This window comes from Microtus pennsylvanicus, chromosome 3 (genome assembly GCF_037038515.1).
Source record: "Microtus pennsylvanicus isolate mMicPen1 chromosome 3, mMicPen1.hap1, whole genome shotgun sequence".
Lineage (NCBI taxonomy): Eukaryota > Metazoa > Chordata > Mammalia > Rodentia > Cricetidae > Microtus > Microtus pennsylvanicus.
Window position 1 is genome coordinate 58,141,723 of NC_134581.1, and position 287,659 is coordinate 58,429,381.

At 48.4% G+C, this 287,659-nt stretch overlaps 3 protein-coding genes and 1 long non-coding RNA gene across 9 annotated transcripts; 3 read left to right on the plus strand and 1 right to left on the minus strand.

Moving 5' to 3' along the window:
• The first annotated feature begins 25,793 nt into the window (after positions 1–25,793).
• Coro2b (coronin 2B) lies at positions 25,794–139,153 on the plus strand. Its single transcript, XM_075965579.1, has 12 exons — positions 25,794–26,530; positions 79,058–79,258; positions 117,382–117,498; positions 127,933–128,082; positions 129,046–129,210; positions 130,081–130,197; positions 131,265–131,369; positions 132,257–132,353; positions 133,604–133,716; positions 133,999–134,089; positions 134,284–134,423; positions 137,275–139,153. The coding sequence occupies exons 1-12, from the start codon at positions 26,516–26,518 to the stop codon at positions 137,404–137,406; spliced, it is 1,443 nt and encodes a 480-aa protein (XP_075821694.1). The 5' UTR covers positions 25,794–26,515; the 3' UTR covers positions 137,407–139,153.
• Positions 139,154–180,218: 41,065 nt separating this feature from the next.
• Positions 180,219–218,835, minus strand: Anp32a (acidic nuclear phosphoprotein 32 family member A). Of its 2 annotated transcripts, none has more exons than XM_075965581.1 (7): positions 218,622–218,835; positions 187,566–187,715; positions 187,238–187,360; positions 184,994–185,186; positions 183,875–183,972; positions 181,641–181,704; positions 180,219–181,418 (listed from the first exon to the last, which is right to left on the minus strand). In XM_075965581.1, exons 1-7 carry the CDS (start codon positions 218,673–218,675, stop codon positions 181,357–181,359), a joined length of 744 nt encoding a protein of 247 aa, XP_075821696.1. In that variant the 5' UTR covers positions 218,676–218,835; the 3' UTR covers positions 180,219–181,356. The 2 variants fall into 2 exon arrangements, with proteins under 2 accessions (XP_075821696.1, XP_075821695.1); XM_075965580.1 differs by lacking the exon at positions 218,622–218,835 and adding an exon at positions 217,927–218,063.
• On the plus strand, positions 195,489–201,939 carry LOC142845950 (uncharacterized). 2 transcript variants are annotated; one of them, XR_012910003.1, is made up of 4 exons: positions 195,489–195,758; positions 195,874–195,951; positions 198,197–198,403; positions 199,186–201,939. It is a non-coding gene; the product is annotated as an uncharacterized LOC142845950 (long non-coding RNA). The 2 variants fall into 2 exon arrangements; XR_012910002.1 differs by having other exon boundaries at positions 198,354–198,403; positions 199,186–200,843.
• LOC142845952 (uncharacterized) lies at positions 215,576–220,084 on the plus strand. Of its 4 annotated transcripts, none has more exons than XM_075965584.1 (4): positions 215,576–216,218; positions 216,607–217,041; positions 217,759–217,816; positions 217,947–220,084. In XM_075965584.1, the coding sequence occupies exons 1-2, from the start codon at positions 215,682–215,684 to the stop codon at positions 216,613–216,615; spliced, it is 546 nt and encodes a 181-aa protein (XP_075821699.1). In that variant the 5' UTR covers positions 215,576–215,681; the 3' UTR covers positions 216,616–217,041; positions 217,759–217,816; positions 217,947–220,084. The 4 variants fall into 4 exon arrangements, with proteins under 4 accessions (XP_075821699.1, XP_075821700.1, XP_075821698.1 ...); XM_075965585.1 differs by having other exon boundaries at positions 216,607–217,610; positions 217,947–217,957; XM_075965583.1 differs by having other exon boundaries at positions 216,607–217,816.
• The last annotated feature ends 67,575 nt before the right edge of the window (positions 220,085–287,659 follow it).

The following is a 287,659-nucleotide window of genomic DNA, read 5'->3' on the forward strand; positions in this document are numbered from 1 at the left end:
CATCTCAGGCACCACCAGGCCACCTCACGCCTTTCCTCAGGCGCTGCAGCCACATAGTCAGAATATGCAGTGGTAAGAAGGAGTGCTGATCGCCCCCGTGCAATTCTCTCTCTCTCTCTCTCTCTCTCTCTGCCTGTGTGTATGTATGAATGTGTGCGTGTGCGTGTGTGTGTATCTGTGTGAGTATAAGCACATACACCATGCATGCATGTGAAGGCCAGTGGATAACCTTGGGTGTCAGTCCTCAGTTCTACTTTGCTTGATACAGATGGTCTCGTTCACTGCCGGGTAGGTACATCAGGTAAGCTAGCTGGCCTGTGACTTCTTTCTGGGAATTCTCCTGTCTCCACCTCCCATCTTGCAGTACTTGGATCTAAAAGATATATATATATATATATATGCCCGGCTGTATATGGGCCCTTGGGTCCTCACACTTCAAGCAACAAGAACTTTGCTCACTAAGCCACCTCCAAGCCCACATGCGGCTTTAGTCTCAGTGACTTGATTTCCCCATCTGTGGGAGAATGCTGACAATTACTGAGCGGAGTGACTGAGAGATAAGATACAACAATACACAGTGTGTGTGTGCGTGCGTGCGTGCGTGTGCATGTGTGTGTGTGTGTGTGTGTGTGTGTGAGAGAGAGAGAGAGAGAGAGAGAGAGAGAGAGAGAGAGAGAGAGAGAGAGAGAGAGAGGCAGGGGGATTTCTCCACTGAATCCTCTATGGACCCTTCCAGCAGGCGTGAATGTACTGAGCCTCCCGAGTTCTGAGAAAACACTGGAACACAAAACCCAGAACTCCACCCATGCCTCAAGGAGCCCTCTTTCAGTAAAGAAAAGGACAAGCCAAACCCTTCAGGCTTCACTGAGTGAACTTGGTAGTTCCCAGAACTTGGTAGTTCCCAGAATGCGCACGACTCACTGAGGCCTCTGGTCCTCCTGCCTCTGACCTCCCCTGCCCAATCAGCCTGGTGCTGCCCATGGACTGGAGCCATATGCAGTGGCTGCTGCATGGTCACCTGCGGGCTGCATGATGGTGGCGGAGGAGAGCTCTGCAGTTCTGGGCAGCATTGTGATCCATTCTGTCTGGCCACCTCTATATGAGTTATTGGTCCATAACTTCATCTTCTTGTAATAGAGATAGAAAAGAACTCATTCACCAATCAGTGTCTGGTACTTGGACCTGAGTCGTATTAGTCTTCTCTAACAGTGACCCTGAAAGGTTTGTGGGATGGGGGGAGTGATGATTTGAGAATGATAATGAGATACATTACTGGGAAGTGGTGAGCTCATTAGAAAAGTTGCTAACACTGTAGACAGATAGACAGACAGACAGACAGAGAGTTCAGGCCCCAATACTAGAGCCAGGCACTGGGATGGGATCTCTGAAGAGATGAATAGGAGCCCCTGAGGCAGGATGGGGGAGGTTCCACAGAAATATCCAGACCCTCTGATTCCCGGGCCAGAGGCAGGGAAGCGGGTGGGGAGCGGGATGTGTGGCCAATCGGTTCTTTGATTTGAGCTCACTTCCCAGGTGAGAGATCCGGACCGCAGGATGCTGTTAACTGGGCACTGACATGCTCAGTAGGGTGCCTCTGTGTTCTGTGAAAGGGAGGCTGCTTTCTGGATTGGGACATTGCTTTCTTACAGACGACACACTGGGTCGGTACTTTGGTGGGTTACATACTTGGAAATTTGCAAGTCCCAGTCTCCTGCCCCAAGGTAGGAACCAGGGCCTTCAGGCTGACACTCTGTTGACTAGAGTTGTTAGAGTCAGAGCCCTGGTGACAATTAAGGCTCAGCCATCAGTCCCCAACAGTCCCGTTCAAGAGCTAAGTAATAGAAAAAGGCAGAAAAGGAGATTAGTTCCACCTGCCTGTGGTGGTTTGAATAGGTATGGTCCCCACAGACTTATGTGTTTGAATGCTTGACTATTAGGACAGTGACCTTGTTGGAGTAGGTGTGGCTTTGTTGGAGGAAATATGTCATTGTGGGGGCGGGCTTTGAGGTGATATTTGCTCAAGCTATACCCAGTGGGACACAGTCTCCTTCTGTTGCCTGCGGATCAAGATATACAACTCTCAGCTCCTTCTCCAGCATCATGGCTGCCTGCGTGTGTGCCACACTGCGTGTGTGCCACCCTGATGTCCCACCATGAGGATAGTGGACTAAACCTCTGAATCTGTAAGCCAGCCCCAATTAAATGTTTTCCTTATAAGAGTTGCTGTGGTCATTATGATTTATGGTGCGGGTGACTCTGGTAGGACCTGCAGCAGGAGAGAGAGGGACAGATACGCCATGCACAGAGAGCCTGGGTATGGAGAGGGACAGATACGCCATGCACAGAGAGCCTGGGTATGGAGAGGGACAGATACACCATACAGAGAGAGCCTGGGTATGGAGAGGGACAGATACGCCATGCAGAGAGAGCCTGGGTATGGAGAGGGACAGATACGCCATGCAGAGAGAGCCTGGGTATGGAGAGGGACAGATACGCCATGCAGAGAGAGCCTGGGTATGGAGAGGGACAGATACACCATGCACAGAGAGCCTGGGTATGGAGAGGGACAGATACGCCATGCAGAGAGAGCCTGGGTATGGAGAGGGACAGATACACCATGCAGAGAGAGCCTATTTAGTTTAGTTTAGAGAGTTTATTTAGTGGGTATTGGGAGGGTATAAGGGTAAGGGGGAATGGGGGGAAGAGATAAAAAGAGAATGAGAGACAGAGACCGAGGGGGGAAGAAGAGGGGGAAGGGAGGCAGAAGCTGCCTCTTCAGAACAACAGAGAGAGAGAGAGAGAGAGAGAGAGAGAGAGAGAGAGAGAGAGAGAAGACAGGTATGCCTGGGTGGGATGGGGGTTAGAGATTGGGAGTAGGCAGAGCTTGTCCCTTAAAGGGACAGGGTATCCAGGTGACAGGGCAGGCCATCATAATTATAATTATAACAGTAGTCATGGTGTCTCTTCACAGCAATAGAAAACCTAACTAAGACACTGGCTATATTGGGAAAAAGAACACAGAGGCCCAGTGACCCTGCCCCATCCCCAGTTCATCTTCAGGGTCCCAGCATCTGGCATAGGTTCAGTTTTAAATAGAAGACAAGAAGTAGGCAATGTTAAACCATCAAGGTGTGATCATGCTGCCTGTTACTGTATGGGTTCCAGTCTCCCCTACGAGGTGACCGACAGATGTTCAGAATCTCTTTCCTGGAGACAAGTCCCCCTCAAACTGGCAGCAAGCGTTAGCCTTTTCCTTCCCATCATGAAGTTCCCAGGGAAATGCCAGTCTCTTGGGAACCATTGTCTCTGCAGCCTGATAACCAAAAAGAGGGCACACGTGGCTCTTCGGAATAGCTTTGCTCCCATCAGGTAGCATCCCCGTCTGACAGGCCTGGAGACTCTAGCTGGATTGTGAGCGGGGATGGCTCTGCTCCTCAGGAACGCCTGCCTCTGGGCCTTCTTGCTTCACTCCCTAACTTTTTAGTTGGGGAGTTTGGCTCACTTACTTTTGGTTTTTGTTTTCACTGACATGGGAAAGCCACAGACGTTTGGGCATTAGACATCATTTTCACGAGTACAACATCTACAGTCTCACTCCGTTCCTTGCCCCCCACTCAGGCAGATGTGGGTGGTAAATTCAATCGTTTATGTGGAATTGTGACTTAGATGGTCTCCCTGGCTGACTGCAGTCACTCTCCAAAGATAACATTCCCGAGGAAGGGAACTGGATCCCATTTGGCCTCCTCCCTCCTCCTCCTCTTTCCTCCCTCCTCCATTTGACATCTCCACCTGATTCCATGCAACTGTCTTGCAGGTTACAAGACCCTGAGCTCACAGGGCTGCAGGTAGCATATCCCAGATGATGGATACACAGTAATTAAGGGTCTGGATCTTCTCATTTCCCAAGCTGTTTGGGAATCAGACAGCCTAACTCAGGCAGGCACTCTGGTCATTGATTGCACAAAATGGTACTCCCCTCCCCTCTCTGAAACCTACTAGAGAACTGCCCACACTTAGCCTCATGGGCCTGGACTCTCTTCAGAACCTATCATGACTGTCTGGCTGTGTCATTAAATGTCTTATTAAAAGGAGAGCATGCCTTAGTTTCCCCCTCAAATCAGAGACCCTTATACTCTGGAGTTTATTTCAATAATATATAAAGCAAGGATACTATAATACTTATCTCATATAGCTTTTTTTTTCATAAAATGACCCAGGTGCCAAATGAGCATATGTTACATTGTAACAGCCATCTTACTCCTAGGCGGTCTTGAGCTTCTCCTTCTCCTAAAGGATGGGTGCCATACCTAGAATTGCCAGCAGGTGGTGCTGTCTCAGAACAAATCTTTCCACTTGTTTCTCTGCACAGGTTTTCCTAGGGGTGGGTTCCTGGTGGATTTGGGAGGAGGGGAAGTACAGCGGGCAGGAAGAAGTTCTAGGAAGCATAGTCCCTTCCTTTTTTCAGAGGGGATCACTGAGATCAAGAAGTGCACACTTCTTTTCACCAGCAGTGACAGAGCCAGGGCTCTAACTCAGCAAAATGCTCCTTTCCAGATGCTGTCCATACCCCTAGCCTTCCTTCAGGCTTCCCAGGTATGGGAAGGTATGGAATACACGGATGAACAGGGCTGCCCATTGAGGTCGGGATAACCTGCTTCCCAGAGCAACTGACCTGGGTCTGGATGGAGGATCAAGTTTCAGACTCTGGCGCAGGGGGGCTCAGACTGCCTGCCCCTTGGTGACTATTTTAGTCAGGGTCACTATTGCTCTGATGAAACACCATGTTCAGAAGCAATCTGGGGAGGAAAGGATTTATTTTGCCCACAGTTCTCTATAACAGTTCATCATCAAAAGCAGTGAGGGCAGGAGCTCAAACAGGGCAGGAACCTGGAGACAGGAGCTGATGCAGAGACCATGGAGGGGTGCTGTTCACTGGCTTGTTCCCCATGGCTTGCTCAGCCTGCTTTCTTATAGACCTCAGGACCATCAGCCAAAGGCACCACTCACAGTGGGCTGAGCCCTCCCACATTGACCACTAATTAAGAAAATGCCTTACAGACATGCCTGCAGCCCTGTCTTAGGGAGGTTGGCTAAAGTCTAAAGGGACCTTAGTCATCAGCTGGACCTACCCCTCTTCTCACAGAGGGGGTCCTGGGGTCTCAGGGACGTCATCTGATTAACCAGCGCAGAAACCAGAGGCTGCTCCAGCAATGGGCCGGTCTTCTGCCTCCTAGATTAATGTCCTCCCAGCCTCTTTTGGGTTCAAATGGGAAAGATAAAAGTGCCCAGGAGCGGGGCAGTGGCAGCACACACCTTTAATCCGAGCATTTTGGAGGCAGAGGCAGGCAGATCTCTATGTTAAAGGCCAGCCTGATCTACAGAGAGAGTTCCAGGACAGCCAGGGCTACATAGAGAAACCCTGTCTCAAAAAAATTTTTTTTAAAGTACCGAGGAAAAATTTGGCCCAGCCCAGATGTCTTCCTGCTCCATTCTCCCCACCTAGGCCACCCTTGCTCTCTTTTGTTCTGATGCTTAACCCATGACCCTGATCACAGCAGTCACACAAAACAACCTTTTCATCTCCTGCTGTTGGAATTTGGGCAGAAGACATCCATTTGCGTTAAACATGGACACAATCTAGAAAGGGTACAGAGTTCTCGGGACAGAAATGGCCATAGGAGGGATGGTGGGGGCAGGGCACTGTTGCTGGGCAACCAACTTCTTCTGTTGCCTCGGTGACAGCCCCATGCAAAGTGTGCCTATGAGCTCCAGTCTTGGGAGCACCAGCTGGCTGGGTCCCCCTCCCCCATTTCACATGGCCTCTGGCACATATGGGAAGCCCCCAAGCAAGGCTAAGACCCTTTCCCACCTCACCTCCTGCCTTCTGCACCGCCCTTCATCACGGAATTGGATACTTTGGCTGTCCGGGTGGTCCGCTTGCCTCCAGACTCCTGTTCAAGCACTCACTCACTCAACAAACATCTGGCCTGTGGTGTTTCCATCGTAAGCACTCTGCCAGGTCCCAGGACGCAGGGCAAGCAAGTAGGGCCACACAGTCCCAAGCAGTGAGGAACAGGGGAGTCAGACACGTAAACGGTTTGTGGATACGTCTGATCAATAGTAATGCCAGAGAACCATGGAGGCACAGAAGGGTACCGCCTCCATATCTGAGGGCGGAAAGGGGGAAGGGGTGGGCTGAGTAATGAACTCCCAAGATGCCATGGTTTCCTCTCCAGAGCTTGAACAGTACCCGTGGAGGCAAAGGGACTGTACAGCGCTGACTACGTTAGGGACCGTATGACGGGGAGTTACTCAGATCCTCTTGGTGGCCCTGAATGTAACCACGGGTTTTCTAAGAAAGAGAGAGAATAAAGAGGCGGGGGGGGGGGGGGGGGACGATGGCAGAGACCAGAGGCAGGGAAGCTGCGAGGGCGGGCCACAAAGCAAGGCATGGGTGCAGAGCCATCCACTCGGGCCCCGCTCCGTACCATTCATTTTGGACTTCTGCCCTCTAGAGCTGTGAAGGAACACATTGGTCTCGTTTCAAATAATCAAATTTGTGGTCATTTGTTAGAGAGGCCACAGGAGCTAATGGGGGTTGGGAGGTTTCCTGGGGGAGGCGATGTCCAGCAGAACTCTAACGAATTAAGAATGAGTCCCTCAAAGGACAGAGGAACCCACATGGACAAAAGCCAGGGCGAGAGTGCCCTGATCCCGTCCCGCTGTGCTTTAGCGAGGTGGTGAGGGAGAGGATGGTGCCGATGAGGAAGGAGTCAGTGGCCACACTGGGAGTAACAGGGAGCCACTGAAGGTCATAGGGAGAGGTGGCTGAGTAACACTGCACTACCTGGGAGGTCACCGGCTTTGGAAGAAGGGAGTGTGGAAGCAGTATAGTCCAGGTGGGAGATGAGAGCAGCAGTGACGGGAAGCAGGGGTGGAGGAGCTCGGGGGTGGGCAAGTCTGGGGTGAACTCAGGGCTGGCACCATCCTACTATGAGAAAGACAAAGAGCAGGAAATTGCTGGATTGCTCTTGCCACTAGATGGCGCCATTGGCTTATGTGGGGAGCTGAGGGGGCGGTAGGGCGCCGGAAATCTGAGACAGCTGTAGGAAGGAACCCAGTGTTCTGAGCAAAACCTCCCAGGAGATGAGAAATAGTTACCGGGAAATAGAGGATGCTCCCCCAGAGAACCTGGGGCTGCCAGGGTCCGGCTTAGTGTCCTCATGAGGACACCAGCCTAGTCCCCCTCCCAGCAGTTCCAGGCAAAAGAAGGAAGCAGATACCCACAGAGGCCGCATCTCTGAAGCTTGGGCACTGGGCCAGGTCCTAGCAACAGCTCTGTGTTCTCAATTCCTCAATTCCATTTTTTAAAAACATAGGCAGGACCCACTCTGCCTTGGGGGCAAGGAAGCTGTAGATCTGTTAGTCTTTCCCACCTTCCAGTTGCCCCAGTATCCAGAAGAGCTAGGAGTGACTGTGCGGCCTGGAAACAACCAAAATACAGGTGGAGAAAAAAGTCAAAGAAATAACAATTACCTGCAAGCACCCTCACATCCAACTATGGGGGTACACTTGTGAAATGCTGGAGTGTGTACTGGCAAATCGGAGAGTAACTTAAATATCACCCTAAAAAAAAATACTCACTCCCCTTGGGTATGGAGGCACACACACCTGTAATCCTAGCAGAGTGGGAGGCAGGGGGATTTTGTGAGTTGGAGGCCAGCCAGGTCTACGAAGTGAATTTTACGCTATCCAGAGTATATGGTAAGACCCTGTCCCAAATATATTACGTAAGTAAATAAATAAAATGTACTTGTTTAACTCGGCCATTTCAGTTTTTGAGATATATCCCAAAGAAATAGCGGAAGTGTGAACTGAGATATCAGCGTGCAGAGATGTGTTTGGTGGCAATGTTCATAGTAGCCCAAACGGAAACAACCTATTTATTTACGGGGTGATAGTGAGGATGATTGCAGCTGCTTAGAGAAAAGACTATCAAGAGCCCCAGAAAGAGATGTTTAGGTGGGCATGGCGGTGCACAGCTGGAATCCCAGCACTTAGGAAGCAGAGGCAGGAGGATCGAGTGTTGGAAGTTATCCTTACCTAAAGAGCGGATGTGAAAGCAGCCGAGACTATATGTGACCTTATTTCAACAAACAGATTATATATGGGGGAAACCCTTCATATATACACGAGGATATATCCGCAATCTTACATGCTTACGTCACACAAGATCGTTTGCGAGGTGCAATTCAACCCTGATAAATGTAACAAAAAAAAGAGAAACAAATGGGGTGTCCAGATGGTTCCCCAGATAAGTTCATTTCCAGGTAGGCCTGAGGACCTGAGCTCTGGGTAAGGAGAGCACCCACTAAAGCACGTTGACCTCTGACCTCCAAAATGTGTGATGTGAGCCAGGACCCCAATAAATAAATAATAAAACGTTACAAAGAATCTTAAAGTCAAGGCGTGAAAGGAAAGGTCAGGTGGCTACCATTTCGGGGCTCTGGTGTCCTTGGTGTTGCTTTTTTTGTTCTTGTTCTTGTTGCTGCTTTTGTTCCTTTATAGTTTTCTGAATTTTACCACATTTTCTGCAATAAGCAGGCACTACTTCAACATATGGTAAAAAAAAAAAAAAAAAAAAACCGGTTAACCAAAATATCCGTTTTGAAGTCAGACACTGGCCAGTAAAAGGCAGCGCTAGGACCTGACGCCAGGCCTAACTCCAAAATGCAGCTCTCAGCCCGAGGGAATACCCCAGTGACAGGTCTGGGTTGTCCAGTGGGGACCTCCCAGGCCCGCCCTGTTGGTGGACAGAGGACCTGAGCGTGGGCAGCATTTTCCACAGTCCAGTCCAGAGCAGATTCAGCTCTTTCCCTTTTTCTGCGAGGGAGTCTGACCTCTCCACGGGCTTGAGGCCCAATCTCACTTCTCTAAAGACTGTTCCCAGAGGGTCTCAGTGACACCGTGTTGAGGGCACCCGGGCAGGGAGGCACAGCTGTGCCAGGGGAGCTCAGGGGCCCTCCTTTGGGGGTTCTAGGCCGTGCCCCTTGGCCAATCACCCTGGGCCATCTGCCTGATTCTCAAGCCTTGGTCCATGTCAGTGACAGAGAGGCCTGTGGCCAGCCCTGCTCAGACATCAGAACACCCCGAGAACACTGTGGGGAAGAAAGTTACCCTCAGAACAGAGCGTCAGCCCTGCGGGTGAGACCTGGCACTCAGACACAGATAGACTCCATCAGGTGACTCTCACACCTGATCACTTCAGGCCTGCCATCTCCTCCCCTGGACTCCGGGTGGGGGTTGTGATCAAACTTTCTGGCCCACACAGCTGAGCCATAAGACTGCTGATGGGGGCAGCCTGTCCCTGGACCTCTGTCGCTGAGATGATCCATGAAGACACGGCCCCTGTTGCCACTTACTTCCTCTCCCCTTACCTCTCGTCTTCAGTTTTGCTAGATAAACACCGTCTGAGAGCAGGTTTTGTCCAGAGGGTCCCCTTAAGGAAAAAATCTCCCTGCAGCAGATTTGCCCAGGGCAGGAAGAGCTGCAGCCTGGTTCCAGAATTAGAAACCAACCCTGAAGGCTTTTGCTTTGAAAGTTCTAGAGATTTCTCGCAGTACCATTAGAGATCCCGGCAGCGTCTGGGTGATTTGGAGCACATCAGCGGATTCCAAGATCAGCCCCTGGCCTACCAAATACCCACATACTCCTGTGGATAAAGACGCAGGGATCAGGGTCTGCAACACCAGCCAGGACGCACTAGAGGAGCTGAAGGGACATAAGCGAAATCCTTGGTCGCGCGCAGTAGAATGTTCCTAAAGTCATTTGTGTCTAATTCCTTTCCTCAGTTTCCAGTTCCTGCAGTGACCTTTCAGGGTCTCATAGGGAACGGCAATTTGGGGACATCTCCACGCGCTGCACAAGACCTGAGACTCTGGAGTTGCCATTCCAAGAAGTGGCCATCAGAGGGCGCGCCGACCACATTCTTCTAGATTCGGCGTCATCTGTCCAGCACTAGAACTCACACATGCCCAGGGGACTGTGGACTTCCCATCTGGAAGTGGGGGTACCAACTGAGATGCTGAGTCGGGGTTTGGAATGCAAAGGGCTTATGATCGGCCCCACTCAGAAAACTGAAACCTCAGCTATCTGTAGACTGCCAAACCACCAGGAGACGCCTGAGTCGGGGTGTGGAAGGCACGAGATAGGGGCTCCTGTAGGCCCCTGTACCAATCCCAAGTCCTTTTTAGATGGGAGACAGCAAGGTGTGGAAGAAAGATCTTCTGTAAGGTCATCGTTCTCCTCTCTTGTTGGGCTTATTGTAACCTCTCGGAGGATCAGTTTTAAGACCTGCAGAGCAGGGTGGCCCTGGGAACCCTGTGGGGGAGCTCGGGAGCCACTTAGTAAGAAGATATGAGTGAGCAGATCTTCTGGGTTCCCAGTGGCAGCATGGGGCATAACTCCTCACCAGCCCTCAGGAATGGTTCCATGACAGGGCCAGAGAGGAGCATTTGCCGAAGGGAACCCCGAAGTCCTGTGGTTTAGTTCCTCTCACAGCCCTCAGCACAGACCTTCCTCTCAGTGCTAAGCGGGTCTCAGGAAAGGGAACTGGAGAGACCCACTTCAGAGCGACCATCTGAGAGAATCTGGGGAGATAAGGTGGGGGTGGGCGGGGCAGAACTTGGAAGTGAAAGGGAGCAGGTGAGAGCCGCGTATGCCACATGCTCGGTCCCCTCTCCCCATTCTTCTCAGGCACCGTGATGCCCATCTGCTGTTCTGGAACACACGGGCAGTGCCTACAGTCTCCCAAGCCCAGATGGTCGCCTCCTGTAGGCATGTGTGAGGGGCCGTGTGTCTGAGTGGAGTGTTCTTCTGTGGGTTTGAGGGCGTGAAACAGGCCCTAGCCACCAGTGCATTGGAAGGGCCTGTGTTCGTACCTGGGAATGTCTGTCTAGAAAGATGTGCATGCATGAACATATGTGTGTGCATGTGCACATGAATGTGGGTGGCTGGGGAGCTTGTTGTTGTATGTGCCTCATAGGCCTGTGCCCCCTGCTCAACCGCAAGGCAGCCCTAACTAGGTGCCCGGGCTCAGGGCCTAGGAGAAAGGCCCAACTGTTTCTCCTGCCTACCCTTTTCCATGCCCCACATCTATCAGGACAATCTGAGAAAAATTGGCAAGTTGATACCCAGGACTATGCAGGGGGGGGGGGCTTCAGATGTTGGGCACTAAGAGGATTATGAAGTGGGGGTGGGGGCGCAGGCATCTAATGGACCCAGGAAGGAAAAGGAGCCCAGAGTGCCAAGGCTGACTAGCTCCATTAACTTCTACGGCAAGGCTGAACTGCCCTTTCCCGACCCTTCTGCAGAGTCTGGGGTTCCCAGAGCAAGGATTTGAGCCCCTTGAATGGGTTTCTATCCCCTTAAAGAATGCAGTGCCAGCCGGGCGGTGGCAGCACACGCCTTTAATCCCAGCACTTGGGAGGCAGAGGCAGGTGGGTCTCAGTGAGATCAAGAACAGCCTGGTCAATGGAGTTCCAGGACAGCTAGGAGGTCTGCTGTCTGGAAAAACAAAACCAGAACAAAACAAGCAACAAACAAACAAAAAGAATGCAGTGCCTAGAGAAAGATGGCTCAGACTAAGAGCACTCTCCCCTCTTCCTAAGAACCCGAGTTTGGGTCCCAGAACCCATGTCAGGTTGCTCACAACCACGTATCACTAGCGCCAATGGATTTTAGCGCCCTCTTTTGGCCTCTAGGTATACTGCATGTCTATAGTAAAGGCATTCACACACACACATACACATAAAAATAAATAAATTGACTCTATATTCTCATGGGTATAGCTTCCCAGATAAAAATTTGGATTTCAGATTGTAAAAATTCCAACATAAATGAACGCCATGTGTTTTACAGAAAGTACTTGTATGAAGCATTTTGTCATTGTTCCTTGAAAGTCAAGTATAACTAAGCAGCCTACATTTCTATTTGCTAAATCTGGTAAGTGTATACTGAAGCCCGCCACAGACACAAATAGGATAACATGAAAAATAAGAAAGATATTCCTCAGGCTAGAGAGATGGCTCAGCAGTTGAGAGCACTGGCTACTCTCCCAAGATCCTGAGTTCAATTCCCAGCAATCACATGGTGGCTCACAACCATCTATATTGAGATCTGGTGCCCTCTTCTGGCCTGCAGGCATATATGTAGGCAGAACATTGTATACATAATAAATAAATAAATCTTAAAAAATACATATTCCTCATAAATAACAACCAATATTTTAAAGGCCGGGTGGTGGTGGCGCACGCCTTTAATCCCAGCACTCGGGAGGCAGAGGCAGGCGGATCTCTGTGAGTTCGAGACCAGCCTGGTCTACAGAGCTAGTTCCAGGACAGGCTCCAAAGCCACAGAGAAACCCTGTCTCAAAAAACCAAAAAAAAAAAAAAAAAAAACAATTGTTACAGAGACAAAAAGAGTATCATGGGCCGGGCGGTGATGGCGCACGCCTTTAATCCCAGCACTCGGGAGGCAGAGGCAGGCGGATCTCTGTGAGTTCGAGACCAGCCTGGTCTACAGAGCTAGTTCCAGGACAGGCTCCAAAAACCACAGAGAAACCCTGTCTCGAAAAACCAAAAAAAAAAAAAGAGTATCATGTATTGATAAAAAGGACAATATATGCAGATATAATAACTGTAAATATATAAATGCCTAATAACAGAGCCCCAAATATATAAAGCAAATATTGACAAAACCTAAGGCAATTCCACAATAGTTAGAAATATTGATGTCTCATCTTCATTAATGCAAAGACTAGCTAGATGGAAGGTCAGAACAGAGATAGGGGACCTAATCGGCACCCTCAAAACAAGCAGACTGGCTGTGGTATGAGCATTCCAATCCGTGTTCAATGAGACTTAATCTCCACTGCGAGATACCAATTAAGTGGGGAGAACCCCAATTCCTCTGTGATTTTTGGAGGTGGAACTTGTAGGGGATGATAAGGATGATAATGGGGTCCTACAGCAGGAGCATTGTCCAAGGGGAACATGGCCATATAAAAGAGCACACTCAGCTCCTCTCAGTGGGTGACGTCCCACAGTGCTTTGTGACTGGCAGGGGCCTCACCAGATACCACCGTTCTAAAGCATGATCCAGATAAGCCTCTTTTGTTCATAAACTGCCCAGTTTGTAGTGTTCAGTTACGGCAATAGCAAACAGATTATTACAGACACAGGTAGAAAGCACCACCCGGCACCGGCAGAATCCAGCTTTTCCTCAGTACACATGGGCAGTCTCCAGAGTGTGCCATTCCTTAGACAACAAGACAAAGCTTGGTACATTTTAAAAACTGAAATCATAGCCAGGTGGTGGTGGTGCATGCCTTTAATCCCAGCACTTGGGAGGCAGAGGCAGGTGGATCTCTGTGAGTTCCAGGCCAACCTGGTCCTCAGAGTGAGTTCCAGGACAGGCTCCAAAACTACAGAGAAACTCTGCCTTGAAAAAAAAAATTGAAATCACCCAAAAACACAGTCTCTCTCTCTACAATGGACTCCAACTAGGAATAACAATAGAAAGAAAACTGGGTAATTCACAAATATGTGGAAATTTTAAAAATGCATTCCCCAACGTGTTAATGAAAAAAATCACCAGAGAAATTGGAGGGGGGGAGGTAAAATGTTTGGAGAGAAAGCAAAACCACAGCATATTAAAATTTCTCGGATCCGACAGGAACTGTCTCCTTAGAGGGGCATTTGTAACGTCCCAAGCCAGCACTGGGTGAGACTCACACCTGTCTCTCCTCTCTAAGGTACTGAAAAGTGAGGCACAGACTGACCTCAGAGCAAGAGGGGCAGGAAGGACACAAATTAGAACAGAGGTGAACAAAACAGACAGAAAAAAGCAGCAGAGAAAACCAAGAAGCCCAAAGACTGGTTCTTTGAGTGCCACAGAACTGGCAAACGTGTAGCGAGATTGACCAAGAATAAGATCTGCGCACACACGTGCTCTCCCTGAACACAGGGCTGAGGGTGCAGCTTGCTCCTGTCTCCACCTCCAGCGCACTAGAAACATAGGCCATTCAGCTCCCACTCAGCTCTTACACCGGTGCTGGGGAACCGAATTCTGGCCCTCACACGCATGTGGCCAGTGCTTCATCCCCTGTCCGTATCCCCAGCTCTCTTTCTGAACTCTTTTAAATTTTATAGTTTGTTTTTGGCTTATTTGTTTGGTTGTTGTTGTTTGGGACAGGGTCTCTATTTAGTCCTAGCATCTCTGGAACTTGCTTGACATATAAACCAGGCCGTCCTCGACCTTAGAGATCCTCTCACCTAGTGTTGGGATTACAGACGCGCATGCCTCACCGCTGTTTCTGCCAGCCAGGGCCGTGAGAGATTGCGGTAGCAGTGTGGGGGACCAGTACACATACTCCAGGATTCTTTGTGTGGACGGGGCTCAACTCAGTGTCGGACAGATGCCGGCTTCAGACCACCGATTCAGAAAGCAGCTTAGGAGCCCCGAGAAACCCGACCAGACAGACGCCATGTGTCTATTCTCACTTTCTGGAACCTTTTAGCCATGTTAGCAGCAAATGCTTGGGCCCTGCTGGGGCACAGCCTAGGCTGCTGTTCCCCAGGTCCTGTCTCCTCTGGGCCCTGCCCCACCCCCTTCCCCCCCTAACCCCCACCCCACCCCACCCCACACCCGCCAGCAGGGAGTCAGCTGGAGGGATGAGCGGAGGAAGCCTCCTTGTGTTAATTGGTGCTAATGAATTCTTGCAGTCCTTTCTACATCTTCCTCCACGGCTGCGGGAAGCTGCTGACGACAGCGCCAGCGCCTTGGCACTGTGCTCTGCACACGAAAACCAAGCAGTGCTCTTAGCCACCTGAGGTGCCCTGCTGGGTGAGAAGAGGAGGGAGCTCTACGATGTGAGCGGGGTTTAAAATACTGTCAGCACCCCCTGAAGTGCCTTCAAAATGTCTTACTCATGTATCCATCAGTACATGGGAAGTTCAATTAAAATGCCTATTGTATGTATTTATGTATCCATGTATTTTCATGTGTGTGTGTGTGTTAGCCAAGGCCAAACTCAACGTCATCCTTCAGACACCAGGCAACTCGAGATTTTTTTGAGATAGGGTCTCTTCACTGGTCTCTGTCCCCTCAGAACTGGAATTAGAGGCATGCGCTACTATCTTAGTTAGGGTTTCATTGCTGTGAAGAGACACCATGACCATGGCAACTCTTATAAAGGAAACATTTTTAATTGGGGCTAGCTCACAGTTTCAGAGGCTCAGTCCATCATCACCCTAGCAGGAAACACAGCGGCATGCAGACAGACCCGGTGCTAGAGAAGGAGCTGAGAGTTCTGTGTCTTGATCCACAGGCAGCAGGAGACACTGTGTGCCACAGTGGGCAGCTTGAGCATACGAACCTCAAAGCCTGCCCCCACAGTGACACACTTCCTCCAACAAGGCCACACCTCTTAATAGTGCCACTCCCTATGGGCCAAGCACTAAAACATCTGAGTCTATGGGGACCATTGCTATTCAAACTGCCATAAATCTCATCCCAGCTTTTAAAAAAACTTGGGTTCTGGGCATCTAATGGGCATCTAATGCAGGTTCTCACTTGCGCTCACCACGCAGTTTACTGGTGGCTGTTTCCCTGGTCCTAGAACCCTCCCCTCACATGTGAGAAACAGCTACTATATTGTGGACCCTTGCTCTGGACGTCCTGGCACCAGGCTATGGACAGACTTAGACCCATGAGATGGATGCTGTCATTATCCACCTTTGAACCAAAGACCTCATGCATTCTAGGCAAGCATCCTGTCACTGGACCAAACCCCCAGTCTTTCTTAGTTGCCACCCAAAATCTCTTCTCTGGGGAGACCCTTTGTTAATTTCAGGCCATTTGAGCCTTCTGGGCACCGAAGGGGAGGGGCCTGCCAGCACCCCAGACTCCAATTCCCTCTGCAACCTCCACACCCTGTGGTCCCAGATGCTCTTGCAGTGGGACCCTCTCCTCTGACAGCAGCTATCCCTGCCCCATAAGCCTCCTCTGTGTCAACTGGGATGGGGCAGGTGCCCTGGGTGTACTTAACATGAGACATGCAGGCAAAATCCCAGCACACATAAAATAACAAGAGGAAAGAACAGGAAAAAAGGAAGGTGCCTGGGGAACAATGCCTGAGGTTATCCTCTGGCCTACATACACATGTGAGAACTCTCTCTCTCTTTCTCTCTCTTTCTCTCTCTCTCTCTCTCTCTCTCTCTCTCTCTCTCTCTCTCTCTCTCTCTCTCCACCACACACCCTCGTTGACGTTGTTTTGGTTTTTTGAAACAGGATCTCATTATTTGGCTCAGGTTGATATAGAATTCATCATGTAGTCCAGGTGAGTCTTGAACTTGTGATCTTCAAACCCAAATGCTGGGATTAAAAGTGTTAGTGATCATACCTAGCCCTTGAATTCCGAAAGCCGAGAGAAAAGCTCCTCTACGAGATTAAGATGCTAACTACTGCTAAATCATGTCTACAAAACCCAGAACATCTGGTGACCTTCACTTAGCATTGAAATCCTTGTTCTTTAATCACGAGCACCAACTAATGCATTTCCATCACTAGAAGGTAAGCAATACATCTGCTGAAAAGGAACAGAGGAGCTAGCCCCAGCGCTCAAGGCTGATTGCAATAGTTCAGCCAGAGAGAAAGGGGGGCACATGTTTGGGGCTATGAATTAAATTGACATGAGATAGATGAACAGGAGCAAAGCCGTATTTAATTATGCTGGTGTGTTGGGGAGTCCCATGGGAGACCCAAAGATGGGTCAGATAATTGTCGCTTCCATGGTGTCCTGAAATACAGAATGGAATCGTGGGGACTTGAGGCATCTGGGAGCGTTAGAGACAAGTCATTGGGAGGGGCTGAGGGTAATAATAGGCTTGTTCCGAATAACATCTCCTAGCTGATAGAGACTGCTGGGAGCAGCCATCATTCTGATATCATTTACCAACGTGGATGTCAATTTCCCCCACAGAAGTACAGCTTTTCAGCATCCCTGTGCCTTCAGTGCCTCAGAATAGCTGCCTCAAAATACACCAAGGAAGTGTATTTTGAGGCGGCATATTCTGGTCTCTTAAAGTCATATTTTTGGGTGGTATGATGAGTCCCAAAAAGTAAAAGCAGAGGCAAGGAGGATCATCTGGCTCCAGCACAATCAGGTCCCCCGAGTGCGGTGCTGTGAATAACAACGGCATCCTTACCTTCTCTTTGCGGTGGGGATAAGAACTTAATCAGGAAGGGCGTATTGACAATAAAGAACACAGAGAGGTGGTTTCTGGGTCTGAAAAAAGATGGTTCTTGGACTTGCAAGAATCTGTATTTGAAAAAAAACTGTGTTATTTACTTACCGTGTGTGTGGAGGTGTACACATGCCACGGTTCACACCTGGAAGTCAGAGGACTCGTGAGAGCCCATTCTCTCCTGCCGTGTGGGTTCTGGGGGTGAAAGACAGGTCGCCAGGCTTGGGGCTTCACCTTGAGGAGGTGCCAAGTCTGAGGAGTTCAGTGGTGGGAGAGGGCAGTGCTGCTGGGGTTGGGGAGAGGAGATTCCTTCTAATGGGAGCACCCTCCACTGAGACAGGGAGCCAGGTGCAGAGGAGCAGGAATGAGCGGACCTGGAGTCACTGTTCTAGAAGAGGAGACATCTGCCAAGGGGCTTCCGGCCTATACATTGAACTCGGGGTTCTTCCTCCTCGTCTCTGAGGCCACATTCTTGTTACCAAATAGAGGAGGCCTCTCCTATGAGGCTATTTGGGATACTTGCTCTTATATAGAAAGGTGCCTGGAGCTGCCATGGCTGCATACAAAAACTGTCAAAGCTCCCGTTCCTCATCCCTCTCAGCCTCCTGACCCTCACGTTACCTCTGCTCTCGTCATCCTCCTGCGCCTCTCATCTTCAGTACAGGATATGAAAAGCCTCTGACTCAGGTATTGAAGTTGAGGCTGAAGTTCACCTGTTGACTCAGGAGGCAGAGATAAAGTGGCTTCTGCGTGCTTTGTCTGGCAGGGCACCTGACAAAAACGAACAGTTGTTTGCAGCCGGAGGAGGATGCGGGAAGGCTCTGGAGCCCATTCCACTCCCCCAGGAGGTGGATGCGGGAAGGACCTGGAGCCCACGCCACTCCCCCAGGAGTTTCTGATCTGGTGCAGTGGAGAATCTGTGATTCTAACAAGTTCCAGGGTGGCGCTCATACTCTGAGAATATTCCAGGTGGCGCAAAGTTTTGGTCCCAAAGGTGCCACAGGCTAGGAATTTGCTTTTCAACCGAGTTTACATTGGGCTTCACTGGTGCCCTCAGTTGGCGACTGGCAGGGCTGCAAGCTTTTCTCTCCAATGAGCTAATAGCATAGTGGGAGGGATCCACCCTAACGGGAGCCCCCTGCTGATCCCCCTAAAACGGCACTCTGGGAAGAAGGGGATGTTGCAGAGGCAGAAGAGTGGGCAGGATCAAGAGACTGGATAGAGGGGCTGGAGAGATGGCTCAGTATTTAAGAGCGTTGGCTGCTCTTCCAAAGGACTGGGTGGGGTTAAATTCCCAGTACCCACATGGCAGCACTGTCTGTAACTCCAGTTCCAGGATCCAACATGTATGAAGGTGAACATAAAATAAATTGATAAAATGAAAGAAATTTAAAAAGAAAAAGTAAAATTGAAAAAAAAAAGCCAGGCGGTGGTGGCAAACACCTTTGATCCCAGCACTTGGGAGGCAGAGATGAGGCAGGTGGATCTCCCTAGTTCAAAGCCAGCATGGTCTACAGTGTGAGTTCCAGGACAGCCAGGATTACTTAGAGAAACTCTGTCTCGAAAAAACTAAAAAAGAAAAAATATGAAGAAAGAAAAGAAGAAAAAAGGAAGGAAGGAAGGAAGGAAGGAAGGAAGGAAGGAAGGAGGAAGGAAGGAAGGAAGGAAGGAGGAAGGAAGGAAGGAAGGAAGGAAGGAAGGAAGGAAGGAAGGAAGGGAAAAGAAAGTAGACAGACTAGACCACCCTGATGCGTTCCTTGGGAATGTTTTCTAGTGGTCATTCAGGGACATTGCAGACACCAGAATGACTCAGAAAAGCTGTCCTTCTGTAAAGAGAAATCTAGAGATTGGAGGGGGTGTGGATCAGGCGGTGATGTGCTTGCTGAATAAGCCTGAGGACCTGAGTTCCTATCCCGAGCACTCGCGTGAAAAGCTGAACGTAGTGTGCCCATCATGTGTGTCCCCCATGGGGACAGCCGAGTCGCCATGGCTTTGCTGGCCAGCCAGTCCAGACAAACCCAGGAGCTCTGGGTTGGAGAGACCCTGTCTCAAAAGATAACAACACAGATGGCTGTTTCTGCAGGGGTAGAGCTTGCTCCACGGGGGCCACCTCCCTCTGCCACCAGGCCTTCGGGTTAACAGATACCTCGTGTGTGGTAATGAATCTATCTTCTGTTGGTTTTCCTTTTACTTCATAGCCCCTTTATGGAGCTGGGACAGCTCTCTTCCCCCTGGAGTAGTTAAGATGGGTGTGGGCTTCTGATGCCAGCCTGTGGACAGAAACTGAGGCTGGGTGGACTGTGGGGGTTCTGTAAGCACCACGCTCATAGACCTGGGACTGGGGCCCTTAAGTCTTTCCCCTTTGCCCTTGGTTTTAGTTCTGTGTCTGCAGGAAGCAGAGCGTGGGGGAAGTGGGGGTCTCAACAGCAGGATACCTGCACTGTGTTGCAGGCTCCGAGTCTGCTGCAGGTGCCATGGGCCGAGGCACGCCCAGGTGGTCTCAGTCCCTCCATGGTATTTGCGACAGTAGCTGTCTCTTTGGCCCTCACTTCCAGAAGACCTAGCAGGAGCTTCCTGATGCCATGCAGTGTATAGCAGCAGTCGGGGTGGTTCCAGAGCCCCTGACATTCTCTCATGGGGTCTAATCAAGAATCTTTTTACATTTCTTTCTTTGTTTCCCGGTGGGGCAAGTGTGTGCTACAGCATACATGTAGAGGTCGGGGGACAGCTTACTGGAGTCGTTTCTCTCCTGTCACGTGGGTTCTGGGGACTGAACCCTGGCCGTCATTGTTGGCAGCAGACACCTTTACCTGCTGGGCCATCACACAGCCCCAGCCGTGGATCTCCAAGACCAACCCTATCGCCATTGTTCCGTGTGCTGGAGAGGAGCCTGACGTGCAGGAGGTCAAACACGTGACTCCCCACGCTGTGCGGCTGAGATGTGGGAGAGGAATTTGAACTCGCGTCTCTGGAGCCAGGCTTCTAACCGCTGGAATGTATGAATACGGAGCAGGATTTTGGATGCCATCGGCTCTCGGCTGCCCATACAGTGCTAGGAGGAGCCCTCTGGGGCCAGCCATCTGTTTTCCCACGCTGACCATGCGTGTTTACTATTGGGGCCCCAGGAACAGCTTGGGAGAACAAAGCTCTGGTAGGAACTAGCCTCAGAGGACCCTTAATGACCCGAGGACCCTTAATGACCCAGTGACCCTGGTTCTGTTACTGTTGCTCCTCCCTCCACCAACCACCCAGCACCACACACATATGCATGTACACACACACACACACACACACACAGAGACAGAGACAGCGAGACAGACAGAGAGACAGAGAGAGAGGCAGCCCTGATCTAGGATGCTGCCCTCAGGACGCAGGACTGCCTGCTCTCTGGTAGCCCAGCACGTTCACCCTGAAGATATGGAGTGGAAGAAAGATTCCCAGCATCCCTCTGACTAAAGTCAGTACCGTGAGCATCTGTATGACAGCAGCCGCAGAAAGAATCTGAGAGGAGTGAGGGAGATGAGGCCCAAGGGGCTAGAGAGACGGCTCAGTGGGTAAGCACCTGCACTGCTCCTTCAAGGGTCCCAGTTCCATTCCCAGCGCCCTCACTGGGTGGCTCACAGTGGCCTGTAGCTTCAACTCCAGGAGGACCTATCACCTCTGGCCTTTGCAGGCCCTGCTCCCGTGTGCACACACTCTCTGCTCCAACCATGTAATTAAAACATAGTAAAAACAAAAAGAACAAAAGATGAGGAACATGGAGACCACCACAGGGTGACAGAGGCCAGTGCAGGGGCAAGAGGGACAAGGTAACATAAGCTGAGACGGCAGGGCACAGATGGGACAGCAAGGAGAGCAAGAGGTCCAGGTGGAGAGTGGGGAGCCCATGGCGGCAGGTGAACCCCAGGTGGGATGCTCAGCGGGAAAAGCTCGGTGCTGGGAGATCAAAATCACAGGAAGGGGAGTCTGGCCGAGCTGTAGGGCCTGGCAGGAGCAGTGGAGGGAGAGGCTGCAAGACAAAATGCTGGGGAAGAAAAATGCAGCCCTGAGAATCACAAACAGGAGGCGGGGCAGCGGCTGACAGAGCAGAGCAGCTGCCATGTTCAGGCCTTGCCAGGCAGAAGAGCCAACCCCTGTCTTCCTACCACAGACTCATTTGTTCTCACAGGAAGTGAGACACAACACACACACACATACACACAACACATACACACAAGACACACACGAGAGAGAGAGAGAGAGAGAGAGAGAGAGAGAGAGAGAGAGAGAGAGAGAGAGAGAGGAAGAGGCAGAATGAAATCCTGATCAAGTACACAGAGTGGGTTCAAAGTAGCATTGAGGATGGGGATTTGAAACCTCCTTGGATGTATCCAGGAGGGCTTCCTGGAGGAGGCAGAGCTGAAGGAAAAGATGAAGTAGAAGCAGCTAGAACTTCAGGCCAGGGAAAGGCAAGCGTTAGGCAAGACAGCAGACCTTAAGGGACAAGGGGCAGAGGCAAGTCCCATGTCCAGAGGGCTCTTTTCAGACCCCACACCGAGGATGACCGGGAGTCTCTGAAAGGTTTTACAAACAGACCCATGTGTGCGAGCAGAAGTACAGGAACTTCTAGCTAGAGGACAGATGGTGAGCGCAGGAGGCAGGAAGCCAAGGCCAAGTGAAGCAAAAGAAAATGCTGAGCTCAAGAGAAGACGGGAGGAGGGGAGAGGCTGGGCTGCTGCCATGGGGCCAGCAATACCGGCAGAGTTGGGAGGCTATGTAGCCAAGGGAGGCTAGAACGTGGCATGATGGGGGGGCAGGGGAACTCCTCCTTCTCTCTAGCCTCTTCACTGGGGGGGCACTCTCCCTCTCTATCTCTCTGTTCCCCCCTCACCGGCTCCTTGCTGTAGGACAACTCCTCTCTTTAGTACCCAGAGGGTATCCATTTCTGTGGGTCTTTCCTGGGAAACTGGAGCCTCCTTCAGGCCAGGAACAAATCTCCCTCCCTTTGTTTGGAGGCAGCCAGTACAGGGCTGGGCCAAGGCAAGTGAGTATCTAAGGCCAGAGAATTCCGGGCCCTACAGAATGATGCCTTGCAGTGTGGAGCAGAATCCTGAGTCTAAGGGCTACTGAAGCAGGTGCTAAAGATGCCCACTGAAGCCTTCTTGGGTGGCTAGGAGCCACCCGGAACCTCCTAGGTGTCTCTGTGGGAAAGAGAAAGGAAAGCAGAGAAGGGGCGGGCAGCCACAGGTCATAAAGAGACAAGTAAACAGGTTCCAACAGAAGTGTGCAGTGTGAATCGGATGCATCAGGAGATCCGCACAGAGATGCCATCTGAGCTGGGCTTTGGAGGACGAATATATGAGTTTTGTTTGGCTAAAAACAAGGCATGAAGGTGCTGAGGGCGAGGGAGGAGTGTGGGAAAGCACTGGGGCATGAACGCCTCTAAACAACTGAGCTGCTGCTGCTGGGAACTCTCTCTGCCCTCTGATCTGTGACACACAACCTGGGCTAGCTTGTGCTTGATTGACATACACCTCAGTGCATGATCCCAGGAGCAGACTGGAGCCACGTGGATACCACATAAGTGGGAGCTAGGGACTCCCCCACTTCCTACTAGGACATGCCCCAAAATGGAGGGCCCTGGACTCACACAGTGCTGAGGAAGAGTGTGGCTGACCACTGCGTCCTCCCTGACTGGCAGCAGCCAGGTTACTCCATAGGCACTCTCCTCCAACAGGATGCAGCAAGTTCCCTGGGAAACACATTTTAGCAACCTCAGGGGCCCTGGATCTCCTCTCCCACTCCCGGGTTCTCGTTCCAGTTGAACCCTGAGTCCATCTGTGTTCTCAAGCTTGGTTCCAAGTGGACCAAACCAAGACAGGCACTGTGACTGGGGACAGGCCTGGCGGTGCAGGCAGCGTATGGTGAGAATACTCACAGCTATGGGTCCCTCCTTCAGACTGGTCCTATGCCTGGCACCAGGGGACTGGACTTCTTGGTGGGGTATTCTGTCTATCCAGACCTCTTCTCTTTCTGAGGAGATAGAGCTATGACAGAAGGATTGAGTCAGCAGTGTGTGAGGGTCCAGACTGTCTCCTCTCTGCCTTCAGAGCCTGTCACGTGGGTCCTGGGGATTGCAGATTGATGCTCCTAATTACTTTTGGCTCCAGATGACATTAAGCATTTGTCTTATTCCCAGAGCCCACAACAACAGCAGACAGCAGGGAAGGTGCCAAGAGGCATGCTGGGTAGCTGAGGATGACAATCTGGGATGGGAAGTGAGACGGTGATGGGTGTTGGTTGCTGGTGTTCTTGGCTGGTCTGTCAATGGTTCCTAGTACCTGGAGTACCTGGCAAGGATGAATCCATCTTCCTGCCTTAAGGCTTTCCTACTCAAGACTACCTGTCCCAGCATGGAATCTGAATCCTTCTGATAGTGGCCAGCTGGCTGCTGGGAAATGTTTTCATGGGTCTAGTTTACATTTCTTCCACTGGTAGAACATTTATTTTGTTCGAATTGTGTGTGTGTGTGTGTGTGTGTGTGTGTGTGTGTGTGTGTGTGTGTGTTGCTAGTAATGAAACCTGGAGCCCTAGGTGAATATTCTATCATTGAGATGCACCCTGTCTTTGCGTGTGTATGTATGTATGCACGTGTTCAGAATACCCTGAAGTCAACACTGGGTGTCTTTCTCACTCATTCTCTGCCTTTATTAGTGTTGGTACTGAGACAGGGTCTCTCACTGAGCCCAGGGCTCCTTTGTTAGCTATACTGGCTGGCCTGCAAGCTCTTGGGATCCTCTTATTTTCTTTCTTTCTTTTTTTTAGATATTTATTTTTATTTATTTATTATGTATATAATATTCTGTCTACATGTATGCCTGCAGGCCAGAAGAGGGCACCAGACCTCATTACAGATGGTTGTGAGCCACCATGTGGTTGCTGGGAATTGAACTCAGGACCTTTGGAAGAGCAGGCAATGTTCTTAACCACTGAGCCATCTCTCCAGCCCCCGATCCTCTTATTTTCAACTGCCCCACACAGGGGTTACAGGTGTGCACTGCCATTCCCAGCTGGGGATTTGAACTCAGATCCTCATGCTCGCATGGCAAGCACTTTACCAACCAGGCAGTCTCCCCAGCTCCTATACAACAATGTCCTTGATTTGTACCTGGTGACATTAAATATCCTGGAGCTTTATGCATACTCAGCAAGCATTCTATCATTGAGATACACCCCCCCCTCTCTCTCTCATATGTGTGTATGTGTGTGTGTACATGTTTGTGATGGCCAGAACTCAACATTGTGTATCTTTTTGTTGTGTTTCTTTGTTTATTTCTTTTTTCTTTTTCAAGACAGTGTTTCTTTGTGTAGCCTTGCCTATCTTGGAACTAGCTCTGTAGACCAGGCTGGCCTTGAACTCACAGAGATATGTCTGCCTCTACCTCCCAAGTGTTGGGATTAAAGGCATATGCCACCACTACCCAGTTAATATTTGGGCACCTTTATTTTTGTTATTGTTGAGACAGGGTCTCTATTGTGTGCCCCAGCACACGCAGGAAGAGAAAAGGTACTGCCACAACACATGGAAGAAACTCAGACCCTCTGAACTAAGTGTATTAGCACACAGATCTACGGCTGGAGCGTCAGTCGGACGAGCACAGAGGATGAGATGGGCATTCCTGGGGCAGGGGTGAGGCAGTAAAGACTTGAGGTCTCACATAACCACACCTAGGAGTGGTCTGGCCCAGAGCCAATGCCTGAGGCTGGAGGCTGTGTCCACTTTCCCTAGAGACCTAGGACGTTGCTGCAAGAGCCCTGGAGGCTGGATGGGAGTTCATATCCCTCCCAAGACACACAAGAGTATGACGATGGCAACAGCTATGGAGGAACCCTGTCGCTCACAGGCTCAAGTTCTTCTGTCACTGTGTGATACCGGGAAAGTTGTTTTCAAATCTGCTTAGTCTTTAACAAAACGGTTGTATTTAGGGCTGCAAAAGAAAAAAAGAAAGAAAGAATAGGAAAGAAAAGCCAACAAAACAAAAAACCCAAAAGCATGTAAATAAAAACAACTCAGGATCTACGGCAAAACCCTTCACTGATGTTGGTCACTATGTAACTATAGTACTAGTCTAGAAGCACAGCTGGGGGCTGGGGCAAGCATCTCACTTCCCTGTTCCTGTACCTCCAGGGCAGGTGGTGGCTCACATGTGGCCTGAGTCTGGCTGTTCCCGTGAAGAGAAAAAACTCTGGGAGCAGGTGGCACACTTCAGAACCCCGAGAGAAGTGCCCCAAAAACTTGCTTCCTCCTCCCTCTTCTTACCTGTTTAAACCGGTTCTGCCTACCTAGTTGCATGGCCATATATATTCAGGCAATTGTACTTCAAATTCCTGCAGCGCCTGAAGAGTGCAGGTGACCTGACCCGGATTCGCGCAGCACAGCGGCACCTGTCGTCTCCCCAAACAGTGCTGTGGACACTTCTGAGGAGGGTCGGCCCTGTCCCTCCTCTAGAGGGCTCCCTGGGTGTCCCTAACTGTAGAACACAGGGTCTGCCAAGGGGGCTTCTAAGAAGCTTGCCACCAAGTGGAGAGCTGCAGGCGAGTCTGGTGGACCAGCCTGGCCCTATGCCCCTGACCAAGTCACTTTCCACTCAGGTCCTGTCTCTTCCTATGTAACGTGGACCACGTTGGCCTTGGGGCGAACTCATCTCTGAGGACTTAAATCCAAAGGAGTGCTTCCACCAACCCTCCTAGCAACTCTGAACTGGTGTTGCAGCGGGTGGACTTTCGGAACCTCCAGGGGGCGACCCGACCTGGGAAGGCATCTCGGCCGTGCGCCTCGCCCGTCCAGCGTGTGACTTCACCCAGCGTCCGGAGCCAACGCGGCACCGAGGGCCGGGTTGCCGCCCACGCCCACCAGGCTGCAGGTGCCAGGAGTCCGAGGGGGCCGCGCCTGGACGCGCGGAGCTGGGGACCGCCAGGCGTCCGGACTGCACCCCCGCCTCTGCCTCCGCCTTCTCTTTGTAGCGAGTCCCCGGTCGGTCCTCCCCGCCCCCCGCGCGGCCCGCCGCCCGCCTTTCTTCCTGCCTCGCCTTCCTGCGGCGCGGCGGCCTCATCTATTATAGATGCTCGGCCGCGGCTGACATCAGCCAGCGGCCTCCCGAGCGCGCGGTCCCCAGCTCGGCCCAGCCGCCCGCCACCGCCCGCGCCCGGCCCCGCCGCCCGCTTTCTGCATGACTGTCACAAAGGTAAGCAGCGCAGATCATCGCCGTGCTGGGGACCCGCGGACGCTGCAGCCCCCGTGGCCCCGGCTGAGGGGCGCAGGAAGGGATCCCGCGCACGCTCTGGCTCCCAGGAGTCGCTCAGCCCCTGGGGGAACTGCAGGATGCTGGGAGGGGATGCTCCTTCGCCGATGCCCTGGGCCGTGTGGACCACATCCCTGCGCGCCCAGGGACTGCATTTTTAACCCTTGTGGAAGATGCTGCAGTTTTAACCCCTGGAGAACTGCTTCGGGCTGGCGGGCGCACTGGATGTCTGTCCCTCAGTGTCACGCGTGAGGACTGAGGGCCCACATGCTGATGATGTAGGAATAGGCTGGCCAGGCTCGCAAGGGGAGCTGCACCCCACCTGCCCTCATCTGCTGTGTACCCCAGGAGCCCGTGCCCCACTCCAAAGCTACCCCGTGGAGGCGCTGCAAGATCCCTGGGTAGCTGCCACGGATAGGGAACGTTCTGCTGCATCTGGGTGGGAGGGCAGGAGTGTATCAGGGAAGAGAAGGTAGGCATCCCGGCCTGCCCTTTGAAGGAAGTTTTGGAGCTCGTCACGGGAAACAGGGTTTGTTAAAGAACTTTGTGGAATGTCTTCTTTGTCATAGGAAGGACGGAGTTAAGAGGAAAGCCGGTTGGGTCAGTGGGATGAGCCCAGAGGCTAAGACAGACTTGACCTCATCTCTACAGAGAGGGTTAGGCCTTCTCTGGGCTTCGGTTTCCTCTTGTGCGACCCGAGAGTGATAAGATGGGCCTTGGTGGTGATGGACAAACTAGTGAAGACAATGAACTGTACTCTTCCCAGGCTCTGTCCCAGTTCAGACTTCACATCCTGGCGGTGGGCTTGCCCTTGGCTTTGGCCGTGCACTTAACCATCCATACACTTCAGGCCAGCTGGAAAGGAGGAAGCCAAGCAAGACCGGCCGCCTGCTGTGGCCTGAGTCAGACGTGGGGTGTCCATTCTAGATCCTTCTAAGAAGCCACATACCCTAGTGACACGCTCTCCCCGGCTTGGACCCTATGTCAGACCTAGTCAACCCCTCAGTGCTGGAACTTGGGAGCATTATGAGAACGTGAATCTAAGGACTGGGGGTGCCTCTGTCAAGCTTCTGTATCAAGTGGTAGGATGCTTGCCATTTTAAAATTAACACAATTGCCGTAAGGCCAAGGGCTTGTTATTGAGGTTGTGTGTGCCAAAGTGGCAGGCAGGTGGGGGCTGAAGAGTAATACACGGGCCTGGGTGGGGGCATAAGCGCTGGGCTGGTAACTATAGCACCGAGGATTGACTCGACAGCCTCTCCTGTCTATGTACATAGTTCAGATAACTTTACTCCCCTGTGTCTGAAACTACTTAACCGAGGAAGAAGCAGAGGCTCAGAGAGGTGAGGTGGCTCACCTAAGGTCACAGGGCAAATATATGGCAGGATTGGGATTTGCCCTCAAGTCTGTCTGAGTCCCCAAGTTGGAGAGCTTCCTATTGCTCTGAACTATTGAACCTCCTGGGACTACGAGACTTTCATGGCAGAGAGACACTGTCTGGGTGCCTGCACCCTGGGCAGGAATGGAACAGGAAGATAACGTGGGGACCTCTTAGCCCACTGTCAGATCTTGCCTTTAGGTGCATAAGGATTATTTTCTAACACTTGACACCTCCCTGCCCAGCCCCCAGCAAGTCCTTCTGTGTCTCTCTTGTCTCCTGCTCAAACCAGTGTGGCTTTGGTTTAAGCCAGATCAGAGGATTAAATAAAATCCCCACTTTAACCCTGTCTTCTCTCTGTCCCAGCCCTGCACAGCGCAGGGAGGCCTGCTGAACACGGCCCGAGAGTTAGAAGGCGTAGCCTCTAGTCCTAGGTTGGCCACTCACTGGCAATATGACCTTGGATCAGTTCTTTCCTCAGGCCTCTAGCAAGAGCTGGTTCCAGTGAGCCACATCCTCTTTGCTGGAAAGGAGCACTTGGGATTCTGTCATCTGGGGGTGGTCCAGTTACTCACAGACTGAAAAGGGGGATCCAGCAGAGAATGTGGGAGACGGGGTCACTGTAGGGAGAGAGTGACTAGAGGTGATCCCTGGTTATCCTGATCCAGGTAAAGAGTCACAGTGTCCCTCCATATCCCTGGCAGAGTCCTCTGGGCTAGTGCTTGGTGGAGGTCACAGGTTCTGAGCTCTCAGAAGGACATGGCAAGTAGAGAGGACAAAAGCAGGCAGTAAGTCGCTAGACTGTCAGTGGCACTTCCTAACTGGAGCTGAGCCTCAGTTTCCCACTTACCACTCTGTCTTTCTGATGTTTCCAAGCCCCCTCCTTTGGGGAGCCACTGTATCAAAAGCCTGGGGAGCTGTTGGGGGGATACCTGCTCTAATTGACACCTGTACCAATAGTGACACAGCCATGCTGTGGCCTTCTAGGCTGGTGGCATGTTAGAGCATCTTTGTTATGATGTTCAGCTCGACTGAGTGTGTTTTAGCAAACTACCCTAATTTCTTTATGGAATGGGAGGGGGGCAAAGAAGAAATGTAGTAGAGGGAAGGACCAGGTGCAGCTTCCCAGCCTGTAAACACCTGGTCAAGGCCCCACCTCTGCTTGTGCCTCAAAAAAAACCAAGCCCTTGGGGGACAGCTCAGAGGCTGTTTCCTGGTGACAGGAGCTCCAGACCACAGTCACACTCAGGTGTTCATGCCTGCCCTTCCCAGTGTTTGATCTCGATTCAGTCCTTCACATGTGCTGTGCCGGTATTGCTCCCCTACCTTGCAACATCTGCACTGCTGTAAGATGGAAGATCAGAGCATAGAAAGCGGAACTGTGTGCAAAGTATAAGTTCCTGGGCTGGAAGAAAAGTCTGTGCACTGCACGTAGGCGTCTCACTGATCAGTCCCTCTGGCCTGATCCCTTACCTGGCTCTTGACTGAGATAAGAGTGGAGGTGGGTTTGTAGGTCTATGAAGGGTCTCTTCCACCGGCTGGTCTTGTCTATTTTCCTATATGCCGTGTGGAGTTAGAGGCTTGTGAGTATAGTGTTTTGGGGCTCTGAGACTAACTTGGAGATCACCCCATGTGGCAGGAACCAGCTGTCCATGAGCAGGACCTAGAGGTGAGCGTATGAGCAGAGGTGACCCTCTACGGCATCCACCTCCTATCTGAACGGTGATTCCAGGAAAGGGGTTAGGATTGTCACCACATCCGTGCCTTTCTTTGTGGGTCAGCCTTTTCCCTCCTGCCTTAATCGTAGCCTCAGCCTGTTTACAGGAGCCCCTGGCTGCCACTGAAAGTGAAGGGGCCGAGGATGGCATGGCCCTGCCCAGGAATCAGAGTTTGGCAAACAACAGATGCCTCCTGGACATCTGTGGAATCACCAGAGGAGAACAAAATGTTGGAGACGTCAAACATCCTACGCTTTCCTCGAAAAATGAGGGACCCGAGATCCTGGGAGCACAGGTCATGACCTGCTCCGGCCATGGGCAGCCCAGGGCTAAAGGGCTGAAAGCTGGCCTTTCAGATCCTGAATGGCCTCTCTCCTTGTGGAGTTACTCCGCAAAGGGGACCGCAGGCAGCCTGAATGGAAGTGTTGAGCTGGATTCTAGTCACCCTCCACACTCAGCATTCCATGTTTGCGCTGCTGGGATCTGGATCTGTCTTTGCTGGACCACCTCCTCTTCCTCCAGGGTGTGGGAGTGCATGCACGCATGTGTGCTAAGGTAGTGATGGAGTCTCACCATCAGGATGGCCTGGGTCCCAGCAGCCCATCCCTACGTCCTCTCTTCTGCCTACTTCTGACTGGGAATGGGGTGTGAGCTGCAGGTCACAAACCCAGTCCAATGGCCCTGAAGTGCCAGAGAGGACCCAGCTCTCCATCCCACAGGCCCTCCTGCCTTCTCTTGCCTCCTGTCCTGCTTCCAGGTATCTGGTACTCTGGGGCAGGAAGGTGTGTGGCTCAACCATTTAGCATGCACTCAGGCCTCAGGCTCAGAATACCTGCCTGGACCGACCAGGCCATGGCTAGTTACCAGGGACACAGAAAACACCAGCTACAGCCCCTACCCTCAGAAGAACAGAGTTGGAAGAAGGGATGGAACAGAGTCTCAAGTTAGATCTGGAGCCTGCGTGGGTAGCAGTCAGGAGCAGTCAATCCTGCCTGCATGCTGTAAGCACTCAATAAATGCAGGCTCCTTCCTTCTTCTCTCCCTCCCTCCCTCCCTCCCTCCCTCCCTCCCTCCCTCCCTCCCTCCCTCCCTCCGTCCCTCCCTTCCTCCTTCCTTCCTTTCTTCTGCCTTCCGCTCTCTGCCTCAGGGTGGTAAAATACATTCTCTAGAAAAGCTGTTAGATTCTTTGTTCATACTAGGTCCAGAGACCCTGTGTTCTTGAACGGGAGACTTCATCCCTGGCACCTGTGGTCACTCTTAGAGACAGAGACGTTAGGGAAGGGCTGTGAAGTCAGTGCAGACCTGAGCTTTGCCAGTTAGGAGCATGGCTGCTGGCAGGGCCCCTGGCCTGGCAGCATCAGGACTGGAGTCTCAGGGATGGAGTGAGTTTTTCCACTGCTCTTGGGCAGTCCAGCAAACTGGAGCAGACACAGCCCCAGCCAGCACCGCTGCAGCCACCTCTGCCAGTAGAGTCTCGGCTCCTGGCACCAGGGCAGCTAGTGACGGATTTGCATCTGCCTGGCCCACAGAGCTTGTTGTGCTGTCCAGAAGATGAGGGAATGGGCAGGCTCCCGTGTGCCCAGCACTGCTCCTTCCCCCTTCTGAGAGTAGCTATACTGGCTGCCCTGAGCTTACTAGGTGGCCTCTGGGGACCCAGGCCCCAGCTTCAGAACAGCCTGGAGCCAGGGCAGCTGGGAGCAGCTGGCACAGGGTAGGCAGGCCTTGCCAGGACAGGACAGATGCAAAGCCAGTGGCTGCCACATGAGAAGGAGCTGTTTAGAATGAGCCTCCTTTTGTGGATCTGGAGTGGCACCAGCTGCTCAGGGGCACGAAAGAGTGGGGGAGGGGGATCTGCCACTAGCCCTTCCCTCTTTCTCTCACCCCTGAAGAGGCCCCTGGAGGGACTTGGTAATCAGTTTCTGGCCTGGTCCTTCATTCTAATTAATTAAGGAAGCTGTGGGGTTTGCTGGGGACTCAGTTTACAGAGTGTTTGCATGAGCTACAGCCCTGAATCCTTATGCCTTCTGCACTGGAGAGTCGCCTAGGTTTAAGGATGAGTAAACAGAGCCTTGAGGGTGGAGAGGTCACCACACCCTAGTCGCAGAGCTGATGTGGGTCAGAGGCAGCCGCAAGCCCGGATCTGGCTTGCAAGCTCAGCCTTTCCAGTCTCATCTTGATAGTTACCATCCTTCAACATTAACCATCATCCCGGTGGTACCAAGTGTGTGGCCTGGGTACATGTGAACGTATAGACCGTGTGGAACCGGAAGGTGAGTGTACTGTCTGTGTCAGCACATGGTTTCTGACTCGAGGCTCCTTGGACTCTGCTGCCTGCCGGGTCATAACAGCCAGTGTCATCTGCACATTCATCTCCCTTCCCCTGACACTGAGACTGAAGACTTTGGTTCAGGCCTGAGCCCCATCCGGAGGTGGCCTGCCCTTCCAGATGGTTCCTGCTGATGAGGGATGCCGGTGGCATGGAGAAGAATGCAGGCTCTGAGGTCAGAGAGATGGTCTCTCTCCTTTACTTGTTCTGCATTCCTGGGCAAGCTACCTTCGCTCCCGGAAAACGCTTCCCCTCTAGTAGTTGAGACTGGTGACAGGAACGATTATTGCTAACCTGAGGAAGCCTGTCCTTGTGAAGTACTTACCACCTGGCTGGCAGTGAGCGTTAGTACAGCAGGAAGGAAGAAAGTTAACTACCATCCCAGAGGCTATGAAATCAGCAGCTTCGGGGGCCCTGGAGCAGCCTCCATTCTGCCCTGCCCCCTCTAGGAGGGGTCAGGAAGTGGCATGAACTGTGTTAATAATGAAAAGAAGGTAGCAGGTGAAACGGGGGTCACCTGGGGCTGGCCGAGAGGCGCAAGGGTCAGGATGGGCAGATGTCTGGATCCGGACTCTAATATGGCTGGTGACTTTGCGCGTGCACTGCAGGGAGGAGTGTGAAATATGGGGATCAGATCGTTTCATCTAGGAAGACGTGCAGCAGGATGCTTTGCTTCTCCCCGCTTTCCAGATGACAAATCCAGCCCTCAAAGTGGTCTGCAGTCAGGCAGAGTGGAGGACGGCCAAGATGTGGGCCTCCTAGCCATGGCTTCCTTCCCTCCCCCACCCAAGAGTCGACACTGGGAGAGTGGCCCCAGCCTGACCAGGGCATGTGGACCATGGCATGGTCAGTCACACTGGCTATATCCCTAGAGCCTTCTTGGACTCCAAGGAGGGCAGTGGTCACACTGGCCCAGGCTGCAAAGTGAGATCATCTGTTTCCAGATGAGCTCTGGAAAAAGGCGAGTTGGCTTTGGCAGAGAACTCCCTGCCTTCCATCTCCAGGGAGCTCAGTCATGACAGTTTGTGGTCGTTCAGCTTTTCTTATTATCCAGATTGGGCCTTTGACTTTCAAGTGGACCTATAGGGAAATGTCTGCAGCTGTTCGAAGGCCACTGCTCTGCAGCTGAGCATCCCTACAGCTGGAGTATCAAGCAGGTAGGAGCTAGACACAGCACACACGCCACAGGCTTAACCGCACTGAAACTTGTGAGGACGAGGGCTCACACCCAGGGAGGCTCTGGCCACACAGAGACAAAGGCAAAAGAAAATTCCCACTGAGGAAGGTTCCAAGAGACCTCAGGTTCAGAGTTAACTCCCGGGAAGCTCATGGTCATAGGATCAAGCTCCCTGAACCTGTGGACCCCACAGAAACGTTGGAGCGTTAGAAATGGTCCTGTCTGTCCCTTCCATTTGCTCATGAGTGCTACTGTGTTAGGAAACAGCTCTCAGATTTTCTCTGGGTATAGATTCTAATTTTCAAGTGACTCACAGACCCAGCAACAGTAAGAGAGGTAGCTAACACTCCCAAAGTGCCTAGGATATGTCTAGTGCGTGCACATGTGCGTGTGTGCGTGTGTGTGTGTGTGTGTGTGTGTGTGAGAGAGAGACAGAGAGACAGAGAGACAGAGACAGAGACAGACAGACAGACAGACAGACAGACAGAACATGCACATGGTGGACTGGCCTGGAGCTCACTGATTCGCATCTAGCTAGCCAGCAAGGCCCAGTGACCCTTCCATCTCTACCTCCCTAGCAGAGGGATTAAATTAAAACAGTGTGCCACCACACTGGGATCCAACCCAAGACTTCATGTTTGCAAGGCAAGCATCTTACAGACTGAGGTGTCACCCTCGCTCACACTAAAAGTATTTTAAGAGGGTCCAAGGGTATAGCTCACTGATGGAGCACTTGCCCAGCAGTGACAGGGGCTGGGTTCCAGTCCCAGCACTGCCTGAAATCAGTTTTCATTCTTCGTTTATTAATCTTTATGGAAACCTTTGAGGTCTGTGCTATTATTAATCTTCTTCCTATAGTTGCAGAAACTGACACCAGTGAAGAGAGAGAGCTAGCTAAGGACACACAGCAAGTCCTTGGCTCAGCCCGACTCCAGGGCATTTAGTATCACTACTGTCAGGCAAGGCGGCGCCAAGCCCAGAGCATGGCTAGAGAAGAGAGCGTGAGACAGAAGACCCAGGTCTTGTCTTTGCTTCTGTGAGGTGTTGGGCTAGGTCCTCCATCTCTAAGTGCCATTCTCTTTGAGTATTCTCTCTCTGTAACATGTAAGTTACCTGCTCTGCAGATGTCATAGGAGATGATCTATCGTGTGTTGGGTTTTTTGTGTCCCCTCCCCACATGCCAGTATCTCACAGTCTGCAGAGCTAAGCAATCTCACGCCACAGCTAACTCTCTGCTCCCCTACTGCAGTCCTGACCAGAACTGATTCATTATCTGTGGGCGGAAAGGAAGCTCTTCCAAACAGTCCCTGTTCCTGCTCCGTGCAGACGAGAAGCTGTTGTTCTTTCTCCCTGTTTGGTCGATTTGTGCTGCTTCAATATGCTTGGGGCATGCAGAATGCCTGTGAGACAACTGTGTTATGTGTCTGTGAAGAGATGGCTCGGTCAGTGGAGTGTTTGCAGTGGAGTTGGGATCCGGAAGCTGCTGGGATTGCTGGGACATGAGAAAGCTACAGGGAAGAAAGGGGGCAGAAGGACCTCACTCCTGAGTCTTCCTCTTGTGTTTCTCTGCTGACCACATGAAAGTCCCCTTTATGGACTCCCCGGTGAAAGTCGGGCTTGTGGAGAAGGGGATTTCTGCAGATCTGAGGACTTTATTGTCGTCTTCCAAAGATCCTGTGTCTTCTTTCCTGTTATAATGGTCTCTGGGAACAAACCCAAGTTATTATGGGTTGAGATTACTTTGGGGCCTGAGCTAGCCCTTTCTTTCAGAATCCTGGAGCACGTGAATTTCTCAGCCCTTGGAGCTCTAAGATGCTTGGAGTTCAGTATCCCAGGCAGAAGGTAGAGCCCCACATGTGGTGTGTGCTGCTAATTTCTCCTTTTCTTTTCTTTCTTTCTTTAATTTTTTAAGACATGATTTCAGGGTTAGCCTCAAACTCACTGCATAGCTAGGGATGACTTTGAACTCTTGATTCTGCCTCTGCCTCTTGAACTGTTAGGATTACCAGCATCCACTCCCACACCCGGTTTACACAGTGCTAGGAGCTGAAACCAAGTCTTCGTGAATGCTAGGCAAGTACCCTACACACTGGACTACACCCCCAGCAGCATGCTGACTTCTGAGCATTCGCTCTGGCTCCCTGTCTTGACTGTGAGCCTGCTGAGGTCTCAGGCTTGTCCCTCTCGGCATCTCTCACAGCGTCTTCCAAGGGCCATGTGCTTTAGCAAGGGTGTGTGATGTCCCTGGAACAAGACCGGAGGAAACCCAAGACACTGACCAACTGCTGCTGCCGGGGCTCAACTCTCATGGCTGGAGAGCCAAGGTCTTTAGGAGCCAGAGGGTCACTGAAGGCAGATAGGGATGTTACCCACCTTCATCACCCAGAAGCTTTGCTTGAGGGGACCTAGGGGAGAATATAGCTCTGGGGATCAATGTCCCTGTCCTCCGATTAGTAAGCTTCAGTTAAGCAGGAGTTTCTCAGCTTCTTCTGTTTGCCTGATGCTAACAGTTCAAGGACTGATTGAATGTGGAAAGTTCCAGAATCTTGAGACTTAGAGAACTCGGCCTGAATTGGAGGGGGCCCCCTGAGTGGAGAGGCTTGGTTCCCCAGGGGACTAGTCAAGAGTTCTCTGTCGTGAGGCCTGGTTCTGGTTGTGGCAGAGCTAGGAGGAGCACTTCTCTACCAACAGCCTGGAATTATGGAGGCCTGGCAGCTGCCAGCTGTACATGCCGGGCTGTCACTGTGGCCTCTGCTGTCCCTGTTGGAAGCACTCTTCCTGGTGCACTGGGCTCTGGCCAGCTCTCCCTCCTTTTATCATTGAGGCCCTGGGTTGGGAGCCTGGGTTGCTAAGAGCTTCCCTCTGGCCAGCCCCTATCACCAGCCTGAGGAGATTCTCAGCCAAGTTATGGCTGAAACTCTGATTTGAGTGAGAGAAAGAGAAGATGGGGGAGGGGAAGGAATGGGAACAAAGCTACCCCTGTGGGGCCAGGGAGGACCATCTTGCTGGAGCTGCTTGGAACTGGGACTGTGTGGGCCTTGGTTTTCGGTAAAAGAGTGGGAAGAAATGGTCCCCCAGGCCTGCCCCTCTGCTGTGCACTATGGGGCTACTACCTCATGCACCCCACAACTCTACGCTGATCCACAGTTTTCAGTTGGGGCAGCTGAGTCTCCAGGAAGGTGCATAAAACTGTGAACACCCTAGTTCATGTAGTAGGGAGGGGTAGAAGGAAAAACGTTGGGATGCTGGCTGCATAGCCTCAGGCATCTACAGAAGCATTAAGGACCACGGCCTGGCTGTGGATGGTAGCTAATGGATGGTACCCTGGCCCTTCTTTTCTGGATGTGCCTTCTCCAGCCTCCAGCTTAGACCAACTTTAGAGTTCAGTCCCTTTGGGACGTCTAGTTTTTGTTGTTGATTTAAGACAGGGTTTCGTGAAGTCCAAGTTAGCCTTGAATCTACTATACATCCCCAGGATAACCTTGAACTCCTGACCCTCCTACCTTCACCTCCCAGCACTGGGGTTATAGGTATGCGCCACCATGCTGTGCTTTTATTTTGTTGTTGTTGTTGTTGTTTAAATGCATTTCTGGGGATCAAACCCAGAGCCTTGTTCATGCCGGGTAAGCACTCTGTCCACTGAGCTCCATCTCTGGACCCCTTTGGGCCTTTAGATGTTGTAAGTCCCTTGGAAGGTACCCTTTCAACCACTGTCATTTTCTAGGCCTGGCCTTCAGAACAGGGGCGTGAAGTACTGAAAAGTCAGCAGAGATCCTTGAGGGAACAGCCAGGCAGGGTGAGCGCCAGTGTCCATGACTGAGTCAGTTCTGAAGGGAAGGGGAGGGGAGGGGAGGGGAGGGGAGGAGAAAACACAGCCAGCTTCTCTAGCCAGCTCTGACCTGGTCACCTTCCTACCCCCTGCAAACACAGAGAGGCCTGGGGTCAGTTAGAACACACTTGCAAAGATTTGCAAACTAGGCTGCCCTGGGAATACCTACAGGGTTGAACCGTAGCTCTGTGTCTCTGTAAGGAGACCAGGCCACTCAGAAGAACGCATGGCTGCAGGGGTGCTGGGGAAGAGGGTGTCAGGCAGGTCGTAGAGAACAGAGATAGAGAGATCTAATCAGAACTACGGTGCTCTTAGGAGCGGGCTGGAAAGGTGGAGCAGTGTGTGGAGGAGGAAGCCTGGCTCTACCTTCAAGGATGCTCAAGGTGAGGACAGGTGTGGGGCAGAAGACATTCCAGATGGGAGGTGTGAGCAGCAGTGTCGGAGGGGGACAAATTTAGTTCACTGTGGGTCAGACCAGAACTGGGAGCTACTGGGTGGGAGGATGAGCAGGGAGGCAAGGAGGAGCCCGAGCCGTGCGACTCTGGACTCCCAGGCTTACAGAAGTAGACCATGACCCCGGTTGCACTTCTGGAAGGCGTGCCTCTTCCTGTGTTGCCCTGGAGACAGAGAATAAGCAGACACTCCCAGCACCTGTCCGCTTTCCTGAGGATAGCTCTGAGCAGGCCACTCCATGACACTGTCCTCCATCCTAGACCTTAAGATGGTAGATGCAGAGGAAGCTGGGTAAGGCCCGTCTCCTTCCAGGAAGACATAGCCAAAGCCACCATGACAAGGCCGTGTGGGGTACAGGGGCTCCTGCTGAATCCTGCCCTCACTCCCTGTGTGACCCTGGGCCAGTCCCTCCTGCCAAGACTCTGTTCGTCAGCTGTCCTCGAGCAGTATTATCTGGTGAGGCTGGGTTCAGGAGTGACTTGACACACAGTGTCCCACTGTGGCCCTCGCTTACCCTCCTCTCCTCCCCGAGCTGCCAGACCCTGAAGGCTGCATCTCTTTCGGAGCGTGTCCTCTAATGCACACACCTCACACACCTTATCCTTCCTCATTCTGGGGGGACCGCAGGAGGCTTCAGGCAGAGAGGCGAAGTTCAAGTCCTGTTACCCACTGCCCTGGGCCTGAGAAAAGGTATTCTTCTCTTGAGTTCTGGGCTTACTGCTGTATGGTAGGTACCCTGGTTCCTATGACACATGGGGAAGGAGTCTTCCCAGCCAGGGCCTTGACTGGTTGTGCTCCTCTGCCTCCTTCATTCAGCAACGGGGCTCTTCTCTGATGTGATTCTAACCCAATTTCGATGGTGCCCGGGAGTGTGAGGTCATACACAGAATCTTCTGGATCAATAGCAGTGACATGAGTGTACATGTGTACAAACATCCACTGCTCCATCACTCTGCACATGTAGGGTTTGTGCGCTAGGGCATGCTACATACATGTTACATAGAAAATGTGGGAACGCATAGGCAGAAGAAACCAACCCTCTCTAGGACACTGCTTTGTGTTCCAGAGAACCCAAATCTGGGATGGGGGGAGCAGGTGTGGGGTCTGCACTGGGACCTTAGAAGTGCAGGACCAGCAGTGACTCCCTGTCATCATTACCATGATTTCAGCCCTAGCTGGTGCTCACTTGGCTGGGTCTGACCCCTGCGTCTGGGGCTGCCTTGTGGACCTGCACCCGGATGTTGCTTGATTCTCTCTTGGTCCTCCGGTGACCAGCTCAAAGTTGTTTAGAGTTTTGCAAACAGTTCAGTCATTGATCCTCCCTGTCCCCTGGCATCTCAGGGATCTCAGGAAGGTGACCTGGGTGGCAGTGTGCTTCCTAGAGATCCCTTCCAGGCCTAGCGGTGGCCCTTAGACAGCTGGTGACACAGGAGCTGCAGATGGCTCTCTAGGGACAATGTGATGAAGGAGAATGCCATAGGAGAAGTTCCCGGATGGTGGTGGCCGAGAGCCACAAGGAGAAGGGGAGAGGAACAAGGCACTGCTGTGTGATTAAGTAAGGTTTGCTGGAGGTGACAGTGGCACAGGTCAGCGGACATAGAAAACACACACACACACACACACACACACGTTCTTCCAGAAGTCTGTTGGAATGGAAAGGACTGGTTTGAGTGAGGGGGAAGCTATGGAAGAAGGATACTGGATTCCAGGGAGTCTGGAGCAGACAGCCCTGAGCTTGGGATGCAGGGTGGGGCTGGATGGGAGCACAGGAAATAACCATCTGAAAACCCGAATCGCATTGGCAACAGGAGCCTCTGAATATTCCAGATCCAAAAATAATATGCCCCACAAAAGTCAAAAGCTGGGATAAATAAACAAAAGGAGCTGGTGCAGGGCACCCTTGGGGAGTTTGAGCTTCGCATAGTTCTTCTGTGGGTGGTGCCTTTCTGTGGGGGAATCTGGCATCCCTGCAGGGGTGACTGAAGTGTCCCCAACAACAGCAGACATGGCAGACTCTGTCCTCCTGGCGGGCCGTGGGGAGGGGTGCTTCTGACAGGGATTGAACTCTGGACTCCAGCTCACTGTGGATCACACCCCCACGAGCAGCTTCAGCAGGAAGGGCCCGTTTCCTGCCGTCCCCAGTCCCACAAAACCCTGGGGGCTCTGCAGTGCTGGGGGTGGGGAGTCCTGCGTGGGAGAGACACCCTGTTTCTGAGTTAGCTGCAGTAGATCAAAAGCAGGTCTGTTTGTTTGTGCTGCCTGAATGTTTACAGGAAGATGAGAAAGTAGCTATGTTTATTGAACATATCCTCCAGGGCAGAAGCCACAGGGAAAGGCGGCTTCCGGTGTCTCGGCAAGCGATGGTATGATTGGTCTGGGTTTTAAGCCAAGCAGAGGCTGAGCTTTTGGAGGAAGGAGTAAGAAATCTAAAGAGGCCAGAGCATCCTCTCATCCTTCCAGGCTCCAGAAAGCCTTTCCTGGTGACTTCAAACAGTAACTGGAATCTTAGCCTGCCTTCTATTCTGAACTCTACCTCTACTATGTTGAGTGACCATAGGCAATTTACTTAACCTCTCTGGGCCTTTGTTTCCAATTTTGAAAGGAGGGAGTTACCAATTCAGTTCTATCTGCTCCTTATGAGTGTTTGGAGGGTCAGAAGGATTCCGGTGTGGCCAAGCACACGGAAGATTTATTGTGCTGTGCCAAGTACCATTTATGCAAGGTTTAAAGCCAATAAAAGGACTGAAGGAAGCCCAGAGCCCAGGTGAGCCTATGGGGTCAGGGCAGAGCGTGTGCCCCCTTGACACAGGCACTACCCTGCCTCAGCCGCTGGGACAAAGGGCCTCTTCCTTCTTTAGGTAGACTTCCACATCCCTTGTCCCTGAGAATGCTGGCAGGATTTCCTCCCAGGAAGGGGATCTGTTGTCCGGTTTACATCCCCCAGGGAGCTGCGGAAACCAAGAAGTAAGGTAGCAATTCCTCCTGACAGTGGGCTGGGCTAGTCTTCAGAGGGGAAAGCCTGGGGCTCCAGGCCAGGCGGTGTGACAGAGTCAACTTGGCTGCCACTCATGAGAGGGGCCCAGAGCTCTCTGTCTGCCCTGGGGTGCTGCATCAGGTGTCTCTGGGACACTCCCGGGCTGAAGCTCAGTCTCATGAGTGGAGCCTGATCCCGGGGTGGGTTGTGTACCCGGTATAGTTCATCACAGCTGCCTTCCTCAGAGCAATCAAGGCTACACACAAACCTGCACCCAGGGAGCACCTGCTGTATGCCAGCCTTCGCTCTGCCTCAGAGGACACAGAGGGGACAGGCCCGTCCAGCTTTTAAGGAAACAGAACTCTTGTATGGGAAGTGAGCAGCCAAACAGACACGAGGAGATGTGTGAGCGAGCACTGAGTGGGAGCTCTGAGCACTGAGGGGACCCGTAGAGGGGGCCTGCTCAGGCTCTGGGTGGGGCACCGAGGAGCCCTGGTGGCCAGGAAGATGGAAGGCTGGTGGTGGCTGGGTGGGCGGTAGTGGAGGTCTGTCTAGAAAGGGAAACGACACAATCAAGCTTGGAGCCAGCAGCGTTCCTCACTAAGGGTGTGTTGGACCAGCAGATGTTCCAGAAAATGGGACGTGTCTATCTACCCTGTGATCAAAACAGAAAAGGTCCCTGCCCTCAAGGACAGGCTCAGGAGGGTGGGGAGGCTGTACTGAGCACAAATAACATCCCGTTCGTTGGAAGTAAATGACATTAAGGAAAACATGGCCAGGCAAGGGCCAGAGTGACGGAGCAGCCTTGGTGAGAGTGGAAGAAAGAAAGAGAAGGGTGGAGCATGGGAAATCTGAAGACTCTCTGACTGAGAGTGGCCAGCTGGAAGGCTGGGAAGGCCCGCCTGCCCGCCACAGACGTAACATGGCCCCTGGGGGTAATACCAGAAGCCTGGGTCAGAAAGGAGGCTGAGGAGGAAGTGCTTTCTCCTCTGGCTACTGACTGAGAGTTGTGGTAGGACTGGTGGGGGGGAGATGAGGCTGGAGCTCACCATGTTTACCCAGCAGCCATGGTGAGCCCTGAGGGTACAAGTCAGGCCGCAGCTGTGGAGAGAGATGCAATCAGGAGATAACGTGAATGCTGGGGACTCAGTGGGACTAAGAACACTGCCAGGTGACATCCAGGGTATCCCCCAAACATTTGGAATCCTGGCATCACTTGCCCAGACTTGCTGACCTGTGGCCCATGGATCCAGTCAGTGGCTTCGCCTGTCACCTCTCCTGTCCTGAGCATTCTTCAAACTGGGCCATGTGTTCCTGCTGGGCCAGCTGTGTTCAAGATGTTTTCAGGTCGCCTTCTCTTGTCTCCCAGCCTCTGCTCATTAGTATTTTTGGACAGAAGCAGCTCTCTATCTCTCTCTTTCTTCCCTGTGGGGAATTGGAGCTCTTGTTGGTTCAAATTGAGTAACGCAAAGAGCAATTAAGTCACAAACTTCTCGGTCAAGGAGATGAGACAGGAAGAAAGAGTTTGCTGCTTGCTAGGCCTCTGGGCACAGGCTTTCTGAGCTGGCCTGGTTTGGGGACTCAGGTGGTGGAGATACTGTGCAATTTAAATCTGTCAGGAGCACTGGGAGTGGGGGTGGGTGGAGTGAGAAGCAAGAGGTTTCCCCATTTTTCACCCTGCCACAGCCTGCGTGGAGCCCTCCACCTGGGTCTCCTAGCACCCTGCCCACAGCCTGTAAACACGACCTGTCATGTGAAGGGGCACACTGAGGCTCAGAGAGGCTAGGTAACATAGCCAAGGTCACACAGCAGACAGAGATGGCTCCAGATTCTGTCACATGTCTTAGGACATTTGCCTTTAGCCAATAACACCTCCAGATTGCTGCTTCCCTCCCATCTCCGAAGGAAAGAAAAGGAAAAGCCCTCACAAACAAACCATCCTGTTGCCATGGAGCTAAGCGGCGTCACCAGAGTGACTGTGGTAAAAGCCGGGCAGAGAGAAGCCGGCTCAGGAAAAACTCCAGCTATGCTTCTGTCCCCATCCCTGCTCCCCATTCCCAGTCAGCACAGCCTGTCCCACGGCTCTCAGAGGCAGCTGGCCAGTTTCAGAGCCATTGTGGTAGGCCCCACACCAGGTGCAAGCTGGCTAGGTGGGAGGCGTGAGGGCTGGAAGTCTGCCGGTTTGGCATACCATCCTACCCTTCTGCACGGTCCAGAGGCAAGTTCTGGAAAGTTCCACCTTCCAGAAGCTAACCGGTTAGGGCCCTGGAGAGGTGGGCACCTGGTGACTCGCACATTTCCCGTTCTGGAGCACACACACACCCACTCCACCCAGTCCTCCAATTTGACAAGAGCTGACATTTCTGCTCTTTCTCCCCTCTCCGTGGGCTCATTGTTGGGTGCTCCTGAGGGAACAAACAGGTCTGTGTGGAGATGAGTGAGGCCCAAGAGGAGCTTTTGCGGAAGGAAGCATGTTCCGAGGAGGGTTTCTGGAACCTGAAGGGAGGATTTCCTTCTAGGGAAGCTGGTGGGGACTGAAGTTAGGGTAGCCATGTCATGGGTCCACCAGGGAGGGCCTGACTGGATTAGAGGAGCAGGAAGGAGAGCAGGGATGTGCCGCCAGCATCCTTCTCCACAGACCACTCACCTGGACATTGGGTACCTCCCGTCTCTGGCCATGCCACCCCTTAACTTCTGTTCCTGCTGGCCTCAAACTCAGTCCGATCGCTCTCTGCTCCCTTTCTACTGGAGATGCCGCCTAATCTCGTCTTTTATGACCTGCCCCAAAGGAGCCTTCTGCTTGCTTCTTCTCTGAACTCTGGCCTCACGCCACTTCCAGGGTGAGATAGTTGTATTAGAATGTGTCTCACCTTTACTGTCCTAGCCTGAGCCTGAGGCCTGGAGCAGGGGGTAAGGGATGCTCAGGCTGTGTTCGCTCTGTGCCTGGCCCTGCGATGCCGAATTAGAACAGCGGTTCTCAACCTTCCTGTGCTGCGACCTTTCGGGACAAGCCTCACGCTGTGATGACTCTCGACTTAAGGTTATTTTCATTGCTACTGTTATGAATCGTTATATAAATATCTGCTATACGAAATATCTTATATGCACCTCCTGTGAAAGGGTTGGACAGCTCCCCCAAAGGGGTCACCATGAGAACCACTGCTCTAAAGGGTACAGAATACAGCACCTACCCAGGAAAGGAAGCATGTAGGATAAATAGGGGCCTTATTCTTTACTCTCCTCTTGCCCAGACTGAGGCAGGGCTGCTCTGGAACAATTCTGAGGGAGAAGTGTTCCCCAGGGCAGCTCAGTTCTCCGGTCCTAGAGAGGCAGGCCCTGGTGACCCCGTGACAACAGTACACTCTTAGGCTCAGCCCTCCCCTGGGAGACTGCCATATGCCTTCCGGACATCCGGGTCTCATTATGCCACAACTCAAAAATCCATCTTGTCTAATTGTGCTCCAGGCCTGAGTGAATTCAGAGACTATTAGCGAGGCTCTGGGGGGCCCCAGGTCTCCATGGCAACAGAGGATGCGTCCTAATGAACTAGGTCCTTGGAGACTGGCGGGGGGTTGGGGGTCCCTTGCCTGTCTCTTTGTGTGAACTGCTTTTGCTGTCTCTGCTTCCGAGACAGACCCCCATGAGAAGGAACACAGGGCTGGGGAGAGGACACTGAGACAAACCACGAATGGCCCATGGCGGTATGTCCCTCTACCGCACAGAAGGAAGAATCTTCTAGCTGATCCCATGGCTGCTGCCATAGATTTCTTCAACCTACAAACAAGCAGTCCTTCATCTAAAGTACAAATGCACATGCATATACAGACACACAACCCACATGCACATATGTATGCTTGCATACACATACATATCCACGCACATATGTAATGTACCCCCACACATATACATGTGCATACCCATATGCATGCTTGCATGTACGTGCATGCATGTGTCCATATGCATGTATACACACACAAAACACTCCAAACTCTTAAGAGCTTAAGTACCACTTTTTCTGCAGCTCCTTTCCTAACATGAGTGTTGTTCCTTGACTCTTGGCTACCTCCGCCAGGTAGCTCCCTTGCAGTGACTGTCTCTCCTACTTCTAGGATGACCCTTGGCTAACTCATGCCCCAGGGCCCTCTTGTAGCCCAGTTCCAGGCCTGCACCTCACAAAGGACACACTAGTTCTCTGCCATTGGGGGACAGCTCCTCCAGTATGGGTCCTTCTCTCTCCCGAGGGCTAGTTCAGCTGGTGAAAGGGTTTGTCAGTGTCCCCCTTCTCCTGAGCCTGGAGCGTGACTGTTGATACGGTTCCTGGGGACTGTGCAGACACTGCTGCCTCTCATGGCAGTCATGACAGTCCCCAGAGGAAGAGGGTGACCTAAAATCAGAACCCTGGAGAAGGAGGGAACATTAAAGGGAGCCCCAATGACCTCCATTTTGCAGGGTTCTCAGGCCCATAGCCCTTGAGCTCCCCAGCCTGGTTGCAGCAGGGTGTATGGGGGGGGGAGAGAAAGATGCGGATCCAGCAATCTCTCCACTGCCCCACCCCTCCCTTTCACTGCCCTGCTGATCGTGGGTTTTTAGAAAGAGAGGGAGAGGAATGAGTAGGGAGGATGCAGGCTGGCTGATTTTTAATTAAAAGGGACTGGATACCTCCCAGCTACCCCTTTGGGGCAGTAGCATTCCTGGGGTGTGTGTCACTATCAGGAGGAACAAGGTGGCATGCAGGTGTGGGGGAGAACAAAGGCTTCTGTGGATCTGCACCCCTACCACCCTAGGGCTTGAGCACTCCTGAGTATCCACTCTCCACCTGCTCTGAGCCTGCATCATCCCTGGCTGTGTTGAAGGAGATGCTACTGCCCGGGCCTTAGGGCTGTGGGAAAGTGGGCTGATGTGTGGTGGGGACTCACAGATCGCCTGTCCCGAACCCCATCCTTCCAGTCTCCCCCCAAACAATGTCTTTTGTAAGTCGCTGGAATGAAAACATAAATGTGGTCAACAAGGTCACAGTCAAGGGCAGTGTGGGAGTGAGGCTGCTGGGATGACCAGGCAACTGCCAGACACCAGACACCGCAATGAGGAATGCTGGGAGGAAAGGGAAGTAGACAGAGCAGGGCAGGGGCAGAAACAGAGAAAAAGTCTGCTCCAGGTAGCGGCAGAAGTCTTTCAAAAGAGAAAGATGTGAGAGTCAAGTTGTAGGGTTCCAATCCTGAGGTTCTGAACAAGCTTTGAACCCCTGTTTCCTTATCAAAAAGTAGGGAGAATATAGGCAGAAGTGTTTTGAGCAGTCAGTGTGTTTTACGTGTGCAAAGCGCCTAACACCAGAGTGTGTCCGGTGAACGCTCTGCAGTCCTGAGCCATTCCTTCTCACCCTATGTCTGCTCAAGGCTGTCACTGCAGAGCCCCCAACATTGCTCAGAATGTCTTGTGATTTCTGTTCAGCACTAGCCTCTAAGGTTAGGAAATAGGCCTGGCTCTTCATGGCCTGCCCAGACCCAAACCATCGCTCCATTGTGAATGGACCAAGCTTGTGTCTGAGTGAGTCTGTATCATGCTGGTGAAGGCAAAGATGTCTGCTCAGAAGATAATCCCTGCCAGAGTCTTGCCAATCCTCAGTGGGATTTCATACTATTAAAGGAAGGAGATATGGAATCCACGTGGCTAGACTGTGCAGGCCTTCCCAGGGACACTGGCAGGATCAGGCCCTCCCTGTGTGTAAGCTGTGATTAAAACCGACCTTTTTACTTCCTGGTAAATTCAGTCCCAACCAGAAATCCCCCCCTTCTTAGACTCCAAGGAGAGAAAGGAAGGCCCACAGTGCTTTTGTTCTGTCTGGCTACTGCCGCTCTGGCCACCATTCTCTGCCACGCATGTATTATCTTGATAGTCAGGAGACTACTAAGCAACTTGAAAGACGTTTCTCAAAAGAGAGAATAAGTCCAAAGTCCCAGCTGCCCAGTGTCATTCTGGGTTCTGGGGCAACGTGGTCCAAAACTGTATAAACCATTATCAAAGACACACAAACTAAAGAGGTGTCTGCCTTTGGAGCGCAATTTGGCAACATGTATCACAAGCCATAAAAATGTCCACATCCTGTGACCTAGTAATCCCACTTCTGGGAATGTGTCCAAAGGAAGTAATTCAACGCAGAGAAAGGCTCTGAGCATCAAGATGCTCAACACAGACCTATTTATACAGCCCCCAAAGTGGAAGCCGAAAAGGGGCCTGACAGTAGGAGGCTGGCTGAGTGCATTAAGTAGTATATATCCGTGGAACATTCTGCAGCTGTTAAAAGTTACAATGCCAAGGGATGAGGAGACGGCTGGGCTGGTAAAGTTTATGCCATACAACCACCAGGGCCTGAGTTCTGATCCTCACATCCACCCCTCCCTAGACACACACACAAGCCAGACATGATGGTGCTTTGTAGTCAAAGGCCTGGGAAAAAGAAACAGAAGGATCCCTGAGGCTCCTTGGCCAGTCTGGCCTACTTGGCAAGGTCCATGTCAGTGAAAGGCCCAATCTCAAAAAAACAAAGTGGACAGTGTCTGAGGAATGGCATCTCTGGCCTCCACAGACACATGCACACATATATGCACACATGCGTGCACGCACACACACACACACACACACACACACACACACACTGATAACCCTGAAAGGCTGTTATGACAGTGTGGGAAATGGTCATGCTAAGCAGAACCAATGGTAGGGACCGGTGAGATGGTTCAGGGGGTAAAGGCGCCTGCCACATGCCTACCTGAATGAGACATCTGCACCCCATGTGAAGGTGAAAGGAGAGAACCAACCCTTCTGTCTTCTGATCTTCGTATGTGTGCTGTGGTGTGTGTGCCCACACATACGCCATGCATACACACAAACATAAACAATGTTTAAATCTAAATGTTACGTGAACACTGTGGGGTATTAGGGTTTACGTGGGTCAGGAGGACAGCCATGTCTTCAGGAATCCCAGGCACACTGAGGCTGAAATGCAAAGAGACAGTGGACTGGATCTAGAGGTGGGCGGAAGGTGACTCCCCATGTCCCGGGGGGGACTCAGTGACAGGTCAAGTAGATTGAGGGCTCCACAGTTCTAGTTCAGGATGTTAGATCAAAATATCTGCAAGAAGCTGGGAGTGGTAGCACACACCTTTAAATCTAGCACTTGGAGGCAGACAGGCAAATCTCTGTGGCTTTGAGGTCAGCCTGGTCCAGGTATATAGTTTCAGCCCAGCCAAGACTACATAGTAAGACATGATTTTCCTATATATGTATACACACACACACATACATACATACACACACACACACACACACGCACACACACACACACCATACACATGGTTCAATGAAAGACTCCAACTCAAAAAAATGAGGTGAGGTGATAGAAGGTGACCAAGAGTCAACTTCTGGCCTCCACATATGCACACACACACACACACCACAAATGTGCACACACAAAAAAACCATATCCAAAATAGGGGGTGAAAAGGCAGTTAGCAATGGTGTTTACGGCAGAACCTTTGGGAAGTAGTCAGCATTGGTTGCCTTCATTAGAGCGGAGCTCCTGGGGTGCTCCAAAGTCCAGTGTTAGACAAATCCCCCGACCGTGGGCTTCCAAACCTCCTTTCTTTATATCATAGCAATGGAAAACAGATGAACATACCAGTCCTATGTCTGCTTCCTAGTTAGTCCTGAGTAGCTGTTACTTCCGGGTCTCTCTGGTATCTCAGGGAGATAACATTTTCTTTCACTTATCAAAATGGTTTGTCACCTTGCCGAATAAAATACTCTGAGGTCCTGCTGAGGAATTTCAGATTCTGTGAGGTGTAGGCTTGGGGGATGGGTCAACACAGCATGGGGGCAACATCAGAGTAGAAAAAGAACAGAGACCCCGCCTGCCCTTAGCCCTAACTTCAGGAGACATTGACTAACAGCCAGTGGTGACAGGTGGCACCTTCCCTTTCACACCACAGAAGCAGCCGAGAAAAGAACCCAAGGGGGAAAGAAAGGAAACGCTTTGGACAATGCCGTGTTTGTCTTCGCAAGAGACTGGGAAACGGTCCACATTCTGGACGACTCAGCTGAGCAGGCACTGGGCCCTGCCACTGAGCATGGCTTGTGGGAACAGCTCTCAGCACACATGCTTCTATGATAATGGGAAACAAAGTCAGAGGGTCCTGGATCTGGGGTGGAGCTGGAGAACCAAGAGCTGTTGGGGTGAAGCGGGTGTTTGTTAAGACTGGCATACTCCCAGGTCCCTCTGGACTGAGCTGTTCCAGCAGTAGGGGCAGTCCAGAAAGTACCCTGGACTGGGCAGGATGGGGCCATCTGGGTTCAAGCCAGGACTTGCTTTCTCTTCCACTAGTTCTGAATGTGGCCTCAGATCTTCACACCTTCATTGCATGCTCTGTAAATGAAGAGAGTAGGATTGGATTGTAGACGGATGTTTCTGTCCCCCTGGTCCTGCAGCTGTTCAGTCCCCAAAGGAACACACAGAAGCTTATATTAATTATAAACTGTTTGACCTATTAGCTCAGACTTATCATTAAATAGCTCTTGCAACTTTAAATTAAACCATAATTCTTATCTATGTTTAGCCATGTAGCTTGGTACCTTTTCTCAGTAAGGCATTCTCATCGTGCTTTCTCTGTATCTGGCTGGTGGCTGACTCTCTGCTTTTCCTCTTCCCAGAATTCTCCTAGTCTGGTTGCCCCACCTATACTTCCTTCCTGGTCAGTCAGTATTTTATTAAACCAATATGAGTGACAAATCTTTACAGTATACAAGAGCATTATCCAACAGCATTTCCCATTTTTTTTTCAAAGCAAGAACTCTGAATCTAATCTCTTTTGTTTAGGTTTTTTTCCTGACCATTATCAACAACTTGTAACCAATACTCTAAATAAAGCAAACATCCATAATCCACCTTTGGGGAATATGGATGTAGTTTTTTTTAGGCTACTCCCTGCTGATCAGGGCACTGATAATCTTTATGGGGACCTAAAGAAAATTTAGGATTATGGTCAAATCCTGACTGGAGTATTCTGTGAGACAGGATTATCTCAGTCAGCAGTCTTGAGGCTGTTCTGGATGTAGAACTCAAAGGAAACTGTACCAGAGGTGCTCTGAAATATTGGATCATCTGGGCTCTCCTTTCCCATGGGAGATTTTTCAGGGGTCTTCCTTGATCAAACCCTATTTTTCTTAGCCCAGAATGAATCCACAGCTTCTCATTTACTGTGAAAATAAAAGCAAAACCTCTTCTCCAAAGTAACATAACTTTTGACTTAAGTTTTGAAGTCGAGGCATTTTCAAAATATATAGGTTTGTAATCAAATGCCTTTTAGCAGCTGTTGCTCCTTCCTCAGCAGTCAAACAATTCAAAGACAACACAATAACACAGTATCCAGACTCTCTGTGTATTTTCCATCTTTATGTGGCTTTTTTGCACACTATTTCTTTTATTTTTATTTTTAATTTTTTTTTAAGGCAAGGTTTCTCTGTTTATCTTTGGCTGTCCCAGAACTCACTCTAGACCATGCTGGCCTCAAACAAATAGAGATCTACCTGCCTCTGCCTCTCAAGTGCTAAAATTAAAGGCATGCGCCACCACACCTGGCTACTCTATTTCTTTTTAAAGAACTTTTTAAAAGGACTTTTTCTATCCGTTTTCTTTTCTCTCCCAAGTCTATATATATTTTTAAACACACTGTACACTGTTTAGAGTTTTTTTTCCATCCCACGGCCCTGAGATTGAGTTTCTTGCTTTAGTGGGCATGCTCTAGAAAGGAATATAAGGCAGGAGGAGACAGCTCTTAGTCTCAGCCTCATTCTGAGATTCATGGAGGCAGGATCACTGCTTTGGACTTAGGTACAGGTAAGAGCCAGTGGCTGACTGTTTTGCTTTTCTAACCTTCAGGACAAACCCCAGTATCTGTCTCTGTGTTTTTATTAATCACATTGGATGATGTCTGCCTCCCTCCAGCTCTGCACTTGGCATTCCCAACGTGGCTTCTAACTGACCCCAGCCGCTCTGCTTTGTTGCCCATTTGTTTCTCTCTGCCTGAATCCCTTACCCTGCTCCAGAACATCAGGGTCACTCTTAGGGCTGTAGATGGAAGTTTCTGTCCTGCCTGGTCCCTCAGCAGTTCAGTACATACAGAGGCTTATATTAATTATAAATTGTTTGGCCTATTAGCTCAAGCTTATTAACTAGCTCTTGCAACTTAAATTAACCTATAATTCTTACCTATGTTTAGCCACGTGGCTTGGCACCTTACTCGGTGCAGCATTCTCATCTTGATTCCTCTGCATCTGGGTGACAACTGCAGACTGAGCCTTTCCTCAGAATGTTCCTAGTCTGCTTGCCCTATCTGTACTTCCTGCCTGGCTGCTGGCCAATCAGCATTTTATTGAACCAATACAAGTGCAAAATCTTTACTGGCTAAAAGAACATTATCTCACAGCACTGGGCTGAAGAGAGAAAGCTACAGTCAGGTCCCTCCAGAGATTCCTGCAGCTAGGTCGGAGAGAGCAAAAAGTGGAGGCCTTGAGTTGCAGCTGTATGCTTTCTACCTAAGCTGGGACTTTCAAAACCAGGTCATTCACACCCTGCACCCATGCAGTGTCATGAAAGTTTGGAGGAGTTAGACACAAGGCTTAGGGCAAAGGCATGATTTGGGATGCGCTAATAGAGACTCAAAGTAACATGACCAAGACAGAAGTCTGGTTACCTGCCATTCACAATCTAGAAATAAGTGTGCTGGCCTTTAGGATGAATTCCCTTTTCTAAGCTGTAGGGGCCCAGGTTCCTTCTCTCTCATTGCTCAGTCATCTAAAATGACTCCCTAAAAACTTCAGTTTTCTCCATGTGAAGTAAAGATAGCAGAAGCAACTAACTCCCCTTCCTCCACATATTACCAGGTGTTGCTAGTGGTAATTATGTAATTGACCAGACTTTGTCATGAGACTGCATGCTAAATTGCAAAGGTTCTTGGGAAATATAGTCCTTTTATCCCCAGTTAAAAACTAAAGCTGTAATTAGGTGAGACCAGGACAGATATTGAAGGGAAATGAACCATCTCATCAAAAAAATAAACAAACAAAAAACCCTGCAAACAACTGTGCTTCTGGGCTTCAAACATCTGTGTGGTGATAGCAGCTGCTCATTAGCATGGCTTACCAAAATGACATGTGTCAGAATAAATCAAACATGAAACCTTCCCCTCCCATCTTAGACCTCTCAGCTGTCTTTCATAACCTTGAAGGACTGATCTTTCATCCACCAGCAGATAGCAAGACTCTTTATTTATTTGTTTTCCCTTTAGAGGCAGGTTCTCCCGTAGCCCAGGCTGGTCTCTTACCTCTCTGTGTAGCCTAAGATGCCCTTGGCCTTCTGATCTTCCTGCCTTCACCTCCTGTGAGTGATTTGATGACAGACACATCCCATCATGCCTGGTTTTGTGGTGCTGTACCTGGAACCCAGAGCTTTGTACACGCTAGGCAAATGTCCTACAAAATCCCACCCCTAACTTCTTTGGCTTCTTCAAGACTGACAACACAATTTCATAGATTTCTGTTTTATTATACAGCCAAAGCTGTCTTTCAGACATGCTCCTGACTTCAACAGGGGTTATCAGACCATGCATTTAGAAACCTAGATTAGAAGCGGGGCAGTGGTGGTGGCGCACGCCTTTAATCCCAGCACTCAGGAGGCAGAGGCAAGCGGATCTCTGTGAGTTCGAGGCCAGCCTGGTCTACAAAAGCTAGTTCCAGGACAGGCTCCAAAGCTACAGAGAAACCCTGTCTCGAAAAACAAAAACAAAACAAAACAAACAAAAAGAAGGAGGAGGAGGAGGAGGAGGAGGAGGAGGAGGAGGAGGAGGAGGAGGAGGAGGAGGAGGAGGAGGAGGAGGAGGAAAGGAAAAGAAAAGAAAAGAAAAGAAAAAAGAAAGAAAGAAAGAAACCTAGATTAGAATAATCCTAGAGGGTTATTGGGTCTGAGACTTGACATCTACTAAGATGCCTGCCTCGGTCCTTCCCCCGTATCTCCGGCCAGGATCCTGTGTATATGCCTGTGTCTATGGCTATAGCTGCAGAGGGTCTTAAGGTGTCCCCAGAGTCTAATTACCGCTGTTCCTGCTCTTCAACCACAGGGTGCTGTGTGTTTAGCTTCATCTTTCTAACTTTGGTTCTGGTAGCTTGTTTAGTTACCCTCCAATGGATGGTCCCTGTTTGAAACCTGCATCATTTCCTTATTAACCTCTGTGTCCTAAAGGTGTGGTCTGTAACTGCGTGGATTGGGTTCTCTTGGGTGCTTGTTAAAGTGTGGATTTCAGGCTCTCCTCCTGACCTCCTGAGTCACAAACTCTGGCTGGTTGGCCCTGGAGTAAGGGTCTGCACCTGGGAGAACCCTTGAACTCATCTTTAATGTATTGGCAGAAGGATTCGAAAGCAAGTGCCGAAAGACCCCTCCTGCTACAGCAGCTGAGTGTGCAACACCCACGCCACCCGTGGAGGGACAGACTGTGTGCAGCTTCATGCTACTCAAATATCTGTCGACAGAAAGGCTGTCATCATGCAAAACTGTGAACAGCTTCTTAAAAATTTTTTGGAAGCATGTAGCAGCTGATTCGTGACATTGTTCTTGTTCCTTGTCCCTGTATGGTTTTCCCACGCATGTGTGGGCACAGGTAGGGGAGAGGAGCCTGAGAAACCTGTGAGGCAAACGATCAGAAACCATGACCTAAGACCGAAAGGAGCATCACAGAACCTCTTGAGACAGGAAGAGTGCCTACCACCCCCACAGGCAGTCACAGGGGAGAGCAGCTAAGCCTGAAGGTCAAGGATGTGGATGGAGGGTCACTGGGGAGATTTCAGGACTCTGCAGAGTCCTTGGGAGAATGGCCGTTTTTTCCATTTCTATCCTGTGCCCTGGGGGAGGGGCCCTTTGTCCAGTCTTCAGCGTGACTAGAAATCATTGTGTCCTGACTATGCCCCTCACAGCCTCTTAGTGACAGGCTTGTTGTCCAAGATGCGCCCGAGGCTGGTCCAGGCCTGCGCCCATGTATTATGCAGTAATAACTGGAACAAAGCTGCAGTGTGTGGGAGCTGGCTGGGGTGGAGGCGGTTTCCCCACGCAGACCTGTTTACCAGGCACTGGGAGGCGAGAGGGGGGCATGGGGTACTGAGTGTTAAAAACAGGCTTCTCAGAGGGGGTCCCCGGGAGGAGAGGGGCGTGGATGTAGATCTTGCTGGTTGACCAAATAGTTAGGAGAGAAATTGTCCCTCTGCTTCCTGGAACACCCAGACTTTCTTGGCCGTTGACAGGGCCTCTGCGACTGACTCTGACCCTAGCCAGCCAGTCATTCCCTGGGATGCCTACAGTGTGTCCTGAGAGTCTTGGACACCCAAGAGAGAAGACTTGGGGTGATCCCCTACCAGAGCAAACTTAATTATTCCCCAAGGTCAAGGAACTTCTTAAGTGGATAGTCAGGTCTTGCTTCTCTAAACACCCTAATCCAGAGCCTGGTACGGGGCGTCTCCATGGTGAGTGTGGAATGCGGAAGAGTTACTGTTCCGCTGCTGTGTGCCCGCAGCTTGGACAAGCAGAAGCAATGCACTCTGGGCACTTACATCCTCCCCAGACCATTACTGTTGCTGCTGCCGTGCGGTACTGGGAACTGAACTCGGAGCCTTGTGCATGCTGAGAAAATTCTCTGCCACTTGAGCTACTTGTCCAGTCCTTTTTCTGAAATGGGATCATTGTAAATTGCCCAGGCTGCCCCTGAACTCACAGATAGGCTCTGGGATGCTCCTTTCAGTCTTAGGTCATTATATGCGGGAGTCAGACAGGTCTGTGGGAAGACAGGCAAGAACTGGGACACTGGGTACAGAACTCACGCGCCACACACTTCCAACTGTGCAGATCTGGAAGGGGATTTGAAGCTGGGGGGTTACAAGGAGGATGTGTGGAAGCCATGGCTGAAGAGAGAGCGTGAATGTTCATATGTGTTCATACACACGTGCCGGACTTGAACTTGCAATCCTCCTCCCTCAGTAGTAGCTGTGATGGCAGGTTTATCCTACCATGCCTGTCTCTCCTAAATTTCTTACGTTGAGGTTTTCATTCCCCAAGTGGTGATATTAGGAGGTAGGGATTTTAGGTGGTGATTTTTACATCACAAGGGCAGAACCTTTCATGAATGCTTGGTTGAGTGCTTGTCTAGCATGCATGAGGCCCTGAGTTCAATACCCAGCACTAAATAAGTAATGTTGGGAGGTACACACATGTAATCCCAGCAGTTAGGAAGTAGAGTCAGGAAGATCAGAAGTTCAAGGCCACAGTTGACCACATATAGAGTTTAAGGGCAACTGGAGACATATGAGAGTCTCAAATTTTAATTAAATAAAGACTGCCAGGCCTTTACCCCTTCCACCATGTGAGAACACAACTAGAAATTTCCATCCATGTGCCAGAGAGTGGGCCTTCACCAGATACCGAAACTGTTGGCACCTGGGCCTCAGAGTTCCCCTTGTGTATAAGCCACCCAGTCTAGAACAACCAGAATGGGCTGAGCCAAGAGAGAGACTCTGCAGCCCCAGTGCCTGATGCCAACTACTGATGAGCGATGCAATGATTCTCCAAACAAGGAGAATGGAGGGAGTAGTCGTGGGAGAGCCGGCCCTGGGAGATTGGATGCAGGGTGTTTGTGATTGGATGAAAGGCAGTTTGTGATGGGATGCAAGGCAGTTTGGGATGGGATGCAAGGCAGTTTGGGATGGGATACAAGGCAGTTTGGGATGGGATGCAAGGCAGTTTGGGATGGGATACAAGGCAGTTTGGGATGGGATGCAGGGTGTTTGTGATGGGATGCAGGGCAGTTTGGGATGGGATGCAAGGCAGTTTGTGATGGGATGCAGGGTGTTTGGGATGGGATGAAGGGCAGTTTGGGATGGGATGCAAGGCAGTTTGTGATGGGATGCAGGGCAGTTTGTGATGGGATGCAGGGTGTTTGTTATGGGATGCAGGGCAGTTTGTGATGGGGTGCAGGGTGTTTGTGATGGGATGCAGGGTGTTTGTGATGGGGTGCAGGGTGTTTGTGATGGGGTGCAGGGTGTTTGTGATGGGGTGCAGGGCAGTTTGTGATGGGGTGCAGGGTGTTTGTGATGGGATGAAGGGCAGTTTGGGATGGGGTGCAGGGTGTTTGTGATGGGATGCAGGGCAGTTTGGGATGGGGTGCAGGGTGTTTGTGATGGGATACAGGGTGTTTGTGATGGGATGAAGGGCAGTTTGTGATGGGATGCAGGGTGTTTGTGATGGGATGCAGGGTGTTTGTGATGGGGTGCAGGGTGTTTGTGATGGGATGAAGGGCAGTTTGGGATGGGATGCAGGGTGTTTGTGATGGGATGCAGGGCAGTTTGTGATGGGGTGCAGGGTGTTTGTGATGGGATGAAGGGCAGTTTGTGATGGGATACAGGGTGTTTGTGATGGGGTGCAGGGTGTTTGTGATGGGATGAAGGGCAGTTTGGGATGGGATGCAGGGTGTTTGTGATGGGATGCAGGGCAGTTTGTGATGGGGTGCAGGGTGTTTGTGATGGGATGAAGGGCAGTTTGTGATGGGATACAGGGTGTTTGTGATGGGGTGCAGGGTGTTTGTGATGGGATGAAGGGCAGTTTGGGATGGGATACAGGGTGTTTGTGATGGGGTGCAGGGTGTTTGGGATGGGATGCAGGGTGTTTGTGATGGGGTGCAGGGTGTTTGTGATGGGGTGCAGGGTGTTTGTGATGGGATGCAGGGTGTTTGTGATGGGATGAAGGGCAGTTTGGGATGGGATACAGGGTGTTTGTGATGGGATGCAGGGTGTTTGTGATGGGGTGCAGGGTGTTTGTGATTGGATGCAGGTTGTTTGGGATGGGATGCAGGGCAGTTTGGGATAGGATGTGGGACAGTTTGGCATGGAATGCAAGGCAGTTTGTCAACACGGCTCCTCCCTCCTCAAGTGGCCTTGTCCACTTGAAGTCTCCTGTCCTTGGAAAAAACCTGCCCTGATAGAGAAATCCTTGCTCAGTTTAGTTAGATGAATTCCCAGGCCTGGTGTGCAGCTGTGCTAAGAAGAGCATAATGAGAGGCATAAGTAGGTCACGGTTGGGGACCTCTGATCAAACGACCTCAGATTCCTGTGTAAACCAGGGCCTTTGCCCCTTCTCTACCTACAAGTTACCATATTTAACGGGGCAGGGAGAGCTAAGCATCTCAGGGGCTGGGTATCACTGTGTAAAGGAGGTACCTTGCAAGTGGGGGATCCTGGGTTCAACTGTCAGCACACACACAAAAAAACCCTCAGGCGGGATGAGCATTGCTTGAAAAAGCTCCTCTTGCCCTAGTTTTCTTTTCAGAGAGAGAGTTAGCTTTTTAAAAGTCATATTTATAGACGTCAGAATTTTACTGTGACTCCCACTGAAGAGAAAGGCCTCACTCAAGGTCATCCAGCCCCTGTCCCTCATTGCCTGGCCTGCCTGTCTTGGTCTTATAATACTCCCTCAATTGTCTAACGGACCCAGATTTAAAAATTCTCCTGGATGCTGTGGGCCATTTTAAGAATCTTCTAGGTAAGGTCCACCGTGTGACAGGCCATGAGTGTGCCATGCCAGCTTGTGGAACATGACACGCTCAGCTGACTCTGGCCAGAGCCATCCACAGCACATGCGCATGAAGACCTGGTTTACTGAGAGCCGGGAGCTGGCTCTTGTGTATGGAGCACTGTCATTATATGCCGGAGTCAGACAGGTCTGTGGGGAGACAGGCAAGAACTGGGACACTGGGTACAGAACTAATGCTTCCAACTGTGCAGATCTGTGAGGGGATTTGGAGCTGGGGGTTTACAAGGAGGATGTGTGGAAGCCATGGCTAAAGAGAGAGCATGAATGTTCATATGTGTCCATACACACGTGCCCTCAGTCAACTGGAATCTGAGGTGACAAGGGACTTAGATGAACAAAAAGCTTACTGAAATAAAGTCATCCAATTTACAAAAAATTGGGGGAAGTTTGGACGCTGCAGGTGTCTGAGAAGAAGATATGGACTGAGGGGTTCTATTTTTTATCTGGGAGAAATCGCTGAGGTGGAAGGAAAGGATTTGTGGGAAGGTGGAGGAGAGAAGGAAGGGCACATGTAGTAGGAGCTGCGGGCCTCTTCCCACAGCCCGGCTCCTGGCTGCCTGGCTAGCTTATACCCCGAAATAACAACACACAAACTGTATTCATTTAAACACTGCCTGGCCCATTTCTATTAATGTGTGTAGCACCGAGGTGCGCTTACCGGGAAGATTCTAGCCTACGTCCATCCTGGGTCGGAGCTTCATTGCGTCTGCTCCAGAGAGCAGAGCTATCGAGTCTGAGCTCACTTCCTCTTTCTCCCAGCATTCTGTTCTGTTTACTCCACCCACCTATGTTCTAACCTATAAAATGGGCCAAGGCAGTTACTTTATTAGCCAATGACCTTCCTCCACCAGGCACACATCATGAATACTTCCTAGGTGTTCATCTTGCCTCATTCAATCCTCCCAGTCAAAGGCAAGAAGTGGAGTGTTATAATCTAGCTGCCAAAAGGGCCACCCAGGTCGGAGAGGTTCAAAATGATTGAGGGATTGTCAGGGCACAGATGCAGCCTAGGCCTGCCAGTCTCTCAGTCCTCACCTGCCATTGCATGGCAGGACTGGAGAGTTGCAGCTAGGGACGCTGGAACCCAGAGATAGAAGAGCAAGGTTTAGGTGTGCGGGCCACTGCCCTCCCCTGCATATCTGCAAACCCTGGAGCTGGCCACGGGCTCCAGTCTCCTCCTCAGAGGGTCTAACCTGCTTTCCAGACAGTCTCTGTTTATGATCTGTTGTGATCTGTTGTGTCCCTCCAGAGACCTAGATCTACCTCAGCTTACTCAGAAAGTCTGTTCCAGGCCTCAATTCCATGCTGGGCCTCTGCATTCCCACCCAGGAGATGAGAAATGGGCCGGCATGTAAACACAAGTGTGTGTCAGGAGAACTCAAGAGTGTGTGGGTTCACTGTCAGCACGCTCAGCGAGGAGAGCTGCATCAGATGGACACTGGCTCTTCTCCTTACTCCCCCCACTCACTCCCACTCTCTAAGCTTCACGGTGAGTCTTAGGCAAGCAGCGACTAAGGCACTTTCTCCTGTTCACATCCAGTAGCCTCAATCTCAAGGGAAGTTATGGCAGAATGCGGGGTTGACCCCTGAGCAGGCACCCGCACTACGCTTATGAGCGTCCTCCTCTGATTTCCAAACTTTCTGGCTCACTTGAAGAAGCACTAATTGAGCGGCTAATGTGTCAAGATCTGCATTAAACAATGGTGACAGAGGTGCCCAGGGTAAGTCCTCACCCTCCAGGAGCCCAGGCTGAGTGCTGTGGCATTCAGACTTGTGGAGCTACAAAGCCCAGGAAGAAAATTCATGGACTGCGTGTGGAGGTCAGTTGGTACAGCAATTGCCTAGCACAGTCTAGGCTGTGGGCTCAATAGTGGCGTCGCACAAAAAAAGAAAGAAGGAAGGAAAGCAGAAGGGGTGAAGGGTAAACATACTGTGTGTTATATATACAAAAACTAAATCAAAAGCCGTGTCATGCACACCGTGCACACTATGATTCTACTCCGCTTCACTAAAGAAGGGAAAAGAAAACCACCCTGGGGTGTCACGATGGCCCATCAAGTAAAGGTACTGACCTCTAAACCTGACAGCTCACGTGAGTCCTGGGCATCAAATCCAAGAGAACCGATCTTCACAAGTTCTTCTCTTACCACCATAAGCACACCATGGTAGATGCACAAACCCCAGCTCGTGTGTGTGTGTGTGTACACGTGCGTGCACATAAAACAAAATTGTAATTAAAAATCTTTAGATGTACTTTTTAAAAAATTACTGATCAAAAAGCATCTTTCTAATTGGATAAGCTCCTAGTAGGAAGCAGGCCTCCGGCGTGAGACACCAGCCAGTATTTCCTGTGTTGGTGGGTTGTATTGTATTTAATTCTGCGCTGTGGGAAAAGAGAGCAAGGAATGAGTTGTTTTGATTGAGAAATCAGAGGCTATCCCCAGTTCAAGTGGCACTTGAACCTGATCCAGAAGTGTGCTGGGAATTCAGTAGACAGAAAGGGAGGCTGCGGTCAGCCGGAAGCTCCCGCAGGAACATAGGCTTGCAGCGCCAGATGCGCGTGACGCAGGCACCAGCTTCTAGTCATTAGACTCAGTGCGTTGCCATCCTGGGTATGGACACGAGACCTCTTTGCGTCTTTATGAACTGAAACAAGGCTGTGGAGACTCAGAGTGGCTGAGTGTCCTGCCCAGGGGCATGGTAGGAGGGCCGAATTTGGATTTGGGCATTTACTTTGGGCTTAATTCAAAGAAATGCTGGAACACAAGCTGCGATTTTTTTTTCAGTGTCATTCTGTAGGTAAGAGGAGGACATCCTATTTTTTGTTTTTGAGAAAGAAAAATAACCTGATCGAAAATTGTTTTTCGGGAGAGTCACAAATGTACAGCAGGAGATGGGCTTTCTTTGGGGGTGTCACATATGATCACATATGTATAATAGAGATGGGCTTTCTTTGGGGGCGTCACATGTGATCACATATGTATAATAGAGACGGGCTTTCTTTGGGGGCGTCACATATGTATAATAGAGATGGGCTTTCTTTGGGGGCGTCACATATGTATAATAGAGATGGGCTTTCTTTAGGGGCGTCACATATGTATAATAGAGACGGGCTTTCTTTGGGGGCGTCACATATGATCACATATGTATAATAGAGATGGGCTTTCTTTAGGGGCGTCACATATGTATAATAGAGACGGGCTTTCTTTGGGGGCGTCACACATGATCACATATGTATAATAGAGATGGGCTTTCTTTGGGGGCGTCACATATGATCACATATGTATAATAGAGATGGGCTTTCTTTGGGGGCGTCACATATGTACAGGTGATGGAGACCAGGGCAGCCATCATTTTGCTGCCAGGTCAGCAGCCTCAGAGACCAACAACCATCTTCACTTTGCAGTGGTTCTCAACCTTCCTAATGCTGTGACCCTTTAATAATACAGTCCCTCATGTTGTGGTGACCCCCTAACCATAAAATTATTTCATCACTACTTTATAATTGTAATTCTGCTACGGTTACAAATTCTAATGTAAATATCTGATATACAGGATATCTTATACGTGAACACACACACCCAAAAAGAAAGGGATCACAACCTACTGGTTGAGCACTGCTGCTTTAGGGACATCGGTGATGATATTGCTCTGCGTCACATGCTGATGAGAATAAAACGGAAACAATTCATGTTTCCTTTTTTGCTTTGACTGCTGGGAAGCTCGGAACCCCGTTCTATGGTACTGTTTGTTCCAGGGAGCCCTTGAGAGTTGTAGCCCCTCTGTGGACTCATTTTGCTTTGCCTTGGTTCTCTAGCCTCATCGTCCTTTAGCCTTAATTTCATCATCTCCCTTTTCATGCTCTGTAAGATGTCATTTTAGTGCAGGGTCTTAAGAGTAGACTTTATCTAAACCTGGTGATGGTAGTGGTGCACACCTTTAATCCCAGCACTCGGGAGGCACAGCAGGTGGATCTCTGTGAGTTCAAGGCCAGCCTGCTTACAGAGCGCGTTCCAGGATAGCCAGGGCTACACAGAGAAATCCTGCCTCAACCTCCCCTACACATAAGAAGAGTAAGCTTTATCTAAACCACGTGGAAGTAACAGGAGTTTGTTTCTTCTCAGGAGAAATTAGGAGGAGGGGGGACTTCTGGGCATCCGTCCAAGTACCAGGTGATTGACAGATGTGGTCTTTATCTTGAAGGGTCCTCCTTCTCCTTGCTTCTTGAGGAATGACCAGGGACCACCAGCACCATGAAGATAGATTCAGAGGCCCATGAACGTGCTTTGGTTTAATTGCCATGTATGTATTTAGTCTATATCAGTGATACCAAGTCTAAACTTGCTGAGAAGGAGGCTCAGGCAGATGCTTAAGTTTCAGAATGAGACAATTAAAAGAAAGGCCTAAGAGCTGGGGTGCTGTGTAGAATACTTTCCCAGCACATCCCAGCATTGCAGAAAAACAAACAAAAAGCCTAAACAAACATGACTTGGGGGCCGGGACAGTAGCCAGACTGGCACTTACAATGCAAACATGGTTCAAGACCCAGAACCCAAGATGTTGTGGCACGCTCTTGTAATCCCAGTGCTGGAGAGGTGGAAACAGGAGGATCTCTGGGACTCACTGGTCCAGCCAAACAGTGAGCTCCAGGTTCAATGAGAATAGCAACTGAGGAAGATAGCTGAAAATGAACTCTTGCCTGCGTGCGCACACAGACACACACACACACACTTGCACACACACACACACACACACACACACGCTCACAATGTCCAAACAAAATGTTATTTATAACGTTGATAGAAATTGTGAAGGTTGTCGGGTGGTGGCGGCGCAAGCTGGGTGGTTGTGATTCCCGCTTTTAATCCCAGTACTCAGGAGGCAGAGGTACATGGATCATCTCTGTTAGTTCAAGGCCAGCCTAGACTATACAGTGTAATTGGAGGTTTCTTTCCCACCATCCAGTTCCCAAATAAACACTCTGAGGCCCAATATTAATCACAAGCTGTTTGGCCTATTAGCTCAGGCTTATTATTAACTTGCTCTTACAACTTAACCCATTTCTATTGTTCTATATTTTACCACAAGGCTTGTGGCTTGTTACCTCACATTTTAATTCTCTAGCAGCTGCTATCATTTCCCTCAACTCTACCTTCTTTCTCCCTGTATTCAGTTTGACTTTCCCACCTAGCTATATTCTGCTCTGCCATAGTCCAAAGCAGCTTCTTTATTAACCAATGGTAATAAAACATATCCACAGCATGTAGAGGGGTATCCCACATCAACACGGCAAGTTCTAGGACAGCTAGGGCTGTTGCACAGAGAAACTGTGTCTCAAAAAAACAAAAGACAAAACAAAACAAAAAATGGTGGTAGTTGATGGTTGTGCCACCCACATAGTGACATTTGGAAAATTCTACCCCCATTCTACCAGAGTCGGATGGATGACTAAATTGAGTCCCCAGAAGGACATCATGTGGCTGTGAGTCTTGCCAGTGGTTTCAAGCCATGGGGTGAAGAAGGGCTTCCTTCTCCAACTCATTCAACAGCCTGAGTATAGGGCTCTCCTGGCTATCTTACTTTTGAATCTTTACATGGGGATGTGGTCCTCTTGGGAGCAAGAATGACACAAGATGAGAGAGGACAAAACCCAAAGCCTGGCTGACCTTGGGTGCTCAGGAGATTAATGATGACAATGGTGGCTATTGGGTGGCTGTAGGGGCAATGTGGGATGTGTGTGGATGTGTACTCGGTGTCATCTGGGGAGGGTTTGTGACACAGCATGCATAAAGGTGACCTTCACTTGAGTGTGGACTGCTGGGCCAGATGTGCCTGGGAGCTGCCAGTGGCTGGGAGGTAAAGTCAGTTCAGTCTGTCATTCATTCTGAGTCAGAAAGGTCTCATGGTATCCCCCAGTTCAACCAGAACCTGCTGTTGAGTCCCAGCTCTAATACCTTCACCAAGGGGCTCTCTACTTCTGTCTTCTTTTCTTTTTCTTTGTGTGTGTGTGTGTGTGTGTGTGTGTGTGTTTTACATCTTCATGTTGGTGTGTATGTTAGTGTGTGTGCTATACATTTTTGTATGTGTGTGTGTCATACATCTTGATGTGTGTGTTAGTGTATGTGTTATACATCTTCAAGTGTGTGTTATACATCTTGGTGTATGTGTGTATGTATTATACATTTTGGTATATGTGTTACATATTTTTAGGTGTGTGTTATACATCTTGTTGTGTGTGTATTTGTGTTAGTGTGTGTGCGTTATACATCTTCATGCAGGTGTGTGCATGTGTGTAAAGTCCGAGGTCAATGTTGGGAATCTTCCCCAGTCACTCTCTACCTATTTTTTAAAGCAGGGTTTTCTTGCGGAACATGAAGTGCACTGATAAGGCTCAGCTGACTGACCAGTGAGCTCTACACATCCCCCTGTCTCCACTCTGCAGCACCGGGATTACAAGCATGCACCACTACCCCCAGATTTTTATGTGGGTGCTAGGAATCCATTCACTCATGCTCGCACGCCACCCACTTTCCTCACGGAGCCTCTCCCTACCCTCCCATTCCTTGAATACCTTCGGTGATGAGGAGCTCACCTCTTCCTAGCTCAGCCCATCCTGCCATTGGCCATCACCAACTCCATTAGAGACTAAAGTAGCTCACCCAGGAAGCTTCAGGAGAGGCACCCCATGTCCATTCACTCGTGGGCATGTTGGGAGTGCCTCCATAGGCAAGCTGCCCAAAGTCCAGGATGCTGCAGAGGAAAGAGCAGGCATGAGCTCTATCCTTGAGGAGTTTTATTTATATGCTGCCATACCTGGTTTTCACATGGGTGCTGGGGGTCTGAACTCAGATATGTGTGTACAAGTACATTGTCAATGGCACCATCACCATCTCCTCAGCACCACCACTTCAATGTATTAGCTCAGTTTGTGCAGTCTTACTGTGTAGCCTAGGCTGACCACACACGCATTTTTCTCCTGCCTTAGCTTCCCCAGATCTGGGATTGTAGGAATAGACACCATGTCCAGTTTTTACTATCTGTTTTTCAGATGAAGAAGGAGGCTCAGAGTGGCACCTGCTTGGGCCAGCACTGCAAGGAAGCAGCCTCCATCTCTCACATATCCCTCCCTATACTCAGGACACCTAGACTCGCTAAGGCAGCCAAGCAGAAGCCAAGCCTGCTACCAGTGCAGGTCCTGTGTCCTTTCTCACCCTTTCCTCCCCAGCAGAGGTCATGCTGGAATCCTAACAGCGGGCACATGTGAAAAAACTTGACATGCGTGACCTCCAGTCCACCCTGCCCACAGCTGTGCTCTGTCCACCTCCTTACCCTACCCAACCCATCCCAGGGGAGAGCAGTGGGTGAGGTCAGCCTTCCCACCCACCATGTGAGCTAAGGCCAATCAGGAGGACTGGGAGGCAGGTTGGGCCAGTGGTGTGGATTTTTGGATTTTTGGGAGAAGCCCAGGGAAGCCTTCTGTCTGTTCAGAAACCCTACTGGGAGCTTCATTGTGGTGTCCTGGGCCTGGTCGCCTGGGAATGACAGTGGCGAGAAAGCTGACTGTGGGCTTGGGGGCAGGGCACACTGCATGCTAAATCCCAGGTCCCAGAAAGCCCTGTGTGATAGTTAATACTGTCAACTTGACAGGGTCTGGAAACACCCAGGAGACTCATCTCTGGGCACATCTATGAGGGAGCTTCTAGACTGGGTTCACTGAGGTGAGGAGGCCCACTCCATTTGTGTGTGCCATGCTGATGCTGTAGACCTTGGACCAAATAAAAAGGAGAAAGCAAGCTGCACTCCAGCCTGCACCTCTCTCTGCTTCCTGGCAGTGTGGGTTCACCGGGTGCCTCATGTTTCTGCTGCTGTGACTTCCCCGTGAACCTATCCTGGCTGGTTTTGTGTGTCAGCTTGACACAAGCTAGAGGCGTCAGAGAGGAAGGAGCCTCAGGTGAGGCGATGCCCCTGTGAGATCCAGCTATAAGGCGTTTTCTCAATTAGTGATTGGTGGTTTGAAAGAAAAGGGCCCCCAAAGGGAGTGGCACTATTAGGAAGTGTGGCCTCATTGGAGGAAGTGTGTCACTGTGGAGGCGGGCTTAGAGGTCTTATATATGCCCAAGCTACACCCAGTAAGACAGACCACTTCCTGTTGCCTGTGAGCCAACGCTCAGCTGCTTCTCCAGCTCCATGTCTGTCTGTATGCCATCATGTCCCACCATGATGATAATGGACTGAACTGTAAGAGAGCCACCCCATTAAATGTTTTCCTTTATGAGTTGCCATGGTGATGGTGTCTCTTCTCAGCAATAGAAACCTTAACTAAGACAGTGACCAATGGGGAGGGTTCAGCCCATGGTGGCCGGTGCCATCCCTAGGCTGGTGGTCCTGGACTATATAAGGAAGCAGGCTGAGTAAGCCCATAAGCAGACTCCTCCATGGACTCTGCATCAGCTCCTGCCTCCAGGCTCCTGCCTGCTTGTGTTCATTCCTGTTCTGACTTCCTTAAGTGATGAACAACAATGTGGAAACATAAGCCAAATAAGCCCTTGCTTTTTGGTCATGGTGTTTTGTTGCAGCTATAGAAACCCTAAGGTAGAACCCAAATATCCCTCATGTGCCTTAGGTTGATTTTTGTCAGGTATTTTGTTGTAGCAACAAGAAAAGTCAGGATGAAGTGGGAAGTGGGCATGTTTGAGCCCCTGTAGTCCTAGGTTTTAAACCCAGGGTTCTGCACATACAAGGCCAGTTCTCTCCCACTGTCCACATGCATAACTCAGGAAGTTTCTTAAAGTCAGCTTTATTGGGATCTAATTTGCATGAAATTAAAACCATCCCATTTCGGGGTCCCCATCCCCTCGGGGTCCCGTGCTATGCTTGTCACAAATGCATGAAACTATGAAACCGTCTTAGGATAAGAAGCATCCCCTATTAAACTATCATTCTTATGATAGGTGCCCACCTGTCCTGTGGTCAGCCCTCCTCCTTCCTAGACCTGCCACAGCTCACCTGTGCTGTATTTATATCCGGGCTTCACCAAGATAACCCAGAAATGGAATTGTTCGGCTTGGAGCTCTTGGTTCTGCTCACCTGGTTCAGCCAAGTGTGGTTGGGACTCACCCAGGAGCTGGTGGGGATTGGTGACTTGGGCCTCGTATTTCCCAGCCATGTTTCAGCATGAGTGAACCCCAGATTATCTTTCCCAGGTCAGCTTTCATCCAAACAACACCTTGTAGCCAGAAATATGATTTGTTTGACTCGCACATAGATTCTTCCACATTGGCTTCTTCAAAAGCCAAAAGGTGGGTCTGGGGAGATTGCCCAGTGTTAAAAGCACTGGCTGCTCTTGCAGAGGACCTGGGTTTAATTCCCAGCAACCATGTGGCAGCTCATAACTATTGTAACTCCAGCTCCAGGGACTCTGACACCCTCAAACAGACATACATACAGGCAAAACACCAATGCATGTTTAAAAAAAAAAAAAGAAGAAGGAAGAAAGAAAAAAAACAAAAGGCTCAATCTTCAACAATTTAAAAAACAAACAAAAAATAAAAGCAAGAGCTGGAGAGATGGCCCAGCAGTTAAGAGCAATGACTCCTCTTCCAGAGGTCCTGAGTTCAATTCCCAGCAACCACATAGTGGCTCACAACCATCTATAATGGGATCTGATGCCCTCTTCTGGCCTACAGGCATGCAGCAGATAGAGCACTCATACACATAAAATTAATTATTTAAATTAATAAAAAAGCAAAGTGATATAAAAATCCCAAACCAGGGATTGCTCTTGGGTTCACAGGCTTGTCAGCAGCACTGACCCCTACTGAGCCATGTCACCAGCCCCCCATGAAACTTCTGCGGAGGGTGAAGTCCCTCTTAGCAGCATCGGTAGCCTATAGGGTCAATGCTAGAGGAAGGAGAGATAGAAAGGCAGGCTTCGTTCTTTGTAGGGTGTTCTGGTGTGCATGGACGTTTGTAGGAACACCCACACACCCAAGGGCCCTCCCTGAAAAGCACCCAGCCCATCAGTGGAGCAAGTGCCTCCATGCCAATAGCTGGCTAGTGACAGACAGGGGTGTTGCCCTGGCCAGTGTCCACTGCCACGGGTGGCACTTCTCCACTCTTAGGATCTCTCTGCCATTCCCGTCTTGTCTGGAGGTTATTGCTCCCAGGAAGACCCTGTTTTTCCTGTGGGGGTGTGGAGACAGGACTGCAGAAGAGGGAGGGGGAGGAGCATCATGCTACACAGAGCATGGAGGAATGGTGAGGATTGGTCAGGGTTAGTGGAGAAGCCCCTGGGTGACGAGGCCACTGAGAAGATGCCAGGGAGCTCCAGAGTGCATGCAGGAGCTGGGTAGGGCAGCCCTGAGCTGGTCACAGAGCTCCACAATGGGCACTCTTAATGCCTGAGAATGGCACTAAGGTTGGAAGCTCAAGGAGGGGTTGGGAAGCTCCTCATTGGGCTGCCCTGTACAACTGTGGGCTCTACCCAGCAGCAAAGCACCTGGCAGGAACTCCAACCCAGACTCCAGACGGTGCGCTGTAAACTGTCGCCACCACTGTCACAGGGAGACACACACTTCCTTGTTCCCTGGGAGCTGGGGTCCCAGTGCATGCGCTCGGTCAGTATGGATTTTAGCGGCAGAAGCCAGTCTGTAGAGTGTCAACAGTGTGGCTCTCAAGTGACCACACCTTGGATTTGAGATTACCAGAGAGAATAGCCTGGGGCCGGGATAGAGAGGAGAAGGCATGTGTCTTTTTTTTTTTTTTGGAGGGGAGTATAGAGTTTATTTAGTAAGTATAGGAAACGGTATAAGAGTAAGGGGTTATGGAGGGGAGGGGAGAAGAGGAGAGAGAGAAGGGGGAACAGAGAAAGGAGAGAGAAGAAGAAGAGGGGAAGGGAAGGAGGAAGAGAGGCAGTAGTTACCTCTTCAGAAGCGGGGTGGGCAGAGATGGCGCGAAGGTATGTGTCTTAACTGCCTTTGCTTTTATCTGGGCTCTCAGTTCCAGAGGGTTAGAGTCCATAACCATCAGGGGGGGATCATGACAGCAGGAAGGCAGGCATGGCGCTGGAGCAGTGCTGAACATTCTCATCTTGATTGACAAGCAGGAGAGAGAGAGAGAGAGAGAGAGAGAGAGAGAGAGAGAGAGAGAGAGAGAGAGAGAGAGAGAGAGCGCGTTGGTGATGGGAATGACTTGGGCTTCTGAAATCTCAAAGCCTGCCCCATCCTCCAACATGCCTCCTCCAACAAGGCCATACCTCCTAATCCTTCCCAAACTGTTCCACCAACTGTGGACCAAGCATTCAAATATATCAGCCTATGGGGGCCGTTCTCAATCAAACCACCACAAAGTGTGTAGAATGATCCCTGGGGATTCCTAGTGCTTACAGAAGGGTCGAGGATCCCAGGAAGGGTCAGGTCAGGAGGGTCTGGAAGAAGCAAACTGAGAATTCTGACTTGATAACCATGACCCCAACTCGCAGAGGAAAGATGCCGTGCATGCTCATAGGTGCTGGCACCGTGTCTGGTCTGTGTGCCTAACCTGCAGGTCACAGATCTCATGAAACCCAAAGCGGCCATGAATGCAACCCAATACAAATCCTAAGCTTGCACAAAACATCATGAGCTATTATATGATTTTTTCTTTTTTTTTTAACTTTGCAAATGGCAGTCTCTCATGGCAGTGATGGAAAGTCAGACAGACCCGGAGGGAAAAGAGAAGACATCAAAAAGCCTGGAGTAGACAGTGCAGGGGCAGCAACCCCATCAGGGTTAGAGGTGCCCGTGGGCAGGTGTGCCAGTCACCAGCTTTGCTCTTGGGTGTCAGCTTTTACTGTGTTCCGTCTGGCCTTTCTTCCTCCAGGCTTCCATAGTTAGTGTCAGGAGGAAGAAAAAGAGAGGGCAATTGCTTTGCAAGGCTCAGCATGGACACTGTTCCAAGCAGAGGCTCTGTGGGCAAGGAGGAGGAAGGGGAAGGTTATCTATTGTTTTCCCCACCATCCTGGTTCTGACCCCTATGCTATATAACGTGTGTGCCAGGCACAGGCTGTTGCATTAGCTCAGAGGGGTGGGAGGAACATGGGGAAGCCCTTGGTTTCCTGTGCCCCTAGCAGGGGAAGCACCTGTTGGCTTGGGTAAGGCTTTTTTTTTTTTAAATCCCTTTGGTCTGCCTTATCCTTGTGCTTGCTTTTTGGGTTTATGCTTATTACCTCCTGGCCTCAAGATGGCTGCTCTGTCTCCAGACTTTACATTGTCAGATGCAAACAAAGACAGGAAGCCATGCCTTAGATAATGTGCTGAGAAAACTTTCCTTGTTTGTCTCTTTTCTATTGTTAATTAAAAAATAAGATCTTTCCCACCCCCTCCCCAGCAGATTTCCTCTGTGTGCATGTGTGTGTGTGTTCATGTGTACATGCATATATATGCAGATATGAGCTCTGTGTGTGCAAGTGTGTGCATGATTAAATGTATATGTGTACATGTGTGTGCAAGTATGTGCAGATGTGTATGCATGTATGTGTGTACGTGTATATGCGCAAGTGTGTGTATGCAGGTGAGTGCATGCATCAGGAGCTGTCTGCCTTGTCATTTGAGACAAGATCTCTCACTAGAACTTGGGGATCACCATCAGGCTGGCCTCCAAACCCCATAAATCCGCTTGTCTCCATCACTAGCACTAGAATTAGAAGCACATACCACCATACCCATAGTTGGGTCGTACATTTTTGTTTGTTTGTTTGTTTATGTTTGTTTTTTACAGTGGTTCTAGAGGTTGAACATAGAGCCTCATACTTGTCCGGCAAGCATTTTCACAGATGAGAACACAACCCCACAAGCAAATGAACAAGTACAAGGCTTACAGACAGTGCTGGGGTTTGAACCAGCTTTGTCTGGCTTTAGCATCCCTGTGTACCCTCAATGCTAACAGGTGACAACTGACGGTTTATACAGAAGTTAAGTTCTACCAACCTCAGAACATTGCCAAACCTCATGGCACATACAGAGTACCAGACAGGTGGCGGTCCAGATGCCCTGCAGGTGGTGAGTGGCAAAGCCCCAGTGAAACCAGTTTACAAAGCTCTAACCTTAAGAAGTTTCAACATCCCCGGGAGGGAGAGGTCTCCCAGGAGTTTCCAGGAATGAACTGCCTCTGCTAGCCTAATGTGGGCAGGCCACTGGACCGGCTCGGAACCATCCCTCAGGACCTCTGCAGCCTGCTGGGAACACACTGTGCCCATCTTCAGTTAGGAGTAATGAGAGTAGCTGGCAGCCACCCTCCTGCCCCTGAGAGCCGGGTCCTCTGCTGCAGAGCCAGCACTTGCTCAGAACTTCCCGGTGGTCTTATCTGCTCAGCTGAACCTCTGGGGTAACCATGCTGGCCCTGCCCTGGCCTCCGGTGCCTGGGGCCTCTTCTGCATGACTCCAGGGACACCATTCACACTGTCCCTTTAGCAGGGTGCAGCCTTCATGCCCCATACGATCCCTCCCAATTGCATTGTGCAGAGATACAGATGAGCTCCGCCTGCAGATGCCCAGGATAAAAACGTGTGCCTTGAGTGGAGCCAGCCTGAGTCCACATTGTCATGTGAAGGCTCTGGGCTCTTTGGGATGATTTGAGTTTTGCCTGGAAGCCTGAAAAGGGCAGGGGAACGATGGCACCTGGCTATCCCATCCTTAACATGTCCTGGCAGGCGGCCACTGCAGTAACCATTCCGTTCTATCCTGGGTGTTCTTGGGCAGCTGCAGTTGGCTAACTCCTGTTTCATTTTCCTTCTGCTTCTGTTAGCAAAAGTCATTTCTCAACAAACCCTTTGCTGGCCTTGCTGAGCCCTAGTCTCAATGACCCTCTTATCCAGGTCCAGGCTGGCTCTTCACGCCCTCTAGTGCTAGTGACTTGTCCCCTCACATGGCATCTTCCTGGTGGCCTGTGACTCTCAGACCTTCACACCTATCAGAGGTATAGAGCCAGGGGTGCATGCTAGGCTGCCCTGGCTGTACCCCGCACCCAGCCATCCTGATTTACTTAAGCCATCTTTTACTCAGTCAGCTGTTCCCTTCCAGATCCCAGCCCGGAAGTCCCGAGTCTCCTGTGCCCTCCCACCACCTCCAACCCACACAGCACATTAAGCTGTGAGACAGTGGCCCGGTGTGCCAGCAATCGCACATGCACCCAGCCTGTATTCCTTCTTACCCATGAGATCGCAGGCATCTAGTGGTGACTTTTCACTCTTCTGGGTGTGATCAGGACAGCTCTAGGTTAGGGTGGCTTCCCTGTGCCCTCATGTGGAGGCCAAGCTAGCCAGGCCTTTTTTTTTTTTTTTTGGATTAGAAAGCAAACTCTTTATTTTTGCTGTCTCCAAGTCACACACATCTTACAGTAAAGGGATGGGACAAAAACAGGTTTTCCAAGGAAATAAGACCAAAAAGCACATGGACAGTGCTATCCTAATACTTCATAAAATTGAATTTAACCCAGAACTCGTCAGCATAAATAAAGAAAGTCCCTTCGTACTGATAAGGAACAATCTGTCAATATAATTCTAAACATAAACACACCAAGCACAGCCTCATCCAGTTTCATAAAATATGTTCTACTAAATATTAAGACATGAATTAATTCATATATAGTAATAGTGACCTAATTAATACTCTCCATCACCGTTAGATCAGTCAGCCTCCCTCCCAAACAACAGACAAAAAAACCAGCCAAACAAACAGAAATATTAAATAACATCACATCACCGATCAAACATACCTTTCAGGCATCTACAGAAGAGTACCAAAACTCTAAAGAATTCACATTCTTCTCAGGAATACATAGAACTTTCTCTAGAGTATATTACATATTAGACACAATTCTAATTTCAACAAATATAGAAGAGCTAGGATATCTGTTATCAGATCATAGTGGAGTAAGGCTAGAAATCAATAGCAAGAAAAACTGTAGAAATACACAGATTCATGGGACTAAATAACACCCTGTTAAATGATGGATAAATCATTGAAGAAATATAGATGGTATTAAAAATCCAAGCACTAAATGAAAATAAAAATGCAGTATGCTAATGAAGGCAGTCCTAAGAGAGACATCTCTGGCTTTAAGCACAATCAAATGTCTGGTCCATAGTTAAGACTCCGTAGTTAAGAGTGCTTGTTGTTCTTCAGAGGACCAAACTTTGGTTTCTAGCAGGTTACAACTATATATAATTCCCATTCCAGGAGATAGAGTGCCCTCTTCTGACCTCTATGGGCACTCTCCATACACACAAATAATAAAATTAGTAAAATGAATCCTTAAAAAGATAAATAGTTCTCAAATAAACAAGCTGATGATGTACCCCAAGGCAAAAACTTAGTAAAAAAATTGGAGCAAAAACTTAGTAAAATTAACCCAAAGACAAAAGAGAAGATACAAATTAATAATATTAGAAATAGAAAGTGCACTATTACAACAGATACCAAGACATTCAGGCAGGCGTTCAAAATTTATATTCCACTAAACTAGAAAATTTATTTATTTATTTATTTTTAATTATTTATTAAAGATTTCTGCCTCCTCCCCGCCACCGCCTCCCATTTCCCTCTCCCTCCCCCAATCAAGTCCCCCTCCCTCGTCAGCCCAAAGAGCAATCAGGGTTCCCTGCCCTTTGGGAAGTTCAAGGACTACCCACCTCCATCCAGGTCTAGTACGGTGAGCATCCAAACTGCCTAGGCTCCCACAAAGCCAGTACGTGCAGTAGGATCAAAAACCCATTGCCATTGTTCTTGAGTTCTCAGTAGTCCTCATTGTCCACTATGTTCAACGAGTCCGGTTTTATCCCATGCTTTTTCAGACCTGGGCCAGCTGGCCTTGGTGAGTTCCCAATAGAACATCCCCATTGTCTCAGTGTGTGGGTGCACCCCTCGCGGTCCTGAGTTCCTTGCTCGTGCTCTCTCTCCTTCTGCTCCTGATTTGGACCTTGAGATTTCTGTCCGGTGCTTTAATGTGGGTCTCTGTCTCAGTCTCCTTTCATCGCCTGATGAAGGTTAATATTCAGGAGGATGCCTATATGTTTTTCTTTAGGTTTACCTTCTTATTTAGCTTCTCTAGGATCACGAATTATAGGCTCAATGTCCTTTGTTTATGGCTAGAAACCAAATATGAGTGAGTACATCCCATGCTCCTCTTTGTGGGTCTGGCTTACCTCACTCAGGATAGTGTTTTCTATTTCTGTCCATTTGTATGCAAAATTCAAGAAGTCGTTGTTTTTTACTGCTGGGTAGTACTCTAATATGTATATATTCCATACTTTCTTCATCCATTCTTCCATTGAAGAGCATCTAGGTTGCTTCCAGGTTCTAACTATTACAAACAATGCTGCTATGAACACAGTTGAGCAAATACTTTTGTTGTATGATAGGGCATCTCTTGGGTATATTCCCAAGAGTGGTATTGCTGGGTCCAGGGGTAGGTTGATCCCGAATTTCCTGAGAAACCGCCACACTGCTTTCCAAAGTGGTTGCACAAGTTTGCATTCCCTCCAGCAATGGATGAGTGTACCCCTTTCTCCACAACCTCTCCAGCAAAGGCTATCATTGGTGTTTTTTATTTTAGCCATTCTGAAAGGTGTAAGATGGTATCTTAAAGTTGTCTTGATTTGCATTTCCCTGATTGCTAAGGAAGTTGAGCATGACCTTAAGTGTCTTTTGGCCATTTGAACTTCTTCTGTTGAGAATTCTCTGTTCAGTTCAGTGCCCCATTTTATAATTGGGTTGATTAGCCTTTTACAGTCTGGTCTCTTGAGTTCTTTATATATTTTGGAGATCAGACCTTTGTCAGTTGCAGGGTTGGTGAAAATCTTCTCCCAGTCAGTGGGTTGCCTTTTTGTCTTAGTGACAGTGTCTTTTGCTTTACAGAAGCTTCTCAGTCTCAGGAGGTCCCGTTTATTCAATGATGTAGCCAGGCCTTCTTGCACTAAAATCTTGTTGCCTCTGGGCTGTTGCATTGCTGCACACCCCCAATTGGGGCGTCAGAGCTGGGAGTGCTTGAACATTGCTTTAAAAGCTCCGCCCTTCTCAGAGTGAGGGGACACTAGTTCTCAGAAGAGCAGTGCTTCAGTTCCATTCTGTTGCGTGACCAGCACTGTGACCAGAAGCAGCTTAGAGGAGAGAAGGGTTTCCTTCAGCTACGGGGTTACAGGCCATCGGGAAGGAAGGCAGGCAGGGCAGGAGCCTGAAGCCAGGCCTGCTTGCTATTCCACACACATTACCCCCGACAAAGGAATTTGATTCACACAGAAGTACGGCAGAAGGAGGACGCCGCTCTCTGGCCCATTCCACTCTTGCTTAGTTAGCTTCCTTACACAGCCCAGGACCTCTCGCTCAGGGAACGGTGTAGCCATCAGTGCGAATGTGTGTGGGCCAGAGTTTGCATCCCAGGTACCTATGTAGATACCAGGTGGATGGGGGGGGGGGCACTCCTGTAATTCTAGACTTGGAAGGCAGAAACAGAAGATCCCTAGAGAAAGCTGGCCAGGGAAGCAAGCCATATTGGTGAGCTCTGAGTTTGATTTAGAGATCCTGTCTCATTAAATAAGGTGAAAGAGCCATGAAGGATGATTTTACCTTGGGCCTCTACAGGTGTACACACACACACACACACACACACACACCATGAAAATGGGGATATAAATATATATTTATATTATATATATATGTGATGGAAATATATATTTTTATATTATATGTGTGTGTGTGTGTGTTAAAGCAAAGTGAATGGCTCCTGAGCAATGATATCAGAGGCTGACACATTCACACATGCACTCACACAAACAAGCAAAGATGAAGACACAAAGTTGTCAGTTCCCCTTCATAGTCCCTTCCCCTCTCTCCTCCACCCTCTTCCCTCAGCTGCATCTCCTGCCTCTGCTGCCAGCCCTGGCTCAGTGTGCCCTTCAAGGGGAGCTGACTACCCTGCTATTCTCAGAGTAAGTCACTCTCTCCGAGTGGCACTCTGAGCTGAAAGGCTGTGTGGATCACACCATAGTCACCTAGGATGAGGCTGTGCCCCTTGTGAGTTGGGAGAGCAGCGGCTCTTACCCAGGAATTGTTGGCCAAGGATCATAAAGATGCCCCCCCCTTGCTAACTCAGAGTATCCCTGCAAGGCAGTGAGAGCCAAGCAGGGAACACCGAGGGCTACCAGAGGGGTGTTCACACAAAGCCCTTTTCTTTTCTCAGCAACATGAAGTTCAATCAGAAAGTTGCTGCTCCAGTTTCAAAGCCTTCAGCTGGGGAGGCCCCTTGAAGGGTTTCTAAGGCTCAGGAGGAGATGTGACTCACATGAGCATGTGCGCATGCACACACACACACACACACACACATACACACACATACACGCATATGCATGCAGGAACATGCTCTGGGCACGTGGCTTGGCGCCTGCTTCTCTGTGGGCAGGGTGATGCAGTGCCTACTTTCCTCCTTATGATTGACAGTACTAAAGCGTTCGTATTATCTAGAGTGCTGAGGTATGCTTCCTCTCTCCTTTTACAGAGATGTCACAGCTCCCACCAGCAAGCCTCCCCACCCCCTCTTAGTGGTGATCCAAAGAGGTCATCTCCTGGGGAGGGGAAGGGGCAGTGAAGCCCTGTCGCCAAGTTCCTCAGGGACACCTTATCAGCTCCCCTCCTTTTCTTTCCACTACTAAGTGACAGGGAGCCAAGCCCTTCATTGTTGGGGCAGCAGCTTGAAGCCCCACTGGCCCTAGGGACCAAAGGATAGACTAGTGTGAGACCATAGGGCCAGAGAGATAGCATTGTTCCTCTGTCCCCTGGGCAGCACAGATGTCCCTCTCCTGCATGCACATATGGCATCTCCATCATTTGGAAGGTTTTCCTGCATGGAAGGTCCTGCCTGCATGACCATAACCACATAGCCTTGCTGTGCCCTGGCTCGGAGACTCCCAGAGATTATCACCCTTCAAGAGGAAGGACCCCTACCCTGGAGGATGTCTGAACACAGAGTCCCAAACCCTACAGAGAGCAAGGACCACATTTTAGATCTGCCTAGCTCAGCTTTTAACCTCAGCTGTGAACTAGCCTTGTTTATAAAGTGACTCTGTTTGGCCAAACATGGAGAATTCAAGACCAGCCAAAGCCACATAGAGAGGCCATATCAGAAAATGAAGACATGCAAAGGTAGAGGCTCAGATTGTAGCTCAGGTGGTAGGTAGAGTGCGTGCCTAGCATGCATGAAGCTTGAGATTTGATCCCCAGCACTGCAGAAACTGGGGGAGGTATCCTACACTTGTAATCCCAGCACATTTGAGATATAGGCAGGAGGACCAGACATTCAAGGTTATCTTGAGCTACATATCAAATTGAGGCCAGCCTGGGCTACATGTTCTAGAAAGAGGAGAAAGAGGCAGCAGGTTAGCATGCCTATCAAGAGCCAGTCACATAGACTTCTTATCTATCGCTGCACCTGAGAGCTGGGAGCTGGGGCAGTAGAGAGAGAAAGGACAGAGAGTGGGAGAGAACGGGGGAGGGGGAATGAGAAGAAGTGGGGAGGCGTCGGTGGAGGTGATGTCAGCTGAGATGATGCCGCTGAGGGCTCCCCTGGAGTAGCTGGAGTAAATTTAGACGTGGGAGACTCGGGAGAGCCTGAGGTGCATATGCTCTGTGTTGGGCATGAGCTGGCCAGCTCAGCGCTGACTGCCTATGTCCTTGGAGGTGAGGGACTATTAGCCTCCCTTCTGTAAGAGCAGGTGGAGGGGGCACAGAAATTCAGAGTCTTGTCCAAGTCACACAGCTGATCTGCAGAAGGATGGGACTGGAACCTAGGTCTGCGTAGCTTCCAGCCTAGGCTTGTTGCCTTTCCCTTGAAGCCGTAGGAGGTCTCACAATGTGGTCCTCACTGGAAATGAGCAGGTCCCAGGACCCAGCCACAGGAGGCACTGGAGATGGAGGTTTTCTGAGCTCTCTCACTTGTACTGGGTTGGGTGCCCTTGAGGATGTGGGAGGAGCTGGGCCTCCATCATCCCAGGGACCAGACAGGGCTTCCTGAGTGTGGAACCCTGCTGGGCAGGCCAGGAAGAACTGCTGGAACTCAGCTCTGATCAGAAGGCCTTGGTCCTTCTTCCTGCTGTGGCCAAGAGGAATCTGGCCCCCTGGTCTGAGGGCTATCTCAGCAGCAAGAAGGGGTCTGAGGCCAGCGATGAGGCTGGCCCTGAGGTTGAACTGTGGCTGGGCAGGAAAAAAAGAGCATGCCCAACCAGAATGGCACTGGACGAAGCTAGAATGAGCAAACACAGCACCTCCCTATGGAACTGTGGAACCTAAAATGTTCTATCTGGCAGGGAGAGCGTGATTTCTATAATTTCCCACTCAGGTGGCTAAGCAGGTGACAGACCCATAGTATATTTTTCACACCATGTTTATTTTTTAACTGATCTTTCTTTTCTTCTTTTTTTAGTTTCATTAGCACTCATTCACAAAGTATCAGTGACATCCAGAGTCTGGAATATGTGTTATTTTTTTCTAATGTAAATTAAAATAAACATACAACAGTTAAATTTAAAAACTTCATCTCCTAGTCAAGTGTGGTGGCACAGGCCCTTAATCCCAGCACTCGGGAGGCAGAGGCAGGCGGATCTCTGTGAGTTCAAGGCCAGCCTGGTCTACAGAGCTAGTTCCAGGACGGCGAGGAGAGGTACACGTTAAGATCCTTTTGTCTCCTAACTGGGTGTGTTGTAGTGCTTACCTGTAATCCCAACACTCAAGAGGTGGCGGCAGGAGATCAAGAGTTTAAGGTTATCCTAAACTACAGGGTAGCCCGGGCTATATGAGACCCTGTTCAAAAAAAAAAGTATAAAGATTCTTTCTTGACATTTTGGCTAAGATAAAGTACAGAGTTTGTGAGCCAGGTCTGTGGTCACTACACAGGACCATTGCCGAGTGCCTGCCGTGTGTGCCCTGGCTGGGCTCATGCCTACATTGGTAGGGCTTCCCTGCAAGAGGCACCATCTCATAGATGCCATGGCTCCTCCACTCACCCTCCACATGTATCAACAGTAAAGTCTGCTGACTAATCAGAGGCTAGACCGTGGACAGTGGGCAGGGTGGGCTGAGGAGATCCTACTAGAACAAGACTCTCAAGCTTCAGGGAGCTTCTGTGTCGTTTAGGGGTAGGCAGGGAAACTGGGTCAGCAGACTGAGTGTTGGACCCGACTCATAAAATACTGCACTGGATTGCTAGACCGAGCCTGGGACCTGGGGAACTGCATCTTCAAGAAATGACACAGGAATTCAGAGACCGCCCCCATCTTCAGTGATTCTGATATAGGTGATCTTTGGGTCACACGTTGAGGACTTCATTCCATACTCAAAAGGCTCAATGCTCAGTGCCTTCCCATATACATACTCAGTCGTGTGGCCTTGTGCCAGTCATTTAACCTCTCTGTGGACGGTAACAATGCTGGTGGTGATGGTGACCATGAGGAAATGTAGTGACTTCCTTCCTTGAGTGTAAGGTGGTGCCCCCACCCCTGCCGCTGACATTGTCCTCTGTCTTTGTGGACGCTCAGTCTACCTAACATCCAGTGCTGAGTGAAATGAGTTTGGGCAGTCAGGACACCATCACGTGTGCGTGGCTGGCTCACTGTGTCCCATGTCATTGTCACTGGTAGTGAGAGGACCCAGTACTCTTTCCAGAATAGTGTTGGGCACGTGGACAGTAAACAGGAAAGTTGTGAACATCCTCCTGCTGGGCTCTGTGTCAGAGAGACCCTCTCAGCAAGCAGCCAGCACACCATAGGTCCCACACTCTTGGCGGCTCCGTCACCTCTCATCCCCCATGAAGGTGATCCTGAGGGACCACTTGCTCGCCGCATCTCTGACTCTCCAGTGCCCTGGCCAGCTGCTTCATGAATAGTCAGCCTAAACTTGCCTCTGTCGGTCCCTTGCAGATGTCCTGGCGACCGCAGTACCGCAGTTCCAAGTTCCGGAACGTGTACGGGAAGGTGGCCAACCGGGAGCACTGCTTTGATGGGATCCCCATCACCAAGAACGTCCACGACAACCACTTCTGCGCAGTCAATGCCCGCTTCCTGGCCATAGTCACCGAGAGTGCAGGAGGTGGCTCCTTTCTTGTCATCCCCCTGGAGCAGGTAGGTGGCCCTGGTTCCCCTGAGACTCTGAAGGAGGGCAGGCCTGGACCTGGGAGTCCTGAGATCTGCATCTAGATGGGCTTGGAGGACTGGAACACTGTATCTGGGACTAGCCTGACTTCTGCCGTTCTGTCTGTGTCCTTTTGGTACAGATGGGGAGGAAAGCCGAGACATCTATGGGTACTTTGGGATTTGCAAAAAAATATTGTACACTTCGGAACCACCCTCTGCTGGGAGGCTGGCCACCATCTGCTGGGTCCTGATGCCCACTCCCTGCCTGGAGGCTTTCACCACGGGGGCTGCTTACGTGACTGCAGCAGGTTAAAACCCACAAAGCTTATGGCTGCGATTTTGACATCGTAGCCATTCAGGCACAGTCCCAGGAGGCCTGTGGGAGGTCACGAGCCCCAGGCAAAGGGCTTGCTGTCAGTTTTACTTGTTTATGCCTGAGCTCCTGTTCCTGGCCTGACTCATCCCGGCTCCAGGAGGAGGTGCTCATAGAAGCAACACTGGTTCAAGAAATGCAGTAAGCTGGTAGGGGGGACAATTTCCAGGCTTTCTTCCCACCAAGGGGGCACAGCTTTGGGGACTGCATAGGACACATCCTCTTTCCCACCATAGGGTCAGCTACAGTGGTCATGAGGACAGCACTAGACCTCAGAAGGTGCCTAAGGAGCAGGGATATAGAGGCTGAAGGTATGGGCTTTCACATCTGCCAGCCAGGAGGCCTTCCTTACGTGTGTCTCTCTTGCTTCCCTGTATTGCTAAAGCAGGGTTGTAACTCCTCTCCCTGCACTGGCCACATGGGCCTCAAGTGGCAACAGAGTGCTGCCCAGGAACTGCCCCGCAGGGGTGTCTTGGTGACAGTCATTGGTGAGCCACGCAGTAGGGATGGGTTGTTGTTTGCTTGGTGAAGTTGGCAGCTTTGCTTATGGACCTCTGAAACACAGCTTGCCTTTCTTTCCAAACCAGATGGCCTCAGTTCTCTGCCATGGGAGCTAGCTCAGCTCCAGGCAGCTGTGCAGGCTTTTGGGCCCCTGGGATGGGTGGAACAAGCCCACTGATGCGCCACATCATGTTCTACTTCATGACTTACAAAAGCCAACATTCGGTGCCTTCTTGTACAGCAGAAGTTCTAGATGGAATCAAGATATAAATGTTTAAATGGGGCAGAGGCAAGAGAAAGCAGAGAGGAAGAGAGAGGGGAGAGAGCCTGGTAGGAGGTACACATCCTTAATCTCAGCTCTTGGGAGGTTGGAACAGGTACAGGAGTGAGGTTTTTATCAAAGGAAGGGAAAAAGAGACGGAGTGAAAGAAGAGTGCCAGGTAGCAGGAAAGAATGGAAGGCGTTTAAAAAGGTTTTTATAGTAATTTTTAAATTATATTTATTGGGCTGGAGAGATGGCTCAGTGGTTAAGAGCATTGACTGCTCTTCCAAAGGTCCTGGGTTCAATTCCCAGCAACCACATGGTGGCTCACAACCATCTGTAATGAGGTCTGGTGCCCTCTTCTGGCCCGCAGACATACAGACAGAATATTGTATACATAATTAATAATTTTTTAATTATATTTATTTTGTGTGTGTGCATGTATGTGTAATATATATGTAAATGTGTGTGCTCTATATGTAGTGCGTGTGTATGTGTGAGTGGTGTACATAGGCATATGTGTGAGTGGTGTGTGTATGTGTAATGTGTGTTGTGTGTGTGGTACATGTGTATGTGTGTATTGTGATGTGTTAGTTGTGTGTATATGTGTGTGTGTTGTGTATGTGTGTGATTTGTGTATGTGTGTGTGGTGTGTGTATGAGTGTATGTGTGTATGTGTATTTGTGTATTGTATGTATATGGTGTGTGCATGTGTGTGTGGTGTGTGCAGTGTTTGGTGTGTGTATGTGGTATATGCATATGTGTGTTGTATATGTGTGTGTAGTGTGTATAGTGATTGGTGTGTGTGTATGCATGTGGTCTGTGGTATGTGTATGTGTTGTATGTATGGTGTGTGTGTATGTGGTGTATATATATGTGTGATGTGTGAGTGGTGTTACGGGTGTGTTTGTGTGTGTGGTGTATATGATGTATATGTGATGTATGTGGTGTGTGTGTAGTGTTTGGCATGTGTATATATGTGGTATATGTGTATTGTGTGGTGTATGTATATGTGTGTATGTGTGTGGTATGTGTGTGTGTGGTGAATAGGTATAAGTGTATATGGTGTGTGTGTGTGAATAGTGTGTATATGTGTGAGTGTATGTGGTCTGTGTATATGCGTGTGGTTTATATGTATGTGTGTGTTGCATGTGTGTGTGTGGTATGTATGTAGTGTTTGGTGAGTGTGTATATGTGTGTGGTATGTGTGAATGAGTATGTGGTATGAGTATGTGTATTTGTGGTATGTGAGTAATGTTTGGTGTGTGTAGTATGTGTATGTATGTGGTGTGTGTATGTGTGATGTGTGTGTAGCGTGTGTGTGGTATTTATGCAATGTGTGTGGTATGTGTGTATGTATGTGGTATGTGTAGTGTGTTTCTGTATGTAAATGGTATATGTGTATGTGTGTATTTATGTGATATGTGTATGCAGTGTGTGTGTGGTGTGTGTAGTATTTGGTGTGTTGTGGTGTGTGTATAGTGTTTGGTGTATGTGTATGTATGTAGTGTGTATGGTGTATGTGTTTATGTATGTGGTGTATGTAGTGTATGAATGTGATGTGTGCACTGTGTGTATGTGGTATATGCAGTATGTGTGTATACATGTGTATGTATGTGGTGTGCATGTATATGTGTAATGTGTATATGGTATGTTTATTTGCGTGTGTTTGCATGCGTACATATGTGTATGGTGGGGGTAGGATATTGCCGTGATGCATGCGTAGGATCAAAAGGCAGCTTTCAGAAGTCAGTCCCTTCCCTCTGCCATCTGGGTCCCAGGAATGGAACTCGGGTCGTCACAGCACCTTTATCCGCTGAGCCCTCTCGCTGGCACCAGGAGAACACCATGCTTTGTGGAAAGGCATGGTTTGTCAAAGCGTCTCCCCAAACCAACCGGGAAATGATTGATACAATAGAATAGATTTGCAAACAACTAAACTCCTGTACCACAATGAGATGCCTGAACAAAATGAAAAGGAAACCACGTGTTTGAGCAGAACATTTTCAGTGCATAACAAATGAAAGGTGTGTGTTCTGGAACATAGGGAGTCCAGAAAGCACAGCACAGAAGAAAAGTGTACAAAAGACGTGCACAAGCAATTCACAGAGGATACACGTTTAACAGAGAGTGCCCAGGACTGCGGGATGTGGGGAACAGGTGTGCAGGGCTCTTGGCGAGATAGAGTGAGTGAGGTGGCTGGGAGACGCCTATTCACCTCTGACAGCTGCCAGCGCTCCACCTCAGGATGCTGTTCGGGCAAATTGTCTTCAGCTGTATTTAAAATGTTAGCAGATGGTGTGGTGGAAGAAGCTTATGGTCTCAGCACTGAGGAAGCAGAGTTATCCCATGATTGCCTTTGGGTTATGTACCAAGTTCCAGACAGCCAGGACTATGATAAGACCCTGTCTTTAAAAAAGAAAAATGAAAGAAAATATCAGATATGTTGGCACATATCTGGAATCCCAGTACTAGGTGGTAGAGGCAGGAGGATCACGTGTCCAAGGCCTACTTGAGCTACACCGGGACCCTGTCTCTAACAGATGCACACACTCAAATGTTTGCAACTTACAAAACAAATTTTTTTTTTGAAACAGGGTCTCACTACATATAGCTATGGCTGGGCAGGAACGTGCTATGGGGACCAGGCTGACCTTGAACTCACATTGATCCACCTGCCTCTGCTTCCTGAGCACTGGGATTAAAGGTGTGCGCCCCCGTGCCCAGCCTGTCTGTAGCATTTTTAACCTCCAGTTTATTGTTGTTATTATTTTCATCAGTAGAAAAAAAAAACTTCTCTGGAAAGTTGTGTCTTAGTCACTGTTTTATTGCCGTGAAGAAACACAGGGCAACTCCTATAAAAGAAAGCATAATTGGGGGCTTGCTGGTAGTTCCAGAGGCTTAGTCCGTGATCATCATGGCAGGGAGCGTGATTGGCAGGCAGCGTGGTGCTGGAGCAGAGCAGAGAGCTCCATCCTGATCCACAAGTGAAGTGAGAGAACTGGACTTAGTACGAGCTAATGAAACCTCAAAAAACACCCCCACTGACACACTTCCTCCAGTCTGGCTACACCTAATCCTTCTAATCCTACCAGAGAGTTCCACCCCAAGATATGAATTTATGGGGGCCATTCTTATTCCAATGATCACAAATTGCTTAAAAGCTTCTAAATTCTTTGCTCTAATTAGAGAAGTAGCCCTCTTTGGAAGCAGTGGCACACACACACACACACACACACACACACACACACACACACACACACGCACACCCTCTCAAACTCATTTGTTCATATTCCTGAGGATCCACCATGCAGTGGGTACCCTGATTCACAGGTGTGAAAATTTGCCTAAACCCTGCAGGCCCATCAAGGAGGAAGCAGGTGGCACCGCTCCCTTCTCGTGGGTTCTGTGGTCACGCAGACAGGTCCTGTTCCACAGTCTCCAGGTCATTTTCCACATCTCTCGGTGGTGAGGAATCCTGAAGGGTTTTCGTTTACCTGGGTTACATCTATCATCACGGCGTGTTCATCACAAACATGACGTCATCTTGGACTGGGGAGGCAGCTCACTTGGTAGGGAGCTTGCCTAGCATGCACGAAGCCTTGCTCTCAAGATCCAGTGCTGCGTAGACCAAATATGGTGGCTCAGGCTTGTAATTCATCCAGGTCTCAGGAGGAGGAGGCAGGAGGATCAGAAGAGCAAGGTTATTCCCTGCTACATAGTGAGTTTGAGGCTATGCTGAGCTATAGGAGACCCTGTCTTTAAAAATAAAATCTTTAAAATATGTATCAGTGAGGTAAAGTAATAGGAAACTCATTTCACATACCCCTGGAAAACATAGATATTTTATGAAAAATAATATTTTAGTGAGAAATAGTATTTTCTAGAGCCCCAAAAGTTAATGAGGGTTTAAGGACAGGTCCGGGTGGTAGAGGGTCCACCTAGCGTGGGTGGCTCTTGGTTAGGTTCCCAGCACTGAAAAAAAAAATGATTGAGAAAGGGGCTGGAGAGATGGCTCAGCGGTTAAGAGCATTCATTGCCTGCTCTTCCAAAGGTCCTGAGTTCAATTCCCAGCAACCACATGGTGGCTCACAACTATCTGTAATGAGGTCTGGTGCCCTCTTCAGGCATGCAGGCAGACAGAATATTGTATACATAATAAATAAATTTTAAAAAAAAATGAATGAGAAAAACAGCACTGTTTTCTACTTTTCAAAATCCCTTTTAATATTCCTCTGGCTTGATGGAGGGGCTAGATTTTCACATCTGCTTCTGTAGTCAGCCTGTGGCAGTATCACAAGAGAAGTTGCTTTAAAAATCCCATATACAAGTAGAAAAAGACAAGATCTCCTGAGTAAATTGGGAGCATGGGGACCATGGGTGAGGGTGGAAGGGGAGGGGAGAGGAAGATGGGGGGGGCAGAGAAAAATGTGGAGCTCAATAAAATCAATTTAAAAATCCCATATACTCATGAGACTGGGCAAGCAGGATGGAACGTGGGTGCTGTGCCCAAAGTGGTTTTGGCCCCATGGGTCCCCTGAAAAGGTCTTGAGTTTGACTTAATGTTTTATTTATTTATGGAAGGTGGCTTAGGTAGGGTTTCTATTGCTGTGAAGAGACATCATGACCACAGCAGCTCTTATAAAGGAAAACCTTTCATTGGAACTGGTTTACAGTTCAGAGATTCAGTCTAGTATCGTCATGGTGGGACATGGCAGCTGCCATGATGCTGGAGAAGGAGCTGCGAGTTCTATATACTGATCCACAGGCAGCAGAAGGAGACTGCCACACTGAACATGACTTGAGCCTATATGATACCTCAAAGCCTGCTTCCACAATGGCACACTTCCTTACACAAGACACACCTACTCCAACAAGCCCACACATCCTAATAGTGCCACTCCCTACGGGCCAAGCGTTCACACACACGAGTCCATGGGGGCCAAGCCTATTCAAACCACCACAAGAGGTGCCAGCAAGTGCCGTGGCGTGTATGAGGAGGTCGGAGGACAACCTACCACAGCTGGTTCTCTCCTGACACCATGTGGGCACAGGAATCAAACTGGGGATATCAGGTTTGACAGCCAGTGCCCTAACCAGCTAAGACATCTGATCGGTCCCTGGAAAGGTCTTGAAGAGCCCCCAAAGGTCTTGAAGAGCCCCCACAGACCCCAGGTCACATTTGGAAATCACACATGCAGACGGACATTAATGAGAGAAAACTATGTGTCATGTCCTGTTTTGAGAGGAAATGCATACTTGATCTCATTTACAACCCTTATGTATCTAGAGAAGGCCAAAGGAACATTAGTCAGTGTTAAAGGTGATTAGTTCTACATTTTAAATTTCTTCTTTCTCCATGATTTTGTTTTATGATGAGGACTTAACGCATTCTGTGTAGAAAAAGTATCAAGTTGGGGGCGGGGACAACACGGAGGGCGGAGAATACAAATCAGCTGGGAGAGTGTTTGTTTACAAGAGGCAGGTTCAGAAATATGTAGGAGGCCCTGGTCCAGGCCCTGGTCCATCCCCGGGTGTGCATGTCTCTAATCCTAGCACTTTGGAGAAGGAGAAGTTCAAGGTCATCCTTGGCTATGTAGCAGGTTTGAGGCCACCCTGGACTACAGGAGACCTTCACAAAGGACAAAGACAGGCCCTGTCCACAAAATCTGCAGACAGCTGTAATGGCAGGAATGAACTCAATCTTACTTAATACTTAGAGATTCGGGGAGCCACCTCCATCTTCCATGTGGGGAAACTGAGGCTGCAGAGACCACAGGAGCTAGGCCTGAGGTCAGCTTCCAGGCCAGGGCAGAAGTTGACTAAAGCCAGCTCTCCCAGTTCTGCATCCACGCCCGGCAGTGCTGTGATACTGATGTCCAGGTCCTTTTGGCTCTGGGTGGGTTTGGAGGAGTGGCCAGTCTTCCTGGGTTCTTGCTCAGCCTCTGCTGTGGTGGCCAGCGCCTGATGTTTTCCTAGTTAACATGCAGCTACCAGCTCCCGCCTCTAAGGAGCGGAATGTTAAGTTGCAGATGGGCAAGCAGTCAGCGCCCTGATTGCCTGGCACAGCTGCCGTGGCCTTATGAATATTGCAGAACCTAGGCACTGTGCCCAGAACCTCATTAGCCATCCGGCCACCCAGTGCCCTCCCCTTTCTTGCTGCACTCCCCAGGGCTGAACCAAACCCAGAGAAGACCAGGGCTGGAAGCACAGGTCCTTGCCAAACACTAAGTGGTTCCTAGCCTGGATGTCAAGTGTCTAGCTCCTGCCCATGGCCAAGAGGGAACTGTGCAGTTGTCACCTGGGAACTTTTTGAGAGTGTAACGTCCTGGGAAAATGCAATTGTTTCCCCATTTTACACAGAAGGAGACAGAAGCACAAAGGGATCCGTTTCCCCCAGGCTGCAGCACACGAGTAGCACAGCTAGAATCTAAAGCCCCAGCTCTTGAGGATGCACGGCTGGGTACTTCACGGAGGATCAGAAAGGGACACTTCTGCAGGCGCATCTGTTCCCATGACTGGAATACAGAGCTCACGCTGCCTGACTCTACAGAAGCCACTGATCAGAAACAGGAAGTGACTCTTTAAACTGCTGTCTATCCTGAGAACCAGCGGTTGGGGAAGCCAGCCGACGCTGGTTCCCAAATCTCAATACACCTTTCCGTGACATCACCAGCTTGTATATTCTATACCAGAACAGAGGCAGTTGGCCACACATTCCAAAATTTGGTGGTGTCCCTCTGGGCCTGTTGTTAGCCTTGTCTCTGAGCCTCTCTACAGAATATAAATGTCCCTGTCACTCTTACTCTGGGGAGACTTTACCATGTCCTGGCCAGAGGCGAGGAGACCAGATGGAGGAATGATGCGAAGGCGCCACTGGTCAAAGAGAGACGGGGAAGGGGTCCTGGAGAGGAAGCCAGACAAGTTAACTTCATTCCTTTAGCCACAGTGCAAGGCCTGGGGCCTCAGTACCATGCTGGGGATCTTGGATCCAGGTGCCACCAGGTCTGATCTTCGAAAGGCCCCATGGGTATCCCACAGGTGGATCCGGGGGGTGGGTATGACTGTGTGGGTCATGCATCTGGCTCAGCATCACCTCTTATCAGGTGGATGAGCATTTGAGTTCAAGTATCTAGTGCTCCCACTAGTGGAGAAAAGTGATGAGGTGTGATTGCACCCTCCGTATACTGGAGCCTCTGACTGTCGTATTCTCAGCTGCTATTCACCCCTGGGTGGGGTCAAACTCACAGCTTCCCTGCCTCCTGCCCATCCTGCCATGGCTCAGCCTGCAGAGACGTTGCTTCCTTCTGGTCTTGGGTATCTGGGAAACACATCCCACGACCTGTGACCTGGGTCTCACTAGCCAGAGTTAGGTTAGAGCCAGCTCTGTAACCTGATACTCCTATCTCTCTCTACCTCCCAAGTGCTGAGATTACAGACATAGCACACTGTGCCTGGCTCCATGGCCATCTCTTGCCTTTTGTTTGTCTCTGATCTCTGGAGGAAGCACAAATCCACCAGGCAGTCTGAGAACAGCGGAGCTCTGGAGAAGTTGTTCAGGATGGTGACTGGGACCCTGTCCCAATCTCTGACATGCTATTCAGCTGCTGTGTGATCTCTGGAGTCACTTACCTTTCTGTCGCCCTGGGTTTTCTATCCACAAACTGATCAGGATGGACTCCATGTTCTATAGAATTCTCTGTAGCTTTCACCTTCTGTCCCCTCCTAACAAACACCGTTCTATTCAAACTTGTCCTCGCCAGTGTTGCTGGACAGCAGACAAAGACAGCTGCTCCCTCTCAAGACCCATCTCAAATGCCAACTCTTGTGAGACCTTTGCCAGCCCAAAACCTAGCTACAGACAGTCTATGTCTCCCCTCCTAGAGCACTTACCTGCTTCTCCATTCACCATATGGTTATACCATCTATCCATTCATCCACCCACCCATCCACCCACCCATTTACCCACCTACCAACCCCCCATCAATCCAGCCATCTATCCACCCACCCATCCACCCACCCATCTACCCACCCACCCACCCATCCATCCATCCATCCATCCACCCATCTACCCACCCACCCACCCATCCATCCATCCATCCATCCACCCATCTACCCACCCACCCACCCATCCATCCACCCACCCATCTATCGACACTCATTCATCCCTCCATCTAAGAACCACCAACAAATGTTGATGCAGCACCCACTCTCTTTCAGTCACAGCTCCTGCCCATGGGATGGTAGCGAGGGATTTTAATCCCAGGAGTTAAGGCAGGCAGATCTCTGTGAATCTGGGGCCAACCTGGTCTACAAAGTGAGCTCCAGACCAGTCAAGTCTACATAATAAGACCCTGCCAAAAACAAAGAAAAAACTAATTCCCACACCAGGGATGGAAGTAAACAAGACCAAGCCCTTATCCTCATGAGTTCACAGTCTCGTTGGCTGCCTTGGTGGTGAGGGTATGTCTAGTTTGCACAGTGGCAAGATACCAGCTCTGGATGGGTTCACACCTGGCACCTTGGGCTGACCCGAGACTTGTCCTAGATGCATGGTCCCTCTCTTCCCTTACAGAAGCCTGCTGACCTAGCAGCAGCCTATACTATGAAGTTCGGTCCAAAAATCACTGAGCCAGGCAGCTTCACAGCTCATAGCATGCTGGGATGCCCAGCCTAGAGGACTACAGTGAGATCCGCCTTCCTGCTTCTCCACCCTCCCCTGAAATCAGCTCTGAACTCCCTCCCACTTAAACATCCCCCCCCCCGCTCCTCCCCCTTCTCCTAGGGAATTCAGAGAGCTTTTCCAAATCTATTTTTCCCATCTTTCCTCAGTCATCTTTGTTCTGCAAACCGCCTTCCACTTGGTGCAATTTGCATCTCAAAGCCTGTGACAGACAGAGTACAGTAGATGACTTTGGGAAAGGGGAGTTTTGGGGGGGAGGGGGAGAGAGAAAGAGAGAGAATGTACCAGAAGTCCCAACTTCATTCCATTTGTCTGAGACCTGAGATTGACAGTCTTGCTTTGTGGTTTTTCCTTTTTTGGAAGAATATATGCTTATTTTTGAAAAAAAAAAGGGGGGGGTGAAGAAGATAAGCCCTTGCTTGGAAATGGAAATGTCTCCAATTCATTTTCTTTCAAAGTTATGAGATATGGTACTCTCTGGATTTGGGGGTCTCTAAGCCAGGGATGCAACACAGCTGGTGGATTTTCAGGGGAGTCCAGTCTGCAGAGCTGGCCCCTGGTCCAATAGGGGCTTCCATTCCCCACAAAGCCAGCATCTAGAAACGATAGCACTGGGTTTCCTGGGCCATGAACCTGCTGTACCGAATCAGGCTGTGAATGGGTGCTCCCTCTGCCCAGGCCTCAGGTCTGCACCACAATGCCCCTTGTTAGTCTGATCTGCTCCCCCCCACCACTTTTTGAGGCATTTGGGGATCATAGTCCCAAAGTCTAGTTGTACAACCCTAGCTGCTTTACCTCAGTTTCCCTGTGTGTGAAACTCTAACGGTCCTTGTCTCTCGGGGTGTTGTGATGACTGAATACGGTGTTACATAAGATGCCTGGAACATAGTCTGCCACACAGCATGCACTCAGTGGCCAGGAGCTACAGGGATGTAAAGGGCTCCTGCTGACTGCCCCCTACCTCTCTCCAGCAATGGCCTCTAAAGCCTGCAGCCAGCAAAGGGGAGGCCTGTCTTCCTGAGACAGTTCCCTAGGACCCCTGTCTGTGAGCGCTCACCTGTCCAGATGAGAAGCACACACACAAGTCTAAAGGGGAATTGCAGGGAGGGTATGACGGCCTCAAGGTCACAGCTGCTGTAGCTGGGTGCCAGAGATGGAGACTCTGGGGGCCTGCTGGTACCCCTGCCTGCATACGTGGGATAAGGCACAGAAGTGCTAGCTTTAATTTTACCACAGCTTCTGGATGCACGGTTGTCAGGCCAGAGCTTCACTTGTAATGGAAGATAAACTCCAGGTGGGTGGGAGAAAAAGGGGTGGGGCCAGGGCCCCTCAGAGCCTAGCTGGTGCAGATGGAGACCAACCCTCCCTGAAACTGACCTGAGTTGGAGATTCTGTGTTCTGAGCTGGCCTGATGCCACAGGGTCCTCCCCGTGCGCCTCAGAGTCTCAATCCTAGGTTGAGACAGATACAAAAGTCAGAGGGGGACCTGATGGTCATCTGTCTAGGGCCCTCACAGCTGGGGAAAATTCTGACCCCTAAGAGATGGGTTGTGACCAAATGTGCATGGTGTGCCTGGACACCCTCTAGCCCCTTCCCAGGAATGCTGCCCTTGGTCACTTCTCAAGAGATCTTAGAATGAAGGTGTCAGAGATGACAACAGCTTCTTCCCCGGGACAAGGTCAAGAGCCCCAAAGGAGCTGCTGATGAAATTCCGGATGGCAGTAAAATGGGCCATGTGGGGTATCCATTCCCAAGCCCCCTGGGCGAGGGGGACCGAGAACGTGCATGCACACACAGCTCCCCTCCACCTGAGCCTCTGCATTTTCAGTTCCGCCTCCCAGAGAGGAACAAAAGCCACTTAGGATGTGCAAGAGTAGGGAGGGGAGGGGACGAAACATCTTCTCAGGGTCCAGTGGGATCCAGAGGCCTCAGCAAGACACTGTTCCTTCTCTGTAAGTGAACAATGGCTGCCTGTGTGCCTCCCCTGAGAACCCCTGGGGCCTGGGCTAGCCCTGGGGCACTTTCCATTTCTGGAAGTCCCTCCTCATCCCTGCCCCCATTTCCATCCCAGGGCTTTTAAAGTTGTCTTGACTTGTGGGGGAGAAGAATGGGTCACTGCGTCCACAGTCTCAGAATAAATGCTGGCTCTTGCGGCATCAGCTCCCAGGGGGTTCCTGCTTCTTCTCTCCCCCCCCCCACCCCTACCCAAGTTGTACTCATCAAAGACCTTGATTTTAGTTGCTAAGCAACCTGTGCCTAAATTTCCAAGTTAGTCTTCAGGTGAACACAGGAGGAGGAAGATGGGAGCATGGGAGGAGGGTGTGTTTAAAACTGCAATCTACGTGTGGAAACAGCAAGGGGCCTGAGAGGGGGAGAGACTTGGTAGAGGTTGCATGGACGCTCACGTGTGTACACATGTACATGTATGTCAGAGGTTGATATCAGGTATCTTACTCGACTGCTTTCCATTCTTTGTTGTCGTCGTTGTTTTTTTGAGACAGGATCTCTCATTGAATCTTACGCTGATGCTCAGGCTCAACTGTCTAGGTCGCAAGACACAAGGAGTCTCCTATTTATGCCTCTCCAGCCCTGGGATCATAGGATCACAGCACCACACCTAGTGATCACGTGGGATCATGTGGGCGATGGGGCTTGAACTCAAGTCCTAATGCTTTATGAACTCACTCGTGTCTCCTGACCTTTACTAAGAGAGGCACCCAGGTGACATGAGCATTCCAGGGACCTGCCGCATGAGGTGCCATCCTCGTCCAGTGGGAATCAGGCATAGACCCTCGGGCATTCTAAAAAAGTTATAGATCCCTCCATAGAGCAAACTTGATAAGGGCATAAATCACATAAAGAGAAGAAACAGGTTCCATTACAACAGCTGTTACGTGTGGACCAGCCCTGGGAACAAGCAGGGTGCAGCTTTAACTGGACTGCTTCAAACTGGGGGCTGGAGAGATAGCTCAGAGGTTAAGAGCACTCACTACCTGCTCTTCCAGAGGTCCTAAGTTCAATTCCCAGCAACCACATGTTGGCTTACAACCATCTATAGTGAGATCTGGTATCCTCTTCTGACAAACATGCAGGCAGAACATAATAAATAAATCTTTAAAAAAAAAAGAGGCAGAGGCATAACTCAGTAGTAAAGTGTTTGCCTAGTGTTTGTAAGTACAATCCCTACCTCTGCTAACAAGAGGAAGGAAGGGAGGGAAGAAAGGAGGGAGAGAGGGAGGGAGGGAGAGAGGGAGGGAGGGAGAGAGGGAGGGAGGGAGGGAGGAAGGGAAGGAAGGAAGGAAGGAAGGAAGGAAGGAAGGAAGGAAGGAAGGAAGGAAGGAAGGATAATAGCAGGTAGCATAAACAGTATTTTGAGGCCATAGCAGACTATGACCTGGCTATCTCATGCTGTCTATTAAAGAAAGTATTACTGGATTACTGGGCCTGCCAATCCCATGGGGGCTTGTTCCTTATATTTATAAACAAAGAATTGTGAGATTTAAGGGCCAGGTTTAAGAAAATATAACTTCAGTTTTCCTCAGAAATCTCAAGGGCCTCAGTGAGGAGTGTGTGGACCCACCTGGGTTAAAGGGCCCCGAAACAGAATCTCAGATAGGACATCACTCAATAACCCAAGGACGAGCAGAACTGCCTAGATGAAGTCTTGTGGAAGAGCATCATGGCGGGCAAGGGCCCCATATCCTGGCAATGTCCCAAGATCCAAAGCTTGAGTGGTAGTCAGGAAGCTTGCCTCCTCTATCAGGTTCTTTGGAGCTTTGGGCAAGTCCTTTGTCCCTTCCGGGCTTCAGGACCCCTCATCTGAAGAGTGAGCTGTTGAGTAATTGTCCTCTAAGGTCTTGCAGTCTCTGACATCCAGGAATCTGTGTTCCTCCTCCTGAGAGAGACAAAGCCCAGAAGTGTGGGTGTGTGGGCACCCTGGACCGCTGAGTAAGAACAGCTGGGGCCAGGCTGGCTGGTTCCCAATTGTTCAAGGGAGTGGAGGAGGGCTCTCCAAAGCGACAGCTGGGTGAGTCTGGCTGGGGGCCTGGGCCACGCCTGCCATCTGGGCCTCCTTCCTGCCTTCCCTTGGGGCAGTGGGGGTGTGGACCAAGCCAGGGCTATACTCCAGCCTGGAGGAGGGGAGTGCCAGTCTGCTAGCTCCTGCATGTTAGCTCTTTCTCCTGCCCTTTCTCATCCAGGTCTCATACAAGAGAGGAAGGGACCCACAGTCCCAGGTCCCGTTAGCCCACTTGGTCAGACTCGCAGGAATTGGTTCTCTCCTTCCATTGTGTGGGTACCAGGATCCTAACTCAAGTCTGCAGGCTTGGCTGCAGGCACTTCTTGTGCCTGCTCTGGATCTTCCCTCTCTTTGCACTGCCTTCCCCACGAGGATCCACTTTCAGGAGTTCCACCGCCCGGAACCCTGTCTGCTCACATACAAGCCCTGGTCTCCAGACACTGATCCTTCATGCAGCTGAAACCCCAAAAGCGAAGCTACTCAAGACCTCCATGGGGACAACCAGCATGATCAGTGTCTTCCCCAAGATTTACACACACACACACACACACACACACACACACACACACACACACGAGAAAGAGAGAGAGAGAGAGAGAGAGAGAGAGTCACAGACACATGTAGAGTTTTCTTCTTATAGAAACTCAACTCAAGTTTTTTCATGTATGGGCTGACAAGAAGGCTCGGCAGGTAAAGGGGCTTTTCTCCCAAACCTGACAACTTGAATTCAACCCCTGGAACCCGGATGGTAGAAGGAGAGAAATGTGATTCCTGGGAGCTGTCCTCTGCCCTCATACCATGGCATGGATGCCCACACCACTCAAAGTAAACAAATAAATAAGTTGGGGGGGTAAGTTTTTTTTAACTTCACGTGCTCAATGTGAATTCTAGTTCATGCTTGGAATTTTGTTCACAGTTGCACACAGCACTCCCTGGTGAAGCAGGTCAACAGCTGCAGCAGCCTGCACCATGTGACCACCAAAGAGACAGAAGTGTAGCATGCAGCAGAGCCTATCACATGTACAGCTTGCGCTGGGTTTATTAGGATATGTGGCTGCCCGGTGTGAAAGAGCTCCTGCAGACATCTTGTCCTCTCTGCATCTTGCCTTCTTTCTAGATTGTATACCTTGGACATCACCAAATAGCAATAGCTTCCCCTTCTGTTTGCTTCTGAGTGGGAGACTCCCTTGCCTACATGTATATCATGTGGCAGCCACACTGGCATATTGACGGGTGATTAGACCATTTGCCAATCTTTGCCATCATGGCATGGCAGAGAATAATTGTGGGCATGCTCCTTCTGCAGGTATAGAGATGGATGTGGAAACTAGATCTTTTTTCTCATTTTAGATTTACTTATTGCATGTGTGTCTGTGCACCATGGATGTGCCTGGTGCCTGCGGAGGTCAAAAGAAGGCTCTGGATACTTTGGGACTTGAGACAGTTGTAAGCTGCCATGTGAGTGCTGGGAATTGAACCCAGGTCCTCTGTAAGAGCAAGGACTTTTAACAGCTGAGACATATCTCTAGCCTGAGACTGGATCTTTACTGTTGTGTTGATAGTGCCAGGAATAAGTGCTTTCTCCCAGGAAGTACACAGAGAGCAATGTATTTCTAACACTGTAGTAAGCAAAGAAAGATTATATATATATGCACATATATATGTATATATACATATATGTATATGTATATATATGTGTGTATATATATAGAGAGAGAGAGGCAGGGTCTCTCTATGTAGTCCTCGCTGTCCTGAAGCAGGTTGGCCTGGAACTCACAGAGACCCACCTGCCTCTGCCTCCCAAGTGCTGGGATTAAAGGCATGCACCACCACTGCCTGGCTCCTTTTATTCTCTTGAGATAGGGTCTCTCAGTAAATCTGGAACTTGCATGTGGCCACATCTGGCCTTTTTCATGGGTTCTGGGGATTTGAACTTAGGTCCTCATACTCTTAGCCCCATGTAAGTCTTACATATTCCTTGTTCCCTGCATTTGCCATGTTGCTGTCTTTCATTGATATATCTACTCTATGATTACATCATCTTTGAAAGCCATGGGTGGAAATGCACTAATGTTATCATGTCACCGGATATACCAATTGTTTATAATGATTTTCTGTGGTTTCCTTCAAGTTTTCAAGGGATACAGGCATTTGCAGGTAGGGGCAGCTCTGCTTCTTCTCATAACTTTTATTATCTTTTTTCTTTTCTAATTGCACTGGCCGGCACCTCCAGCAAAGTCTTGCACTATGGGTGATGACCTGTTCCCAACTTTGATCACAATACTTTATCTACTCTTTAGGCAGTTTGGAGTGAGAAAAATTGATTTGCATCCCAACATTTTACCATCGACATTTCACGCACACTGCAATATCTGAGTGATTTTATAGTAAGCACCACCTAAATTCCACCATGAACAACTTTCTATGCTTAGCAGTGCTAGACAGCCATGTGTTCAAAGTGAGGCAGAGTCTTTTTTTTTCAGTAATTATTATTACACGTGTTTATTTACTTGCATGAGTTTGTGTGACTGTGTGTGTATGTGTCGCTGTATGTATGCATGAAGAGGTCAGAGGTCAGCGTGTGGGAGCCAGTTCTCTCCATCCCCTACATGGATGAACCTTGACCCCTTCCCAGAGGGAGAGTCTTCAAGACAGAGCATTTCCTTGAGGACATTTCCTGTGGTTGCCACGAGACCTGGCCCACTGTGAGTCATCAGGCTATGGTATCAGAAGTAGAAGAGAGCCTGGATTTAGGACAAGATGGGGTGACAGGAGATGAAGGAGCCGTCCCCCTCCCTGAAGTGTTCTAAGCTTCTGCACAGCTTGAGGGGGAAGGGAGGGGAAGAGGCAGGAGGATATTCCAGAAGATCAGCTCTCTCCTGGCAACTGGTGGGAACTTCCTTTGCTTCGTTCATGTCCCTTCCTCAGTTCCTCCCCAGTGGATTCTCTTGGCAGAATCCCAAAGGCAGGGAAGTGGCCTGAGAAGGTCCATCTAGCTTCCCTGAGTGAACTCCTGATGACTTGTGAGGAAAGGGAGGGTGCAGGCATGGAGGGAGGGTGCTGATGTTGGAGGATGATGGGAACACAGACAAGCTTTGTGCCTCTCCCAGCCCTGTGATGGACAAGGGCCTCACAGTTGTTCCCACCTCCTGACACTGAGACTCAATGTGGTCATCTAAAAAAGTGCACAGAGTTGCCCAGTTGAGTTGCATAAAAATTAAATCACGAAAGATACCTTCATAATGTTTTGTCTGCATTCAGAGTCATCCTTGGCTCCCTGGGGCTCCAGTTTGGACATACCTGATAGACCACTGCAATTATCCTGTGTAAAATTACTCAGAAAAGTTAGTAAAGAAAGCACAGTGCTGGGGAGATGGCTCTATGGGTAAAAGGTTTGGGGTGCAAGCATTGGGACCTGGGTTCGAATCACCAGCACCTGCATAAAAAAGCCAGGTATAGCCATAGTCACCTATAACCCTGGCACTTGCACTTTGAGGGCTGGAGACAGGATTGCTAGGCCTTGCTGTCTGCCAGCCTAGATCCAGGTTCAGTTTGAGACCCTGTCTCATGGGGATAAATGGAGAGTGATAGAGGAAGCTACCCGACATCCTCTTCTGGGCTCCATGTGTGCATCATCACATGCATGTGCACATATAACACACACACGCACATCCACTAAATACACTCACATACACACATATGCACACAGTATAAGTGGGTAGATGGATGGATGACTGGATAGACAGGGAAGATGATTGATAGATAGGTATGTAGATAGAAGGGTAGATGAATAGGTGGATGGATGGATAAAAACACACATGCATTTTAGTCAGGATGTGGGTTTGGTGGCCATGCTGCCAGAAACTACAGCATCACTGTAGCTAAACTGATGACTCTCATTGCTCCCCAGAGGAAGATGATGGGTCTCTGCTTGGGCAAACACTGCCCTTGTTGGGGGAGTCTTGCTTGGCTCCCTGTCCCCAGCATAGCCCATACAAACAGCCCCTTTCTTAGTGTGGGACAATTCTGTATCTGTCAATTACATTTTAAATAAATGCTGATTGGCCAGTAGCCAGGCAGGAAATATAAGCAGAATAACTAAACAGGAAGTAGAGAGGCAGGTCAATGAGAAGAGGAGAATTCTGGGAAGGAGGAAGCCCATTCCTCCCCAGTCCTGTCCAGACACCGAAGAGGCAAGATGTGACCTACCCCGCCTAGGAAGGTACTGAGCCATGTGGCTAACATGTACAAGAATAATGGGTAAGTTATAGGAGTTGATGGGAGGCCTGAGCTAATGGGCCAATCAGTTTATATCTAATGTAGACTTCTGTGTGATTTCTTTGGGACCTAACGACTGTGGGAACCAGGCAGGACAGAAAACCTCAGACAACACTTTCTGGTCCAGGGTCACTCATTATTTTGAAGTCCCCAAGGCTCCCTACTTCTAAACCAAGCCCCTCTTGGCTTTACCTCCTGCCTCTCTTGTCCTGGACTCCAGCCCAGAGACTGAGCTTTCCTGGGCTTCCCCACTTCTATGTCCTCCCCTGCCTTTTCCAGGCCAACTTGCTGTTAGGTATAATCTTAAGAGGAGCCTCTCCGCCAATGCAAAATAATTTCAATCAGACCAGATCAGACCAAATCAAAGATGCCCATGTTTAATAAATGCAGCGCTCCAGGGTGATTGGGAGCATGGCAGGATGGGGGAGAGGGTTAGACCATGTAAAACCTGCGACCACACATTCCTTTTTCCTGCCTGAGCCTAAATAGCCTAACTAGCCTGTGGGAGTGGCTCCCTGGGGAGGGGTTAGCATTTGATGGCCTTTCCCAGAGGTGGAGTCTGGATGAAGGCAACTCCCAGGGGGAGGGGGCTTGAAATGGATTTGCTAAAGTTTGCTCCTGTAGTACTCCATTGGTGCCCCAAGGAGTACTGTGAGAGGTTGGGGTGACACTTTCAATCACTCATCCCAGACTCCTTGGACATAGAGGGCTGGGGTTTCCTTTTCCATCAAACATCCCAGAGTTCTTGAATATAGGGACATCAGCTCAAGTCTGGCTACTTCCTGCAGGCATGGGGCGATGTGGGAGAGGGAAGAGCTGGGAGTTGGTGCGCTCCCGCTCAGAGAGAGGTGTGACTGGAGCGGCATGCGGTTTGCTGTCGTCCTGGAGTCCTCGGGCAGCTGCTCTTTGAGGGAGATGAGAAGGCAGGTGGCTAGGAGGAAAAAATATCATTATTATTAGCCCTATGACATGGGGCTAGCCATGGGATGGGACACAATAGCCGATAAAACCAGATTCTAGTTGGCAGGAGAGATGGTACCAATGGTGAAGTCCCAGGAGCTGGTGTAGATGTTGGCATTGTCTGAAGACCGCTTTGTAAGTTGGTCTTGGCCCAGGCAGCAGGAGCGACCTGTAAAATATGCTTGAAACAGGCTGGGGTTAAAATAGGCTCTGGAGACTGTTAGTTTTTACCAGACCTGATTTTTGATACAGCAGTAGAACTTTTCCAGGAACCTGTGTAGTATCTGTAAGAGAACTGGAACAGATTTATATCTTGGTGTCATAGCAAAAGGCTATTGCTTTTAGGATACACCTGAAACCTAACAATGCTGAACTATGAAGCCTGTTAAAGAGGCACACCTGGCTGTATTTGCAAACAGGTGTATTTGTATATGCAGGAAACTTCATTAAATGTCATGGATGAAGTTATAAGTTAGCAGTACCTTAAATTATCAGATGCCATTAGACAGACCTGACAGGGATAAATGAGCAAAAATGAGACAGCATTTTTGGCTATGCAGGCAATTGTGGGAGGGGGCTTGAATGGAGCGTTCTGCTCCATTGGCCCAGGAACTGGGGTGATGCTTCCAATCATCACAGACTCCTTAGATGTGGGGTGTTAGAGGGCTGGGGTCTCACTTTTGACCAAACCTCCAGGAAAGCTCGCCAAACACTGACCCCTCCCCAGGGAGGGTCAGGACCACTCCCACAGGCTATTTAGGCTCTCTACAAAAAAAGAAACGTGGTCGCGGGTTTCACATGGTCTCTCCCTCGCCATGCTCCCGACCACCCGGGAGCACTGCGTTTATTAACTGTGGGTATCTTTGATTTGGTCTGATCTGGTCTGATTGAAATTATTCGCATAGGTGGAGAGGCTTCTCTCTTTTTTTTTCAAATTTATTTATTTATTAAAGATTTCTGTCTCTTCCCCGCCGCCGCCTCCCATTTCCCTCCTCCTCCCCAATCAAGTCCCCCTCCCTCGTCAGACCAAAGAGCGATCAGGGTTCCCTGACCTGTGGGAAGTCCAAGGACCACACACCTCCATCCAGGAGACAGAGACAGAGACCCACATTGGAGCACCGGACAGAAATCTCAAGGTCCAAATCAGGAGCAGAAGGAGAGAGAGCACAAGCAAGGAACTCAGGACTGCAAGGGGTGCACCCACACACTGAGACAATGGAGATGTTCTATCGGGAACTCACCAAGGCCAGCTGGCCCGGGTCTGAAAAAGCATGGGATAAAACCAGACTCGCTGAACATAGCAGACAATGAGGACTGCTGAGAACTCAAGAACAATGGCACTGGGTTTTGATCCTACTGCACGTACTGGCTTTGTGGGAGCCTAGGCAGTTTGGATGCTCACCTTACTAGACCTAGAGAGGCTTCTCTTAAGAATTATTTCTAACACTTGCTTCTTCTCATTGTGTCCCCTTCGCGTCAGGAATGTCGAGCTCCGCCTACCCCCACCCTTGTCCTGCTATGCTCAGTCCCAGGGAGCCACAGGTTCTAATTCTTTGGGGCTGGCACTACACCAGGCCATCCTTCCTCCCCACTAGCCAGGCTGGTCTGGGATCCCAGGCAGAGTCCTGTAGAAGGAGACTTTTAGTGGCTTAGTGTGCTCAGGACTCCTGGCTGTGGTCTAGGTCTGCCTGGTGGTAGGGGTTTAGGCTTCAGACCCCAGGTCACTGGGGAGATCAGCAAGCTTTGGGAGCGGGGTGGAGTTTCCTGCAGATCCCACTCCACACACAAGCGCTCCTCACGGACAGACAGCCTCTTTGGGGGTTGGCAACTTGAAGTCTGGAAGGCAGGTTTGCACTGGGCTTGCCTCCTTGCTCCCTCTCAGCCTCATTGTGCCTCATCTGTGGCATGGGAACATGCACTAGAGACAGTTGGTAAAAGAACACAGGAGCTGGTTTGGGGCTGTGCAGAAAGAAGAAGCTGTCAGAATGGGAGGGAGGGGCAACAGAGCAGTAAATAGCATCTGTGGCCATAAAGGACATTGGTGGGGGATCTTAGAATGCTGACTCAGCCATTTCCTGGCCCAGTTAGAACCAAAGCCTTAGCTTCCCTTGTATGTGTGTACATGTGTGTATACGTACATGTGTGTGCAAGTGTGTATATGTCTATGTGTATGTGTGCATGCATGTGTGTCTAAGTGTGTGTGTGTGTGTATGTGCCATAAATGGACATCTAGTATGTCCCCCTTATTTACTAAATGAATATGGGGCTCCCCAGTTCAGGTAAACTGGCTGGACATTAGGCTCTGGGGATCCACCTGTCTCCATCTCCAAGAGCTAGGATTACAGGTAGGTTCTGCCTGGATTTTTTGTGGGTTCTGGGGGATTGAATTCAGGTCATAATGCTTGGATAGCAAGCACATTACTGACTGAGCCCTCTCTTCAATCCCGCCTCTCCTCTTCTGTCTGTCAGAGACTGGGTCTCACTGTGTACCCCTGCCTGACTTTAAGTGTACTGGTTTTCCTGCCTCTGCCTCCGAGTGCCAGGGTACAGACATGCACCACCAGGAGTGGCTAGCTTGTCTTCTTATTTACAAACCTGAAGCCACTAAATCCTACCTTGCAGCGCTTTGGGGGATGACCAGCATGCACCTGTTTAGGAGTCTCATGGGCTCGGGGCTGGTGAAGTCTGGATGACTCTCCCCAGATATCCACAGTGACCCTCACAAGGGCTCCTATTTCACAGGTGAGAAAACCCAGACACTGAGACTTGGGCCACTTATCCAAAGTCACCCAGCCAGAAAGTGACAAGGCCCGAATAGAATGGGAAACGTGAGCCAGCTAGTGTACATAGTACCTGGCACTCGGTGTGCTCCCGTCTGAGAGGTGGCCTGGGCCATCTGCCACTCCCAGGGTCCATCTGCAGAGGCCAGGGAGCTCCAAGAGATCAGAGAACCTTCTGGGTCTTGGCAAGTCAGTCAAGAGATAAACAAGGAAGAAAACATACGCTAGGACTGTTTCTAACCATAATGAGATGGTAGAAACAGGAGGGGGAGGGGCTAGGAGGCGAGTGGATGGATCAGGGAGGCCTCCAGATACTTGTGATGCAAAGGTGCTGGGCATGCAGCAACACGAGCAAGAGAGACAAGAACCGAGGCAGGAACTGAGAAAGTGCCGTAGAATTGGAGCCCCAAGGGTGAGCATGCGCAGTGCGTGGGGCAGGCAGCGGTTAGAGTTGGCTTTGGGTTTTCTTTTAGGAGCTATGAGAAGTCACTGGAGGGTTTCAAGTTCAAGTCGGCTTCTTGTTTGAGTTAAACAATTAAAACCATGTAATAAATAATACATCTCTCAGGTCTTGAGGTGGGTCTGCCTGTTCCTTCGTGGACCCTCAGCGGAGGTGAAAGTAGTCCATGCCCTTTGTCTCTCGGTCTTACCTGTTGAGAGTGGGCCTGGCCTGGAACTCCTCTACAGCCAAAGGTGACCTTAAACATCTAATCCTCTTGCCTCACCTTCCTAGAGTTGGGGTTATAAGCATGTATCACCACACCCAGGGCTTCATGAGTGCAAAAACGGTCAAGTTCCTAATGGGAACCACATGCACCCACTCTGGCCCAGGCAGGTTCAGAAATATGTAGGAGGCAGGAGTATGGTGGGCCTATTGAAGAGGGGAGACACAGGGCTATCCCCTCTGAGAGAAAGGCAGTACTTTGCATAAACACACGCTGGGCCACCAGCCACCAACAAGGTGACTCCATGTCTGTGACTGACTTTACCCTAGCCCTAGTTTCTTGAAGAGCAGCGTGTGAGGCTGCCTCTGGGTTAGCTGTGATGTGTGCCTCTGAACTTGAAGAAGCAACCCGAGTTTCCTGGAGAGAGCATTCTTAGGGCAGGTTTGGGCTCACTGGAGAAATCCCTCGCAGTTTCCAGGTAATAAAGACTTTGTTTAGAGCCACCAAGATAGTTCAGCAGGTAAAGGCTGCCTCTCTGCCACCAAGCCTGACAAGCCTGAGTTTGATCCTTGGGACTCACAAAGTAGAAGGAAAGACCCCACTCTGTAAAATCATCTTTTGAGCCTCTGTTTTGGAAAAGGTTGAGCGGCCGCCTGTCTGAAACCTAGAGCCGTGCAGCTGTCGCCCTCTGCTGGTGAAGTTGCAGTAGTACAACATCCTTGTTAGAACTGTGCCCCTCCCTGGTAAGGACCCCTTTGTGTCACCTGTAATGGGCGAATAACACCAGTATTTGCCTCTAGGTGTTGAATGTGTGCCTCTGTCAATCGGGGGGCTACCTCGCCTCTCCTGTGGCCAGCTGCTGCAGGCTAACAGTCCTGCTAGTACCAACCTGGGCAGTAATAGCAGCATGTAGAAGGCAGAGATAGGAGAATCTCATGTTCTAGACCAGCCTGGGAGAGAGGGACTGATAACTATAAGGATCCGAGTTTGGTTCCACAGCATCCATGTAAAACTAGAGGTGACAGCGTATCTGTAATCCCAGTGCCCCTATAACAGGCAGGAGAATCCCTAGACACCTGCAGGTGGGCTAGCCTGGACACCTGCAGGTGGGCTAGCCTGGACACCTGCAGGTGGGCTAGCCTGGACACCTGCAGGTGGGCTAGCCTGGACACCTGCAGGTGGGCGAGCTTGACTTTCACACTGAAGAACAAGAAGGGGCTGGAAAGATGCCTCAGTGGGAAAGATGAGCAGTTGGCCCAATGGTTAAGAGCACTACTTGCTGCTTCTGTGAAGGACCCGATTTTGGTTCCTGACGCCCAGGTCGGGCAAACCACAGCCACTCTTATCTCCAACTCCTGGGCATCTGACACCCTCTTCTGGCCGCCACAGGCCCACAGACACATACATAAAAATAGGTCTTAACTAACAAGAGCACTAGGTATTGTGGCATGTACTCTTAAAGCAAGCATGTCTGCGTGAGTTCCAGGCCAGCCCAAGTTATGTAGCATCGTGGTGGTGGAATAAGATGACCCAAAAAAGTCTTGAACATTTAAATCATTTGGTCTCCAGTTGATGGTTGTTTCGGGAGGATTAGGAGATGCGGTTTTGCCAGAGGAAGGATGTCGCTGAGGGCAGGCTTGAGGCTTTAAAGGACTCTTGGCCTTTGCCATTCCGTGTTCATTTTCTCTGAACCCTGCTTTCAGAAGACTTGGGCTCTCTCAACTGTTCCAGCCATCAGACTTGGCTCCACCCCCATGGATTCTAATTCTGAAGCTATAAGCCCAATTAAATGCTTTTTTTAAGTTGCCTTGGTCCTGGTGCTTCATAACAACAATAGAAACGAACCTAATGTACATACACAGTAAGACTTTGTCTCAAAAAACAACAAACAAACCAATAAAAAAAGATCCCCCGCACCTCACCCCCACCCTTCCCACCCCGGTCCCAAATAACAAGGAAGGTGAAGACCTCTGACCTCTACACGTGCACTCTGGCACGTAGGCGCTGTCACTCAAGATAGCTCCTCCCATTGTGCCGCCTTAGCAACCACTAAGTATGGAGCAGCAAGGCAGAGCACTAAAGAATGCGCTAAAAGAAACGAATCTGCTCTCAGCCAACGGGAGTCCCGTTTACAAAGCAGCAGGGTTAGGAACAGAGGCGATCTCGCCCCTCCCATTTATTCTAGCCTGCCCCGGGGGTGGAGTGCCGCGACTCTCAGCTCTCTGAGCCGTGCTGTAATTGGGAAATAGAGCAGAAGGTTCTGTAGAGAAGGCAGCCATCCTGGCGGAATGCTGCTAATCCAGCAGGGCCTGGGGAATTTGTAGCCCTCCCCCTGCAGTGTGCTCCGAAGGCCTCTTCTAGTCACTCCTCCTAGATTGTCAGCCAATCTTGGACCTTTGTGACTTGAACAAACCTGTGCCCCCTCCACCTTCCTTGGGGAGGCCACCAGATCGCCTTCACTTCCTCAAGCTCCTCCCCGACAGTACTGGGTATCCTGAGGTCAGGAAGGACTGGGGACTGAGAGGAAGTGAAGTCATGGGTTCTAGTTTTAGCTCAGTCATTTACTTACAGGGTGGCCTTGAGCAGGTCCCTTCACCCTTTGGAGTCTTAGGTCTCCTATCCCTAAAGTTAGGGAGATGACTCCTCCCCCAAGGGTATGAGACTTCAGTAAGATGTGTTTATGTAAGCATGTTTGTAAACCTTAAATGCAAGATGGCTAGTGTACTAATACAGAATTCTAGCCCCCAAACATCTCACTTTGAATTCTGCCTCTCTCCTGTCACCTTGGACCAGTCACATATAAAGCAGATAAAGGCTAGAGAAACAGCTTGGCTGCTGCAGGGGGTGGAGTTAATTTCCAACACCAACATGAGGTGACTCCCAGTGGCCTGTGACTCCAGCTCCAGGAATCTGATGTCCTCTCTGGCCTCTGTGGGCACCTGCACTAATGACACTGATCTCTCTCTCTCTCTCTCTCTCTCTCTCTCTCTCTCTCTCTCTCGCTCTCGCTCTCGCTCTCTCTCTCTCTCTCACACACACACACACACACAAATAGAAATAAAATAAAGTTAAATAAATAAAATAGGGATAATAACGAATTAAGGCTCAGAGAGTCCTAACACTTATTAGATGCTCTGGGAATACTGGCTGGTATTGTGTACAAGGCTCCATGGGAAGTGCTGGGGACCCTGCAGTGACAAAAATAGGGTGGAAGGAAGAAAGAAAGAAAGAAAGAAAGAAAGAAAGAAAGAAAGAAAGAAAGAAAGAAAGAAAGAAAGAGAAGGGAAGAAAAAGTTCAGCCTTTCTGGGGCCTACATTTGAATGGGTTGCGGGGGAGGGGGACATATAATAAAGTAAGGCACTCACAGAGCCCAAGAGAAGAGAAATAAGGCTAGGAGGAGAAATAATTAGGGACAAGCACAAGGGTGTGGGGGGGGGGGGGTTAAAACTTTGAATAGGGTGAAGGGAACCTGATTGGCTCTGTTTAAATTAAATATTCATCCTGATCCAGTCAGCGGTGTGTATGGGTGAGCAAGTAGGAGACAAGAGATCAAGAGATATGATTGGCTCAGCTTTAATTGGAGGCTCTCTCTGGTCCAATTTGCTTGGTGCATACGTGTGTGAGCATGCCGAGGGTCGTCCAGACTCACAGGCTGAGCACAGCTGCTAGTCTCAGCATCTAGCATGGAGCTCCCACCCCCTCCCTCCTCCTCTTCCTCTGCTCCCTTTCCACCTTCGCCTACAGTCCCCAGGACACGGACTAAAGGCAGTTCTGAGGTAGGAGGGTAAGGGCTAGCTCCAGTAGCTGGGATAGCCATCATTCAGGAGCCCTGCGGTGCGGCTGCCTCCAGTCTGCCTACTTCTAGCTGACTCTGCTGTTACTGGCTATACTCCACCCATCAGAGACAGGGCTGCAATCTATCACCCCAGTGCCTGCGGCTGGCTCTGAGTACATCGATACGGAGGAACCCTGGAGATGGGTTTCAATTGCTCCTGCCCTGAGACCCACAGTCAGTAGGCATGGAGGTGGCCCAGGATGCTTTATATATCTGTATCGGCAGGGCCGTGACTCGGAAGGACTTCTGTCTGTCATCAAATCCTCTCTCCCTGGACTGTATTGCATATCTTACCTTTCTTACCTTTTCTGAAGGCACAGCTCCCCTTACTCCCAGCAGCCCCTCAAGGTGCCCTGAACCCTGTAAGCCTCAACAGAGATCGTAGCTGAGAATGACAACCTCAGAAGTCACCCAGCACCCAGCCTTTCTTCAGACAGTGCAGCGGCAGCTCAGGCCTCAGCAAAAGCAGAGGCCCTCGGGCACCAGGAAAGCTGCAGAGGCCAGATTCCAGAGCTCCAGGGATTTGCCTGGAGAGCCAAAACTTGTTTGGGAGATAAAGACATAGCTCAGCCAATAGAAAAACTGCTTTGCAAGCACAAAGCCCTGGGATCAATGCCCAGCACCACATAAACACTGGGTGTGGTGGTGCACACCTGTACAGAACCCCCAAGGTGGTCACCGGAGCTTGGGGCAGGGGTTAACGCAGCTGAAGAATGAAAGTATCCTCTAAATCAGGAAGTGGGGGATTCCTGACGCCCCACGTGTCATACAGGTGGCCATGTAGTCCACAGATGTTGCTGGGTACAGTGCATGGGGAAAGTCATCATTACAGCAGGACCCACATAGGATCCATGCAGCCTAGTTTAGAAGCCAGTGGGAGTGCTGAAGAGGGTGAATGAGAGCTTGCTGCCAAGTCTGAAGACCTGAGTTCGAGCCCTGAAGCAAACTTGATGGAAGGGAAAAAAAACAACTCCTGCAAGTTGTCTTTTGATGTCTACATGTGCACCCTATGCTCACTAAATAAAATATTTATATATTTATATATTATATGCCTATAAATAAAACATTCATATGCATGCACACACACATATGTCAACTAAAGTTCTCTTGAGGAGGGGGTGGCCCTGGAAGGAAGGAAGGAAGGAAGGAAGGAAGGAAGGAAGGAAGGAAGGAAGGAAGGAAGGAAGGAAGGAAAGGCTGATGTTCAGCCTTGGTGGGGATTAACTCATCAAGGCTCTGGGGAGGAATAGGCCTCTGTGGGACTTAGTGATGGCTCAGAAGCTAACGGCCATCAGAGCTCTCTGGACCCCATGTCGCCAAGCTCACTGAAACTCCATCTCATACACCCACTTAGGTCTCCTGCCCATGACTCTCTGAATATTAGGTTTGGACAGGACTCCATGAATGACTAGGAGTGCCTGCCAGGGGGGCAGGAGGACCAGGGGGGCTGTTTCACCCAGTCTAACTGCCCTTTCTCTAAACTTTCACTTTTCACTCTGAGACCGAAAAGGCAAAAATTCAAGCAGTGATAACAGCCATGGAGCCACAGGGGTGAGATGAAGGGTCCTTGTCACCTGCTGCTGTTGTCCAAACTGTGACCGTGGCTTGGGGGCTACCCAACAACTACACTAGAAGAGCTGATGGGGGTGACAGGAAGGGCTTCCGGCCACCAATGCCTCTTCTCTGCTTTCCTGGCTCTGATGAGCTGTGGAAGGAGAGATCTCTAGACAGGCAATAACACAGGCCTGGTAGGCCCTCTAAGATGTGCTCTGAGATACCTCTGTACCATGGATACCAGACCTCACCTAAGACTGATCTAGGGTGTGACCTCTGGTTCTCCTGTCTGGGGCCATCTGTGCGGCATCTCTGTCTCGGCCTCTCCCCCGACAAGGCTTCCTCTGGAGCAGGCATGGTGTCCAGGCAAAAGCCAGGATGACTAAGGCCTGTGCCTCTTTTCGAGTTTCTGTTGATGTGATAGAACCACCATGACCAAGAGCAGCTTGGAAAGGAAAGGGTTATTTCATCTTACAACCCTCAGGTCAGGTCACTGAGGGAAGGCAGGGCAGGAACTGAAGCAGAGGCCATGGAGGAAGGCTGCTTATTGGCCTGCTTCCCTAGCTTACTCAGCCTGCATTCCTATTCATCCAGAACCACCTGCCCAAGAGCGGCACCACCCGCAGTTCTGGGCCCTCCCAGATGGATCACTAATTAAGAAAATGCCCCATAGGCCAGTCTGGAGAAGGCATTTTCTCAGTTGAGGTTCCCTCTTCCCAGATGACAGTCTGTTCAGGACAAGAATCAAGAAGTCACTGAGCTCACACCCTGGTGGTCTGGGCCCTGTCTCCAGCTTCCATGCCCTCCTGTGAAGCATGAACCTACAGCTGGTGATGACAGCCCAGGGCTGGGGCCCCGGTATCCTTCTCTGTCTCTTGCCTAAACCAAAAAGTACCTTTCTCCTCACTGCAGCTCAAGCAATACAAAGGCTTCGCCACACCAGGCCTGCGAGCTTCCAGATGTTTGCAGCTACTTCTTAAATATTCCCAACAGCTACAGTGCTCTGTGTGCCACAGTCCACTCCATGGTAGAGACTTGGTGCTGGGCTTAGAATGCTGGCATCTTGCCTTCCTCCCCTGACTTCCCACCCCCATCACACATAAGGCATTGAATGCCAGAAGAGTATGGTTTCATCAGCTCAGGGCACGAGGCTCTTCATAGACAGCTTATTCCCCTGAGAGCAAGTCCCAGGAGGGGTCTGGTAACAGTGTGGCCCGCTCTGTGGTGTTGTATAACCTTGAATAAGGTGCTTTGTTGGCTCTGAGCCTCTGGTTTCTCTCATCTGTCAACTGAGAGGTGTGCCCACAGGCCTCAGCTGCCCATGTATCCTGCTGGAGAACCAGGTACAGAGGACCCTTCCTGGGGATTAGCTCAGCTCCGCCAGGTGTGTAGAGGGGCCTCCAGGTAGGCTGGCTGCTGCAGACCTTAGCTGCCTGTCTGCCTACTCCTGGAGAAGAACATCCTGGAAATGGCTAGTTGAAGGGATGGGGAGGGAACCTCAACGGCACAGAATGTGAAGGTGTTAATGTCAGGCAAGGCTCGTGGGGTTAATGTCCCCTGCCCTTCCTTAGATCCCTGGGCTCTCCAAGAACACTGGTAACATGGAATGCTTCTGGGCCCTCCACCAGAGCATTCCTCCTGCTTAGGATGACCCATGGCACCCACTGCTTGTAAAGCCCAGAGTACTTCGCAGGGCCCAAGACCCTCAGCCGTCTGAGCCAGGCTTTCCTCTGTTCTGGTCTTTCTCAATATTTTCAGCTCTTCAAAGCAGATCCAGACATCTGCAGGTATAGGGCCTCCTGCAGCTTAGGTATCCCCCTCTTCCCTCTTTAGATCTTGCTGTCCTCAGTCTCCCTGCTCCCCGCCCTCTACATAAACCCTTCTCTCAGCAACACAGTCCCCTGTAGCACACTTTGGCTCTTTGCCTTCCTCACCTGAGAGGCAGAGAAAAGCCAGGGGAAGGGACTCAGACCCCCTGCCGGGTTGTCCCCAAAAGCATGCTTTCCTCTTCTCCACAGGTCTACCAGGCTCAGCGATGAAGGGAGTTCCTATGTCTTTGGGTTTTAGCACAGGGTTCATGAAAAGGGGCCGGTAACCAGCACACAGCGAAGACAAGCACGGGCTCTGTGACTTGCAGAGGCAGGAATCCCCAGCCCCGAGAGCCAGCCTCCTCCTGCCACACATTCATACACACACAGCTACTCAGCACCTTCCAGTCTTGGGGACCTGCATGTCCACTCTGAGGACTATGAGCAGTCACTTCCCAGAACCAAGGTCAGAGGGGTCCCCAGTACCTCTCCTCTCTGGAGCCAGGAGAAGAGGATATGTCCTTGGGAGCTAATGCTGGGCCAACTGGGGTGGACCTGTAACCGGCTCCTTGGATGAAGGATCTGTGTGAGGGAACATGACGTGCCCTTTCATTCCACAGTGTTGCTTACTGCTCTCAACCTGTACAAACTCATCCCCGCTCTGTCACTGTCAGGTGGGCTAGGGACAAGTGTCCTCACCTCTCAAATCACCTTGTCTAGGTGAAATTCATAGAGATGAGATGTGTGGAGGACGTAGGAACCCAAATTGGGGCAAAGACGCCAAAGAGCGCAGGGCCTAAGGCATAGGACACCTGACCTTTCCTGCAGGCTTTAGGGAAATGGATGGCGGCCCCTAGGTGATAACAGCCTCATTAATACTAGCCTCCCTCCAGAGGAGAAGGAAGAATACCAACAGTCCATCCAAGGCCTTGGGAAAAGCAGTGCCTACAGACGTCACTCAAATGAGCCTTAGGACTCACAGGGGACAGTCCTTCCTTGTGTGGCCCATCACCAACATGGCTTTGGTCTGTCCATGTGTGGTATTGAGTTTCAGGTATGCTGATGTTCCATTATGCTTTCGGGTTGCATGCCACTACCTCCTACCTCATCCCCCACCCCACTCCTCCCCCATGGAGAAGGCTGCCTGCAGCATCGGCCCTGTCTATCTGTAGCAAAGTCTCAGATGCATTCCTGTGTGAGGAATCTGGGCTCGCAAAAGAACACAGGGCATCACAGTAGTGGTTCCCAAACATGGCCACCCATGGCAATAACAGAAAGCTTTGAAAAGACACACCGAAGTCCAGCCTCCCTCTTAGACATAGGGATAGCACATGCTAAGCTCTGGAGCTGGGGTGTGAGGATTTTGGAAACTTCCAGGTGATTCTAAAGTGTAGAAAGGGGTCAGGAGCACAAGGGGGGGCACAAGGTGAGAAGGGAGAAGGATGGAAGTTCTACTGATGTTTGTTCGTCTGTTTGGTACCTTTCGCTGATGCCGCACCTCCAGCCATAGCAGCAGAGGTGCCTATGAGGTAACAGCGACCTTGACCTGAGTTCAATCCCCACCACACATTCACATTATATACTGCTACTACTACTACTACTACTAATAATAATAATAATAGTGATGATGATGATGATGATGGTTAAACCAGGGGTCTGGCGAAATGGTTCAGCAGGTAACTACCTACAACCAAGCCTAATGACCTAAGTTCCATCTCGAGGCCCCACATGGTAGAAGGAGACAACTGACTTCTCCCACAAGTTGGCCTGTGTCCTCTACATGTGAGCCATGAGACATAAGTAGTCCCCACACACAAATAAATTAAGAAAGAAAGGAAACAAGCATCTGATTCGCTGGAACCAGAGCTACAGGTTGTTGTGAGCTGCCATGTGGGTGCTGGAAACCAAACAAGTGTCCTCTGGAAGAGCCTCTGAGCTACCTTTCAGTCCTAGCTGTTTATTTTTTAATACAATATCCATGGAGCTAGGGATGTGCTTTAGCTTGCTTGGCATACACCAGGTCCTGAATTCAATCCCCGACACCACATAAAAAAATGTTTTAAATTTGAAAAAAAAAATCTATCTTTATCACTTAAATTTAAATGTTCAATATTTGAGTCAAGGGTGTACCTCATCTCAACAAGATAGCATTTGCCTAACATACCCATATCTTTCACCAAAATGGAAAACAATATTTTTACTTTGAAGATTTTAATTTTAAGGTAGGGGCTAGAATAATGGCTCAGTGGCTAAAAGAGGTAACTTCTCTTCCCGAGGATCCACCCAGTTCAGCTCCCAGAGCCCAGCTAGGTGGCTCACCATCTATTCCTTCCGCTCCAGAGGATCCAAGACCCTCTTCTGGCCTTTGCAAGTGAGCACACACATGTGGCAGACACACGGACAGCCAGAGGCACATAAATAAAAGTAATTGTTTTGTTTTTCAAGACAGGGTTTCTCTGTGTATCCTTGGCTGTCCTGGAACTCGATCTGTGTAGACCAAGCTGGCCTTGAACTCACAGAGATCTGCCTATCTCTGTCTCCCAAGTGCTGGGATTAAAGGCATGCACTGCCACCACCTGGCTTAAAAATAAATCTTTTTAAAGAGTTTTAAAATTAAATATTTGTCTTTGTCTTATTTGGGGTTATTATTGCTGTTGTGAAGCACCATGACCAAAACTAACTTGGGGAGAAAGGCGTTTATTTCTCTCACAGTCCCATATAACAGTCCATCATCAAAAGCAGTGAGGGCAGGAACTCAAGCAGGGCAGGAACCTGGAGGCAGGAACTGATGCGTGCAGAAGCCACAGAGGGGTGCTGCTTACTGACTTGCTTCCTATGGCTTACTGGGCCTGTTTCCTTATAGAACCACCAGACAGGGGTCGCATCACCAACATCAGTCACTAATTAAGAAGATGCCCTACAGGCTTGCCTACAGCCTCATCTTATGGAGGCATTTTCTCAGTTGAGGCTCCCTCCTCTCAGATGACTCTGGCTTATATCAAGTTGGAAAAAAAAAAAACAAACACCTAGCCAGCACAATTATAAAAGAATCAGAAGTCGTTACTAATATTCAACTAGTTAGGAATACTCACGATGAATGTATGTTTTCTTACAGATTGTGTGGTTTCTAGTAATGATGATCATTTTGTGTGTAGAACACAATTCTAAATTACTAAATATTAGATCTTTAGCAATTCGTGTTGATAAGGGTTCCTCAGATACAGTGCTGTTAAACTGACATGCTTCGACTCCTCTCTGCAGGGCTTCTGCAGGGGAGAACTAACTCAGCCAGGATGTCTGCGTGTGCTCCCCTGGAGTAAATTCTCAATGTGGACCCGTTACCCAAAGGCCACGAGCCTGTTAAAAGTGCGACAGAGAGTTTGGGACACTGTGGTTCAGGGTTATCCTACAAACACAAAGCCCATCTCCAGCCCTAGTACCACAGAAACTGGGCGTTAGTGGCTCATGCCTGGAGCCCCAGAACTCAGGATTTGGAGGCAGGAAGATAAGTTCAGCGTTGGCTACAAAATGAGTTAGAGGCTGACCTTTTAGGTTGCATGAGATGCGGTCTGGAAAATAAACCATAGAACCAGTGAGATGGTTGGGTCAGTGGGAAGAGGCACTTGCCACCAAGCCTGGGTCCTCAGTTTGATCCAGGACCGATGTAATGGAAAGAGAGAATTGGCTCCCGAACGTTTTCCCATGGCCTCCACATGGACACCACAACGTGCTTACTCTCGTACATGTACGTGTGTGCATATGTGTGCCCTTCCTCACACACTAAATAAATAAATAAATGTACTTTAAAAATTTAGCAAAATAAAAGTATTGGAATGATATTGCCCAGGGGTCTCCAGAAAAGCCACTGCCCAATCTTGGAATATTGACAGGTAGAATGGATTCCCATGTAACTTAATCCTCATCTATATTCCTTCCTTCCCATGATCCCCTCCCATCCATCCTATGCTAAGTCCCTGCCTGACTCTGTGGAAGTTAAAGCCCTCAGAGGCTCAGGGACCTTACACTTGGCATCTTACACTCCAACCCCCAAGGAGCCTACCATAGGAACAGCACTGACCGTCTATCAAGGCTGTCCAACCTTTTGACACAACAATATAACATTGTATCTACAAATACAGTTGGGACCCATTCATAGCTCTTCTGGGATACTGGCAGCCCACAGGCCACAGCAAATACAAGCCTGCAAGTAATTCCGATGTGTCACAGTGGAAGGCCCTGAGCACACTCCAAAGGAATCCAAACTTGTTTTCTCGGCTGTAAAACGGAACTGTCATGAGGTTTGAATCTGATAGTGTTTGGTAAGATATATTAATAACAGCAGTCTGTGTTGGAGTCAGCAGCAATATTGGTGGGAAGCATGTATTAAGTATGAGAAGCCTGCACTGGACAGCAGCTAGGAGCCGCTTTGAAGACTGACAGATGAGAGGGCGCTCTGTTCACAGACCCTACAGAGACTGGGCTAGTCACTCTCTCCTTTGAGTGTGTGTGTGTGTCTGTGTGTGTGTGTGTGTATGTGTCTGTGTGTATTTATATGTGTCTGTGTGGTGTGTGTTCTGTCTGTGTGTCTGTCTGTCTGTGTGTGCATGTGTCTGTGTGTGTGTTTTTGTGTGTATATGTCTGTGTGGTGTGTGTATATGTCTGTGTGTGTCTGTGTTTATGTGTATGTGTTAGTGTGGTGTGCGTGTCTGTGTGCATACGTGTGTGTTGTGTGTCTGTGTTGTGCGTGTGTTGTATGTGTGTTGTGTGTGTATAGGCCAGAGGTCAGTATTGAATGGCTTCCTCAGCCCTTCTTCACCTTGAGTTTTTGAGAGGAGATCCCTCACTGAACCTGGAGCTTGCCAATTCAGGAGGACTAGCTGTCCAGCAAACCCCAGGGATCTGCCTGTCTCTGTACCCCAAGTTTATAGATGAATGCCACTGTAGCCAGCTTTTACCTGGTGCCACCGATGCAGGCTCAGGTCCTCAAATCTGCAAGCACTGTACCAGCTAAGCTATCTCTCTAGCCCCAGATTTGATTATACTAATATATATTAATAGTATCTCTCCACACTAGTGTCAGAGTGAGTGTTAGTGGAGGCTGGCATTAAGTATTGGAAGCCGGGATCAGATAGCAGCTTGCAGCCGGGTTTGGAGACAGACAGATGAGGGTCTACTTTATTCACAGCCCCTAAGGGGAATGGATTAGCTACTTTATTTATTTGTTTGTGTATTCATTTATTTATTTATGAGGCAGTCTGTCTAGCCCAGTCTAGCCTTAAATTCAGATCCTCCTGTCACTGATATACATACATAGTATCATATGTATGTATATAGATATGTATGTAATTTTGGAATGTCTGGCAAGGCATTTGACTTGTTATTTCATCTTTATGTCAACGTAGCAACCATGCAGAAGTCTTAGTAGGAGGAGGAGTGTTGTGTTGTGTCAGTGTCTGTCATCTTGCCAGAGCCTACGGCTAAGTTTCTAGAAATTTTTTAAAGCCGATTGTTAAGTATGGCCTTTATTAAAAATTAAATTACATTAACTTACAATTAAGTAAATTATAATAAAAGCCGAAGCACAGAGTATTAAAAATTCATCACATCTTAACTGTTTCACTCTGTTCACGAGGCTTTTCACGTCTATTACATCTGCCCAAAGAGTCTTTGGGATTGAGGATGTGGTTCAGTTGGTAGGGCGTTTGCCTAGTCCTGGCACAAAGCCCTAGGTTCTGCTTCTGTCTCCACAAGCGGTGGTGCACACCTGCAGTCCTGGCACTCAGGAGCTGGAAGCACAGGAACAGAAGTCCAAGGTTAACCATGGGTATCGAGTTCAAAACCAGCCTGGGCTTTAAGACAAATAAGTCTTACAAAACGGAAAAATGTCTCAGGGAAAGGTGCTTGCACACAGCACAAGTCTGACAGCCTGAGATCTAGCCCCAGAATTCATGTCAAGGTAAAAATCCACAGAGCTGTCCTCTAATCTCCACACGCCTTCTGGGGTGCACACCCAAACACACACACACACACACACACACACACACACACACACACACACAATTTTAAAAATAAGCAAAGTCGTTCCATTCCTAGAGCACAGCTCCTGTCTGTCTCTTCTCGCAGGGTCCGGGAACGTGGCAGGCCTGCCTCTCCACTGCCAACGCATCCCCATGGGCTCCTAGATCGGTGCTCCTGATGGCCAGCTATTGACTGACTGCCAGCCCTGGTGCCTCTCAGAGTGGCCTGGACTGGGCTGGGTGCCAGCAGCTTGCTGCAGACAGCTTTGCTCAGCAGACACTCAAGTGCAGCTGTGAGATGAGACGAAGGCGTGGCTGTGGGAGAGAGTGGGGCGCTAGCAAGACTGGCTGCCATGCTGAGGGGCACTGGGAGGGGTCCCTGGCTAAGAGCGACAGGGTTCAAAGGGCGTGCCCTGAGGAATCATACTGTTTGGAAAGCCCAGCCTCAGTTTCAGCTGCTTGATCTGGGGGCCTTAATTAGCCTCTCTGGGCCTTCATTTCTTCCCCTCTAATTCAGAGGTTTGCTGCCAGAGTTAAAGACACCGCCTTAGTAGACCCTGGAGTCACAGAGGGTTCAGCCTCCGCTTAAGTCTTGTCACAAAAAAATATAGTCTAGGGCTGCGGGTGTGGATTGGTTGATAGAGCGTTTGCCTGAATCGCATAAAGCACTGGGGTCCCAACCCCACCTAACAAGCCGGATATGGTGGCGCATGCCTGTAATCCCAGCCCTTGAAAGGCTGTTAGAAGGAGAGCCAGGAATTCTGGCCAGCTGGGACTACAGACTGAGTTCTGTTAAGAGCGAGAACTTGCCTCAATAAAACAAAAAATGTCATTGGAGGGATGGCTCAGTGGTTAAGAGCACTGGCTGCTCTTCCAAAAGACTCGGGTTTGACTCCCAGAACCTATATGGTGGTTCACAGCTGTCTCTAAACCTAGATCTCAGGTATCTGGCGCACTCTTCTGGCCTCAGAGGGTTCACATGTGGTATACGGACACCCATATAAAACAAAAGATAACATTAATGGGGCTACTGAGATGGCTCAGTTCGTTAAAAAGTGTTCCCTGTGCGAGCATGGGAATCTGAGTTTAATCCCCAGAGCCCACATCAAAGATGGGGGCCCAATAGCACATGCTTACAACCCCAGTGATTGGGAAAAACGATATCACAGGATCCCTGGCGCTGGCTGGCCGGCCAGTCTAGTTCATTTGTGTGCTCCATGTCACAGTGAGAGATCCTGTGTCTAAAAATCAGGTGGATGGCTTCTGAGGAACCCCAGAGATTAGCCTTTGACCTCCAGCCTACACACACACACACACACACACACACACCCATACACACACACCCATACACAAACACACACGCAATACATACTCTGAAAACATAGCATAATTCTCACAAGAGAGCATCCCCAAGGTGTCCCCCAGACACCCAAGATTCTAAGAAAAGAAACACTGCAAATGTCAGGGTTCAGGTTGACTTCCTGAGGGCTGTAGCTGACCTTGAAGTGCCCCCCCTCCCACTGCAGTGAAGGGGCTGGGTGGAGTTTATGTGAGGGTTTAAGGAATTTGGGCTGGGGAATAGAGGAGGCAGGGTTTCTTACCTCCCTATTTTGGGAAATAGCCTTGTCACCTTTATCAGAGCTTAGGAATGTTCAAGGCCCTGGCTGTGGCTCTAGCCAGCTGCGAGAAACCAGCAGCTGGCTGGGTCACAGAGGTCAAAACAGCCTATGACTTTCCATCAGAACACTGGGAGTAAAGGGCCTGAGGAGCCTCCCCAGTGAAGGAATCACCCCAGTAGGGGGGCCACCCCAGCAGAGGAGCACACCCCAGTAGAGGAGCCCACCTCAGTAAGGGGGCCACCCCAGCAGAGGAACCCACCTCAGTAAGAGAGCCCACCCCAGTATAGGAGCCCACCCCAGCAAGGGAACCCACCCCAGCAGAAGGAACCCACTTCAGTAAGGGAGCACACCCCAGCAAGGGAACCCACTCCAGTATGGGAGCCCACCCCAGTACAGGAGCCACCACAGTAAGGGAGCCCACCCCAGCAGAGGAACCCACCCCAGTATAGGAGCCCACCCCAGCAGAGGAACCCACCCCAGCAAGGAGCCCACCCCAGCAGAGGAACCCACCCCAGTATAGGAGCCCACCCCAGCAGAGGAACCCACCCCAGTATAGGAGCCCACCCCAGCAGAGGAACCCACCCCAGTATAGGAGCCCACCCCAGCAGAGGAACCCACCCCAGCAAGGAGCCCACTCCAGTAGGGGAACCCACCCCAGCACAGGAGTCCACCCCAGAGCCCTGGCAAAGATCTTTCCTTTCTGAGCCACTTTGAATAGGGGCACAAAACTGATGCTTTTTTTCTCTCTCCCTTGCAGACAGGCAGAATCGAGCCAAACTACCCCAAGGTGTGCGGGCATCAAGGCAATGTGCTGGACATTAAATGGAACCCCTTCATTGACAACATCATCGCCTCCTGCTCCGAGGACACTTCGGTGAGCTGAGCAATGGATGGTCCCCAGGAATGACCTTGAGCCCACACCTCCCTACTCCTTCCCCCCCAGAACCTCTGTCCATACATTACCCTCTTTCTCCTCTCAGCCCTGTCCCTCCTTCAGCCAGTCCCAAGATAGGGAGGACAGGGGTCAGGGAGGGGCCGAGGGAGAGGATCTTTGCTGGGCACACCCGTGCTTCAGTGGCTGACTGTGTGTGGAAGTGCTGCTTTGTAGGTGAGAATTAGAACCCAAAAATGAGGTGCGATTCAGCCTCTCCCTGTGCTCTATGATGCAGGGCAGGAGGGAGAGGGAAGTGCAGAGGAGAAGGGAGGGGTGAGGCAAAGGAAAGAGGGCTCCTTTGTCCTCTGGAGCTGTGGCTTCAAGGACAGTGCTGGGAGGGTTGTCCTAAGGGCATAGAATTCCAGCTTTCTACACCCTACCCCTTGAGATGGGATGGGTGGAGAGAGGAAGAGAGGGATGGGTGGAAAGAGGAGGAGAGAGGAGGAGAGGGATGGGTGGAGAGAGGAGGAGAGGGATGGGTGGAGAGAGGAGGAGAGGGATGGGTGGAGAGCAGGTAGCCACACCGATGGGAGGGAAGAGGAGGAGCTGGAGACCCTGCTCCAGGTGGTCAAGTGTTTGTTGTGCAAGCATGAGTTTTGTCCCCAGAGATGGAGGTGGGAAGGGGGCTGAGAAATCCAGAGACTTTGGCATCAACACAGCTTTGTACCCTCTCTGTCTCAGGTGTGGGCTGTCTCAGAGGGGCAGTGGAACAGAAAAGGATTCAAAGTGTTAGCCACGCTGGTACAGGAGTCCCTTTGTTGCCAAGTGAAGGTGACTGACTACTTTTTAGCCAGGCCACTGGGGCTACCTAGTGTGCACTGGCATAGTCTGAGGACAGGCCATGGGTCCAGGGTACTGAAACTGAAAACAGCTTCAGAGCTGTGTCCCTGTCTTCCCAGACTGGACTGTGAACTCCAGAGGGAAGAGAATATGACCTGTTTGGCTCTGCTTCCCTGGTGTCTAACACAGGACCTCATATCTAAAAACAATACCTACCGTGGATTGGATGAAGTTAAATACACCAATGGAAGAACTTGTACATAGATGTATGCATGGATAGATGTGCATAGGATACACACATGGATGGATAGTTGGAATCTGGGTGCATGGACTGGCAGAGATGGTAGAATGGATGGGTATATGGTTGGATGATAGATAGATAGATAGATAGATAGATAGATAGATAGATAGATAGATAGATAGATAGATAGATAGATAGAAAGATGCTGCTAGCTCAGCCTTCTCTTCCATCCACTGCAGCTTCATCCTGAATGTAGCCAATGCATAAGACATCCACAATGTGTGGCCAGATCAGCTCAAGGCTCATCCCTGAGCTGGGGACCAAACAGTTGGTACCCACTGATTGACAAACTGGGCCTGATGGGCACCTGAGGTTCAAAGAGAACTCAACAGCAGAATCTGGTGGCCTTGGGAGAAGACCTCAGGGCCACTGCTTAGCAGGGTGCCTAAGGGCATATGGCTTCACCTCTCTGGGCCTTGACTTGCTCAAGTCAGAGGCAATAATCACAGTACTCTTGTCAGCATCGGTGAAGGGGTGTGAGGAAACCCATGCCTAGTCCTGTGCCTGGCACCTCACAGACGCCACCGTCTCGGTCCTGCTCTGCAAACAGCCCAGTAAGGAGGCAGGGCCCACCAGCTAGATAGAAGACACAGTAGAGACGAGTCAGAGCTACTCTGGAGTCACACAAATTGTGAGCACAAAAAAGAGAGAGGGACTCATGATGACCCAGATACAGAAAGAGAGGACTTGGGAGGGGTGGACCTGGAAGACTCAGGATTTGTTTGTTAGGGCCAGAGCCTGGGCTACCCATCCACAATAGGCCAATTCAACAAAGTAATAGTGAAACACAGAGAAATGAGATTTATTTGGTGAATTATTTATTCAGTAGGCACTCCTGGTGGGGTACGGTCTTTCCAGTCACTGACCCATCAGTGATGGGCTCCAGTCTCTTCAAGATGGCCAACAAGCTTTCCAGACTGTATGAAATCTCTTTCCTTGTGATAAGCTTTGCCTTTGGCTGGTAGCAGGATTCAGTCTTTTGTCTCTCTCAGCATGAGATTCCTGTGGGAATTCCAATTTATTGGGAGCCATTGTCTCAACAATCTAATAATAAAGAGGAGGGTACAAGTTTCTTTAGGGTATCTTCATTCCTGCCAGTATGATTACACTTTCACCTGAAGAGAAAGGGTTAAAGTAACCCCAGGAAGAGCCCTGGCCCAGGCCAAAGCCTGAAGGAAGAACACATATGTCTAAGAAAAGGGAGTCCTCTGGCATGGCTGGAACCGTAGGTGATGTCACTAGGGGAATGAGCAGGAGAGACACCTGAGCTTCCCAGGCCATCTGAGCATCCTCTGGGATCCACGGGTACGGGGAGGAACCTGAGGGGGCCACAGCCACATTTTTGGAGGACATGAGACTCCAGCCATCTGGATGGAGGTTGCATACAGCATGGATGAGCATGGAAAAGGGACAGGCAGACAGACAGACAGACAGACAGCAGACACACACGCGCACACACACACACACACACACACACACACACACACACACACACACACAGAAAGAGAGAGAGAGAGAGAGAGAGAGAGAGAGAGAGAGAGAGAGAGAGAGAGAGAGAAGAAAGAAGCCCTAAGGAAAAGGCAAGCTAGGCACTGCAGAGAATGGGAAGAGCCCCCTGCGCCCCCCCCACACACACCCCAGGCTGCTGATCTAGACAGGAGATTAAGGCTGACATCAGGGAGGGACTAAGCTTTTGGCAGCTGCCAGACAAGCTGCTCCAGAAGCCAGGCTCAGAGCCCCACCTTAGCCCTCAGGTTTCTTCCCACACCTGTCCAGTGCTTAGGACCTTAGCCTTCGAGCCACGGACCCTAGGGTGAAGCTCACCTGCTCCTGGAAAACTGAACTCTGAAGCCAAGGCTACATGGGGAGTCTGAGCTCGAGCAGCTCCCCAGATTCCTGCCCTGCTACCTCGCCAAGGCTCTGTTTCCACAGGAGAGGAAACTGAGCTCAGAACCATGCCAGGCTGACAGTCTGGAGCCATGGCACACGCCATCTTCATGTCCTCTCTCTGTGGCCCGTGCTGGGCATTGAACACTCATGAGAGAGAACCCTCTCCCCTTGGGCCTGAAACCAGAAGTTGAGGAGTCTCTGACAGGCCTTCCCGCTCTCAGATCTCCTGGACTTCCTCCGACAATCCATTCCAGCCTGATGGGCATCTTACTGTGCAGAGGTGGGTCTGGAGGACCACAGGTATGCCAGGCACAGTAGCCCCACCCCAGAAAGAAGCCTTTGCTGCGGTCTGGCTGGCCCTTTTCCCTGGAAGTATGCGCCCATCCCTCACTGAGCCCATTGTTCTCTGGTCCCAAAACATTCAAAGGATGCTGAAGGGAGACAGGGAGACTCCAGCAGCTCCTCCCCATCCCTTGCCCCAGGGACATCTTCAGCACAGACAAGATTGCTGTGTCCCTAGGGATCAATTCCCCTCCTCCAAGGCTTGAGAGTCTTTTGTAGTCTATCCGCCTCCATCCCTGCAGGATTCAGAGGCTTCTTCCCCAGAGGCCTCATCCTGGGGGAGGGAAGGGACCATAACTCTGCCTGGCATCTGGCAGAGAATCCAGTTTTTTTTTTCACCAGCCTGCTGGGTGATGTCACCTATTGTTGAAGGGCTGTACTTTTTATAGCTTCTGCTGCAGCTAGGGAGGGCAGCTGGCTGGCAGGCAGGGAAGAGCAGCTTTCTTTCTAAGGCTCAAGCTCCCAGACCTTCACAGGGTAGCCCCCTACTCAGAGGGAAATGGTAGAGTATGAGAGGGAGGCAGGGAGGGAGGGAGGGAGGGAGGGAGATAGAGAGAGAGAGAGAGAGAGAGAGAGAGAGAGAGAGAGAGAGAGAGAGAGAGAGAGAGATTGTGTTCATGGAGTGGGGAGAAGATTGCCAAGGGAAAAGAGGGACAGTGAGCGAGGTCCCTCTTGCTGGTGGGCCAAGCTCAGCACCTTTCTTTTACCTTCTATTCAAGCTCCTCCATTGAATCTGCTGTCTACAACCCAAAGCCAATGCCCTATCTGAGGGGCTCAGTGGTAGAGCACTTGCCTAGCAGACTCAAGGCCCTGCATTCAATTCCCTGCATACAAGGGAGGAAGGAAGGAAAATATATTCTGGGTGCCCATTCTGTGCCAGGCAACGATCCTCCTCCTGGGGAGGCAGGGAGCGTGGCCTGCACAATGGAGCTGGCTGTAAGTGGGTGGTCTCTGTACCCCCAAAAAAGGAAAGTACATAGTGGCATATCCACTAAGCATGGACAATGCAGCTGACGTGCCTGCAGGAACTTGCTGTGGCCTGGTGGCTCTGTAACCACAACGCCACAGGATGGTATTATGATGTTGATGTCGACAGACTTGCTGTACTGCCTTTCCTGTGAAGAAGAGCAAGTACAAAACCCAGCATGGTCTTTAAGCCCAACACTTGGGAGGCAAAGGTAGGCAGATCTCTATGAGTTTGAGGCCAGCCTGGTCTACAAAGTAAGTTACAGGACAGCCACGACTGTTACACAGAGAAATTCTGTCTCGAAAAACAAGATAGATGGATGAATGGATGGATGGATGGATGGACGGACAGATGGAAGGACAGACAGACAGATAGATGAGGGTAACCAGGAGATGTGTCACTGGGCAGTAACCCTAACTGTGCAAGCATGAGGACCTGAGTGCCAATTCTTAGGGTCCACTAAAAACCACACACACACACACACACACACACACACACACACGTACACAGACACACAGGAAACAAAATCAACTTTAAAAATAAAAACACAGCACATAATGCCATCAGCCCGTGACACTTGGCAGTGATATAAACCACCTTGTTCCTGGTTTGTGTGCTTGTGCATAATTTTAGTTGTTATTTGAGAGTGTACCCCTACTTTTAAAAATCAAAGTTAACTGTGGAACAGCCTCGGGCAGGCCTTCAGGAGAGAGGTGCTATTGTTATAGGAGGCCATGGCTACATGTGTTTACTTTTCTCAAGACCTAGACACTGCAGGGACAAAAGATGCAGAGGCCAAAGACAGACCCTGTAGGCTAGGCTGGTGTGGGTATTGTGCCTTAGTTTTGACAATAAAAAAGGCAGGAATAGCAGATTATACCTATAATCCCAGCATTGAGAAGGAGAACAGAGTTCAAGGTCATCTCCAGGTACGTGGTGAGTTCAAGGGAAGCCTGGGCCATATGAGACCCTGTCTCAAAACACCGATTCAAAAATGAGAGAAAGAGAGAGAGAGAGAGAGGAAGGAGGAGGAGGAGGAGGAGGGAGGAAGAGGAGGAGGAGGAGGAAGGAGGAGGAAGAAGAAGGAGGAGGAGGAGGAAGAGGAGGAAGGAGGAGGAGAAGGAGGAGGAGGAAGGAGGAGGAGGAAGAAGGAGGAGGAGCAATTGCCTGTAATTCCAGTTCCAGGGATCCAACACTCTCTTCTGTCTCTACATGCATCTGTATCCACAGACACATACGTACAGATATATTCGTGCATATATATACATACATATAATGTAATTATTTTTAAAAAATAAAAAGGAGGGCTGGAGAGATGGCTCAGCATTTAAGAGCACTGACTGTTCTTCCAAAGGTCCTGAGTTCAATTCCTACCAACCACATGGTGGCTCACAACCATCCTTAATGAGATCTGATACCCTCTTCTTACCAGTAGGCATATATTCAGGCAGAACATTGTATACATAATTAATAAATAAATAAAGCTTAAAAAATAAAAGAAAAAAAGAAAAAAGAGTCACATCTAAAGTTTGATCTATAGAGAAGTTGTCTATAGGGGACTGGAGAGATGACTCAGGGGTTAGGAGCACTGGCTATTCTTCCAGAGGTCCCAGGTTCAACTCTCAGCACCTACATAGCAGCTCACACCTGTTTGTAACTCCAGTTCCAGGGAGTCTACACCCTCATACAGACATCTATGCAAGCAAACACACCAAAACACATAAAATAAAAATAAATCATAGGGTAGTTGTCTATGATTTTTAATTTTACATAAGCATTACTTAAGTATGCATTATAAGCCCATGGTCATTGGCTTAGTTAGGGTTTTTCTTGCTGTAGTAAAACACCATTACTGCAAGAAATTTGGGGAGAAAAGGATTTATTTCAATTGCACTTCCACATCACAGTCCATCATCCACAGCAGTCAGGACAGGAACTCAGGGCAGGAACCTGGAGGCAGGGACTGACTCAGATGCCGTGGAGAAGTGCTGCTGTTCTCCAAGGCTTGCTCAAGCTGCCTTCTTATAGCACCCAAGACCACCAGGCCAGAGGAGGTACCACCCACGGCGGGCCCTCTCACATCAAACATCAATCAAGAAAATGCACCATGGGCCGATCAGATGGAGGTGTTTTCTCAGCAGCAGTGCCCTCTTCCAAAATGAGCCTAGCTTGTGTCAAGCCAACATAAAATTACCCAGTAGTCATCTTCCTGGGGGAGGGGTACACATTCAGTTTTTCTTCAGTTTTCCTGGCCATTGTGTGGGTGAGAAATGTAATGAGAAGCAGGTAGAGCTACCCTTTAGCTGGGAAAAGGTGTTCATAAGATCTAAGAAATCTGGCCATAGACACCGTGGCTGAGGTCAGAGCCTGAATTTGCAGGGAGCTTGTGCGAGCTCACGGCCCAGCTTTGTTAGCTAGCTGCCCTGTCCATCCATGCACACACTTGTTTTGAGGCTTCCTCTACTGTCCGTAGTGCACCATCTTGCACTCAGTTGTCTGCGCGTGTCTGTGCTCCTGGAAGCCACCCCCCTACACCTTGGCTAATGGATTAAATGTGACTGAGTGTGACTAGATTCTGGCTCTGGACTGGAAGGGGACAGTCCGGCACAGCTGGCTTGCTGGAGGAGCATTCTCCACACTTCTCTCCACCCCTTCCTTCCCCAAATCCTGTTTGGCAGACTCTTGTTTCCTGTTTTATTGAAGTAAGCTCTCAGCACACCCTCTCAGCAGAACCACAGTGTTCCTCCTGTGTCCCAGATACACTTTGTTTCCAGCAAATTCCATGCATTCTAAGGGACTAGAGTTCCCTTCTGGGGGTTTTAAGCCCACTGTGTCCAGCAGCTCCTCTTGAGCTTTTCAGAGTATCCGGTGCCAACTTTTTGCTGTGGGTCAAGCTGAGTGGTTCCTTCCCCCAGGCATTCACTCAGCGGTGTCGGAGAAGTCTGGGAGATCAACTAACTCAGTGTAATGTGTAGAGGTGTGAGCACAGCTTCCCACGCCTGTCTCCCCATAGGTGAGAAAGCTGGGCTTAGGGAGAGAATCGCCAGGTATCAGATAAAATTTGACACCTCTCATGGGGTATTGATTCTCCCTGGTCCCCCAAACCCTGCTTGGGATCCTACATTTAACAATCACTGGCATCCACCTGTAGCGCTCTCTCTCTCTCTCTCTCTCTCTCTCTCTCTCTCTCTCTCTCTCTCTCTCTCTCTGAGGCTTAAATCCTTCCCAGGGGCTGGAGCTGGGGTCCCACCTCCCTTACATTCCCTGGGCACAGCCCAGCTGCCACACTAACAGATCAGTTCACATGACTCTGAACCCACAAGCCCCTGCAAGGCACCTGACTCTCTTTTCTAGACTAAGAGTCAGAACCTCTGAAGGGTTAATGGCTCATCCAGTGTCACCCAGCTAGTGAGTGGGGTTGAACCCTAGCTAGAGGCCATGGGTCAACTTTCGGCCTCAATACACATGAACATACACAAAAGAACATGTATATACATATGTATTCACATTACACACACAAACACATATAAATGTATATGATACATATGCTGATACATGTATGTGTGTATAAATGGTATGTCTGTGTGTACAAAAACACTACCTGAAGTCACATGAAAAAAATAAGTTGATGACTATGTAATATGAATATAGTATGAATAATAGTAGCCTTTGGGGACTAAAGAAGAAAGTGTGTGTGTGTGTGTGTGTGTGTGTGTGTGTGTGTGTTACACATGTCTTCCAAGCATTAGTCTTCTCAACTCCAGAGTCGCCTTCTTGTAATACATTTTGGGGAGCAAAGGAATGTGTGCCTTCCTGGTCATCACCCTGACTCCACTGTCCCCATTATTTCTAAACTAGTCCCCATTCCAAAGTCTTTATACAGGCCTGTCAGAAGACAGTCGGTCATGATGCCAAGTTCCTCTTCAGTCGCTCCTGCACACTGGCAGGTGGTGGTGGGCACTGGATTTATGAAGAGCCCATGGGGAACCTTATTCTCAGAACTGAGGACGGTGGCCTCAAGTCCTCCCTGGGAAAGCTTGCTTTCTTACCAACTTGATAGATGAGTTCTAGGTGCTTTAAGTGGGGGGCTTGTTTCCACAGTCTGAAGGAGCTCAGGAAACTTGACAAAGGAGTTCAAGTCAAGAGCCTCAATTCCAGCCTTGCTCCTGGGACTGGGGTCTGCCTGTGGTTCCCTTTAAGATGCTTTCTGTGATGGTCTAGGCTCCGGGGTTATAATAAGGAGTTGACATGACATATTGACATAACATTATTACACTAATGTTAGTCACTGTGTTCTGTCTAGGAGATGTCACAGGGAATATCTGCATGCCTTCCTAGGTCTATTAGTTACTTTTCTGTTGCTCTGAGAAAGCACCACAACCAAGACAACTTAGAGAAGAGTTTTTTTGGGGCTTAGGAGTCCAGAGGACCCAGAGTCCATCATAGTGAGGAGGCATGGTGGCGGCGGCAGGAAGCTGAGGGCTCATGTCCTTGACCACAAGCATGAAGCAAAGAGTCAACTGAAAGAAGAGTCTTTAGACACTCAAAACCCTCCTCTAATAACATACGTCCCCCACAACAAGGCCACACCTCCTAAGCTTTCCCCAATGGCATCACTGCTGGAGATGGAGGGTTCACAGAGCCATGGGGGACATTCTCATTCAAACCAACTCATTAGATCACAGAGGGACTGGAGAAATGACTCAATGGTTAATTAAGTGTGCCTACTTCTCTTCCAGAGGATCCAAGTTTGGTTCCTAGTACCCATATCAGGTGCTGCAAGTTCAGCTCCAGGTGATCCAACGCCCTCTTTTGGCCTTCTTGAGCACTGCAGTCAAGTGCAAGTACTTACACTGACACAGATATACATACACAGACACAGAGAAAGAGAGGAAAGACAGACAGGTAGACAATTTAAAATGAATATTTTTAAAGTAAAATATTTATCCTCATACTGGATTGCCTCGTCCAGCCTTAATACATGGGGAGGTGCTTAGTCTTACTGCAACTTGATATGCCATGTTTTGTTGATACTCGTGGGAGACCTGCCCTTTCCTAAACAGAAATGGAGGAGGAGTAGATTGGAGATGGGAACAGAGGATGGTGTGGGAAGGGACTGGGAGGAGAGGAGGAAGGGGAAACTGCAGCTGGGATATAAAAATAATAGCAAAAATTGAGAAGCATGTTTGGACAGAGCCACCGAAGTCCACTGGAGTGAGTACCAGCAACCAAGGTCTGTCTGCGGCTCAGTGCCCCTCTCTGGAACTGTGTGTGTTCTTCTCTGTAGCTCTCCACCTGGACCAGTCTTGGCCCATCCTTCTCTCCACAGACCATCCTTTTCAGCTTCTTTGCATCCACAAGACGCAAACAGCAGCTCCATCATCCAGGCTCAGGCCCCACCTCTAGACCAATACTCTGCCCTTGAGTCCATTGTCTCCTAGCATAGACCAGAGCCTCCCTCTGCCCAGATGTCCTTCCAGGGTCAGGGACAGAGTAGGGGACACACAGAGATGCTGGGGCATAAGAAGGAGAGGCAGATTTTCTTAGGAGGTTTCTGGGTAGGGAGGAACAAAGGCAGATTTTTAACTTGGTATTTGCTGAAAAGCTGCTGTGGCAGTCTGAGCTTGGCAGGAGGAGAACAGCACGCTGTCCGGGACTGGAGATGTGGCTCAGTTGGTAGAGTATTTGTCTGGCATGCATGAAACCCTGAGTTCAACCCCCAGCAGCCCATAACATAGATATGGTAAAAGTAGGCATGGTAGCATGCTCCTGTAATCTCAGTACTCTGGAGGTAGTAGCAGGATCAGAAGTTTCAGGTCATTTTGAGCTGCATAGTGAGACCAGCCCGAGCTACATTAGATTCGAAAAGAAAAAAAAAAGTGAAGACAAAGTTTATTGTCTGAGAACACCTAAGGTCAAAGATGAGGTCAACTAGGGATGCTCTTTGCTGCCTCTAGTACTATGGCCTCCCTCAAGGTCTCTGTCTACCACTGTAAGCCAGCAGGCACTTCCCTCAGCACCACCTAGGAACAGGGCCCTCTGTGGCACTCCCTGCCCCTGCTCATTCAACCAATGCCCAGACTGTCTTCTGCAGGTGCGGATCTGGGAGATCCCTGAGGGCGGGCTGAAACGGAACATGACTGAAGCACTCTTGGAGCTCCATGGGCACAGCCGGCGTGTGGGGCTGGTTGAGTGGCACCCCACAACCAACAACATTCTCTTCAGCGCTGGCTATGACTACAAGGTGTGGGGCCCGGGTGTGGGGCAGCCCGGCTAGAGCTGGGGGCGGGGGGCAGAGGGAATGGATCATAGCCTAAGCTTGTTGACTGGCGTGGTCCATTTGCTCAGTCATTCATCCAGTCGCTCATTCACTCTGTGTGAGACTGAGCATCTCCTGTGCACACTTTTTTTTCCTGGGGAACCTGGGGCCTTAAGGCATCTTTTTTCCTATCTTCTCTGGAGTTTTGTGGACTAGAAGAGAATGCCCATATCCTTTGCCTGGTAACTTCCTAACCAAGAGATGGCCATACATCCTGGTAGGAAAAGTAAGCAACCCAAGCTGCAGGGGTACAGGGCAAGTTGCAGCCCCAAACACTATCATGCCCGCCATCTGGGCCCAGTCTTGGGATGTCTCTCTTTGTTTCTTGAAGGAACCAAGTCAAGACTGGTACTGGGACCTGTTGGGGAAGCTCAGTGGATATATATTGGTTACTTTTCTGTCTGTTGTGACCAAATACCTAACAAGAAACCATTTCAGGAAGACATTGTTTTGGCTCACAGTTGGAGGGTTTATTCTTCCATGATGGCAGGAGCATGAGGTAGCTGGTCACACAGCATCCGTGGTCAGGAAGCAGAGAGGAATGCTCGTGCTTAGCGGGCTTTCTCCTTTTCATTCAACTGCAGCCCACAGAGCAGTACTGTCCACACGAGGTAGATCTTCCCACCTCAGCTAACCGGTCCAAAAACACCTCACAGATATGCCCAGAGCATTGTCTTCTAGGCAATCTTCAGATCCTGTCAGGGTGATGATCATAAACCACTGGAGTGTAGTTGAGATGCATCTGCCTCTCTATACAGAGCCCTTGACGGTGTGCCTCTATCCCACCATAGCCCAGGCCTTGTGCAGACAGCTCCTGCCAGGTCTGTTGGTGTGGATGGAGGGCCATGGCAGCTGCTAACTTTACCTCCTGCGTGTCTGCCTTCACAGGTCCTCATCTGGAACCTGGACATAGGCGAGCCAGTGAAAATGATTGACTGCCACACAGACGTGATCCTCTGCATGTCCTTCAACACAGATGGCAGCCTGCTCACCACCACGTGCAAGGACAAGAAGCTTCGTGTGATTGAACCCCGCTCTGGCCGCGTGCTGCAGGTAGAGCATTTTGTTGACATGAAGGAGGTGTTAAGAGGCTGTAGAGGAAAAGGGGGTTGTGCCGGGGCCCCGTTTGCACTCCTCTCCCACCACACCTGCGGCTCAGCTTGTTGGCTTAGGGCCATTCTCAGCCTGTAGGAATGCTGACTTGTTCTGGGCAGGAAGGAACCAGAGGACTAGAAGACTCTTTCCTGTCATAGTGACATCTCCTCTAAATGGGGTTCTTCAGCCTTCTGCAGTAAACCTTCAGTCCCAGAGTCCCAGGGGTTAACCAAGTCCCATCGTGGGTAAAGAGGGAGGGGACCTTGAATTCACCACCCAGCCACCTGCGCAGGATGATCCTGGGGCAAGTGACACACGACTCCAGCTCCACAGATGGGTCCACACGGGGAGCCTGGTGGTGGGGTCAGTCCCCGAGTCTCAGATTAAGAGGTTTGAGTGCTATTTGGGAATTACCAAGGATGGTTTCTTGAGCTCTTACCACATGGCAACCATACAGCTCTGGAGGATGGAAAATATGGATGGGCAGGACAGGGGATGGGAAGTGCTTGGTTAAGGAGGTTGATAGGTTTGTGCCTACTGTGCACAAAGCCCTGGCTTTGATCCCAGCACTGTCTGAAACTGTATGTGTGGTCCATGCCTGGGATCCCAGAACTTGAAGACAGAGGCAGGAAGATGGGGAATGATTCTTTCCAGGAAATGTGTGGATTAAAACGTTAACCTAGCCTTTCCTATTTCCGCTGCTCTGGGTAATGCAGGGCTCTTGCTTCCTGATTCCAGGGGGTTCTTGGGGAACTGTCATTCCTTTCAACTCTGTACAGAACCACATGTTGAGGGTCCTGGCTCACCTATAGTCTCTGTCCCCACCAGGAGGCAAACTGCAAAAACCACAGAGTGAACCGGGTAGTGTTCCTGGGCAACATGAAGCGGCTCCTCACAACAGGGGTCTCCAGGTGGAACACGAGACAGATCGCCCTCTGGGACCAGGTCAGCCACAGGGATGCCAGCAGGAGGGCAAGGAGAGGCAGGCAGCCTAGATCTGAGCTTCTGGGACCACTGATTTCCAGATGGGGCAAGAGCAGAGTGAGGTCTGTGGTCTGGGTGCCTGGGGCCTCCATGCAGGTGGAAGAAAAATACACTAGAAAAGAAAAGGGCTGGAACAAGGCGTGTGTGGAGGAGGTACCAAGAAGCGCTGCTTCCAGAGGTCTTAACATCGGCCCATTCTGTGCGGAGAGTGGCCAGGACAGGGCTGCCTCAGGTGGAGCTTAGATGGTACTCACAAACCCACCTGGACATGGGCGTACACCCTTAGGGTCCCCAAGCCACTGAGTCGTTTTTACAAATCAGCAGGAGCTCAGCTTGGCTGCACTGCCCCAGCTCCATGCCCATTGGCATGTATCTGTGCCACCCTCCAGCAGGCCTGGCTGGTCTCCTGGATTTGTAGGGTGGTGGCCACCCTTCTTCAGTCTTCTTCCCTGCCCTCTCAGTCACCTCCCCTTGCCCCACCAGAGCGGTATAATGGGCCAGCAACCAGGCCTGGAGGTCAGCAGTGATGACCGAAGTGAATGCCAACCCCCTTGTGTGGCTTGAAGACAGGCCCATTTTCTGTTCTCAGCTAACACAGAGGACAGAAAGCCATTCCTCAGGTCCATCCGGTTTCATGCCAGCTGTGTTCTGAGGAGAGCTGCCCATGGCTCAGACAGGTAGAAGCGAGAATGGCCTAGAAGGCCATGCGGTGAGAAGCAGGAACAGCCATCTGGGTTTGGGTTAAAGGATGCACTTCCTGGGAAAGCCAGGTCCCTGCTGGCACAGCCTCTGAACGGCATCACCAGCAAGGATCAGACAGAGACCTCAGAAGATGGATCCTGGGACCAGAAAGGCTTCCAGACCATGCCTGGCCCACCTGCGAGATACTTGCAGCCTTTCTTCCAACCCACATCAATCCAGCGTCCTGGGGAGTCTTCAGAGAAGGGGCGGTAGCTCTGGTGGCTGTATGGGAAGTGGGAGGGGTGTGCTCTCCTAAATGCGGACTGACCCCCACCCCCTCCCTGCAGGAGGATCTGTCCATGCCAATGATTGAGGAAGAGATTGATGGGCTCTCAGGTCTCCTGTTCCCATTCTATGATGCGGACACCCACATGCTCTACCTGGCTGGAAAGGTAGTGGGGTGAGGGAGGACGGCCAATTAGTGGGAGACGCCAGTCCCTGTTAGATCTTCACTCTTGCCTTGCCCCTCAGAAGACCAACCTAACCTTGTGGCTACCCACGAGAGCCCAGCCCCTGGCTGTCACCACTTCCAGCTGCAGCCCTCTTGTTCAGCGTCAGTCACTGAGAACTCCTTACAGGACAAGCTGGGGCGGAGGAATAAAGATCTAACCCTGACGTGTAGACAGTGATGAATGGCAGAAGAAGAAACATCCATCAAGAGATCTTTGAATATGGACACTTCAGAAAGGCTCTGCATACATGATAAAAACCAACTACACCACATACATAACACCACACACCACACTGCACATATAGTGTACATACCACATACATTCCATACAGACTGACTGCACTATACATACATACCACAATATATGCTACACAGCACGTCACACGACTCTACATACATACATGTCAGACTATACATACATACCACAATGCATACAAACCACACCATACATATACACATACCATACCCTACATAATTGGCATATCACACACATGCCACATCACACCATATACATTACAGCATATACACACTGTACAAACATACCATGCTGCACACGGCTCATACACAAACACACTGCACACATATCATCCAGATCTCACACACCATACAGACACACACTGTGAGCACACATATGTGATACACATTTATTACCTGTACACCATCCCATCTCCACCCCTGCCTCCAGTAGAGCTACCAAGGTCTAAACTACAGGTCTCCTTGGTCTCCTGGCCACTTCTGAGGCCCAAGAGCAGCTCTCTTCTATAGCCCCCTGGGGCTGGGTTTGCTGAACCCTGCCGTCCATCCTCACTGCCTCTCTGCTACCCTCAGGGGGATGGCAACATCCGGTACTATGAGATCAGCACCGAGAAGCCCTACCTGAGCTACCTCATGGAGTTCCGCTCCCCAGCCCCACAGAAAGGCCTAGGTAAGGATCCTGAGATCCCTAGGATCTCAGCATTCTGCGGACGAGATGGTGTTGGTATATGCCTCACTCCCTTGACACAGTAGTCAGACTCCAAAGCCATACTCAATGGGCAGGTGGGAATGGGACCCACAGGTGCTATTTCAGCCAGCAGCTGTCCCTAGAACCAGGCCCATCACTCATGGCACTACTTGGCCATCTCTATCCAGCAGCAGCCTGTAGGGCATGGCCGCTGGGTCTTCTTCCCCAGCTCTCTGTAGATAGAGAGACTCACTCCAGAGTGGGTCTTACATGGTTCAAGGTTGACTAGTGGCTCTGAAGCCAGGACTCCAGCCCCAAGCTACAGCCCTGGTCTGGTCCAGCAGAGCAGACAAAAGTTCCACCATTATCCTAAGATTCCAGCTCCCAAAGAGGGAAACGGAAGATTGTGAGTTCAAGGTCAGACCGGGGGCTGTGAAGTGAGACTCTGTCGCAGTGAAGAAAAAGAGAGGAGGAGAGCTAGGTGGAAGGGAGGGCATTCTATAATTCTCTTTGGAAGAGTAGCATCCATTCCAGTGGGAAACACCAAGAGCCCTCACTCACATTCACAGTACGAGAGAGACACAGGTACCTGCCTGCGCTTGGCATGCTGCCAGGCAGGTGTCTTTGTGCTTCATTCTCCAGTGGCCTCACCACACGGGGCCATTTCTGCTCAAACAACCAAAAGCTCAGAGTTAGCGATTCCTCTGAGGACTTCTGTGTGGAAAAAGACGAGTCCCACTTCCAACTCAGTTTGTGGAAGCACTGGCTGAGCTCTTAGTACCCTGCCTCCTTGGAGAAGCCATTCTACTAGGGACATCATGGCTAGTGAAACACAGACAAGACACACGTACTGTTGGTTCTAGAAGATAAACAACGGAAGTCCTCTCTTGGGCTGTATTGAAGCCTCTGAATGAGTGGGGGATGGGCTTTGCCCTCCATTTTCTTCTCTACAGACTGAGACTCAGAGCTTAGGGAAGGACAGTTCATCCCAGAAGGTGCTGGGCCCTGCAGCCGTGCTATAACTTTACATGTTGCGTTTGAGGCCAGCCTGAAATACGTGGCTTTGCCTCTGCCCTCCCGCCTCAAGGAAGTGACCATCTAAAGTCAGAGACTGACTCAAGACATCATGGTCACCCCCTCAGTCCTCTGGATGGATTTTGCCCCCAAATAAGAACATTAGGCAGTGAGCGGGGACGGAGAGAGTCCCCATAAAGCCATGCCTCTCTTCGTAGGTGTCATGCCCAAGCATGGGTTGGATGTGTCCGCCTGTGAAGTGTTCCGCTTCTACAAGCTGGTGACACTCAAGGGCCTGATTGAACCTATCTCTATGATTGTGCCCCGGAGGGTGAGTGGGGCTGGGCTGCAAAGGGCCCCGTGCTGGACCGTACAAACCAGAAGCCAAGAAAGAGCCAGATGAAAGGTGTCATGGACTAGAATATTCAGGCTCCACCTGGGGCAGAGGGTGGAGAACACTCTCGGGTGGGGGATGGTTGATTTGCATGAAAGGGGACAGTTCTAGAAGGGAGGCACAGGGAGGGCAATGACAATGCAGGAATGTGCCTGGCTGGATGGCCAAGGCTGGCTCAGCAGTCCCCAGAGATCCTTCTCTTCTCCCTCCTTCATGCAGTCAGATTCCTACCAAGAAGACATTTATCCCATGACACCAGGCACGGAGCCGGCTCTAACCCCAGATGAATGGCTGGGAGGCATCAACCGAGGTACCTCAGCAGGCAGGCGCCACAGAAGGGCCCAAGAGGCTACAGGCTCTGCCTGTCCCTAGTTCACCCTGCTTCCTCTGCATGATCCCCTGTCCAGATGTCGCTTCCTTCCCACACAGCCAGCTTGCTGCAATGAGGACCCCTCACTCTATGGCGCTCCCTGTTAGTTGACACTGTCTCCTTTGCCTTTCTAGATCCTGTGCTGATGTCTTTGAAGGAAGGCTATAAGAAGTCTTCAAAGGTGGTGTTTAAAGCCCCCATCCGAGAAAAGAAGACTGTTGTCGTGAACGGCATAGATCTGTTAGAAAATGTCCCACCCAGGACAGAGAATGAGGTAAGGTGTAGGGTCTCTCCCACGGCTCGGGAAGAGCCAGACCTTTATGGAACTACTATGAGCTTCAGGCTTAGAGGCCAGCTCTATTCTGGGACATTTTTCTTTCAGTGACAAATTCTGGAAGTAGCATGTGGTTGGCTTCCTTTGCCTCTGACCTCAATGACTAGAGGCTGGGAAGTCAGAAAGATCTGCCCCCTCCAACCTCAGATTCACTGACACAGGGGTTGAGCATCTCCTCATGAATCCACCACGGAGCCTTACTATCAGGTGTTGCCATGGGGATTATAAATTACCAACGAACAGGATCCAGCCAGGCCTCATCATCAGAGCCCACTAGCCTTCTTGTTTGATGGTCTGTCACGTTTCCTGCCTCAGTGGAAGAGGCTGAATGTCTTTGAAAGGTTTTTTGTACCGCCTAGAAGGGGTGCAAGCCCATTCTGGGAGAGCCAGAGTGGAGCCATTCTTGACCACGTCCTCTGAAGTTATCCCCATTCAGTTTGTACGGCCAGGCCCACATGCCAACACAGCTCAGCTGGCAGCTACAAATTGCCTACTCTGTGCCAGGCCCTTGGCCTGCTGCAGCTGGAAGAGTGATTGGCTGAATGAGCCCATCTGTGTGTGGATACTGGCTCTGCCATTTCCTGGCTGGGACAGAGTGAGTTTCCTGACTTTTCCAACTGCTGTGACATTTAAGAGACAGGGCATGAATACCCAATAGTCTTTGCAGCTCATGCTAAGTGCTCAAAGAGGCCAGCTGTGCTAGGTCTGTATTTCTGTGTGATAAATTCCCCCAGAGAATATTAACTTCACCCCATGTATTAGCTAGCTACTTGTCTCATTGTTGTGACCAAAATACCTGAAGGAGCCAGCAGAGAGGGTTTATTTGGGCTTACAGTTCAAGGAGATACGGTCCATTATGGTAGGGAAATCATGGCAGCATTAGTAGGAGACATCTGGTCACATCACCTCCACAGTCAGGAAGCAGAGAGTGAACAGGAAGTTCAGCAGTTATAAAACCTCTACTGTCACCCTAGTAACCTACTTCATCTGGGGAGACATTGCCTCCTAAAGGCTCCACAACTTCCCCAAATAGCACCACCCATTGGAAACCAAGTATGAAACACATGAGCCTCTGGGGTGCATTCAACACTCACTTAAAGCACAACACCTCGCAAAGGTTTGTCAGTTCATGGAGTCTATGGGTTCCTGTGGTTCAAGTCTCTCAGGAAGCTGCAGTTATGTCAGCTAGGGCTACAATAACATCCCAGGCCCTAGGTAAGGAAGGACCTGCTTGGATACTCACTCACATGGCTGCTGCCACACTGAGGGCCTCAGTCCTCACTGTCTACGCCAAATGGATTTCACGTGCTAGCTTTAACCTTGGCAGCCAGCTTCCAATTGAGCAAGAGAGGAAGCCCAAGATGGAGCCAAAATAATTCTGTAATCTAATCTGGAGAAGACACATCATTGTTCCTGTCATACCCAGTTAGCAAACATAAGCTCTTAGGTCTAGTTCAATCTCAAAGGGGGAAGAATAACACAGTGCCATCTTAGACTAGGCTGCTGGTCCACAAACATAGGCTCTTGCCATCGTTAATAAAGATCAGACTGCACTCGACCTCAGGAATCGCCTTAAAAGAGAACTTCACAGGCAACTTGATTACTGGCATGAAATGTGTGTATGTGGGCTGGGGATGTGGCTCAGTGGGTAAAATCCTTGTCTAGCATGCTCAAGGACCTGGGTTCAATACCCAGGACCATATAAACTGGGCATGGTGATAGACACCTGTAATCCCAGCCCTTTTGAGATAGAATAGCCTGAGCTAGAGACCTGGGAGAAGTAGGGGGAAGGAAGAGAAATAAATGTGGGGTTATGTAGATGTAGAATATTTCTAGAATGGAGGAAATCTTGTGATAAACAGGATTCTTTTCAAAATAGCCAGGAGGAGGGCAGCACAGGGTAGTGGAGGGAGAATCGGAGCAGGGGTGAATGCAGGCACTATGGAGTTTCTGGTACTGTTTCCTAGTTTTGTTTATATTTAATATTCAGTCTTTTACACATTTTTAAAGTACTCTGCCTTTTGAGTATAGAGATGTGGGTTGTTGAAATAGCCCAGGTGAGAAATAGCGAGGGTTGGAACTCTGTCTCAGGCCTGGGGGTGGAGAGGAAGGGCTGGAGGGGATTAAGTGGAGTGACATCCAGCTACAGAGATGTCCATCTGGATGGACCTGAGGATGGGAACATTCACAGGTTCTCTGTCTTGAAGAACAAAACAAACAAAAAAGTCATTAGGAGCTTGGCAGGGTGGTATATACCTCTCTCTGTACCCCAGCACTCATTCTCGGGAGACAGAAGCATTCAAGCCATCCTCTACCTCGTAGCAAGTTCCGATGTAGCCAACTTGAACTACAAGAAAGAAGAAAACGAAGGCGAGAAGGGAGGGAGGGAAAAGAGAGAAGAAAGAAAAGAAGTAGAGGCAGGAGAATCAGGCGTTCAAAGCCAGCCTCAGTTATATGACAGAGTGGGCTACACATGAAACCCTATCTCAAACAAAGGCTGTAGGTTCAGACCTAAGAAGGGGAAAGCTTGGGATGCTAGGAACTGGCCTCTCTCGGGCAGGTCTGCTTGGCCAGCAGGCTTTCTGTTCTCTCCTCACGGGTAGCTAGGAGCCCTGGAGGGGTGAGCCTGGAGAATAATTGCAGGGAGCATGATTGGCTGTCCCAGGGTGGCAGGAGGCATGGGGAAGGTGAAGAGGCAGGGCATGCCTGGATGGGGTGGTATGTCTGAGAGCCCTGGTCCTCCAGAGTCCTCCTCACCAGCTTTCTCCCCGCACCCCTTGCTGCACCCCAGCTCCTCAGGATGTTCTTCAGGCAGCAGGATGAGATCCGGAGGCTGAAGGAGGAGCTGATACAGAAGGACATACGGCTCCGTCAGCTCCAGCTGGAACTGAAGAACCTGCGCAACAACCCCAAGAACTGTTAGCCCCTCCGCGGGCTGTTTTCCAAGCCAATCTCTCCGTTGTTTCTACTGGTCCCTAAACTGCCCCTTATCTATGGAGCCCAGAGACAGGGCCTGAACTGGAGTTGGGGACCAGTCGGTAGACCCCCATCTACCACCTCAAGAACTGGAAGCTGACCTTTGACCTCCTGACTTCATGCTAATACCAGTCCCTCTGCCTCTCCTGGAGAGCCCACCCCTGACTGGCAGCCCCTTTCCCTGCAACCCCATGAGCCAGGCTTCCCCTTGGCTCCCTGCAGGATGCCCTCCAAGGGATGGAGAGAGCAGGATTACAACCTGATTTAGAACTTGAATCTGTCCCCTGCAGAGGGGCTCCCAGGACCTGTCTACACAGGGATTAGTTGCTCCTGGTCCCAGCATCACTTCTGAAGCACAGTGAGGTCTGGGTAGAGGGTGGAATGCTCTGCCCACCTCCCGCCTCATTCTGCTCCCAGCTGCCCTGCAAGCCAAGTTCATCTCACCCAGTGGCGAGCACCTGGCAGCCTGCCCTTTTCTTTCTGAACTCTCCCCCACCCGCTTGTCTTCAGGGAACGAAGAGGACACTCTCCAAGGCCATAATGACCCCTCGCCTTCCCCCGTGGTTCTCTTCAAAGCTCTTACACCCCTTTTCCATTGACTTTGTGATCCAGGCAGGGTAGGGATTCGTGTCCCCATTTGTCAAATGACAGAACTGAGGGTTGCAATCAGGTTTCAACTTAAGAAATCATCCAAAGGGGCAGCAGCAGACAAAGTACCCTTGGCATCCAGAGCCCCTGGCCAGGGCCTTTCCCAGTGTATTAAGACGCCAATCCCTTTGTGGACTCCCCCAGAATGAGGCCTGGAAGCCACTTCTATCTACTGTCTGCCCAACACCAGTAGTGCCAACATGCCATACTGCCCGGTTGAGGCCCCTCACACTCAGTGCCCCTGGGTTCTCCTGACCTGAACTCTTTGCCCTCATCCCCCCCAGGGGGCTCCATCTGAGATGAGGCCTCTTCCTGGAAGTTGAGGCTGAGAAGGGCAGAGCTTGGCCCTAGGGCAGGCAGAGCAAGGGTCTGGTAGCTTCCAGGGATGCTCTGCCTATGTCTCCTGCTGCCTTCCCCTTCCCACTTTCAGCCTTACACACGCAGGATGACCACAGCCACTCCATCCACACAGCACTTTGAAGTCTCCCAGATTTTTGACACATAGATCTCACACATAGCATCTGCCCTACTTTACAGTGACGGAAACAGGGATGTGGCCCTCGGGTGCACAGCTCTGAGATGCTACATCTCCTTTGGTCTGCTACAGGCTTGCTTTACTCCCTCTTCCCATTCTCCGCCTACCACACGGAACTCAAAAGCACTATGGCAGTCACTGCCGTCTGGGCAGAGGAGATGTGGGTATCTCTGTCGTTGCCTGGGGTCTGCTACACACAAGACACTCCTTGCCTGCCCTTTCTGTGGCCACCCTGCAAAACTTCCCAACCACAGAGGCCCTGCTGGGGAGCTGGGAAATGAGATTCCCCAGTCTTGGGGCCTCTCCTCTTCAACCAATGATGTTTCCTGCTCCCAGCCTGCTGAAGTAGCTTCTCCTCTCGCACTACCACAGCTAGACTTCCTGCTCTCATCACCTCCTCCACACTTCTGGAACTTTCTTTCTTTCCATCGACCTTTGTGGTCTTCTGTGATTATTTATGCTGCCTCCCAAGGATAGAATTGAAATAAAATGTTTTCACTTATTAAGCTAAGGCATGGCCGTGTCATTTAACCCCAGGGAGATCCTACTTTGGTCACCACATTGTCCCTATGGTTAGCCACACACTCACGGCTCCTTTGTCTTTCTGAAATGACAGCTACCTGTACAGCTCTCCCGCCACATCTGTACGGCTCTCCTGCCACATATGTATGGCTCTCCCGCCCCGTTCTATACAGCGCTTCCACCATATTCTGTTCATCTGGCACTTTTGTTATTGTGGGCCCAACGGTGCTTTGCTGTGGGGCCTGCCCTGTACACTGTATGAGTGCTGGTCAGTGTCCCTGACCTAACACATTAGATGTCATAGCAATCTCCACTTAGTACCTCTGTGGATATCAGAATCACCCCAATTCAAAACTACTGTTCTGGGGTTGGTGAGGTGGCTCAACAGGAAAAGGGACCTGCCACCAAACCTGACAACCTGAGTTGGGAGGAGGAGAGAACTGACTCCCTATAATTGTCCTCTGACCACCATACATTTGACATGGCACTCTGTGCACTTGCACACACACACACACAAATATTACAATTTTTAATGAGCTACTTCCTGCAGTTACTCAAAAGGTATTTTCTATATAGGGTCTCATACCTATGATTCTACCACTCAAAGGCTGAGGCAAGAGGATTATCAAGAGTTCCATCCCAAACTGAGATACACATCAAGACCCTATCTGAGAAGAGGTCTACTCTAGGGAGTAGTTCAGTTGGTAGGGTGTTTACCTAAAATACACAAAGCCCTGAATGCGGTCATACTACATAAACTGGGGACAGTAGCACATATGTGTAATCCTAGCCCCTGGGAGGTGGAGGAAGATCAGAGGTTCAAAGGTAACCTTAGCTACAAAGGGAATTCAAGGCCAGTCTGGGCTATATAAGACCTTGTCTGCTCAGCTTCAAATCCTGTGTTGGGGGCTGGGGAAACCGGTGTCTCACATTGGAATGACACTTCACAGCGCAAGATATTGGTCCATGTGTTTGACTCCTTAGGTTCTCTTACTGTGCTAGTGGAACAGTGATGTGCCCAAGGTCACTGAGGAAAGCCAAAAGGTGGGGATTTTCTGGATCTACAGACAGACAGAGGAGCTGAGTGGAGTCTGCTCTAGGAGGATGCTGGGGTCCATCATGAGATCAGAGATGGTGGACATAAGTACTCCCTCACCAAGCCTGTCTCTCTGAGATGAGGGGTGTCAGTTTGCCAAGGGGATGCCACAGGTAACTTGGAGCCAGAGGAACTAGCACAAGCTTAAGCGGGGAGCATCGGAGGAGTGCAGGGGAACTGTGCACAGGACACTGAGCAGGTGAGGGTTTAGTTCTCATTCTGGCCCCATTGTGGAAAATCCTGCACACCACTTTTCTGCACTGGGCCGTATTTTCCCTAACGGGACAATAAGGAGTGGGAGCAATTCCCAGGGTCACTTCCTGATGGAACACCTGGGGTTTCCACGATGCCAGCTGCTGAGAGGATGGACAAATTCCCAAGACCACCCATTGCCTGGCACACGTGATACAAACAAGCTCGCCAGGGAAAGGAGAAGCAGTAGGGTCTCCTGGAAGGGCCAAAGACGACATTGCCAAACATGAGTTTGAGCAAAGATACTCCTGGAGTTTCTGCTTCTAGATCAATTTTCCAAGCCTAGATTTTAAGGAACCCTGAGTCCATTCAGAGAATGGGCCACATAATCTCCTTCTCATCAGATGTCAGGGAAGGAAGACAGAGCTGTCACCCGGCTGAGACTACCCTGCCTGGGCCCAGGGGAGCATGTAAGTGAGTGAACAGGATGATCTGTTTGCTCCTCCGGCCCACCCATTCTGAGCACAGCAGAACTCTTTAATCATTGCTTATAATGGTAAACTAGCTAGGGTCAGTATCACCTGTGCCTCCTCCGCCTCAGCGGCCCATTTTTCCAAACTCTGTTGTATAATTAGCTTCCCATTGGTTCCCATGTGTCCTTAAATTCTTCATGTGCTGTGCTGGGGCTGTAGCTCAGTGGAGCACTTTCTTAGAATGCTGAAAACCCTGAGTTTGGTCCCCATCACGGCATAAATCAGGCACAATAGCATATCCCCGTAATCTCAGCACTTGGGAGGTAAAGGCATGAGGTCCAAAAGTTTGAAAACATTTTTTACTATATAGTGAGTTTGAGGCCAGCCTGAGTTACATGAGACCTTGTCTTTTTAAAAAAAAATGTCTTCTGTCATGGTGTCTTCTACACCTAGTCTGTTTTGCTGGTATCTCTGCCAGTGATGACTCAACCCATCACACAGCTTTAATTACTTAAAGATGGAGAGGGGAGGGGGCCCTTCACAGCTCTTTGCACCATCTCCACTGACATGCTTCCCACCAGATGCTGCTCCTGTTTTTTCCCCAGGTAAGGATGCGTTGGGCTAAATTCCAGGTCCTTCTCTTCTTTGAATAGGACTTTATGTCTCTACAGGCAAGGTACCTCTCTTAGGCATGACTAGAACTCCTGTCCTTCCCTGAAACCTGTCTTCCAGCCAGTCTCCTGAGACCTCAAGATGGGTTCAGGCATTTTTAGACTCCTAGCACTGGGCAGCCATCCAAGACTGTCAGAGGACCCGTGCGGAACCTGACTGCTTCTTCACTGTGGGAAATGATTTCATACTGAAAACAACCCCCAGCCCTGCCCTGCCTTCCAGCTTGGAAGAACTAAGATGCCAGAGCAGAAGCTGCACGTAGCAATGGCAGACACTTAACCTTGGCCACAGGAAGAATTACTAGATGCCCTGGAGTCTGTGGACCTGTGGTGAAGAGAGAGGAAGGAAGACACACACACACACACACACACACACACACGCACGCACACTCGCTCGTGCGTGCGCGTGCACACACACACAGGCTCCTGCTGGGATTCCAATTCTGAGGAATGTTTTCTATTTTGAAATAACCTGAAGTTTGCTATTTCAATTCAGTAACAAGGACGGTGTTAGCTTTATTCTGACCCCTTCGCTGACACCTGAGTCCCTAGGAGGTCACTGTCCTGCAGTTTTATCCCTTAAGGTTAGCCATTGACTTTCCAGAGCACTGCACCCCCCCCCACACACACACACCCTACCACACCACACACACTGGTGTGAACAGGTTAAACGATGGGGCCTAAATGGGGAAGAAAAGGGGACTGAGAGCTGAGGGTACAGAACTTAGGTTTCAAGGTCATAGTGCTCACCTAGCAAGAGTCAAGGACCAGGAAGAATTTGCTAGAAACTTGAACCTAGACAGCAGGTGGGCAGATTACAGCTTTTCTGTGAGTCTGTTCTGAACTGGGTGCCTTCTGCCATCTCTCCCATCTCACTTCCGAATGAATGACTCAAGCATAGACCACCCATTCTCCCGGCGAAGCAGGCATTCAGATCTGAACTAACCACGCACGAGGGAGGGAGGCTTTCTAGGGATCCGCAGGTTACTAAACCCAGGAAGACGGCGTAAAGAGAGCGGCCAGAGGAGGGCGCTCGCCTCCCCCTTCGGCAGATTCCGCTGTCACAGCGGGCTGAGCGCCTACTTGCCTGGGAGCTGGAAGGAGGCAGGGGCTGTCTTCCCTGTCGCAGCATGGGTCTGACCTGCTCGGTGACCTTGAGCAAGGTTCCCACAGGGACCGTAACTGTGAGGGGCCCTTTCTGCCTGGGACTCCTCGAGCGGTTTAAGGGAAAATAGAAGGGGAGGGCTGAAAGGAGCTGGTGGGAGGGGACAGGGGTCCAGGGTAGACCCTGGCAGCCGGGGGTCACCGCCCAGCCCATTCCTGGGGCTCGCCAGTTCCAACGTACGCAATCTCCAGGAAGCTTCTGGTGAGAGAAACAGAAGCTGTCCTCCCCAGCTCCTGCCTTCCGCCCTGGAAAACAAAAAACGTCCGGGACCAGAGATGAGGCGGAGCCAGCCAGATATCTGGCTGCACCCCTCTCCGGTGAGAAGCGGAGGAAGGGCCGGGAGTGAAATGATACTAGTCGACCGGAGGGGATTAAAGGGCATCAGTGAAGCTGCAGCGACACCAGTCCAGCTTGGGGGGCGGGGGCGGGGAGGGGGAGCTAGTGGCCTGGATAAGGGTAAAAGCTAGGGCATTGACCTTGATTGAGGGAGACAGAGGGCACAGGGACACAGTAGGAGAATGCTTGGGAGTGGAACTAAAGATGAAATGAGATGGCCCCTACTATGAAAGGGGACACAGCATGGAGCTTAGCAAATGTCCCTAGCGATACACAAAGGAGAAGGAGAGAGTCTTAGAAAAAATGCAGACTGCTTCTCTCTGCTTTTTAGATCAGACGTAAAATATTTGCCAAGTACTTTTTTTTTTCTTGAGAGACGGGGGTGGGGTCTTGGAGGTCAAAGTGCCCTTGAACTCTAAAGGTAGCTGAGGAAGACTTAGTCCGAACTCCTGATCCCTTGACTTTCACCTTCCTAGTGCTGAGTTCATTGGCTTGAGCAACCACACCCGACCTATGGGGTTGGAGAGCTACCCCAGGGCTTCTTGTATTCTAGACAAGCACCCTACCAACCAAGCTACATTCTAACCCTGCTGGCAACTTTTAGCACTGAAACACCAGGACTACCCTCTGGGACTTCCTAGCAATAAGATTAGAAAGTTCCCTCGTACCTCATGGGTCTCCTTCCCTAACATCATCTCCCATCGACTTCTTATGATGCCTGAAATTCACATTTCCCCACAAATCATTTGCAAAAATAGTAAGTTCCCATTTTTTGTGCCCTCTGGATTTTGGATAATTCTCATTAAAAATAATTTATTTAGTCAGATGCTTCCTCCTCGAATGTCCCTCTGCACACTAAACTCTCCTGGATGCTGAAACTAAGGAATTAGGAAGACTCCATTGCTGGTCTCAGAGAGAGTGCACTGAAGTGCGTAATTCAGACAGAGATGCAGTCTGGCATATAACTTAAGTGCATATGCAGAACATGTGTGCAAGGACTAAGATAGCAGGGGATATCTCAACATGAGGGTGAACAGATTGAGCCCAGGAGGCTGAAGAGATGGCTCAGAGGCGAATGCTCTTGGGAAGGATTCCAGTTCCCTTCTAGCATCCCTGTCCCCTGGCTCACAACTGGCTGTAACTCCAGCACCAAGGGCACATGCGCGCGCGCGCGCGCGCGCGCACACACACACACACACACACACACACACACGTTTTTTAAACAAAAATCTACATTTTTTCTACAGCTCACAATTGTTTTCCAGAGGAGGTGGGTTTTGATTGGTTTTGCTGTTATTTAAGACAGAGTCCCGTGTAGCCCAGATTGACCTTGAATTTGCAGTATAGCCTGGGCTCCTCTTGATCCTCCTACCACCACCTGCCAGGCCTAACTGTCAGTCCTTGGATTTTTGAGACAAGATCTTACTAAGTAGCCCAGGCTAGTCCCAAACTCATGGTCCTCCATCCTCAGTCTTCTTTGTCAGAGCCCAAGTGTCCTGGGGTTACCTGGATTGTTTTTTAGTGAGTGTTTGCCTGGATGCATGGCTATGCACCTCAAGCCTACAGTGCCCAAGGAAGCCAGAAGATAGTGTCAGACCCTCTGGAACTGGGGTTACAGATAGTTGTAAGCCACCAAGTGTGATGTGGGAGTCCCCTCTGTGTGCTGTCATTACCATTAATGAATAAAGAAACTGCAGTGGCCTGTTGATAGGGCAGAACTTAGGTAGGTGGTGGGGGGTGGGGTGGGGACTGAATTCTGGGAGGAAGAGGGACAGAATCAGAAAGATGCCATGGATCCGCCGGAGACAGATGCTGGGCATTTTGCTTGGTAAGCTACTGCCACGTGGCAATACACAGATTAATAGAAATGGGTTAAATTAAGATGTAAGAATTAGCCAATAAGAAGCTAGAGCTAATGGGTCAAGCAGTGATTTAAATTACAGTTTCTGTGTGGTTATCTCGGAGCTAAGCTAGCCAGGCAGCCGGGATAAACAAGCGGGCCCTCCTCCAACACAAGTGGATACTGGGAACTAAACCCAAGTCCTCTGAAAGAGCAGACATCCTCCAACCCCTCCCGGGGTCTTCTTGATGTACATTGCTTGATAGTCACAGCCCGTTCTGCCCACTGATCCTTTCCCTCTCTCGCCTTTAGAGAATGGAGCACTGACTGCATCCACCCACTCCCCAGCCTACTGCGTGTAGCATAAAACCCTATGACCTCCTTTCCCTGGCAATGGGCCCTTTTCTTCAAGTCAATGGCCTTGCCTTCCAGTCTATTGCATATTGTCCCAGCCGTGACCTTTGCTTTTGTTTTCTCTTAGGAGACTACCTCCAGCTAGCCTCAAGTTCACTGCAGAGCCAAAGATGAAACTCCTGGCCCTTTGGCCTCCACCTTTTTATAGGTTTGTTTTGTTTTTCAGGACAGGGTTTCTCTGTGTAGCCCTGGAGCTCATTCTATAGACCAGTCTGGCCTTGAACTCAGAGATCTGCCTGCCTCGGCCCCCCAGTGCTGGTAGTAAGGCAAAGGAAACGCTACCACCAACAGCTGCCTCTCCCCTTTGAGTGAGTGCTAAGGCCAGGCTTGTTCCCATCCCCAACTGTCAGCCATGAACTTCTGAAATCTGTTCAGAGAACTAAAGGTCGAATATTGACTATTTATCTGTCTATGCCTTCCAACTACCAAAAATGTGATTATCAGGCTTGGTGGGGTGTAGCTCAGCAGGTGGAGTGCTTCCCCAGCAGCATAAGGGCCTGGGTTCAATCCCCAGCACTGCATAAGCTGGACAGTAATGCTCACCTGTCTTTAAAAAAAAAAGAAAGAAAGAAAGAAGAGGGACAGGGGAGGTGGGGAGGCGTGCTGACTTCACTGGGAGGAGGATGCCTCAGGAACATAGAATCAACAGTTGTGTTCATTTCCAAAGCTACCTTTAGAAATAATTCACTACCTCCTCCCACCATACATACACAACTGGATCATTAAAATGGCCAAAGAGATTACAACCATATAAAATGCATGGGAGTGTCAATTAATAATGTAGCGGTTTGAATAAAATGGCTCCCATAGGTCATTTTAACATAGGGAGTAGCATTATTTGAAAGGGTTAGGACATAAGGCCTCGCTGAAAAAGGTGCAGCCTTGGAGGAAGTGTGTCCCTGAGGGTGGGTTTTGAGGTTTCAGAAGCTCAAGCCAGGCCCAGTGACTTGTTCTCTCTTCCTACTGCCTGAAGATCTGGATGCATGCCGCCATGCTTCCCACGGTGATATCAATGGACTAAACCTCTGAACTGTAAGACAGTCCCAATTAAATAATCTCCTATATAAGATTTGCTGTGATCAAGCTGAGCAGTGGTGGCACACACCTTTAATCCCAGCACTCTGTGAGTGCGAGGTCAGCCTGGTCACAGCTAGAGTTAATCAGTAAAACCCTGTCTCAAAAAGGCAAACAACAACAAAACAAAGATTTGCTGTGGTAGTGGTGTCTCTTCATAACAATAGAAGAAACTCAAACTAAGACAAATGAGAATACAAAACTAGAGAGCATTTTTTTCTTTTCTGTTCTGAAGTAGGTACCCGTGAGGGAGATCGGACTGAAAAGCCAGGGTTAATGTGGCAGGCATGTATGGATCAACAGATTAAGGTCACCCTCAGCTACTTAGTGGTTTTGAGACTAACCTGGGATACATGAGATCCTATCCCAAGAGGGGAACAGAAGACACTGAGACACATCACTTGTTTAGTGAGAGATGCAGGTATGGTTTCAGGAAGTACATTTGGTTCATTGAGTAGGTACCAGAGCAGCCACATTGCAGAGGGCAAAGGAAAACTATGCCCCAAAGAGAGAGAGAGAGAGGCCTTGGAGAAATGGGAAGGACAGCCGCTGGCACCAAGTGAGTCTGGGATGGTCAAAGACAAGGGGAAGTCTGGCAAGCTGCTTAGAAACTAGTCTTCAGGCCTGGAGAACCTTCAATAGTTTTGCTCTAGGCTTGCTGTCTGGAAAGCTTCCAGGATTCTCTTATTCAGGCCCAACCCAGCCAAAGTCCTGCAAGGATTACGGGCACTTGCCACTGTGACCAGTTCTTACATGGCTTCTATGGATCCAGACTCAGGTCCTCAGGCTCACCCCACAAGCACTTTCACCCACTGAACCATCCTTCAGGTCCACCCCTGGGAGGTTTCCAGGCGTCCACATGAGCAAATGAGATCAGAACACTTTTTATAGTGTGTGTCTTCAGATAGACAGAGGCGGGAGGTAAGTGAAGATACATTTCAGAAGCTCACCTACAAGAGGCTAGTAGTGCCAAGCAGGGAGGAATGGCTATCAAGGCTCCCAGGAGAATGCCACCATGCCCGACATCAGGGATGACTTCCAAGGGAATAGTTGCTAATAGGAACTAAGCCTTGAAGAGGCTCAGCTGTGAAATGGAGCTGGTTGAGAAGCAAGGCGGGAAGGAAGTCTTGGGAGCCAGTGGCACTGATTCCAGGACTGGGGTGTACAAAGTCGCCCCCAGCCAGTGTAGTTAGATTTTCCTTTGGGTCCCCAGCTCACAAATAACAACACAGAGACATATCATTAACTATGAAAGCTTGGCCTTAGCTTGTTCCTAACTAGTTCTTATAACTTAAATTAACTCATATCCCTTAATCTCTGTTCTTTTACGGGGCTCGGTTACCTTTACTCTGCACTGCACATCCTGCTTCCTCAGTGCCCGGATGACAGCTCTGCCTTTCTTCTTCCCATAGTCCTCTATCTGCCCAGAAGTCCTGCCTATCTCTCCTGCCTAGCTAGGCTTTTTATTTTACTGTTTAGCTTTTTATTACACCAATCCCAGCAATACATCTTCCCATAGTATGCACATACCCCACAACAAACCATCCCTTCCTCGCAGCCCAAGATGGCTAATTTAGGGAAATGACATTCCAAACTTTGTGACAAAAAGAAGCAGGCTCTGCTGACAGCCCTGTCTTTTCCTTGTGCGTTTCCCTACCACCTGTCTACCAAATAGCTCCTCTTTCCCTGGACCCCCCTCACAGGAACAGACGGCAAGTTTACCCTCAAAAGCTACTCACTTGACTAGCAAGGAATATTTTCCATTTTCCTAGAAACTCTCCAAGTGAACCAACTGAATAGGTTTAGGCTCTAGCTCTTCCTTCATAAAATAGGCTACCGTGTTGCATAACTAGACTTGGTGGCTCAGCACACCGATCCCAGCACTTGGGAGGCAGAGGAGGGAGGATTAGGAATTCAAGGTCAGCTTCAGCAACAGATTGGGTTTGAGGCCTATTTGGGCTACTTGAAATCCTATCTCAAAAACAAAAGAAAAGAAGAAAGGAAGGAAGGGATGGAGGGAAATAGAGAAGGGAAGGGAGGGGAAGGGAAGGGAAGAAGAGAAAAGAAAAGGAAGTAAAAGAGAAAGGAAGGAAGGAGGAGAGGGGGAGGGAAGGAAGGAAGGACAAACAAAACAAAACAGTAAAGGGTCCTGAAATTGCAGCATTGGAGAGGCCAAGGCAAGTGCAGCCAGGAGACTAAAAAACAAATAATAAAACAAAATGTGTTAACTGGAGCTACCCAGCCTTCTCAGATGAGAGAGTTCCACTGAGACAGTGGCTGCTGAACAAAGCCACCAAGAGTGTCATCCTAACCATTGGCCAGAAGTCCCAGGAAAGTCAGAGGCCAAAGAGTAATTACAACAATTACAACTTGGCAATCTTGTCGCAGATGGGAGAGATTAGTTACTACTTTATCAGCTGACACCAGAGTTCCTTTAAGGGAAGGAAGTCTCTTTGTTTAGGAAAAATGCCGTGATGGGTAAGGATGAGGACGGGTTGGGAGGAAAAACAGCAGAGAGCCAAAGTCTCCCTGTCTGAGGAGTGAGCAGGAATCTGGGATGAGGAAGAACAAAAGAGAAGGAACCTGAAGCTGAAGTCCACAAAGGCAGACACCATGGCTTCAGCGCTGAGAGGCGGGGGCAGGAAGATTGGCAGTTAGGGCTATACAGTAAGTGGAAAGTTTCTGCACCCCATAAGCCTCTCCACCAACGCAATAATCTGAATCAGACCAGATCAAACCAAATTAGAAAAATCAGGTTTAATGGATACCAACGCTCCAGGATAACGTTCCAGCTCCCCAGAGTGGAGACGGAAAAGGAAGACCGGTAAAAGAATGTGTCTGTTCTCTGGAGGGACAGTTTAAATACCCTATGGGAGTAGTCTTGAGCATCTCTGGAAAGGGTTCATCATTTAGTGGACTTTCTTGGGGGTAGAGTCTGGACTGAAGCAACTTCCAAGGGAGGGGGCTTGGGATAGAACATTCCAGACTCTTTGGATATACAGATACCTGGGGCCGGGGTGAGGCTTCCACCCAAACAATAAGAATTAAATTCAAGGGGCTGGAGAGATGGCTCAGAGGTTAAGAGCACTGACTGCTCTTCCAGAGGTCCTGAGTTCAATTCCCAGCAACCACATGGTGACTCACAGCCATCTATAATGAGATCTGGTGCCCTCTTCTGGCATGTAAGCATACACGGAAGGAATGTCGTATACATAATAAATAAATAAATCTTTAAAAAAAAGAATTAAATTAAAAAAAAACCAAAACAACAATAAACTCACTGGAGGCTGGAGGGGTGGCTCAGTGGTTTAGGTCCTTGCAGCTCTTACAGAGGACCCAGCACCCACACAATAGCTCACAACCACTTGTAACTTTAAATCCAGGGAGTCTGAGGCCCCTCTTCTGACTTCCTGGGCATTACACACATGTAGTACACATAAGCTCGTGTAAGCAAATACACATGCATATAAACTGATACGTTAAAAACTACTAGTTAAAAAAGGCTTGTGGAAACTTTCTACATTGTGGAAGCTCTTTTTTATTTGTTTAAGATTTGTTTATTTCATGTGTATGAGTATTATGACTGGATGTATGTTCCATGTATGTACCTGGCTCCCACAGAGGCCAGATGAGGGCTCTGCATCACCTGGAACTGTAGTTAAGCATGGTTGTAAACCACCATGTATATGCTAGGACCCCCACCCAGGCCTCTGGAAGAGCAACAAGTGCCCTTAACCACTGAACCACCTCTCCAGCCAGGGAAGCTCTTTAAAAACAGTAGTAAGATTTAATCTAACCTTTTTCTCCAATATTAATACACATCTTCAAATTGCCAATAAATGCTATACCAACACTCCCCACTCCCAGCAGCAAATGAGCGGGTATTAGAGAATGGTCTGTGTTTACTGTGGGGGCAATTCTGGGGTACAGATGAAGGTGTGCCCATAGGACAGCTAAGAGGGAACTTTAGAAACCCGAGCTGGGGAATTCTCAGAGCTGGTGGGAATATGTGACACTTTGCCTACTTTGTGGCATGGAACTTGCATGGTCCCCTGGAGTCACTGTGTTAAGATCAGCCCAGGAGACAGCTGAAAGTGTCTGGGCCACAGTTCTCATCTGCTGTCAGGGTAAACATTTTCTCTAGGCTCCTCTCCGGCTGAGGTCAGTTCTGTTGACTGTTCTGGCTGAACTTCAGCCCTGACTTTGGAATCAACCAGATAAGAGACAATGTTAGCTTCTGGCTTCCCTTTTCTGACTGCCTGGGGCTGCTACAGGCTCTGGGCAACACTTATCTGCTGCAGCAGCTCTGGGAGCCCTTAGAGATAACAATCTACTGTACCTGTTAGCAGGTGAAGCCTCCCCACCTCTTATCTTGTTGCAACCTGGACGGTCAGAAACCCAGAAGAGGGGCTGGAGAGGTGGCTCAGAGGTTAAGAGCATTGCCTGCTCTTCCAAAGGTCCTGAGTTCAAATCCCGGCAACCACATGGTGGCTCACAACCATCTGTAATGAGGTCTGGTGCCTTCTTCTGGCCTGCAGTCACACACACAGAATATTGTATACATAATAAATAAATATTAAAAAAAAAGAAACCCAGAAGAGCAGAAAGGTCGTGTGGAGTGTGGATTAGGCATGAGATACAAACTCTGAAGAAACAGAACAAAAATATTCTTACCATTAAAGGAAATACAAAAATATGTAGCTAGGCTTGGAGGCACGTGTCTATAATCCCAGAAATCTAGACATAGCTGTGGAGGATCAGGAGTTCAAGGCCATTCTCAGAAATGGAATGGGCTACGCAAAACCCTGTCTTTAAAAAAATCCAAGGCCTATGAAATGGTTTAAGTGGGTCAGACGCTTGCTGGATAAACCCTGGTAATCTGAGTTTGAACCTTGGAGCCCACAGTGGAAGGAAAACTGATTGCTTTGATGGGAGGTAGAGATAGGGTTTCACTGTGTAGCCCCAACTGGCCTGGAACTCACTCTGTAGACCAGGCTGGCCTCAAATTCACAGAGATCCTCCTGCCTCTGTCTTTTGAATGCTGGAATTAAACGTGTGTGTCACTACTGCTGATTCTTGAAAGTTGTCCTCGGACTTCCACAGGTGACTGTGGCATAGGTACACCTGCTTCCCTTACCCATGTGTGTGCGTGTGCGTGTGTGTAAAACATACCAAGCATACAATTATGTAAATAAAAAGCAAATAAGACATTGTTCAGTCTGGGGATATAACAAAGTCAGCAGAGTGCTCACTTACATGCACAAAGCCCTGGGTTCAACCTGCAGCACTGTATAAAGCCAGAATGATAGTTTCTGTAACTGGTTTCTCAGGGATGAGTAAGGGGAAGTCAGAGGTTTGAGCACGGGTGGGATTCAGCTCACTGCTCTGGCATGGATGAGGGCATGAAAAGGCGAGAAAGAAGTAGAGAGGCAAATAACAAAGGCAAAGAATGCCAAGACAGGCAGTCTGCGGATACCCAAGCCGCCAGATTCTGCTAGCACCCCAAGTGAGTTCGTGAGTGGGTTCTCCCCAAGAGCCTCTGGACAAGAGCCCAGCGCTGCTGAAGATTTGATTCCAGCCTCCTAAGGACCCAGCTGAAACTGGTTTTCTCCTCCACACGACTGTGAGAGGAGAAGCCTAGCAGGGTGACACGCACCCACAATCCCACAATCCCAGCACTAGGGGAGCATAAGCAGGAAGGTCTCTGCAGGTTGGGGGCCAGCCTGAGCTTACTAGTTCCGGGCCAGCCAGGAAAACATGGCAAGACTCTGTTTCATCAGGAAAAAAATAATTTTTAAAATGTGTATTGTAGCTGTTGGTGAGAGAGCTCAGTGTTCAAAAACACTGGATGTTCTTCCAGAGGGCCCAGATTCAACTCCCAGCACCCACATGGCTGCTCACAACTGTCTGTAACTCCAGTTCCAGGGGATCTGACACCCTTACACAGACAAACATGCAGGCAAAAGACACCAATGCACATGGAATAAAAATAAAATAAATTTTTTTAAAATGTGTGTTGGGCTGAAGAGATGGTTCAGTGGCTCTTCTTCCAGAGGACCTGGGTTTGATTCCTAGTGCCCACATGGCAGCTCACAACCATCTACAACTTTAGTCCCAAAGGAACTGATGCCTTCTACAGGCATGCAGGGTGCATAAACACACAAACAAACAAACAAACAAAATAGATAAATAAATTATTCTTTAATGTATGTTGCCTAGCATGCCCTGGGTTCAACCCCAGCATAAATAAGTAAGTAAATAAATAAATAATTATTTTTAAATGGGTAGGATAAGAGGCTGGGAATGTAGCCCAGCTGAAGTAATGCTTGCTAAGCCCTGGGTTCAATCACCAGCATTGTACAAACTTAGCATGGTGGTATATTCCTTTAATGCCAGCCTGGCCTACAGAGTGAATTTCAGGACAACTAAGGCTACATAGAGAAACCTACCTCAAAAAGCCAGAGAGAGAGAGAGACAGAGACAGAGAGAGCAAGAGAGAAAAGAGAGAACTCTTAAATGCTATTGGCAGAGCACCTGCCTAACCTTCAACCCCCAGCACCCCATAGCCCTACCAGGGAAGTATACCCTCAGAAACTTAAGCCCCCCGAAGACAGAGGCAGGAGGATCAGAAGCTGAAGATCATCCTTATCTACATGCAAGTTTGAAGCTAGCCTGACACAGGTGAGACTCTGTCTCTAAAACAGACGAGCAGAAGAAAGACCTATCCCACAGCATGTTCTGAGGACCCATGCGTTGGTGGAGGGCACTCAGAGAACACGGAGTGCCTTACGGGAGGCCCTTATGGCTGGTGTCTCTAGACTTACAGGAGGACCAATAAGGGATGGAGAGCCTCAGCTTCCTGCGGTTCTGTGGGAGAGGATGAGCCACAGAAACATACGTTTATTCAGTGATGTAATCATATCCGGCACCCCCACTAGGGTGGCTGGAGAAACAGGACCCCAAGCTGTTACTCTGGGGCAGCTTAGGAGGTTTCAAAGGGTCAGGAAAGAGGAACTGGTACGGTGAGAAGGGAAACAGAAAGAGATGGCACGGTGCCTGCCACAGCAGGATGTCAGTCCTTCCCTCTCAGTGGGTTGCACAAGTTACTTCACTCTTCTGAGCCTTCGTTTCCAGACTGAACGAGAGAAGAAAATTCGATCTGTATTGCAAAGAGCTACAGGGATGCAGTGAGCTACGTCACAGCACGCGGGCGAAAAAATGCGTCTGATACTCTGTCTGATCCCAGGAGCCTCATTTCTTCAGTTTTTTCCCCCCTGAGGGCAGGGGTGCAGTTTCATGTATTCAAAGCTTGCCTCAAACTCATTACATAGCTGAAGATAACCTTGAGCTTTTGATTCTCCTGCCTGCACCTCCTCAGTGCTGGGATTACATGTATGTCCCCTTTACCCGGTTAGCACAGTACTGGAGATGGGGTCCAGGGCTTCCTCCACTTTAGACGAACCTCGTGCAATTGTGTCCCGACCCTCATATCCTTTCTTTGACACCACCCACGCAGCCAGGCAGCACCTTTGAGGGCATGCACTTCAGGGCCAGCCAAGAGTTACAAGTGACCTTGTAAGAATGATGCTCCCCCAGCTTCTTGCTGACGGAGCACAGCTCCGTGTCCAGAAACATGGCTGCCACTGATGCGGAACCACAGCAACACGGAAGAAGAACCAGATTGCAAGAGGGGGAAGTCTTAGGGATGCTATCACCAACCAATTTGGTTAATTTTTTTTTTGAGAGAGAGGTGTATGGTAAAAGAAAAATAGTCTATGTAAATCAGTTTGAAAGAGCTTCAATCAACACAAAACTGAGAGAAAGTTCTAAGTGTGGAAAAGATACCAAGAGACTGGGGAGATGGCTTAGTTGGCAAAGTGCTTGTTACGTAGGCATGAGAAAGAACTTGAGTTACATTTCAAGAACCCTTATTAAAACAAAAATAAAAGCCAAGCCATGGTGGCCCACGCCTTTAATCCCAGCACTTCGGGAGGCAGGAGTAGGGGACCTCTCTGAGTTTGAGGCCAGCCTGGTCTATAAGAGTTAGTTCCAGGACAGCTATGGCTATTACACAGAGAAACCCTGTCTTGAAAAACCAAAAAAAAAAAAAAAAAAAAAAAAAAAAAAAAAAAAAAAAACAGAACAAAACCAGGCATGGAAGCATGCATGTACTTGTAACCCCAGAGCTAGGGAGGCAAACAGAAAAATTCCTTTGGCTGTTCAGTCTGGCCAAATCTGCAAACTGCACTACAAAGAGAAACTTTGTGTCAAAACCCAAGATGGTGGGGCTAGAGAGAGCATTCAGTGACAATCACTTTAGGCAGCTCACCACTGCCTTCAACTCCAGCTCCTGGGATCCAGCACCACTTCGGACCTCCCAGAGGATCACACATACAATTTGAAAAATAAAGTAATTATCTTTAAAAAAAAAAAAAGCAAGGTGGCTATTTCCTGAGGAATAATAACACCTGAAGTAGTCCTCTGGCCTTCACATGCACACACAGATGTGTACACACATGAACACACACACACACACACAAAGGTATTAACAAATTCATGAGTTGCCAGGTGTGATCCCCTAGGAAGCAGGCACTTGAAGATCACCCACAAATTTCAGGCCAGCAAGAGCTGCCTAGTAAGATCCTGTCCCAAACAAAAGCAGAAACAAAATACAGGAGTTTTGGATTTTGGTTATGCCCAAATAATTACAGGAGGCCCTTGTAAATGGAGACTGCTTGTTAGTTTCCCAGTGGCCGAGACCAGAATAATCACACAGAAACTATACTAATTACAACACTGTTTGGCCTATTAGCTCAGGCTTCTTATTAACTAACTCTTACATCTTAAATTAACCCATTACTATTATTTTGTGTATTGCCACAGACTGTAGCTTAACGGGTAAAGTTCCAGCATGTCCTCTTTCAGCAGCTACATGGCATCTCTCTGACTCTGTCTTCTCTCTCTCTCTCTCTCTCTCTCTCTCTCTCTCTCTCTCTCTCTCTTCTGATATCCTACCTGGCTTTACTCTGCTAAGCCATTGGCCCAAATAGCTTTATTTATCAACCAATAAAAGCAACACATATATACAGAAGGACACTCCACATCAGGCCCTATCACAAAATAAAAAGAAAGAAAGTTAAAATACAGAGAACAACTGGCCTTGGGGTGCCCAGCTGCAGTTGATACATATACAACACAATGCCAGCACCTAAGGCTCAGGGAACATCTTGGAAGAGGAGACAGAAAGACTGTAAGACTATATATATATATATATATATATATATATATATATATATATATATGGAGAGAGAGAGAGAGAGAGAGAGAGAGAGAGATGGGGTAGGGACACAGGAGGAGTTGGAGAAGGGAAAGAAGGAAATGATGTAATTACATTTTAATTTAAAAAATTTGTTTCATTTTTTTTTCAAAACAGAGTTTCTCTGTGTAGTCCTAGCTGTCCTAGAACTAGCTCTGTAGACCAAGTTGGCCTTGATAAGAAATATTTTAAATCAGCCAGGCTGTAGTGGCACATGCCTTTAATCCCAACACTCGGGAGGGAGGAGCAGGAGGAGCTCTGTGAATTTGAGGCCATCCTGCTCTACAGAGCTAGTTCCGGGTCAGCCATGGCAACACAAAGAAGTCTTGTGTAAACAAGACATTTCTTGTCCTGACTGCTTGTTCCCAAAGACCCAGCAGCTACTTCTCAAATTACCATACAGAGGTTTATTGAATTATAAATGCTCAGTTGATAGCTTAGGGTTATTACTAACTAGTTCTTACATTTTTAAGTTAATCCATATTCCTTATGGATTATTCCTTATTTCTGCCACGTATCTTTATTAGCATGGCATGTTCCTCTCCTGCTCTGTCTGTGTCTGGCTGGCACCTCCTGACTCCACCCTTCTCCTTCCCATCATCCTTAGTTTGGTGGCCCACCTATACTTCTTATCTGGCTACTGGCCAATTGGTGTAGGAGGTCCTTCTTTCTGTATTTGTGTTGCTTTCATTGGTTAATAAAATAACTGCTTTGGGCCTGGTGATAGGGCAGAACTTAGGTAGGCGTGCAGACAGAACTGAATTCTAGGAGGAAGAAAGCAGAGTCAGAGAGAGAGCCGCCATGGAGAAGCCAGGTCAGACATGCTGAATCTTTCCCAGTAAGCCACAACCTTGTGGTGACATACAGATTATTAGAAATGGGTTGAATCAAAATGTGAGAGTTAGTCAATAAGAGGCTAGAACTAATGGGCCAGGCAGTGTTTAAATGAATACAGTTTCTGTGTGATTATTTCAGGCGTAAGCTAGCCAGGTGGGATAAAACAAGGGGCCCCGCTCCCTTCAACAGCCAATCAGTGTTTTATTAAGCCAATTCGAGTAGCAAATCTTTATAGTGTACAAGAGAATTATCCCACAGCAAAACCCTGTCTTGAAAGCAAACAAACAAAAATTTAAATCCCAAGGTATAATATGCCATGACTAAGCAAACTTTATTTCTAGATTTCAAGGCTAATTTGACAGGATAAAGGATGAAATCCCTAGAGCCATTTCAATATGTAGAGAAAAGGCAGTTCACAAAATATAACAAACTCCTTTAAAGACTGTTTTTAGTATTTTAAATGTGTATAGGTCTGCATTTAGGTAAATACACAATAGTTCACATGCCAATGGAAGCCAAAGGTGGAGTTACAGACCTGTGTGAGAAGCTGGATATAGGGCTGGCAACCAAACTCAGATCGTCTGGAAGAGCAGCAAATCCTCCTAACCATTGAGCCATCTCTTCCGCCCACAGTTTAAAAACTCTTATTAAACTAAAGGAGAAGGAGCACTCTAACTGTGGTAAATGGTGTGTAAACCATGTGTTCTGAGACACTCTTATGATCCCAGTCCTAGGGAGGTTGAAAGTAGGATCTCAAATTAAAGGCTTGTTGTGGTTGGAAATTTCTATCCCACATGGTCCCACAGCTACTCAGTCCCAAGGAAAAATTCAGAGGCTTATATTAATTATAAACTATTTATAAATAATTAGCTCAGCCTTATTATTAACTACATCTTACAACTTAAATTAACCCATAATTCTTGTCTATGTTTAGCCACATGACTTGGTACCTTTTCCCAGTGAGGCATCTTGCTTCCTCTGTGTCTGGCTGGTGACTGTGTCTCTGTTTTCCTCTCAGAATTCTCTTGGTCTGGTCACCCTGCCTATACTTTCTGCCTGGTTACTGGCCAATCAGTGTTTTATTAAACCAATATAAATGACAAATTTTTTTTTTTTAGACCAGGCTGGTCTCAAACTCACAGAGATCCACCTGCCTCTGCCTCCCGAGTGCTGGGATTAAAGGTGTGCGCCACCACTGCCTGGCTATGAATGACAAATCTTTACAGTGTACAAAAGCATTATTCCACAGCATTTCCCCATTTTTATTTTCAAAGCAAAAACTGAATCTAATCTCTTGTTTAGCTTTTTTCCTGACCGTTATCCATAACAACTTATAACCAAAACTCTAGACAAAGTCAAACATCCATAGTCAATTTTTTGGGAATATGGGCATAGTTTTCTAGGCTACTTCCTGCTGATCAGGATGCTGATAATCTTATGGGGATCTAATAATTATAGTCAAGTCCTGACTGGAGTATTCTGTGAGGCTGGATCATCTCAACCAGCAGTCTTGAAGCAGTTCTGAATGCAAAACTCAGAGGAAACTGCCACAGAGGGGCTCTGAAAAGTTAGATAATTGGGGCCATCTGTTCCCATTGGAGATTTTTCAGGGGATCTTCCTTGATCAAACTTTATTTTCCTTAGCCCAGAATGAATCCGCAGCCTTTCATTTCCCATGGAAACAAAAGCAAAATCTTTTCTCCAAAATAACATCTTTTGACTTAAATTTTGAAGTCAAGAGATTTTCAAAATATATAGGTTATATTAATCCAGCAACACTTATAATCAAATGTCTTTTAGTGACTGTTACTCCTTCCTCAGCAGTCAAACAATTCAAAGACAACACAATAATATACAGTATCCAGATTCTCTGGGTGTTTTCTATCTTTATGTAGGGTTTTTTTTACTCTGTTTTTTTTATTTTTATTTTTAATCTTTGTGTTTTTTTGAGGCAGGGTTTCTCTGTGTGTCTTTAGCTGTCCTGGACCTCACTCTGTAGACCTGGCTGACCTCAAACTCACAGAGATCCACACGCCTCTGCCTCCCAAGTGCTGGGTTTAAAAGTGTGTGCCCCCAAACCCAGCTACTCTATTTCTTTTTTGTTTTAAGGACTTTATTCTTTTTCTGTTCTCTCCCAATGCTACATATATTTTTAAACATACTGTAAACTGTTTAGAGTTTCTTTTTTTCCATCTGAATCTGTCCTTACTGTATAAATCTATCTTTTTCTGAGCACACGAGTGTTTAATCTGCTAAATGGCATGGCTAGGGTTGAAGCTGTGGCTTTGGTGGCTGTCTCCACCCCATTCCTTAGCTTTCTGAGAGTATAGCTTCATGACTGAGGTAAAGGCAAGAGCCACATTTATTGCCACAATTCTGTGGAGTTTCTAGGTCCATGAAACCACGAAGAAGCACCAAGAAGCAGCCGCTAGCTGCTCATAAACACCATTTAAGGGCTGGAGAGATGACTCAGAGGTTAAGAGCACTGGCTGCTCTTCCAGAGGTTCTGAGTTCAATTCCCAGCAACCACATGGTGGCTCACAACCATCTGTACTGAGATCTGGCGCCTGGGCATACATGAGGCAGAATGTTGTATACATAATAAATAAATAAACACCATTTAAGTGTCTGGTAGCAAGGCCTCGTTAAAAGAGCTGCAAGGCTTTTTGCCACTAAGACTGAATCAGGAAGTCTCGCTGAAAGGAGCCCCACCTCTGCTTGCCTCTGGCAAACAGAGCCTAGTGGAGTAAAAACAGTTACCAAGCAGCTACATTTGACTCTGTTCTCATCTGTGTAAAATCCTTTTTTTTTTTTAAAAAAGCTTTCTCAAGCTTTTTGTGGAAATTCTTGCTAAACATTTAAACACCATTTGTTGATGGAAATTTCTGTCCCACCTGGTCCCACAGCCATTCAGTCCCAAAGAAATATACAGAGGCTTATATTAATTATAAACTGGTTTATTAGTTCAGGCTTATTATTAACTAGCTCTTACAACTTAAATCAACTCATAATTTTTATCTATGTTTAGTCACAAGGCTTCATACCTTCTTTCAGTGAGGCATTCTCATCTTGCTTCCTCTGCATCTGGCTAGTGACTGACTCTCTGCCTTTCCTCTTCCCAGAATTGTCTTATCGGGTTGCTTCGCCTATACTTTCTACCTGTCTCCTGGCCAATCAGTGTTTTATTAAACCAATACAAGTGACAAATCTTTATAGTGTACAAGAGCATTATCCCACAGCAGCTTCTCTGGGTTTTGTAACCAGTCCTAGGCAGCCTGGGTGATTTGACTCTGTCTCAAACAGACGACAGAAAAGGGGTTCAACAAAGAAAAATATCAATAGCTATTTTACTGTTGTGAGGCAATTCTACCAGAGACCCCAAGGACACTCTTTTATTTTTTTAAAAAAAAAGCATTTATTATGTATACAATATTCTTTCTGTGTGTATGCCTGCAGGCCAGAAGAGGGCACCAGACCCCATTACAGGTGGTTGTAAGCCACCATGTGGTTGCTGGGAATTGAACTCAGGACCTTTGGAAGAGAAGGCAATGCTCTTAACCTCTGAGCCATCTCTCCAGCTTCCCCAAGGACACTCTTAAAGTGGAATAGAAGGTCTGTATTGCTGGCCAGATGCTTCAGGGGAACTTGCCCAAATCATGCAGCCCAAGCCAATCTTTGCCTTCCTTTTATGCAGAAAACCCACATCCTGGTTGACACACTTTGGTCAGCAAGAACAGCTGTGGCCTGTTATGGTATTCACAGCTTTTTAAAAGGGCTCCCTGAGTCAGTAAACTCCTTTTCTGTCAGAAGCTGTGGCATAACATCATGTTGAGCACTTAGTTGAACGCTGAGCTTTGCCCTGTGTCTAGAGCTTTACAGCCAAAAAGTGCCTCTCCCTCCCAAGACTGACTGAGATGGGAGGGAGGGGTCAAGGAGGAAAGGATTCAAGCTGTGCTGCAGCCTCCTTTCCCGCTGATGTTTGAGTCAGACCTGGTGATCCACGCCTTTAAAAGCCAGCACTTGGGAGGCGATCCACGTAGTCAGTTGCAGCCAAAGCTGCAAAGTGAGACTCTGTCTTTAAAAAAGTTATTTATGAAGCTTTATGGTTCTAAGTATCAAATCTTAGAACTCGGGAAGCTGAGGCAAGAAGATTGCAAACTCAGAGTTAACCTGGGTTATACAGCTCGGCTTCAGAACTACAACCTATATTTTTAAAAAAAACTAAGGAAAAAAGGGAGAAGGAATGGGAGGAAGAAAGGAAGGAAGGAAGGAAGGAAGGAAGGAAGGAAGGAAGGAAGGAAGGAAGGAAGGAAGGAAGGACGGAAGGACAGAAGGAAGGAAGGAAAGAAGCAAGGAAAGAAGGAAGGTTAGGAAGGAGGGAGGGAGGGAGAAGATAGGGAAAGTGCCTGTTTCCAGCTTCCACAGCCACCAGTAGTATCTAAGATGTCCCTCTGCCATATACTTACTCTTCTTCCATTAGGTTCAGCCTTTTAAATACTTCTTTTTAAACATTCCCGGGCTGGGGATGTGGCTAAGTTTTTGTAGAGTGCTTGTCTGGTATGCACAAAGCCTTGAGTTCAGTCCCCAACACCGCATAAACAAGCCACAGTGGCTCACCTGTAATCCCATCACTGGTAAGCAGAGAAAGAAAAATCAGATGTTCAAGGGCATCCTTGACTATATGGTAAGTTTGAGGTTAGCCTGGGCTACATTTAAACATCCTTGAACCACAGTTAGAAGCAACCTTGTATTTTAAAACTTGGGTTTAACAGAGCTGCAAAAGTTTCAAGTTCATGTGCTTGTTGACCTCAAGGTGCCAAATCTGGAAACGAGTCCTCCAGACAGCCTAGCTGATGTCACTGATGCAGTGATGGCAAGACAATATGGCTACAGAGGACTCATCATGGCTTCTTTTGTAACAGTGACAGCCTGGAAAACAACAGGGGACTGGTTAAATAATTCACTGCTTACCCACACAGTGGATTACTAGATAGCCATTTAAGATAGAAAGGAAAACAATACTCAAGATGTAATTTTCAATGAAAATTCAAGAGTGAAATCACCAGCACCCAGATCCCTCCCTTCAGTGATCCAGAGACATGCGCTTCTTCACTCCGTAATATAGTTGAAATGAAGATAGATTATCATCAAAGGCCTGCCATAATTCAATTGGAATGGGTTTCACTCTTAGTATATAAAATAATGCCGTGTTTTACAATCTATAGTATCTGGAAATTTATGAAAGTCAATAGCATTTACCAAGTTCAAGGCATTGTCAAGCAATGTGTAGATATTACATATAGATTTTTTTTATTACATTATTTCATTAGTACGTGAGTAACTGTGTGCTGTGTGTGCGCATTGGAGCGAGTACAAGAGAGTGCTTATCTGCTCAGGCACACAAGCCCATGTGTGTAGATGAGAGGACAGGGAGCCAACAGGACTTGGTTCTCTCCTTCTACTGTCTAAGTCTTGGAATCAAATTCAGTCATTGGACCTGGCAGCAAGCATTTTTACTAAGTTATCTCTCAGCCCACCCCACCCCCCATCACAACACTCAGTAGGCTGTCTACGTTCTATAGGTCAGATTGACTTTAGGTACTATCTAGATTTCCAGCGTGGATGCTCTTAGGCTCAGGAGCCAAAGCTACTGATAACGGCAATGTCACATATAGATGTAGACGGAGACTGCTCTTTCATTTCCCCGCCACCCAGACCTGAATAATCACACAGAAACTACAGAAATTATAACATTGTTTGACCTATTAGCTCAGGCTTCTTATTAACTAACTCTTACATTTTAAATTAATCCATTTCTATTAATTCATGTATCACATGAGGCTGTGGCTTACCGGGTAAGGTTCTCTTCTGGCATCTTTCTCCTTCAGCAACTATATGATGTCTTGACTCTGCTTGCTTTCTCTCTCTATCTCTGTTCTGATTTCCCACCTAGTTTTCCTCGCTAAACCATTGACTGAAACAGCTTTATTCATCAACCAATGAAAGCAACACATATACAGAAGGACATTCCACATTATATAGAGGGATCTCTGGATGCCAGGCCTGTCATTGATGCTTCCTTGCTTCCTGTATTAGTTCACTTAGTTCTTAATTAGCATATAATGAGGGCGACAAGGACATCTCTAATGTATGTGAGGATGAAGAAACAAAGCATTAAGAGGTTAGGACACTGCCCACAGATCAGGCAAGTCTTCACACTGCGATTAGCCTACTCTAGACAACCACTCACAAACATGCCCAGAAATTGGTCTCCAAGCCGCTGTTATATTGTATCGAGTTAATAATCAATATAAGCCATCACACCAGGCAAGTAGGAAGTCCCTGGGTTCTGTCCCCAGCACTGCATCACCACATAAACAGGGAATGAAGGTGAATTGTAGTGGGATAGTCGATCACACTGTGAACCCTAAGTTATCGTTTACCTTGACTCAAAGAGGCTGAGCTAGTAATTAGTTGACAGGAAGTAATCATAGAACAGCTGAGGGCATCTGATAGAGCTAGAAAGATGCCCAGGAAGTAGCAGGGAGGGACTGAGGTTTGTTTGTTTGTTTGTTTGTTTGAGGTTGGTTCAGAGCAGAAGGACATCGTCTTTCAGGGACTCTGGTAAGGAGAGAAAATTAGCTAGTTGCTACTCAAACTCTCTGAGCTCGAAGGTTTTCCCCTAGCCTTTGAATCTTGAGTCTCACTTATAAATTGAATAACAGAGATTTAGTTAAAGCTATCTTAGGTGGCAGCAACAGAGACATTGCCAGGGAATGAAGGCCAGGGGCTGGGAGCTGGGGGCTGGGACCACAATTCCCACCAGGCTGAGGCCTCAGTGACCGGGCAGCTGTCAGAGAAGCAGGCCTGGTTCTTCGGAGATATGGTTGCTGGCTGGAACAGCAGTAGCTTAAGGCACAGCCATTGTGCCAATGGTAAAGAGAAACAGTGATGCCCGTAACCAAAGCACTAGCAAAGCAGAGGTAAGAAGATGAGTTCAAAGTCATCCTCAGACGCATAGCAAGTTTGAGCCCAGCCTGGGCTACGAGACCCCGTTTCAAACTAATAATAAAAATGATGATAATTTGTATTTAAATTTTAATTTTAAAATAAATTTAGAAGGATAAAAAGAAACCGGTGCTCGTGTATTGCTTGAAGGGTAGTGTGGGACTGGGAATAGAGTGGACAGGGTGTATAATAGGAATGGAAAACTTTATTCTGTACCATTTTTATGGCATTTGATTTGGGGTCCGTGTGAATACATTACCAGTTTGAAACTAAATCAAACAAGTATTTTAACTTTGCTTCAAATGAGCAAACCACTGTTGTAAGAGAAGCCTTCCAAGAGTCAATAAGGCTCCCGGAGCCATTTGCTGTTTTGTTATTCTGATATTTATCTTGTAAGCCTCTGACAGGTTTCATCTTGTTATTTTGAAGTATCGAGGGGCAACAGATGAATGCTTCCCTTAAGCCTGACCACACATGCCATGATTTCAAGGCTTCAATCCCATGGCATGACCTCACACGTGGGTCCCCCAGATCAAGCCAACAGAAGGGCCGCACCATGGCTAAGCAGCAAGGAAATCCCTCCCCTCCGAGAGAGCGGCAGCGTGGACGCCAGCTGTGTTGGCATGGGGATTTGCCTTTTAAGTCCTTTGTCTCCCAACAGATTCAGAGCGGTTGACTCTCTGACATTCTCTTCTTCATGAGTCACGGGGTCTGAATTGCTTAAATATTGAGAATCAAAACAATATCTTTCTCCCCCAATTTTTAAAGATGTGTGTGTGTTTGTGTGTGTGTGTGTGTGTGTGTGTTGTGTGCTGTGCAAACATGGGCACAAGGTCAGAGGATAACTATGCACACTGTATTCTGCCCTTTCATCTTTGTGTGGCTCCAGGGATCAAACTCAGGTTTATTATTTGGGGTATCAAGCTCCCTTGCCCATTGAGCCATCCCACCAGGCTTTTGGTGGTGGTGGTGGGAACACTAGATCTAAGTAGCCCAGGCTGCTTCCAGCTCCCAAATGCTAGGATTATAAGCATGCACCACCACACCCAGCTTATTCTTTTCTGAGGATGAAACCCATGGCTCCTGAGTGCCAGGAAAGCAAGCATTCTGCCGTTTGAGCTCTAGCTCCATCCCACCCCCTCCAATTGCCATCCCATCCGAAAGGGTTGCAGTTTGGGCTATACCTACTTTATTCCAGCTATGGCACTGAGTAAATTTAGGAATCCCAAATCTCTTTCAGTTTCCAGGAAAAAAAATATAAAATGTCCACTTTCAATAAGCATTTGGCTTGCAAAGATCCTTTGCTATCACTTCCCCCAAAGGGCATGATGTGTCGCCTTCCAGTTCTATTCAATGTTACAAGAGCTGGGAGATCAGCGTGCCAGCCTGATGCATCATGGGAATGTGTGTGTGTGTGTGTGTGTGTGTGTGTGTGTGTGTGTGTGTGTGTGACCAGCCTCTGATAAAGATGCTCTGGGGAGCTGCTCCAGCACAAGCAGCAGATGTCTGGAATCTATCTCTGTCTAAAGACATTTAAAGGCCTGCACCATCAGCAGCTATCAGAGACTCGAGTTCACTGCACTCCCAGGACTCAGGACTAGCAGCGAATGGATCCCAGAGCCATTAGGAGATCCATGCTAGGGCTGAGGATAGAGTATCCCACACACAGGAAGCCTTGGGTTCCAACCCTAAACTAGGCAGGGTAGGTGGCACACTCTTGTAATCCTAGCCCTTGGGTGGGAGAAGGAAGAGGATCAGAATTTCAAAGTCATTCTTTTTGATATAATGAGTTCAAGGTCAGCCTAGGCAACACGAGACCCTGTCTCAAAAAAGAAAGGAAGGAAGGAGGGAGGGAGGGAGGGAGGGAGGGAGGGAGGGAGGGAGGGAGGAAGGAAAGAAAGAAAGAAAGAAAGAAAGAAAGAAAGAAAGAAAGAAAGAAAGAAAGAAAGAAAAGAGGCTCATACTAATGTCAAGTATGTTTTGTTGTTATTTGGTTGTTTTAAGATTTACTTATTTTAGCCAGGCGGTGGTGGCGCACGCCTTTAATCCCAGCACTCGGGAGGCAGAGGCAGGTGGATCTCTGTGAATTAGAGTCATCCTGGTCTACAGAGCAAGTTCCAGGACAGCCAGGACTGTTACACAGAGAAATCCAGTCTCAAAAAGCACCTCCCATTTTTTTAAAACTTATTTTGGGCCAGGGTTGGTAATGCATTCTTTTCCTTTCATCACTTGGGAGGCAGAGGCAGATGATCCACGCGAGTTCAAGGCCAGCCTGGTCTACACTGAGAGTTCAAGGCCAGCCTGGTCTACACTGAGAGTTCTGAGGCAGCCAGGACTACAGAGTGAGACCCTGTCTCAAACAAAACAAAAGACCAACTTGTTTTTATTTTATATGTACGAATGTTTTCTTGCATGTACGTCAGGTCACTGCTGTCGTCTTCCTGGTACCCTGAAAGAGGAGGGCACAAGAGTTGTAAATGGCTATGAGTTGTCATGTGGGTGATAGAACCTGACCCAGGGTCCTCTGCAAGAGTTGCAAGTGCTCTTAACCACTGAGACATCTCTCGAGTCCCACTAAAGTGACATTTTAAGTACCTGATAAGCCATACAATGAAGAGATACCCAAGGAGGCTCACAAAAAAGTAGTATATTTCAAATATCTGCATTTTAATTGAATTTTATTTTATTTCATTTAATTTTTTTATTTTATAGAAAAATCTCATATATCCAAATCTGTATGAAATTACAGATGACTAAAATAGGCCCTTTTAATACAAAAATGAAATTAAAAATAGTTTATTTTGAGGCTGCAGGTGCCACTACACTGAACATTTAGGGGGGGTCACTACAAGGGTGGAGGGTGACAGGGGAGCACTGGGAAGTGAGGGATGGGGTACATGGTGTGAAATCCCCAAAGAATCAGTAAAAAACATTATATTAAATAAATAAATAGAAGCAAATACGTTCACTTTATTTTTGTTAACCAGGAGATAACTACAGAATTCGTAAACCCACAGTGTAATAGTTATTCATTCCTGACATGAAAGTGACATTATCTACAATTACTTCAAAATCAAAATGAATTTAAAGGTAAACAATGAACTGAGAAAAACAAATGTAACCAACACACGAGGATTGATAGTTACCTCACAAAGAGCTCCCACAAGCTTCACAAAAACACTAAAAACCCCCTCCCAAGTGAAGAAAGGGACAGGGAGATGATATAAAGAGAAATAAGAGTTTATATCATATGGCTCAGTATATTTAAGGTCCTAGGTTTAACTCCCAGCTTCACACACACACACACACCACTAATAATAACTCAAATAAAAAATTATTTAACTTGTAGAAGACCTGGAGAGATGACTCAGTGACTAAGAGCACTTGCTGCTTTTGCAGAAGACCTGGGTTCAGTTCCCAGCACCCACATCAGGGGGCTCATAACCAAGTAACTCTAGTTCTGAGGGATGTAGTAGGTCTGGCCCCCTTGGGCCTTGAACACACATGGGACACACACACACACACACACACACACACACGAGGGATGATGGATTACTTTATTAGTTATTTTCAAATAAAATCCATACACAGTTATCACAAAACAGAAAGAAGAATCCTAACTAAGTCACCAGCTGCTACGCTGCCACTGCTGCTCCTGCTGCCTCGTTCCAAAAAGGATGTGCGTCTCTCAGCTCCATCTTTTTCCTTCAGTCATGTCCATCCCCATGAAAACTCCACCCCTTGGACCAAAACACTGCTCTCTATTGGCTAGCAGAACAGTGACAGAAATTCCATAATATTCCCCCTTTTGTCTAATTAAGAAGAAAAAGTTCTAACCCTAACATAATAAAACTATATACAATAAGAATTATTATCAAGTATTATCCAGACACAAAAGAAAAGTAATAACCTTGGCAAAAAGTGGAACTACTTGCAAGGACAATTATTAAGTAAGAAATGCATTCTAAATGTTCAGTGCATAAGCAAAATTATAAAGTTTACTCTAATAGCTGTCCTCTTCTGAAGAGTCCAAAGTTTGGTACCTAATATGTCTTTTGCCAAGATTTGAGAGAACTGTCACTGTAATTGCCTAGTCTTCAACCTCATCAAAGACCCGAGAAGGAAAATAGTATTACCTGAGTAAGTAGGAAGTGCAAGCAAGTAGCTTCCAAAAATGTAAGAAATGACAGAAACAGCTGCCTGGACAGTTTCTAGGTATAGTCGCTTATGTGTGTGTGCATTGCATGTGTGTGTGCATGTGCGTGTGTGTGTGTGTGTGCATTGCATGTGTGTGTGCGTGCGTATGTGCGTGTGTATGTGTGTGCATTGCATGTGTGTGTGTGTGCATGCGTATGTATGTGCGTGTGTGTGCACATGTGCCACGGTGCATGCATAGAGGTCAGAGGACAGCTTTAAGAGATCAGTTTTCGGGGGCTGGAGAGATGGCTCAGCGGTTAAGAGCATTGCCTGCTCTACCAAAGGTGCTGAGTTCAATTCCCACCAACCACATGGTAGCTCACAACCATCTGTAATGAGGTCTGGTGCCCTCTTCTGGCCTTCAGGCATACACGCAGAAAGAATATTGTATACATAATAAATAAATAAATATTTAAAAAAAAGAGATCAGTTTTCTCTTTCCACCTTGGGTTCAGGTTCCTGGGACCAGACTCAGATGGTCAAGCTTGGCAGCAGGCACCTTCAGTGACCGAGCCATCTCATAGCCATTTTCACTGTGGTGATATAAAAAATCATGTTGGATTCTCCTAGTTGAATGTAAAAACATGTTAACCTCCTAGGTGATTACAAATTGGCTATGGCTGTCAATTTATAATCTTGGTTTCTCATATAAATCTTCACTCTGTTGTTTCTTGATAACATTTTTCACGCACACAGAAAAGCAGATAATATATTTATCACCTCCATTCTATAATTAACCTTTTTCTACATTAGCTTTATCACATGTACATTGATACATCTAATTTTTATGCATTACTAAACAAATTCCAGAAATCAGCGCCACTTCATCTCTGAATGCTTCAGCACGCACGTCCTTAGCTGTGGCTCACGGTTTGTTTACAGTGGTGTGGCTTCTTAGTTTACACACAGTGAAATGCATAAATCTTACAAGGTTGATGAATTTTGATAAATGCATACACATGTCTAATCCACATCCCAGTTAAGATGTAGCATAATTCCATCATTCCAGGTCCATTGTTAGAATCCCCATGATCCTGGTGACAACCAGTATCGGACATCATCTATCACTGTATTCTACTTTTGCTTGCTACTGCATTTCATATGAGGGCTTGGGGATGTGGCTCAGTGGTAGAGCATGTGTGTTTAGTGTGTACAGGGTTCTGGGTTCCACTTCCAACAACATCACACACACACATGCACACACACACACATACACACGCACTATAGATGGGCCAAGGGATATTGCTTAGTGGGAAGCATTTGCTGTGTGAGCCTGAGGACCTAAAATCAGATCCCCAGAACCTACATGAAAGCCAGGTGTAGAGGAATGCACCTGTCACCCCAGTACTGAGTAGGGTAGAGACAGAGGACCCTGGGGTCATACTGATAAACAAGCCACACACTCAGGAGGCAGAGGCAAGCAGATCTCTGTGAGTTTGAGGCCAGCCTGGTATGTCTGGCTGCCAACTCTGCCCTTCTTCCCTTCTTCTTCCCAGCCTTCTCCCAGTCTGGCTCTCCTGCCTAACCTCTTTCTGCTGAGCTATTGGTCAGTTGGCTCTTTATTAAACCAACAAGAACAAAACATCTTTATGGTATACAAAAGGATTAGCCCACAGCAGCCAGGGTTACACAGAGAAACTGTTTCAAAAAGCAAACGGGTGCTCTGATTCGTTAGTGGATTTAGGAAGCATCAAGAGGAAAACATTGGGTGGCATGCAGCTCGGCTAGTAGAGCTCTTGCCTAGCACACATGAAGCCCTGGGTTCAAACCCCAGCACCACGTTAATAGAGCATGTCTATAGTCCCAGCGCTAGGGAAGTGAAGTCAGGAGAATCCGAAGGTCATTCTTCCCTGGCTACATAGTGAGTTGAAGGCCTGCCTTGGAATAATGAGACCCTGCCTCAGACAAAGAAACAGAAGCAAGCACACTCTCAGATTCCTCTGGAATGGGGCCTTGATGGTTCTGTCAATCAAGGTTGGAGCCTCCTGTCCGGACAACTGGGGCAGTGATTGGTGCCTGGTATGATATAGATATGACTGGCCCCCAAAAGCTCGTATGGAGAAATTTGATCCCCAGCTGGTAGATGCTGCCACTGGGATATGATTGTGTCATGAGCACGTCAGCTGTTGATAGGTCCATAATTGACAGCTTTGTAGCACGGTGGCAGAGACATCAGGAAGTGAGGTCAGCCTGGAGGAAGTAGATCACGGGAGATAGGCCTTTGAAGGGTGACATATACTGTCTCCTTCCCTTTCCCATATCTCTTCTCTGCTTCCTGTCCACCATGAGGTGAGCAGCTCTGTTCTGCCCTGCCTTTCCACTGTAACATGCTACCTCAAAGGCCTAGACACAAGGGAGCCAACTGGACAGACTACCTGTGAAACTGTGAGCCGGAGTAAATATGCCTTCCTTTTATTTCCGTTCTCTCGAATATCTGTCACAGCAACAGAAACTAAAATACCATCTGTCAGGTCCTGAAGAAAGCTGGAACCAGTCACACTTGGTACCTGTGGCTCCTGCCAGCACTTCTCACCCTGCCCCCACCCCTTAACCTCTCCAACCCAGGGACTGGGCTTCAGATTCCTGTATAACTCAGCCATTTGGGCTATGGGCTCTCTTGCCTCTTTGTCTGCTTGCCCTCCTCTCTCTCTCTCTCTCTCTCTCTCTCTCTCTCTCTCTCTCTCTCTCTCTCTCTCTCTCTCTCTCTCCTTCTCTTGCTCCCCACCCCTTTCCTCTTATAGCCTGGTTTAGTCTGGACTCTCCAGATGCCTCTGACTGTTCTCTCCTTCATATCTACAATAAAATCCTTCTCCTCACTCACACCTTGGAGCAATCATGTCCTCATTTTCTTCACTGTAGGAAGCAGAAACTGCCTGATCAGAGGGCAAGGTCCCCTAGTGCAGATGGTAATTGGCTCAAAAAGCTTGTTTTGGCTGGGACATGCAGAGGACAGCAGAGCTAACTATTGCCCAAGGTCCTGGGGCAGCCATGTGTTGGAGTGACGAAAAGGCATTTGTGGCAAGTCTCTTTGAGTGGCTGTTGTATATAGGGCATTTGTGGCAAGTCTCTTGGAGTGGCTGTTGAATGCAGGGCATTGTGGCCAGTCTCTCTGAGTGCCTGTTGTATGCAGGGCATTTGTGGCAAGTCTCTCTGAGTGCCTGTTGTATGCAGGGCATTTGTGGCCAGTCTCTCTGAGTGCCTGTTGTATGCAGGGCATTTGTGGCCAGTCTCTCTGAGTGCCTGTTGTATGCAGGGCATTGTGGCAAGTCTCTTTGAGTGCCTGTTGTATGCAGGGCATTTGTGGCCAGTCTCTCTGAATGCCTGTTGTATGCAGGGCATTTGTGGCCAGTCTCTCTGAGTGCCTGTTGTATGCAGGGCATTGTGGCCAGTCTCTCTGAGTGCCTGTTGTATGCAGGGCATTGTGGCCAGTCTCTCTGAGTGCCTGTTATATTCTCTCATCACAGTTGGGCTGCTGTGGGTGCCTCCTGATTTTCTCCTTGACAATCTGACTGCCAGCAATGAGATCTGGAATGCTGGCCAAAGGAATGTCAGTAGAAAGATCACCTGAAATGTGTATGGTTAAGTAGGTGTGTACCAGGACTCCTTCGCAGAACTTTCTTCTGGAACTGGTCTAGGGAAGTGAATGGACTCCGGGTAACAGGAGAAGACTATCATACCTAGCAATAATCGAGAATCGGGAGGTGTGGGGGCACAGAAAATTGAAAGGCACCTAAACCAGGAGCCGGCAAGCTCCAAGGACTCAGAAAAGACAAACAAAACAACCAGCAACTCTGTTTACTGCCAGAACAGGGCAGGGCATGGTGGCTTCCCTGCGCCCAACTCTGTCCATCACCTATTTGAAATGCATGGAAATTGCAGACAGAAGAAGAAATGCGATTTTCTTTCTTATTACAGGTATGTATTTGTTTAGTATATGTGTGATGTGTTTGGGTGCAAACATGACACGGCGCACGAGCGGAGGTCAGAAAACAGTTTGCTGAAGTTGCTTCTCCCCATGCCAGTCTTGGGGATGGAACTTGGATCTTCAGTGTTAACAGTGAGCACCTTCACCCGCTGAGCCCAACCCTTCACACCTCAACGGAAGAACCAAGTGCGATGGTTAATTTTGATTATCAGTTTGGCAGAATTTAGAATCATCATCCAAATAATCTTCTGGTTGCCATGACCTGCACAGCTTTGGAACAGACCTGACTGGAGCACTGGGGTGTGAAGAAACAACAAACACATGTACGAAGGAACTGGGATCACGTGAGTTTTGAGCTCTGGTGGAGACGCAGCAGTCGACCTGAAACTCAGAGAGTCTGATATATACCGCAATGAGGAGGAGAGCTAGGAGGTCTCTGTAGGGGAGCAGGTTCAGGTTGCAGTCATCAAAGAGCAGGAAGCTACAACTGACAGATTTTACATTCAATGTCAACCTCCAAACTCAACTCAAGGGAAGACTTCGCCGTTCCTATGGGTCTGAGGCACTGGAGTCTTGGACATGGCTATCTATGCTCATGTCAAAAATATCCATTTATTCAGGACTTCATCCTCTCCCCACGTCTGAGTGTGTCTATGAGGGACTTTCCAGATGGAGCTAATGAAGTTGAGAAGACCTACCCCAAATGTGGGCGGCACCATTCCCTGGACTGGAGCCTTGGACTGAATGAAAAGAAGAAAGAGAGCTGTGCCCCAGCATTCCTTTCTTTCTGCTCCCTGACTGTGGGTACCATGTGACCTTATGCTCCTGCCACCATGACTACCCCCCCAAACTGTACCCTCAAACTGTGAGTTAAGCAAACCCTTCCTCCCTTAGTCGTCTTTGTTGGTTGTCTTCAAAAGCTAACAGGTTCCCTCCTCCCAATTTCCCAGCAGTGAATCTACCCACTCAGGTGCTCTATGACCTTTCTCTCCCTCTCCTGTTACAAAGGATAAAGTGTCCTGTCTTTATGGAAGACTCTATTAGTGAGGGTTCTCTAGAGCAACAGAACTTACAGAATGAATCTATCTATATATAAAGGTGATTTATTGGAATGACATACAGGTGCAGTCTAGTTAACCCAACAATTGTTAGCTGGGAATGGAAAGTTCAAGGATCTAGTAGTTCTGTTCGTGAGACTGGACGCCTCAGCTGGTCTTCAGTATAGGTTGGAATCCTGAAGAAATGGGTTCTAATGTCAGTAAAGGAATGGATTTACTAGCAAGGTGAGGGCAAGCAGGAGGAGCAAAAGCTTCCTTCTTCCACATCCTTAAATAGGCTTCCAGCAGAAGCTGTGGCCCAGATTAGAGGTGTATCTTCCTGCCTCAAGATCCAGATTAAAGGTGTGTGTCTTCTCCCCTCAAGATTGGTTAGAAGTGGATCTTCCTACTTTAGATTAAGCAAAAATCCCTTACTCTTGTGCCCTCCATTTTTTGGATTTTAGTTAATTCCAGATGTAGTCAAGTTGACAACCAAGAATAGCCATTACAACTCAGACTTATATTTAAGTCCAAGATCCCATGCTTCCCTTCTCCCCAGGTCATCCACAACTCTTCCTCCTGCGCAGTCCCAGCAGAATGCCTGCACTGACCTCCTGAGCCCTCTAGAGGTGGGCAGTGAGAGACGGCTGTCCAAGGTCACATAAATCTGCTGACACCGGCCCAGGTTGGCCCCTCCAGCATGGCAGCTTCAGCTGATTTTCAAGCACCAGAAGCTACCGATGTTGGAAACAACCAGCACCTGGCTGCTAGCGGAGGCCCATTTTTCTTGTACCTGAGTTTCAGAACACGTTTGTTGCGAGGCCTCTGTCCCCAGGGATGACGGGAACACTTTGTCCCTGTCTTGGAAGCAGTGAGGGCTGCAGAGGTGGGAGGGAGGACTCTGCTGGGTCTGAGAGGTAGAATCTTGAGTAAAGGTGGGAAATTGGTCAAGACAAATCTGCTGGAGGTAACTGTGAGTGGGGCCGGCCCTGAGAACGAAGGAGACATGTCTGTACCGCAGAGCAAGAGGCTGTCGGTTCTAATGCTACCCATGCCTTTCTGGTTGGGTGACTTTTGGATAATGACTATCTTGAAGAAAGTTTTGGAAAATGAGACAACAAACCATGAACTAATATTGCCTAAGTGACTCTGTCTGTCTGTGCTGGCTAGTTTCTTGGCTTTGTTTTGTTGTTGGTTTTTTTTTTTTTGTTTTTTGTTTGTTTGGTTTTGGTTTTTTGAGACAGGGTTTCTTTGTGTAGCCCTGGCTGTCCTGGAACTAGCTCTGTAGATCCAGCTGACCTATTGAGTGCTAAGATTAAAGGTGTGTCCCACTACTGCCCAGATCTAGCTGGCTACTTTACTGTCAACTTGACATAAGCTAAAGTTATCTGAAAGGAGAGAACCTCAATTGAGAAAAGCTTGCGTAAGATCAGGCTGCAGGGCACTTTCTTTATGAGTGATTGAGTGAGAGGGTCCAGCCCATTGTGGGTGGTGCCATCCCTGGGCTGGTGATTCTTGGTTCTATAGGAAAGCAGGCTGAGCAAGCCAGGGGGCCCAAACCATTAAGCAGCGCCCTCGGCCCACCTCTCAAGACTTCTGCATCAGCTCCTGCTTCTAGGTTCCTGCCTTGTTTGAGTTCCTTGTTTAAGTATTTTAAATCCCTGATACCAAGCATGAGTTAGTGAGTTAGCGTCAGGCCAGCCAGGGCTGCATAGCAAAGTGCTATCTCAAAACAAAAAGACTCGAGGGCTGGGGAGGCAGCTCTGTTAGCAGAATGCTTACCCTACCTTTAAATCTCAGAGCCACGCAAGCTGGGTGGTGTGTCACGCCTGTAATCCAATCAACACTTGGGAGGCAGAGGCAGGAGCTACAGAATTTCAAGGTCATCCATCGTTGAGTGAGAACATTCTGTAAGGCATGAGATCCTGTCTGGGGGATAAAATAAGCCTGTGAACTATACCTAACTAATGTACCAGCTTTGCAGTATGTACATTTTGAAAGGGAGAGAAAACGTTTTCCATGTTGTTGGCTTTGTTTTGTTTCAAATGTTGAATGTCCTGTTGAACCCGGAGCCTCAGATGTGGCTTTGTCCCCAGCCCTTCTATTTTGTGTTAGGGATGAGTGTCATGGTGTAGAGGTCAAGGGTTCCCTTGTTACCATGTAAGTCCCGTGCTCAGACCCAGGCTGGCGGTCTTGGTAGCACGCACCATTTTCCCACTCAGCCATCTTGCTGGCTCAAGAGTCTTTTAATCACTGGGCAGCACTGAGAACTTCGTTCTCTGCTCGTCACAGAACTATTTAGTTGCTTGAATTCTTTACCGTGAAATCACCACCATTTTGTTTTAAAATGTTGAGGATTCAACCTGGGGTTTTACACATGCCAGGCACACACTCAATCACTGAGCTATATTTCCAGCCTGCCATATTTTCCTTCCTTTCTTTCTTCCTTCCTTCCTTCCTTTCTTTCTTTCTCTTTCTTTCTTTCTTTCTTCCTTTCTTTCTTTCTTTCTTTCTTTCTTTCTTTCTCTCTCTCTTTCTCTCCCTCTCTCTCTTTCTTTCTTCCTTCCTTCCTTCTTTCTTTCTTTTTTTTAAAGTTATATTTACTTACTGGGCGCAGTGGTGCACTCCTTTGATCCCAGCTCTTGAGATGCAGAGGTAGACAGATCTCTGTGACTTGGAAACCAGCCTGGTTTATGAAGCAAGTTCCAGGACAGCCAGCCAGGGCTGCTACACCGAGAAACCCTGTCACACACACACACACACACACACACACTTAGGCGTTGGTTCTCTTCTTTGACCATGCAGATTCCAGGTTTGGTAGCAAGTGCCTTTACACACTGAGCCATCTCGTCTGCCCATCGTGTTAAAGACCAGCTTTCACTCTCCATTTCCCCTTGCTTTCTCTACCATCTCCCAGCCTTTGAGACATGCAGGTAGGTAGTTGCTATCACACACTTTCTACAGGAGCTTTGAAAGCCACGTAGACCCAGATTTGAAGCTCAACTCTGCTACTTGCCTTTGGGTGACTTTGGTTAGGTCCCTCAACCTCTCTGAGTCTCACTTCCCTTAATCAAACCTTCCTCTCCACATCCCTCGGTGTGTTCACTTTAATACGCCTGTCTTAGCTAGGCTTTCTATTCCTATGAAGAGACACAATGACCACAGCAACCCTAATAATGGAAAACATTTGCTTGAGGTGGAAATTCAGAGGTTCAGTCCATTATCATAGTGGCAGGGAGCATGCGGTGTGCAGGCAGACATGGTGCTGGCTATGTCTTAATCAGAAGGCAACAGGAAGTGGATTGAGTTACTGGGTGGTAACTTGAGCATATGAGACCTCAAAGCCTGTCTTCACAGTGACACACTTCCTCCAACAAGGCCACATCTACTACAACTAGTCCATACCTCCTAATAGTGCCACTTCCTATAGATTGTGGGGGCTAATTACATTCCAACTACCACAACACCCAAACTTTCCTCATGGCAAGATTGCTTTGGGGATTGTTAAAACCCTAAGTCCTAGGTTTCCAGGTTCCAATCTAGAGCTACTGACCCAGAATTCCCAGGGGGCAAGGCCTGGTCATCTGACAAGCCCTGGGGACTCTTAACGGAGAATTTTGGGGAGCACTGGGTGGAGTTCTGTGAATCGTTCTTTCTCTGCTGTGACCAGGATGAGGCAGCTAGTATTTATTGAGCACGTCAGTGTGTGCAGTCTTTGTAGTGGGGATGAGTGTGAGCCACAGTGCTTGTGAGTAGAGAGCAAAGCGGAGACTTGTTCAGGACCACTGGGAGCCGCCTGCTTTTCACTGGCCGGACTGAGGCCGAATGGAGCCCTGACAAACCTGCTACCCTGATTTCCTGCCTCTGGTTGCAGCATGAGGGCTTCCCTGGAAGATACACCTCCACAACCAGGCTCTTTCCAGTTCTGTGCTCAGGCAGCAAGCTCTGTCTGTTTCCCTTTTGGTCGTTGTTGGGTTTTGTTTTGTTTGTTTTTTGAGACTGGGTCTCTCTTTGTAACCCTGACCAACCTAGAACTGTGTACACTGTGGTGGCTTCGAACTCTCAGAGATCCATCTTCCTGCTGAGTGCTGAGATTAAAGGTGTTTGCCACCACACCTGGCCTGAGCGTTCTTTTAATAGACTGTCTCTATGGGGCAGGAGGGGAGGCTGTGGTTAAAAGCGCATACTGCAGTGTTTGCAGAGGACCTGAGTTTGACTCCTAGCGTCTATGCTGGGTGGCTCACAGCCTGTAACTCCAGCTCCAGAGTATCCGACTTCCTATTCTGGCCTCCTTGGGTGCCTGTGCTCTTGTACATATACCCACATACAAACACACACGCACACATAATTTCAAATAGTAAGTCTTTCAAACAATAACAAAACTGTCTTTATTCTACCACTATCCACACGTCTCTGGTTACCAGGCAGACTGCAGAAACATCCTCTACCCTTGAGAGGGAGCAGTGGGCCATCTTCCCATGGAACTCCGGGAAGGGAGAGTGTTCCCACCCACATTCCAATGGTCCCCCGCTTGGAGGAAATGTTATGTCTCCTGCATCTGTTGCTGGAGTTCCAGTGACAATGTCTCATTGGGTTTGGCTTTCTTTAGTTTCTGGAGGGTCTGCCAGGTCACTCAGCTTCAGATGTGTCCCCATCTCTGGCCTTCTCCAGCCTGCTACAGGGACTGCTTGTTAGGCACCCAGTGTGGGAATCCTTCCAAATGTGAACAATGAATTTCCTAACCAGGATATAAATAGTCTTTGCAAGTCAGCAAATGAGACGGGCTGAATTGCTCACCTCTGGCCTGTGTCTGCTAGCACTTCTAACACAGGATAAGAGCAGTGTCTTTGGTGCAGAGACCTGCGTTTTAAGGCACTTGCTAGTTGGATCGTTGTCTTGCCTTTGAAACTCAATTTCTATCTTTGTGCAATCTAGGAGACTGAAGGAAGGGAGTGATGGACTCAAAGCTCATGGCCTGGAGGCCACACCCCAGAACATCCCCCCCCCCCCCCCCCCCCGCCACAGCCACACCAATCTTTCTCTCCGGGCGGTGGCTGCACCAGGGGATGCAGAACTTCCCTTTGGTAGTCAGCATCAGGAACTGGAGAACTCCTGATGTGTTCTTTTGCTACATGAAACCTGTGGTTTTGGCTCGGTTCCTCCTGGAAAACACTGTACTTCATCCTTTCCATCCTCACTACAGAGCATCAGTCACACAGTTTAGTAGAGGCATGTACCAAAGACCAGAGAAGGTGCCCTGTTCTGGTCCCTTGTGGTGTGACCTTGGGTCCACTTGCCCTCCCTAACTCCATCTTCCATGTTTTGGAATTAGGTGAATGCCACTCTGGACAGCTGGGGTTGGGTGACTTCGTGGGGTTTATCTGCATAGTGCTTGCTAGCATATTGGTGACTTGAAACATGATGGTGTGAGCTGACAGCCAACTCATGATGTGACCCTCTGTGACAGGTCACAGAGGCAGGAGGCTAGGGACTTAGAATAAAGACAAGTTAGGCTCTGGGACCACCTCAGCTCCTTGGTGCTCCTCTGTGTGCCCTTCTCAGAGGCTAAGGGAACCTACTGACTGGCTGCATTTCCAGTACTAGAAGGTTCACCTTTTCCTTCCCATTCAGCGGAACAAGTATCATAGGAATCATTTGACAGGCCTGGGTTACACCCTTTGTTACCAACCTGCTCAGCCTTCCTCGTTTATGGAGGAGTGTGTTCTAGGAAGACCAAGCTCGTACTCACACGAGCAAGCATGGAGAGGTCAAGGTCAGTGGTTGCTCCGAGCTGTTCACTTTGATCCTTGACTTAGGGTCTCTCAGCAGGATCTGGGGCTGGCCAGTGACCCCAGGGTTCTGCCTGTCTGCCTCCCAATGCTGGATTACAAGCACATACCACCACATCCAGCTTTCTACAATGGATGCTGAGGCTGACACTCAGGTCTCCATGCTTAGTTTACTGAGCCATCTCCCCAGCACCTACATATTTAAAATGGCACAACAATCTTTAAGGCTGATGGAAATACAGGACTTGACACAGCAAGGGTGTCCCCTAGAGGCTGTCTGTGGAGCTTGTTCTTCACTACCCACAATGCCAATTAACGCCACCACAGAGGGAGTCAGGAGCAGCATCCTGATGTATCACTTCCGTGTTCATACCTTCTGGAAGACACAGGGCACGCCTGCCTGCCCCCACCCATGACCACAGAGCTTAGCCTATAGGATGGTCTGACCTTACTTCCAGGCAGAGCCAGGGTAGCCAGCCTAAAAGAGCAGGTATCAGGGTAAGGTGAGCCCTAGGACCTCTCAGAAGCATTTAAGGCACTGGAATCCAACCATGTCTGAAAGATAGTGAGGGCTTGCTATGGGATGCAAAGCTGTACTGTTGCGCAGGTGTGCATACCACCTGTGCACCCACAGGATACCACCTGTGCACCCACAGGTTGCCGTCGCTATTCATACATAACCTTTACAAAAATACTAGGGGAGTCTCAGACCAATGACCATCCGTCCTGTCTACTAAGTCTACTATGAAGAATATGTGATGGGCAGAGGCAGACACATCTCTTTGAGATTGTGAGTTCCAGCCCAGTCAGGGATATTAATGAAACCTTGATTTATATATGTGTGTGTGTGTGTGTGTGTGTGTGTGTGTGTGTACTTGGGTTGGTAAGATGTAAGAGGGAGGCAGCCCATCAAATAAGACTTTGCCCTGGTCCGATGCCCCAAGTTCAATATGAGATGCACATACCATGGAGAAAACTGATTTTCAAAAGTTGTCCTGACATCATCCATCCTTACATTTTCACACACACACACACCCACATGCTTGCATGAAATGTAAACAGATTTTTAAAATTTTAAGTGTAAGTAGTCCTCAGAGTGTCTGCTGCAGGGGAAACTAGAAATAAGCCGAAGAGCTACATCTATGGATACACTAAGTCAATCAGAACCCAGCCACGGGATTCGCAGGGAGCCACCTGCCTGCTTGGGAAAACTACAAGAACAGAGAGGCCCAGACCATAAGCAAAAAAGTAACACAATAAACACCAGCTGTAACTCTAGGGTTTGTTAAATAATGTTTTATACGTTCCTGAGTTTTCAAAGCATACATTCTTTTACAATATGAAAAAAACATGAAAGATATTCGAAGATATTAAAAAACAAATGCTATTGTTGGTCTGCCTTTTGGGTGTTTTATGTTTTTATTATAAGTAGGTCTTGCATCCCCTTTTTCCCTCCTTTTTTGCCTTTTTTCTTTCTTTTTTTTAACGCAGCCTTCAAGGAATACAAATCCCACCCAGCCTTGCTTTGCAAACAAAAAGTCTCCAACCTTGGTGTAAGGTTACATACTCTGTAAGAAAAGCTGTTTCAGCAGGTGGCATTAACAAGACTTCCCTCCTGGGCCAGTGGTTGCTCTAGGACGATCAGTGGCTTGTAAGGACTCAAAAGAAGCCATCCCCCAAAAAATTGTATAAAAAAGATTTATTGAAATTTATCAATGACAAACAGACATAAAACTCAAAGTTTGGCTCTTCTCAAGGGTGGGAGAAAAATGGGTTGCAGATGTTCTTTGTACAGAGACAGAGCAGGGAACAGCAAGTCGTCACTTCTAAAGCAATCCAGAAGGGGACGGTGAAAGCAAACAGCATTCGCTAGGAGGAACCTGCGGTCACTTCAGAGTCCCACTAGGTAAGAAAATACAATTTTGCATTCCTTTTCCGTGCTCCGATGTATGCAAGAAGGAAAACAAAACAAAACAAAACCCCAGTGGACATGCAGTGGGCCCCCAGAGCTTAGATTTGTAAAAAAAATTTCTAAGCTGGAGCTCCTGAATTGAGTCCTCCTGTTATTTCTGCAAAACAAACTGCTCTAATATTTTACAGAACAAGATAGGACAGGTTATTTTTTTTTTTAAAGAAGTTGAAATATGAAGGTTCGCCGATTTTCATGATTACCAAGCCCATTTTGCTCGTATCTCCTAAGCCTGCCTTTTTTTTTGGCTCTCGGGATCATGGCTTCAGAGTAACACAAGTTCTCTTTGCAAAAGCAAAGCCCACTGCCATCTGCGAAGGGGGAAAAGGGGTGAGAGAGGGGGAATGTCCCCAAACCAGTGCCAAAATACGCCTTTAGGTAGCTATTTACAAACCCGGGTGCTGGGTGCCTCCAGCAGAGACCGCATGAACCAGATCAGAGTTACTGAAGACAGGGGCCGTGAGTCACCTGGTGGAGGCCAGCCACAGTCTCCCAACAACTCTGGGGATGTGGAACATACCAAAAAACTGTGAAGAGACCTCAAAGCCACCTTCTCCAGAGAGTAAGAACGAACACTTGCTTGGTGCGTACTAAGCTATTGCATTTACGGGGACAAAACCAGACACAAGGAAAAAGGAGGGGGGAAAATGAAGAGTGGCAGTAAAAATAGTACTTTATTCCTCCCCCACCCCCCACCCCCCGTAACCCCCAGTACACTTTTCCCCTCTCATTCCCACATCAACGCTACAATCAGAAAAAAATAAGTTTCGGGGGGCAGGAATAGGAGGGGGAGGGGATATGGGTAAAAACAGTCAAATCACAACAGGAATCTCCCCAAATAGGTTCATTCCCCTTAGTCATCCTCTTCGCCCTCATCTTCGGGTTCTCGTTTTCGCTTCTGACTCCTTTCTTCTTCTGGAATAGCAAGGAAAAGAGACGGTTACCAGGCAGCCATCTTTCAGTCTGCCCTGCCCCGACTGGGAACCTAGGAGCTGCACATCTAGGAAGCAGGGCCATCTATGAAACAAGGCATGAAAGTGTCCGGACCCTTGAATGTGCACCCCCGCCTATCGCCAGGTCCTTAAAGCCTTAAAGCAAATCAGTGCTAGCGTCAGATAGCAAAACAGGCGGACATACCACCAGCATCTTCTTCGTCTTCCTCATCATCCACTTCCCCATCATTGTAGCCTTCTTCATCCTCCTAGGGGCAAAGACAGAAGCAGGATATCAGCCGTGCCCCCACTGGGTTAAGGGGGGCTCAGTGGGAGCAAGTCTGAGGACTATGTTCAATCCCAGCACCTACGTAAAAGCTGGGCCCAGCAGCACAGCTGTGCAGCCCCACCTTGGAGACAGAGAGGTGGACCCCTGTGCTTCACTGGCAGACAGTCTAGCCAAATCAATGAGCACCAGGTTCAGTGAGAGACCCTGGCTCAAAATAAGGTGGAGAGTGGTTAAGAAAGACACCTGGCATAACTTCTGGCCTCCACACACTGTGTGCACACACATAAACATATACCACACCCGAACACGAACATGAGTTGTTGTTTTTTTTAAAAAAAAAAGGAGGGGGGATAAATGCCCCTGCCCAGAAATGCCTTATCTCCTACCTCAGAGCTCACAATAATGCCTGTAGCTCAGGGCAAACACACAGTAGGGCTTCTTACTGTTGTGTATCAAGGAACCATGAGGCAGAAGGCTTCCAACACGTGCCCAGAGATGTAAGATGCTGGCAAACCACCTTGGGGCTTTGCAGAGTTGCTGTGGACTGCCCCACGTTAGGGACTCCAGATGTGAAGTCCCCAGAACTCAGGCAGCTTGCCAATGTGCATGCTCACAGGAGAACGGGCTCCCCAGGCAGTGGCCTGTCACTGAAACTAGGCTGTCCTTTCTTGCGTCTGTCCTCAATATGGTTTTGGCTTCAAAGGAAGACTCTGGTTTCAGTAAAGCCAGAATCAAGTGGGCAAGCCCAGCTCTCCCGGCCACTCCCCTCTGTCAAGTCCAGGCAGCTAGGGGTGGGGGTGGGGTGGGGGGAGACTCAAGGCCCCTAGGACTTCACTTCCGACTTGCTTTGGACTCAGTCAAGCTTTGTGACTTCATCCTCCCCACCCAGGGCCCTGGCTCTGGGTACTTCCCATGGTTCCAAGGCAGCCTCTCCATACCTGAAGCCCCAGGTTCTGACAGGCAGCTGCCCATGGTTTCTAAGAACTGTTGAAGTAAATTTGCTTTTGAATAGATCTCGGCCTCAATAAGACTGTGTGCGTATGTATTTAAGTGTTTCTTCACTGGTAACTGGAAATGGGCAGAGGGTCAACGAGATTACAGAAAAACAAAACAAAATCCACACACGGGGCTCTTATGACAGGCAAGAACAGTACAATTGACAATCCAGCCAGTACGTCTAACTACCCTGTCCTCAGGGAAAGACATTCCCTGCCCCAAGTATCCCTTAAAGGCGGGCCTGGCAACCTGGACCCAGAAGAAAGAGAAACTGTACAACAGTCGGGAGCATGCTTTTCCGCTGCCATGCACCATCCTGAGGCCTGGGGTGGGCAGGCCGGGAAACCTGCTCAGGCGGCGTGTGTGGCAGGTGGACTCTCAAGCAAGGAGGCAGGAAACTAGGAGAGGATGAGGGACTGTGGTGCGTGTACTGCGTGCATGCATGTATGTGTGTGTGTGTGTACATGTGCATGCACGCACACACATGCCCGGAGCCACCTAGCCACGTGCTCTCTTTCCCAGTATACCAGTCTTAAGCAGCAAGAACAGATTTAGCAAAGAACTCATGAAAAATGATTCGGCCACCGGGAGACCCTGAACATCCAAGCTCAAAACCCAGCACAGCTAAAACAAGGAGGAGAGCAGTGCAGACAGTGAGGACTCATAGCGGCCACCTCCCGTCAATATGGTACTTTACTCTCAATAACCCAGTGAGAAAGGTGAGAAGATTCCTACTCCACAGACACGAGGAGACTCAGAAACGCCAAGCGACCTGTCCAAAGACACACAGCCAGCACAGGGTGGGGCTGGGACTCATTAAGCAGGGACTGGCAAGATGGAGCAGCAAAGGAAGGGTGCTTGCTGCCAAGCCTGACGACCTGAGTTTAACCTCTAGAAGTCACACTGGGAAAGAAGAGAACTGACTCCCAAATGTTGTTCCTGGCCTCCCCAAAGCATGCTGGGCCCTTGCTTCCAGCACTCGCCCCTACTCTGAAACCAGCTTCCCCAGAACTTTGGATGTCTGTGCACTCAAATTCTATACAGGAAAAATCGTGGAAAGGGACTCCTTTCCTTCCCTGGGTTGTCGCGACCAATAACAGAGGGGCCTGGAGAGGCTCAGGGGGATTACACAGGTGCCCACCCCGTCTCCTTACCTCCTCTTCTCCACTCACGTCCTCTTCCTCCCCTTCTTCCTCCTCATCCTCTTCCTCCTCATCTTCCACTAGCTGGGCATACTCATCGTATTCCTCCTCTGTGGGGGATGGGTAACAAGAACACAACAGAAACTAAGGTGACGGGTGGCCCATGTCTGCCCAGAGTCCAACGGCTCGCCCGCACAGACGTGATCACACGATGAAACACACCAAAACATGCTACGAGCCTTTCTCCAAATCACATGTGTGGAAGAGCCTATGTGTGGGTTAAGGCCAGAGACACTGGGGACTGAACAAGAAGTCCTGGGCCCAGGGAAGCAGAGAGGCCAAGTCACCATAACTCATCCCTCTGAAGAGAAATGACTTGTTCAAGGCCACGCGTGACCCGTGTAGTGGGGGAACAGGGCAGAGGCCGGACCTAGCACTGTAGCACAAGCCCTCGCCATACACCACAGCACCATACCATGCCCCCCAACAGGGAGACACTTATAACCTTTGGGGAAAGAACCTTCACCAAGGCCAAGAGAATATCTGAATATCTCACAGAAGACCCCAGACCAACAAGAAAAAACCAAATCTTATGTTTGCATTGACTGGGCACTATCTTGGCTCTTAGCTTTGTTTAAGCTGTAAAGACATAAAGGAAAGCTGCAGAGGACCACGAGAAGGAATTAGGAAGAGGGGCCCTTAGCCTCTCCTTCCTCCCCAAGGGGTCTGAATTGCCTATAGCCCCCAACTTCCCAATCTGGGGCCCCTGAGCAGGCCAATGTTGGCCTGCGGTCCTGCATGCAACCACCAGGGGGCGCCACAACCTCTCCAGCAGAAAACTGGTCTACCAGATGAGGAAAGTCCTCAGGCCACCCTCTATTGGCCTCTTTTCCTCCCAAGTCTGGTGTCACACTGGAGAGATACATATAGTGACCTTCCCTGGGGGACTTGAAAAAATACCAGATTTGAAAGGGTGACCATTAACACCTAGCATGTCTCAAGATGTCTTTCAGAAGACAACCAAAAAGACCAGTTAGGGACTGGGGAGATGAAGTTCAAGGGCTTCGAAAAGAGGAGGCAGGTGGCTGGTCATCTGAGCCACTGTTGCCCTGGGTTCCCACTGTCACCCACCATCCTCATCTTCCTCGTCGTCATCCTCCACGTAGCCCTCAACATCAGAGTCAGGGGCCTCCTTGTTGTCTCTGTCGTAGCCATCGAGGTACGTGACCTGGGGCAGGAGCTTGAACACGTTTTCTCGGTAGTCATTCAGGTTGGTCACCTCACAGTTAAACAGGTCTAGGCTCTTGAGATTCTCTAACTTCTTCTGCAAGGGAAGAAAGGGGGTCAACGGTGAGGGTAATAATTGTGGGAAGTGGGTGGGGAGGGGGAAACACCTTAGGAAGAGGCAGCATGGACAGGCTGGAATTACAGCGAGAAGGAAGCCAGGTATGCTCGTGCGTGTGCGTGCGTGCGTATGTACGCGCGTGCGTGAGACTGTGCGCGCGCGCGCCCCCGCGTGTTCACCTTAGCTCTGCACTTGCCTAGACCTCAGTGAACAAAATAAGCTGGGCTTGAGGGTTTGAACAGCCTCACCCAAAGTTAACTCTTTATTGAGCTTTTGCCGAATTGTGACTGCCTTGAAGTCAACCCTGGACCCGTCTGGTACATGAGCTGAGAGCTTTGGTGCACCCACCCCTGCGACAGGAAGTCCAAAGGGAATGGAAACGACAACATGAACTAGCTCTTGCATCTAATCATCGCGGGCACACAGCTCTCCATGCATTAGGTCAATTTATCCTCCAACCCCTGCAAGGCAGAGCTAATTATCAGTGTGCGGCACAGCTGAAGAATGAGAGGCCCGGCCTGCACTCTGTCTGCTAACCATACTGTCGATGAGGACAGGAACAGAAGCCATGGAGGACCAGTCTGTCGGGAGCACTCAATATGATACTTTGTATCAGCTCAGACCAGTCCTGCCCATGTTATCTGTTATCTGGTTGGCTAGTTGGGAAAAATGAGGCCCAGGAAATAAGGAGACACAGTTAGGAAGCCAGGCAGCTGGATCCTGACCCCCACACCTCATTCATCAAGGACTCCTTCCCCAAGAAGTTTCTGTTGCCATGGAGACCAGGTCAAACTACAGAGAGCAGACCCTTCAGGGTCACAGTTGATTCTCTGCCATTTTTGTATGTAGACCCAGGTGATTCTTAGCGGAGGGGCCCCAGCACCCCCCACCCCAACACAGGTTCCAGTCCTGGGAGGACAGAGGACATCTTATCAATAACCAGTGTGGGACGCTGCATGCAGGGACGTGGGAAGATGTGTGGATGTGCTCTCCAAGGGTGACTGGGTGACCCTGCCACACTGCTTCATGAAGAGTTCAGACTCGGCCCTATACACACTCCCAGCACAGCTGATTCAGAACTTCCAAGATGCTCCTTTTCATAACAAAATGATGACCTCAGGACTCTGCCCTCTCCTAGGGGGTTAGTGGGAGACTGGGAAAGAACTTTCTGTAGTCGGTGAGTATGTTTTATTAGGTGACCCCAAGACACGGACAGAAAGGTAAAGTCCGAGCTTGTCATCGCCACCTGATGGCCAGTGTGACCTGAGATGTCCAGAGACCGAGAGGTGCCTTATGGACAAGGACCTTGAAACAAGAACCCAAAGGGAGGGCCATTGCTATTGGACCAGTCACTTCTGCAGTGTCCCGGGGCCTTCCTCAAGTCCACAGGGCCTGGCGCTGTGTGTATTCAACAGGCAAGCTTGCTGTCTGGGCTACTTTTCTCTATTTCCAAAGGATTCTTTGTGTCACATCTTCAGGTGGTTTCTTGGGGGAAAAAAAGTTAAAGAATGCTGCACCTCAGGCCTTGGTCATAGAGAATTGTCAAAAGTGAGGCCAAAAGGTCTCACTTCTAACTGGAAAAACGAATAAAGGAAAAACAAGAAGTGTCACCCGTCATGTCTGAGAGGTCTTGGTCACCTCCACATCTGCATAGGAAGGCCTGCACCAGGCTCCCACCCGGCACAGCCTCACGCTCCCGGAATCCTGCACCGTTAGATCTGGATGGCTCCCCTCTCCTCAAAGGGTGGCAAGGCAGTGAGGACTGTGAACCCAGGCTGAAGGGAACCTCCCAGACCAGGGTCCATTCTCTGCCCCACACTGGGTGCCCATTCTGGCCAGATGACCTGGGTCAAAGCCCCGAAGTCTCCATGGACTCAGCAGAAACAGTTGTCCCCACCTTAGCTCACAGTACAGAACAAGAGTCAAAGAAATGGGGACAAGGGAGTGAGTAAGCTCAAAAGACAAACACGAAAGCCGCCCACACCAAGCCCACTGCCCCAAAGGAAAGGGGAGGACCCCAAGGGACTTACCAGCGGCTCTATTGTGCTGAGGTCTTTTATTTTGTTGCCACTTAAATTTAGATGCTTAAGGTTCGGACATTTTTCTGCCAATACCTCCAGGTCCCCTGAGATTCTGTTATCGCTTAGTTCAAGCTGTAGAGGTAGAGGGGGGAAGAAGCTTTTAACACGTAAGGCTGGGGCCCCAAGCCTCCTAACTCCCCAGACAGCCGGGAGGAATCATCTCCAGGGGATGTGCTGGCGAGTTGGAGCACGCACCTGGCCTTGCTCTTAATTACGCTCCCCAGCACAGAGCACCCCCCACCCCCAGGCTCCTGGCTCCCAGGCACGAGCTGTTTACCTTCTTGAGTTTGTTTAACTTTGGTAAGTTCGCAATGGAAGTGAGGCCTACGTTGATTGTACTTAAGAATTCCAGTTCTTCAAACTCATCTGTGAGGCCTTTGATTTTGCCTTCAATTGACCGACAGTTGTCCAGGACGAGTTCTTTCACCTGGAAAGGGAGGGAGGGTTTGAGTGGAGATGAGGAAGGGTCAGAGAAGCAGCCCCCAGACCCCCACCCCAGGGTCACATCTTCCGGCTTGCCTGCCGGGATCAGAGCTGCCTCGGAGCAAAGGATGAGCAGCCTGGTCCTTCTGCCATCAGCAGGACCCGGACAGAAGGATGCTGAATAAGGAAGCGCATCTCTAGCACAGGGAACCACTTCAGAGAGGACAATCAGTAGGCTTTGCAGACACTGAGGCTGGTGTGTGTGTGTGTGTGTGTGTGTGTGTGTGTGTGTGTAAAACAACATCCTGCCACACACTCTTCAACCCCAGCATACAATGAAAATCGGTCACCACTCCCCACAGGCACCAGCCACAGTGCTAGCGGCAGTGCAGGTGGCATCTAGCATCCCTGCCTAGGCCGGATCACCCGCTGGAGGCAGGGTGCTCACTTCCCATGCTCAGCCCCCACCGTCCTCTCCCCGCCAAATGCTCACGGCTTGCACAGAACACACACTTGCTTTCACTCCTTCCTTCAGTCTGAGCCTGTGCACTGAGGCCTGGCACTTATCACTGCGATCAGGTCCCCCAACTCCCCCCCCCAATAGGGGCAGCATAGGCGAGAACCCCGTTCTAAGTTCTCGTGCCTAGACAACACTGTCCCGGAGAAATTCCCACCAGAAAGGAAATGTTTGGTGCTGTCCAGGCGCAGAACCACGAGCCTCGTGTGGTCCTGAATACGTGGTGTTATTTAATCAAGTGTACAGACAGGCAAGACATACTTACTGAACCACATGGCTCAGGGATGTGTTCTTCAGTCCCTGCCTACTAGATGGAGATGAGGAAACCTGTACTCCTTAAGATGGCCCACACAGAAGCATGAGGGCCAGCAAGGTCCCATGGCCAACTAAAGGAGGTGCCCTTGTGAGCCCCTAGGTCCTCATCCACTCCCTGTCTGAAGGGGTGGGGGGGGTCCTTTGTTTTTGGCCTCACTCTGATGAGGAGGTTCCAAGGGGCAGCTGCTGGCTCCAGTGAACACATCAGATGGGTGAGAGGTCAGAGGAAAGCCAGTGGGTCTCAGGTACAGCCACAAACCGCCCAAGGAGCTAGCAGGTAGCCAAGGTCTCCCAGGGCAAGCCAGGCACTTGGGGAAACCAGCACACTGGGGATAGACGGAACCTTTACCATGGTGTGGAACTGACGATTGAGCCTCGACCCTCACATATGCTAGGCGCGCACCTTCTCCCTTTATTTTAACTTTTTCCTATCCTTTTATATTTTAACACAGACTCTAACCTGAATTCCCTTTGTATATAACTTAAAAAAGGCCTTGAGTTTGTAATCCTCTTAGCTCGTCTAGTGATTTGTGGCACTAGGCCTGGCCAAAAGGAATCTGAAAAGAGAAGACGACCCCTCCTGACAGCACTTGTCTCAGCGTGTCCTTGCACACCAGGACACTGCCTCAGAGCCAGCTTCTACCCAGTGGCCTCCGGGAAACATCAAGAATACTCGGTATACTGTACCCTCCAACTTGGGACTTCCCCACAGGCCCACACGGCCCACGGGGCCACCACTGTCCTCTGAGCTTTTCCTTCCCCTGGATAAACAGCCCACGAGCCAGTCCTGGTCCATGACCGCGGCTCTCTAAGTAAGAAGACGACCTCGCCTAGTGTTTACTACAGCTAGAACGGCTTGCTCTGATCTTCCACGAGCCCTTGTATTTGGGCACTCTGCAGGGAACAGAGTCCACTCCAGGCTAAGGCAAGGGGGCAGGCACAATGGGTCGTGGGCCCTGAAGAGCCCTGCCTTCCTTCTTCCCTGTGGATGAAGGCACAGCGGAGTGTTCCATGCAGGACAGCATAGCAGGGATTCAGAGTTCCATCTGAAGGGAAAAAAAAGCCAGGAACACCACCTTCCTCTCTGAAGCTTCGGAGCCCTGGCCAGGCTCCATCTTCTTGATGGATCTGAGAGCAGAGGAAGTCCAAAAGGCCATCCGTCCAGGTCAGGCCACTCACTGGTTAGAGTACCTAAGGGTAAAGCCAGGTGGCCCTCCACTCTAAGGTAAGAAAACTGCAGAGAGAGGAAGCCAGGCTGCCGGGAGCAAACAGATGGGGGGAGAGTGGCTGCGGGCAGAGGGACACGAGTAATAAATGCTGGATCCGGAGGCCCAGTCTTCTTCCTTAACTGATTTTTCTGGGAATCCCTCCTTCCAGAGGCAGATCCCAGCAAAGATTGCAGACGTGACGTGGTTTGCCTAGAGCAGCCAAAGGCCTCTCTTCTTCATGCCATTAGCCAAGCCTAAGATGGCCTGGGATGGAGAGGTGATGCCGGACAGTCAAGGGAATTCCTCAGGAAGCTGTCTCTATCCTGGGGAGCACAGTGCCTCTCCAGCTCCTGATGTTAGGGGCAGGCTGCCCAGCACTTCAACAGACGACCAGGCCAGTCCCCACCTCCCAGCACCACACCCAAACTGTGGGCCCCTCCTTTCAGGGACACTATGCAAGTCATCACAGCTACTGTTTAAAAAAAAAAAGCAAAAAAAAAAAGCCAAAGCCGGGCGGTGGTGGCGCACGCCTTTAATCCCAGCACTCGGCTCCAAAGCCACAGAGAAACCCTGTCTCGAAAAACCAAAAAAAAAAAAAAAAAAAAGCCAACTCCACCCTCCCCCACAACAGACATATTTTAAGCATTTTGCACAATTTCATTTCAACATTCCAGTTACGCCCTGGAGGGGGATTCTCTCTACTAACAGCCACACCAAGAACACCTGTCTTGGGTTGGAGGTGTGGCTCAGTTGGTAGCGCCTGCCTAGCATGTATGAAACCTTGGATTTGATTCCCAGCACCCCACAAACCAGGTGCATTCAAAGTCATGATCAGCTACACAGTCAAGTCTGAGGCCAGCCTGATCTGCACGAGATGCCGTCTCAAAACAAAAAAAAAAAAAGAAAAGAAAAAGAAACCCTTCTGAAATTCAGGACGGTCACAGCAGGTGTCTGTCGAACCAACACAGCCAGTGTTGACAGCTCAGTGTAGTGTTCCCCTGAAGCATCTCTGACATTCCGAGGTTTAGGGCACATGGCTGCCCAGATACACTCCACAGGCTCCCATGGCTAAGGCTTCCCTTCAGCCCTTTCCTGTCTCACCAGCTGGGTGGGCACCACTTTTACCCCCTCAGCCCCCAAGGTGCGGAGCTCAACCTGGCCATGGCTCAGATGGCTGAGTACTCCTCCCCACTGCTCCCCCCTGGTAGGGTGTGGGGTCCCCCAAGGAGTAGGGCTGCTTCCACTCCATCTGGGAAACTCTCAGGTAGTCGGTCCGAGGCACCTCCTTTCCGACAGGGAGGGAGGGGTGCCCTGCACAGTTCAGGAGGTAAGATGGGGGGCCAGGATATAGACCCTAGGGTTTCAGTATTCTGCAGAAGCCCAGGCCACACAGGCTCACAGTGAGATAGGCAGGTGAGCTGCCTGAGAAGTGGGTCAAACGGGACAAAAAAAAGGTGCAGCCACAGTCCCCTGTGTGAATCACCTAGCTGTCCCCCTGCTCTCTCTAAGACCTGCGAGCAAGGGGACCCACCCCGCAGCTGCTATCATTTCCAACCCACTTCCTCCATACTTGGCAGCCTCTTCGCTAGCCCTTCCATGTGAGGAGAAAATCCCTTTTGTATTCAGGGTGTGCTGCGCTTTAAAAAAATAAATAAATAAATAAATAAAATAAAGGCCCACTTCCCTTGCCAAGTCCCGAGTGTGCACGAGCTACAAGTTAAAATTAAACTGGAAATTTGTACTTCGGGTTTAGATGCCCTCCCAGTTCCACCAGCCGTTTTTTAAAACATCCCGAAGCAGTTGGTTGCTCTCAGTAGCCCTGCGACCAGAATTATTACTCCGCGTATACAGGGACTTCCAGACCCAGGCAGGAGGCAATCTCCATTCCCCCAGAGGTCACACCCAGGAGGAGATTGGCACACTCACATCCTGCTGGCAGCGGGGAGGCACCAGATTCTCCAGAAGTCAGCCTGCCCTTGCTCCCCTGCTCTTAAAAAAACAAAATAAAATAAAACAAAACACAACTTGTTGTGCCCCCCCCCAGTTGGTTTTGCCATCGTTCTCACCAGTGGGAGCCAAATTTCATGATAAACACTAACACTCACTCGGCTCAAGAACTTGTTTGTTTCAAAGCCACAAAGCTGTCTTTACACATTTATTTCTCAGATGTGACCTTTCTTCTACATCTCCAACACTGTGGCCCCGGTCACTGCCACCACGCTACTTCACATTAGAAGGCTGTGACCTCAGCGGAGGATGTGGTTAGGTGATAGCCTGGTCTATTGGTAACAGACCTCACCCTGGATACGAGACCCCTAATCTGGGCTCAGTGATACCATCTCTGTTCTGTGGAGTCCAAGCGCCTACCGCCTTAGAAAAGGGACGGTGACATCTGTTTAACCTATAAAGTACACACTCCAGCCTCAAAAATGCTCTCAGCTCGTTAACGTCTGGGAAAATGTTCAAGTTTCTAAATGTGACCTAGAAGCCTCCCCCCCCATCACCTGCTCTTGCACCCAAATCTAGTTCAAGTCCCCCCCTCCCAGGAAGCCATCCTTGTAACTGGCACTGAGCACCCAGGCTAGGCTCTGAGCTCAGAGGCAGTTGCTGCATGAATCATTTAATCGTGTATTAAGCATCTGATCCTCCTAGAGGTCAGAGACTGTCCTTCCCCATAATCAGCCTAGCGGGAATGCACACCACAGCACCGCTTAGCAAATGCCCCCCTTATTGGGCCAGGCACAATATAAATAATGGGAGTAGCAAAAGAGAGGGGGCCAAACAGCCCCGACACACGGAGCATAAACGGTGTGCTGTAACCGGTGGAAACCAGGGCGGCATGAGCTCTGCCTTACATTCAGCCGCTCTGGCTGCCTATGCCAGTCAGGCCCCAGCCCTGGGAGCTCATCTGCCACTACCCTACCAAACTGGTCCAGCACTCACTCACATACAGGCCTCCGGTTCTCCCTCGACTCCTGCCACATTGTTGGCTGAAGGGACACAGAAGCCGTGGTGAACCCAGATGGGGGGTAGGGGAGGAGTCTGCCAGAAAGAGCAGTGGTGGGTGGCATGCTGGGAGATGACAGACCTATCCCAGAGTTCCAAGTAGGAGGATGAGTTAGGGACTCAGTATTCTTCAAACGTACTCCCTAGTAGATAAGACAGGCTGCTGAGGGCAGACAGGAGACACCCAGAAAGACAAGGGGAGATGCTGTCTCAGTCAGGAATGGTGTTCTAAGTACAGCCCAGTGCAAAATGAAAAGGTGGGTCCCTCGTTCCAAACTCACTGAGAGGGCAAAGCTGATAAGAGTACTTGCCTAGCATATGCTAAATCCTGCATTTGGGCCCCAATACTACATAAACTGGACGGAGACAGGAGGATTACGGGTTCAACATCATCCTCAGCCACACAGTGATTCTGAGATCAGCCTAAGTTATGTGAAATTCTGTCTTAAAACAAAACGTCATAAAACTCAAAGATAATGACAGCCAAGTCTGTGCGTGGCTCTGATTGGACAGCTTGGATCTGCAACAGCCTTCCAAAAAATAACGACCCAGGAGGAAGGATACTTTGAGAGCTGCTCTTTACTTCCGGACTTCTGTGGCAACTCAGAGAGGGCGGGCAGAAGGCAGGCTCTGTAGTCAGACAGACCTGGCTCTACTCCAAATTCTCCAATCTAGACCAGTGGTTCTCAACCTCTGGGTCAAGACCCCTTAGGGGATGAAGGGCCCTTTCACACGGGTCTCCTAAAACCATTGGAAAACACTGATATTTACATTACAATTCACAATAGTAGCAAAACTACAATTATGAAGTAGCAACAAAATAACTTTATGGTTGGGGGTCACTATAACATGAGGAACGGTGTTAAGGAGTCACAGAGTTAGGAAGGCTGAGAATGGCTGATCTGGCCTCTCACCTCCCCGGGGTTCTAGTTTAGTGCCAACCACCTAGGGCTGGATTAAACAATTAATGTCCTAGCCCAGAACCTCACCACCCCCTATCCCTTTTACCTGTGGCTGCAGCTGGTTCTGCTATGGTATCCACACATGTGTAGTATCCACATTGAAACCACCAGTATGGAAACAAAGGCACCCACCCAACCTGTTCCTGTCCTCCGAGCCGGCTGCCATGGGGACTCTTAGCTCAACATCCCAAGCCTTCCGTACTAATCCAGAGAGGCACAGAGTGCCCCAAACACACCCTCTATGCTCGATCTCTACATCTTGTTTTGCCTGGTTTTCTATGCCAACCTCCAGTCATGCTTTTCCTTTCCTTTACTGAGAAATAATTGGGTAAATATATGTAGCTTTCGTTTCAACTTTATCAGTCCCTGACTGTTAGGGGCTCCCAACCTAACACTGACCAATTTAGGCTCCAAGTTCCAGGCTTCGAACAGAAGAGAAGACTCAAATCAAATTGACCCTGTGTTTTGTGGTGCTCCTGGGTTTTAACTAGGTCAGCTTTTAAATGGGCCATCCCCTGTTGCAGATCCCGTTTCTAGCTAGAAGGCCAGATCGCATGAGTCAGCGAGGTTTAGACAGAGATAATAGAAGTATGCCTGCGTTTGTTTTAACGGTAAACTCTGTTTACTAAGCAGCGCGGTAAAACCTACAAAACTCAGTCAGGTTCCACGAGGGAGGGACACCGCTCTGGAGAAGAAGTCGGATATTTGTGAAGCTACAGGATCGTAGGGCCCAGGGGCCACTCACTGGCTTTCTGCTCACAATCACTGCAAGGTATACATTTTGGGGGCTAGTCTCCCCAGGCACCTGTATATGTGTACACACACACACACACACACACACACACACACACACACACACACACTTTATACAAATAAATCTAAAAAGCAAAACAAAACGCACTTGATTCAAAGCGTGCTCTTGTGGGTGTATAAGCACACACACTGAAAACAAACAGCACACTTAGGATTTCATCTATTAATTTTTTGAACCTTATTTCTTATTTATATGTTTCTGGGAGTGAATACCGCAGGTGCAGCGGAGCCTGCGGAGGGCAAACGGCCTCCTGGAGGAGCTACAGGGTACCATGAGTGCTGAGAACAGAATCCAGGCCCTCCATAAGAGCAGCAAGTGCTCTCAACTGCTGAGCCATCTCTTCAGCCCTCTTATTATGGGCTCACAGTCGGGGGAGGTGGGCGAGAGAGATCGATTGTTGAGCGGTTTAAAGAGTCCTTGTTTTAGCGGAGGACCCAGGTGCAGAGCTGGGCAGAGAACGCAAGGAACTCTGGGCTGGGCAATTTTTTCTTTTCTGCCACACCATGCATGGACACCTGACCTACGTCAGAATCACTGCCCCGCAGAAAGTAAAGGCACCCACGGCCTATCCACCAAGCTCCCGAGGCTGGAGTTCCCTGCAGCCTCGGTGGCAGCCTGGGCTTGGGGTCTCCACGCCTCTCAAGATCGTGCGTAGTCGTAGCTAGGGGAAAGGTCCTTCCCCGCTTTAAAAACAAACAAAACCTCCCTAAGAATTGAAAGCCTCTCGGGGGGGCCTTGGATTTTTGCTGCTGCATACAAAGCAGCTCGGCAGGCAGCGGGGGAGCACGTGGCGCGGGTAGCGGTGACGCCATCCTCATTACTGGGAGGTGGAAGGGCGGGCCGAGGGAGATCGCGCCGGCTCATAGGTTCAGCAGGCTGGGCGGGCCCGACCGCACCAGCCCGCCAGCCCCGTGACTTGCTCCCTCCTCACCCCCCACCCCGCGCGCAGTAGGATGACTTGGGCCTCCACTTCCCGCCGGAGTCGGTGCTGGGGACGCTTCCTCTCAGTGGAAAGGGCTTGGTGGTGGTACCTGGAGGCCCTGGTGCAAGGCCAGGCTTGTTCAAGAGGATGTCTACCTTCTGCCCCAGCCCGGATACTGCGCCTTTGCATTCCTCTTATCTTTGTTTAAGATTTTTTTTTTAAATGTGTTTTGCTTGCATACTGTGTGTGTGCGCGCCCCGTGCCCGTTGGGGCCAGAAGAGGTCGTTGGATATTCTGAAACTGGTGAGCCACTTGTGGGTTCTGGGAACCGAACCCTGGGAGTCTACAAGAGCAGCAAGCGCTCTTAACTGTTGAGCCATTGCCATTTCTCCAGCCCCTTTTATTTTTTCTCTTAAAGCATCGTTCCTGCTTTCCATCTCAACCAAACCTTCCTTCCTGGCTGCCTGGCCCTGCCCTTGTCGTGACTGACTTTCAGGTAACAGAAAGTTACCAGAGAAACCTGAAACAGCCTAGAGGGCTGCTGTGGGGTCTGAAGGGAAGAAGGAATTAGGGGTCTGACTTTGGTTTGGGGGAGGGTACCGCGGTGAAAGAAAGATGGGGTGGAGAGAGGTACAGAAAGTCAGAGGTGATGACCAAACCTAGCAGGCTGCATTCTCTGAATTACCTTCCTGTCTTTCTGTGTGGTCTGGAATATAGGAAGAGAGCACTAGTCCAGGCAACCAGAAAAAGAAGGGCTAGTCAAGAAGCACTCAACGAGTATGCAGGGAAGCTACAGGCAGCCTCTTGACTTGGCTTCTGCCCCTGCTGTGTCTCTGAACTTGTTGTGTGCCCTCATAGAAGTTGCTGCCCATTCTGAGCTTCTGCCCCATCCTTCAGACTACACACTGGGTAGTTGGGCATGAATAGAGAAAGATGAAGCCCTTCTGGTCCGAACTTTGAAGGCCTGGTATTCTTTCCCTCTACATCTAAATTCTGACAGGGCATCCTAAAGGAGGCATGAGACCTCAGGGACAGAAGAGCTCAGGTTCAGCATGCAAAGATGCAAGACTGTTCATTATTCTAGATAAAAACTAAAACGGAGCCAGGCGGTGGTGGCGCACGCCTTTAATCCCAGCACTTGGGAGGCAGAGGCAGGTGGATCTTTGTGAGTTCAAGACCAGCCTGGTCTACAAGAGCTAGTTCCAGGGCAGGCTCCAAAACCAGAGAAACCCTGTCTCGAAAAACCAAAAAAAAAAAAAAAAAAAAAAAAAAAAAAAAAAAAAAAAAACTAAAACGGAGAAACACATCAGCTAGACTCTTTCAACACACCAAGATTACAAAAACAGCCCCCAGAGGCCCAGGGTGTGGGGCTCTAAACATGGGAGCCTGTCCGTCATCTCACCTATGCCCCTCTTAAGGTAAGGGGAATGGGCACGAGCCACTTCCACTCACCAACACTCGGATTCCTGATAAAATCCATGGTGGATGATAAGTTCTTATTAAAGAGCCACAGCACTGTTTCCCATGCAATAGAAAAGCTGGGTTCAGGAGGGTTGGATTGGGGCAGATACAGTGATGTTACACCGTGGCTCATTATTCCCCCCAAAGTCTTTTATGGCCATGGAGACCAAGTTCAAACCCAGAGCAGGATTCCCAGGTCCCCAACCTCACCTCTCTTTCCAAGACAACTGTGTCTGCCCTTCTCCTCTACAGCAAAACATGGTGACACCACTTGGCATTGCATATCACAGGAATTCTACCTCCCCTACCCTTCCCAAGAGCCTGTCCAGTTCATACTCACTGAGCGCTCACATGGGAACAAGCCACGCAGGCCGGAAAAAGGTTTAAGCGTACTGGGCGATCATTCTTGAGACGTTTCTAGATGACTACTCCCTTCCCCAATGTCTGAGGCAAAACATCCCACTAGGACCCATGGGCAGACCAACTGTACCAGCTGAAGGATGCCAGTGACTAGCTGCTGAAATAGTGATGCTGGGACCTCTAGTGGACCCAAGGGTGGGTGCTGAGGAAGGCCCTCGGCATCCTACCTAAGGGCTTCTACCTGGAGATGCTGACTGCACAACACAAATAAGGTCATTTCCCCAGTTTCCCTGGCAATTTAGTGATTCTGCCCATCATGACCCTGTCATGACTCATCTCAAAAGGCATGAAGCCATTCAGACTCAGAGGCCAGGGCACAGAAGCCTTAGCGAGGAGATCTACCCCATTTCCAGTTGACCTTTAAACAAAACAAACAAATGTTTCAGGGGTGGACTTGTAGCTCAGGCGGTAGCATTGCATAAAACTTGGGTTTGATCCCTAGCACCGAATAAGCCATACCGGGTGAAATGCCTCTAGCCCTAGCATTGGCAGTAGATGTGGAGAATCAGAGGTCAAGGCTATCACTGGCCTCAGCTGCCCAATGAGTTTGAAACCACCCTGTGGTATGTGTGAAGATCAGTGTCAGCCAGTGAAGAAAACCTTGGATTTCTCTTCTCTCAGCCTGAGGCTCAGAGGCAAAGACAGTTCCGTCCAGGGGGACCTCCTTGAAGCAAGAGGAAACAGGAGGCAAATAAGAGGGATGGGAAGGGAAATACCCACAGATCCAACCTAGCCCTCCTCTAGGCGGGGAGGCCCCCAGCCAGGCCTTAGATACTTTAACTGGCATGGAAATGCATGAGATGCCAAACAGCCTAAGAGAAGAAGCCTTGCCCTGGCTTCCTTCCTGTCACCTCTTTCAGACCTGGCAGCCTCCTCAATCACAGGAGCGGAGCAGGGCCCTAGTGCTAAAGCCCTGGCATTTAGGCTCCAGTAGGGAATGAATGACGTGGAGACCAACCACGCAGAAGAACCTCACCAGTTAATAAGAAGGGAACCAATCAACTGTTTCTCCTTCAGCCTTACAGGATGCACTCAACTCGCCTAAGTGGACAAATCAAATACTTATGGTAAAAACCCTGGCAGAGAAGAGGGGGAGCGAGCGGAAAAGAGGAGGGAGAGAAGTGGGGGCAAAGCGGGAGGGAGGTGGAGGAAGGGGCAGCTAAGCCAAACCAGGCAATGCAGGTTTGGTTTAGCGTCAAGAGTACCATTCTCTTCCCCTGGTCTTGCTGGTGGAACCTGACCTATACTTAATTATTTTAATAGAACACAGAGCCAGGGCAGTGGTGGTACACACATTCAATCCCAGCACTTGGGAGGCAGAGGCAGGCGGACATCTGTAAATTCGTGGACAGCCTGATCTACAGAATGAGTTCTAGGATAGCCAGGGCTATACAAAGAAACCCTGTTTCAAAAACTAACCAACCAAACAAAAAACTGTTGTTCACAGATCTACATTTGCTTTAATCTTAAAATTCGAAAAAAAAAAAAACAAAACAAAACAAAAAACAAAATAAAGAACCTAAAATGTTACAACCCGGGACTCTTTGAGAGTCAAGGAGGGGCTAGAGATAGGTGGATAAGATAGGTGGAGACAGGCTGGAGGTAGTTGATAAGACTCAGGAGGTCAGTTCCTGGGGAGCACCAGCTCCACCACCCACCCCGGCACAGCAGCCCACACTGACAAAGTTATTCGGGCGCAGGAATGGGCATGGGCGGGACGCGTGGCTCACTAGTGCAGTGCTTGCCTAGCATGTACTAGCACACCTTATGTTCAAGCTCTAGTACCAAGGATTTGGGAGGAGGGGGACCTCAGCCACCAAGCCTGATGACCCGAGTTTGATATTTGAAGCCCACAGGTGGAGGAACCAACACTTGCAAGTCGTCCTCTGACCGCCACGTGCACACCATGACGCCCATGTTTGAGCACAAAAAAAAAATCTAAGAAAACCTTAAAAAAAAAAATCATGGTTCATTGGTGGTAACGTCCCAACTCCAGCTGCACCAAAAGACCAAACCTTAAATTCTAGAACCTCAAGAGTAGGCTGGAAGGAAGAAGGCAATTAGGATGGGAAGGTATCTGAAAACCAGGGCGCTGGACAGTTGAAGGAAGCAGGGATGCCGAGGCTGGAAGGCTGGAAACCCCCAACAATCAAAGGATGCTAAGCAGCCATCCGTGAAGAGCTCCGCACACAGTCTGTGCCGAACTCCTATCAGAAGGACGGGCACTGTATCCTGAAGTTCTGCGAAGCAGGTGCCGAGGGCCTTTTCACTTCTAAAACCACTGCCTTGCCTTTCCTCTGAAGGAGGGCTACCTGCTTAGACCACAGGCCCAGTCACTCGTTCGGTAGTCTTTAATGAGTGGCTACAGTATGCCAGGCAGCGTGTGAGGTGGTAAGGTTGGCACAGCAGAAAACCCATGTGGTGCCTGCTCTCCTACGTGTTCGCCTTGGGGGGGTGAGGCGAAGACCAGGTACTAAGCCAGTGATTGCGTACACCTGTATTTACAAGGGCAGCTCAAACAGAAAGAGACAAGCAAGAGTGGCAAGGGACGGTGTTGAGAGCAGCTAAAAAAAATCTATCCAAGGTGTGTTTTCTGTACAGACTTGAACCCCACGGTATGTAATCAGGGCCCTTAACAGTGGAAGGAGCAGCCACGGCCGGGACTCTCAGTGGGAAGCGTGTTTGGCTCCGCTGGGCAGCTGGGAAGCTGTAAGAGCATTTGTGAAGGGAGGCCTGGTGAGATAGCTCGGTGGGTAAAAGGTACTTAACCTGATGAACTGAGTTCATTCCCGGGACCCCCACATGGTAAAGGAGGGAACTGACCCAGACAAGCTGTCCTGTGACCTCCACGGTTGCTCCACGGCATATGAGCGAAGGGACTTTACTGTGGGCCGCGAATGGCCATGTTTTCTGGTATTAGTGGGAGATAGCCTATGGAATGCCGCTATGATTATTAGCATAGGGACAACGAGACGTAGTCTGGTTTGGCTCCGGGCTTTTCCACTTAAGAACTGAGACATTTTTTGTTTGCTGTTTTTGAGACAGGGTCTCGTGTAGCCCAGCTAGTCATAAACTCTCTATGGCAATTGAAGATGATCTTCAACTTCCGATCCTCCTACCTCTACCACCCAAGTTCTAGGAGCTCAGGTGTGTACCCGTTTGAAGTTGTGCTGGAGAATGACTCCAAGGTTTCAGGCAGGCTACAAACTGAGCTACATCCCCAGGCCAGAACTTCATGAACTCAGTGTGTTCACTATGACAATGGGAGGAAGAATCTATACCCCACAGGAATCACAGAACCAGGCCAGACGCTAGGTGGGAAGGCACCCGGGAAGCCATGCTGTGCTTGGCATTACTACAATCCATTTCACAAGCATGTTCCTTACCAAGCAAGATGCTGCACCTTAGAAGAGAGGAGGCGCTCTACACCGAGTCCCCTACTCCTCCTTGTGATTAGCCCCCTCAGTAAATGTTTGCTGATCAAAAAGGCATTAAAAACAACCTGGGAAAACATCCTGTGGTTTTTACTTTCCCACTATATGGCAGCTAGAATGCTCTGGAACAGCATTCACTGTATCCTTCACGTCACTCAGTTGGGAGAAGAACCAACTGAGTTACACCATGGTGGTGTGTTGGGGGATAGAGACAAAGGACACTCTGAAGGAGGCTCCTTGCTATGTGCCATGGCAGCCTTACTCAAACTTCCTGAGAATCATGGAAGGATCAGCCAAGGTGTTCCCATCAGGACATAAGAAGCTACATTATCAGCCAGGCGGTGGTGGTGCACGCCTTTAATCCCAGCACTTGGGAGGAAGAGGCAGGCAGATTTCTTTGAGTTCCTGAGCCTGGTCTACAAGAGCTAGTTCAAGGACAGGCAAAGCTACACGGAGAAGCCCTGTCTCAAAAAACAAAAACCAAAAAGAAGCTGTATGATCTACAATAGAATATCTGGCCCCCAAACCACTCTTTGTTGTTGCCCGTTTTCCAGGTGTTCATCATCATCATCATCATCATCATCATCTAGTAATACATTAATCCTCCTGGTTTCAGAATCAGACAATAAGATAATTCAGTGACCCCTCCCATCACCACCCTCTGTTAGCCCAGTAACTACTCCACCTATCTATATCCAGGGCGTGTCTAGATTTCATGGGTAAATTCTGGAATCATTTTTCTCTCCTTTACCCCCAAACTAGCCTATAACACTGACTTTTGTCTTGCTTTTTCTCATCGAGCTCACCATCTGCCTTGGCTGGGCATGGTAACACATTCCTGTCACCTGAGCATTCGGGGGCCTGAGGCAGAGAATCATGAGGCCAGCGTGAGCTCTACTGTGTTTCAGTAACAAAACCCCACCCAGCAGCCTCCCTGGCAGCGCCGTAGATTGAACAGGAGGCCTCATGCATGCCAAGCAAATGCTCTACCACTGAGCTACCATCCTAGACCACCACCAACCCTTTTTCTTTGTAGCCAGATGGTTCCCTGTCCTGTGGATGGCCACTGTTCTTCCCCAGGCCCTTCTTCGTGGATATTTGAGTGGCTTCTGATCAGAGCTGTAATAATCATGGAATACAAATAAACTGGTGCCTGTCATTTTGTATCCACCTGGCTTAGTGATAAGTGCTTAAATCAGAGCCCACCCTGATTACAGGGTCACAGTCCAAAGTCCTAAAAATCTAAGGGTCTCATCACTGCACACCTGTCTGGAAAGGTTACTTAACCTCAGTCCATCCCACAAATGCCTAAAACTCACTCAGTAGAGACTACTGAGTGGGGCTACAGCAACAACGGTGTCCTTGACCCCTGACCCAAGGGTGTCTAGTCTGGGAGAGGTATGCAAGGAGGCCATTGAAACATAAAAGCGAGGCCCAGTCTGCCAACCTGACCGCTCTGGGCCAGTCTCCCTATCTCAAAAAGCAAGTGGCCCAGCCTACACCTTGGGGTGTGCTAATAGATCCAGAAGGTAATGTTTACCAAGTACCTAGCAACGAGCACCACCCAAAACTCACCCTAGATGCTCAGTAAGGGTCAAGTAAGCCTCCGCTTATCCCAGGAGAGGGCTTAGCACAACAGGGTAGGGAGGTGCTCTGTGCACACAGCTGCCGTGCCCATTCACAAGGGTGCTACGCTGCTCTTGCTGAAGAGGATGCCAGTCCCTGCTCCTCTTGGCAGAGGCAGGCCCTGGACCCCTAATTACATTTTAACCTACTTTTATTGGAAAGCGGTGTATCTCTTCCTACTTTCCAGGCCGTAGGAAAAATCTCTGGGTATTGTATCTCAGTTGTGGGCATAAACTAACTGTATAAAGTATGTCAGGGCCACAAAGGGAAAGGACCTTCCCTAAGACCCTGGGCACAGCCTGAGGCATGCCTGCAGTCTTGGCACTCAGGAGGCTGGGAGGAGGACTGAGAGCTCCAGAACAGGAACACAAGCTCTCAGTGAGACAAGAGGGGAGGAAAATGGGGGTTAGGGGGAGGTTAAATAGGTCAGAGGACTTGCAGGTTAGCGCCTGAGTGACTGGAAGGCGCAGGTTAAAGTTAAGGTTCTAGGTTGCATGCACAGCCCCCCCCCCCCACTGGCCAGGCTGTGCACCCAGGACAGCTCCTCAGTAGCCTTGACCTTGATCAAGTACTTTCTGCAAGGCTTTTTAACCACATCCCCTCACTTGTTACATGGGAACAACCTTAACTACTCTGTAGCACTTCTGAAGTTTAAATAAGGCACCTGGCACACAGGCATAGAACAGCAACAAGCAAAGAAAACAAGATTTAAAAGATATTGCTTTCCCTCACTGTGGTGCCAAGTGGCTTCCTCTTAAAAGCTCAAAACAGGACAGCAGCACAATATTACGAAACACCACTAACACCAAGAAGCCCCTCTGGAGCCAGAAGCCCCTTTCAAGCTCTCTGAATAAAGTCCAGTGGTGCAGGGGATTCATCCTGTCCCTTGGGCTAAACTGGTCAAGTTTTCTCCCCACGGACACCCGTGCAAGGGGCATTAGGAACCTGCATCAACACGTGTACTAACGGCAGTAGAGAGTACTACCCCGTTGACCCCAGAGCACCTGGGCCTCCACCCATGGGTGTAAAGGCGGGACAGGTGTACACAGAATCCAGAGATCCACTGTAACCCCAGGGTAGATGCGAGTTTGGTGGCGCACACCTTTAATCCCAGCACTCAGTAGGCAGAGGCAGGCAGGCATCTCTGAGTTCAAGATCGGGCTAGACTATGGGACAGCCAAGGCGACACAGAAAAACCTGGTCTCAAAAGAAGGAAGGAAGACAGGAAGGAAGGGAGGGAGGGAGGGAGGGAGGGGGGGGAGGAGGAAGGAAGGAAGGAAGGAAGGAAGGAAGGAAGGAAGGAAGGAAGGAAGGAAGGAAGGAAGTTCGTTAGTTCAGGGTAGGCTAGTGGTTACCAAAATGGGTGAAATTTCCATCCAGACAGAGAAAGACTAACTTAAAAGTAGTTAGTCTTGCCTGGAAGGATGGCTGCTAGATACAGATGTGGTCACAGTCCACTCCCTCCAACACACCCAGCCACAGCTGACAAGGTACATTAACAAAGGCATTTCAAAGTTCAGATCATTCAAGGTATAAGCCCTAAAAGGATAACAAGACATTCTGGGATGGCAAGATCCTGCCTAGGGCTGGTGTGAACAGAATACTGGCCAGCTTGCCTGGCGGTGGCGGTGCACACTTTTAATCCCAGCACTTGGGAGGCAGAGGCTAGAGGATCTCTGTGAGTTCAAGGCCAGCCCGGTCTACAACAGCTAGTTCCAGGACAGGCTCCAATGCTACAGAGAAACCCTTTCTCAAAAAGCCAAAAAACAAAACAACAATAAAAATACTGTCCAGCTGGGATGTCAACGTCATTTCCCACTTCTCTATCAGTTCACTTAGATCACCCCGATTGTGTGCATCTGTCCTACCCCCGCTCTCCTCCCTCTGCCTCCTTGAACTCCTGATACTCCTGCCTCAGCCTCCCAATGCTGGAACTACAGACACACCTGGTCTTGCATAGTACTATAATTGATCCCAGGGTTCTGTGCATGCGAGGCAAGAACTGCCATTGAGCTACATCTGGGCTCCTTTTACCTTTTAATAAACCTAAGTATCACTAATGGAACGCACTCTGTGATCCATTCGGGTCTTACTCTTGCCATCCTCTTGCCCCAGACCCCTATGCTCTGTATTACAGGTCCTGACATCTTATTCTCCTGGGGTCACAGGTGTCCTTTGGGAGATGAGAGTAAAGACATTTCTGAGCAGCTGGGTCTTAAGCTACCAATCCAGCAGAGATTATTATACTGTCCCCAGACCTGCACTGTTTGCCATATGGGAAATGCCAGGCAAGCCGCATAAAACTGCTTAATGACATCACATACCAGCCAGGAGCTGCGCCACTGGGACATCCATGCCCACAACCTCATGGTGCTAATGCAGTTAGGAAATACAGGTCTGTGAGCTGGTGCAGAGCCCTGCCTCCTGCCCCGCCCAAGATCTAACCTGGCCAGGGTCTAAGGGTCACTGGTCAAGCTCTGGGACACACGGGAACTTGTCCTGTGCCACTCCTAAAACTGGCCACTGGAGTAGAGAGAAAGTTCCGGGATACTTTCAGGAAACAAACATATGCCCTGAACCCAGTATCCTTGTGGCTTAAGAGGACAGCCTGCAGAGCTGGAGAGATGGCTTAGAGGTTAAGAACACTGGCTTTTCTTCCAGAGGTCCTGAGTTCAATTCCCAGCAACCACATGGTGACTCACAGCCATCTATAATGAGATCTGGTGCCCTCTTCTGGCGTGCAGGCAGAACACCGAATACATGATCAATAAATCTTTTTTAAAAAAATTAAAAAAAAAAAACAACAAAACAGCCTGCATTCCAATCGGGCTCCTGCCACCCCATCCCAATCAGCAAACTAGAGTGTTGCTCTAGAAACCGCCCCAGACTCATGGATGCACCCTGAAGAACAGATACACCGACACTCACTCAAAACATGTCTGCAACAGAGTCACAAACTAGATGGTGTTCAGAGTGGAGCTGTTTGTTATGGCTGCAGGCCAGGCTCTGCAGAAGCTTCCCCAGCCTCCCAGAGCCAGCTGGGAAAGCCGGCACGCTGACAGCCCCTTATCCTAGGCAATGCCCAATCCTCATGGCAAGGGAAGACCTGCAGTACAGGAAGGCCAGTTCCTAGTCCCGAATGCGGATGGGGGCCCTTCCCACAGGCAGCTGGGCAGGAGGCTGAGAAGCACCTCTGCCACCAGCTGCGGGGGAATCACCCTGGATCCTGCACACCCTCAGTATGCTCCCTTGGCAAATGTACCACGAAGAACTGACCACAAACTCCCATGAGGTACCACGGAAGTCCACCGGGGAGAAAGACTGCTTGTGGCCTCTCATCCCAGATGCCACCTTGACAGCGGCAGAGGGCTCCCTCTCTCCAGTGGGTCCCGGAGGACCTCCTGGGGAAGGGGCCTCTGGGGAGCTGCATGAAAGATAAAGGATGAGAAGCCCACAACTCTGGAGAAACAGAAGGGTTGGCACCCTGGGACAGCTGCTGTAGAAAAGGCCAGCCAGGCAGAGTCTCATCCCCTAGAGTCCCAGACCGAGCAGAACACGCCTGAAGCTGCCTGTGTCCGTACAGTCCCACCTCAACACAAGCCAGAGGCTCTTCCCTTTTCTCAGGTCTCCCATCTGCTTTGGGGCTAAGTGTGAGGTCCCTTCTGAGTAGGAGGACTTCCTCCTACCACACAGCAGACAATCAGCACAGCTCTCTTCAGCGTGGCTGGCTCCCTGAACAGCGCCTTCGCCCCTCGGGGAGAATCTAGCCCTCAGGCTCTACCTCATCCACCTGGTGCAAACCATCATCATTCATCCTGGACGCAGACCCTAGAAAAAGGGCATGGGTGTCATTGCCACTCTATGGCACTGGTAACTGAGGTGCAGAAGGGACCTGCCGACATCCTGAAGACACTGCCTCCTGCATCTGATTGCTTGCACCCAGTAGCCCTGCTTTCTTCCCAAAGGCCTGCTGACCCATTCATTCCTCTGGGACTAAGGAACGACCCCCAGTGCTGCGTGCACATTCATGTGGCTCAACATCTGATGTCTGAGGTCTTTCTTCCTTGATTGCACTCCATCTAGTTTTCTGAACAGGGCCTCTCACTGAATCTGGAGCTCTCTCTCGATGACTGGGCTAGGCTGGCCAGCCAATGAGGTTAGGGATTCTCCTGTTTCCACCCACCCCCAGCACTAGTATCACAGATAGGTACTACTATGCCCAGCTTTTTTTATGGGTGCTGAGGATCTGACCCCTGATGTTTGCATGGCAGGCATCTCCCCGACTGAGCCCAGGCCCCAGTCCACCTGGGTCATACTCTAGTAGCATCAGCCTCGTGGGACACAGGTACATAAACCCCACAAGAATGGTAGGCAGAACGTGGGCATGTTTAAACTGGGCATGAATGCATGGTGGGGGAGGGAGACACAGGCCAAGGAATGGGTCCTTGCATCTCAGCACATTAAAGCCTGGACCATTCTTTAGTTCCGTTTTCCTCTTTGACTTCCATTAAACATGCATCTTCCCACCTGCTGAACAGTTCTGCACCCTGCTTCAATGTGGCCACACCCAACTGTGCCTTCAAGTGCCCCTTATCCCCTCGAGCTTTCTAAAAATACATGGACTCAAGTACCACCCAGAGACAGACTCGGCAGTTGGGGTAGAGCCTGGGAAGTTCCTCAGACACTCCCCTGGTAGTTCTGATACCCAGATGAGGCTGCAATCTGAGTCACTAACCATATTCTTTCCTCCTGTCTATCACTCAAGCTCTACCGCAAGACACAGGCATCAGCACCCTCTGCAATCGAGTCCTCCTACACCTCTGCCCCACCCAAGCCACCCAGGACTTAGGGACAGAATGCAGTTCAATAAGCTCGCTGTGCAAATTGCTTAGGGGAAGCCAGCCTTATTCTGGATGCCAGTGCTTTGGACACGGCTGACGGACAGGGAACATGACTGTGGGGTCATGACATGTTGGCCTCCTGCAAGGTCAAGGTGAGCTGGTTACAGAGAGTCCCTGCCCCAGATGTCTGATCCCTCTAAATTGACTAGAACAGACTCTTGCCTCCACCCTGCCAGTCCTCTTCCCCTCCACAATCCTCATGACTTTTGCAGACAGGCAGCTGGATGGAGAAATCCAGGCCTGGCCCCTGTGGCTGGCTGCAGAGTCAGAATGTGTGCACGCGCGCGCGCACACACACACACACACACACCAGCCATCTGAGCCTCATTCTTCCCTTCCATTGCCGATCTACCAGCCTGAAGCAGACCCATCCCTGGTGATGTTCTCAGACAAAGAAAAGCAAGAGGGGTAGCAGAGTGAATCTGCACACACAGACCTGATCAATGAAGCTGCCACACAGCAGTGGCCATTGGTGAGCTTGGTTGGTACCTTAGGCAGGCTGGCTTACTTGTGGGACTGTGACTGTCCCCCACCGGCCCCCCCATGCCAGGGCTAGGAAAATCATCACATACACAGTGTTTGGCATGGTATGGGCACTTCTTTTATAACCTGGACTTTTATAACCAAGTTAAAAATAAAGGAAGCAAGCCAGGTGTGATGGCACAAACCTTTAGTCATAGCACTGAGATGGTAAAGGAAGGCAAATCTCTGAGAGTTCCAGGCCAGCCAGGACTACATAGTGAGATCCTGTCTTAAAAAGAGAGAGAGCCAGGCGGTGGTGGCGCACGCCTTTAATCCCAGCACTCGGGAGGCAGAGGCAGGTGGATCTCTGTGAGTTCGAGACCAGCCTGGTCTACAGAGCTAGTTCCAGGACAGGCTCCAAAGCCACAGAGAAACCGTCTCAAAAAAAACCCGAGAGAGAGAGAGAGAGAGAGAGAGAGAGAGAGAGAGAGAGAGAGAGGGAAAGGAGCTGGAGGGATGGCTCAATGGTTGGTTAAGAGGTTCCAGAAGACAGGGGTTCAATTCCCAGCACCGACATGGCAACTCACAACTGTCTGTAACTCCAGTTCCAGGGAATCTGACACCATTACATCAATGCACATAAAATAACTTTAAAAAAGAAAAAAAAGGGAAGGAAGGAAGAATATTTTGATGCTGATTCTTAACTGTCCAGGATAATCCACTTGGTTCAGGGAAGAAATATCACTACTCTGAATATTTTGTAAGTGTCTACTTCATTTCTGTTCTTTGAAGTATTTAGTGCATGCTTCTAAGTAATCAGTCCATAATTAAAATCAGAAAAGTAGTTGGGTGCAGTGGCACACACCTAGGCTGATGCAGGAGCATGATGAGTCTCTGAATTCAAGGCCTGCCATGGCAATGTAGCAAGGTCACCATGTCTCAGAAAAGGGGGAGGAGTGGGGTGCATGGTGGCATACATCTGTAACCCTAGCATTTCCAAAGCTGAGGCAGAAGAACCACAAACTGAGGGCTATCTTGGGCTACCACAGTGACAGCCTATCTCAAAAAATTAAAAATAAAAACAATGACTAGGTGTGGTTACATGTATCTATAATCTCATTACTTGGGAAGCTGAGGCAGGACAACTGCCTCAAGTTCAAGGTTGGCTTGGGTTATGTAGGAACCTGGAAGTTTCTGTACAAAGTCAGATAATCAAACAGCATCAGATGGTGAGAAACAAAAAGAACAAAACAAGAGGAAGGTAGGAATTCTAGCATTGGGAGTCTAACCTTTTAACTCCTAAAAGAAATTGGAAAAACAAAACAAAACAAAAAAAACTGGAAGTCCCGTGCTGGGCCGAGAGATTGCACAGCACCCACCCTAAGACACCTCCATCAGAAACTCCCACAATCATCCGGGTTGCTAGCTCCAGTCTGCCAGACAGCTGGTGTTAAGAAGAAACCAGTCCATGTAAGTAGCGTAGGGCCTTCACTCCAACACTAGGAGAATGCTTGCTTGCCAAGTGTGGGTACATTGCAAAGCTCTGGGGATACCCCAGGGTGAAGGAAACCCAGGTCCCGTAAAGCACCCAGCACACTGGCTTTTCCTCAAGGGAAAGAGATGCTAATTAACAGGGCTAGGAATGTGCAATTACAAGGGAACATTCTTTGAAAGTTTTACAACAAAAACATCCAACCTAGACCCTCCCCGGAAGGAAAGGGAGGAGAGAATCAGCAACTCTGAAGGGAGTGGTTTGGATTCGGGTGGAGGGGAAAAGGTGCTACTGAGGCCCAAGTGAGAGCAAAGAGCAGCTAGAAAGCCAGCAGGGGCTGAGCCACGTGGACCTTGCTGATCTTACTGAAGACTTAGAGTTTATCCGAATGGTGAATTTTACAAGCTGGATGGCAAAAACTAAAACAAAACCCCCCTAAAACAAACAAACAAACAAGAAAAAAAAAACAAGTAAAACACATCATCTGTGCTTTGATAAGATCGTTTTGGCTAAAGTTGGAAGCTTAGCTTCAAAGAGACCAGAACTGTGTCGTGGGGAGGCCAACTGGAATAGAATAAGACAGTTGTAAATAGGACATGTGGTGGGTGGAAAGAAGGGGTGGGCAAACAGGGTATATAGAGGTACCCTCTGGACTTGCGTGCAGGGTGCTGCTGGGACACCCAGGTGGCCTGTGGCTGAGCAGTAAACATCACAGCCCAGGCACTCAGTATCTGCAGGTATCAATCTGTGAGAAGATGTCTTAGGGAAGGAGCATAGAATAAAGGGGGCCCAAGTCCCACATTCAACTGAGTTAAACATGCTAGGCACTTGAGAAGTGGCCAAAAAAACCATAGAGGGCATGTCCAGAAAGACATAATGATAAATCTCACAAAAGCCTAGGACTCCAAACACTGCAAGAGTCAAGGGAGAAAAGGAATGAGTGTTGACAGATCCCCGGAGCTATAAACCGGAAGCAGCTACTTAGAGAGGAGACAGGGATGGTAAATGCAGTTACAGAGGAGACAGGGGACAGCAGCTGCGGAGGGGCGCAGCTCAGTAAGGGGTCTGCCTTTTTGTTTTGTTTGAGTCAAGTTCGACTGTGTAGCCCAGGCTGAGTGTGATACTCCTGTCTCAACCTCTGGATTGCTAGTGCTGTTCAGGCTCAGCTCTAAGACCAACCACAGAAGTATCCTCAGCTAGAAAAGAATCTAGAGAGAGAGCAAGCAGGAAAGATGGAGAGATGGCTCAGCGGCAAAATAAAGGTGACTGCTACCAACCCTGACGGACAAGTTTACTTCCCAGGACCCACGTGGTTGGAGGATAGAAGCAACTCCTCCAATTGTCCTTTGATCTCCCGAGCATCACACACACACACACACACACACACACACACACAGACACACACGCACATGCACAGAGGGCTGAAGATACACATCACCCTCTATAGATGGTGGGAAGGCAGTGCAGGGCTGAGGGCTGGGCTGCGGCTCTGCAATGCTGCAGCTGCTTCTGAACCAGTGGGTTCTAAGGTGGCGCAGAACTGCTCCCTCTGGCAAGTTGGCACCTTCGGATTCTAACTGCTTTTCTTACACAAACAAATACTACTTACTTTAATGTAAGTCACGCTTCTCTCTCTCTTTCTATGTGTGTGTGCAATGTGCCCAAGTGTGTGTACTCAGGGGACAACGACAGATGCTGGTCCTTGAATTCCACCAGGTTTGAGCCAGGGTCTGTTGTTTTTCTGTTGCATAGAGCAAGCTTCCAGACACGGTCTTGTCTGTTTCCAGCTCTCTGGAGCCCTGGATTACGGATACTCATGCCACACCTCCAAACCCCCAGCTTTTATGTGGGTCACAAGGATTTGAACTCAAGTCAAGGCAATGTGGCAAGTGCGTTAGCACAGAGCCATCTTCCTACCCTCATTTCTTTCTTCTTTTCTTTTTTTTTAAAGTGACTGCCAGCTACCACAATCTAGCAAAGCAGCAGCAGTGTTTATGGTGCTCGAGACTGTTGGTAAGTACTATGACAGCCTCATTTTCAAGACTGCTAGACACTGAGGGGAGGGAAGGGACTTGCCCAAGCACTGGAAGTGACAGAGACAGGCACACACCAGGTACCCTTCTCTGAAACTTTCTGACTCAGTGGAAGCAAGTGTGGGTGTCCTTCATAGCGTACAGCATAAGAAGGTCTAGGGACGCGGTAGCAAAGAGCACCGGCATAGCCAAGAACTCTGGCAGGCACCCATCTAGGATAGGCACTTAAGCTAATGACTACTTTTACCATGAGGTTGTCTGTGGGGGTAGACAAGAGGAACCTGAGCAGTTGGGGACTAGGGGACCCGGCAGTGGGCTGCTATGAAATTGAGAAAAGCATAGTTGCCTCACTGCAGAGAAAATACACGGCTCTGACGGGCAGCTCTAGTCCCACACCAAACCACAAAACAGTTGAAGGAGTTTTAATATGCAACTTTTAATTTTAAGCTAGCATATTTTCTTTTCAACAAATCAAAAGTGTTCGTGTTTCTAAAATATGTATATACATACATATATGCTCAGCAACAGTATGGATCACTAGTGGGTTCAAAAAGTCTGAATATCACTGAGCTAATTCAGCCTCCCCATGTTATTTATCTGGACAGGGTTTTATATATTATGTAGCACAGGCTAACCTTGAACTCGGTATGTAGTTAAGGATGGCCTTTAACTTCTGATTTTCCTGCCTCCAGCCCTGAAGTGCTGGAATGGCATCTGGTTTATCCGGAAAACAGAACCTAGAGATCTGTCTATTCTAGCCAAGCACTCTAGTGAGTTACACACCCCCAGACCTAAACAACACCCCTTCATTTTAGAAGGTGAGAAGACAGAATTCGAACAACTTGGCCAACTCAAGTTAATGACAAAGCTGAGCGAGCGGGATTCGAGTCTAAGGGTTTTCAATAATCTCCTCACTAAACCAGATTCTCAAAATGCAAATCCCTCTGGGAGAGGGGCAGGGACTATAATCCACACCAGAGTAAGTAATCACTAGAGTGGAGTTATCTTTTAAGCCCGCTGCCTGGAGCCAGTTTGGTAAAGAAAATGGTAGTGGAGGGGGGGGAGGGGAGCATGGAGCTAAAACATAATCAATTTGAACCCCCCCAGCACTTGCCCCTCCCCCACCGTGCTGTGGGGTAGGACAGAGGACAGGACAGAATGAAGACACTACTATCATCCGGGCAATTGACTCCATACAAGGAGGCTGTTTCCGTGTCTGAGAAGGTAGATGAAGGCCACGCTGCTTTGCTCATGTAGCTTCAACCAATTTTATTACATGAGATGTTCTGAATAATTACCTCTGTTCCAGTCAGAAGCCCTTTCTCTCACCCAAACACACGGGCTGTTCAGTACTCGTATAACTCCACTCCACTGTAAGATAAGACTCATGTCAAGTTCGTGGCTCTCTGCCTGTCTATAGGAAGCAAGTGCTGGGCAGTGGTGGAGAGCAGGTCCTAGGAGATACAGTCCCAAAGTGAATGTCTCCAAGTCAGACAGAATTCAGGCCGGAATGCTGGACTAAGTTCATTCCATCAGACCCCAACCACAGACACAGCTCTGGGCTCTGAAGAGGGGTGCGCAGTTGATGTAAACACCACAGCTCCCAACTCCGCAGTGTGGAGTCAGCACTGAGTCAGGGGCCTTTCCCATACTCTCTAAGTAGGAAGAAGGGTGGCTATCTGTAGAAGTCTCAAGTAAGTCACCTGAGAGGCTGTCCTTAGTCAAGGGAGGGGACAGGGTCTGAAAGGACTGTCGGGAGCTTCACAGTCCACTTTCCAAGTAGTAAACTTCACCAAGAAAGAAAATCGAGAGCCGGGCAGTGGTGGCATACGCCTTTAATCCCAGCACTCAGGAGGCAGAGGCAGGCGGATCTCTGTGAGTTCGAGGCCAACCTGGTCTACAAGAGCTAGTTCCAGGACAGGCTCCAAAGCTACTGAGAAACCCTGTCTCAAAAAAGCCAAAAAAAAAAAAAAAAAAAAAAAAGAAAGAAAGAAAGAAAAATTGAGAATACAACACAGGTGCTTTTATGACAAAACGATACAAATATCCCCGTAATTCTTTTATTGATCAAGTTCAAAACATAACGGGTATATTTTTTTTCTCCTGGTAATACAAGTCTGTTAAAGTGACAAGAGTAATCTGTAGGGACGAGGACTCAAAGGCTACTGCCCCAAATCAAACCCCTCAGTGTTTATACATACAAATTGTTTGCAACTCACGTGGCATTAAAGACAAGCCACTCAGCTGAAGTTCAGTGATCTGGTAGTAAACTTATACCCAGGGGGAGGAGCCCAGGAATCTACATTTCATCAGCTTCCCTGGTGATCTGGTAATATAGGTCATGTTTGGGCAGAACCACACAAACCTCTGTTCTCTACTGTCCACACAGATGGCCTCAGAGGTTGACTTCGAGCCCTAGGTGATCCATCCTCAGGGCAGGGAGCTTGTCTCTTCTGCTTTGCCCATCCCCAAGGAACTGCAGGCAGGGTTCGGTGCCAAGTTCTAGGCAGGATTATCAGCAACTACACCCCAACACTAAAGACCTACCTATTCTGCCTAGAAGTTTTGTTCTTTCTGTAGAAAAGACTAATAAAAACAGGAAATGCATTATACCTAAGACCCCAAATAACTACTAGCTAAGAAGGGCTCCTGCTTGTTTTCTCATTACCCTAAAAGTGCACCCTGACATCAAAGAGGCCAGCTTCATCTCACCCTAAAACGATATATGTTTATTTATATGCGAAACCAAGGTAAGGCTTCCCCTTAAAATGCCTACTCACCCACCCTGCCTGCGTCTGTCCCACCTAAAGCTAACAGGAAGCCATGCTTTGTTTCAGTGTCCAACAAACTCCAAGCCACCCTCTTGCTAATAAGGTGGCATTAACTCCAAGGCTGGAGAAGAAAAAACCCTTCCCTATGGTGCTTTACATACAACGAGTAATGGGGCTTCAACGCAGTACAGAAGCTGAATACAACCAATGAGTTAGAATCCGGGTTCTGCACTGTCCGTGACCTGGAGCTTTGTCTCGACTTCCTTACATTTAATATAGGAATAACGACAGTACCTAACATAGTGCCCTTGTGAGGATTAATTAACAGATGTGTGTAATCCACTTAGCAACATGCCAGACACAGTAAGAGGCTATGTAAGCATCCGCTATTATTGTTGGAGTTGTTAGTTATTGTAAAGCTCCAGGACGCCATCAGTTATCCCTCACCACTCCCCAGCATCAGAGACTATACAAATCAAACCAATTTTGTTACTTACTGAGAAAGCAGCACTGTCTCCGTCTTACAGGACATATGTGCAAAGCTTTGGAGGTAAACTGAGGTAACCTGTCCCAGACCACAGGTTAGCCTGTAGCTGGTGAACTCGAAGCCAGGTCTGTGTGGTTTCAGAAGCCAGCCTCACCATGGCTTCAGATTCAAAACAAGCAGCAAGCAGCAGGGGCTGCCGGTCACAAGGCTCAACTGATCACCACCACCACACCAAGGTCTCACTCAGTCCTCTGCCCCTGAATCCCTGCTTGGCTTGCATAAATTGGAGCAAATACCGAGCCACTTGGACCCAATTAGGTAGTAAGTCAGCCTGGAAAAAAAAAAGCATGCAGTGCATTCCAGAGGTCAAAGTAGACGCTGGCTCGGATGGCAGCCTATGCCGGACACTTCCATGGAAGTTAGTCTCTGCCTGTAGACACCAGCCTAACAGTCAGGGAGGTGCCTACCACACACTTGAGTCCCATATCCGGACCAGCATTGGGAACAAATTGCCTGAGTCTTAAGTCAACACAAAAAGACAGTTTACTTTTTTTTTTTTAAAAGGAAAGTCCTATTTCTCTTTCGGTTTAGGGTAACGGTTACTATGTAGTTAGCTACCTTCCCCGCCAAAACAAAAAGGCGGGTGGGAGAGGGCCAAGGATAAATAGCGAGAGCTCCCCCAGCCTGCAGGGTGCTGCGACACCCACCTGAAACTCGACCAACCTTTCTAGAGCCCGGCCCCGGAGGGCGTTTCCCCCAGCGCACCCGACAACTCGTTCCTCCCGGGTAGGAGGCCGACGCCCTCAACTTCGGTTAGGGACACTAGACTGACGAGCCAGAGCCCCTCCCGTCCTCCAGTTTCATCCTCACCCCCCAATCACCACCCTATCATTTCCGCCGAAGGCGCAAACACCAGGGCGACCGCTCCATCTTCAAGGCCACCTTTCGCTACGTGCAGTCGCGATCGCAGCGGGAGCCACGGCGGAAAACCGAGCTGGGCGGGGGGGGGGGGGGGGGAGGCAGGGAGTAGAGGTGGGAGGACGGGGGCGCTTGCTAAGGAGACGGTCACCTTCTCAGGGCTGCGATAGCTTTGGGATCCTTAGATCCCGGGCGTGGGGCCGGAGCCTCCATAAGACCGAATGGAAAAGTGGGGAGGGGGTGTCCCTGGGGCCAGCTCCCCCAGAAGCCACCTCGCTGGAGGGCAGCCGTCGGGACGACGGCGCAAGCCTCTCACCCCCCCCCCCCCGAGCGACAACAGCCACGGTGACAAAATGGCAGCTCGGCGCCCGACAGGCGAGCCACCGGCACAGCGCCGGGGACGGCTGCCCCTGCACCCCGAGAATGGCAGGCACCCTGGGGCTGGGTCTCCCGCTGGCTTAGCAGTGCAAATGGCGAGGACAGACAGTGGCCCGCAGGTCCGAGAGGGTCGAGGGCCCCCGGCCCGCCGCGCCCTCTCCAGACCGGATCCCCAGGCCCGCGCCGCCGGGCTTCTGCAGCGCCTGTGCGCGCCCGGGTCCCCTCCAGTGGGCACCAGGGTCCCCGCCGAGCCGGGTCCGCGGCCTCCGTGGGGGAGGGGCGGGCCGCCGGCGCCCCGGGAAACATGGCTGCTCGTCCTAGTTCGGCGGCGTCGCGGCCACCAGTCCCCGAGATGCGACTTGGGAGAGAGGTTGCAGAAGGTGGGTGCGTGGGGGGAGGGGGACTCTGGGGAGGGAGGCTCCCAAGAACGATCTGTTTTCCAAAAACGTTTATTTGAAAAAGCAAAAAAAAAAAAACCCAGAAAAACAACAACAAAAAAGCCAGTTCCTCCTCCCCCACCCCTTTTGTCCCTCTTTCGAGAGCTTTCTGCCCTCCCCTCCCCCATGAGCAGCAAGTGCCCCCTCCCCCGCCACCCGCGCGCCCCACCCCGCTAGGAGCCCCGGGGCCGAGGCGAGTGGGCCGCGGACTCGCGACGAGGGGGCGAAGCGTGAGAAATCGCGCCCAGCCCAGAGCGCCCGCCCCTCCCCCAGCGCACACACTCGGGGAAGTTTAAAGAGCCGGTTCGACCCGCTTTCCGTTTCACTCCAGGTTGGCTAGTACTGTGGATCACTCGGTCCGGCCCAGCGCTTATGCGCACCTACTCGCCGCGACCCCGAAGCCCCCCAACTACGTACAGGGGTCCTCCGGAAAGTACGCGGGAAGCCCGCGTCCGGCCCCTTCCCCCAGCACCACACCCAGCCCCCTCCACCCTCGGGATCGGGCACCGGGACTGGGTCAGGACGCCACCGGCCAAGCCCGGCGGCCCCGCGACAAGTCTTGCAGCTAGCGGCGCCCCCTCCTCCCCGCCCTGCGCGCCATAAGGCTGTAGCACGTCTCCAGTGCACAGCTGCGTGAGGATGGGCGGACGGCAGAAAGAAGCTTGTTTTCAAAAGTCTTACTCAGGTTTGGAGGAACTAGGAGAATAGAGGAAGCGAGGCCTGCCTTTGTCAGGATTAGAGGGGCCAAGTGGCTGGGGGACGACAGGTCAGTGCAACGTACTGCGCGAAACCCCAACTCGCCCGACCCCCCGGACGCCCAGGCTGAACCTGGGATCTTCCCGCCCGCGAGCCCCTTCTCCCCACAACCGGGCCTTGAGGGGAAGCCGGCCAGGATTTCCACCTCTGACCCTAGGGTCTCTCAGATGGGCCAACTCGCAGACAACACGAGTGTGTGAAAGCGAGACGGAGACAAAAATAAACAGAAGCGTTCGAGTCACCCACCCACCCTCACTTCCCCTAGCAGTGGGCTCGCGCCCAGCCTGCTTGTTCCCACCGGTTAAGTTTCCTCCTGCCATACTCCCGCCGCTGCCCAATCCATAACGGCGACGGCCAGACGAACTGCCCATCCCAGAGCTGCGTGCCAGCCGTGCCTGCAAGAATGTAGACCCGACCGGTCCCCACAGCAGCACCAGCTCTGGGCACCTCGGGTCCTGATAAAGTTTCCCGTGCTCATTTATTAGCCAGGCGCCGAATGGCTGCCAGGGAGCCCACCCCGGGAGAAGCAGGGACCCGGAGGTGGGGTAGCTAGTGCCGATGGGGCATCAGGGTGCCAAGGTTGGCATCTGGGGAGAGAACCGGGGGGTCGGGGGCTCACCGGGACTCAGACTACGGGCAACTTACACTAGCGATCGCTCATGGTTGGGGAGGCGTGAGGATTATCTGAGCATTTGCACACTCCACAATCCCTCTCCCTCTTTCTAAGGTACCCCCTCCCATCTTCGGCGAGGAAGAAGGAAGAAAAGACAGCATCTGGCCCAAAGGTGGGGTGGAAAGAGTGAGAGAGAAAGAAGGAAGGCAGGCAGAGAAAGGGAGGGAGGGAGAGAAAGGGCGCGTTCACGAACACGACAAAGTTACAAATATGGCTCCCCACCTCTCGCCTCATCCCCGCAGAGAAACGAAGACGCGCTTTAAACTCGAGCCATCTCCCAACTCCGCAGCAGCCGGGTCCCCACGCGCTCTCCCCGGGGGCCTCGGGCCACATTGATCAGAAACTAAACCGGACTCGCGAATCCCAAAACTTATTGTGTGCGAGAGAAGGAGCGAGCGAAAGAGAGACGGCAAAGGGAGGGGGCAGGCGCGGGAGGGGGCGGAAAGAGGGGTACGTTTCTAAAATATAACACCCCTTTTTGTTGTTTAATCCAGGAGGCAGCCCATCTTCTCCTCCCCTCGATCATCTTTTCCATCCAGACGCGAGTCGTGGGAGCTGAGAGCTCGGACGAGGGTGAGATCGCCGCGTTCCCTCCGACCCGAACGCGTGCGCCCCGCCGGCCCCCCGTTGGGTGCACACTTGCACGCACACCCTCGCACCCATACCCGCACACGCGGGAGCACACGCACAGGTAGTCAGTCACACACCAAGGGCAGCGGCGGCGGTGGCCGGAACATGCTCCGATAGCATTGCAACCCCCCCCATCCAACCTTGCAATTCATTTGCAGTTCGACCCCAAACCCTACACCTCCCCGGAGCACCCCTCCATAAAAAAGTGCCTTCCCCCCAAACACACACGCACACATAACACAAAGTAGGAGAATGGACCGACAGAGATATTTTTGGCAAATGCTCACATCAGAGGGCGTCCTGTTCCGCAGCTCTAAATGAATCCGTTTGTCCATATCCATCTCTCGCGCTCTCTCTCGCTCTCTCTGCAGAGGATCCTGCGCCAGCGGAATTCAATCAATAAACCCCGAACCCACGGCCGCGCGTTTTAGGACTTTGAAGGCTCAACCAGCTCCGCTCGGTGCTCGAGCCCCCAGCACCCGTGGCGCACACTAACCTGATCGCCGTGGAGGCGGGATCTGCAGCTCCGGCGTGGAGCGGCGGCAGCACGAGCCAATCGAGTGGCGAGGCTTCGGATGCCAGCCAATGGTGGTGGTGGCGGCGGGGGGCAGGGTCCAATGGGCGGCCTGCGCAGCGGGCCAGGGAGGCTCAGCCATTTGGCTGTGGTGCCGGAGACGGACCCCTTTAGATACCCGGGTGTCCGAGGAGAAGCGCGGCTGCAGCTTGGTGGCTGCGCGCGGGGGGCGGGAGGGAAGGCAGGGCAGGTGCGTGGACCTGAAGGTTCGTGGCCGGGGGCGGGGCCGCAGGTGCGTGGACGCGGGAGGGGCGGGGTCCTTGCGGGGACATCCTCTGGGTACTTGGCGGGCGGACGAGGCCTGGGGCGCGCGGGCTCAGGGCAGGCCCAGAGAGGGCGCGCATTCTGGGGGCGCCCGAAGGACAGATCACACCCCAGGCTGCCCACTTGGCGCATCCCTTCGGACTGGGTCTACTCCCATTCCCGCAATTAAATAAGCAAATCTAAGCGCATGATGTTCCCATCTACCGGGATCTCGACCCAGAGGCTTGGCATTCTGATGCCCTGCCAGGACAGTCTTAACAGAAGCGATTCCCCGAGAGCCACCGGAGATCTTGTGTAGGGCAATAAATGAATGAAAAGGCCGCGGGTGCAGAACTGTATAGAATATTTAAAAATGCGAAAGGAAGGTGCTAGTAATTGCCGATTCTCAGAGCCGAGCATAATTTACGGGCTTTATAGGTTTTGTTGAGAGAGTGTTGCTCATTTCAATCCAATTGTCCACTAAAGTCGTTTGGTTAGATCTGAGTTGCCAAGGAGTCGCTAACTGGAGCACTTATCCAGGTCTTTCGGTTGCTTTGGGTTTTGTTTTTGTTTGACCACGTTACGTTTTTAAAGAGACCATAAAAGCCTTGGTTCTCACTGGGTTACCGCTTCTTATGGGCAACCCTGGGACCTGATGCACTGCGTGGATATCTGTGGCTGTGGACAAATGACGGGGATGACTGTCAACAGGGACCCATGTTTACCTTCATCCACACAACTGTATCGCAGTGTCCGTTTCCCTTCGTCTGCATTCTTCCGCAAACAGCCCAAGGTAGTTTTGTATTTTTGGATACACTGGAACTGAGCATTTTGTTCAGTAAGTTCTTTTAGATCAAATAATGAAGTTGAAGGCCGATAAATGTTTATTTTGAGTAACTGGAAGTACAATTAAAAACCTGTCATCTGGGTGAATATGGCATGACTTCTTTAAGTTGTTCATTTAACATTTCTTATCTTTAGATTCGGTTCATTTTTACGAGACTGTGTAACTGGAATTTTTCAATTGTTATCGGTTCCTTCTTAAAACGCAGCAGACTTCAAATTACCTCTTTGCCATTGAATCAGGTGGTATTTCTGGATATGATAGTTAATGTTTCTAAAGCAATAGCTTTTCATCACAAATATATTAAGAGGTTGTGGTGGGCAGAATCTATATAGCCAGGAGTCTTGAAGTTCCTGTTCTTTGGGGTAGTAAATGCTCGTTTGCTACTTAAACACTGAACTGTAGTTGAAGTCTCTGCTAACAGTGATGTTGTGGGAGAGTCCTTTCCGCAGGATTAACTCCTTCAAAAGTGCCCCCATTCTACCTCTGCTAAGCAGAAGCAAGTAACTCACGTGACAGGGACTGAAGAGAACTACCGTAGGATCCTACCCCCACCCCCACACACATACCCTTAATGGAGATTATACAGAAACGAAATTATGAAAAGGCAGGCGTTTCATGTGATCCAAGGAGAAACCCGACTACTACAGACTAAGTTAGAATAGAAAATAAAATGGTGACCTCATCACTGAAAGTATTAAATATAACTTATTTTTGGAGCACCTCACCTTTCCAAAGTTTGAATAACAGCTTTTGTATTTAGTGTCACAAAACTGAAAGATGACTTTTGCTGGATGTCAGTCAGTATAGAAGCTCAAATATCAAAAGCACTTTGAGTATTGCCCACTTGCTTCTACATGTTGAAGGAAGTAAGTTCTTCTTGCTTGTAGTTTAAGAAATTTTAATAGGACTTCAGTGTTTTCATTTGGAAGCAGGAAGACAGCTCAGCCATTTGCCCTGTAAGACTTGGGTATGTATACACACATATATGAAAGTGTGTAATTATTATTTACAGGGTTATTACAGTTTTATTGTACATTATAGTAGTAGTACTCCAGATCCCTCTGCATTTCAGGAAGGTGGCGAAAGAAAGCCCCACCTCGAGGGATTTTGGAGGAACTGTTATGTGGACTGGGAACTGGTGCCACTCCTCTTTAGAGATTGAGCCTGTAGCAGGCTTTAGGTGATTAGGCACAGGCAGTCTGCAATGGGGTTTGATTCCTGCTGAGAACTAATGAGAGGCAAATCAAGTTTTGAGCCCTTACAGAAAGGGGTGGCCTTCAAATAAGAAGGGCACCTTCCTCCAAGGAAGTCACCAAGAAGCACTCCAAGCTAAAGAGCAGCCTCTTCTCAAAAATAAGAGCAATGGGTGTCTCTGACCCCCTGCTTTTTAAAATGTTTTTTTGTTTTGGTTTGTTTGTTTTGGTTTCTGAGACAGGGTTTCACTGTGTAGCCCTAGCTGTCCTTTGGAACTCATTCTGAGCCCAGACTAGCCTTGAAACCAGAGATCTGCCTGCCTCTGCCTCCTGCATGTGCCACCACTGCCTGACTGACAGTTTTATTTTTCCTTTTGTGCATCTGTATATGTGATTGTGTGTGCACTTGAGTGCAGTCCCCCTAGAAGGCTGGAAGAGAACATTGGATCCCTCTGAAGTTGTGAACTGACATATTAGGTGCTGGGACATGTGCTTGGGTCCTCTTCAAGAGCAGCAAGTGCTCTTAACTGCTGAGCCACTTCTCCAGCCTCCTGAGCACTTCTGACATGTTGAGAAGCTGTGTTTTGAAAATACCCACACCGTTGCTGCTGCTGTTCTTAGCTCATTAGTCCTTGTTCAGTCTCTGAAGGAGACCCTTTGGTTTATATGAGCCAAACGTGTGTGTGCACAGCTAAACGTCTTCAGCCCGAAGCATCTAGACTGGAACCTGGTCCTAGAGCTCTTCTGCTTACACCAAGCTCCGCTGCTGGGAACGCAGATACAATGACGTGGAAAGGCCCCAGCTTCTTTGCGTGCTCTTCTGTCCTTACACATAAATAGCTTTTAGAAGCATAGACAATTCTTTGGAAACCCATGGTAACAATGTGAAGATGTCTGTGTTTTGATCTGAATAGCAACAAAATGTTGAGGTTCAAGATCTCAAAAGTCACTCATAATTTTCTATTGCTTAATGAAGTATTGGGTTTTTAAAGTGTCTATTATGTTTATTTTTGTGCCTTGAGGGGGTCACGTGCTACTTCACGTGCCCAGAGAACAGAGGGAGACTTTTAGGAGTCTGCTCTACCTTGTGGGACTAAGGGATCGAAGTCAGGTCATCAGACTTGACACCTTTACCCAGTGAGGCCCCTCGCTAACCTGGGTGACTTATTAAAAAAAAAAAAGTGCCTTAATGATTGAATAGTTACCTTGTTAATGAATTGGTCATAAAGAAAAAAGTGTTAACCAAAAACAGGTATTACAGGTCGCTTTTTAAAAGTAACAAACTAGCCATGGTGACTCATGCCTGCCTTTAATAGTGGCAGAACTCTGGAAGCAAATCACCCTGGGTTTGAACCCTGTTCCAATAAGTCAGGAATGATAGCCTATGCCTGTAGTCCCAGCATGGAAAAAAGAGGATCAGGAGTTCAAGGTCATCCTATGCTGCTTAGCAAGTCTGAGGCCAGCCTGGGGTACCTGATCCTATATTACAAATTAAGTAGGACTTGAGAGATGGCTCAGCAATTTAGAACACTGGCTGTTCTTCCAGGGAACTTGGATTCAGTTCCCAGCAGCCATGTGGCAGTTCACAACTGTCTAAAATACCAGTTCCAGGGGATCTGATGCCTTCTGGCCTCCAAGGGCAACAGGCACACACATGGTGCACAAACATATCCATGCAAAACACCCACACATATAAAAAAGTTTTAAATAAAATAAAATATGATTTTTTTTTTTTAAAAAGTGAGACTGAGGAGATGGTTCAACATTTAGAGCAGCTGGTGTTCTTGCAGGGAACCCCAGTTAGATTCCCAGCGCCTATGTGGTGGCTCACAACCATTTGTGACTCCAGTTCCAGGGGATCTGAAGCCCTTTTCTCATCTCTGTTCACACCAGGTACATGTACACATACATACATGCAGACAAAACACCTGCATGTATAAATAGAAAAAAAAAAGGTGAGTGGGTGTGGTAATGCACACCTATAACCCCAGTACTCTGGAGATGTGACCAGGAGTTCAGGGTCATCTTTGCCTACCTAATGGGTTTGAAGCTAGTCTGGGCTACATGAAACTCTCAGGAGAACAATAGTAAAAAAGACAGTGGAGAGGCTGGAGAGATGGCTGAGTGGTTAAGAGCACTCGTTGCTCTTACAAAGGACTGGATTTGGTTCCCAGCACCCACTTGGTGATCCACAATCATCTATATATAATTCCTAGGCACTCACATGGTACACGCTCCTACATGTAAAACCTGGGGGGAAAAGACAATGGAATGTGAAGTCACAGAACAATACTGTGACTAAAGGCAATTCAGATGAAGAATATAGAAAAAAATCAATTAATGTTGAATGCATTAATTGAGTTTTAGCAAATATAAGGCTTAAACTCACCTCTAATGCAAAAAATAAAAGGTAATCCCAGCACTTAGGCTGAGGCAAGCAGATTTCTGAGTTCGAGGCCAGCCTGGTTCACATAGTGAATTCCAGACCTTGTCTCAGTAATAAAAGGAAATATATTAATACAGAAGGGATCCAGATTAAACTTTATTTGCAAGAGCTCTTCATGGGCATCCCTAGCTTATCTGCTCCCCCGATTCTCTGCTTTCTGACAGCAGTTACCATTTGAGCTCACAAATACTTCAATGTACACTCCCCTGCTCTCGTGGAGTCAGAAGTCAGCTGAATGTCCTGGGATGAATTATTAAGTTTGTTCTAGCTTTTCAGTTGAAATGTTGAGCCATCCTGGAAGAGTGTAACAAATGCTTTACATACTCCAGATGCTTGTAACTTGAATATAAAGTTTTCTTTTTAAATATCTACTTTTGTGTGTGTGTGGGGGGTATCAGAGGACAGCCCGCAGGAGTCAGGTCTCCTACTATGGCTCCTGGGGATTGAACTCAGATCATCAGAACTGGTGGTGAGTGCTTCTACCCACTGAGCTGTCTCCACAACCGGAGTAGAAAATTGGTGAAATCATTTGCATGTGACCAGATGAGATGACCCTGCTAGGACTTTGAGGACTCCTGCGCAGCAGAAGGGCACATGCTCGCCGCTAGACTGGCTAATTGCTCCAAATGCGTATTATACACCTCTCGTGTTTGAGAGTCCTGTCACCTGCACGTGTATTTATTTAAAGGCAAACTTAGCAAGTGTGACAAATGCATCTCCCTCAAAGTGATGGAATCTTTGTGTCGGGATCAGTGTGGAGCAGCGCTGCTGCAGCTAAAGCTCCTGAGCACGCATGATTGGGAAATGTGTGGAACAAGATGCGGGACCAGCACGTGTATCTGCTGTCGAGGCACTTTCAGAACTGCTACAGGAAACCAAACAAACAAAAAAGGAATGTCCTGTCTCCAGAGTAAAGGTCGGAGAGGGTCACGCAGAACCGGCTGTAGCTGGGCCTGCTGATGGATAACCTTGAGGTTCAGAGCCCGCCTCCACACCCCTAGTCTCTGTGGAAGTGTAGTGTCCACCTAGCTCAAACAGATCGGTGCTCCTCCTGTTTGCTGCTTCTACTGGAAAGGGACCTTATTACATAGTTAGGATGGTCGTGAAGCAGAGTTAAAATCTGAATTCTTAATGTTCTTCTGAGCCCTTCTTTCCTAGCCCAGAATAAACAATGCATCACAGCTGCTGGCAAGCAGCACAATAAGAACCTTAAGACTTTGCAAGAAAGCATCTCCAGTCCAGATAGTTGACCTTAAGTTAGGATTTACTCCGAAAGGGTAATCTAAAGATAAGAATAATCCACGTACTGCACTTCAGGCAGGACTGCAGAGAGCTCTAGATAGTGAGTGGTAGGGATAATAAGTTTCGATCTGTGGCTGTACACTGGGGTCCAGACTCAGATGCAGACCCAAGCTGCAGGGTGTGGTCAGCTTTTCAGTCTCTGGAAGAAGGTAAGTGGTCATGGCAGGATACAGACACCTTAAAGACCAATTGGGGGAAAACAGAAAATGCTGATGGCAGAGTGAATGCAAACTGACAGACACGTTGACAAGACTGGTATTCCTGGGGCAAAAAGGTAATTGAGCTTGTGCTTGTAGAAAAGGTCTGGGCACTGGCTGAAACTGGTGCTGCAGGCCTATACTCTTGGTTTCTTGGGAGGCTGAGGCAGGAGAATAGATTCAAGGTTTGCCTGGGTTTGGGGGTGGGCTTAAGGAACCTAGAGATATGGATCGGTGGTAGAGTACTTGCCTGCCAAGCATGAGACCCAGAATTTGACCCCCACATTGAAAAATAAATCAGGAGCTGGAGAGATGGATCAGTGGTTGTGAGTACTAACTACTCTTCCAGAGGACCTGGGTTCAATTCCCAGCACCCATGTGGCAGCTCACAACTGTCTATAACTCCGGTTACAGGGGATCTGACACCTTCATGCTGACATACGTGCAGGCAAAACACCAGAGCATGTAAAATACAAAATAAATCATTAAAAAAAGAACAACAAAATTGTATTTAAAAAAAAGAAAAATAATATCAATGCTGAAATATACCCTCTCATATACCATTTCAAGTCAGTTATATTAAAGTGCTTTCCAGCTGAAAATAGCACACATATACACGACAAAAACTAAATGATAAATGTGATTTTTTTTTGTTTAAAGTCAAGAAAAGTGGTGTCAGAATTTAGTACTTTTCTACTTGTTAAAGTGTGGCTGTGCTCATTAATTTTTATTGCTGTGATAAACACCGTGACCAGACCGACTTACAGACCCAAGTTTATTTGGACTGGAGATGAAGTCCATGGCAGCAGGAGAAGCATGGCTGCAGGTGGGTCAGGGCAGGAGGCCGAGGGATCACATCTTAACCGCACACAGGAAGCAGACAGCAGAGCTGGAAGTTAGTGAGGCTATAAATTCTCAAAGCCTGCCCCCAGAGACACTTTCTCAGCAAGGTTCCATGTCCTAAGGCTCCCTAACAGCACCACCAGCTGGAGACAAAGGAACCTGTGGGACATTTGTCGCCTGATGGGTGTTCTTTGTCAGTGCCAATAACTTCTTTACAGAGAAGTGACACTATCACCCTGCTCACTGATAATACAAACTGTTTCTTACAGCCAAGAACTCAGTTCGCTAGGATATAGACATCATAACAGACTGCTAATTACTTACCAAACTCCATTTTCTCTTCTTCCTGAATACAGACGGGAAGCTTGACCATGCTTAGCTACCCTTGCGTCTAAATGGGATCGTGTTACTAATTTGTTTTTTTTTTTGTTATTGTTGTTGTTTTGTTTTGGTTTTAATTTTTTGAGATTCTGTAGACCAGGCTGACCTAGAATTCACCACGATCTGCCTGCCTCTGCTTCCCAAGTGCTGGGATTAAAGGCATGCGCCACCACCACCCGGCCATGTTACTGAGCTCTAACCAGTAGAGTTTGGATGGAAGTGAGGGTGCCACCTCAGGACCTGAAACTGCCACTGCATACCAAGAAGAATGTGACAGAATGCCTGAGCAACCATGTATTCATGACGTGGAACCTCCCTCAGCCTGTGTCCAGCAACCTACTCATCTGTCTGTCAAGAGCTAACTGGGGACTCAGCCAGTTAGCTCTTTGGATAGGAACTTGCCACCAAACTTGATGACCCCGAGAGCCACATGGTGGAAAAAGAAAACAGAGTTGTTCTATGACCTCCACACATGTGCCTACACTCTAAATAAATAGATAGGTGGATAGATGATAGCTGGATGGATAGACAGACAGACAGACAGACAGACAGACAGATAGCTAGATAGAGGTAAGTAGGTGGATAAAATATCCAACACTTTGAGCAGAGCAGAGTACCTAATAGCCAGATATGAGAGCACACACTTAATTCCAGACCTGGGGTGGAGAAGTGGCTGGGAGGCTGAGGCAGGAGGATTTCAAGTTCTAGATCAATCTGGATTACTATATAGAGAGACACTGTCCTTTAAAACAATACAAAAATAAAAATCACCTTAGAAATAACTTTTATCGTATATGGCCATATCCCTGTATTTGGAAGCTAAGTAGAGTTAGGCCTGGATAGCATTTGGATGAGAGAAGTGTCTTCATTTCATCAATGCCAGTTAGCAGCAAAGTACTGGATAAACAGGATCGTTAAGTAACTTCTTCCTAACACAAGGGGACCAAAAATAAATTCCTGTTTCTAGGACTATAAGACAGAGGCCTTCCTCCTAAGAAAATTTTATTTTAGGCACCTTAAGAATTGTCTTTATTTCAGGCTCTTCCTGAGGATCTGAATTGTCTCGAGAGTTTGTAGGAGAAATGGAGATCACACCTTCGCTCTGTTTGCTCTGGTCCAAGTGAGAGTGCCGTGTCAGGTGCACAGCTCCCATTCCGGCAGTCTGGAATTCTCTGACTGTCAAAGGTGCGCAGGCCTGCCTTCTCCTGGCCTCTTGTGTAAGTGCCCGTGCTCTTGCCTACTGAGACTCCTCCCCAGCCCTTCATCATCATTATTATTACTATTATTATTATTATTATGGTTTTTGAGACAGGGTTTCTATGTTGCTTTGGAGCCTGTCCAGCTCTGGTAGACCAAGCTGGCCTTGGACTAGCAGAGATCAGCCTGCTTCACCTCAGCCTTTGGAGGGCTGGGATTAAAGGCGTGCACCGCCACCGCCCAGCAAGTCCTTTATTTTAATTAACTTTTACTTAGATAGCGTTTACTCTGTAGCCCTCAGGCTGCTCTTGGCCTTACTAATCCGCACACACTGAGCTTACACCCGTGGAACGCTGCTTTTCGGATTCGGTTTGTTTTTAGATTTATCTTGGGCGCGAAGCCAAAAGGCATTGGCTCCAGTGGAGCTGAAGGTGCGGGCATCTCTCTAGACCCCTCTTTGCTTCCACTTTGTTTTATATTTTGAGCCAGTCTCACACTGCAACCCTGGCTGGCCTTGAATGGGCAGTCTGGTCTTGAATTGGCGTTACTCCTGCCTCAGAGGCTCTCTTGTGTTGATACTATCAGTGTGGACCATCTTATCACACCTTTTATGCATACTTGAAGGAAATCTGTTTTTGTTTTCTTTTGCTTTGTTTTGATTTTTTTGAGAAGGAGTCTCTCCGCAAGCTCTAGTTAGGCGGGAACTCTCCTTTGAGCAGGCTGGCCTTGAACTCACAGAGCTAGTCCCGCCCTCCTGTCCTCCTGAGAAGTGAACCGTCCTCACCAGCTTGTTTGAAGGTCTCAGCACGGGCTGGAAAGATGGCTCAGGGGTTAAGAGCACTGACTGCTCTTCCAGAGGTCCTGAGTTCAATTCCCAGCAACCACATGGTGGCTTACAGCCATCTATAATGAGACCTGGCGCCCCCTTCTGGCTTGCAGGCACACGTGGAAGGAATGCTATACACATAATATAATAAGTTAATAAATAAAAAAAAAGAAGGCCTCACCACTTCATCCATCTGTCTTGGAACTGCCAGTTTTTCTTTCTTTCCCCAAATGACCTATTAATATAAAAATTGATGTGTAAATTTTTAGCTTTACTCTGATTATACGAATAATAAGAAATTTAGCAAAGATGAAACTCAGTGTGTTTCATTAATTATTAAGTGGTTAATGGGACTGAAGGCATCTCTTGTTGGGATAGCACTTGCCTACCTTATGGGAAGCTCTTGATTCCAGTCACATAGAAAACCAAAAAGCTTCAGGGGCCAGCAAGAATTCTCAGTGGGGGGCTGGAGAGATGGCTCAGAGGTTAAGAGCACTGCCTGCTCTTCAAAAGGTCCTGAGTTCAATTCCCAGCAACCACATGGTGGCTCACAACCATCTGTAATGAGACCTGGCGCCCTCTTCTGGCCTGCATGCATACAGACAGAATATTGTATATGTAATACATAAATAAATAAAATATTTTTTAAAAAAAGAATTCTCAGTGGATGGAAGTGGATGGAAGCACTTGCCATGCAAGCCTGACCATCTGAGTTATGTCCCGAACAAGGCAGTAGGAAGCAAACTCCCCAAAATTGTCTTCTGACCCCACATACTAATATGTACATCCCCCACATACACATGGATATATGCACACAGCACCACCACCACCAAAAACAACAATAATTAAATTCGGTGGTTAGAGAGATGGCTCAGTGGTTAAGTGCACTTATGCTCTTCCAGAGGACTTGGGCTGGTCCCCAGCACCCACATTGGGCAGCTCACAGTTTCCTATTGTGCTATCTCCAAGGGATCCAACAGCTCTGGTCTCTGAGGTACCTACACTCTTGTACACATACTCACACATATACACATTATTCAAAATAAAAATAAATTTAAAAATTAAGGGGTAAAAACTATAAAGTAAGGGCTATTGCAGAAATCTTATGGAAGGTCTGAAGATACAAGAAAACTACACAGTGGACTGGAGAGATGGCTCAGAGGTTAAGAGCACTCTTCCAGAAGTCCTGAGTTCAATTCCAAGCAACCACATGGTGGCTTACAACCCTCTGTAACGAGATCTGGTGCCCTCTTCTGGCCTGTAGGCATGCATGCAGACAGAACACTGTTACATAATAAATAAATCTTTAAAAAAAAAAACCACTTCACAAATGAAGGATTTTGAGTTTAAAGTTTGAATTGTAGAGGAGCCGTGTTCTACACTATAGCTAGAGATGAGAAAATGTATTTTTTTTGAGATTAATATCATTAAAAACAATTGTCCAGCCCTGGCTGTCCTGTAACTTGCTCTGTAGACCAGGCTAGCCTCGAACTCACAGAGATCTGCCTGCCTATGCCTCCTAAGCACTGGGATTAAATCTCTGCCTGGTTAAGAATTATCTTTTTGTCGGGCAGTGGTGGCACATGTCTTTAATCCCAGCACTCGGGAGGCAGAGGCAGGCAGATCTCTGTGAGTTCGAGGCTAGCCTGGTCTATAAGAGCTAGTTCCAGGATAGGCTCCAAAGCTACAGGGAAACCCTGTCTCAAAAAAAAAAATCACCTTTTTAAAAATAGTTTTATTTTTATTTGTGTGCTTATGTGTATATGCCAATGCCCACGGAGGCCTGAAGAGGGTGCTGTAATCCCCTCACTTAGGGTTACAGGTGCTTGTGAGCTGCTGGAGGAGGATGTTTGAATCCAAGCCCTGGTCCTCTGCAATAGCAGCAATCACTCTTAACGACTTAACTACTCTCCAGCATCTAAAAATAAAGTATCGTGAGGGTGACACTGGTCTTTCCAGAGGGAATGCTCAGATTACAGAATGTAAAGCGCTCAGCTATTCCAGTACTTGCAAGACCATTAAACTGCTATGAACATGTCTCCTTGTCCCGGAGACACCAGCTTTAGTAGCCTGTTGGTAGAAGAATACAAGCTTCTGCTGTCCAGATACCCTAGAACATTTTCAGGGCATGAATAAAAGCCTAAGGAAGTGTGTACCCAGAAGCCAGCAAAGCCTAAGTCTGGGCGTGGGTCTTAGCTGGCCCTTGTCATGGACTCTTATTCTTGCTTCTGTCCACACAAGCACCCAGATCTGCCACCAACTCATACCGCATTCGTGCAAGAAATAGGAGTGGTGAGAGGGCTCAGAGAGTAGAGTGCAGGGTGATCCTGGCGCCTGCCCTGAGTTTCCCGCCAGGAAGCTCCATAGAGGTAGAAAGAGAGAACCGTCCCCACAGCATGGCCTTCTGGCCTCTGCACACACGGTGTGGTGTGTGTGTTCACACATACAGGTATACATAGATCATAATTTTTAAAAAGTAAGTAGAAAGAGCCCATGCTCATGGATTAGAAGAATTAAGACTGTTAAAAATGTCCATTACCCAAAGTAAACCATAGACTCTGTGCAGAACAGATCAAAGTACAGACAGCCTGGCTTTGCTAGGCACACACTGTCATCCCAGTACTGGGGAAGCAGAAGCAGAAGGATTGATGTGGTTTCAAGGACAACCTTGTAGCAGGAGTTTTCCTGTCCCCAGCTGCTCTCAAATAATAACCCAGAGGCTTAATATTAGTTACAAAAGCTTGACCTTATTAAGCTTATTACTAACTCTTACATTTTAAGTTAACCCATATTCCTTATTCACACTCTGACACACGGGAGTATCTTTATCAGCAGTTTATCTCCTGCTCCCTCTGCGTCTGGCTGGCGACTCCTCTGACTCCGCCCTTCCTCATCCCATCATTTTCAGTTTGGCTTTCCTGCCCAACTTTATCCTGTTCAGCTAGCCAGTCAGTTTGTTTATTAAGCCAATCAGAGCAACATATATTCACACAGTGTATAGAAGGATTATTCCACAGCACAACCTGGTCTAAATAGTGAGTTCCAGGCCAGGCAGGGATACATAGCCAAAGTCTCTTTTGAGAAAACCACCCAACAAACACAAATACCAATAACATTCTTTAAAGAAATAGAAAAAAAAACAATCCTAGGGTTCATATGGAAGCATGAAAATTCCCAAATAGCCAAATCAATCTTGAGCAAAAGAAATAGGACTCTAAAGATACAGTAATCAAAACAGCATGGCACAGGCATAAAAACAGATACACAAGGCGATGGCTCAGTGGGTAAAGGGGCTTGCTGCCAAGCCTAAGGACCTCAGTTCAGTCCTAAGGACCCACGTGGAGGAAGGAGCAAACCAACTCCAGAGAGTTGTCCTCTGAACTTCACACGTGTGCCATGTCATTGTGAGGTCCGTATTGCGATGCCACGAAAAGGGAGGGTCACAGGATCGGTTGAGGAGCCATAGGCAGAGAAGACATACTTTATTCACTAGTACACAGACCCCAGGCAGGTAGCCACCAGCAGTCACCCAGACTCATGCCAGGACACATGTAGACTGGTACACAAACCATGTGACTATAGGCACTTGACCTACAGACAAACACACACAAGGCTGTGTTTATACAGAATCACACCAAAGTGGCATTCTGACAAAATAGCTTTGCAGCAGAATGCATCAGCCCTCACTTTTAGGCTCTCTGATATCTGTGTCAGACATTTTCTGTTGACTCATAGACCCCCATGTCCAGCGTCAGCCGCGTTTTAGCTGACTCATCAAATCTTCATATCAGTGTTGTCTAAGCATAAACGGGCCTTACAGACTTATATTCTCTCTCTCTCCCTTCCCCTCTCTTCTTTCTTCTCCCTCCCTTCTTCCCTCTCTCTCCCCTCTTTCCCTCTCTCTCTGAAAAAACAAAAAGGCCCAGCAGACAGGAAGACCAGGGAAACCACAGAGTTGTAAATCATCCCAGTCAGTTACCTTCTGCACCAGAGAGGAGACGGATTAAAGTCACGTGCTCTCTTTGACAACCACACCAAAGCTTCTATCAACACAAAAACTCAGTTCTTACCTCCAAGGGAATGAGAGATAGTTTATTCTGGAGTCAAATAGGAGTGATCTAGTCCAGAACATTCTTCACCAACCCCATCTTTTCACATGGGTGCTGGGAACTAGACCTTGCTTGTTCACCAAGTGATCTTACCCACTGAACTATCTCCCAGCCCACAATTAATTTTCTTTTTTCTTTTTAAAAAAAGATTTATTTATTTTGTATATACTGTTCTGCCTGCATTCCAGAAGAGGGCACCAGATCTCATTACAGATGGTTGTGAGCCACCATGTGGTTGATGGGAATTAAACTCAGGTCCTCTAGGAAAGAACAGCCAGTGCTCTCAACCTCTGAGCCATCTCCCCAGCCCCATTTTTCTTTCTCTCTTTTTCTCTCTCTTTCTTTTATATTTCCTTTTTTCATCTTTTTCTTCCTTCCTTCTTTTTTTTGTTAAAAGATTTATTTGCCAGGTGTGTTGATACACACCTTTAATCCCATCACCCAGGAGGTAGAGGCAGGCAGACCTCTGAGTTCAAATCCAGCCTGGGCTACAGAACAAATTCCAGGACAGCCAAAGCTACACAGAGCAACCTAGTCTCACAAAACAAAACAACAACAAAAAAGGAAATAAAAGACACTTTCTGTAAATCTGTGCCTGTGGCTAAATTAAAATTTAACAGGGTCTTCAGAGCAGGTGTCCTAAACTGTTAGCAGCTACACCACACAACCTCCAGAAACAATGTGCTCCAATGAGTTAAAGTAGCATCTACCTTCTGAGCCACTCATTCTACTCCCTTAACATCCACAAAGGGCTTGTGTGGTCTTAGCAGATTTATTTAACACAGTACCAAACTGGCAATGAGTATTCATTATTAAGAGAACAGGCAGGGGCTTGGAGAGGTGACTTGGCAGTTAAGAGCACCGACTGTTCTTGCAGAGGACTTGGGTTCAGTTCCCAGCACCCACAGGTCTATAACCATAGTCCCATGAAATCCGAAGCCCTCTTCTGGCTGCTGTGGGTATTGCATGCACATGACACAGATATATATGTCACAGAGAAAACAGCCACACACATAAAATAAAAATCAAGGTTAAAAAATAAAGCAGATACAAAAGGAAGTTAGTTATTGTCTTCCACTTACTTAAGGCAGGGTCTCTCTGGCCATTTCTTCCGTGTTCCAGATGAACTGGTCCATGAACTCCCCCCCCCCCATCTCACTGTGGGAATGCGGGTTATAGTTGCGTACCACTGACTCTGGCATTTTAAGTGGTTTCAGGGGAAATCAGGCTTAGTGACAGAGCTTTTGCCTGCTGAGCCATCTTGGCAACCCTGTTTTTGTTGTTGTTGCTGTTTTGTTTTGTTTTTGTTTTTTAAGACAGGGTTATTCTGTGACGCTCTGGCTGTCCTGGAACTTATTCTGTGGACCAGGTTGGCCTCAAATTCAGAGATCTGCCTGCCTCTGCCTCCCAAGGGCTGGGACTGGAGGAGGGTGCCACCCCATCCCCACCTGGCACTCTTTGTTTATTTTTAAAGAGTTCTATGACCTTAAACTTGCTATTTAGGTTGGTATGATTTTAAGCTATTGCCTGCCTGCACCTCCTGAGACCTGGGATTACAGATGTGGGCACCACACTTGGTTTTATGCGGTCCTGGAAAAGAAACCAAGGCTTCAAGCAGTCCACCAACTGAGGAGCATCCCCAGCCAGGATGAGGGCCTTTTACTTTGCTGTTTGTGTTTTACTGAGGCTTTCAGAGGTTTCCAACAAGTGTGTTTTAGTTACTTAGAAGAAAGACCACAGCCGGGCGATGGTGGCGCACGCCTTTAATCCCAGCACTCAGGAGGCAGAGGCAGGTGGATCTCTGTGAGTTCGAGACCAGCCTGGGCAACAGAGCTAGTTCCAGGACAGGCTCCAAAGCCACAGAGAAACCCTGTCTCGAAAAACCAAAAAAAAAAAAAAAAAAAAAAAAAAACCAGAAAGACCACACCAAGGATCTGAAGAATAAATATAGAAAGGTAGGACTTGTTAAAAAGATTCAGTGTTGTGTGTAGACGCATGTCTACTCACCCCAGAACAGGACCTGATGGTAGACCAAATTCTACAGAACTCATTCTGCAAACCAGGAGTTTGCTGGACCTACTTACAGAGATATGGTGGGGGGTTATTTACAGGTGCTTGGAGAACAGCTGCATCGGTCCCACCCCATAGGTGATGACTCAGGAAAGCTAGACACCCCTCTCTCTGCAACACTTGCAGGAAGCTCTGCAGACGGAAGGCTCAGCCCCTCAGCTCCTTGGAACCTCATGCCCTCTCCCAAAATGGAAAGCTTTTACCAATTGCACACATTAGGCAACTACTTAAGTTCAAAGGGCTGGGACAGGATAGAGTTAGATATTCTTTTAATATGTCCCAAAGTGATAAAGCCTGTCAAAGAATTTTTATTTTATTTTATTTTTTTATTTTATTATTATTTTTGGTTTTTCGAGACAGGGTTTCTCTGTGGCTTTGGAGCCTGTCCTGGAACTAGCTCTGTAGTCCAGGCTGGTCTCGAACTCACAGAGATCTGCCTGTCTCTGCCTCCCGAGTGCTGGGATTAAAGGCGTGCGCCACCATCGCCTGGCCTGTCAAAGAATTAATACATAAAATCAAGCCATACATTTTAAACTGAGCCATACATGGTAGTTTGAATGTACTTGGCCCCCATAAACTCATAAGGAATGGCACTGTTAGGAGATGTGGCCTTGTGGAGGCAGAGTGGTCCTGCTGGAAGGCTGGATGACACACTCCTTACTGTTACTGTTGAGGCTGGAGGCCACGCCTGTTGGAAGTGTGTCATTGTGGGGGGGACTCTGAGGTCTTTTCCCCAAGCTTCACCCAGTGTGACATCAGTCGACTTCTTGTTGCCTGAGTCAAGATGTGGGGCTCTCAGCTCCAGCACCACATCTGCCTGCATGACGCCATGCTCCCCGACATAATGGACTGAACCTCTGAACCGTATGTAAGCGAGCCCCCGCAATAAAATGTGTCCTTTATAAGAGTCGCCTTTTCACAGTAATAAACGCCCTAAGACACTATAAGTAACCGAAAGTAGAGGTTAATATTTACCAGATTTCAGATGCCAAAGAAGATTTCCAAAGCTTTGTGGGAACTATTAAGTAATATATATCTGTTACGCGAGAATGTTAAAATATATAATAAAATACACACAAAGTTAAACACAACCAGTATTAGGGAGATCCACAAAAACAACATATGCCAGATTTATAGATCAAGGGTGTGAATTCTAGAGTAGAATGGATGATTGGAGAAGGGAAGGAAGAGGGGAGAGGGAAAGAAATGAGAGGAGGAAAAAGACAATAGAAGTCACTGAAGGGCAGGAAAGGAGTGGTAAGAACAAACGACCAAGCTGCAGGGGTACAAAAAGTCCATCTGATTCTACTCACTTCTTTGTTCATGGTGTACAGATCTGAGGACCACGTGCAGGAGCGGGTTCTCTCCTTCCACCAAGGGACTTCCAGAGCTCTAGAGAGACACAGGCAGGTAACGGTCAGCGACAAGGTCCACCCTTCAGAACACACCCTCAGCACTGCAATGTCACAGGTCAACCCCGCTGCCTGTGAACTCATCAATGAGTTGATCTGTAGATGAAGTTTGAGTTCTGGAGACCCAGGTTCCTCTTAATAGCTCCATTAGCTAGAGATCAAGCCTTCGTTCAACACGTGAGCCTTTGCGTATTGATATGCATGTAAATGTATGAAGTGTGTGTGTGTGTGTGTGTTTGCCGGCTTATCAGCTGCACGTAAATCTACTGATATTTTAATTATCTTCTGTGGCCCCATGCTCCCCCCTGCCCCACACATCAGTGCCCACAGACCACTTAGGCCTCGACCTAGAGGGCCCTCTGATCCTCCGGCTGAGGCTCTACTATGGTGGAGATATGTAGGTTTAAACTAAGTCTATTGGCCTATTTATCAACAAAGACTCAGAAGACAGATGTGGGGGTGAAGACCTGCTAGATCAGAGAATCCAAGAAGCAACCAACTGGCCTTGTTTTGTGGCTAGAGACACAGCAAGAGATCGTTCTTTCCACTTGTCCCAAATCCAAAAGAAGCACCAAACTCTAATCTCACCCTTTCCTTCCTTTTCTATCCAAATTCCTGGCTTCTCTATGGCTAATTCCAGTCAGCTAGTCACTGGCTCCACCCCCTGATTCAAGGTTAACTTTATTAACAGTCTCAGTGTCACAGTGCCATCAAAGATCCTGCAACAGGTCCCAGGGATTGAACTCAGATCAGTCTTGGCAGCAAGCTCCTCCTTCGCCCATTGAACTGCCTTGTGGCCATTTATATAGCAGAAATACTGTTTTCTGGAATCTCTCTAATGGAAAAAGTGAAAACATCACTCTTTACAGGATTACTTGTAATAATCCAAAATAATAAAAATAACAGCCAACCTCATGGGACTGAGTCATTAAATTATGGGATTTCCATTTGATGGGTTATTATTATACCATTAAATGCTATTTATAATGGCTTCTTAATGACACATTACTTTTAATCCTTTAAAAATGCTCAAAGTAAATTAAGAATAACAAGGCAGAGCTTCCATTTGATTCTGAAGAAATAATTTTAGTAATTAAAAAAAAACATAGCATCTAGGCTTGTTGCCCAACAAACCTGATGACCTGGGTGCAATCCTCAGCCCTCATGTGCATACAGCCGGAAAGAGAGTCCCAATTCCACTGAGTTGTCCTCTGACCTCCACACATGGCCGCCCCTACACACACATCATTACCAACACCCCCCATAACCCCCACACACAAATAAAAATTTTAAAAAGTTTTAATAAATAAGGCTAACCCCCAAGTTCAATAAGATAATACAGACAAGATACTGTAGGACATAGCCACAGAGAATCTTTTGTTTTGTTTTATTATTTCTTTCTTTTTTTTTTTTTTTTTTGGTTTTTCAAGACAGGGTTTCTCTGTGGCTTTGGAGCCTGTCCTGGAACTAGCTCTGTAGACCAGGCTGGTCTCGAACTGACAGAGATCCGCCTGCCTCTGCCTCCCGAGTGCTGGGATTAAAGGCGTGCGCCACCACCGCCCGGCTGTTTTATTATTTCTTGTTTGTTTGTTTGTTTTTGAAACATAGTTTTATCGTGTGTTCCTAGATGGCCTTGAATGCACTCTGCAGACCAGGCTAGTCTCAAACTTACAGAGATCTCCTGCCTTTTGCCTCCTAAGTTCTGGAGTTTAAGGCATGTGTCAGCATGCTTAGCTTATTGATTTGTTTCTTGAGACAGGGTCTCACTCTGTAGTCAAGGCTGGTCTCAGACTTACAGCAATCCTCCTGTCTTAGTCTTCAAAGTTCTGAGATTGTAGACTATATAGATTCATGAGTTGGTTCTCATTTTTTTATTTTAATGAAGAAAGGTTTAAGATTAAGGAATTAACCTTCAATTTAACAATTAGCAAAAGAGAAAATAGGACTCTAAATGAAAGGAAATAGAAATATAACGATATGTCAGCTGTAGTACAGAGACTCAACTTCAAAATAAAAACCCAAACCAAAACAAAACAAAAACCCACAGCTTCTAGTCACATCATTCTCTTCCTCCCTCCTCCATCTCCCCTTCCTCCTTATCTTCCTTTTCCTTCGCCTCTTTTTCTCCTCCTCTCCTTGCTGTCTTTTATATATGTACCCCCTCTCCCCACCCCTGTGTGTGTGTGTGTGTTACTCAAATCTATTTAGAAAAACACAAACTTCTCTCTGTACCCAGGCTTGGGAGGGTTTAAGACAGCACCGTGGGTTTGCAGGGCCCTGGAGGAGCCAAGGGAGCTAGGGCTGCCAGGGCAGAAGAGGGTGGGAAGCGAGGGTGTCAGCTCCAGGCAGCTAACACCCCAGGGCTTTGTAAGCCTTACGGATTTCACATCTGTTCAGCTTCTAGCTGTTTCTGCCTCTGTGGGTGAAGAGGTATCCACCCCTTCCCTTCTGCTTCCTAGATCTCTCCAGGTTCTTCTCAAGGCAAATGTAGCTCCTGTCACTCTGCGTGTGGCCCTGGAGTGAGAACTTCATCAGTCCGTCCCTCCAATAGGAGATGGCCACTGCCTCTCCATCTGCCTATCAACCAAGTAGCCAGGAGACGGTAGGTCAGGAAGAAAAATAATCTCAATTATGGGTAACATAAATTGTGCTATGCATGTTAGTAACTATCCCATTCCCTTCTTTCCTAATAGTGTCTTTTTTTTTTTGGTTTTTCGAGGCAGGGTTTCTCTGTGGTTTTGGAGCCTGTCCTGGAACTAGCTCTTGTAGACCAGGCTGGTCTCGAACTCACAGAGATCCGCCTGCCTTTGCCTCCCAAGTGCTGGGATTAAAGGCGTGTGCCACCACCGCCCGGCCCTAATAGTGTCTTGAGGGTCTAAGGGTAGCCTCAACCTTTCTTTGTGTCTGATAATGACCTTGAACTTCTGACCCTCTTGTCTCCACCCTTCTGGTGCTGGAGTACCGGTGTGTTCCACCCTGATTGCGCTTGTGGTGCTGGGAACGAACCCAGGGCCTCAAGCATGCAGAGGATGTACTCCACCAACTAAGCTACACCCTAGCCCAGCCAATCATACTTCAAGCATGTGCCATGCCCAGCTTGTTTTGTTACTAACCCGACAGAGAAAGACAAAACAAATGTACAATCTGAGTGAGGTTATATAACTTTTTTGAAGCTTGGAAAATGACAGCATTCCAAAGCTGTTCAGCTGAATAAGGGAGCCTCGGTGCTCAGCCACTGTGAGAAACAGCTTGGCAGTGTCTCAGAAAGTGACACTTAGAACTGTTGTATAGCCAGGCAATTCTAAGTATGCACCAGGAAAATGGTAAACATTGGTTCACACTGGTGTTCATACCAGTGATACTTAAATAGTCACAGCTTCGACCCAAATACCCACCAACTAACAGATAGTACATTTTAATATGATTCGGCTGTGAAAAGGAATGAAGTAATGATACATAGCATGGCTGAGCTGTTGTTGTTGAGACAGGGCCTCCTGTAGCCCAGACCAGCCTTTAACTCACTCTGTAGCATGACACCCTGGGTTCAGTCCCCGACACCACATAAACTAGATCTGCTGGTACAGGCTTGTAATGATGAATCCCAGCGTTCAGAAGGGGGATGCAGATCAACTTCGGGTCCATACTGGGTTTGAGGCCAGCCTAGGGAGGCTGGAGAAACAGTTCCATGGGTAAAAGCATTTGCCAGGAAAGCCTGGTGATCTGATATTCTAAAAGATTCCTCACCCACAACTGGGCAGTGGGGGCACTCGGAGCCGGGCAGTGGTGGTACACACCTTTAATCTCAGCACTCGGGAGGCAGAGGCAGGCCAATCTCTGCGAGTTCGAGGCCATCCTGATCTACAAGAGCTAGTTCCAGGACAGGCTCCAAAGCTACAGAGAAACCCTGTCTTGAAAAAAATCAAAAAAAAAAAAAAGCCCTCCCCAAAAAATCCGAGCACTTCTCAGAAGACAGAGGCAGGTGGATCTCTGAGTTTGAGGCTAGTCTGGTCTATAGAGCTAGTTGCAGGTCAGCCAGGGCCACACAGAAAAAACCTGTCTCGCCGGGCGGTGGTGGCGCACGCCTTTAATCCCAGCACTCGGGAGGCAGAGGCAGGTGGATCTCAGTGAGTTCGAGACCAGCCTGGTCTACAGAGCTAGTTCCAGGACAGGCTCCAAAACCACAGAGAAACCCTGTCTCGAAAAACCAAAAAAAAAAAAAAAAAAAAAAAAAGAAAAAGAAAAAACCTGTCTTGAGAACTGAAAGAGAGAGATTTTCCCCCTTTATTTTTAATTTTATGTGTAGGGGAGAAAATCGACCTCTGAGAGTTGTCCTCTGGCCTCACACAGGTGCAGTGTCACACGAACTCACACCCTGACACAATCATCCAAGTACAACACGATGCCACAACAGTCGGACCCAGTTAACAGCGAGGACAGCAGACAACTGTGGAGTAAGGGTTTCCTCCGAGCTGTCTGGGGCTGTGTAAATTAATGCTAAACGCAAACCTATTAGTCAGGCCTTAGTGACCACATAAAATATTTATCATGAGACCGCTTTAATGAATGAAGCTGTGTGTGTTCTTACCCCACCCCCACTGCAAAAGACAAGACAATCACATCACCGACTGTCCTTGGAAAGCCGGCAACACAGCACAGTACAGATCCCTAAATCATAGCTTCCACCCAGGGAGGAAACAGAAATGCATTGAACAACCATTCTTTTATCAGGTATTTGGAACCTTCCCCTACCACTGATGTCATTAGCTTCAGGAGAGGCAGCTCGCTAACATACTTCCAGAGGAAATACCACCTTTGCCGTAACTCTGTCCACCAGAGGTAGGTGAGACACAAAGGTAAGCCTGCGTATAATTTTATACCTCAGCTCGGTGACTGGAAAAATGTAAAACAAGAGTGAGGTAGGCAGGGCACGCCAGCGATTTCATTACTCAGCAAGACAAAATGGGAGCATGCCAAGCCTACACTGCCTTCCCAGCTCCTAAAGCTGGTAGCTTTATAAAACATTTAATTTTATTTGTTTTGCCTACATGTATGTTTGTGCTCCGAGAGTGCGCCTAATTCCTGTGGAGGCCAGAAGAGAGTGTTGGATCCCTTGGAAATAGAGTTACAGGTGGCAGGGAGCCACAGGGTACGTGCTGGGAACTGAACCTGGGTCTTCTCCTAGAGCGGCTACTGCCCTTAAGGGTCGAGCCTTCTCTCCAGCCTGCTAAAGCCGGTAACTTTTTTTTTTTTTTTTTTTTTTGGTTTTTCAAGACAGGGTTTCTCTGTGGTTTTGGAGCCTGTCCTGGAACTAGCTCTTGTAGACCAGGCTGGTCTCGAACTCACAGAGATCCGCCTGCCTCTGCCTCCCGAGTGCTGGGATTAAAGGTGTGCGCCACCACCGCCCGGCAAGCCGGTAACTTTTTATGCTTTAATTCTCTCCCATTTGAGTTTATGCCCCGGGTCAAGTCTGTAACCAGGGCTCTTTTACTCCTGATTCATAGAGACAGCTCTTCCACTTGGAGCTTGTCATGGTCAGGGCCTGAGGACTTCACAGAGCGGCCTGTGTGCTTAGCCTATTAGTGTTACATGTAAATGAGGGTCCTATTCCTTGTTCGCAAAGGGCACTAAGAGTGGAGGCGAAAGGAGCTCTTTACCCTGCGGCCCCTCCCAGGATGCTGGCGAGGACAGTGTTGTGAGCTGGGTTCTTCTCATTCTCCTGAAGCCAGTGAGGCTGCCTCTGCTTTGAATTTTTCTCAAGGCTACATTCCTTGTATGCAAACATTTAAATGTTTCCAATGTTCATAACTCACACTGGTTACTGCTAAGAGAGACCTTCTTTTTAAAAAAAAAAAGATTTATTTATTTATTTATTATGCATACAGTAGTCTCAGTATTCTGTCTGCATGTACACCTGCAGGCCAGAAGAGGGCACCAGATCTCATTACAGATGGTTGTGAGCCACCATGTGGTTGCTGGGACTTGAACTCAGGACCTTTGGAAAAGCAGGCAGTGCTCATAACCACGGAGTCATCTCTCCAGCCCAAGATAGACTTTCTTTACTCACTTCTGGGCCCGTCAAGTAGACTGCTTTCACGTTGATTCCTAGGAAGGAACAGAAAATGTCTGATTTCCATCGCAGCAGAGCAGGCAGTTCTAGAACAAGTCACTTATTTTTCCTTCAACTCTGACAGCTAGCTTGAACTCTGTGGGCCTCAAAGCGAACAAACCAGAGCCAGGAGGGGTGAGGCACACCTTTAATCCCAGCACTGAGATCTCTGAGTTCAAGGCCAGATTGGTCTACAGAGTGAGTTCCAGGATAGCCAAGGCTACACAATAAATCCTGTCTCGAAAAATCAAGCAACCAACCAATTAAACAATCAAACACAACAACAAAACAAACAAGAGTATCAAAACCCCTGTGGTTTTCAAATGGTCTAAGTGGTGTAGTGTATAAACCTGTAATCTGAGCACCTGGACTCATTTTCAGTTTGAGGCTAGGTTGGGTTACTTTGAAAGACTCTGTCTTGGAAACCAAGGGCTGGTCAGTGCAGCTCAGTAGCAGAGTGGTAGGCTAGCTGTGACGAGGTCCTGGGTTCAATCCCTGTCTCCACACAAAAGAACAAGAACCTGGCTTGTGATGCAAGTCTACAGGGCCAGGAAGACTTGGCCTGGGTGTTGAGGGATCAAAATCCTTGTGTAAAGAAACTACGGAGCCGGGCAGTGGTGGCGCACGCCTTTAATCCCAGCACTCGGGAGACAGAGGCAGGCGGATCTCTGTGAGTTCAAGGCCAGCCTGGTCTACAAAGGGAGTTCCAGGACAGGCTCCAAAGCCACAGAGAAACCCTGTCTCTAAAAACCAAAAAAAAAAAAAAAAAAAGACAAAGAAGTCCATAGGGCCTATTGTGTGTGCCTGTCCAGAATAGGGACTTAAAAAAAAAAAGAAACTATGGAGCAGTCAGTCTGAAGTTCTGTTAAAAATCTTTTCGGACATTTGCTGACACTTGAGTTGGGAAACACCTTCAAAGTGAACAGCCAATTGCTGAGAGCTGGAAAACCAGACAGAGACGTTGGTGGTCTCCTATTCATGAACAGACAAATACTGGCATTCAGAATTCCAAGTCGATATGTTGGACCCTAGTGTCCAATCACCAAGGAGGAGGAGTTGCCCCAAGAGACCATCTCTCATATCACAGCTGATGTAAAAGCATGAGGATTTTATTAATTCTGTCATGACAGGATCTTCTAGCAGTCGGGAGGCTAGAAGACCCTGGATGTCCGGTACAGGCTATTTTTAAAGGGAAAAACCACAGAAGGAAGGGGTGTCTGGGGGTTGTTCTTTAACTATTACGATTGGCTTATTCAAAATGGCTATTACCAATAATTGGCTGGAGAGTGGTTGCCAGATCAGATGAGGTAAAGGGACTCTTCTGAGGGTCACTTTGCCCCTTCCCAGGGACTAAGTCAAAACATCAGCAACTGAGTCAACACCTAAGGGTTATCATGCCTCTATTCAGGGAGATGGAAAGTTCCCAACATCTCAGTACGTGCATGCATAGCTGTTATGTCCTTTGTTCCCAGGGGAGGAGGGGAAGTACTGAGAGTTGTCAGAAATGGCTTCAGAATTGTCTTAAAGTTCTACAGATACAGGACTTAGCTAAGACTTGACCTTTCTCGGAGACTCCAGACAAGTGCTCTAGGCAAACAGGACACAGGGCACTGGACAGCTGAGCAAGATCATCTGCCTGGCCTTCCTGATCTGAGGCCAAAGAGCCTGCCTGAGGCCAAGCAGAGAGAACAAGAGGGGGAAGGTACCAAGGGGACAGTTGCCTGGTCAGGGCAGGGCAACCATTTGGCAGGAAGAGGGAGAGGTTGGCACAGGGAGGGAGAGCCAGAGCAGGTAAGGAGGGATTTCTCAGCTGGTGCTTAGACAAGGCCAGGAGCAACCCTGCAGGAGGGAAGGGCTGAATTAGGGTTAGATGAGCCTTTGGAGCCGAACATGGAAGAGAGAGTGAAGAGGGCAGCCTGGGTGCTGGGTTGGAGCCTTAGCCGAGAGAGTGTTGTTCTGGGAAGGCTCATGGGACAGAAAAGCCCACACTTGAATGTGCCTTTGTAGGAAAGGGGCAGAATGTAAAACATTCCAGGGCGAATAACTAAAGCCAGGGAGGGAGATGCCAACCCGTCCTCAATCAGAGAAGGGGAGTCACCTGTGGGAAGGGGTAGCAGTAGGCTGAACTCTGAGTGTCAGAATGGAATTGGTGTTGTTGGAGTGATCTCATAGCTTCCTGCTTATATAAATAGACACAGAAGTATGGGTAAAAATGCATGTATGTGCATGTCTGCATAATTACGCATATACTATATGTATGTTTGCATATTTAAGATGCACCGTATGTGCAGAAATGTATCTGCATTGTCTACATACACGGGCATGTATACACTTCCTTGCTCTGGCAACTGAAAGGCCCTCTGTGACAAGGAACATCCTTTTAGATGTGAGCCCAAGCAAAGCCTGACTGAGATGTCATGTTCTAGAACACAGGGAATGCCTCCAAAAATGATAGCACCTCAAAAATAGGAGAAGCCAACATGAAGGGCTCCCAGTAGCCCAGTCATGGAAAACCTGAATATCAAAATGCGTGACAACGCTCCCAGCACTCTTGGGGCAGAGGCCTGTGATTTCAAGGCCAGCCTGACCTAGAGCAAGTTCCAGGACAGCCAGGGTTCAAGTCCCAGCACCCACATGGTAGGTTATAACCATTGACAGTAACTCTGGCTTCTCAGTGGGCACTGGGCATGCATGCAGTACACAGACACACATGCAAGCAAAACCTCATACGCATAAAAATAAAATAAATAAGTCTAAAAGAGGGCGGTGGTGGCGCACGCCTTTAATCCCAGCACTTGGGAGGCAGAGGCAGGTGGATCTCTGTGAGTTTGAGACCAGGCTGGTCTGCAAGAGCTAGTTCCAGGACAGGCTCCAAAGCCACAGAGAAACCCTGTCTCGAAAAACCAAAAAAAAGAAAAAGAAAAGAAAAGAAATTTAGCTGGGCGGTGGTGGCACACGCTTTTAGTACTACCCAGAACTTGGGAGGCAGAAGCAGGCAGACCTCTGAGTTTGAGTCCAGCCTGTTCTATGGAGAGAGTTCCAGACAGCCAGGGCTACACAGAAAAACCTATCTCAGGTAGATAGGTAGATAGATGGATAGATAGATGATGGGTAGATAAATAAACAAACCTGATTTTGATGTTAGTGACATTGTTCTGCATATTTATCAAAACGCACAGAACTGTGTCTCCAAAAAGAGTGACTTTTTTTTTTTTTTGATTTTTCGAGACAGGGTTTCTCTGTGGTTTTGGAGCCTGTCCTGGAACTAGCTCTTGTAGACCAGGCTGGTCTCGAACTCACAAAGATCCGCCTGCCTCTGCCTCCCGAGTGCTGGGATTAAAGGCGTGCGCCACCACCGCCCGGCTAAGAGTGACTTTTACTCTATGTAATTGCAATTTAAAAACTTTTAAAGATTACATTTATTTATTTTGAGGGAAGAATGGTGTGCACACATGCCACACTGAATATGTGGGGAGTCAGAGGACTTGTGGGAATTAGTTCTCTCCTTCTCTCTCATGGGTTCTGGGGATCGAATTTAGGTTGTCAGGGTCAGTGTAAACACTTCTATCTGCTGCAGAGTCTTGCCAGCTCCTATATATAACCAGTCTTTCCTTCCTTCCTTCCCTCCATTCTTTTGAATGTGTGTATATAAGTACGTATGTGTATATGCGTGTATGTGTATATATGTATGTGTGTATGCATGTATGTGTATATATGTAAATCTCAGTGTTTTGGCTCCCCTCACACTCACACAGCAATCACACCTACCCGCTGAGCCATCTCTCTAGCACACATGACATGTTTGAAACCCTCTTACACGTGTTTTTCAGTGGCCGCTGTAGCTTTTCTATATGCTTTACTTAATCCTGCTTACTGAGCGCAATTCTTCCCTACTTGAGTGAGAAGTAGGAACCTACAGACTCTTTTGCCCTCCTTATGATGCAATTATCTTAAACACTTAGCTACATCGAGAGTTGGGTCAAAAACAATGTTATAATTTTAGCTCCAACTACCAGATGCAGTTTAGGAAACGCAAGAGGAAGACCGCCCATTCTATCCACTTATGTGTTTTACGTTTTTATCTTTCACTTTATCCGTGTTTCCAGATTCTTTCTGACCTTTGTTGAGCATGAAGAGGTTTCTGGCCTCTCTGTTGATGTGGGTCTGCTGACATCGCACGGTTAGTTTTCCTCATGGGAAAGTATCGTATTTGTTTCTCCTAAAGGCTGCCATTGACGAACAAAAGCTTCTGGCTTTCAGCCCCCGAAAGATGCTGTGTGGATTTTTTCTGGCTTTCTAGTTTTGGGCAAAACCTCCTCTATTCAAATTCTCCCTTTTCTATCACGAATGTGACATTTCTCTCTTGCTACCACACCATGTCAGGCTTTGTTTTTTGGGTTTTGTTGACCTGGGTGCTGGAGATTCACAGGGTCTCACGCTTGTGTAGCAAGCGCTCTTGCTCTCTAAGCCGTCTTCTTTAGCCTCTAGGAATTTTCTTTTTCCTTTTTCTTTTCTTTTTTCTTTTCTTTTTTTTTTCTTTTTTGTTTTTGGAGACGGGATTTCTTTGTAGCTTTGGCTGCCTTGGAACTCATTTTGTAGCCTAGGCTTGTCTTGAACTCACAGAGATCCTACTGTCTCTGCCTCAGGAGTGCTAGAATTAAAGGCATGTGCCACCACCTCCTGGCAGCCTCTTGGAATTTTAAATAACTTTTAAATCTCTTTCCTCTGTTCCTTTCTCCTTTCTGTGCCCCCCTCCAGTGTCTAATATATCAGGATCATTTCAAAGTTCTGTCTTAGACGTCAGTTAGGAAGCTGCCAGCCTTCCGCAACGAGCACAGAAGTGTGCTGCTGGGGAAAGCTGATCCAGCTGGACCACACTTGGTGGGTTTCCTCTTTGTAGATACCATTCTATTCCACCCTACTTTCGGTTGCCCTCCAGTGCCTTCACACAGTTGTTTTCTCACATTCGATCCAGAAACATCGCGATAGTGAGACAAACCTCCTCTGTGGGAACTGACTGTGTAAATACTTTGATTAAAGATACTTAGAATTAAATATCAAGATGAAGTAAATTCAACAAATAGCATTAATATTTATGTGTTAATGAGTTTGTTTCTGTTTAACACTTTAGCATTTGTGCTGTCTAATAGAATTGATGACTTGATTTGCAATTCTACCCGTTAATGTGTCAATGAGTAACTGGCTTAAGCCTATTATTTAATGTCTAAATCTTATTTATTTTATAAACAGTAGAGGAATAATTAAAGGCATTTAAGACATATTTATATTGAACATATTAAATTTACAAGTATTACTTAACTGGAAGGGTCTATGTTAATGAGATAATTTGGATACTGCCAAAGATATTGGTTGTGTTAAATTTCAAAATTCAATCTGAAATAATTAAGGCATTTAATTAAATTTGTAAATGGGACCAAAAGCAATCTAAACTCTTTTATAAATGATCATTAAAATCTTTATTTATAGGGGGAATAAGAAAATGATTTATAATTTAAACTGAAACAAAGTTTTGCTCTTGTGACTTTACTAAATTAAGCCCATGTCCTCTTGTATATTTATTGACATCGATTAAATATAGGGGTTTGGAGTCTAAGACTGTGTTGAACTGGGCATGGTGGCACACACCCTCAATCCCCGTTGTCAGGAGGCAGAGGAATGTGGCTCTCTGGATTTGAGATCAAGTTGGTCTACATAGCTAGTTCTAGACCAACCAGCTAGGGCTACATATACACTGTCTCAAAAAATACAAAAGATTAAAATGCCCTAGATTACAGTTTATCTAAAGCTTGTCATCTTCAGTGTCCTCATCTGAAAAATGGAATTGATGGTGCTTCTCTAAGAACATGTTTCAATACTAATAACCCAAATGATGGTGTTAATAATACTTTACAAAATTAAATGTATTATTGTTTTTACTGTATGTGTGTGTAGTGCGTGTGTGTGCACACAAGTACACACATGCTGCTCATCAGTCAAAGTCAGAGGGCAATTTTTGGAAGTCAGTTTTCCCCTTCGATCATGTGTGTTCCAACTGAAGGCATAAGTCACAAACAATACCACACCAGTTTGGAATTATGATTAATAGAATGGTTATTTATTTAAGGGGGAAAAACTTACAGATCATTGTCCCAGACAACAGCCCTCTGTGCAATCAGGAAGGGAGCCTAGTCGCCAGAAGCGGAAGCCAGAGAGTGAGTGGAGGGCAGTGGTTGCTTTTTTAAAGAGAGAGACCATGCCCCCAATGGGCTGGTATCTCAGCGGCTATTGGCTGAAGAAGCAGAAGGGGCTCCCGCAACACCTCCCCCTTTTGTTTAAGTGAGAGAGTTCTAAACCTACTACAAAATTATGTACAATAAGTACAAATATCCTATTCTAACTAGCTTAAGTCTTGTATAATAACTTGGCCTAGTCATGAAAGGAAAGTAACTACATTTATATAGTCTTCAACCCCATTGAAGATCTGAGAAGGGAAATAATGTTACCTGAGTAATTAGGAAGTGCAATTAAACAACTTCCAAAACATGCAACAAATCACAGAGACAACTAGCTACCTGGGCAATCACCCAAAGTCACGTTAGCAGCGTTGAAGCAACCAACTTTGGCTAAGGCCTAACGTAACTGACATACCATTTTCAAAGGCAAGAAACTTTTCAAAACTATCTTACCCCGTCTTGGCAGGATATGACAGTCCTGTTTTATCCATTTACAGATACTATATATCTCTGTCAGTGGTTGAGGTTTGGGCATTTCTTTGCCCAAAGGCCAGTTCTGCCAAGAAGAAAGGCTCCAGGTGGAGCATCTTTGGTGCTCAACATTCTCTCGGGAATAGATCGGTGTTGCCAGGAGCAATTGTGTCTCACTACCATGATTTAGATTTAATCTAAATCTGAGATAGATTAAAGGCCATTTTCTACAGCTCTTTGAAGAGGTTGAAGATTATCTATCTATACTGAATATAATCTCTATGTATCCAAAGAACCTGATTAGTCTAATTATAAATGAAACATAGATGACTATTGATCTATATAATTCTCAATACCTATCTAACTTAAAGATTAAGACAATAAACAACTGTGCAATAAATGAGGACAATATGACCCCCAAATGTAAACAATATACAAATATACATTGCAATATGGTAAATATGTATCTCAATACATAAACAATATATAAGTATCTTAATCAGAGGTAGAAATGTATACTGCAATATGGTAAATATACATATATCAATACAATATATATATCAATACATAAAAAATGTTTTAAACAGAGGTAGAAGCATGCATGCATATAATAGTCAATATAATTTAACTTTGTATCAATATACAAGAATGGATACCAATATATTTGTCTAAAAACAATAACTCACAATTACAAATCTATTATCCCATCATCCGATTATCCCTCCTTTTTTTTTAAAAAAAATATCCCTGAGCTTATAAAATTCCTCCCCTAACCCTCCAACCCTCAACCGTATACTAATTATAATCAACCCCTAAATGATGTCCCTAAACCCAAGGACAAACTTTACTGGGAGAGGGGACGTCGTCCTCTAAAATTACTTCCAGCTGTCATGGGGTGCCGTTCTTTCTGGGGGATCCTGTGAAAGTAAAATGATGGTTAAATTTCAAGATCAATGTCTTTTACAATTGCCAATAGTCTCTGAGTATTTTGTGCAGGTCTGGCCAGAATGTTGTATAAGATGTGCACCATTTCAGCTAACCAAGTTGGAATTGTCTTGTGCAGCTGGTACTCAAAACAGGTCTTGTAGTAGCGCTATCAGTATCATGACGTCATATCAAGCAATTGGAGTTGTTGTTATGGGGCCCCATCTTCTTCCTGGAAACTTTAAATGTCACTGCAGGAAAACTAATGTGTAAGTTTGTGGAAAACTTAAACAGTAATCATATAGACATTTATAGACATACATATATTCAATGAAAGGCATGATAGATATGAAGAAAAGCAAAGATGTTTTCTAAACTCATTTTTTTTTGTCCCATATCATGGCTCTTGACATGAGACAGAAACTCCAGAAACTCTGGGTTTTTCTCTTAACAACAGGCTTGGAATTAGAGAGGGACTGAGCCAGAGTCCAACTCCAAAACCAGCTCTATAAATTTAGAAATATGGTTTAGTATATTTTACTTACACAACCTATTCAGTTTTCTTGATAGTCCCTATTGGGCAGGTATTTTCCCATCTGTCAGTATCCAAACATTCAGGGTCCCTTGAATTTTTCAAAGATGAGTGTTTTCCTGTGGAGATAAGAACAGAACCCTGCCCCCATTCTATATGTTTTTCTTACCACTTGTATGAATATAATTGTGGATGAGTTGTCATTTCTCCTTTCCAAGAGGTTTCTCCTCTTCAAATCGAACCTTTATTAATTTTGATGGTATCCACAATTTTTCTTCTCCTGTGGAAACAAGAGGAAAACCCCTTCCCCAACGTAGCACATCTCCTGGCTTCCATTGAGAGGTCAGCACATCTTTGAAATAAACTGGTTGATTTAGTTCAGCAGACTTTTCCTTTATCTAATGTCTGAAGGCGTAAGTCACAAACAATGCCACACCAGTTTGGAATTATGATTAATAGGGTGGTATTTATTTAAAGGGGAAAAAACTTACAGATCACTGTCAGCCCTCTGCGTAACCAGGAAGGAAGTCAAGTCACCGGCGGAGCAGGAAGTGAAGAGAGAGAGGAGAGGGAAGTGGCCGCTTTTTTAAAGGGAGAGAGACCACGCCCCAAGGGGCTGGTATCTCAGCGGCAATAGGCTGGAGGAGTGGGAGGACCTCCCGTAACACCTCCCCCTTTTGTTTAAATAAGAGAGTTCTAAACCTACTATGAAATTATATACAATAAGTACAAATATCCTATTCTAACTAGCTTAGGTCTTGTATAATAAATAACTTGGCCAAGTCATGAGAGAAAGGTAACTACATCTATATAGTCTTCAACCCCATCAAAGATCTGAGAAGGGAAATAATGTTACTTGGTTAATTAGGAAGTTCAATAAAACAACTTCCAAAACATGCAACAAATCACAGAGACAACTAGCTACCTAGGCAATCACCCAAAGTCACATTAGCAGCGTTGAAGCAACCAACTTTGGCTAAGGCCTAACATAACTGACACACCATTTTCAAAGGCAAGCAACTTTTCAAAACTATCTTACCCTGTCTTGGCAGGATAAGACAGCCCTGTTTTATCCATTGATGCACGCTCTGTATCTTTGTCAGTGGTTGAAGTATGGGCATTTCTTTGCCCCAAGGCCAGTTCTGCCAAAAGGAAAGGCTCCAGGTGGAGTGTCTTTGGTGCTCAACATTCTCTCGGGAATAGAGTGGTGTTGCCAGGAGCAATTGTGTCTCACTACCACAAAACTCTGAGTTAGATTAAAGGCCATTTTCTACAGCTCTTTGAAGAAGTTGAAGATTATCTATCTATACTGAGTATAATCTCTATATATCTAAAGAACCTGATTAGTCTAATTATAAATGACAAACTTAGATGACTATTAGTCTATATAATTCTCAATATCTATCTAACTTAAAGATTAAGACAATAAACAACTGTGAAACAAATGAGGACAATGACCTCCAAATATAAACAATGTACAAATATACATTGCAGTAGGTAAATATATATCAATACACAAACATTATATAAGTATCTTAATCAGAGGTAGAAATGTACACAGCAATATGGTAAATATATACAATACAATATATGTCAATACATAAAAATGTTTTAAACAAGGTAGAAACATGCATGCATCCAATAGTCAATATAATTTAACTTTGTATCAATATACAAGAATCTATACCAATATATTTGTCTAAAAACAGTAACTCACAATTACAAATCTATTATCCCATCATCCCTCTTTTTTTTTTTTTTTCAAAATGATCCCTGAGCTTATAAAATTCCTCCCCCAACCCTCAATCGTATACTAATTATAATCAACCCCTAAATGATGTCCCTAAACCCAAGGGCAAACTTTACTGGGAGAGGGGACGTCGTCCTCTAGAATTACTTCCAGCTGTCATGGGGGCGACGTTCTTTCTGGGGGATCCTGTGAAAGTAAAATGATGGTTAAATTTCAAGATCAATGTCTTTTAAAATTGCCAATAGTCTCTGAGTATTTTGTGCAGGTCTGGCCAAAATGTTGTATAAGATGTGCACCATTTCAGCTAACCAAGTTGGAACTGTCTTGTGCAGCTGGTACCCAAAGCAGGTCTTGTTGTAGCGCTATCAGTATCATGACGTCATATCAACCAGGTGGAGTTGTTGTTATGGGGCCCCATCTTCTTCCTGGAAACTTCAAATGTCACTTCAGGAAAAACTCATTGTTCATTATGAGAAACTTAAGCATTAATCATATAGACATATATATATATATTCAATGAAAGACATGATAGATATATTCAATGAAAAGTATGATAGATATGAAGAAAAGCAAAGATGTTTTCTAAACTCATATTTCTTTCTGTCCCACATCATGGCTCTTGACATGAGACAGAAACTCCAGAAACTCTGGGTTTTTCTCTTACTAACAGGCTTGGAATTGGAGAGGGACTGAGCCAGAGTCCAACTTCAAAACCAGCTTTATAAATTTAGAAATATGGTTTAATATTACTTACACAACCCATTCAGTTTTCTTGATATTTCCTATCGGGCAGGTATTTTTCCATCTGTCAGTATCCAAACATCCAGGGTCCCTTGAATTTCTCAAAGATGAGTGTTTTCCTGTGGAGATAAGAACAGAACCCTGCCCCCATTCTATATGTTTTTCTTACCACCTGTATGAATATCATCATTATGGATGAGTTGTCATTTCTCCTTTCCAAGAGGTTTCTCTTCTTCAAATCGAAACTTTATTAATTTTGATGGTATCCACAATTTTTCTTCTCCTGTGGAAACAAGAGCAAAACCCCTTCCCCAACGTAGCACATCTCCTAGCTTCCACTGAGAGGTCAGCACATCTTTGAAATAAATCGGTTGATTTAGTTCAGCAGACTTTTCCATTATCCAATGTCTCTCTGCTGCTGTCGTTCCTTTCTCATTAGCGTTAAGAAAATTCAAGGTTAATAAAGCATTATGTAATCTATTTCTGGGGGTATTTTCGGTCCCTTTCTGTTTGTTCAGCATATCCTTTATAGTACGATTTGATCTTTCTATAACTGCCTGACCTGTAGGATTATTTGGTATACCTGTAATGTGTTTTATATTATAATAATCAAAAAAGCGTTTCATTTTCTTAGATACATATGCTGGACCATTATCTGTCTTTATTTGCGCAGGTATACCCATGATGGCCATAACTTCCAATAAATGTGTGATTACTGAATCAGCCTTTTCTGAGCTCAGGGCAGTAGCCCATTGAAAACCTGAATACGTGTCTATGGTGTGGTGTACATATTTTAATTTACCAAATTCTATAAAGTGGAACACATCCATCTGCCAGATTTCATTTCTCTTAGTGCCCTTTGGGTTACTCCCTGCAGGCAACGGTGTTTGATTATAGAAAGAACAAGTAGGACATCTCTTTATAATGTCCTTAGCTTGTTGCCAAGTAATGGAAAATTCTTTCTTTAGGCCTTTACTATTGACATGATGCTTCTTATGAAATTCTGAGGCCTGCAACACACTTCCAATCAATAATTGATCAATCTCAGCGTTGCCTTGGGCTAGAGGACCAGGCAGACCTGTATGGGACCGGATGTGTGTTATGTACATCGGACAAAGCCTGTTCCTGATTATGTCTTGTACCTGGATAAACAATGAAGTCAACTCTGTGTCATCTGGTATAAATTCAGCGGTTTCAATATGCAAGATAACTCTTTCTGCATATTGTGAATCTGTAACTATATTAAGAGGTTCTTTAAAATCCCTTAGCACCATAAGAATGGCATATAATTCTGCCTTCTGGACAGAATTATAAGGGCTTTGTTCCACCTTACTCAATTCATCTGACTTGTAACCTGCTTTCCCTGATTTATTTGCATCAGTATAGAACGTACGGGCTCCAGTTATTGGAGCATCACGTACAATTCTAGGAAGAATCCAAGAAGTTCTTTTTATGAGGTTAAGTCTACCACTTTTGGGATAGTTGCTATTAATTTCTCCCAAAAAATTAGCACAAGCTCTTTGCCACGGTTCATTGTCTTCCCATAACTTTCTTATTTCTTCAGTAGTAAAAGGCACTATAATTTCTGCTGGGTCTATACCTGCTAGTTGACGAAGTCTCAGCTTACCTTTTATAATTAATTCAGAGACTTTTTCCACATAAGTTTTTAATTTTTTACTTGGTTTATTAGGTATAAATATCCACTCTAAAATAATATCTTCCCTCTGCATTAGAATCCCTGTAGGAGAAATTCTGGAAGGCAATATGACTAGGATGCAGCTAAGATTTGGGTTCACCCTATCCACATGTGCCTCCTGTAATTTTTCCTCAATCATTGTCAGTTCCTTTTCTGCTTCAGCTGTCAGTTTTCTTGGACTATTCAAATCTTTATCACCATCTAAGGTTTTGTTTAAATGAACTATTAGATCAGGTGTTATCCCAACAGCTGGTCGTAGACTGGAAATGTCTCCTAACAATCTTTGGAAGTCATTAAGAGTCTTTAACCGGTCTCTCCTAATTTGTGCCTTTTGCGTTTTAATTTTCTCTAACCCTATTCTGTAACCTAGGTAATTAATAGAATTTCCTCTTTGAATCTTTTCAGGGGCAATTTGTAATCCCCACCTAGGCAAGACTTTCTTTACTTCTTCAAACATCCTTTCTAAAGTATCTTTATTTGAATCAGATAACAAGATGTCATCCATGTAATGATAAATAATGGACTTGGGGAATTGTTTACGAATTATTTCCAATGGCTTACTTACAAAATATTGGCACAGTGTAGGACTATTGAGCATACCCTGTGGGAGGACAGTCCATTGATATCTCCTATTGGGCTGAGAATTATTATAAGTAGGCACTGTGAAGGCAAATTTTTCTCTATCCTTTTCTTGTAACGGTATAGTGAAAAAACAATCTTTCAAATCAATAACTATAAGAGGCCATCCTTTTGGTAACAGAGAAGGCAAAGGAATTCCAGATTGTAGTGAGCCCATAGGTTGAATTACTTTGTTGACAGCTCTTAGATCTGTCACCATTCTCCATTTACCAGATTTCTTTTTTACAACAAACACAGGAGAATTCCAAGGGCTGGTTGATTCTTCAATGTGGTGAGCATCTAGTTGCTCCTGCACCAGCTGTTCCAATGCCTGTAGTTTATCTTCAGCTAGAGGCCACTGTTTGATCCATATTGGCTTCTCAGTTAGCCATTTTAAAGGTAGGGCTGTTGGTACCTCTAAAGGTTTGGTATTTGCTGTATGTTCTTGTACAGCCTGAATGGCTACTGACCTTTTTCCATAATACCTCATCATATACTTCCCAGAATTATGAGTTCCTGGAACTACAGGAATGTTAATCTGGGTATTCCATTGCTGTAGCAGGTCACGGCCCCATAAATTTATGGCAATATTGGCTATATATGGCCTTAGTCTTCCTATTTGCCCTTCGGGCCCTATGCATTCAACCCATCTTGTGCTTTGTTTTACACGAGATAGGGTTCCAATTCCCAGGAACTGAACATCTACCTCTTTAAGAGGCCAATTCGGATGCCAAGATTCTGGGGTAATGATACTTACATCCGCACCTGTGTCTAATAAGCCTTCAATAAAAGTGCCATTTATACAGACTCTTAGCTTTGGTCTTTGATCATTAATAGAAGTCTGCCAAAATATACGTTTACTCTGTCCAACTGGGTTTTTTGACTCATCCTCCACATGGATTTCATCATTTAGACCAGTATTACTTTTTACAGCAGAAATTGGAGCTTTTAATTTTCTTGGTGAGGCACGTTCTCCACTGTGACTGGGAATGACTGGGCCACTGTTGGCTTGGGGGCCTGCGAGAGGCCCCTCAAGGAGTTTCCCGACGGTATCGGGTTGCCTTGTTTGTCTGTTGTTGACCTGCATTCATTGGACCAATGTCGGCCTTTACCGCATCTCCTACATATACCTGAAGGCCTAGGTCTCCTATCTTTGTCATTCCCAGAGGAGATAATATTCCTAGAAATTCTGTGCCTGCAATCCCTTTTCAGATGTCCTAATTTACCACAATTAAAACACCTGGCAGTTTGATGTCTCCTCATTGCTGTGGAAATCGCTTCTCCTACCCAAGATTCATCGTTATAGCTAAACGTCTCAACATTCATCGTATGCTGAATCCATTCATCCATAGGTGCTGATCTAGACTTTAAAGGCCCAATTATCTTTTTGCATTCTATGTTTGCATTCTCAAAAGCTAGAGATTCAAGAAGTATTCGTCTAGCTTCTGGGTCTGTTACCCCTATGTCCAGAGCCTTAATTAATCTTTGCAAAAAGTCAATAAAGGGTTCTCTCTGTCCCTGCCTAATTCTGGTATATGATTCAACCCTTTTTGCTGGATCTTGTATCCTATTCCAAGCATTTAAAGCTGCTTGGTGACATAGACACAGTACTTCATCATCATAAAGAGCTTGGACCTGTGGATCAGCATATTCTCCTGCACCAAGAATTTGGTCTTGGGAAACCTCAATACCTTTTGCTCTTCCTTGCTGTTCCATATGTTTGGATTCTTCTCTGAAATAAATTCCAAACATCAAGGAAGGTCCATTATCTAAAACCGCAGACACTAACTGATGGAAATCATGGGGGGTAGCTCTAGCATTAGAAGCCCAAGTCCTTATCATTTCCTTTACGTATGCAGAGTGCAAGCCAAAATTAACAATAGCTTGCTTAATTTCTTTTAGATCATTCATTGCTATTGGCGTCCATCTAGCTTCTCTGACTCCCTTTGAGCCTTTAGAAGTTGACGCTTTGTCAGAATTAAGTATAGGGTATGCTGCTAAAACCTTTGGTAAGCCAGTTCTAATAGCTGGTGTTGGCATTGTATCCTGTCCTTGTGCCTTATTACTCTGTTTACCAGCTCCAATCATTTCTTCTATCATTTCAAGTCTTTTTATTATTGTCTCTTTTGAATCCTTAATCTCCTGACCTGCATGAGTTTCTAGTAAAGATTGTATGGTTCTTAGGAGTGCCATGATCTTCCTAAATGATAGAATATGCAAAAGAATACTAAAACCTAGTAACCAGTAAATTAAGTTATCCCCATAGTCATATAAACCTTGCATGATATAACCCATTGTATTGGTAACCAGAACAGTAAAATTCGCGTTGGAAACGGGAACTGCCATATTACCTATTATCCAGCAGGTGGCGCTGTTGCCAAGTCTCGACGAAAACACAGTCCTGTTTCAGAGTCCGCCTAGTATTTGTTAAAAACTGGAAAATGTAAGTTGCTCAACAAAGTAAATGTAATTAAATCAATTCCAGAGATGGAACCAGAAACCAGAATCCAGGGGTAGAGAAGAGCAACCTGGAAGCCGCTTATGCCTCCACGTGACAGAGTCACCCTGAGGGGTTGCAGCTTTCAGCAACCGCGTGCTCTGGTTCGCGTCACTTAAGAGCTGTGCTTGCAAGGGAGATTTAAAAACGACTCAGAAAAGAGCAAACCAGGCGGGCAGAGACTACGCGGGCCTGTGGAGTTTAAATCCACAGGCAGCGGCTGAGGAAGCAAGGGCTCCCGCCAAGCTGAACAAGCGCCCGCCAAGCCGAACTTGCGGCCGCCAAGCCGAACTTCCGGCCGCCAAGCCGAACTCGCGGCTGCGAGCCGGGAGAGGTTCTAAAACCAAACGTTGGGCGCCAAATGAAGGCGTAAGTCACAAACAATGCCACACCAGTTTGGAATTATGATTAATAGGGTGGTATTTATTTAAAGGGGAAAAAACTTACAGATCACTGTCAGCCCTCTGCGTAACCAGGAAGGAAGTCAAGTCACCGGCGGAGCAGGAAGTGAAGAGAGAGAGGAGAGGGAAGTGGCCGCTTTTTTAAAGGGAGAGAGACCACGCCCCAAGGGGCTGGTATCTCAGCGGCAATAGGCTGGAGGAGTGGGAGGACCTCCCGTAACAAATGTCTTTCTGCCACTGTTCCTTTCTCATTAGCGTTAACAAAATTCAAGGTGGGCTGGCGAGATGGCTCAGTGGTTAAGAGCACTGACTACTCTTCCAGAGGACCCGGGTTCAATTCCCAGCACCCACATGCCAGCTCATTACTGTCAGAAGATCCAGTTCCAGGGGATCTGACACGTTCACACCAATGCACACAAAATAAAGTTAAATAAGCCATAAAAATATTAAAAAAAAAAGAAAAAACAAAATTCAAGGTTAATAAAGCATTATGCAATCTATTTCTGGGGGTATTTTTGGTCCCTTTCTGTTTGTTCAGCATATCCTTTATAGTACGATTTGATCTTTCTATAACTGCCTGACCTGTAGGATTATTTGGTATACCTGTACTGTGTTTTATATTATAATAATCAAAAAAGCATTTCATTTTGTTAGATACATATGCTGGACCATTGTCTGTCTTTATTTGTACAGGTATACCCATGATGGCCATAGCTTCCAATAAACGTATGATTACCGAATCAGCCTTTTCTGAGCTCAGGGCAGTAGACCACTGAAAACCTGAATACGTGTCTATGGTGTGGTGTACATATTTTAATTTACCAAATTCCATAAAGTGGAACACATCCATCTGCCAGATTTCATTCCTTTGAGTACCCTTTGGGTTACTCCCTGCAGGCAACAGTGTTTGATTATAGAAAGAACAAGTAGAACATCTCTTTATAATGTCCTTAGCTTGTTGCCATGTAATGGAAAACTCTTTCTTTAAGCCTTTACTATTGACGTAATCTTTTTATGAAATTCTGAGGCCTGTAACACATTTCCAATCAATAATTGATCAATCTCAGTGTTACCTTGTGCTAGAGGACCTGGCAGACCCATATGGGATTGTATGCTGAATCCATTCATCCATAGGTGCTGATCTAGACCTTAAAGGCCCAATTATCTTTTTACATTCTATGTTTGCATTTTCAAAAGCTAGATATTCAAGAAGTATTCGTCTAGCTTCTGGGTCTGTTACCCCTATGTTCAGAGCCTTAATTAATCTTTGCAAAAAGTCAGTAAAGGGTTCTCTCTGTCCCTGCCTAATCCTGGTATATGATTCGACCCTTTTTGCTGGATCTTGTATCCTATTCCAAGCATTTAAAGCTGCTTTGTGACATAATGACAATACTTCTTTGTCATAAAGAGCTTGGACCTGTGGATCTGCATACGCTCCTACACCAAGAATTTGATCTTGGAAAACCTCCATACCTTTTGCTCTTCCTTGCTGTTCCATATGTTTGGATTCTTCTCTGAAATAAATTCCAAACATCAAGGAAGGTCCCTTATCTAAAACTGCAGACACTAACTGAAAGAAATCATGAGGGGTAGCTCTGACATTAGAAGCCCAAGTCCTTATCATTACCTTAACAAATGCAGAGTGCAAGCCATAATTAACGACAGCTTGCTTGATTTCTTTTAGATCATTCATTGCTATTGGCATCCATCTAGCTTCTTTGACTCCCTTTGAGCCTTTAGAAGTTGACGTTTTGTCAGAATAAATTACAGGGGATGTCGCTAAAACCCTGGGTAAGCCAGTTCTAATAGCTGGTGGTGGCATTGTATCCTGTCCTTGTGCCTCCTTATTCTGTTCACCAGCTCCAATAATTTCTTCAATCATTTCAAATCTTTTTATCATTGTCTCTCTTAAATCCTGAATCTCCTGACCTGCATGTGTTTCTAGTGATTTCACTAAGGTATCAATTTTTTGCTTCCCATTCTGCACCTGTGATTCCAAAGCTTTAATTTTTTCCTTCGAAGATAACATGTCCTCCTTAAACTTTTCTTGTATATCATGTAGATTCCCATCTTGGAGGTACATTCTGTCTATTACCTTATCAAAACTTTGTGATAACGTCTGAACATCTAATTCAACAGCCTGAACCCTTTCAAGTAATTTCATAGCACCCTTGGATATGGAGTCAATTTTGTCTGTCATAGTATCCACTTGTTCAGATAACCTCTGATTTTCAATAATTTTAATCCTTTCAACTAGTTGTTCATTATTAGTCCCTAGAGACTGTATCGTTCTTAGGGGTGCCATATTCTTCTGTTCATTATTAGTTTGTAAAGATTCTACCATTCTTAGGAGTGCCATATTCTTCCTTAATGATAGAATATGGAAAAGAAAACTGAAACCTAGTAACCAGTAAATTAAAATATCCCAATAATCATATAAACCTTGCATGATATAATCCATTGTATTAGTAAACAAAGCAGTAAAATTTGTGTTGGAAACGAAAACTGCCATATTACCTATTATCCAGCAGGTGGCGCTGTTGCGGAGTCGCAAATAGAATCACTGCAAAAGTGATGAAAACGGGGTCCTGTTTCAGTGTCCCCCTTAGTATTTGTTAAAAACTGGGAAATATGAGTTGCTCAACGAAGTAAATGTAATTAAATCAATTCCATACACGGAACCAGAAACCCAGAATCCAGGAGTAGAGAAGAGTAACCCGGAAGCGGCGTATGCCTCCACGTGACAGAGTTGCCCCGAGAGGTTGCAGCTTTTGGCAACCGCTCGCACTCTGGTTCACGCCACTTAAGTCCTGCGTTTGCAAGGGAGATTTAAAAACGACTCAGAAAAGAGCAAACCAGGCAGGCAGAGACTGTCTGGGCCTGTGGAGTTTAAATGAAGTTTAAATCCACTTGGGGGCCGGGCGGTGGTGGTGCACGCCTTTAATCCCAGCACTCGTGAGGCAGAGGCAGGCGGATCTCTGGAAGTTCAGCCTGGTCTACAAGAGCTAGTTCTTGGACGGGCACCAAAGCTACAGAGAAACCCTGTCTCGGAAAACCAAAAAAAAAAAAAAACCCACTTGGGGAGGCAAACAATAGGATGTGTGGGGACTGGAAGCCAGTCTGAGGCGTGTAAAGAGAATATATAAAGAATTGCAGCAGGGGCTGGGCGGTGGTGGCGCACGCCTTTAATCCCAGCACTTGGGAGGCAGAGGCAGGCGGATCTCTGTGAGTTTGAGACCAGCCTGGTCTACAAGAGCTAGTTCCAGGACAGGCTCCAAAACCACAGAGAAACCCTGTCTTGAAAAACCAAAAAAAAAAAAAAAAAGAAAAGAAAAGAAAAAAAGAATTGCAGCAGGAAAGGCCACTGTGTAATAGTTTATATTGAACTGCTGGCTCCACACACAGGGCACAGGCCCCAGCTGAGCCAAGCAGTGGGAAGGGGGAGTTCTAAAACCAAACGTTTTGGGGCCAAATGAAAACGTAAGTCACAAGCAATCCCACACCAGTTTGGAATTATGATTAATAGAATGGTTACTTATTTAAAGGGGGAAAAACTTACAGATCACCGTCCCAGACAACAGCCCTCTGCGCAATCAGGAAGGGAGCCTAGTTGCCAGAAGTGGAGCCGGAAGCCAGAGAGCTAGTGGAGGGCAGTGGCTGCTTTTTTAAAGAGAGACCACGCCCCAGTGGGCTGGTATCTCAGCAGCTATTGGCTGAAGGAGCGGAAGGAGCTCCTGCCACATCCAGAGACAGAGCTGAAGTCCACAGCTTTGGTGGCAAGTGTCACTTACTCACTGAGCGGTCTTACCAGCTCATATTAGCTAACTTACTTTAACATTTTTAATTTTATTCTGCCTATTAATTGATTTTTGTGTGATTGTGTTTCATGCCTGTGTCTTTACTAAGAATAGGGCATCGGATTCCCTGGAGCTGGGATTACAAAGTGGGTTGTCATGATCACACGGCAAATGCCCTTAGCCTCTGAGCTACCTCTCTAGCCCCTAATAGCTTACCTTAAAAGAAAGCTATAGAACAATATTCAGGGAATCTTTTGGCAGAAGAGACAAAGGCAAAAAATACGCAGTCACAGATATATATATATATATATATATATATATATATATATATATATATCCCCAAAATTCCAGGAGGCTTCATGACTCCAGTTCTCTGTGTACTTACCTGGATATAGTTATCTACATATAGCGGACTACATCTGGTTATCGTTTCTAGTTCTTCCCTGATATATACCTATTATGATAACTGTGTGTTTCTGTGTGTTCATTCAGATAAATTTTAATTGTAGTTAGTAGGTGAGCTTATGAATGATTTTTACTAATTAATTTGATAAACAGACATACTGAAGGTTAAGAGCAGTTTCCTATGTTACTTTAGGAATTTGACAAAGCAGTGGCAAAGGACCTGGATTCAATTTCCAACACCCACATGTTAATTCATAACTTTCTGTAACTTCAGCTCCAGAGCCTCCATCCTTCCTTCTAACTTCCACAGGTTAGCCAGGCGGTGGTGGCACACACCTCCAATCCCAGCACTCAGGAGGTAGAGGCAGGCGGATCTCTGTGAGTTCGAGGCCAGCCTGGTCTACAAGAGCTAGTTCCAGGACAGGTTCCAAACCTACAGTGAAAGCTGGGCGGTGGTGGCGCACGCCTTTAATCCCAGCACTTGGGAGGCAGAGGCAGGCGGATCTCTGTGAGTTCGAGACTAGCCTGGTCTACAAGAGCTAGTTCCAGGACAGGCTCCGAAACCACAGAGAAACCCTGTCTCGAAAAACCAAAAAAAAAAAAAAAAAAAACCCAAAAAGCAACAAAACAAAACAAAACAACAACAACAAAAAAAAACTGCACCAATTTCTACAGGTCCCTGCAAGCACAATATGTATTTACATACTCAGTCACATGCACAAAAAATAAAACAAATGAATACTTATCTTTTAAAAAAGAAAAACCTTGAGGGACTGGAGAGATGGCTCAGCATCTGAGAGCTCTGACTGCTCTTCCAGAGGACCCGGGGTTCAATTCTCAGTACCCGCATGGTAGCTCACAACCACCTGGAACTCCAGTTTCAAGAAATCCCAAGCCTTCTTCTGGCCTCCTTGGACATTCAGGAAAAATCATGGACACTTTTATCTATGTGTTTTGAAATTTTCATCTTGATGACGGACTGGGTTCCACACGTGTGCACCCTTCACTCAGGCCACTGACTTGATGTGTGACTTCAGCATTTTATGCCACCTTCCTACTGGATGGAGAGAAGTGGGCAACAGCTTTGGTGCTTTGGGTGTGTGTGTGCTCCTGTGCAAGCAGATGCTTGCGAATGTGTTCACATGTGAGTGTCGGAGGATGTCTTCCAGTATTGTTCCTCAGGTGCCACCACCCTGCTGGTTCAGACAAGATCTCTGAGCCTGGAACTCACTAAATAGGCCTGGCTGGTTGGCCACTGAACCCAGGATCTGACTGTCTCTACCTCCCCAGCTCTGGAATAAGATTACAGACACACGCCATCATGTCTTGTGTTTGGGTGTGTGCTGGGGAACCCGATGCAGATCCTCATGTTTGAGAGCTGAGTTCTTCATCAGCTGAGCCGTCATCCCAGCCCAAGAACACCCTTTAACAGTGAGAGGCTTTCTGGCCCCCTCTGTAGATAAAATGGAGTGTCAATGTCACCAGTGCAAAGCTCAGGCATGGTACTGACGTCTGTCAAACTCAGTACATCTACAGACACCTGAGGCCTATGGTATGTCAGCCTCTCTGGGAGAGGCCAGAAACCAATGGGAAGTGGGCTTATGTTTTGAAACTTTAAAAATTTTAATCAATTACTTATTTTTTATTCTTTAAATTTTTATTTGCTTCTAAGTGTGATTACAGGTGCCCAGGAAGTTGCTGTGTGACAGACTTTCAGGGGAGACACACGTCACATTACTCCAGAAAGGGGCCCATGACAGACCGAAGCAACACCTGCACTGAATGAATTCCAGCTTGGTGAACCAATGAGTGTCTGCTGGGGTTACTCACAGGAGGATGGGTGAACAATTTCTTACAAGGAGCAGAGAAGCTCAGCTCTGCACACACTAAGGCCTACAAACTACCTGAGCTCTGCACAGCTGGGCACAGCTGGAGGCTCTCTGGAACTCGCTTCAGGGCTCACAGGCAGTTCTATAGGCTGACGGTCCAGGAATCTCCTCTCTCTACAGTCCTGCTGGTCAAAGTGGTCTCCCACCCCACCCCAGGCCCCAACAATTGTTTACTGCTTTTTAAGGGCTAGGGAGAGGTGGCTGAGGATCTTCCAAGGTTCTGTTTTCCCAGTCATGTGACCATGAGCCTCCCCCCCACCCCCCACTCCTGTTTCAATTGGAGAAAACTGACCAATAACAGGGGTACAGAAGAGGACTTTGGATATGGAGTGGGCCAGCATGAGAGCTGGGAACTAAACTCTGGTCCTCTGCAACAGCAGTATGTGTTTTAAACTGTTAGTTATTGCTTTAGCCAGTTACCTAGCAACAGGACCCTTGTGAGTGAGTGACAGGGAGCCATTCTGCCCACTGATCTCAAATGGGAGGAACCTGCAATACCTGATCAAATTCAACTAATTGCTGATGGCTTAGTTCAGAACTTGATATTTTATTCAGGCCCAATATGAAAGGTGTTAAGATATTTCTTGAAACCAAAATGAAAAAAATTAATAAAAATGAAAATATATTCCTTGGCTCCAGGATTTCATGACTCTTACAAACACTTATAAATGCTTATACAAACACAGTTTTCCCTAGGGTCGGATCCTAACCAGTGCAATAGAATGGGTTGCTCCTTGTTTGTAAAAAGGGAATTAACAAAATAATCCAAATATTCCTGATTGTTACCCAAGTCAGAGACACTGCTGTCTTCCCATAGGCTGTCTTTCCCTCCTTTACACCACTTTACTGTCTTGTCCTGCACCACTCCCACTGAAGCCAGTTAGGGCCTCCTCCCCGTGTTTGTGTGTGTGTGTGTGTGTGTGTGTGTGTGCGCGCGCGCGCGCGCGTTCGTGCGTGTGTGAGAGGTGGGGAGAGAGACCTTCCCCTTCCCAGTGCCTACAGCACTGAGCTGCAGCCTGTCCTTGAGCGGTGATGAACTGTTAGTCATAAATGAGGCCTCAATTTGGCACACTAGGCATATTACTGGCCATATGATATCAGTACCAAACTTTCTCCATTCTTGCTAATTGGGCGAGGGGCATTCCGAACACCTTCATATCAATTCCTATATACTATTTCTAGGTTTTTCTTTTCTTTTTTTTTTTTTTTGGTTTTTCAAGACAGGGTTTCTCTGTGGTTTTGGAGCCTGTCCTGGAACTAGCTCTTGTAGACCAGGCTGGTCTCAAACTCACAGAGATCCGCCTGCCTCTGCCTCCCAAGTGTTGGGATTAAAGGCGTGTGCCACCACCGCCCGGCTCTTTTTTCTTTTGGGTTTTCAAGACAGGGTTTCTCTGTTGCTTTGGAGCCTGTTCTGGAACTAGCTCTTGTATACCAGGCTCGCCTCGAACTCACAGAGATCCTCTTGCCTCTGCCTCCCAAGTACTGGGATTATTAAAAGCAAGCATCACCACCATCCGGCTATTTCTAGTTTTTTTTTTTAAAAAAATTATTCTTATTTTTGCTTTATCTTCTCTTAGAAAGAGTTAAGGAAATTTTCAGCTTCTTGGGAGAATAGTTTATGTAAGTCTTGTACAGGCTTGAGCTATATGGACGTGGCTGAGCACTTCATTTTCTTCCTGACATCGCAGCCTGTTTCTGACTCTGTAAAGGAGTTCCGAGGCCGGGGAGACACTCGATCACTAACACGCTTGCCACACAAGCATGAGGGCCTGCGTTTGGATCCCTGGCATTCACACAAAATGTCAGGTATGGTGGAACAGGGTGCAATCCCAGGACTGGGGAGTCTGAGGCAGGAGGCTCCCTGTGACTCAGGGGCCAGTCCAACTATCCAAATGTCTGAGTTCTAGATTCAAGGAGAGATCCTGTCTCAGTACTAAGATGGTTGCTGGACATTGGGGCACACACCTTTAATCCCAGCATTAGAAATACAGAAGTATATGGATCTCTCAGAGTTAAAGGCTAGCCTGGTCTACATACTGAGTTCCAGGTCAGCAAGGACTACATAGAGAGACCTTTTATCAACAAAGCAAAACAAAACCCCATAAAAATGATGGAGCAACCCTGTCTCGAAAAACTAAAAAAAAAAAAAAATGATGGAGCACTACTGAGGAAAAAACCTCTGGCCTCTGCATGCGCTTTCACACATGCAAACACACACACACACACACACACACACACACACACACACACACACACACACACCACTTGTACTTTCTTTCTAAGCCTATGGACACACACACCACAGAGAGCTCCTGAGACTGTACTTTCTTCCCTCATGGCTACTATCTAAAGTTCAGTGTAGACCTGGGGCTGAAGGTGCTAAGGTTGGGAGTAATCACTATACAAGCAGCCCCCTCCTGCACTCCAGTCCCCTCCTGCACTCCAGTCCCCTCCTGCACTCCAGCCCCCTCCTGCACTCCAGCCCCCTCCTGCACTCCAGCCCCCTCCTGCACTCCAGCCCCCTCCTGCACTCCAGTCCCCTCCTGCACTCCAGTTCCCCCCTCCTGCACTCCAGTCCCCTCCTGCACTCCAGCCCCCTCCTGCTAACTACAGCCCCCTCCTGCACTCCAGCCCCCTCCTGCACTCCAGTCCCCTCCTGCACTCCAGCCCCCTCCTGCACTCCAGTCCCCTCCTGCACTCCAGCCCCCTTCTGCTAACTACAGCCCCCTCCTGCACTCCAGCCCCCTCCTGCACTCCAGTCCCCTCCTGCACTCCAGCCCCCTCCTGCACTCCAGTCCCCTCCTGCTAACTACAGCCCCCTCCTGCTAACTACAGCCCCCTCCTGCTAACTCCAGTCCCCCTCCTGCTAACTCCAGTCCCCCTCCTGCACTCCAGTTCCCCCCTCCTGCACTCCAGTCCCCTCCTGCACTCCAGTCCCCTCCTGCTAACTACAGCCCCCTCCTGCTAACTACAGCCCCCTCCTGCTAACTCCAGTCCCCCTCCTGCACTCCAGACCCCTCCTGCACTCCAGTCCCCTCCTGCTAACTCCAGTCCCCCTCCTGCTAACTCCAGTCCCCCTCCTGCTAACTCCAGTCCCCTCCTGCACTCCAGTCCCCCCGTCCTGCACTCCAGTCCCCTCCTGCACTCCAGTCCCCCCCTCCTGCACTCCAGTCCCCTCCTGCACTCCAGTCCCCCCCTCCTGCACTCCAGTCCCCCCCTCCTGCACTCCAGCCCCCTCCTGCACTCCAGTCCCCCCCTCCTGCACTCCAGTCCCCCCTCCTGCACTCCAGTCCCCCCTCCTGCACTCCAGACCCCTCCTGCTAACTCTAGTCCCCCCCTCCTGCACTCCAGACCCCTCCTGCACTCCAGTCCCCCCCTCCTGCACTCCAGACCCCTCCTGCTAACTCCAGTCCCCCCTCCTGCACTCCAGACCCCTCCTGCTAACTCCAGTCCCCCCCCTGCACTCCAGACCCCTCCTGCTAACTCTAGTCCCCCCTCCTGCACTCCAGCCCCCCCTCCTGCACTCCAGTCCCCCCTCCTGCACTCCAGCCCCCCCTGCACTCCAGTCCCCCCCTCCTGCACTCCAGCCCCCCCTCCTGCACTCCAGTCCCCCCTCCTGCACTCCAGCCCCCCCCTGCACTCCAGTCCCCCCCTCCTGCACTCCAGTCCCCCCTCCTGCACTCCAGTCCCCCCTCCTGCACTCCAGACCCCTCCTGCACTCCAGTCCCCCCCTCCTGCACTCCAGTCCCCCCTCCTGCACTCCAGTCCCTCCTCCTGCACTCCAGACCTCTCCTGCACTCCAGCCCCCTCCTGCACTCCAGCCCCCTCCTGCACTCCAGCCCCCTCCTGCACTCCAGTCCCCCCTCCTGCACTCCAGCCCCCTCCTGCACTCCAGCCCCCCCTCCTGCACTCCAGTCCCCCCCTCCTGCACTCCAGCCCCCCTCCTGCACTCCAGTCCCCCCCTCCTGCACTCCAGTCCCCCCTCCTGCACTCCAGACCCCTCCTGCATTCCAGTCCCCTCCTGCACTCCAGTCCCCCCTCCTGCACTCCAGACCCCTCCTGCTAACTCCAGTCCCCTCCTCTAACTCCAGCCCCCTCCTGCTAACTCCAGCCCCCTCTGCTAACCCCAATCCCCCCTCCTACTAACTCCAGGCCTTTCCGGAAATCTTGCTGTCAGACTTGGTTACTCAGTGCTCTGTTTCTAACCTTGTAAACTGGAGAAGCATCAGGTCAGCCATTATCCTGTTCACTCACGCTGGCTTTATTAGTGTCATCTCTGATCCAAGGTCCTTTCCAAGGTTCAGTTTTATAACATCTGTACATCTCGAAAGCATTCCTTCAGTTAAATGGAGACAATATGAACTCTAAATCCATATGACTTGGTGCCATAAACCTCAGTGATCACAGTGATGAAGAAGGTGATCACCAGGGCACTGTCACCCTCGGCTCCAGGTGGAGTTACTCTTACAAAACTGTCCAGCTGTCAAATCCATTCTAACTGTATGACAGACCCTGGGCACAGCCTAACAGTGAATGAAGAATTTATGGATACAGGGATACATTCTGCCTCGCAACTAACCTAAGAAATACCCCCTCCCCCGCTTTCAATTCTCTGTGTGGCTGGACTCCCTTCACAGGGTCTAGCAAAGAACACACCAAGTGCAGAAGTTGTTCTAAGTACCTGGCTATCTCTCATGAAACCAGACATCATGAAGAATTGTAAAACCGGGAAGTAAAGCTTTTGTTTTTTTTGCTAGGTTTTTGTTTCAGAAGATAGTTGCTTTTTTAATAAAAATGTGTAGCTTTAATCCTAATATTCACTAGGTTCTGTTACATTAAAGCAGATTTTTTTTAAAAAATAAGTATTTTCTAGTTCAAGTTCAGAGACTTAATCTCTAGTACGATATTCACCGAATGAGGAAATTTATGAACAAAACTGTTTTGAATATTCAATAACTGGACGCTGTCACCCAGAGGAAAAATAAATGTGTCACAGAAACACCAGTAATACAATAAATATCATTAACACGTAAATAATAAAAGAAGTTTTAGATAACTGATCAATTTGTGTGTGTCCATGTGGGTGAGAGAATATTTATCTTTTTGAGTCTGGTTTTATTGAACACAACCTGATGATATCCAGTTCCATTCATTTTTCCTATAAATGGCATAATTTTGTCCTTCTTAACGGTAGAAAAAAATTCTATTGATGAATGCATACCATGTTCCCTCTCTTCAGTCATCAACTGGTGGGGATCTAGGCCAGTTCCATATCTTGACCATTGATACAAAGCAATGAATATGCATGTGCGTATGTCTACGGTATGTTGGCTTCAGGTACAAACCCAGGAATGGTATAGTTGATTGTATGGTAGTCTCTCTCTTTTATTTATTTATTTTTTAAATTATGTGTATGGGTGTTTTGCTTGAATGTATGTCTATGTGTTCCATGTGTGTATGCAGCATCCTTGGAGTTCAGAAGATGGCGTTAGGTCCCTTGGAAATGGAGTTACCCGTGGCTGTGAGCCACCATGTGGGTGCTGCAAATCTGTGTCCTCTGCAAGAGCAGCCAGTGCTCCTAACCACTGAGCCATCTCTCCCAGTGCCCCTCTATTTTGCTTCTGACTCCCACACTGGCTGCTGCTGTTCACACTCCCACTAACATGAGTGCATCGGGGTTCTCCTATTCACACTCCCACCAGCATGAGTGTGTCAGGATTCTCCTGTTCACATTCACACCAGCATAAGTGTATCAGGGCTCTCCTGTTCACACTTGCAGCAGCATGAGTGTATCAGGGTTCTCCTATTCACACTCCCACCAGCATGAGTGTGTCAGGGCTCTCCTGTTCACACTTGCAGCAGCATGAGTGTATCAAGGTTCTCCTATTCACACTCCCACCAGCACTAGTGTATCAGGGTTCTCCTATTCACACTCCCACCAGCACAAGCGTGTCAGGATTCTCCTGTTCACATTCACACCGGCATGAGTGTATGGGGCTCTCCTGTTCACACTCCCACCAGAGGTGTATGGGGCTCTCCTGTTCACACTTCTACCAGCACGAGTATATCAGGGCTCTCCTGTTCACACTCCCACCAGCACAAGTGTGTCAGGGTTCTCCTATTCACACTCCCACCAGCACAAGTGTGTCAGGGCTCTCCTGCCCCACCTCCTCATTAGCAGTGGCTGTCATTTCTTTTCTTTCTTTTTGTGAACTTTGCTCTGGGGTCTATCACAGGTGGGAACAGTGATCTTAGGGCATGCCTCTTGTTTTCTTGATAACAGTCATCTTGACAGTGATGAGATGGAATCTCCCAAGGGATTTTAACTTGGATTTCCAAGAGGGATCAAGTATTTGTTGGCCATTTGCATTTCTTTTGAGAATGGTTGGTTTCATTTGCCCATCTGTTGATTGGATGACTTCTTTTACAGGTGTTTTATTTATTTATTTGTTGGTTTTGTTGAGAAAGGGTTTCTCTGTAGCTTTGGAGTCTGTCCTGGAACCAGTTCTTGTAGAGTAGACTGGTCTCAAACTCACAGAGATCCACCTGCCTCTGCCTCCCAAGCGCTGGGATTAAAGGTGTGTGCCACCACCACCACTCTGTCTGAGTGTTTATTTGTTTTTGTTTTTTGTTTTTGTTTGTTTGTTTGTTTTTCAAGACAGGGTTTCTCTGCTGCTTTGGAGCCTGTCCTGGAACTAGCTCTGTAGACCAGGCTGGCCTCTAACTCACAGAGATCCGCCTGCCTCTGCCTCCCAAGTGCTGGGATTAAAGGTGTGCGCCGCCCGGCTCTGTCTGAGTGTTTACTAGAGCTCTCCACAGATTCTCCATGCTAGTCCTCTGTCAGATGTGTAGTTGGCAAGCAAAGGTTTTGTTTTCTGTAGGCTCTCTCCACTCTGCTGACTGCTTCAGAGTGCAGAGACTTTTAAATTTTTTGCAGTCCTATCAGTCAGTTATTGGATTTATTTCCCAAGCTATTGAAGTTCCTTTCCCAAAGTCCTTACCTGTACTTACCTCTTCAAGTGTCTGTCTTATGTTTTCCTCCATGTTTCAGAGTTTTAGGCCTTACCTTAGGCAGTCTGATCCATTTTGAATTGATTTTTTTTGTGCAGCCTGAGAGGTGCGGATTGAATCTGTAGATCGCGTTTAACAGTCTATCCATTTCACAATATTAATTCTTCCAGTCTATGAGCATGGGACTTCATGAAGACGTTTTAGCAACGTCTTCAATTTCTTTAATTAGAGTATACACTTTTCTTGGTTGTGGGAAGTTGAGATAGGGTCTCAAGAAGCCGTCCAGTTTGTACTTGAAGTCATTATATAGCCAAGGATGAACTTGAACTCTGGTCTCCACCTCTGACGCGCAGGGGTTACAGGTGTGTACCACCACACCTGGATTTCTCCGCTGTTTTAGTTTTTATTATGGTGGCTTTCACTTCCTTGATCAGTCTTATCCTTAAGGTCCCCCCCAAAAGCTATTGACAATGAGAGTTACCCCCTCATTTCCTACTGAGAAAATTCATTATCGGTAACAGGGGAAGCTACTGGTTTTTGTGTGTTGGTTTGTATTTTGCTCCTTTGCTGAAGGTGTTTATCAGATCTTAGGGTTTTCCTAGTGGAGCATTATTGCCTTTTCAGTGTAGACTCTTTTTTTTTTCTTGTCTCTAAGACAAATACTTTATTGGCTAGCAATAGAGAGAATGTATACCTTGTTACAAATCACCAGGCTGTTATAACAATCTGTGCAGCTTATATCCTTCCTTCCCTCTTTCCTTTTTAGTTTTATTTTATTTTATTTTGGTTTTACAAGACAGGGTTTCTCTGTGGCTTTGGAGCCTGTCCTGGAACTAGCTCTTGTAGACCAGGCTGGTCTCGAACTCACAGAGATCCGCCTGCCTCTGCCTCCCGAGTGCTGGGATTAAAGGCGTGAGCCACCACTGCCCTGCACCTTTTTAGTTTTTTGAGACAGATTTTTACCACATAGCCTTGGCTGGCCTGGAACTTCCCTTGTAGAGCAGATCACTTATCTCTGCCTCCCAAGTGCTGGGATTAAAGTCACATGCCTTCATGCTTAGTTACAAACTTAGTTGCCCGGTTGGCAGAATGCTTGCCCAGCATACACAAAGCCCTGCATTTTGTTTTGTTTTGTTTTTGTTTTTCAAGACAGTGTTTCTCTGTAGCTTTGGAGTATGTCCTGGAACTAGCTCTTGTGGACCAGGTTGGCCTTGAACTCACAAAGATCTGCCTGGCCTCTGCCTCCTGAGTGCTGGGATTAAAGGAGTGCACCACCACCACCCGGCTAAAGCCCTGGGTTTTCATCCCTAGCACTGCATAACCTGGGTGTGGTACTCCATCTCTGTAACCCCAAATGTTCCTGATGCTCCATCTCTGTAACCCCAACGTTCCAGAGGTGAAGGGAGGGGGACCTAACCTTGAGATGCTTGCGAAAGAAGATAAAGAGGGCAGGAGCTGGGGTGGGATACAACTTTAATCCTTCCAGAGGCAGGTGGTACTAGGTGGATCTCTGTGAGTTTGAGGCCATCCTGATCTACAAAGCAAATTCCAGGACAGTCAGAGCCACACAGAGAAACTCTGTCTCAAAAACAAAAACAAACAAACAAAACCAAAAACACACCTGTCTCTTTGCCTCTTGCTCTTTCTCTCTCTCCCTCCCCCTCTTTCTCTTGTCCGGAGAGATGGAGAGACGTGTCTCTGCCTCCCTCTCTGCCCCCCTTTCTCTGACCCTTCTTTCTCTTCTTACAATAAACCTCCTCTGAGAGCCTTGTTGCATGGCATAACTTCTCTTCATGGTGTTTTTAAATTAATTACAACACTAGGTGATTCCAGATCCAGGCCAGTTGAAGAGTAAGCTGAGCCAGTAGAAACACCTCCTGATGTGTTCACTGACTCCTTGGGTTTCCTCCTTTGCCACCGCCTCCTCCTCCTCCGTCCTTAGGTTTCTTTTTCCAAGACAGGGTTTCTCTATGTAGCCCTGGCTGCCCTGGAACTCACTATGTAAACCAGGCTGACCAACCCCCCCCCCCCCACGCCTCTGCCTCCCAAGTGTTGGGATTAAAGGTGTGAGCCACTACCAACTGGCTGCCTCCCAAGTGTTGGGATTAAAGGTGTGAGCCACTACCAACTGGCTGCCTACTTTCTGGACCTCCTTTTTCTTATTGCTTTGGATTATTTAAGAATTCTGGGGCAGTTATGAGTGGACAGATACTTCATGACATTTCAACATGACCTGAAGGGGAAAAGCTGTGGCTTTGACTTCTTGGAAGCCTTCAGCTATGCTTTTTCCAACATGCCACTGGGAAGAAAGGATTTTCCAATATGTTGGGACTATTGATTCCTATCTTAACTGTGATGTAATTGATCCATTGGGATCTGTTGTGATTTGATTCATGGTCTTGCATCTAATGGATTCTTAGAGATATTGCACAGGCAACAGGACGTGCTGGCGCTCTCCTTCAGCCCTAGCGGAGGCATCAGCGGGTGGAGCCCTGTGAGATTAAGGTCAGCTTGGTCTACAGAGTGAGTTCCAGGCCAGCCAAAATTACACAGTAAGACCCTGACTCCAACAAATAAATATTTCACACGTGACATGGAAGACACATTTTGCAAATGACTGTGGCAAGTCTACAGATGTGTGTTATGGTTTGTTTAAGGGAAATTCCCCACAGGGTCAGGTGCGGTCTTTAGCTCTCAATTGGATCCTAATTGCTTTTTTTTTAAAATTATATATTATGTACTCAGTGTTCTGCCTGCATGTATACCTGCACGCCAGAAGAGGGCACCTATAATTTTCATTACAGATGGTCGTGAGCCACCATGTGGTTGCTGGGAATTGAACTCAGGGCCCCTGGAAGAGCAGCTAGTGATCTTAACCTCTGCGCCATCTCCCTCCAGCCCTGGTTCCAATTGTTATGGTGTTTTTTTGGTGAGGCCTAGTTAATTGGAGGAAGTGGTCTAAAGTGGGGGGGGTATCCTTGATTTTGCCTTGGCCCTTTCCTATCTGTTCCCACAAAATGGGTGGCTCTGCCCTCTCTGTTGTGATGCTCTCTCTGTCACGGCAATGAGGCCAAGTGACCAAAAAGTGTCCAAATTTATGATTTTCCTTGTTATGTTACTATAAAATTTCATGAAACTTCATTCACATTGGAACGTGGAAATTTGGGGTGGCCTAAATCTGTTTCTGGGCCACAGCCACTCCTATTTTGCTACAGAATAAATTATCTCTTACTCCCTTCGAGGTGAGAGCTGTGTTTTTGGTGTCGAGGCCAGTAGTTAAACTCTGAGCTCAGGTTCCTTCATCTATCTGTACAGCTGTTGTTGCTGTTTCCAGGGTGGTGGTGTTGGGTCCTGGAGCGCGGTCTCCCAGAGCATGGTGTTTACAGGGTCCTGAATACTTTGAACTAAAGCCGTTGCAAACTCTCAGACACAGCTCCAAGTAAGGGCTACTCAGATGGTCTCCCATCCTCCTGCAAACGGGGGATGACAGAAACAAGAATTCAGACAAATTGCAAACCAAGCTGTAAAAACTGGGAAGACCTCTCCATCCCTTTTCCTTGAGGATTGTTATTCCAGACAGCCTTGCCCCATTCCAGGTAAAACCAATCTGAACAGTCAGGCTGACGTTCCTTGCCTGAGAATTACTCCTAACCCTTTGTCCAATCACATTTCCCCTTGTGCCTTGCTGAACCTAAGCAAAGAGGGAATGCCATCTAAATCTTCAGGTCTTCTGAAGGCTCCTGTGACATCTATGACATTTATTTGCTATGCTTTGATCTCATTATCATTTTGATTTATTTCTGTTTTTGAGATAGAACCCCTTTATGTAACCCAGGCTGGCTTAGAATCCCTATACATCCTGTGCTGGCCTCAAACTAAAGACTTACCCTTAGCCTTAGTTAGTGCTGGGATGACACCCAAGCACTAACATGTTCACCCTGCCTTGTTATTTAAAAAAGAAAAGAAAGTCATGAGGATAGGAGGGCAGATGGCTTAGCGAGGTGTTGTATCTTCCCGGACCTCCCTGAGGACACGTGTCATTGGGAACAGGGCTTCATTACAGGTGACAACTGAGCAGTGACTTCCTCCTTTCATTTTAAGCCTGGGCAGCTGAGTGGAGGATGGGCGTTGTCTTGGAATAGTCAGAAGAGAGGACGTTGAGATCCCCGATATCTACCCTAGGATGTCAGAGGCCACCCTGCCTACTCAGCTACCCTCTAGCTGAGCTTTTCTCAGAGTCCCTGTGGGAGATCTGGCAACTCATCTCAGAGCCTTTCAGTGTTCTTCAGGAGGGATTAAAAACTCGTCTACCAGGGGGCTGGAGAGATGGCTCAGCAGTTAGCACTGACTGCTCTTCCAGAGGTCCTGAATTCAATTCCTAGCACCACATGGTGGCTCACAACCACCTGTAATGAGATCTGGTGCCCTCTTCTAGGGTGCAGGTACACATGCAGGCAGAACACTGTATACATAATAAATAAATTAATTAATTAAAAAAAAAACCCTTGTGACCAGCCTGGTGTGGTGGCTCACACCTTTAGCTCCAGCACTCACAGCAGAGGCAGGCTACATGGGGCTAACCTGCACTACAAAGTGAATTCCAGGTCAGTCAAGGTCCTGCCTCAAAAAATCAAAACCTAACCAAACCAGAACACCACCATGCACTGCCACCCCCGCCTCCCAACAAACAAACCTAATGTACCAATGGGCCAGCACCCAAGGGGGCACCCCTGCCTCACAGTACATTGCTATTGCTTTAAATTATGAACTAGCTTCTGCCCCAGCCCCATTCTCGGCTCTAACTGAAGGTTAAGAGGCGGTTTCCAGATATCTTGGACAGAGGCAAGTCCCAGTTGGAGGATGCAGGCTGTTCCTTACTGCCGACTCAGAATCATCATGGTCTCTGATGTAACTGCCATTCACATGTGGGTTCTTCAAACGCAACACAGGACAGAAAAACAGACAATCTAAAATCGTCCTTGAAGATTGGAACTCAGGACTGAAAAATCTGCAAGTGGACTTGCGCATCTTAGTGGACCTGCGGGTGCTGTTTGGTGCCCCCTGGCGGCAAACATGACAAGCCTGGCTTGAAAATCAGCATGGGGTCTTAGATGGTGAGAGCCCCGGAGGGGCTCAGAGATGCTAGGACAGTAGTGGACATAGGATACCCGTTAGCAACACGGTAAAAAGAAAAGAGAACAGAAAGAGGAAGAATAAAGGGAGACAAGAGGAAGAAGTTACAGAGGCCACTTTAGTGAGCAGCCAAGGCTGAGAGGCACGGCTAAGGTATTTCAGAATTTGCTGGGTGTGGTGGCACAGCCTGAGATCCCAGCACCTGGGCAGAGGAGACAGGAGGGTCAGGAGGTCAAGGTCATCCTTGGCTCCGTGTGAGTTAGAGTACCTTCACTCCGGATTCTAAAGCTTCTTCTCGAAGCTAAGCGCTGGGACAGGAGATGGCAGATGCCAAGAGGACCTGGTCCCCTATCCTCATGTGGATTATGAATATTAGTAAAATAAATATGTATTTTGAATTGGCACAAGAACAAAAAAGGGACATCCTGGCTTCATCTGAGGTTCATGAGGAGTTCAGCATTTAAAAGTATTAACATCTATCTACCTATCATCTGTGTAGGCGTAATTTTCTCTCCTACCAGCCAACTCGCAAATAACCACACAGAGACTTATTATCAATTATAAATGCTCAGCTGATAGCTTAGGCTTGTTTCTTTTTTTTTAAATATTTATTTATTTATTATGTATACAACATTCTGTCTGCGTGTATGCCTGCAGGCCAGAAGAGGGCACTAGACCTCATTACAGATGGTTGTGAGCCACCATGTGGTTGCTGGGAATTGAACTCAGGACCTTTGGAAGAGCAGGCAATGCTCTTAACCACTGAGCCATCTCTCCAGTCCCCGCTTAGGCTTGTTTCTAACTAGTTCTTATAACTTAACTTAACCTTTTTTTTAAATATATAAATCTACTTGCTGCCACGTGGCTCATGGCTTGTTACCTCAGCTTGTACACATCCTGCTTCCTCTGCATCTGGTTGTTGACTCTGCCCTTCTTCATCCCAGAGAGCTCTCTCCCTGTCTGTAAGTCCTGCCTAACCTCTTCCTGCCTAACTATTTGCCATTTATCTCTTTATTATACCAATGAGAGCAATACATCCTCACAGTGTACACAAAGGTTGTTCCACAACACATCTGTTTGATCAATCTGTCTACCTATTTATTTATCTCTGTGTGTGTAGAGGTCAGAGGACAACTTGTCCTTTCTTTCCTATCACCATATGTGAGTTCCAGAAATCGAACCCAGGTCCCTAGGCTTGGCAGCAAGCACCCATCTCAGAGTTCATCTTTAAAGTAAGATCCAAAAAGCAAGTTGTGTTCACTAGACTGGGCTGATATTCTAAAATAGCCAACTTGTTCTAGGTACCCTTGTCTTTGGGAAAGAGGACCCTGGAGCTGGAGGCAGGCCTGTCCTAATAGGACTCTTGTCTCTTGCTCAAGAGGACTTGGAAATCCCTGGATTGCTGAAGTCATTACCTGTACCTACACTGGGGAAACATAGGAAATCATTAAAACAGGAAAGTGTTGACTCCAAGGATAGCCAAATGTGATGGAGGCCAGGGAAGGGGGCAAGGAGGAGCAGTAGCAAGCAAGAGAATGCCGTGATGTCTTGGGCTGGGGAGGTGGCTCTGCCAGTAAGGTGCTCGCTGTGAGAACATGAGGGCCTGAGTTTCGAGCCCAGCACCTACGCAAAGAGCCAGGCATGGCGGTGTACACCTGATCTCTGTGCCGGGGAGGTGGAGATGGGTGGAACCCAGGAGCTCGCCGGCCAGCCAGTTCAGACAATCCCTGAGTTCAGTGAGAGACTCTGTCTCAAAGAGATGAGATGGAAGGCAACTGAGGAAAATATCCGGTGTCAGCCTCTGGCCTTCACAAGCAAGTGTGCACACACAATATTTTAAAGGGTCTTTTTCAATTTTATTTTTAACTCTCTGTGTGTGCGTGCGTCTGCTGACCATGGAGCCATCTCTCCATGCTGTTTCTTATCACACAGATTGGCTGAGGTGGCGATGAGCGACGACGTATGTGGATTATTCTGCCACCTCCCCCAAGCAAGTTTGCGGAGAGAAAGTTCCTCTGGAGAATGATGATGTGGACATATGGAACATCTAGCAGAAGAAGGGAGCTTGGCTGGAGCTGGAGGAAGGCTGTGCCTGGATGAAAGACTGAATGACGGTCAGTGGGGCGTCCTAGGCAGCTTTAATCGACAACGCGATACAGCCTAGAATCACCCGAGAGGACCGCTTCCACCGAGAAATGCCTAGCTCAGACTGACCTGTGGGCATGTCTGTGGGGATTGTCTTACTGTTAATTGGTGAAGAAGTGCCTAGCCCACTGTGGGCAGAGCAATTCCCTGGGCAAGTGCTCAGGGGGAACAAAGGAAGCCCTGGGTGACTGTGTAAGGATCAGAGGAGTACTGAGTGAGTCTGTATTATTGACACGAGCATAGCTGTGTGGAAGACCCCAGTGCCTCAGAGGCATGGGAGTGGTAAAGCCTTCCCCAGGTTCAGAAGCAGGAAACTGGCAAAATCCTTTTCTGGTTCATGTGCAGATCAGGGCCCTGTGTGCAATGGCAGCTTCCTCCTCTGGCGACTAAGTTGAGGCCGCTCCCTTACAGAAACGCCCTCCACCCACCCACTAAGGCTCACCAACCCCTCCTCTTGTGTTGCACATAATACAAGACTTCCGGGCTGTTTTATAGTAGTAAGTGCCCTCCATTAGAATGAGTATAGCCCACCCAGCCCCACCTTTTATGTACATGTGTTTCTGTCTCTTTTTTTCATCCTCCCATTGCCCCAGTTAAGTGTCCAGGACCAAGACTGCTGGATGCGGCACCTAGGGAAGCATGAGCCTGAGAGCAAGTCGGGTGGGGGTTGGGGGCGATGATGACAATAAGCAATGCTGCTCTGTGCTTTTTGCTTCATGGTTCTGCCTTGAGTTTCGGCCCTGACTTCCCTCCGTGACGAACTGTGACCTGGAAGTATAAACTGAAATAAGCCCTTTCCTCCGCTAAGCTGCTTTTGGTACTCATGTTTGTCACAGCAACAGAAAGGAAACCTGAACAGGTAGGGAATGACTGGTTCCCTACCCTATAGGAGTGTCAGGTAGGGAGCAGAATGACAGATGAGAGATTCAAACACCATAGTGATGCTGAGACAAGGGTTGTATGAGAGGCAGGAAGACGTTCATTTAGAAGTGTTTCAAAAAGGCAGGAAAACCACAGTGAGCTGGCGTCGAAGAGATGTGGGGCTTCCTAGAGGGCATTTAAACAAAGAGCTGCAGAAGTGGTTGCATTTTGATAACTTTTGTGGCTGGCAGGGATGGTGGGAGAAGACCTATTAGCTGGAAGGTTATCAACCAGTCGCGACGCAAGAGGGGTGTCCCAGACTCAGGTGTATTCCACGTGTGAAGACGGCAGGTGTGCTCCAGACACCCCACCTCCTTTAGTTTTAGCCGCTAATCAACACAACCAGCAAAGTAGGACTGAAGAGACACCATGATGTCATGAGCCGCCGGCTTTACACACGTGTGCCGGTCTGTAAGCACTGAACTGACTCCTAATATTTAGCGTCTGTCGCGAGTCTTGACACGGCATGTGAGGAACACACAGGCTCCAGATCATGATGGTCTCCTCTTATACCAGCCTTTGTACTTGCCTTAGCGGATTCTGACCACTCAGATGGTATCCACCTCTTATCCATCCCTTTTCCCACGCTGGGGCTGGCAGATAGGCTTTTCCCTCTGTGAGCTCTGCCTCTGCCCCCCCCCCCCAGACTGCACCAGCTCCTTCTGTTCCCACCACCCTGCCACAGAAGATCATCACAGGACTGTATTCCTGGTTACCTCGCTACCCTCTAGCCTCCTTGGATGAAAGGTCCTCTTAGATGACCCCCCCTGCCCCCAGTCTTTATGCTTCTATCTTCTGGAGCACACTGGGAATACCCGAGTCATCCCCAGATCATGCGAGGCTCCCTTCTTCTGCACTCTGATCTCTCTAGGTCCCAGATACTCTTCTTGTTCATCCTTCAAGGGCCCTTTGTGAATGTCTTAATTTTTATGGCAGGAAGGTTGTGCCAAGCTTCCAGAGCCTACTGGGGCTGTGTAATGGACTGAATTACATCTCCTCAAACTTTACACACCAAAGCTCTAACCTCCAGTACCACAGAATGGAGTCTTTTTTTTTCTTTTTTTTTTCTTTTGGTTTTTCGAGACAGAGTTTCTCTGTGGCTTTGGAGCCTGTCCTGGAACTAGCTCTGTAGACCAGGCTGGTCTCGAACTCACAGAGATCCGCCTACCTCTGCCTCCTGAGTGCTGAGATTAAAGGCATGCGCCACCATCGCCCGGCCAGAATGGAGTCTTTAAGAGAAGCAACAAAGGTAAAATAAGGCCACGTGGTTAAATCTCAATTGTAAATGACCAATGAGTTCTCTCCCCACTTTTTCCCTTCCTTACTCTCCTCCATCTCCTTCCACCCCTCTTTTTTCTCCATCTCCTCTTCTTTTTCCCTTTTTTTTCAAATTTTTAATTTTTTTATTTTATGTGCATTTTTGCCTACATGTAGATCTGTATGAGGGTGGAACTGGAGTTATAGACAGCTGTGAGCTGCCATGTGGGTGTTGGGAATTGAACCCCGGTCCTTTGGAAGAATAGCCAGCGCTCTTAACCTCTAAGCCATCTCTCTAGTCTCCCCTTCTCCTCTTCTTATTCTCCTCTTTGTCTCTGGAGATGGGGTTTCTATTCAAGGCTGCAATGTAGCCCAGGATGGCATCCAACCTACTCCCTGCTTTAACCCCTTGAGCGCTGGAGTTACAGCCATAAACTGACAGGCTTGTTTTCAGTATGACCAGTGTCCTTAGAAGATACAAGAACACAGATGTACAGAAGAAGGACCACAAGGAGACACAAGAAGAAGGACACCTACAAGCTATGGAGAGAGGCTTTAGTAGGAACTAAGCAGACCAGACCCTTGATCTTGCTCTAGGCTGAAGAACTAGCAAGAGAGTCAATTGACGCCGGGAGATGGTGGCGCACGCCTTTAATCCCAGCACTCGGGAGGCAGAGGCAGGCGGATCTCTGTGAGTTCGAGCCTGGTCTACAGAGCTAGTTCCAGGACAGGCTCCAAAGCCACAGAGAAACCCTGTCTCGAAAAACCAAAAAAAAAAAAAAAAAAAAAAAAAAAAAAAAAGAAAAGAAAAAGAAAAAAGAGAGAGAGTCAATTGTCATTGTTTAAGTCAGCAGCAGGTTTGTGGTGATCTGTCGCAGCAACCTGAGTCAATGTTAAACTGCTCTGGGTTCCTGTGTAGAAGGCAGATGCTTACCTTGTGGGATTTCTTTTAAGGATGAAATGACAGTGTCTGTGAAAGTATGAGGCACACGGGCAGTGAGGCTCCACCTATGTTTCACAAGCTGGGCAGGTGCTCTGTCACTGAGCTACACTCCAGTCAAACACTTTTTTTTTCATTCTCAATTAGTGATATTTCAAGTTGGTAAAGAAATTTTATGTGGTTATTAGAGTTGTGCTTTAATGGCCCAAATAGCCGTTCTGAATATGATAAACTCCTATTTTGTTAATGTGTCTAGAAATGAGTCAATTCAGTGTCCCAAAATTTCATCTTCTATCAGCGCATGTCAAGGGGGGGGGTCCTTTTAGAGATATGAGTTGATGTATGATAGGGTATAAGTAGAGTTCCTAAGGCTTTTCCTAGCCGAATTCATCTACTCTAGCAACACTACATCTCCAGCCCCACTGAACACGTGTGTTTGTATGTATTCATGTGTGTGCATGCATGCGTGTGTGTGGGGTGCACATGTGTACGGAAGCCAGAGTTCAGTCTCAGCTGTTATACCTCAGGAGGCATGCACCTTTATTTTCAAAATAGGCCCTCTCATTAGGACCTGAATCTTGATTAAACTAAGCTGGCTGGCCAGAGGGGCGCCCATTTACACCTCCCTAGTGCCGGGGTTACAAGGGCACACACCACCACAGCTATGTGGGTGCTGAGTTTGCGCTCCCGTCCTTATGCTTGAGCCATAAGCACTTTGCTGATTGAGTCATCTCTACAGCCCTGAAATCCTTTTTATATAAAATTTGCTTCTATTTGATTTGGTGGTCCCTGTCAGAAAATTCCATATAATCTTCAATACATACTTATAGATCCTGAACTCAGGCAGATATGCAAAAGTCCTAGGACAGCAACACACACAGACACACAGACAAAGACACACACACAGACACCCACACACCATGAGACACACAGAGAGTGTATCTTAAGAACCTTTCTATTTTCTGTGGGTATATTATTGTTCAAAAGTTAAATGAGTTTCTAATTGAACTTTGCAATTCATTCTAGTGGACAGCTTCACGGGGATTTGAGACACATCTGTAGGTCACAGCTTCATCCCTAGCCTTTTTTCTTAAAAAAAAAATTATCTAGACAAGGCTTCTCTGTGTAGCCCTTGGTATCCTGGAACTCACTCTGTAGACCAGGCTGCCCTCGAACTCAGAGATCCGCCTGCCTCTGACTCCCGGCTGCTGGGATTAAAGCTGTGTACCACCCATAATGACTGCCTTCTTGGGCAGAACTAAAAGTATGCCAAGAACCATGTGCCTATAAACCCGTTCAGCTACACCCATCCTATTCATTAAAACCATTCCCCAAGAGTTGGAGAGATTGCTCAGTTAAGGGCTGGAGAGAGGACCTTAGGAGGAGCTGGAGAGATAGCTCAGTGGTTAAGAGCACTGGCTGCTCTCCCAGAGGCCCCATATTCAGTTCCCAGAACCCCACATGGAGGCTCACCATCATCTGCAATTCCAGTTGTAGAAGATAATGCCCTCTTTTGCCCTCTTCTGGTACAAACAAAATATTTTTTAAAATCTTTAAAACATAAACATTCCAACAGAGCTAATTTAGAGTCCTCTATAGCCTGTAAAAAATTATATTTGCCTTTCTGGGAGTGGGGTAGAACCTGACAAAAGAAGGTACTGTCCTGAGGCTGCCTTGCCCTCTCCTGAGCTCCCAGGAGCGTCTTGCTTTGCAAGGTGATTTCAACGCAGAGCTGTCTGCAGAGCATCTGTACCAGAGCTGGAGAAAAGAGTGAACAGGCAACATTCCTCAAACCAGCCTTCAGAAAAAGAAAAAAGAAAAAAAAAAGCTTTTAGCGCATAGTGGCTTTTCTTATTCACTCATTTTAAATATTACTGCATGATATTTTGTATATTTAGAATGTAAAGCAGGAAAGCAAAGTGCGCAATAAACAGCAAAACATGCTACAATGTAGCAGAATCAAAAGCCACTTTCTAGATGGGAGATGCAGGAAACGAAATAACAAACACCATACCTGTCATTGGTGAGGCTCTGCTGCCCTCGTGTGGCAGAATTACTTCCCTGCCAGAACCTGTTTTTCTCCGGGAGAGCCTCTTTTCTCTCCTGCCTACAATATTCCCAGACTGGCTTCAAACTCAAAGCAGTCTTTCTGCCTCAGCTTCTTAAGTGCTGGAATTAGAGGCACAAGGCACAAGCCATCAGACGCGTCTTAGAGAGTAACTTTAGATGTTTAGATTGATCGGGTAGATAGATGGGTGAGTGGGGACGTGGTTAGAAGGGTAGCCGGCTAAATGGATAGAACACTCACTCTTTAACCATGAGGGCCTGGCTTTGAAACTCCAGCACTCACCTAAAATGCCAGGTATGGCTACCAGTGTCCGTACCCCCAGAACTAAGAGACAGAGACAGACTTGAGAGATTTGAGAGTTCAGAGCTTCCGGTTCAGTGTGAGTCTGTCTCCACAGCAACACAGCAGAGAGTGGCAGAGGGAAACATTACACTCTTCTAGTTAGTTTGTGTCAACTTGACAAACCAGGGTTACCTGGAAAGTGGGAATCTCAACTGAAGAATCGTCCCCATGAGATTGTCTGTGGGCATCTCTATGGGGTATCTATTCTCTTGATTAATAAATGCTGGAAGAAGGGCAGCCTGCTATGGGTGGTGCTGTTCTTTGGCATGTGGTTCTGGGATGTGTAAAGAATGTAGGCCTAGTCATGGGAGCAAGCCAGTAAGAAGCATTTCTCCATGGCTTCTGCTTAGGTTCCTGCCTCCAGGTGTGTGCCCTGAGTTCCTGCTGTGACCTTCCTCATCAATCTGTAAACCAAATAAACCCCTTTCTCCCCAACTTACTCTTGGTCAGTGTTTTATTTTAGCTTATTCTTGCTTTTTGAAACAGGATTTTTCCTTTTTTTTGTTTGTTTGTTTTTTGAGACAGGGTTTCTCTGAAGCTTTGGGGCCTGCCTGGTATTAGCTTTTGTAGACCAGGCTGGCCTCAAACTCACAGATCCACCTGCCTCTGCCTCTTGAGTGCTGGGATTATAGGCGTGCACCACCACCACCCAGCGAGACAGGGTTTTTCTGTGTAATTCTGACTGCCCTGGAACTCATTCTGTAGACCAGGATGGCCTCGAACTCACAGAGATCTGCCTTCCTCTGCCTCCCGAGTACTGGGATTAAAGGCGTGTTTTATTAACAGCGACAGCAAGCAAGCTAGGACTTCTGCTCTGGCTTCCATATGGTGTGCCCAAACTCTCACATGTATGTGCTGTAAGAGGGTAAGACAACAAGAGGGGGATACATTCATGTATGCATGCACTCATTTTTATAAGGTTTATTTTTATTTTTACATGTGTGTCTGTGTGTAGATATGTGTACATGTTGTGTGTAGGTATTTGCAGAGCCCAGCACATCCCTGCTGGAGCTGGAGTTATGACTAGTTGTGTGCCACTTAATGTGGGTGCTGGGACCCAACCTCGGACCTCAGGAAGAACAGTAAGTGCGCTAACCTGCTGAGCCACGGCTGTATTCATTTTCTAAGTATTAAGATTAAATTGGCCGGGCGATGGTGGCGCATGCCTTTAATCCCAGCACTTGGGAGGCAGAGGCAGGCGGATCTCTGTGAGTTTGAGACCAGCCTGGTCTACAGAGCTAGTTCCAGGGCAGGCTCCAAAGCCACAGAGAAACCCTGTCTCGAAAAAAAAACCAAAAAAAAAAAAGATTGAATTGTTTTTCTAAGCATTGGAGCAAGTGAGGTTTGGAAGTGACGTTTGAGGTCTGGGGTGTGGAAAAAATGCATTGGTATTGAGTAGGCAGGGGCTACAGTGGGAACTTAGTGACCCACTTGTGCCAGGATATGATGTTGTCACTGGGTAGTGTGTGATAATGGAAAAGGATCTTCTGGGTGTGTTTCTTCCTCTAGAGAGACACATGTTTCTAGATAACCAGGTTTACTCCAATCTATTGGGTTAAGAGAAGGAAAAAATATAGTAAATGAGAATTCGAGATGTGTTGTGTCCATTTGAAGAAGTGTTAGGAAAATCTTAGGTTGAGACAGCAGTAGGGAGTAGGCAGAACCCCTCCTGACTTCCCAAAAACCAAATAGAATGGTTTAGCACACCTCATGACTGTGTGTGTTTTATATTTTCATGTGTGTGTATGTGCACATAAATGTGTGTGTTGCATTCACAGGTATGCTCAAGCACATGGAGGCCAAAGGGCACCATCAGGTGCCTTCTTCAGTCGCCCTCTGCCTTACTTACTGAGACAGTCTCTCACTGAGCCTAGAGCTGACTGATTTCTCTAGCCCACCTAGCTTGCAAGCTCCAGGGATCTCCTGTCTCCACCTCCCCACTGCTAGGGTTCTGGGCACTGAGTTAGCACACCCGACTTTTACATGGATGCTGAGGATCAGAGCGAAGATTTTACATTCACACAGTAAGCTCTTTACCAGATGAGCTACTCCCCCAGCCCCTGGCTGCATGCTATTCTAGCCAACAAAGTTGGTTTACTTGGTTTAGTTTGTCCAGACTGTTGTACCAAATCACACCACAGACCAGGTGCTTTGAACAATTTCTTTCAAACACTGGGAGGTGGGAATGTTGATTTGGTGTCTGGTGGCAGCTTCTTGCCAGATGACTAGCTTTCCCTTGTCTCACACAGAATCTCTGGGTCTCTGTTTTAGGGTACTAATCTCACTCTTGAAGGTTCCACCCCCATGATCTAGCCATCTCTCAAAAGCTCCACCCCTTTCTCATCATGGGAATGGGGAGAAGTGGGGGAACTTTAGTCCATATCCTCTTTGGATTTGACTGTCTCTATATTGCATGCTATGGTTATCTTGGGACCTAAATTCTCCCCCTAAATTTGTGTCACAGAATTTATATCACAGTGTGTATATTATGTTACTGCTTTTGTTACATATTCCAAGTTGCTTTCCAAATAGTCCCAACTGTTTGATTCCAGCATGCTGCTATATTTGGGCTGTGCACTGCTGGAGTGCCTCGAAGACTCACGAACCAGGCTTGAAACAGTCCCAGGCAAGCTGTCACGACTTTGTCACCTCTTTGCTCATCCCTTGACTCAGCATGGCCTGGCTCCAAACCACTTAGTTAAAGCTAGCCCTAAGTCAGTCTGCCTCTCTCTCTCTCTCTCTCTCTCTCTCTCTCTCTCTCTCTCTCTCTCTCTCTCTCTCTTTCTCGTCTTTTCAGAAGCATCTAATAGTCTGAATCTCCCCCATGAAGCGCCTTGCTTTTTTGGGGTCCTCACCACCCCTTCTCCTTCCTGGACTCCTTTGCATTCACTGCATTGTGCCCTCTCTCGCCTGCCTATTTCCATACTAGGACCAATGCTCTGCTTCATCTGCACCCTTCTTGGTTTGCCTCAGACATCCCTGCTTCCAGACACTCAAGCCTTCCATAACTCAGCCTCCACCTCAGCTTTCTCCCTGGCCCACATCCATTTCCTCTCTGAATATACCAGCTCTGCTTACAGATTCAAAGTCCACTTTGCCATAATAGTATTGAGCACAAAATTCCTTATCCTCCTCCACAGGTACCTGCATTCCCCAGTTCAGTAAGTGTGCATCAAACTCCCAAATGATCTACCAGAAATCAGGGCATCCTCTCATGCTCTTTCCACATTTAAACAAACCACTCTCTAATCTTTGCTTTGAGATGGGGTCTCATGTCGCCTAGGTTGGTCTTCAACTCTTTTTTAAAAAAAATATTTATTTATTTGTTATGTATACAATATTCTGTCTGTGTGAATGTCTGCAGGCCAGAAGAGGGCACTAGACCTCATTACAGATGGTTGTGAGCCATCATGTGGTTGTCGGGAATTGAACTCAGGACCTTTGGAAGAGCAGGCAATGCTCTTAACCACTGAGCTATCTCTCCAGCCCAGTCTTCAACTCTTGAGCCTGTCTCCACCTCTCTCAGAATGATCACCTGGATTTTAACTCTAAACATCTCTCAGATATGTCCATATGTCCCATATCTTCTGGTCTCTGCAAGGAAAAGAAGCTGTCTAGAGTGCTCTCCCAATCCCCGCTTCCCCTAACTCAGAACCTTGCAGCATCTCCCCATTGTCTCAGACTAAAATCCAGTTCCTTGTTTCTGAGCCCGAGATGTTACCGCGTGTGAATTTTAAAGATTAATCACACAGAAAAAGGACAGTTCCACAGATGTTAATTCGCATGTAGAGTTGAGTGGTCTCATGAC

Excerpts from the sequence above, each read along its gene's own strand:
- Coro2b (XM_075965579.1), top strand. Across the intron at positions 131,370-132,256 it reads TGCTCTACCTGGCTGGAAAG|GGGGATGGCAACATCCGGTA; the intron begins GTAGTGGGGTGA and ends TGCTACCCTCAG. Across the intron at positions 132,354-133,603 it reads AGCCCCACAGAAAGGCCTAG|GTGTCATGCCCAAGCATGGG; the intron begins GTAAGGATCCTG and ends CTCTCTTCGTAG.
- LOC142845952 (XM_075965582.1), top strand. The coding sequence starts at position 215,682 with ATGGAAAAGTGGGGAGGGGGTGTCCCTGGGGCCAGCTCCCCCAGAAGC. Across the intron at positions 216,223-218,198 it reads AGAGAGGTTGCAGAAGGTGG|GAGGCAGCCCATCTTCTCCT; the intron begins GTGCGTGGGGGG and ends TGTTTAATCCAG.
- Anp32a (XM_075965580.1), bottom strand. The coding sequence starts at position 218,037 with ATGTGGCCCGAGGCCCCCGGGGAGAGCGCGTGGGGACCCGGCTGCTGC. Across the intron at positions 187,716-217,926 it reads CTGCGGGGATGAGGCGAGAG|GTGAAAGAACTCGTCCTGGA; the intron begins GTGGGGAGCCAT and ends CTCCCTTTCCAG. Across the intron at positions 185,187-187,237 it reads TCAGCACAATAGAGCCGCTG|AAGAAGTTAGAGAATCTCAA; the intron begins GTAAGTCCCTTG and ends CTTCCCTTGCAG.